Source organism: Chroicocephalus ridibundus, chromosome 11 (genome assembly GCF_963924245.1).
Source record: "Chroicocephalus ridibundus chromosome 11, bChrRid1.1, whole genome shotgun sequence".
NCBI lineage: Eukaryota > Metazoa > Chordata > Aves > Charadriiformes > Laridae > Chroicocephalus > Chroicocephalus ridibundus.
Window position 1 is genome coordinate 11,718,171 of NC_086294.1, and position 283,966 is coordinate 12,002,136.

Genomic DNA, 283,966 nt, shown 5'->3' on the forward strand with positions numbered 1-283,966 from the left:
ATACCTGAAGAAATAACGGGCAGGAAAAAATATCACAAATTAAAGATGGGAAAATTGTATTAAAAACCACCCCTTCCATTCTGCCCAAAGATTGCAGACCCTAACATCCCATTTTTCAGTGCATTTCAAGTGTCATTTCACAGCAGAGTGTCTATTTTTGTTCCAACACGGTCACTGTCCACACTAACACACGTCACCAGGAAGCTTCGTTCTGCCTTTTTCCCCTAACATTCTTAATTTCACGTCACTTGTCAGATCTCCAGTTTATACTAAAAAATTCTTCCTCCTCCTGTGGGTTTGCATTCTTTTCATGTTTATTCAGCGTTCCCACTTTGTCCACTCACAGATCTGTCTCGGACTTGAATCGTACCATTTCTGCCGTCTCACAGGGGAATCACACGAGGATGATGCAGTTTAACCAGTTCACTGAACAAGCTGTTTAGAATACATCCTACAAGGTCAGACCAAACAAACCCTTTCTGAGCTCTGCTCAAAACAGTTACAAAAATATGGCAAGTACCTACCAAGTTCTTTTATTTTTTTTTTTTGGCAGAGAAAGAATCTTCTCAAAAAATGTGCTGTTGTCACACTAAGACGTTCTGAGGTATAATTTTTCAAAAGGCAGAAATTATTCAAGGATTTTCCATTGGCGTTAGTGGCAGTCTTTGAAATGGCATCACCTGGTAACCCATGTCCCGGTCTTGAAGAATGAGAAACATCTTGACTGCTACAGGGACAGAATATTTATATAACGTATATACATATGCATATATAGCAAAGTTTATAGTTCTAAAGAAGTTACCTCCAAATTTCACTTGAAATAGTACAACTCACGTATCCAAACCCCAATTCTAGGATAGACAGTTTAAAAGGATTCATACTACTTTTTTTATTATTTTTTACCCAAAGGTCACTTCAAGAGGTCTAACATAGCGTACACATAAAGTGCAGACAGAAATACAACTCTTGTTTCTGGAAGTAAGGGCACTATTAGAAAGAAGAAATACAAAGGATATTAGTAAGAAAAGCTAGTGTCCATGGGATTAGAAGTTTGACAAGAATCCCCCTAAACAAATAAAAGTAATTCCACACTCAGGAGCTCAAAAAATGCATCAGAGTTGATACAAATTTCTGGGTAACCTTTTTCACTTCTGACAGGCAACCTCCTGTCTTTTGAAACTATCCACAGTTTGTGAGAATTTATTCTTCAGTCTTCATGTAAATCAAGTATAAATGATTTCCTTCACATCTTAGGGTCACATGGTTTCCAAGCTCTAACCTCAATGATGTCCTGGCAAAACGTACAACAAACAAAAGCATTAACTGTGCTAAACAGAGACAACAACCAACAGTAGAAAAGAAATTCTTAGAACATCAAATTTCTCAGTGTAAAATTATACAAGAACCTGTACTCATAGCTGATTTTTAAACAAGTTGAAAACCACAGTTTGATAGCATCATAATAGAGAAGTTGAATTCAGATAATGCAGAAGTCTGGCTTTTCTCCAACTGTCAACAGATGAAATTCCCTGTATTGGCAAGACACTTAATGTGGCAAAGGCCACTTACATTGGATTTCACTGAGCATCAGCTGTACATTTGGAGATTTTAACTTTAGAAAAAAAATAATCCTTTTAAAGTAACTATCTACACAACCACTTGTATAATGGACATAATCCCCTCCCGACACTGACCTTCACTGATTTTGTGACCACATTTCTGTGAGGGACTGGACCCAGTCTCAGCCAGGTACCTGTGCAATGCGATACTGAATTAGCTCCTGCTCTTCCAACAGCACCCAATGAGCACAGCTAAGTTAATCTGCGTCTCCCTAAAATATTATTAGTTTTCATGCCCAGAGGATTTAATTAGTCCCCTGCTCTAAAAGCCAGTCCTGGGTGTCACTTAAAAGACGCATCTATTACACAATGGAATGACAGGAAGAATTATGGGTTCTCATTATGAAGCAAGTCTTGAGCAATTGAATTATTGAACTCTAGCCATCACTAAGCACCCCTTCATCCTTTTCTTGCTGCTTCAAGCAAGAGCCCGAAGCGCCACCTTCTGCTGAATAGCTGGAACCACAGATAACACCTTCAGCAGCTGGGGAACTCCTGCAGCGATCGCTATACACACACGCAACCCCATCTGGTTGGGTACCAAAAAATAAACATGTTTTCCGACCAAACAGCTCAGTATGTCATACCTGAAGAGCAATCCTATGAACAGCTAGGGCATAGCTGCCCACGTGGCACATATCGGGAACCTGACATAAAGGATATTTTGCCCAGGTTTCAGCAAGCATCCAAGTAAGTGGCACTTGTGCATTTTTGCAGAAGGTTCCATTCTCACAGAGCACCTCCAGCATATTGTCACGGTTTCCAGCCAGGAAAACAGCATGCAATACTCAGTGGGCCCAAAACTGAAGATAATTTTGATAAAATTACTTCACAGATCTCACACACACACACAAAATAATAAAATAAAAAAAAATCACTCATTGGATTCTTGTAAAAACTTAACACCCTTAAATTAAAGCAAGGTAATTATCAAACAAATAACAAATACAAAATTTAGGAGTACAGAACAGCCCACTAACAGCTGCCCCCCAGATATGGAAAACACAAAAGAGGCTGTAAGGACAACAAAAGTTCATCTTCAGGAAAAAAAATTCCGAGTCTCTTTTCAACCATGTTTTGGGGCAGGGCAAGGAGAGAGGGAATGAGAAACAAGTTGGGCATTTTGTGTTCACTAGACTCATCTTTGTAGTAACACGAATAACAAATGAGTTTTTATTTGCATCTTGGATATACAGGCTGGCAGAGTAATAGAAGTATTTTCTGTCAAAGCTACAACCGAATTCTCACCATATTTGGCTAAAATTAAGAGATGTAAAAGACATGTAATATTAAAATCAGACTTCAAACAATGGACTAATTTGCTTTGTCTATTTGAAAGACCAAGACTATAAATAACCCATCGTTTCCCACTTAATCAATAAACTGGGCTATTCCTATTCCTGTCAACCTTTGTAGAACAACCTGTACATTGCTGTACAGACACTTTAGAGAAGCTTCCCAGTGCGTTGAGTTCTCGGAAGGAGTTTGGGGGATTTCCCCATAATGATGCATTTTAGGCACTTCCTTGCTGACATGCAAGTGCTGGAGGCGACCTCATTTAAGCCCCACTTTATTGTGATCCCTTCCTGTCCTATCATCCCACGCACCCTGCTCAGTGGTCCCACCACATCACCCCATGTGCTTTGATCGTCTTGATAACCTTGACTTCAGCAAAGGCTGCTCCAGAACAAATGGTTCCAGATCAACATAGTCACAACCTAGCAATTGCCAGAGCAACCACCAGCTAAGAGCCGGTGGTAGCCTTAGAATCTAAACTGCATTCAGAAATAGTGACATTCAGTGGCTCACAAAAAAAAAAAAAATATAATTACACCTTTCATTATGATAATAATGAATCAAGTATGGTGACATCACGCTAATCAATTACAGCCCTTTCATTATCAGGTGAACTTGCAGCCAATTCAAACACTAGGTCGTCCGATTCAAGTCACTTCTGTAATAAAAGAAGTGATTATGAAGGACACTTCCATGATAGGGAGAATATACTGCCCTTACCATCAGAGAAAAGCAGAAGTCTAACCTGCAAATGACATACAAAATAATTTTTCACAGTATTCTTTCTTGATTTCTCTTTTAAAAGAGAGAGAGGGTTAAAGCTGACATTCTGATACTGAAATAAGCACAAAAGCTCATTATTACCTTTCTGGAAAAGCTTAAGAAGTTATGAAGCAACTTTTGGTTTTTTTGTGCATCCCAAAACAAGTGCTTACATTTCTGTAGTGTTAAAACCAAACACCATAAAACAGATGCAGAGTTAAATTACATTCTAGTGTACTTCAAGTGAAGTTCCCAGAACATCACAGAAAAAATGCAACAGTAAAATAAGCAGAGGCTGGAATGAAGAAAAAAAAATACTGGGTTGAAAGAACAGGCTTGAAAGACCAGTATTGTAATGTTTTTAAATGATGATTTTTAGCACAGGAAGTAGCAGTATGTAAGTGAAAATTTTCTTGTGATAAAAAGTTAGGCAGTGTTATCAATACAAAGGCAAATTGAAATACCCCATTAAGAAACAATCAGATGGCCTTGAAGACTAGAACCTGAGGGCAAGGTAGCATGGACGCTATTTCTGCTGTCACCTCCGAACTACTCAGCTAGAAACAAGAAAGAATGACATCACTTGATCTCAGAACGATTATGATCCTTCAGTGTTACTGGGCCCATGTCCCCAGCTTTCATCCAAGAGCAGGCACTGCCAGTGTAAGCTCAAACCAGCTAAATTTTAATTACATAAAGGAGAGGGAAAATAAATGAAACACTAAGCTAGCAGTAAATATGATTTTCAGTTGCTGCTAACTGGGGGAAGGCCCTCCAAAAGGCGTCCTTGTGGTACTAAACCTTTCTCACATTTCTCTGAAAGGCCTTTCTTCGAGATTTCCCTAGTCTTTGTTTCTCCTCACTCTGTGGCCTCAAAAAACATTAGTAGACATCTGTTAAAGAGAATTATCCACCTTAGTGGAAAGGTGCAAAGCCCAAACAGTTACCAGCATTCAGACAGCATGCAAAAAGCAGGTGCAAACCACCATAGAATGAAAAAAGGCAAAGCTCAGAAAAGGGGGAGGGGAGGCCGGCACGAGACGCACAGTCCCGCACCTCAGGAAGCGAAGGCGCATTTAGAACCCTAAATTTAGCCTTTCCCACCCTGTTTTGTTGCAGTTCCCCCCACCCCCCCGCTCCCGAAGGGGACGCTCCCCGGCGCGGGGGGAGCAGCGGCACCGGCAGCGGCCGCTCGGCGGGCTGGGCCGCGGGCCCGCTCTCCGCTCTTGAGTCCGCAGCACACTCGTGCGGCGCGGCGCGGCCCGCGGGGCCCGGCAGGACAAGCAGGCCTCAGCCCCGGGGGAGGCCGCGGCCTGCGCTGCGGGCGGCACGAGGCGGCAGCGAGACCGGGCGGCCCGTGCGCGACCAGGCGGAGGCGCCCCCCGAGCCGAGCCCCGGAGTCGCGTCCGGGGCGGGCGCTGCGCGCGCATCGCCGGAGAACCGGCCAATCAGACGCCGCGCCTGCTGCGCGCCTCCTTTGATTGGGAGCTCGCGGCCGGAGCCCGCCCAAGGAGAAGGCCGCGTCTAGGGGCGGGGGGCGCGCAGTGTGCGGGGCCGCCATTGGCCGGGTGGTGGGGCCGGCGGCATGGCGGCGGCGGGGAGCGGTGACTTCTCGGACCTGCGGGAGATCAAGAAGCAGCTGCTGAGCGTGGCGGAGCGGAGCCGCGAGCGCGGGCTGCAGCACAGCGGGAAGTGGTGAGCGCTGCGGGGGGCCCTGCCCTGCCCGGCGGGCGCTCACCCCCCATCGCTGCTGACGGGCCTCTCTCCCCGCAGGGCCTCCGAACTGGCCTTCGCCCTAGACCCGCTGCCGCTGAGCGAGCTGCCGCCTCCCCCGGCGCTCACCGAGGTACGGCCGGGGGGCGGCCTGGGCGCGGCGTGGGGCGGGCTGGGCCGCGGCAGTTCCGCCGGTGCGGGGGGGGGCTCGGAGGGGCAGCGCGGCGGGTCTTGCTGCGGGGCGGCCTTTAGTCCTGGCTGCAACCACTGAGCAAAGAACATGATCGCGATCGTCTTAAAATCAGGCGTAGGAGGCTTCTCTGGGCGCCGATCGCCCCATAACGCTGCGAAGTTCCCTTCCGTTCCGTGCTGAAAGGGGCAGACGGAGCTTCCCCAGATCAAATCATTCCATTTCACAGGTCGCTGTGCCCTAAAGCAGACGCTTTATAAGCAAAATTTGAAATCGTGCTCATTCATCTTTACAAAGGCCAAAATTATCTTGTGCCGTTAAACTTGTGCTCCTTAGGACGCAAGAGAAACAAGTTATATTTCCATCCTCCCCTCCATAGGTGTACGGTAGGACTTGTCAGTATATGCCTGTTTCTGGAATCTCACTGTTTATTTTAAATGTTTCCGACTAGTCAGGACTCATTATTTGAGAACTAGGAATGCATTGCCCAAACTGCAACATCACACGAGGGAATGGAGAGCCTTTTCTGATTGTACTCAAACCATCTTTGAGGATGAATAGATTATGTTTTTAGCTTTTAGAACAATTTCATTGCTATGTTTCTAACTAGGTGATTTTCCTAAAGCATGTCAGACCTTCTGAGGTACTAAAACTCTTCTGTGTCCCGGCAGGAGGATGCTCGTGATCTGGATGCCTACACGTTAGCCAAGTCGTACTTCGATCTAAAGGAATATGACAGGGCTGCCTATTTCCTGCGGGGCTGCAAGAGTCAGAAGGCTTACTTCTTGTATATGTACTCCAGATACCTGGTAAGGTAGAAGGCGAAGTCACTTTTCACCACTGAACCCCTCTGCTTCTTGCCCCTCCCTGGCATATCTTATTTTTTGACTATTTTGTTCCAAATGACTACCTAGAAGTCCAAATTATATGTCTGTGGGGAAAGGAGGTAGGGGTGTTCTTTTTAGTAATGCGATGTGTGTGAAAACTCACTTTGCATGCTGCTGGTAGCATTGCAGCAAACATAAGGAATATGCTGCTGTAACGTAATCTTGGTTTTCCTGTTTTCCACAGTCGGGGGAAAAGAAGAAGGATGATGAGACAGTGGATAGTTTGGGTAAGTCTCTGGTGTCAATAAACACAAGACAGTGTAATGAAACTTCCAGTAATGCTTCTTCATGTAAATCATCTTGGGTTTATGGCTTCCCCCTCAGTTTTTGAGTAGTAGCATGCTGTAACATGATTTCTTTCATTCTCTCTCAATTCATTGGCCTAATACAGGTTACAGGTTTTCATCTATTAGTTCTTCTGTTAAAGCAGATAATCAGACTAAGTGATTTTCTTTCGAAAAGAGGAAAATAATCACAGGCTGGTAAGCCTTCAGGTCATGTCAGTGATGATTCTGAATGTTGCAATTGCTGTGGTAAGACTCTTGAGTGAAAGCTAGCTGTATGACTTTCTCTTCGTGCAGGACCTCTGGAAAAAGGACAGGTGAAAAATGAAGCTCTACGAGAACTGAGAGTTGAGCTCAGCAAGAAACACAAGGCACGGGAACTGGATGGATTTGGCCTTTATCTGTAAGTGTCTGCATATATTTCTAATATACTAATCTGTATTTGTGTGGATATGCAGAGCTTTATGTTTCTGATGACCTTGCTAACTTTTCTTTACAGATATGGTGTCGTGCTGCGGAAGCTGGACCTGGTGAAAGAAGCAATAGATGTGTTCGTTGAAGCTGCTCATGTCTTACCTTTGCACTGGGGAGCCTGGCTGGAACTTTGCAACTTGATTACGGATAAAGAGATGGTAAAACTTGGGAGATATCAAAATGTGGTAACAAATTCCAGATTCAGTAACCAGTGGTTCAGTTGCCACAAGACGGACGTCACCCACTGCTTTATTCTGTGAGATTCTATCAGGCAAGGCAATCCAAGATTGTAAATTATGTTATTAAAGCCTCTTTTTCTACAATTGCTTGCCATGCTGTAGCTTGAGAATCTTTATACAGGCAGGGCTAATTTTTTATTATTCACCCACAAAGTGCTTTAAGAAATGTCTAATTCACATATTCTGAAGTAGCTGTCAGCAGAGTTATTGCCTTGTCACGTGAAGGAGGTCCTCCTAAAATACTTCTCTTTTTTTTTTCTTTTTTTTTTTTTTTTTTTCCCCCTTAATCTGGTTCTAGTTCCACAGTTATTGAGCACTTTTGGTGGCCTGAAATGATATGGAGTCACTGCTTTTAAAACCAAAACACTAATGTAGGTGTTCCCTCTGTCAAATACAAAGCTGTACATATGAGGTCAACTGTATCAAGGAACTGAACGTAGACATAAACCAAAATGGATCGTTTTCCTTTACGCATGAGATTTTATGAGACCACTCCTGGAATTCTTCAGTCAACGCTGGCTGGTGGAATATTTAAAAAAGTAGAGGTGGCACAGAAGAGAGCCTTACTGATTTGTGGAAAAAGGGAAATGTATTTTTGATGAGATATTTGGAGTCTGTTCACTTAGCTCATCAAAAATAGCGATATGATATTGATGTTCAAACATAGGAAGAAAGTACAGTCTTTTGAAGGACTTCTGAATTTAATGGAGGAATAAGGCCAGTGGCTGAAGGAGAAGCCAGGTGCTGTCAGGTCTGAAGACGATAACGTCTTTGCCAATTGACCAAATTGGCTTCATTTCTTCTGCAATTCTGGCAGTTGTTTCAGTGGCCAGTCTGGCCCAAACCACAACAACTGGGAGTGACTAAATAGATCTATGTGGTCCGTATTGTACTGCTGTTCAGACAGGATGTCTTAGTGTGCCTTTCCCATTTCAATATTCTCAGCTTACAGGCATTATTTAGTCTCTCCTGTGGAAGAACTTCATATTAATTCTTGGTCCTAATACTGCTCTTTTGTAGCTGGTGTTATGGTTTAAGAAAGCGATTGCAGGAAAGCCTCCTACCTCAAGACCATCCACTAAATCATGGGAGGGAAGATAATGGATTCTTTGCCACAGGTGGCTCTTAGAATACTACTGATTGTCATCTCTTCCTCCTCTTCTTTGGTTCTTGCCAGTTGAAGTTCCTGTCCTTGCCAGACACATGGATGAAAGAGTTCTTTCTTGCACACATTTATACAGAGCTGCAGCTGATAGAGGAGGCTCTGCAGAAGTATCAGAGTCTCATTGATGCAGGATTTTCCAAAAGCACTTACATCATCTCTCAGATTGCAGTTGCCTACCATAATATCCGAGGTCAGTGACACTTACTAACTAGTAGGAATGAGCCTCTTAATGTAAACTTGGCATTTATGGTTCTTGTTCTCCCATCTGCTGTTCTTTCTTCAGATATTGACAAAGCTTTATCCATCTTCAATGAGCTAAGGAAACAAGATCCTTACAGGATAGAAAACATGGACACTTTCTCAAACTTGCTATATGTAAGGGTAAGCACTCTTTCTGTTGCTCGTCCATAATGATGGTATTTATCAGAGGTATTTTAAACCCTGGCAAAGCAGCTGGTGCTGTCTGGCCTCTCTGAAGATAGGCTTTCATCGTCCACTTTCTGCTTTGCAACTCCATGAAATAGATGCAATGTATGCATTGCTAACCGCCTCAGCTTTCTTTGAAACTGTAAGGTTCTCCTTTTCTCATCACTTTCGTTTCTTTGTTTCACTAGAGCATGAAGCCTGAGTTGAGCTACCTGGCTCACAATCTCTGTGAGATAGACAAGTATCGTGTTGAGACCTGCTGTGTAATTGGTGAGAGCCAGCTCTTTTACATGTTCTTACTGTGCTGTCTGCAGGCTGTGTGAGGAAATCTTGGAAACAGTTGTGAAAATGATCAGCCAGCAAGGCTACCAAAACCACTTGGTGAATGTAGATTCAGGCAGCCTGAAAAGCAGACCAAATGCCAGAGTACCCTTTTCCCTCATATCTCTCTGAAGGAGCTGCTGTAATACTATTGGTGCAGAAAGGAGTTGAAGAAACCATTATGAAGGCCCATGTAGCTGAGAATCCCTTTATAGTCTTGAAATTCCAATGGAAATAATTGCTTGTCAGAACCTGGAAATTAATTTGTTAGACATTACATAAGTTTTAAGGCTAAGGGGATGGGATCTTAATTGATTGGTACAACTGGAAAGGGATTGACCAGAACAGTGGAGAACAGACTGCTGTTAGGTCTCTAGAGGTTTGAATCAGATCTGCCTTTAATAGACTCTTTATGATTTAAGTTAGGAGCTAGTAGATGATGCCTCTTCCGTCTGTTTTCTACTTCTCTGCTGTTTTTATTTATTTATTTATTTAAATATTGTGACTTTTGCTTTAGGGAATTATTATAGCTTGCGTTCCCAGCATGAAAAAGCAGCACTCTATTTCCAGAGGGCCTTGAAATTGAATCCTCGTTATCTGGGAGCCTGGACACTCATGGGACATGAGTATATGGAAATGAAGAACACATCTGCAGCTATCCAGGCTTACAGGTATCACTCATGTACTGCAGAAAATGGTGTTTGAGTCTGCGTGCATAAGGATTAAAGTAGTATCTTCTATTTTTTGTTAGTCTTTTGCTGAACTCAGTCTTGATTTTGACCCTGACTGCTTTCTGACTAGTTCTTCTCCTTTTCTTTGACAGACATGCAATAGAGGTGAACAAAAGGGACTACAGAGCATGGTATGGCTTGGGGCAAACCTATGAAATCCTCAAAATGCCATTTTACTGTCTCTATTACTACCGACGGGCCCACCAGCTCAGGTAGAGTTGAGAATGGAGTCATGTTTCTTGGTGTTCACTCTGATGCAGCTGGTACTAGCTAAGGCATTCACATGCAGGAACTAAGGGAGAGGAACATCAATGCTATGTGTTTTGTGCAGTCTCACGATTCCAAATCCTTTTAGTTGTATTGGTTAACTGTTAAAAGGCTTTGTCAGTTAAATGCTGAGGAATGCCGGTCAGGAGTATCAGTGATGTTTTATGTAAGAGAGGATGACTGGCACTGCCAGATGTAGATTTTTTTATTCCACACCCCCCCTCCCCCCCGCCGCCTGAGATCAGCTGGTTGTCCATTAAACTACATTTAGGAATTGCTCTTTTACAGACCAAATGATTCTCGTATGCTGGTTGCTCTAGGAGAATGCTATGAGAAACTCAATCAGTTGGTGGAAGCTAAAAAGGTAAGTGAGAACTGATGTGTGGAGTAAGACATTAGATGTCTCCCAGGACACTTGGTGGAGTCACAGCAAAATTGTGTACCTGGTGCTACCAGAAATGCACCTGGTGTGTTGTTAGAAGCTTATTGAAACCATTTCTGTGGCGGTTACAATTAGGGACGTTCTGCAGTGTAACCAGAGCAGCTGATAAATAAGAGCCGTCTACAGACATTACGTGCCCCTTTGCTGGAAAGCCATGTTGTTTTCTGTTTCTAACTTGCTTGCATGAGTCATGAGCTGGAGTCATTTTTGTGGTGTGCTTGACTGACTTTCCTTCCTTGACAGTGCTATTGGAGAGCTTATGCTGTGGGAGATGTGGAGAAGATGGCACTGGTGAAACTAGCAAAGTGAGTATGTGTTACCACTGAACGGCCAATACTGTGCTAAATGTGGAATTGTTGTTAGGTAGCATTACTTCTGGAGCTGTGTAATAACTGATATCTTTAGGTCTGTAGTGACTGCAAATTCTGGTGTCGGGCTTTAGCTTTAAGTTTCCCTTAGGATAACTAGAGGGAATCGTAGCATAATGTGGGTTGCAAGGGACCTCTGAATCCTGAGGTGGTTTGAGCAGGCAGCGCTAGCAATTGTATTTGTTGTACTGAAACTTAAAGCAATCCATGATGGTAGATGATGTACAAAATTGTAGATTGACTGATTAATTTTTTTTTTTTTTTATTATTTTACTTTAACTTCCCCAGTATATGGTTGCGACATTGGGAAAGGGTCTAATGTGAAATAAACTCTGACATCAACACTAATTTTTGGTGGGGATAAAGTAATATAAAGTGGAAAAAGTGAAAGGGAAGGAAAAAGGCAAGTGAAAGGTGAAGCTGCTGTACAAAAACTGTTGGGACGTAGCAGGGAAAAAAGGAGGACTGGAGGAAACAGCCAGTAAATAAGACGGCAAAGGTCTATTAGAAGCTTTAAAATGTAACAGAATAAGCACAAGTCCCTGTTTTGGTTGTCACTGCTAGTAGCTAGTATCTGACTTGCTCCCTTCCTGGTAATGTACGTGTTCTCACGCCGAATCATTTCTTTCCATGAGAGGCAGTACACGGTGCATGTCTTACTAATTCTGAAGGAAGAGACCTGGCTTTAGTCCAGGTCAGGTTGAGTAGGTACTTTTTCACAGACCAAGAAGGTCTTCGACAGTGTGGTCTTGTTCCAGTGACCCGTTTTTCTCCTTTTCTAGGCTGCACGAACAGCTGAATGAATCTGAACAGGCAGCTCAGTGCTATATCAAATACATCCAGGATATCTATTCCTGCGGGGTAAGACAATATCTTGGAAATAAAAGGAGAAGTAAACATGGTGTAGAACTGCCTTGGAAGGCGCTCAAAGATGATGGTTTTTACCCCCTCACTGTAGGAGCTGGTGGAGCATGTGGAGGTCAGCACTGCCTTCCGCTACCTGGCCCAATACTACTTCAAGTGTAAGCTCTGGGATGAAGCCTCAGCATGTGCTCAGAAGTGCTGTGCGTTCAATGATGTGAGTAGTTATGCAATCTGCAGTGTTTCTTTCTTAGGGGATCTCTGACCTTGATCTTGGCTCCCCTCCGAATAGAAGGAATCCTTTGTAGAAGGAATGAGGGCTGTCTGCCATGCAGGTCACATCCTGAGTGGTGGTGGTGTATACCTGATCACTAATGCTGCTTGTGATTGACTGAAATCATGGAATATAAATGGTAAAATTTAACCATGTCACATTGGTGTTCTCTAAATTAAAGAATATGAGGCTCCATATGGCAGTTTTGAGACTGCTGCAAATCTTGGTGGAGAGGAGGTGGTTAAATGGTCACAGATTCCCACACACTGTGTAGTGATGGTATTCACATAACTTCTTTTTTTCCTCATCCTCTGCATGTAGACAGTGCAGAGGATATAATAGTACCTGGGTTTTGTATGTGAGTCCATATTCTGAGATGTTCTGTATCTGTAAGTGGGCAATTACAGATTTTTAACTTCGTCCTGGAGGCAGACACTAGCCACCAGTGCAGGGTGTTGGGCCTATCCTTAAATCGGTCTGGAACTCTGGAGAACCTGAACTCAGCTTATTTGAAGCTTCTCCAGTCTATTTTTTGCTGGAATATTTAGACAGCTTCAGTGGTTAATTAGTAACACTGTGTGAAATACCCAAGTAACATGCAAATCAGGTGAGTAAAAGGAGGAAAGACTTTTAAAAAAAAAAAAAAGTGACAGACCTTAACATTTTTAAGTAGCAAAAGAAACAAGGATGGTTTTATAGCTTGCAGCCTTACAGAATGATAAACTACTGTAACTTTTATACTGCTTACATACTGAATTTGACCCAGAAACCACCCATCCATTGTTTTGTTTTTTACAAATTGTTTTCAGACTAGAGAAGAAGGAAAGGCCCTGCTGCGGCAGATCTTACAGCTTCGCAACCAAGGAGAAACCTCATCCACGGATATTGCTGCTCCCTTTTTCCTCCCTGCATCATTGTCAGCCAACAACACTCCCACACGTCGCGTCTCCCCACTCAATCTGTCTTCTGTAACACCATGAACAATGCTGATACTTCTAACCTCCACATTGAATGGGACATTGCAGATGGGGCTTGCAACCACTTATTTCTTCCAGTGAAATTTTCACATGCATTGTTGCCTTCACATGAAGGGTCAGAGTTATTAGAGCCCACAGCTGAAGACAGATGTGCCCCAGCAGGCCAAGGCGCAGCCTATGTGAAAGTGCCTACACTGAGACGTGAGAACCTGCTGTACTTCTCACCAAGTCATTCCAGTCAGAGGGCAGATGTGTTCCAATATACAGGACTACTCCTAACTGAGGGATGGGGAAGAGCTTGTCTGCTTGATTTAAAATATAGTTGAAGTTTTATTCTGCCTTGTTACCTCTGGTCTTCACTGAACTTCTTTGGATGACCTCTTAGTGGTATCATTGCTGTCTACATTGGAAACTGTTACCTGCCTGGCTACTTAAAGACTTTTGCTTATCTTGAACTACACAGAAGATGTTCCACAAAAGCAGTAGATAGAGGCACTTATATCTAAGTGCCATGTCTATGTTGAAGGACTGAGAAGTGTCAGAAGAATTCCAAGTAGCCACAGGTGGCAGCTGTTTGCCATTCTGTCTGTGGATCTGACAGATACTTTGGCTTTCAGTAGAAAAGCAGGCAGTGGGATAGCACAATTAAAAAAAATAATGGTTAAGTTATTGTCCTTGGGCTTCTTTGTGGTGCAGCTTTCATGTGTGCTGTAGCAAATGAAATTGGATGAACTGTGATGGATCATTTTGTTAAGGACTGCCACATCTCGTGGACAGCGTGGTGCAGGGGATTCCTCCCCTGCAGTCCTGCTGCTTGTCTGTGTTCACACATCCAGCCAACAGTAAGGCTAAGTGTGAATTTCAAAGATGCACGCATATGCCCACGTACTGCAGACACAACCAGAAATTAACAGGTTAATGTAAAGAAGAGGACAGTGCCCTTAGATGCACTTGCTTAAAACAGAAACCATAGAAGTGTCCTGATCCTGTTACTATTGCTTAAAGTTTGCTAGAGGAACATATGTACATGCTTTCAGTGACTTAACTCAAGTACATATTCACATTCTCTGGTCTCTTCAGTTTCTGCCCATGACCTTGAGTCTCTTTGATATCCATGTCTGGACCTTGGGTCTCTTGTTCACTCTCAGCCCTGGACCTAGGCTATCTACAGATTTTGGGTTTTTACCGTTTGCTGGCTAGGCCCAGTTAGGGGTGCTATTGGAACATACGCGTATGTACACAAACACAGTAAGGAGCACAATGATAAAGAAAACAGCCAGCAGTAGCGTTTGTTTAATAAAACTAGAACACACCATGGTGATGAGTGGTAGGTCTCATCCAGACAAAGGTTCCTGACCAGCCGCCCTACTTGCATTCAGTTGATAGCTGCTCTGCCTGCCCCAACATGTCAACACTCATTCCTGCCCGTTTTCCCATGCTTGTTCCTCTGGGACCCATCTTCACCCCCCCTTCGGGGGTCTGCGGTCATTCCCCTAGACATCCTATGATACGTTTTATGTGGTCCCACAATCCCCTTCAGGCATCCTAAAATAAATTTGCCCTGGCCTGTGAGAACCTTCCTGATAACCAGCCACAGTGCTATTGGTTACAAAGCTCTTGGTTGAATCTCCAGAGTTTGGGTGGTTCCTGTAATGGCCTATCAACCTGTGTCTTAGAGCGCTAGTGTTGGTTATCTGCTGTTGGGCTTTATGTATCCACATTCATTGTCTTGTCTTTTACATTGAGTAGCTGTTACCCAGATATCAAACATGAGTTTGTTCACAACTTCACAGAGATAATGAAGAATAGAGGTTAACAACATTGCTGACTCGAATTTTCTTGTTCATTGACACGTACTGCCCTTCAGACAGAGACAGTGTTATGTTTGGGCTTCATCTCCCTGGGAGGAATGTGATTTTGTTTGTTTCGAGCAATGACTTGTGAAGAACAACCAACAGTTTGGGATATTGGTTTGACCTGTGACCTCAGACAACTTCAGTCTTGGTGCTATTCAGTTACAAATGGTAACCTTAGTACAACCTGGAGGTCTTTTAAAAAGTACTTGAGGTTTGAGTTATGAATTACGAATAACGAACTATGAATACATTCATATGTTATGAATAATCTGCAGTTACAAATAATCTACAGGGGTTCATGCCAAACAAGCTCCAGTTTCCTCAGGGCTATCCAATAGTGGGATCTCCCATTGAGTTTTGTAATTGTCTGAAGATTTCCTTAGGATGAAATAGTCCAAGTTTCAACTGACTGTTTTTAAATGAAGATTGTCCAAACTGTGGTGCTTATAAAGATCCTGCATTAAATCCAGTATCCAGATGGGTGAGAAGGGACTGCAGTGAGCCCAGGCTATGATGGCGACTGCAGTGTAGTGTGCCCTGGCTGTGTCATTCGCTTGTAATACAGTGACTCCTTACGGAAGCACTAGTTGCTTATCACTGGTGTCAATGTTGCAATTAAAATTGCAACAGTAGAGGCAAAAAAATAAATACGCCTTTGTTTCATAGAATCATAGAATTGTTATGGTTGGAAGGGACCTTAAAGATCATCTAGCTCCAACCCCCCTGCCACGGGCAGGGACACCTCCCACTAGATCAGGTTGCTCAGAGCCCCATCCAGCCTGGCCTTAAAAACTTCCAGGGATGGGGCTTCCACCACCGCTCTGGGCAACCTGTTGCAGTGTCTCACCACCCTCATGGTGAACTTCCTAACATCCAGTCTGAATTGACCCATCTCTAGTTTTAATCCATTCCCTCTAGTCCTACCATTACCCAACATCCTAAAAAGTCCCTCACCAGGTTTCTTGTAGGCCCCCTTAAGATACTGGTAGGCCACTATAAGGTCTCCTCGGAGCCTTCTTTTCTCCAGACTGAACAACCCCAACTCTCTCAGTCTGTCCTCATAGGAGAGGTGCTCCAGCCCTCTGATCATCCTCGTGGCCCTTCTCTGGACATGTTCCAGCACATCCATATTTTTCTTGTAGTAGGGGCTCCAGAATTGGACACAATACTCCAAGTGGGGTCTCACGAGAGTGGAGTGGAGGGGGAGAATCACCTTCCTTGACCTGCTGGCCACGCTTCTCCTGATGCAGCCCAGGATACGATTGGCTTTCTGGGCTGCTAGAATTAGTTTCAGAATTAGTGTCCTTATTCACCTGTATAAATTTATTGCAGCCTTATTCCTATGGCTGTGACGTGATTTTAATCAAGGAAAAAGCATTTCAAAAGCCTTTTCCCATTTATCCATAGCTTCCTGTAGTTCTTGAGACCGATCATACAGGTGGGCACAGCAGGAAACCTGCAGGCAAGGCCATCACAGCACTTGGCCCTCCGTGCAACGCATTGCATTGTGTGCATATAGCAGAGGGATCCCATTTTCCTAATTCTGGGCATCTCTAGAAATTACTGTGTCTTGTTTTATGCTCCTTAGCACCTATTGAACCAGCATTTCTACGGTAGATGCGTTTAAGCAGCAAAATTGCATCTTGATGTATTTCGCAAGCACTCCCATAATTATTCCATGCAAGCCTGAGGATATGAGTGAGACCACTTGTAAAATTGTTGTCATCCTTTGCTCCTGGCTTGCCTTCCCTCACACAGCAGCAAGCCCTTGCTGCTCCATTATGCCTTCTGGCCAACTAACTGGATAATTCAGTCGTTATAGAGACTATGTAGTTTTGCCCCTCTTACTAGAGGCCGCAGGCCTTGCAGGTAGAGAGGGCAAAAGGTCAGCTGGAAGGAGAAGCTCAAATATATTTAGTGAGGACAAAGTATCCAAAGACTTAACTACCAAATTCAACGTCTTTACTGGGACAAGGGAACCGTGATTTATCAAAGAATTCTAACTGATAGAAATACAGGAAAATGTTTATATGAATGATAGACAGAAAAGTCCTCACAAAGGTTGACTGCCAACCATTTTTTTTTAAGTCCCAATTAAAAATCCTGGTAATTAGAGGACAATGCATGGGCAGTGGAGGCAGTGGTGTACTTCCTGAGGAGATTATAGGGATATGACCTGATCCTGCAGGATCAGGAAAGCCAAGGCATGGCTGCAGCTGAGCTTGGCTAAGGACATAAAAAATAACAAGAATAGTTTCTTCAGGTACACAGGACAACAAAGGAAGATGACAGAAATTGTACAACCGTAGAAACCTGGCTACAGCCAACATGGACCAGGCTGAAGTACTCAACAGCTTTTTTGCCTCAGTCTTCTCCGGCAAGTGCAATAGCCACGCCACCCAATTCACAGACTCCAAAGGCAGGGACTGGGAGAATGAGGGACTACCCACCAGAAAAGAAAATCAGGTTTGAGACCATCTGAGGAACGTGAAGGTGCAAAAGTTTGTGGGACCTGCTGAGATGCATCCATGGGTCCTGAGGGAACTGGCGGATGAAGTTCCTAAGCCACCATCCGCCATATTTGATGTATTATATGCATCGAATGCTCAAGTGGATCCCTTGGTATTATGTTACAGATCCTGCTGAACAAAAAATAAAATTCACTGAATCTCTTGCACCATTCTGAGAAAAAACAAATGCCTCCACTTTGCAGCTGAGGAAGCTGCAGCTGGGACAAACTGGTCAGCCACGAGCCAGGCATACAGTGACAGACTCTTTACTCTGAGACCTCTGCTTCCAGTGCCAGGTTTCCTTCTTTTCTGGAAGATTTCATGGTCAAGGTTTGAAACACTGGCACTGAAAGTAAGGCATAACAACTAGATATTAAGGGGGACTCTAATGGAACTTGGTGTTCAGGGTGGAGGACTCAAAATTCAGCCTTTGTCACCAGTTTTGTTCTGATTTTGTCATCGACTGGGGAAGCTCTTTATAGAATGGAGATAATCTGCAAATCCGGTACCCAACTAAACTATCTGTAATAGTCTATAAATAGGCTAGCTATAAAGTTTATGTAAATGTTTTTTTCTTGCATGTTATTGTGGTTAGAAAAAAAAACACCCCAAACCCACAACATTTGTTTTCATTCTGTCCACAAAAAGAAGAGTCTATTTTTGCAGAAAAACTAACACCTTATCTGACCAGGTCTAATAGCGATACTTATCTCCTCTGTGAGGTGCCAAAGGGACTGTGACTGGAATTCTTCATGTGTCTGTTATCGTCAGCCCACCGGCCTCTTCCAGGGCCATTGCTGTCAGGCTTCAGAAGGATGGAGACGGGGAATCTTCGGAGGAACCAGAAGCACAGGGGCTTCCGTGGCCACTGTTTGCCGACTGCCCCGCTGACCTTTGGGCTATGCAGCAGCAGCGTGCCTGCTTTTGCACTTTATTCCGATATACAACCGGTTCTGATCAACCCAGTCTGGGCTGGAGCTTGTCCCCGGCCCGTTGCAGGAAGCCGTTCCAGGGAGGGATGGCCTCGTGGGACAGGCCTCACACCCCCCGGGTGATGGCTGCTCCTCTGGGGGGGCGTTTTGCCACCCCGAGGTGCGATTTCGGGCGCGGGGCCGTGGGGGCCGCTCCCGCACGCCGCGGGCGCTGCCATGGGCCCGGCTCTGGCCCGAGGGCAGGGGCCCGCTCCCCGGGCCCCACACCGCCCGTCCGGCGGCCTGACAGACCCCGCCGCCCCCCGCGGGCCCTACACCCCCCGGCCGGCGGCCTGACAGACCCCGCCGCCCCCCGCGGGCCCCACGCCGCCCGGCCGGCGGGCTGACAGACCCGGCCGGCGGCCGCGAGGCGGGTGGTGTGCGGAGGGGCTGCCCCGCCGCTCGCCGCGGCCGGGCCCGCCCTGCGGCTCCCTCTCCGCAGCGTTGCCATGGCGGCGGGCGCTGCGGCGGCGCGCGGGCGGGGCGGGGCCTGCCGCAGACCCCGGCCCGGCAGCGCGGGGCTGCGCCGCGGGGAGGCAGCGGGGCGCGCGCTCGCCCTCAGCGTCGGCGCGCGGGAGGGCGCGGGGCCGCGCTGGGCTGGGGCCGCCGCGGCGGCGGCGGGAGGATGGATGCGGCGCGTCGTCTCTCGCCGCTCGGCATCCTCTCCTGGGCGCGGCACGGTGAGCGGTGGCGGCGGGACAATGCCTTTGGTCGGGGCCGGGGCCGGGGCCGAGGCGGCGGCGTGTCGGGGAGCGGGAGAGGTGAGCTGGAGGTGATGGAGGGGGAGCCAAGCGGTCATGGAGCGGCGATGGAGAGGGCCAGAGGTGTGGCAGGGCGCAGCCCGCGCGGAGCCGCCTCAGCGCGCCGGTCCCGCACCATTGTGTTGCGGGCTGGTCATTGTCTCGCCTCCCCCGGGCGCGGTTGATGGCGGCCCGGGGTGGGGGGGCGGGGGGGCGCGTCCTGCGGGGCCGGGCCGGGCCGCGGGGCGGCGGCGGGGCCGGTAACGTCCTCCCGGGGCATCGCCCGCGGCGCCTCCGCCGGTCCGTGACACGGCACCGAGCGGGGCCCGGAGCGCGGGCGCCGGGGGAACCCCCGGCTGTGCGGGGCTGGGGCCGGCGACGTCGGGCTCTTTGTACCGGCAGCACGGGCCTCTCGCGGCCGCTCACCGGCGAGACGTGCGGCCGGCGGGTGGCTGTTCATCCCTCCGTGTCTGGGCTGCCGCTCCGCGGTGTCGTTATGGCTGCTCAGCACAGAGCTGGATGGTGTGTTTGGGCTGTCTGACGGCGCTCAGTACTCATCTGTAGTCAGGTTTATTTTTTGCTGTGAATGCAGATACATAGAAGATGCTGATTACATCGCATAGGCTGGGAACATGGAGACGTATATATTTTAAAAGATTAATTTGAACTCCTGTAAGGAAAAAATGAATGAGATGTGTTTTTGAGAGCATTTGCATTCTGGTACTGTCCTACGTGTCGCTGTAAGGTGACACGTTGGAGCCCCATTCTCAGTGTCGCCTGTTTGCTGGGTCAGATTCTGCACTGGTGCACATACCATGGCTGGTCCAGCCGTCTGGGTGGCCCATCAGGAGGATGTTTTTTCCCTTTTCAGGCAGTGATGCAAGGCTTATTACTTCTGCTCTGACTCAGGTTTTGTTTCTATTGATCTGGCCGGCTGCTCTACATACGAGTTTCAAATCCAGGCCTGCTGTGTTGCGAACACGAGCTTTTCTGGCAGCTGACCGGGTTCGTATTGGTGCCTGAGTGAGGTAAATATCTGGTGATTCTAAGAGGTTCTGTGGTTGGTTATGTTATTGGTGAAGCCTGAGAGTGGTTAGCTGGTAATTGTTCAAGAGGGTGCAAGATACAGGTGCTCTACAAGTAGTCCTTTAGCAATCAAAAGATACCATGGGTGCCTTAGTACAAGAAGGACATCAGCCTATCAGTGTGTCCAGAGCACCTTGGAGGTGAACTTGTGGCAGGTATTTCCACAATGTCCACCCCACCCTAACCTCAGGCTCTGTGATATTGCAAATCCTAATGCATTGCCTCAGCCTCCCTTCTGATAACCTTGGGCCTGTCACCTTTCAGTGGCTTCTGATAATCCTTCTGCTTCCAGAGGCCGTTCCCAGCTAAATAATTTTCTAAGTAAGAACTTCTGTACCCTACTTCTTAGGAACTGAACATATGGTACAGCTAAAATGTGGTTGTGTGTTAAGGAGGTGACTGGCTATTGTGATTTGTAAATGTAGCTAGGTCTAGCTGGGTTCTGCTAGACCTTTTATTATCAAGACCTTAATATAGCTGGAAAGATGCTACATAATTTCTCTGTCATTACAAAGGATAAGTGACCTCAGAGTATTCAACTCAAGAAAATGCTGTGAAACACAACTGGTAAAATGATGCCCAGAATAATTTTCAGTTTTGATTTCTAGTCATCTATTTGACAGACAGTTGATATTGTGGTTTAAAAAGTGTATAAAAATAGTCCTCTAACTGTAAAAAAGACATGGTGATGGATTCTGCTGTCATAAGGCTGGTATAACTCAGGTGTAACTTGAGCAGTTGAAATCCAAGTAGTTTGTTAATGATAACTTCTTTTTATTCCCCTCTTCCTTTTAATCAAACTATGGGAGACTGAAGATACTTACAACTTGGCTTTCACTACTGAGTCATGGTCATTTCTCATTGTGGTGAATATTTGTGCTTTGTGAAGTTGTGAGGCAGCAATATGGTCCTTACCAGACACCTGAATTTTGGATCACTTTCTAGTCAGTCATTCTTTGCATCTTCTGGGTTCCATCAGATTTCTCTTTAAGCTTTGTGCATGGCAGTGCAATGTTTGGGTTACAAGACGGCAAAACAGATGTTTTTGTTTTTAAAAAATAATTATTTTACTTGAATTTACAATGGCGTTTTTGCATTATATGTTTCTAAATCAATAGATTGCTCTAATTCTGTCCTGGTTTGACAGGAGGTAACCTCTTCAAAGTTCCTCTGTAAATCTCTATCACTTGAAGATCTGGTCTTTATCAGGTTATAACAAATATTATTTTCTCATCCTCAGAGATGGATTCTCTGCTGCCTTCTCTTTAGTAATCATCTACCTCTGTGCAATTCTCTGTGTCATCCAGAATCCGTGAGGGTAGAAAAATGTAATTTTGTAGTACTTCTAGTTTCTGTATCTTTAAGGTCTACTTGAATTTCTCCTTTAAAATATGAGGACTAGAAACCTTTGGCCCAGGAGGTGGGGCTCTAAATAGAAATTTCAACAGCATGTTGGAAGAGTCATGAAAAAACTCTATGGTCTAGCCACGCCGAACGCTGTCAAGTTAATTGAGCGTAAACACAGCCTCTGTAAATGACAGAAAAACAGTGTGGATCACAGTCTGCAGTTTGCATTCTAAAAGATCCAGTGAACTTTAAAGTTCCTGGAGGTGTTCAAGACCAGGCTGGATGAGGCTTTGAGCAACCTGGTCTGGTGGGAGGTGTCCCTGCCCATGGCACAGGGATGGACTAGATGGTCTTTAAGGTCCCTTCCAACGCAAACCATTTTGTGATTCTGTGATTTGCTTGCCATGCATTTGGATCACTGGTGGATAGCTGAGAACTGTCATGCATCCCGGAAACTTTAGGACCTGTGTTTTATCTGGAATATCACATTTGTCCATCACAGCCAGTTCCCTGTGTTAAATAGTCTGAATCAGCTACTGTCAGAAGAGAAGCAAAGTGAAGTGATTTACGTGACCATCCACATAGCGTAGTTAAACAAGAAAGAGGCAAATGAACACAGCAAATGTTTTAGTAAACAGCTGCATAATGAAATCCTTCTGGTTAACTGTTTAACAAACACCAAGAAATAAGGAATACAAATGAAGACTGCCTAGACCACAATTCCATTTCTAACTTTGGATGAAATTTAACTCTGTGATGAATAACAAAGCAAACTGATGTACCTGAGAAAATTGTTTAGATAGAATAGCTGCTATGGTACGCCAGGTCTTCGTCTATGTTAAAAATGATAATTCAAAGTATAACATTATCTCATATTATTTTATCAAAAATAACAAAATGAATTATTTGAATTAATTGAGAACAGCTGATGCTAAAATGCATGTTGTCTCCCATTTTCACTTTATCCATTCCTCCTATCTACACCTAGGAGGTAGTATCTCAGTTACCGTTTAACACCTGTACTCCCCTTGTCAAGCTATTTGTTGAATTTTGTTGGAATTGTTTATTACAAATTCTTAAGTGTTTAGGGGAAAGACTTGTTAAACCTTACACTGCATGGACTGTAAACAAAAGGTCTAAGTAACATGGAAATTAAAACTGAAAAGAAGAAGAAACAGCTGTTGAAAATGGCATTGAGGTCCCAGGTGGTTTACGGTAATCAATAATGAGTAAGCAAATAAAGTTGGGAGAAATGGTGGAGTCAGGGCTTTGGGATTTTTATTTATTTTTTTTTCTGTATGAGTGCTGGTTTGCTAAAATTCACTAAGTTCATTTTCTTTTAAAATGGATGCAGACATATTTTTCATTATTTATTTCTATGGCGTATGCAAATGTTACAGGTGATAGAAATTAATTAGAATCAATGCTGTATTGTTTTGCATGTATTTGGGGTAGGCTTGGTGTACAAATATTTTAGTGGGGATTTTTTAAAAGATTAATAATTTTATTAATACATAATATATACTTACATTTTCATGAATATGAATGTTATTTTTGTTCTTGAAGTTCTGTTATTTGTAGATAAGTGTTTTGGTTTTTTTACACTGTATTTATTTGTATTTAATATTTAAAGTTCTGCAAGCTGCTATATTCCATCTCTGTCCATTGCTGAGGAATAAAACAAGATGCAGTCATTTTTGGAGAATCTGCTAGGAGAATTTGCTTTAATTTAATACAAACCTTAGTAATATTCCCTTCTCATCTCCCCTCTCTAATTATAATTGTTCTTAGGCGAACAAAGAGTGTATGGGGACTGATGCACTTGAAGTACATTGAGTAATTTACAGCTGAAAGAACAATTGTGTTGGTTACTATTTGGTAGCTTATAACTAAGCAAAAGGTTGCATTAATTAATTTGTAAATGCTTTTAAGAATGAGCCTGTAAGCTTAGAGTGTGTCCGGTGTTTCAGAGGCCCAACTGATAAACATCCACATGTAGTCCACGGTGAGTGTTACTGACCTAGTGGTATCCAGGCCCTGTTTGCAAGGCTTCGTGTTAGCAGCTCCCTTTTGAATTGCGTCACGTATTTTTGTAGGTCACAGCATGACCTACATGTTGCAGTTTTCCTGGAATATGCAGTCCGTGTCGGTGAGCTGCATGGCAGCCTGTGTTAGGTGAACCCAATGAAGATGTAAGCATTGTCCTTAGAAATTGATTTGAAATGATATACAATAGCTTAATGCCTATTGGAATCTGAAATTACCATAAGATATTTTTCTGGTTTCAGATGCATCCTTAAATGAAATCTGTGTGTTCAAGTCAGTATTCTGAATGGTTTATAAGTGAAACTTTCAATTTTTTTGTACTTTGCCATGTACTGTATGAACTGGCATCCCGGCTGGTTTAATGGGTGGTGTTTCACCTTTGCCAGCTGAGAATACAACCCATCACCTGCTTATATGGGAGGAGAATGCTGCTCCCCTGACCAATATTAGCTGATGCTTTCACTTTTAAAGCAGCACAGTTCAGCTAAAAATCATCCTATATATTTCAGTGAATGTTGTTTGTAATGTTTTTATTTTTAAAGGTATTTTGAATCTAAAAGATGTATAGAAATGGCTAATGGGATATTCACATACATTTCTGCTGAAAAGCTGATGTGAAGAGACAAACTGTAACTCATGTTGGCTTAGTTTTTGCCAAGCTTCCCTGGTAATGGGAACATCCAGATTCTTTTCTCAGAAACTTGAATGAAAGGGCACAAGGGATATAGGACATGGGAAAACAGAGCAATGTGTCCATGATGTTCTGCAAGGCATTGATAGTGGTATGGTGGGAGGAGGAAGTGCATGTTTCGAAGTTATATTGATCTGCAAGCTGATAAACTGCAATAAGGTAGTGATCTGGTTGGAAGTAAGGTGTGCAGAAAAGAAAATGATTCATCATAGAGAAAGAGATGATAGATGGTATTTTAGCCACAGAATACTACAATATTGGTTTAACAAATCTCCTCAGCTTTGCTGTGAATAACAATAATGCTTCTGTCCCCTTTTGACTGTTTCCATGGAGCCGCAAGCAGCTTTAGTAGAGTTTTTTGGTTCATGTTTTAGAGCAAGGGCCAATGGTAATTTTAGCATGAGCAGCCTAGCAGCACCAGCTTCATCCGGTATTCCTTGTGCAGAGCCCCGAACGCAGGGGATATTGCAAGTTCAGTTATGAAGGTATTTTAATATTCCTGAAAATCATTGTGGTATTGATTAAAAATCTAACTACAAGAGTATGATTTTTGTACAGTCAAAAGCAGGGGGTGGTTAGGATTTGTTTTGAAGAGCCATTTGTCACCATTTGGTGGAATAAAACACATGTAAACTACTAGCATGTGAAATTTGCCACCTTCGGACTATAAAAAGAAATATAGAACAGAATTGTATAAACGCTGCAAATATTTGCAGCAAGTCTGAGCTGAGTTTTTGGGTTGATCTTGGGATGCTGAATTATTATTTCATACTAAAATAATATAAATCATACTTTTAATAACAATTTTCATTAATCATGTATTCTGTTATGTGACATAACACATGCAGCATGGAATGCAATAATTAGGGCTTGAATTTTATTCTGAAACAACATGAAGCATAGGTGAAACCTGGTAAATAAAAACCAAAGCAAAGACTTAATTTTGGATTTATTCAAATCCCACTAGCAAAATGAGACAAGTGGGAAACATGCATGGCCAGTGTTCCCCTTGTAGTGAACAGATTTGTTGCAGTGATAGGAATTGGCTTATGCAGAAATGTTATTTCCTAAAAATATTGCTTAAGACTAGATCAATGAACAAGCATGAATCCAATATAGCTACTGGGATGAAATTTCCAGCAGGTAAGTGCTGGAACTACTCCTCTAGTTCCAAGGGAATTTCACCAAATTTGTGGTGTAGAAAATGTCTCTCAAAATTGTTGCAGATTGTTGGCAGAGATGCTGAAGTAAGCAAAGGCCACAAGGATTTTCTGAGGATGAAAGACCTTCATAGTGGTATTTGCATTAGTTTTCTTAATTTGCATTAAGAACCTGCAAACACAGGGAAGAACTACTAAAGGCCACAGAGTTTTGTTTTACTAAAGTTTGCAGAAGAAGTTGTCTTTTTGTCTGATGTAGGGGTGGATATCAATTTGTATCCCTGAACCACCATCAAACTTTGCCAACTGATGTAAAGGCATAACAGCTTGATTTGGGTTTTTGACTTGCTACGTTCTAAAGTTCTAGTTCTAGAGCCAGGGTGCTTGGAACAGCAGTCTTGATTTGGAAAAAAACCCGATGTTAGGGTTACCTAACCAGAATCTCAGCAGCCTTGTCTGGTGGAGAGTTGGGTCAGTGGAGTTCCAAATTAGCATGTTAATCGTTATCTTGGCAAGAGTTGAAATGCAGGCTCTGGGCCCTGAAGAAAACAAGTTTAGACTTACTAGAGTTTCTAGCTAAATCCACTTCACAGTGGAAAGAATGTTGCCCTCTCCTTGAGCAGAGTAAAGTGTCTGATAGCAGGGCTTTGGGAAGAGCGTGTGTGACTTGTGGTCCCTATCTGCTCTTGCCCTCAGAAAGCAGAAAATTAAAGTATAACTGAAATTGAAATATGACCCTTAGAGTGAGCTCAGATGGAGTGAGACCTTTCCTATGGGCAAGAAAAATAAAAGCTCCTTTCTTATAATTGCAATTTCAGATATAAGCAACTAGTTCAGTGGTGATAAAACGACTTGCCCATGTGACAAGTTCCTCTTCAGTAGAACATGGATGATTACACAAATGAGGCTGTTTAAGAATTCCTGATAGTCCTATAGCACCTAATATTTTAGGTGCTACATTATCCCTAGAAACTTCCTTCTGGGACTTCATGGATTTCAGAGGACTCAGAGAATGGAAAGTGGATTCATCTGCTCTGTTACAGGTGATTAGTTGATCCCTTGAAACGGACAGAAGATATGAGCTAGTGCTTGTACCAATATTTTTTCTGAAGTGTTTTTTCCTTTTTGGTAGGGACTTCTGAGAAAGGTGAATATCGCTGAAATACTGGGAGTAACTAAGCATACTCAGTTGTGTGTGCCGTTGATATTAACAGTTCACTGAGCTACTAACTCTTAAATACTGTTGAGTAGTGATTGTCAGTTGTGCTGAAGTGCACAGTTTTTGCTCAGGTTTCTGTTGTCCACAGAGGAGCTGAAACTGACCCCCAGCTGTGGACACCCTGACTCCATGCATACTTTTTCATTCTTGGTAGGCCTCACAGAATCGGGTATAGCAGTGTGAATAGGGAGCAGATTTGCATTAAGTGCCTTACTCGGTTGCTGCAAGGGGAACATCAGCAGGTGCAGAAATGCCGATGAGGTTCTGAACCTCAGCCTGGGTTCAGTGGGACCACAGAACCCAAACTCGGGAGAGTTCTTTCCAGAGTTAGCATGCGATGATGATTTGGTTATCAAATGTACGTTTGGTGATACCGCATATTAGAATCCAGCCTGGCAAGGGTTTGCATCTTCTTCAGTCTGCTTTCCTTATCCCCGAAGGAAGTCTTTCTTGCAACTCTGTAGATCAGCTTGAGAGTGGAAGTTTGGGAAGAGTGTCTGCTATCTATTAAGATTTTTTTTTTCTTTATGCTGTTGTCCTGGTTTGAGAGAAAAGCTGTTTTGTCAAACAACTCATTGATGTCAGATTTGGTAAATGAATCCTCACAAAACTCACAGGTGTCATGAACTGAAGCAACCTTTTGCTACAGTTTTCAACAACATTTAAATAGTGCTTGGTTTGATGGAAATGCTTGGTTTTGACACATTTTTAAGTATGGCATAGTGTATAAATCAAAATAGTATTCTCAACAATGATGCATTGATTTCACAATAGCAGGGCAATTTAATAAGACAGTTTCAATATTTCCAAAAGAGAAATATCAAAGTTTCCATTTCTTTTCTGTTAGGCAGGGAAATTCTTAATTTTCATGATTTTCCACACTACAGAAATGATGACTTTTTCTTAAGCCAGTTCTAGATTTTGAGACTGTATTGAGATCTTCTTAGATTTGACCCCTTTTCTTCCCTCCCCCCATCCTGCAGGACTTTCTGATTTTTTTTTTTTTTTTTTTTTTTTAAATGCTGAGAAGGGGAAAGATTTAGAAATTACCCAGAGCGGATTTGTCTTACAGTATTAATCATGATCTGGTCTAGAATTTCATGCCTTCAGACTAAACAGGGTCAGTACAATTCTAGGGATAGATGCAGCCCTCTGATTAATAGGGTCATATTGTGAATTTATGGGGCTCTGTGAAGACTTTGTTGTGTTGTGCAGATAATTATATTTTCTTTATTGATGATGCTGGGGTCTTTGGGGTGACAAAGAAGTAAATAATGTTGACCAAGAAAATAGAGCATAGTGCTGTTAGATTTGGAAACAAAAATACAAGCCTAATGTTTCTGATTACTTTCAGTAATATGACAAAATATTATACTTTTTCTATTGCATGTCAGTAAATATTCTTTAGCAGACTTCCACGTGGCTTTCTAGTGCATAAATACATGCTTGTCTCTTGGTCAACATTTTAATAATTCTAGCCTAATCTATGCTTAGCATGACTTGTCTCTCTTAGTGTACCCATGCCATTGCCTATATCTAAACTATTGCTTCCAAAGGAGCTACCGTACGTTGAAGAACTGCTCTATTTTTTGATGTGCAAAGGTACACAGATGCCTAATGCTCTTTTGTCCTCATGGTAGCTGGGTGCACTTTCTCGTCAATCAGGAATACATTTCTACCTCCCTTGGACACAGGGGCCTCAGAAGTTTGAGGAGAAGGGCATTTCCCATCGAGTCATTTATGTTATGCTCATGTTTGAGATACATTAACTGTTGAGAAATAGCAAGGACACACACTTAGTGGCTGCTGAAGCTACTTATTTTAGATTTCTGTACAGGCAGATGTGTTTTTAAAAACACCATATGCACTTAGATTTCCTGGAAGACACAGCCTGTCGAAAGGACAATATATTTTCCTTGGGTCTTTAAAAGTGGATGTCTGAAGAGAATGTTTACTGGCAAATGGAGGCCATTTATCTATTTCACAACTGTATAAACAGTACATATGAGATGTCCAGTAAATATCCTAGATGGCTAATAATGAAAATTTCCTCCATGGAGTGTAGTTTTATATTTGTTAGTGAAGATTTTGATCACTATAAAGAACTTCAAATCCTAACCCAGACCTTTGCTATGCCAGAATAATTTGTTAGGGTTATGCACAGGCTTAAGGTGGAGATGCCATTCTGAGAGGGGAAAAAAAAATATTTTGTGACCTCCTTTGCAGGTAGGAGACACACAAAGTAAAATAATAGTTTTTAATGTGTTCATTATTACAATAATTGTTTTCAGGGAAAACAAGGAAAAAGGAGCTATGAATGTCAGGGAATAGTCAAGGCATTAGCAAGTAACTGGAACATTTGATCCAGTTCTAGTAAAACATTCTAAAGACAACAGCATCAAATCAAATGTATATATGAGAAGTGCCAAACTATTGTCCAAATGAGAAGTCTGCAAACTCAGTGATTCTACTAGTGAAAAATGCAGTGCTATCGAAGTGTGTTCTAGGAAACATGAAAACTTCAGGGAATCTTTTAACATCTAGCCAGAAAAAAAGCCACTATCTTCAGGTCATAGAATGGCTTGGGTTCAAGGGGACCTTTAAAGGTCATCTAGTTTCACCCCCGTGCCCTGGGCAGGGACATCTTCAACTAGACCAGATTGCTCAAAGCAAAGCCCCATCCATCCTGGCCTTGAACACCTCCAGGGATGGGGCAGCCACAGCTTCTCTGGGCAACCTGGGCCAGGGGCTCACCACCCTCAGACTAAAAAAAACCAAAACCCCAAACCAAAACCAAAAACAAACCAATCCAACAAAAAAATCCCAAAGCCCAAACCAAAAAGAAAACCCACAAAAATCTTCCTTATGCCCAATCTAAACAATTTCCATTTAAAACCATACATCTTTCCCATCTTATTACTGCCATTGCATCTTAGCATCATAGGATATGATAAAATTACATGGGGCACATCCCTGTGTGGGCTCAAAGTCCATGAATAACACTTCCTCACAATTATGTATACGCTTTATCCTATTAGTAACTGGGACCAAATATGATAGCTGGCAATACGGATAACACTTCACAAAAATCCCCAACACTTCATTTTATTACAGAAGTGGTAAAATAATTGGCATGATTTACCTCCTGCATTGAAAAGGCAGAAACTGTGTTATTTGAAATTCCACTATGTGGAATGAGATCATAAAACTATGCGTGAGCAGAATTTATTTTATTCTGCAATGTTTTGACCTGCAGCTGCTTGATAAAGCAAAGTATTGCACGTACCATGTTTAACTCCAGAAATCGGTACAATATGCTTAAAACAGCTTGATAGGCCTCATAAAACTGAAACCTGAGGTGATACAATTATCCAAAATACTTCACTACGTATTTTATGTGTAGATATATGCTTTGATTTAAAACCAATACTTCTGTTAAATGTAAATTATAATCATGATTGGCTGTCATTTTTTTTTTCCCTCTTGATGAACTTATATCACACAAACAGAAATGTAGGATTTCTCAAAAGCACAGTTCAGCCACAGTGTACCAGCTATAGCCTACACTAGCTGTTCAGCCAAAGCTACGCTTAACTTCATAAGGGCAGCATTTGTTTCACTTCTTTTGCTTCGAATCCAAAGATACTTCATAGATCTCTCAGCTCAGATATCTTTTTCCTATTTGGAAAAAGGAATTTCTATTTTGAGAGGAGACTGCTGAGTCTATTCTTGATTTTCACAATAACCCAAGGTGTTTTAGGACTTCTGTGGCTGGGTCTGATAAATCACCCCTTTGAATTGTGGTACAAATATATTCATCTCCCTTAAAGAATGTGACACCTGTCAGTGAATATTTTCTATTCTTCTCTCCAGCTTGCCTCACATAGAGTTATGTCTGCTTTGTTCCAAGTTATTTTCATTTGAATCCCAATCTAGTATGCCAAACATATCTATGATTACAGTATGTGTCTTCTGGCATTTGAGCCTGTGGTAAAGAAAGTTGGAGTGATACTGAAAAGAGCCCAAGTATTCATTGGAGAGGTTACTTGGCAGGGATGAGAGTTGGGTACTTGGGTCCGTCTTCAATATACATCTAGAGCAGACAAAACTTATACGACAAAGGGGACTGTTCAGTTATGTATTACTTTAAGCCTAATTTCATATTTAAAGTTTAATTGGGTTAAATGATGTTTCTCTGAAATCTCTCTTGGGAGAGGAAATTAAGATGTGTTATTATGAATAATCTGAATGTTGGTTAAAGCTGCTGAAGTGTTCTTAGTCAAACCAGAGCTACGAATTCTCAGCCTCTCACTGCCCACCCGTTACCACGGCATTCTAGTATGTGTGTGGCGTTGTTCAAAGAGCAAGAAAAAACATCAGTACATTAATTTATTCATTCGTCAAGATAAAAGGCAGTATGGCTGATTAAGATTCCAAGAGCAAATAGAATCCTGTTTCATTATGTTTTTCCTAAGTCCCCAGGCTCAGCTGTAAGTACATCTCCATGAATTCACATACCCTGGGAGACATACCTGTCTCCTACTTTCTGCTCCTGTTGCAGTCAGTGGCAAAGTTCACTTTTACTTTAGCACTGTATAGAGGTGCTGGTAAAGCAGTTTTCAACTGAAGGCACTTTTTCATATTTCAAGTAAGATCTTTTTTGACTGCAACTTGGTAGACAAGTGGTAACTATTCAATTGGAACTTCTTGTTATAGGGAAGGAAAACGGAGAGCTCAGTCCAACAGGTTTTCAGCGGTTCTCTGTAAAGTTATTTCACATAAGTGTTTCCCTGAGTTTTGCTATTTCAAATACCTCCTGTATTTGGTGGCCTTCATATTAAGCAGCTGTTGCATAATTACTAGAGCTATATGCATATTCTTCTGTAATGAGAACTGCTGGGAGATGCATTAATGACAGACTAAGTGACTGTTGCACAGATGCGTGCTGTACAGTCAAAGTGGACAGCAGCATCTGGGGCTGGAAAAGAGGTAGCTTTTTTCTGTCTTTTGGAAAGTACTTGCACAGTAATTGCAATGGGATTTTTGAACAAGTTGTAAGATCATTGGGGCAGACAACATCTTAATTTTTCCTGTCTTGTCCCTACGCTATGTAATAAGTAACTGAGGAAGCCTTAATTCTGAGGGTTCCTTTGTGTGAGAGATTTGCTGCTCTCGATTTGAACTGAAATATTATTGCTGAAATAGGACCTTTTGTTCTGAAATGCAGGTTTGAATTCTGTAGGCCATATCCATCTCCATACATTAAAAGGAGATTTGTTAGTGTATTTTGCCTGCTTTGCTTTGGCATATTGATGGTAAATCCCTTTTGATTTTCTGGCTAAACAAGGTCTGTGGTTGCTCTCAGTTATCCAAACAGTGCTCCACAGCTGGAGCATGCCAGGGAATGTGGCCTACAGTTTGCAAATGACCTATCTCTATCAGCTTTAGTATTAAGCTGCTGCCATAATGTCCTGATGCTGTCATTGTAGCACTTTGGAGAAGAACAGCGACGATTAAAGGGCCACGAGAAACGCTGTGCGTTCAAACGAGGGTTTGGTCAGGTTCACTGAAACAGCCTCAAAATTCCCTCTTGGGTTAAAACATAGAGAAATGCAGTTCCTTTCTTTCCCTTCCTCCTACTGATGCATGCAAGTTTTTGTTGAGTTAAACAGACTTTTATATTTGCAGGTCTTTACTCTTTTTTGCTCTATACTTCTATTTGAGCACAGGAGATTATGATTCTGTTTGTTTTGTTCTTGAAGTAGAAAATGAAAATTAATGTGCAACCTGACAATAATGCAGGAAAGCTTTCCTGGAATTTAGCATCAGAGCACTGATCATTGTTCCTGCAAAGCTTCACCACTGTCGCTGCAGTATGCACTGCCCCCTTCTTTGCAGTCTTCATTTTTCAGCACTTTGCCCACCTCCGAAGAGATAAACCAGATATTTTCCAACATTGCAAAACAGACCTCCAGATATTATCTCTGCTAGCAGCCACAAATGGGAATAATAATGCTACCAAATGAAAGTGAATAAGGGATAATGATGGTGGTAATTGTCTAATATCCAGAATTATATTTTTTATGGTTAACAACCAGATGTTAAAACCCCAGTGGTTGTATTAGTTAGGTATTGACATTCCTTGCGTCATTTGTGAGCTGGGATCTTATCCTCTTGAAGGCATAGGCACTCATTTATTGCCCTGTGCCAGACTGTAAGATACTACATGCTAAAAATAAATCCTTGTGATTAACATCTTGCATTGCCTGTGTCTTAGATTTAGTGGCCAGTACCTTGCCTTATTCTGTAGCTAGAAAGTACAATTTATTTGGAAGCTCAATAGCCTTAGAGACTTTCTGGAATTATAAACAGAACAGAACAGTTCAGTTGGAAGGGACCTACAACAACCATCTAGTCCAACTGTTTGACCACTGCAGGGCTGACCAAAAGTTAAAGCATATTATTAAGGGTATTGTCCAAATGCCGCGTAAACACTGACAGGCATGGGGCATAGACCACCTCTCCAGGAAGCCTGTTCCATTTGACCACCCTCTTGGTAAAGAAATGCGTCCTCAAGTCCAGTCTGAACCTCCCCTGATGCAGCTTTGAACCATTCCCAGGCATCCTGTCCCTGGATCCTGGGGAGAAGAGCTCAGTGCCTCCCTCTCCACATCTCTCCTCAGGAAGCTGTAGAGCAATGAGGTGGCCCCTCAGCCTCCTTCTCTCCAAAGGAGACCAACCCAGAGTCCTCAGCCGCTCCTCAAAGGGCATGCCTTCCAGCCCTTCACCAGGTTGGTTGCCTTCCTCTGGACCCATTAGAGGACCTTCACATCCTTCTCAAATGGTGGGGCCCAGAACTGCACACAGAGCTCCAGGTGAGGCCGCACCAGCGCTGAGACAGTGGGACAGTCCCCTCTGTGGACCAGCCGGTCGTGCTGTGTTTGATGCCCCCTGGGATGGGGTTTGCCCTCTTGGTGCCAGGGCCCACTGCTGGCTCCTGCTGAGCTGCTGCCCACCAGCACCCCCAGGTCCCTTTCTGCAGGGCTGATCTCCAGCTGCTCCTCTCCCAGCTTATACTTGCGTTGGGCATTACTCCTTCCCAGGGGTGGAATCCGACAGGATAGATGAGACTAGATCATCAAAAGCAATGCATTTTTTTTACTTGAGCACCCAGCCCATTACTGAGACATCAGCTGCTAAAACTCCTCACAGGTGTGGACTAGAAAAAAAGAAGCTGCCAAAGAAGAGGATGTGGCAGCAATCTGTGCCTGCTGTCTTAGTTATTGCTAGTACCTGAACTGGAGGTTTCTCATTCAGAAACTTGAGATGTTAAAGTGTAAACCCAGGGATGCAGGACCTGACTATTTTAAAGCCACTTGGACCATTAAAAGTGAAGACAGGACTGGTGCTATTTTTGAAAAACATGAGGTAAGTGTCCCCACTCCACATGGGATTTGGAGCCCAGGCACTGCTGAGAGCTCCTTGTGAATGTTTTGGCACACTATTACCTTTATAACTGGTTGTGCATTCCCACAGATGGTAGCTTTGGGAGACTCTTGTTCTCTGTAGATCAGGTGCAGAGGAGAAAACAAAATATATCCCAAACAGTGGGTTATGCTCTATTGTGGCCTGTCAGAGCAAACAGCACTCTGATGGATAGGAATTTAAATGCTTTCTGTTTTTCCCATCACTAATGAAAAAAAAAGGTTTTTTTCAACTGATAATGATTTTATTTGTTTTAAGGAAAATATTACAGCTGGAATTTTCATGAAGCCTGGGAGAGTTTTGGGGCCAAATTCCACTGAATATTTGGGTGCAAAATGTGCAGGAGGAGGCATTCTTAGTCTGTTTTTTGGGTCCATTTCTGTTGTGTGTTTGAAGGCCAGATGATGAAAGAGTCATTGAGATGAGCTGATTTCTGGGCCCTTGCGAAGGCTTCTATGAGCATGTGTTTGGTTTTAGTTTTGCCTTTGCAAGATGCCTGCGCTGTGATCCCTACCACTTTGAATTAATGTAGGTTTCCTTGTTCCTCCGGAGGTGCAGCGTGTGTTTTTGTTCATTCATAGTCAAGGTTATTCCTATGTTGCGAATTCGGGATTTTGTGTGTGGATGGCAAACACTTCCTAAGGAGTGAGTCAAATTTAGCTCATGAGACACTTTGCTTTGCTGTAAGGAGCAGTTATGCTTTAGGATATGTTTTAAAGGGATTTTGATTGATTTTTGAGATTCTGTGGAAACTCACATCCTACTGCTTTTCTAAAATGTTACTGTTCAGGTTTGCATTTGTACCTGCTTGCTAAATACAGGCATAAAAACCATTGTGCTTTGACCTTTAAGTAAGCATTCCAACTGTGTTTCGGGGAGCTCACCCACACCGCTCTCGATCTAAACCATACCTCCAGGGTAACGAAGGAGGAGGAGATGGCTGACAGCGGCCTGGGGCTCGCACTGCAGGGCCTCCCCGGGCACTCCGGCATCCACAGTCCTCAGCTGTTCTTGTTCCCGTATCACCAGATCAATTCCAATTTGCTGCATTTTCCTAAGTATGCTGAGGCCTTATTTCTCATCTGGCTGTGCTGTGTGGAGATGACCTAGAAAGTGCAGACAGCTGCAAAACCCCAGCTCTCCTCAGCTCTGCTGTGGTGTGTAACCTGTCGTGCCACAGCCAGGCCCGTCAACCTGCGCGTTCCAGCATGCTTACCTTAAGAGGTGACAAAAGTTTTAGACAAAAATCACCTGTTGTTTTGAGAAGCGTCTATTTCTGACACAGGAAAGGTGCCTGGAAATAGGTACTGTTTGAAGCCTGCTGCTGTGGTGAAGGTGTCGTGGCAGTGGGCTGACTGCCCATGGCGGCCTTGTGCAGTCGATAGCCCATGGCATGGCCATGGCGGGCGGCCCATCCTGCTTGGCTGTGAGCTGGGCTCCCTTGGCAGAGGTGCGGCTCTGTCAGCACGAGAAGCTGCAGAGGTCGTCGGGCATCATGTGGCTCTCCAGGCGGGTGTTCTGGAAAGCTGGTTCAAGAAGGTGGTGAGGTGGGTGGCCAGGAGGAAGCAGCTGAGGGAGAGACAGAAAACAAAGGGGCCTGGACGCACGGAGGTGTGCCAGTATGGGTGGCTTGTCTCCTTCAGCCACGTGGAAAGGCAGCAGTGCTCCTGAGCGTGAGCCTTCTTGTTTTGGAAATGCTGAATGCATTCTCATGGCTGGATGCCTGGGTGTACATGATTAGCAGTTAACAATCTGCGTGTCTTCCCCCCACCCTCCCCTGTCCCCCATCCTAAACCTCCCTCGGGCACGCAGGAGGAGGAGCAGCAGCATGTGAGAGTGTAAAGTGGTTGGGGCAGAGGGATTGCTGGGCCTGATCTCTCTTCACTTTTTATTTGAAACTAATTCCTCATAAGAAAAAAGGTTCTTTTTGGAATACTAAGAAATTTTGAAAATATAGCTGCATGTCTTCTTCAGATGAGGTGAGAAGGAAACTCTAAGTCCCAGAGGTATCTATTTGCTATAATTGCATTTCTTTTTTTCCATACAAGTGGAAAGTTAGTTTTGTGCTGATAGATCAAAAATGGGATTGGCTGTATTCTTCCCTTCTGCATTTTGGCTTCTCTGAGATCATGTTTTGCAGATTGTTTCTCTTGTTTTTCAAAACAGCTGTAGGCAAGAGTGATGGGAGCACAATATATTTTTTTTTTTTTGTGGCTTGTTAGGCAGGTCCAATCTTCTGAGTCACAAATTGGTAGTGAAACCCTCCTATGTAGCCTGTGGATGTGACAGTTGAAACCTGAGGTCAACAGGGAGAGTAAAGTACATCCTAGTCCCACAGAGGATAGCATGCCCAGGATTATTTCCCTGGAGCTAGAAAGAGCTTGGGACTACTGCTTTAAAGTGATCTGATGTAGGTTTGCACTGTTGGCAAAGTTTTGGAATTCATAGACAAAGAAAAACTACCAAGTAACTACTAGGTGGAAAAGGCATAGTCTGAAGTTACGTCATTAGATGTACGCACTTGAATGTAGGTCTGTATGTCTAGCCAGACATAAATGGTGTATAACGTATTCACCGGGGCAGGGGCAAAATTTACATTATGCATGTTATTTTCTAAGTGTGTGACCTTGACCTTCTTTGCACCCACAGCCAAGTTACATCCACCATGTATAGTATGTTTGTCCCCTACATGAAGTTCATTTTGCATATACAATTCAGGCATCCCATTTCAAGTGGATCTTATACGTAATTCATGGAAAATGCAAACCCATGATTCAGAAGACAAAAATGGTTTGGCTGGATTCCTCTAATGCACTTTATTACAGTAAAACGAGATCAAATGATTAAGACTCTTACTACAAATGCAGAGAGTCAAGCAGGGAACTGTTGCAATGCTGTAAGAGAACGATGGCCTTGGCTGTTTTCCTGATAAGGCCCTGGGCAGTTTCTGTAATATAAATATGGGCTCGCCTGTCACATGTGCAAACTGGAGCATATATGCCTATGGCTATTTGATTGGTACGTGCTCATGTCTCTTCATACTCGACTGAGCTTCCCCCACAGAGTGTGACGTTTCTCTTGTGCTTTGCTGTTACTCCAGTGAGACTGGGAAGGCATTTTCTGCAACTTGTCTAGTTCATTGGAAACCAAAACAGAGAAAGGAGCCAATTTTGACCTTTCAACTCTCATGACAAAGGCCTTCCCTAAAGAGAGACTGTTTTGAAATAGCCTGACCCCAACTTGTCGAATTAACATTCAGTATGATGATAGTGATTTTTACATATTTACAGGGGAAGACAGCAAGAGGGCTTTCTACTGATGCTTTTTTAGAAAGTATCTTCCATGTAACTATAGAAACCACAGTACAACTTGGTGCATTTCCCCCAGATTCACCTCTGGACTGCCTTGGACATCAGACTCTTGTTCAGTGCCCCTGTTTGGGGCTAAGCCCACCTGGTGGTTACACTCAGAAGGGCATCCAGTGAAATGTCTCTGAGCGCAGTTTGCATGAGCTTCTAGCCTTGAAAAATACAGTGGGAAGGCTTTCGTACAGGCTGTGAAACTCCACCCTGCCCCATACTTTCATATATCTTTAGCTGGATTGTTTTGTCCTGGATCCTTTTAGATGAGGGGTATCACTTTCCTTATCCTGATGTGAACAAGCAAGTGTGTCTCTGAACTGACTGCAAAGGCAGCTTCAGGGGACAAGTCCAGGTGGGAAACTTCTGTTACCAGGTGAGACCTGGTCCTACTGATCTGTCCTGGTTTGTCTCACCACTTGAGAGGCTGAAGACTGTTTAGCCTAAGATCATGCTAGGCTTCCAGTGTGATCTTGGGGAAAGCAGCCTGCGGAGCGTTCAGGTCCTGCTCAGACTTGCAGCAGCAGAGTAAGGTCTGGGGTCTGACTGTAGCCATGAGCATGGATGCCTGACTGAGGTGGATTTGGGTTCTCTTGGCCAAACCTGGCAAGGTTCAGCTGTCAGCGGCCATCCCAGAGCCACGTCTTCACCTGCCGAGAATTCTGAGTGACTGCCCATGTGCTGACAGAGCACATCTGTGTTTTGTGTTAAGGAATTGCTCACCCCGAGGGCGGTTAACTGGGCTTTCCAGGGAAAGGGATGCCTAGCTTAAAAATAAATTTGAAATGAAGCAGTTGTTCCCAAGGCCTTAGCAGCAGGATACACACTGCAAGAGGGAGAACAAAGTGTTCAAAGCCAGCTGCATTCCCCTGCTTTTTTCACCTTCAGCCTGAAATTAGGTTTTAGGCTGTAATCAGTAGGTAAATGAGTGATAGGAGAGGGATTGGACTGTCCTTTGTATTCTTTGCCTCTGAGATACAGGTGTACCCTGTGGAAGCTTTCTGTCTCTGTACGGAGAGCTGTATACTTCATAGACAAGGTACTAGGCATCCTTGACTGCTTTCCTGCTCTGGACGATATAGTGCAGGGGCAATTTAGCAGAGAATAAAAGTGTGAAAGCTACTGATGAAAATGATTAATTGATCCCAAACATCCCTGAAGCAGAGGCACAGGGCTTTGTAATACTTTGGTATCTCCATCTACCTGAGGGCCCAGAATGCTGGGATTCAATAGGGTAGAGGTGAAGTCCTCATTTCTTCTTTCCGAGGTGTTTCTATTCCTAGGTGTCTCTTGTAAAGACAGAGAAAGGTGTTTCTCCTCTTTGATAATACGCAAGGGCTGGTTTTGTAAATAAACTGTTAATTGGCTTGGAGAAAACAAAGCAACCAATGACTAGAGGAGAAAGGGAGAAAAATGGACTAGCCATAGATTATAATTGGGAGCAATGTTCAGAGCAGATTCTATTATGATGTCAGATAAAGGATAATGGTGTTTTCTGGGAGTGTGTGTAGGTGTAGTTTTCCTCTATACTTTTACTAACATATTACCAAACCTAGGTATTAACAAGAAGGTAACCTAGAATGCCATGGAAAAGAAAGAACTAGAGCAAACAGCAAATAAAGGAAATAAAAAAATAAATAAAAAAACAAAACAAAACAAAAAAAAAACCCCAAAAAAAAACCAAAAAAAAAAAAGAATTTAAAAACGAAAGCATAGAAGCCAAAAGAAAAGTAATAGGAAGGGGTGAAATTTATAGGAAGGAAGGAAAACAGAAGATTAGAGACTAGGTAGGAAGAAGCTTCTAGTGGGATTGTTCATCCAGTTGTGATTGTCTTTTTATGTTCAGTTTTAAAGATTATGGAGTGCTTTCCTTGAGGCATTTATGTTCTTTATGGCTTGTTCTGCCACAGGAAGCAGCACACCATTATCCGCATGCTCAATGCTTGTCATACTATGAGACTAATATTTGCTTGAGACCTCTGGGAGTGTGAATATAAATAAACTTCTTCTACTTGCTTATATCGTGCAGTTGAGCTGGAACTGATTTAAAAAAAAAAAACAACCCAAAAAACCCCAAAAAACAAAACCAACAAACCACAAACCCACAGAATTAAAAAGCCCCAAACCCACAAAAGCCCAACCAACAAAAAAACCCTGCAGATTCAAATATGTCTTTTCATACAATAGCAGTTCTAAATTCAAGTGTAGCTATGATCTCTTGCTGATAAATACTCCACAGCCTATAGCAGTGTGTTACTACTTCTCATAAAAAGTGGCAAATTCTTCAGTGAATTCATTTAGGTTTTCATTCAAGATGCGTTTCAAAAGAAATGTGTGCAGCTGTTACTTCAGAATTTACTGGATGGATTTTCTGTGAAGAGGGGCAAAATGGAATCTTTCCTTGTGAGCTTCAAAATGCATTTATTATGCTTTAGGAATGGGTTTAATCCTGCCGTGTTGGATGGAAATCTGCACATAGGATTTAAAAAAAAAAATAAAATTTTTTTAAGCCCTCTTTTGTTTAACCAGAGGTTTTCATAGCTCCAAGGGCTCCAACAATAATTCCTACAGATTATACTGACACGTGCTGGTAGAGGGCAAAGCTGATAGGAGACACTCCAGCTGCTATTGTACTTGGCAGTCATTCATCGTAAATAATTCTGCTGGTCTTTCTGCTTACAGACATCTGACAGATGCTTCTTGCAATCTCTAAATAGTTGCATTGTCACATAGATTACCAGCTTTTGAAACAGTTATTAGGATCATGTTATTCCCACAATATGGGAACACTATGGTGTTTTTAATTTCCTTGAATTGATGTGTCTTACGGCATCAACACTGTGCCCTATGTGCTTCATAGAGAGGTTTATATACACTGAAGGCTGCGTCCCACTGAAATCAAAGGAATTTATTTAGGGTACTAAATTGTTTCTTATTAGACTTAAAATTTAGGATTTGATCATGTGTACTGCTGAGACCAGTACCTCTTGCTGGCTTCATTCAGTCCTTTGGAATTGAGAGTGCTCAGTGTGGTAAGGACATGGTAGCCGGTGAATTAGACTCCGAATTTGCCTAGATTTCCACAGCAGACTGCAGGGATAGTGCTCTTCTGTAATACAATTAGCATCCTGTAGGGAGTATGTGGTATTGCAAGTTACCAGGGATTTTTATGAAAGGTTATTCCCTCACTGCCGTCCACAAGAGTCTGCGAGTAAAAAGCAGATACTTAGAAAAACTTTGACATAAAAGTCAAGCTTTATGCATTAAAAGTAGTATGATGGAGAACTGACAAACTCACTGGGCCCTTCCCTCTGAAAGAATTGTAGGCCACCTTGACAGGTGAAAAAATACAACTTTGGGCATCCAAGTATCACAACGCTCTTTCAATGAAAAAGAATTCCACAGAAAGAAGATAATTCTTGCCTAAAATATTAATTTACTCAGATTAAATGGAAATTCCAGTGAAAAAGCAGTTTCAGCAGTACATCTTTTTGACGGACCTCACTCTTTAGAGCTACTCTACATAAAATATAGTAATAACATCTTTACAATTACATATCTCTCCATGTCTCAATGGGATACTCATTCAAATCAATAGACTAAATTTGCAAGGCTGATCTGGTCTGTTACCCTTTGTGTTAGAATAGAACAGAGTAGTTCAGTTGGAAGGGACCTACAGTGACCATCTAGTCCAACTGCTTGACCACTTCAGGGCTGACCAAAAGTTAAAGCATATTATTAAGGGTGTTGTCCAAATGCCTCATAAACACTGACAGGCATGGGGCATAGACCACCTCTCCAGGAAGCCTGTTCCATTTGACCACCCTCTTGGTAAAGAAATGCTTCCTCAAGTCCAGTCTGAACCTCCCCTGATGCAGCTTTGTTTGTTCTCTTGCTGTGGGTATGGGGACCACTGTGTTGATGTAAGATGGGTCAATTCCTGGGAGCCGTGTTTCACGTATTTCGGTTTTCAAGAGAAGGAGGAAAAGCTTATGCTTCTGTGACTCGTCTCTTCTCCTTTTTGTGTTAAAATAAGTGTCAATTCTTGGTTTAATCATAAGTGCTCTAGCCAAACCCTATGTTGTTCTGATTTAGGAAAGAGAGAAGGTTTTGTCTACTTACCACAGGTGAAAACTTAGCAATGTAAGAATTTTTTTTTGGTGTGTACTGTGCACCTGTCCCAAGATTTTGTGTCAGTAAAACTTACTTCACACATCCCTTATTCTGGGTGGTGTAAGAAAAGGGCTGAAAAGCGCCATTGTACTTCTTGGTTTGGTTGTGGAGCATTACATAAAAAGCTGAGTAAATCTCTTGTTGGATCTAAGGGTAAAATTTCCATGCAGGAGGTAAATTTTTTTTTTCTCTAATTTCTGTGGTGTAACTGGCATCTGCTCGTGACTTCAGGGCAATTAGTCTGTAGCTACACCGCTGTAAATCATCTTGGCATTATCAGAGGCATTTTGAGACAGCTGCCAAGTGCTTTTATTAAAGCAAAAATAATTGGAAAAAAGCTTAAAGCTCTGGTATTGAGCACTGAAACCCACATTCAGACTGCAGAGCAAATGTGCCCCATAGCTTGCTGTGGAGTCTGGTTCTCCAGCCTACGTCCAGATCAAGAGACACCATAGGAATATGCTTGCAAACTATGCATGTTTCCTTTCAAAGGAACCTAAGGCGGGGAGGTGATGATGTGGCCTGTGGCTGTAGCGCTTCCTGTGCAGTCATTCCTGTTACTAGATAATTCCTGAACAGAACTGCAGCCAATTCCACGGACTGGTACTTCTTGAAATTAATTGCCATTGATACCTGAAATGCTTTGTTCAGCTCTAGTAACCCAGCTCAAATTCTCCTCTGTTAGGTAGACTTACGTGGGGTGGTGGATGTGCCATATCTGAAGGACTTAGCCATCTGGTATCTTCCAAGGTGTGCAGAAGCTTTGGAGGTGTTTAGAGCTTCCCTGCTGCTGCATCAAGTCTCAGGGAGTTATCTGCATCGAGTTTCAATTTAAGAAGCTATCGTCAGATTGAGGAGGACAGTACTGCACATGAGCTTATTTCTGTTTCTGAGATCCGTTTAATTTGGGCAAATTGAAATATTTTCTTTGTCTGTTTTTCAGAGAGGGTTCAGAAAAGGCACATGGCTGTCTGCAGTGATTTCAGCAGCAATAAGATTGTGGCCCTTTAGGATGCACTGTTTACACTGAGTGCTGAAGAGGAGTTGCACATTTCATCGATCATTCTGCCATCCTTGACATCTGCTTCATCCTTATGCCGTACAGATTTTCTTCTCATTCATCAGGAAAGTTGCATACAACACCGAACTCCTGGTGACATTATTCCCAACTCTTATCACGTTTATTCTTTGCAGGCCAGGTAGACACAGTACATACCTATGCTTGTCATTCACCTTTATATGGTTGTGGTGCTTCCTGGTTCTCAGTATTTTGCATGCCAAAAGATTATTATGTAAGCTTTAGTTATTTAATGATGCCTTTTGCTTTCCAGAGCAAATCTTCATGTTTTTACCAAACATCCGTTGTAGCAAAGGGCAAACTGCATGCAAAATAAGAGAACTCCTGAAGTTGCTATTTATTTACTGTTAGCAGTATGTCTCTGAGAGCTGGAGTTTGCTGGAAGAGCCTGCAGGATAATATTAAACCTGACATTGCTAGTGGAAGCAATGAACCATGTAGGCTTGCAGTAAGGAAGGAAGGGGACTCATAAGCAAAAAAAATCACCTTCAGTTTCTAAACCATTGAGTTGCTGTTGTTTTGTCAGAGGAGAATGAGAATTACTTCATGCTTTATAATCCACTTTTCCTTTCACGGGAGTAGAAAATGCTCTGCTTTGTCTGTTTGCCCTTTCTTACTTTCCTTGAAGCCTTGTCTGCTCAGCTCATGATCAGCAGCTCAGCAGTGCTCTGGTTGTTGTCAGTCCTGGGGTCCCACACTCAGTGGCCTCAGGGATTGCCTGGAAGAATCCAAAAGGTTTGGAAAGGAAGGTAATGGGATGGGCACTGAGATCCAGAGAGAGCTAAGGAGGGGAAGAGCAGAGAGCAATGAGAACAAAGGCAAAGACTATCTAAACCCTCATATTTGGGCATGAGGTACTTGAATTACAAATAAGAAGGATACTTGTTATAGTTTGTGCAGCAATAAGTCTATGTTTAATTTGGAACACAGTACACTGTAAAGGCAGGTTTATGGAATGCTCCGAGCTTCACGCTTGTGGGTTTATCCCCCAGCTTCTGATTTTAAAAACTTTGGGATATTCTTCCAGAAGGGAGAAGCCACAGGGCATTTTGTTGTTCAACTGTCCCTACGTTTTTAAAATAGCAAATATACACAATTTCTTTCCTAAGTACCCTTGTCTTTTCTGGATGCGACCCATGCTTCCTGTAATGAATCTTCATTCTCTGTCCTTGAGGCTTCCAGCTGTGTGTGTGGCTTTATCAGCTGGTCCCCTTCAGTGTGTGCACAGCAAAAGGCAAGAATGGCTGTTTGATAATCCAGGAGACTCCAGTGAGAGTAAGGCAATCCTAGAGGTACAGCGTGCTCCTCTGTTTGCCCACAATGTGCGTAATACTGATGTGCAGGTGTTGTTAAGTGACGGCATATCCAAGGGCTGAAATGAGAGCAGGGCTGCACCCTCACTGCAGGCACCTTGGGCCCACGTGGGGAGGAGCCCTGCAGGAGACTGATCTTAGAAAGGTCTTGGGGGAGGTGAAAGCTGTCAAAGTGAGGGAATTTAATGGAGAAGTGCAAAGTGCTTTTTAGAAAGGAAATATGGATAAGGAAACAAAATGAAGATGAAGTGACTGACAGCATTCTGTGGTTTACAGATATGTTTTCGTCAATGTTGGAGGCTACAGCTCCTGCATTCCTTGCTGACAGAGTAAAGCTCTGTAAATATTTTTTTTTCCAATTAACTGTAGGGTAACATCTTCTGGGTGTTATTCTGGAAGAAGAGATAAAAATAAAGCAACTTGGTCTTTTTGCTCAATGGTGTATATGCATATGTATGTGTGTGTGTAGCTTCAGATACATGTTGTATCTGCTGTAGCGTCAGCTCTATTAAGGTATTCCAGGCCTAAATATTATTCCCCTGGCATCCTGGGAGGTACTTACTTTATTTCAATAATCAAAGAAGAGTATCACTAAAAGATGGAAGTGACCAGTGAGTGCCCTCTCACTTCTTTTTCCTCTGTGGTACTGTGCCTTTCCTAGGCTCAGAAACACTTCGCTGTTTCTGTTAAAGCATTTTCCACTGTCAGGAATGTTTCCTGGGGCCCATCTTGCAGGTAACAGAAATCTTGCCTCAGTTTCTTTTTCTTTTCTCGATGGATGTTTTCCCCCAATCCATCCCTACCTGATTACCTTTCTAAATTTCTCTCAGGGAAAACTGGAAAAGCCTAGCAACACTGGCGCTGTGGCTGACTGCTGACTCCGTGTCTGGGAAGGGGCAGCAGAAGTAATAACAAGAACTCTCCAGGTAAATAGCATCCAAGCTGCATTTGGGCTATATGGCCCTGGTGCATTAGTAGAAGTTTCTATTATCTGAGCTCTACAGCATATCACTGCTGCCCCTAGCATGGCTTTGCATACACATGCTAAACCTGTGTTTTACATCTGGAGAGTGAAAAATATGAATGCCTGTTTGATTATCTGTTAGGGTGTAAATTACACTTTTGTAGAAGACTGAGAATGTGTTTTTTGCACATCATGCTGGATTTTCACTTTACTGTGTTCCTTTCGTAACTCAAATGTGCATGGTGTTTGACGCGGGCTTTTTTGCTGTTGTTCCAGCCTGCACTGTCTGTATGCAGCGGCTGTTTGGGTAGCACCACAGCGTTTCATCTGCAGGCTGGTGATATCTGTAACTAACTGGTTTTATTCTTTCAAGACTAAACATCTAAGGTATCTCATTCCTGAGTGAGAACATTCATCTCTTATGAAGTGCCTCTGGGAGGTTGACCCGACTGTGGCTTGCTGTGTGTCGTGGCATGTGCCTGTGACAGTCGAACTGCCCTTGGTGCTGCGTGTCAGCCGCAGTGGCTATCGAAACCGGCCAGTGGTGAGGGCAGCCCCCGCCGGTGAGAGCTGCTGCATGTGCTCAGAGGCTCTCTGCTCTCTGCTGAAGAGGCCTCCGCGCCAGAGGAGTCTCTGAAAGTGCTTCCTGCTCTCAGGTGGTTGAGGATCTTAAATGACACAGCAAAGAAGCATTTGTCCTGTGCAGGAGATAATATCCTGTGATTTTTTTTTTTTTAATCTATTGTCCTTCCTGCTTTGCTTATGTACTGTTGTCTTTCTCAAAAGCCATCCTTTACATGGTTAACCTGGTGAAAGTGTCATCCTTTGCTCCAACCCAACAAATCTTCATGTATTAGTACTCATTTGGCATTGACAGCTAAAGATTTCTTCTTTCTTGACCATTTCTGTCCCATCTGGCCTGGGTTTTTTCCAAGCCAGCACTAAATCAGATTTGTATGTGCTGTGTCACATGGTATACAAGAACAAGCCATTTTTATTAACTGCTTTCCAAAGCCCATTTTCCTGCTCAATCATCTGCATCCACAGCAGGCTCAGTGCTGGTGAAAAAGTCTTGGTGTAACTAGCATGATTAGATCCTCTGTTACCAGTATTGAATATGAGGCACTGTGGGAAATATGTATCAGATCCTGCTCTCATTTGTAGCTGCATGTATACAGTACAATGTCAAGATTTCAGAGGCATTGTAATTTGGAGCAGCGTAGGAAGCCCTGGCTGATACGGGACAGTGTTTTCAGGATAGTAGGATCAGTATGGCAAGAAGTAGTGAATCTGCTTTGTTCAGTTTACAATGACATTCTTCGCTGAGGATTCTGCTATCTTCTCAAAGGATGTGTGTCATTTCTGCAGGGTTTGCAGATGATGTAGGAATGTCAGAGTGACTGCGTGAATGTGAACATGGCACCATCTCAAACCCTGTTCAGTGCTGAGACACATGGACACAGAAATTTCTAGGGAGCTTATTAAATCCACATTTATTTTGTGGGTAGACAGAATACTTCCTTATCAGAGGCTGTCAGTCGGTGCCAATAGCCAAGACAAATGCTAAAAAAAACCCCCCAAAATCACCCCACCCACCCCCCCAAAAAAACCGCACCAAACCCCCTCTAATAGGTATATGGGACAGAGGGACACTCATGTTCTTGGTGATATGGAAAAAACGCTTGGCTTCCTGATCTCCGTATCTTGCTGATGTGTATCGCTTTGTCTTAGGACAGAATTTTCCCCCAAAAATTCAGTTGATGGAAACCATTGGTGGAATTTTTTTGCATTCCCTTGGAAATGGCAAAGGGGACAATTTCTAGTCTAATACAGGCTTTTGCGTATCGTTAGTTCTCTGCCTCTACTGAGACCCAGAACGCTGGTGAGGACTTTGGCACTTCCCCTCTCTTCCTTGGCAATTGTAGATGTGTTGTGGAAAGTCTCTGTGTTTGGCACAGGCTTGTGGGGGTGATCAAGGGTTGGGAAGGATAAGAGGAAGATATTGTTGGTAGATCCTTGAGACTAAAGTGCCTGCTTTGTGGTTACCTCAGACTGCAAGGCTTGGATTAAATGACCTGTCTTTTTTAGTCCTGTTCTCTCAACAGCACTAATACTTATGGTAAACAAACTGCTACCTTCATTGCACGGTGCCCCTTTCTGAGAATAGGAAAAGGGCATATATGGAATCTCCACTAGTATGCCAGACTTAAATACAGAAGTCTGATTGTGCTGGCATCTCCCTTGCAGGTTTTCAGACAAAGATTGCAGTGTTTGGAGAAGTGAGCTCTCTTGTGTTCTGTAACCATGTGAGCTGTCATGCTGCAGTGTCCACTGACAAATAATAGTATGTCTTATTTCTCACAGGGCTTCCAAAGCAGATGAGTCCAGGACCTTAAGGAATTTCGCGCAGTAGGTGCTGAACTAACTGGCACTGAATGGAACAGAAAAAGATGGCAGTCCATATTTGAAACAATTAAACAAGTGGACTCTCGCTGATAAGAAACCATGTCAAAAAAAGGACGTAGCAAGGGCGAAAAGCCTGAGGCACTGATTGTTGCCCTACAGGCTGCCAATGAGGAACTCAGGACCAAGCTAACGGACATTCAAATTGAGCTGCATCAGGAGAAATCTAAGGTGAGTGAGGGTTTGGTTTTAAATAACAGTGTCTGTGCTGAAGCAGAGAAACACATGGGAAAAATAGTATCACAGAAATCAACAGATGCAATGTAACTCTTTCCTAGAACAGTGGTCTGATTCTTTCCCCACATACAGCACTTTCTTACTGTGGATGTCCTGTTGCTTCCATGGAAAAGACTCCTTTTTACTGAGGTAAAAGTTTAAGAAGCCTCTGGTCCGCAAATGGAGCAATATGTCTTTTGCAACATCTTTGGCCATACTCCAGTTAGTGGGTTTCATCCTATCCGCTCAGTTTTTAGAAATTATGTAGTGTTGCTGTTTTCTGAATGGCTGATATTTCAGCAAGATGCCCTTATTTCAAAGTTGAGTGAAGTATTCCCTAAATGTGTTGCATGACAATCCATGTCAACCTTTGTAATCCATCTGCAGTGCAGCCAAAGTGTATTGTATGCACTAAGGTATGTATGCATTGTTTAAAGTTTGTTCAGGTACCAATAGTCTGCCAGAGTTACAGTCTCAAATATGTAAAGTTAGTCTAAAGCCAGCTGAGTATCATGCACACATGGTATAGCCACAGCCCTACAGTATAGACTGTACCTGTGGAGGTTTGAGGTGCCTCCCATATAATTTAGAAGCCTTTGGTACAAACTTAGGGCTGCAGCTTCAGCTTTTGCCTAGATCTTCTGCTGAACTTTTCACACTCATTTCCTGCATCATCTGTGCTAGGGCAGCCCTTGCGAAACACATAATATCTCTTTACACTACTACAGCTTTTGTATTCTGTAAAAAGGTAGTGGGCTGCGTGTTATCCAAGTATAAAATACTGACCTGTTATTCTGCACCTACTCTGCCCGTGTCCTTCCTGCGTTCTATTAAAATCCTTGCAAGCAGCATCAATTTTCCTGCAGGTGATGCTGAAGTGGCTTTGCAAAGAAGTGTTCTTTATGCTCTCCACAGTGTTGCTCCCTCTTCATTTAGAGATGCTTCTAGCTGTAAGCACAACATGTCTGTGTTTTATAGTCAGAGTACAGCTTTTGTGCAATAAAACCTTACATAGTAGGTGCTGAAGTTCCCTGAACATGGGTGAGATGAAAGCAGTCATCAGGTTTAGCAGTATGTTATTCATGAGCAGTATAGATAACAAATGTCTGTTTAATAAATTCTTCTTATTGAGTGTACTGGAGGCAGTACTAACTGCAGCCAAGCATCCTCCACCAGCAGTCTGGTGACAAGCACGTTTTCAAAGAATGATGCCTAGTGATATATTGTTTTTTGAAATGGAATATAATTGAAGTCCATCAACCTGGCTTTTTGATTCCTTCACAGATAAGCATATATCCTGGGCAAATTAACCCAGAATGACTTGCCTCTAGCTTCCAAAACTGAATAACCACAAATCCTTCAGGCTCTAAGAGGTCTTTTTCATTATTTATTTCTTTTAGGGACAGATGTTCATGCCAGTATAGCAAGGTTAATCATACTGGTAATCTCAGACAACTGTTAGTCAGTATAGTGGAAGTTGGTTTGTATAATTTAGGAGAAGCTAAATGAAAACAAGAGTAGCCAGTTCTGTGCTATCTGATGTTCTGAGAATCTCTGGGGGCATTCTCCCTTCACCTACCAGTGAGATGTATAGCCATTAATTTGTTACCTTTTAAAATAGACAAGATTTGCAAACTGCAACAAAGCAGACATCATCACTTTTTCAGACTCATTTTGCATCCTTTTCTTTCATAGATGGTTGATGACAGTCTTGGAAAGCAAAAATGTTTTTTGATTCTTTTGTTTTCCCTGCAAGCTTTGGCGTTCACATGTTGCACACAGGCAGGCTTAGTTATTCTCTTAAGGAGCTACAGGCTGGCTGCCAGAAAACTGATGGCCCGGGGAGCTTCTGTAATGCTTTCCACTATATTCTGAGTCTTGCTGCTTTTGTTATCACTGCAGCTATGGAATTCCAATGCAGAAGTTGCCAGTGCAGATTTTTGTTACAGACATCATTTCAAGGATGGCCCAAAATAATGAGAGTTACAAGAGTAGGAAAGTCTTGAAAACAAAACCAAAAAAATCTTATCTGAAATATATTTAAATGTGCTTGAGTCACACTGGAAAGGATGGGAGTGGAACATGAACAAAACAATGAAATTGCTTGTGTGCTTCAGTACCTCTCGGGATGCCCATCCATAGGTGCTCTCGTCCATTCTTGTGACTAAATCAGACTGAGTGCTCAGGGTATTAAAGGCATTGTCATCATGGAGTAGTGGGGGGGTAAAAAATACAGTCTCAGGAAGTAGATCACACTTCTGAATTGTTCTGCAGTTTGGATTGAGAGGAGCAGACATCATTGAAAATTTTATTTTAATCTGGAATTAAGGTTTTAGCACTCTCCTCCTTTTTCCGTAGACATAAGCAAGTTCAGATTTGACATCTTGGTACAAGCCCATTTGTAAAATGAGGTTAGAAATAGGATGCCAAACTGGGCGGTCACCCACAATGTCCAAAGGAGCTTTAAGAAAGCGTTCATCTCACAAAGGGGACAAATAAATAGGATCTTTGGACCTTTCCCGTCTCTGATAGCACTGAGTTTACTCTACCAGTGAATCCAAAGAGCATAGAAACCTCTGGGCCATTGTGGTCTTTTATTGAAGAGGTCTCTTTTCTGTTACTTCAAGTGTAATAATAATGTCTTTCCCGCAAGGCTCTCGTTCACTTTCCCTTTCTTCCCATCAGAATGGTACAAGTCAGCCTAACATCTGATGACGTTTTAGTTTAATAAACTAGGCGGCCTGGAAACTAATAGCCATAAAACCAGGCATCCCAGAGCTCAGCTGGGGTTTTACTCATGCCCTGACTGGGTCTGCATTGTGCCATTGTGGATACCCAAACTACTTTGTTGAAAGTTTAGATTATCTTTCTATGTCATGCCAGAATGGATTACTTGCAATAATTGCACCTTGTTTTGCAGTGTGTTCAGCTCCCTTTTTAATGAACAGGAAGAGAGGTGTTACAGGAAAGAAAGAGAGCATCAGGCTCATTTTTAGTCATGAGTATTCAAAATCAAGGATGAACCTAGAATGAAAAAGGAGTGAAGGCAAACCAAAAAATCTGTCCTAAGGACTTGGGAGTTGAGGAGCAAAGGTTATGTATGCCTTTCTTCTCAGAAGTGATGTATGTAGTAAAGGCATTATGCTTTCAAACTCTTCTAATGGCTTATTTTGGGAAAGGTATGTCTGAAATAAGATGGGGATAGCAGGGAAGGAAAAAAACAAGTCAGTCAGCTCTGCATGTAGCCAATAGCACTTTCTGCCTTCACTAAATCGTCTCCAAGTAATCAATTAGGCCTGTAGGCTAGACCACCAGTGTCTCTTGGAGGGCTTTCAGATGACCTACTACTATGCTTATTCATATCGATATTTTTTTCCCCCTGTTTTTTCGTTCTGAAAAGTCTGCTCACTCTTTGTGGCCTTTATTAAAAAAGGAATTAACAAGAAGGTTCTTACAATCTTTGAAACCAAATTCTTTTTCACTGTAAATAACAAACCTGCAGAGTTTGCTTTGAACTGAAACTATTCCTTATCCGTTGCTTTCCTTTGGTGTAGGTCACAAGGGTTTCTGTTGTGGAATTGCTCAGGGGTATGAAGTTGCACCTAGAGGTGTATTAGTGTGAGTGTACCGAGGACTGGTGGGTTGCTCTGTAACTGATTCCAAAGCTATGGACAAAGAACTCCTAAAACTGTTAATGAAGAGTAGCAAAGGACATGTTTTAAGTAAAGCCAGCTGTTCTGTAAACATAATAACCAGTAGAGCATGCTTTTCTATAGGTATGTGTCTAAGAAGTGACTACAAATGTCTGTTAAAGCTCTCTGTATAGGTAAGAACATCTGTAAAAGATGAAATGTTTACTGGACTTTCAGACTTGTACCTTACTTCAGCTGTGATTATATAGAGGAAAACACTTTTCCCTCATCTGATTGACTGCCCGTGGTCATGAAAGTTGTAGGAACCTTGCTATTTCTGAGCCCTCTAATTTTCTATTGAAAGCACGTGTAGTGTCACTGCGTGAGGCAAAATACCTGGAGAAGACAGGGTTCTTTTGTCTTGAGTAAAGACTGCAAAATCTATGTGAATGCCCCAGAAGGTGGTTCATATTTTGTTGTAGGAGGGTGGAGGATCATCTAGGGTCTGCAGCAGGGTCTTCCTCAATTTAAGATGGCTATGTGTCTAGGTGGGCTTGTTTTGATAACATTATGTTGGTAGCAGGTGACTTTCATTTTATCTCAATGTAGGTTGCTAAACTCGAAAGGGAGAAGACTCAAGAAACTAAGCGTATCCGTGAGGTGGAGCAGCGCAAGCAGACTGTGCAGATCACAGAGCTAAAAGCCAAACTCCATGAAGAGAAAATGAAGGAGCTGCAGGCTGTGCGAGAGAACCTCATCAAACAACATGAGCAGGAGATGACGCGGATGGTGAAAGTCCGAGACAGTGAAATCCAGCGCCTCAAGTCAGCGCTGTGTGCTCTGCGGGATGGGAGCAGCGATAAAGTAAGGACAGCGCTGACTATTGAGGCTCGTGAAGAGGCCAGAAAACAGTTCGATTCCGAGCGCCTTAAGCTTCTGCAGGAAATTACTGAACTGAAGTCTGCCAAAAAGCAGGTAGATGAGGCCCTTAACAATATGATCCAAGCAGATAAGATCAAGGCGGGGGATCTTCGGAGTGAGCATCAGTCCCACCAGGAAGCCATTTCCAAGATCAAATGGGAGAGTGAAAGGGATATTCGCCGCCTGGTCAGTAACCGAAACTGTTCACGTGTTCTCTTATGGTGTAGTGAATTTCCCTCTTGTGCCTCTTAGCTTTTGTGAATAACAGAACTCTGCAATGTGCCTTGGTTGGCAAAAGTGTTAAAAACTTCTCATTGTCATTTCTCAGCAGTCAATAGGTCATGGTGAGTCAGCTAGAGCAACCACTGTGGTAGGAGCTAACACCTTAAAGTAAGAGAGTGATTGGCCTAGTCCGTAAGGATTTGGCTTGCTGAGGTGGTAATATGTGTACGATGCAAAGTGTTCGAAAAAAGAGTGTTTGCATCTGCACTTGCAGTTTGTTAGTTTGTCTGGCCCTTGCAATGGTATCCTGTGGGCATTAAACCATGGCAGGAGGGGAGGTCTCTTTTGGTTTGGTCTTGGCATAGCCTTCAGTAATTACTGGGGAAAGTGAATAAAATGAGGCCCACATCTGCAGTGGTGCAAGTTGCCATGTTTCCCGATCATCTGGGGAGCTGGACCTGCTTGCAATGGTGGAAAGTTTGGCTTGAAAGCTGGAATTCAGGATTTGACAGGTAAGTAAAAGAAATGATAATTTAAACTGTCAAGAATTATTTAGAATTATTTTTTATTTATTTTTTTAATTATTATTACTTCCCCCCTCCCCACCCCGAGTCTTTGTACTGGAGGTATATTCTTGTGTTGCCAAAATGCTCGATAATGTAGTACAATCTAGTAGGGGTGGATTCTTCATATCTGCCATCTGAATTTTGACCCTTCTTGTTACTGATCCCCATTTGCAGTTCTGTTTAGCCATTAGGATAAATTACTTTTTTTTTTTTCCCATCTGAAATTGGGGATCTGTTTTCACGGTTTTAATATAAAAAGGAACTGGAGTGAAATTCAGGATAGAACTGAGTAACATTAAGATCAACTCAGGTTCCACCTGTGTATCGTATGATTTTATCTTTAGCAACTGATGAAGGGCTTTTTGAAAGCTATTTACTTCCAAAGAACATCGAACAAGTCCAGAATTATTTTTATCTGACACACAAGTAGTTTCCAAATCCATTGTATTGCTATCAGAGTGGAGGAAGTTACATCAAAGTGACATCTAGTTAATGGAGATCAGAATCTAGCCTGACTCATTTGAAAAATACTTTGGGGAGGATTTCAGCAAGCCTAGAAAGCTGCAAGACCAGAAAGTATCTTTGGCAGCTTCAGACAAAATTTAGCATAGATAGCATTTTTGTTTTCAGACAATGATTCATATCGTTCCCAGATAATAGTACTTTTATTTTGCCAGAGTGATTTGCAAATTCTGGTTCACCAAATTTTCTAGAGCTTGATGGCGTTAGCAGCTTTTGTACCCATTTTCATGGTTGCAGGGCTTGTATGGGCTGATCTTATTCTAAGTTTTAATCTAAAATTTTCCTCTCAGCCATCATTCTTAAAGTTGCTGTGCGGTGAAGTAAGAGGCACTTCGTTTTGTCTTGGATAGTCCTGGGATATTAGGCAGAAATGAAGTAACAATAAAATGAATGGCCTTGAGACTGCACTCAGCAGAAGATTAATAACGCAGCAATCAGCTTTAAGAAATACTGCTCTGCACAGATCTGTTTGTGAGGATCGGACCGTAACCTCTACTGTCTCAGCTATGTAGCTCCACTTACATGAGCAGGAGCTAGTCTAAACTTCTTTGGGTTTGTCAGAGTTTATACTTATTTTTCATCAGTATACATAACTGACCAAAATGCAATGTGAAAACCTGAACTCTTCATCCAGTTATCCATTAACACCTCGCACCATGCTCAGTTCCTGGGCTTTGCTCTGTGAGGCTGGTGAATCTGCTACTGTGCCAATGTACAGTTATGGTCAAAGCCTCAAAGTGTATTGTTTTCCAAGCCTAGTGCAGTATGATACGGCAGATTTAAGGGGTGAACACTGCTATTAAGTAAATAATATACTACTAGATTGGAGAAGGCTGAAACGCTGTTGCCTTTACACAGTAATATTGTTGTTCTGGTGTTTCTCTCATTCAGATGGACGAGATCAAAGCTAAAGACAGGATCATATTTTCCTTGGAGAAAGAACTGGAGACACAAACAGGCTACGTGCAGAAGCTGCAGCTGCAGAAGGAAGCTCTGGATGAACAGCTCTTCTTGGTGAAGGAGGCAGAGTGTAACATGAGCAGTCCCAAGAGAGAGATCCCAGGAAGGGCTGGAGATGGTTCGGAGCACTGCAGCAGCCCAGTACGCAGGTTTTACTGGCCCCCTGCAAAAAGAAACATGGCTTTGTTTCTTTTGCTTAAATATTTTCTCAGGCCCTGAGAAAACATTCTTATTTACTACAGAGAAGTTATGTCCATAGATTCTTCAGAGAGAATGCTAGTGGGACAAAGCTTTGTAAGGCTGTTTCCTCAGTTGCTCTATTTACAAACATAAAACTTCTTAAATAATTAGTGCCTCTTTTAAAGAATCATTCCATGAACATAACTACCTGGATAGGGTGCATCCTCAAAAACAGATTGAGTTGGGAGGATGAGCAGGGAGAAGGCTGCTGGGGGTGGGTCCGGGACTTTTAGGAGATCCTCCTCTTTCTCTGTCTTATTCTTTATATACATGACCCTTACTGTCATTCACAAAGCATGCAGTCACTGGTTGTGTGACTAAATATGATGTTTACATAACAAGTGTGTGTGTATATACACATATTTACATATATACAAATGAGGAATAATAAAGCAAATGCAATTGAATACTGAAAGGGATGTCCTTCCTTTTTCACGTGACATAGTGGCTCAGCATATAGAAGCAATGTATAGGAAAAGGCAATAAAAATTAGAATATTTTAGCTTTTTGCTTTTTCTTCCCCATCATAAAAAAAATTGTTTTCTCGTTATTTTTTTAAACAGATGAAAATTTTTAATCAAGGTATCCCCCAAACCAGATACTTTCTTCCAAATATATATATATATTTGGCAGCATGTTCAATACCGTAAAAATCCATAAGTATAACTTGTTGATGGTGACAGCTTAAGTTGACTGGTGTGGGTTTTTGAGGATTCTTTTCCCAATCATGTATTTTGAAAAGAATCAGTAACTGTATTATGTTGTTGTCAATGAACAGGACTTGCGCAGAAACCAGAAGAGGATAGCAGAGCTGAATGCCACAATACGGAAGCTAGAAGACAGGAACACGTTGCTTGTTGACGAACGAAATGAACTGGTGCGTGAGCTTTGCACTAACGGACAGAGGAGGTCGGAAGCCGTAGGGAAAGGCATAAAGAGGAGGATCCAAGGATGATAGCCAGAGATGAATATGCCTTTTCCATCCATCAGGCTAGTCACTCAGGAGGCTGAGGATGATTTTTTTTATCCTAGAATTAAACAGTAATTTAACTGAAGTAACATGAGTACAAAATCACAACAGAAGTTGAGACAGAGGGGCTTGTAGGTTTCTGTATGAATGCTTATGTTCCCTCCTTGACCTTTTGAGTGTACAGCAGTGTATGGTGAGACTTATCTTGTAAATGAAGTGATGCCTGTAGTCCAGTATTTGACCAAGTTGAGAATAGTTAAGTATTGTATCTAGGGAGAATGGACAACAGTGAATTGATCCCTTTACCTGACTTACTCCTAGGTAGTGATATACCTGTGTGTTGAGGACTGCACTCTGGCTTTTTAACCTCTCCATGTTTCTACTTCTGTGATTAAGGATGAGGATGGTGAAATTCAACTCTTGATTTTTTTTTTTATTATATTTTTTTTTTTATTCCTAGCAGCTAGGAGTCCTAATACACTCCTTGCATATCAGTTTAGCTGGCTTGCATCTCATCAATGTTCTTAATGCATTATTTGCAAAATAGTATCGTATCAAGATTGCAAATTACAAATATGTTCATGTGTCTCTCTCCAGTTATGAAAAGCTCTCAACCCCCAAATTTCTGGGCTGCTGAATAGCTTGGAGTCTGATGAGTCAGCTTGATTAACTGTTGCATGTCATTAAATATTCAGCCTATTTTTTTCACAAGGAAAAAAAATAAATTTAAAAGGTGTCTAAGCTGTATCTTGCACAATGGGACTACAGTGAACACATTTTGTTAAATGTGACCAGGAGTACTGCTGGAAATACCATACACTTTAAGATACATTCACACTAGCAACAACTGACTTCATTCTTGGGGGAGGACAAATGGTTTTTTTTGCCCACAACAGTGCTGATCAAAGGTGTAACCGCTTCCTAGCTGCCCCCAGCTTTTCTGTTAGCAGAAGGGATATTCAGGTACTTGTTAACCTGCCTCAGACACAATCACTGGGTTAGTTTAGCCTAGTAAGATGATGTGATGATGTAAGCAAATGTGGTTAACTGTCCTTAATAGCTACAGAAAACTCTTGCAGTCCTTTCCTCAGCAGAACTGCAAGGGGCAGGAACCATGTGACGAACAGTAATAAAAAACTGGGACAGTGCCTTTGTTAGACAGATCATCTGAGCACAAAGATGATGTCTTTCCACAGCTGCATGCCATCTTCCTTGTCCGCCCGTAGAAAAAGAAATTATATCTATAAAACACTCAGTATTACTGGATGGAACTAATTTTTCATAGGGAGAGATTTTGGTTAAAACTCTAGTTGTACCAATAGTGGAACTTCCAAGCATGCCCTAAGATACGTTCCTATCTTACAGGATTTGTTTTTTAAATGTTACATGATATGTTGACTAAAACAAAGTTCATTGTGCACTTGCACAAGTATTTCACCGTGTGGCATTAAAAACCAGACTTAGAACTATGTTCTTATTGTTGTGATCCAGATTGAGTAGGTACCTGTGCAAATCTGTCTTTCAGTAAGAAAATCAGTGGGTTCCTTCCAGATAAAGCACAGGTCATTTTGCACTTCTGTAGCACTTTGCAGTTGCCTGACTCTGGGTTGCTTCATCTCTCTGTCTGAGTTTTCTCCATAGATAAAGCCAGCTTTTGGAAATGGATATCCAGAACTATGCTTTGAGATGTATAGATAAAGTAAGTTATGGAAGCTGTAAGCATCAGTTCCATTAGATCACTTTGTCTGGCATTTTACTGGGACAGTAGCCCAATATGGAAGTAACAAAATAGTTCTAACAAAGGATGGAGAAAAATATCTTTTATTTAGATTATTTACAATTATTAATTGCTATTATCAATCTAGTTGAAGCGTGTCCGAGAAGCTGAGAAACAATGTAAACCTCTTCTGGAAAAGAACAAGTGCCTCACGAAGAGAAATGATGAACTTATGCAGTCTTTGCAGCGCATGGAAGATAAATTCAAAGCAGTCACTAAAGAAAATATAGAAATGGTTGGTACTGAAGAGCAAAATGAGGATTACTGTATCATCTATGTCTGTTATGGTGGCCACATCTGCATAGTGTATGCATGTATATACATAGAGAAAATGTGTTGTATACTGTGTGTAATACTATTGATAAGATATAGGCATGCTTAGATCTGTATATAATAGACTTACATACTATAACATTGTGTATTATGCATACACATGCAATATATTTAAGTGAATGCATAATCAGTTTTTAATACTATCCCCAAAATTAGAATATTGAGTTTTAATTGTTTAAAAAAAAAAGAAAGAAAACAAAAATAGTATAATTGAGTCATATCCCACTGTGTTATTTTGCATCTGGCATTCAAAAAGGAAGCTGCTAAGAGCGATGTTTTCAGCCAGCATGATGTTCATCTTTGAATGTGCATGTTCTTGTTAGAGCTGATGATGGCAAAGAAAAGTTCTCGTCTGCCACTGAGCACATACAATCTTTCCATAAAAGATATGCATGGTAGATGGATATGGGAAAGGGAGAATGGTGGTGTAATAAATTTGGCTAGGGTTATAAATTTCAAGTATCAGGGCTATATGAAGCGGGGTCGAAGCAGTTAATGTCTGTATATCCTTCAAATGGAATTGCCCTGAGTATCAGCCAGAATCCAGTCCCTGCACATGGACTGATGTTGCTTTGGCATTAATGAAAAAAGGAGGTGTAAACAGATGTAAACTGGCAGGCTGAGACGACTTCCCCCGCTAAGCGTGTTTGTGTGTCTTGTCTCTGCCTTCATCTTGAGCAGGCTGATGCAGCTTTCCTGCTGATTAGGATGAGATGATCAGATTCACTTTCTTGTCTTATAGAAAAAAGACTTTAGTGTTACAAGGTTAATCCGCTTTAAGACTCTGCAGTTCACCCATGCCCAGAAGACAGATAAACTTATCGCAGGTGTCACAGGTCAGAATCCTTCTTCCACAGCTGTGCTAGGACAGATCACAGCCCCTTGGGCTCTCCCACAGCAAAGAGAAGGGATGTGGGAATCTGCATGGATTAGCCATCAGTGGAAGTGTATTTAAAAGGCTGTACAGTTTAAATGAAAGATAATGTCTAATTTTTAACTGAAAGGTGGTCTTTTTGCCTTTTAATTGCAGGATCTTATTTTATGTGTTTCTTCTTCTTACCACAGAGAGAAAAAATGACATCACATCCTCCTCTAAAGAAATTAAGATCTCTCAACGACCTGGATCAGGCTAATGAGGAACAAGAAACTGAATTCTTGAAGCTTCAGGTCATAGAACAACAGAACATAATTGATGAGTTAACAAGGGTATGTCCAGAGCACCAGGAAATTAGGAATGATTCCTGTGTACAGTTCACCACTGATAATATTTTTTCTTCTAACTAACGGTCTGAGGGTTAATAGCTTATCTTACTTTTAACACCTGCAGATTTTTAGATGGAGGTATGCATGTGTATGGTTTAACTGAATTACTAGGGGGGCAGCAGGCCCTACAACTCAGAAGTACAACTCTTGTATGTGAGTTGAGCTCTACAAGTGAATGCAGATTAAGAACCATGGAGCTTGGGAAGATACTATGTGTTCGGAAGGCAGGGTGGTGCCAAGCTGTTTTATCATTATAACTAAGCTACCATTAAAAAATTTCCTTAACAAGAGGCAGGCACACAGTGCGATTATCGTGTGCTGGAAAAGCGTGTGCTGCTAGACCATGGTTCACTAGATCTTCTGTCATTTAGTTCTGACAATGCCTTTTTCAGCTGACTTTGCGTTACGATCTTGAGGGGAAGGAGAAAGAGACTGCAAAGCAGGCTGTTGCCTCTTCTAAGACATCATTGCTAGAAGTGGTGAGATCAACACTACCGTCATCTAATTTGAGACAGAGGCAGCCTCTCCTCTGCAGGAAGGCAGACAGCCCCTCGTTCAAAGCCCAAACCAGTCCCCTGCAACAGGCCTCCCAGTGATTTTAACAGGAAATCCATCAGCGCCTGTTGTTTGACAGCCTGTCAAGGCAACTGCACAACAAGGGTTGTTTTTTTTCAGATATCCCATCTTCCCTTCTTCAAGTGGTTTTCAACTGACACGTACAGGTTTGGATATGAATCCTCCCACCTGGAATCAGATTCCTGTTTGAACATATGAACAGAGAGTCAGCAGAAGCCCAATGATTGATTTCCTTTATAGATTTGGCCTTCTACAGCTGTAAGCAAGAGAAGAGAGTATAACTTTTTAATCTTATTTTCCAGGACAGGGAGAAACTTATTCGTCGCAGGAAGCATAAAAGAAGCTCAAAGCCAATTAAGGTAAGAGGAAAAATTGTTCTGAGCTTATAAAAATACTATTAGGCTCTGCAAGAAAACACACTCTAGCAATCTGATTAAAGAGAGCTTTGTGGATTATAACAATCTGCTTTAGTGATCCGGTTTATAAACACCTTAGTTACTTTGGGAGAGCTTTTTAAGTCCACTTTGAAATTCAGTTAAGGGTGTGTACCTATTTTATTTTCAGCAAAATGGGGATGTTTTTCCCTCTGCTCCAAAATAGTAATCTTCCTTCCATCTGGTTTCTATAAATATTGGTCTCAAGGTATATTATGCTGAGATGTATTTACATTTCCAGACACTTTCCCATCTATCTCTGCTATCTATTTTTCACAGCACACACGGGCTAAACCAAAATCCTTGTGCATCGTTATTCTTCAAGAGGAAGTTTCTGCCTGAGAAATTGAGTGTCATTCTCTCCTGCTCAGTTCCACAGGCATTTGGCTACCCCGTGTATTACCCTGAACTGGGTCAAGTCCAAAGCTGGTATAATGTACAACAATTTTAGAGCTGAGTAGTCAGTAGTGGTTCAACTAGCTCCTTTATCAGCTAGATGTGAAGAATGACTTTGCAACAGCCACATGCCAACTCCAGAAAGCGGAAATACTGTGTAGGAAACAGAGTTTGGTGTCTCTTTTTCCTCCAAAGACACCCCTTAGCACATCATCCATATTCTGTGCAAGTAATGCAATGCTCTCCTACACACAGAGAATTTCAGACCAGTAAATCCTCGATGTGTCATTGCATTGTTTCTATATGGGTTTTGAAGCAATACAGAGCAGGCACAATTGGGAGACAAGGTCTAAAAAGTATTTTCATCAGTCAAATTTATTTCTAAGCCAGAGATCGTAACATGGGAGAATATGGCTATTGTCTTCACTTGGAAAAATATGAACAAAAAAAGATAATATATGCAAAAGGTTATTGGCATCTTTGGTACATGCTTTTTGTGTGATTCGAATTCCAGGTTTAGAAGATCGTAACCTGTCAGCAACAGTGAAAAATGTTGCAAAGCAGAAGCGTATCTTAAATGCTCGTCAATCAGTTTGTCTGCAGAATTATTCATAAACCAAATATTTAAATGCTGAAATCTGTACTGTGAAACCAAGCCTGCAAGGTCAAACATCCATACCTTCATAGATGACATGACTCACAGCTTTCATTTGATTTAATTCAGTTACTGAGATTGGAGATAGTGAGCTGTCAGACATACAACCAAACTGTGTAGTGTGAGCAGTCTCTTGCAACATGTGGCAGTTACTGTAGTACTGGAGAGATGCATGAGATAAAAATTCCTTCACGCTAGTTTTGTATTAGCATAACTTTCGCTCGCTTACTCCAACAGCAATATCAGTGAGAGAAGCACTGAGGTATTAAAAATATCAGCAGCACCTGAGAGAGAAGGAGAGTTCCTTATTCTGCACACAGTGCCATCTCTGAATGGTGTTATCTTTGCACACCAGTCTGTATGTTGATAGATGTCTTCTGAACAGCTTTGGGGTTAAGGAACAATTCTTCTGCCTTCCTGCAAGGGCAGAGACTTCTCTTCTAGCATGTAGCTGCTCCCATTATGTTTTCCAAGTTTTAGACTGAGCCAGATCCTCAGCTTAGAAAAAATTATCGGCAAACTCATTCTCCACCAGCACAAGACCTAATCGTCAATATGTTTCCCTTTGGGTTTGTTTGGAGGTGGTAATTGTAGGCGTAGCCCATTGTTCTTTTTCTGTGTCTTGCTTTAAGTAACAAGCAATGTGATTTTGAAATAACCTCCCCCCACATCAGAAACTAATGCTACCTGGAGATTCAGAAATCATGTTTTCCCTTCTTTAGAGACACGTGGTGGATACAGTTTTTGGGTACGATGATGATTCCATGGATTCTGAAACATCCTCTGTGGCCTCATATAGAACAGACAGAACACCAGCAACCCCAGATGATGATCTGGATGAGGTAAGATCAGACTCTTTCCATAGGGAAGGACAAGTTTTCAAGAGATTTTTACCTCCAAAACACAAGTGGCCAGGCTCTCAAAACCACTTAGGTTTTTATAGTGCGTATTGAGTGATAAGTTCTTCTTTAAGTTTGGCCTCAATTTTGATTACCGATATACTGAAATGCCAAGAGGTTCTTTAAAAATATAGTCCATGACTTCATTGTAATCTGAGATTACTTTTTTCCTCTCTCCCTTCAAGGAAATAAACCTATCACATTTTTTTTCAGCTTAAAGACATACAAATGCTGTATAAATTCCACATTCTTATTACTTCATGTCACACAAAAAACCAAGACCTGTAAACTAACTATTGTGCTTAAGAAATCACACTTGCATTCTTTGCTTTGGCAGTGCTCTACTCTGGTGCTTAGACATGTCCTTTCTTATCCTTCAGGGTTTAGCAGCGGAAGAATCAGAGCTGCGGTTTCGGCAGCTGACAAAGGAGTACCAGGCCCTGCAGAGAGCGTATGCACTGCTGCAAGAGCAGACAGGAGGCATCATAGATGCTGAAAGAGAAGCCAAGGTCAGTATTTGAGAGTAAAAGCATTTCATTGCTACCAGGACAAACCCCTCAAAGTGACATACAAGGGAGTGGAGTTACATACAACATTCATACAACTGAGAGATGTCTGTTTCACTCATTTGCTAAGTACATTTAAAGAGAGGGGCAATTAAATTGACACAATCACTCAGTTTAGAAGGAGTTGTCCTCCACCTGAACCTGAAAACTCTGCAGTTAGGCAGGCATAGCAAAGCAGGCAGTTCTGCAGTTTGGCACAGAATCACCAGGGTTTCTCATCTTTTGCCCAGGTGTGAAGGGGTTGGGTTTTAAAGGTAAATGGAGGCCTGTGGCTTTTCACAAAGCACACATTGCACCAACTTTAGGAATATTCACCTGAATGTTTCTAATGGAGAAATACAAATTACATTCAGATTTGAATGTGATGCAGGCTACAGTAAACCTTCCAAGGCTAAAAATGTCCCTCTAATAAAATCATGGAACGTTCATGTTGGAAGGGACCTTAAGTGGTCTCTAGCCCAAACTCCTGCTGAAAGCAGTGTCAGCTGTGAGGTCACACCAGCTTGTTCAGCACTTTGTTGAGTCTGCTCTTTAAGATGCCCCAGGCAGTTATCCTTGCTTCTTTCCTACTACCTTTTGCTACTCTCATCTACTAAGCGCTTTTCTTCAATTCAGGGACTGTCCCTTACTAGGGTCTTTGAGCATAGCCTGTCATCCCAAATACCCGAGCTTGTGTTTCGCTACTCTAATGCAGTACATGGTAATAGTAGGCTTGGGTGGGGAGAGGGGACTCATCTACCACTCTGTTCCCTTGTGTCATCTGTATGCCAGTCTGAGGGGTGGCAAAAAACATCGCTGAGCCAGAATCTTTGTAACGGTTACTCACTCAGTGGAAGCAACAGCATAAACCCAGACTCTGCGGTGTTTGGTTTCCTTTTAGTACCAGTCACATTGCTGGTTTTGTTACTGTTTAATGCTGTGCATGACTTCAACAGGCTCAGGAGCAGCTCCAAGCTGAAGTCCAGAGGTATAAAGCCAAAATAGAAGATCTGGAGAAAACTTTGGCACAGAAAGGGCAGGTGAGCACTTCTTGTGTATTTTCTTTTCCTGTTTTGGATCTTGCCTGCTCTGCTTACAAAATACCTGGTACAATTTCAGTATAGTCTTCCATGAGGTGTAATGTTGCTGTTCAGTAAACGGGCAGGTCTACCGAGTTCAGAAGCCTTGCTACAGCTTGGTAGCCTAATATGTTGTTATTCTGTAAATGACAGTTTGTTCCTGTAGGATTTTAAAGCCTGAATATTGTGGCTCCAATTTTCAATAAACATGCCCAACATCATGGAGGTGATTACATGATTATTCTGTAATAGTACTGCTTCATCCAACAGGACTCGCACTGGGTGGAAGACAAACAGCTTTTCATTAAGAGGAACCAAGAGCTTTTAGACAAGGTATGCTCCCAAGTTTTGTGTGCTCACTCTGAAGGGTAATCTGGATCCTACAATACATTTTCTAGAGTCCTCCAACAGTGATGTCTCCACATCCCTCCACAGACAACCTATTCCAGTGCTTTACCATGAGAGCAGTGTGTTTAATAGTTAATTCAGACTAATGTAGTAGCTAACCTGACACCTCTGTATAATTAACTTCCCCACTGATCTTCACTAGGATGGGATTCTTTTAGGAAAACCTGCAGACTAAGCATTTTATGATGTTTAGGAATTTGATGAGCAGTTCACCTGTAAACTAAAGACTCACTGAGGTAAAACAGCAAGTAGTGAATCATCTCTAGAGTTTGGATTTTGCACTCCCTATGCTACCTCAACTACTGCTCACCAAATATTCAATGTTTCTTGTAACAGTCACACAGATCCTGAATTTACATATTTCTATTAGATAGAGAAACTGGAAGCAGAAAACCACCGTCTGCAACAGGAGCTGCAGGATGCTCGAGACCAGAATGAGCTGCTGGAGTTCCGCAACCTTGAGCTGGAGGTGATGGATGAGCTCGTTACAGTAGAGCTGGTAGCAAATTAAACTAGTGTGCTTGCACCTGGACACCAACTCTAATCAAGTGTCTACAACAGCATTGTCATGATATAACAGAGTAACAAATCAGGCCAGCATTTTTAATTGTGAGCTGAGGTATGTCAGCTCTAATATCCTGGAAATAGTAAGCTCCATACTTGACTGGTTCACCTCTGTCTGAGCTAGGTGTCCAGTGTGCATAGGTAAGCTTAGCTGATGAATGTCAGCACAGCTTTTTGCTACCACACCTGCGGATATGGGTTTTCTAGTACTTTGGAGGAGTCTGTTGTCAGTGTGCTTTGTTCTTACTGCTGGCCTGGAGTCTAGTAAAATCAACAGAAGTTAATTATATTGAAATTAAATAACCAAGGCTTAAACTCCATTCACATGTACTTTGCTCAGGGCTGCATCCTGATTCACAGCTAAGATCTCTTCTGAGAGTAGGCATCCAGGGGTTTTTTTTGGGTTGGTTGGTTTGGTTTTTTCATGAACCTGAGCAGGTCTTGGAGGAGAAAGAAACATTGAGTATACTTTTATCTCTAATAGCTGCAGAGTAGAGTGTTCCTATAAGAAGTCAGAGGTGCAGGTACAGTTCCCTCTTCAGGGCCTTCAAAGCCCTGTTTTTCCCTGTGAAAATCTTATTGCTAATCTATCAACTATACTGGCTTTGTTCTTTTCCCCTCTTTCAGCAAGGGTGATGAGACAAGAGTTCAAGTTTCATTGAGAGTGCTGCTGTGAGAAGTGCACCTCTCTAGCCCTGTGCTTGAAGGACTGGAACTGTTTGAAGCTTAAGTCAGCAATGATCGATGAAATTGCATAAGCAGTTGTAAGAGAAAGTATCAGACCCAGGGCTGTTGTCTTCCAGTACCATACCTATGGGGTACACACCTACCCCTCTGACCCAGAAAATCTTGAATTCTTTCCCCTGTGGGGCCTTGGCTGTGAGAGGAGAGGGAGCCGTCCTGCCCAAACTGATCTCTACTGGCTGGTCAGAGTACTCCTCGTTGCAGAGGAGAAAGGTGCACATAGAATCACAGGGTTGGAAGGGGCCTCTGGAGATCATCTCGTCCAACTCCCCTGCCAGAGCAGGGTCACCCAGAGCAGGTTGCACAGGAACGCGTCCAGGCGGGTTTTGAATGTCTCCAGAGACGGAGACTCCACCACCTATTTGGCCAGTCTGTTGGCCAAATATTTTGGCCCAGCCACCCTCAAAGTAAAGAAGTTCCTCCTCATGTTTAGGTGGAACTTCCTGTGCTCAAGTTTGTGCCTGTTACCTCTTGTCCTGTTGCTGGGCACCACTGAAAAGAGCCTGGCCCCATCCTCCTGACACCCACCCTTTAAGTATTTATAAGTATTGATAAGATCCCCCCTCAGTCGTCTTTTTTTCCAGACTGAAGAGACCCAAATCCCTCAGCCTTTCTTCATAAGAGAGGTGTTCCAGTCCCCTCAGCATCTTGGTAGCCCTTTGCTGCACCCTCTCCAGCAGTTCCCTGTCCTTCTGGAACCGGGGAGCCTAGAACTGGACACAGTACTCCAGGTGCGGCCTCACCAAGGCAGAGCAGAGGGGGAGGATGACCTCCCTTGACCTGTTGGCCACACTCTTCTTGATGCACCCCAGGATGCCATTGGCCTTCTTGGCCACGAGGGCACATTGCTGGCTCATGGTCATCCTGTTGTCCACCAGGACTCCCAGGTCTCTTTCCACCGAGCCGCTCTCCAGCAGGTCAGCCCCAACCTGTCCTGGTGCATGGGGTTATTCCTGCCCAGGTGCAGCAGCCTACACTTGCCCTTGTTGAATTTCATAAGGTTCCTCTCTGCCCAAATCTCCAAGCTGTCCAGGTCTCTCTGTGTGGTGGCACAGCCTTACAGTGTGTCAGCCACCCCCCCCAGCTTTGTGTCATCGGCAAACTTGCTGAGGGTGCACTCTATCCCCCCATCCAGGTCATTGATGAATATATTGAAGAGGACTGGACCCAGTACCGACCCCCGGGGAACACCACTCGTCACTGACCTCCAACTAGACTCTGTGCCCTTAATCACGACCCTCTGAGCTCTGTCTTTCAACCAGTTGTCTATCCACCTTACTGTCCATTCATCTAACCCACTCTTCCTAAGCTTCCCTGTGAGGATGCTGTGGGAGACCGTGTCAAACGCCTTGCTTAAGTCAAGGTAGACCACATCTACCGCCCTCCCCTCCTCTGTCCATCCAGTCATGCCATCATAGAAGGCTATCAGATTAGTCAGACATGACTTCCCCCTGGTGAATCCGTGTTGCGTACTTCTGATAGCTTTCTTTTCCTCTATGTGCCTTGATGGGCTTCTGCGGCAGAGGGAGCCGAAGCCAGGCCTGCGACAGCCCGTTGGGTGCTCCAGCTCCGTGGGGGACATCAGTGTGTCCCCAGGGCTGCTGGCTGGGCTGGGCTGGGCTGTGCGCGGGGCCAGTGGTGCTGGTGCTGCTGCCATGCTGTGAGCTCCTGAGGATGGCTGGGGTACAGAGCCAAGGTGCCCAAGGGATGCTGGCTCCCTGGACGAGGGTTTGCAACAGCTTCCGTTCTGTTGATTCCTGAGGCACGTTTAGATTTAGACTCTCTGTGCTTTGGTTTCCTGCCACTGTGGTGGGGATAAGAGACATTTTACACAGGTGAATGGGGTCTTGCTCCTACAGCCTTTATCAACGTTCTTGGTGATGCTGGTACGTGTGAAAAGCTGACAGTGCCCGCCTGTGTGCATATAGTGTTTGGCCTGGAGTTGTCCTAATTTGTGTCTGGAGGCTGTAGGCCCTAGCACAATGAATAGTGACAGCTTATCTGCCTGCTTACAAGTACTGTCACTTCTGCAGGCACTGGACACATTCCCTGTTGAGCAGCTCTCCCCATGACCTGTGTTAGGTAAGAAAGATCCCTCAGGTCACACTGGAGATTGATGGAGGAGATCCAGAAGCCTCTGCAGGCAGCCAGAGGACCAGGTCAGACCTCGATCTCCCTCTTCCCAGACTGTCCCTAGTTTCAGATTCTTATGAGCACCAACCCACAAAAACGTCCACTTGGTCTTTTCTGGTTTGTTTCTCGGTTGCTGTCCAAGGCCTTACATACTTGCCATTCCAAGCTTGTAGGTAACACAGAGCCTCTCCTGGCTCTCATGAATCAGTGCTATGACAGATTTGTCCCTTATTTATAGAACTTTTCACACAGTTTTACCTGACAGCTGTGTTTCCATATGACATGGACCTGGACTGATCAAGTGAATTACATGTTCATAAACCAAAAATGTATTTGACAGTGAAATTTGATCTTCACTCCTATGCTTGCCTGAATCTCTGAAAGGGATGAGAAACAACATCTTCAAATTTTTATTTTTGTCTTTGGTCTTTTAAAACTGGAAAAATATTTGTAGATTTTATGCAATGAAAATGTATAAATAGCTAAGTTGATCAACTTTTTTTGAACTTATTACTTTCCGCCAATATTAGAACATACAACATACCAAATGTATAATCTGAGTATCCTGGTAGTCTTAAGTCAAATACCTGTTTCTAAAAGGAGTTTTTACAACAATATATAATTGTCCAACACTTCATTAAGCAAATCACTTGAGTTTAAACCAGGTGATAGCCTTTCTGCAGACAATTTACAAATTTACATAACTCATCAAATAAATAATCTCCTATAAAATAAATAGCTCAGGTTTAGGATCCTGTCCCACTTGGCACACTGTTTTTCAGACTAGGTCTAAATATTTCTTTCTTTGACTTGTAAAATGAAGAGCTTGGCATTGCGAAGCATGATATAAACAGTAGCTATGGCATTTAATGAGTTCCGTGTGAATCTCCTTCAGTCTAATATGTTCTCTGGTGTCTTTTCAATTTATATCCAGGAGAGAGAGAGACGGTCCCCACCATTTAATCTCCAGATTCACCCATTCTCAGATGGTGTGAGTGCTCTACAGATCTACTGCATGAAGGAAGGGGTTAAGGTAGGTCAGTTTTATAAGGCAGCACTTCTAACTACACGAGTGGTGGATGTTGGCCATATAAAACATTACATTCATCTCTGCTATAAGAACTCCACTACACTTTAAGCATTTAAAGTCAGTCTAATGTAAGAGTGTGTGATGACTGACACAATTGAATTGGACTCATAATTTTCATCCTAATGATAAAACCTAGTTCAAAGGCAACTGAAATCCGTGTGTGATGCATCTCCATTGGATAAAACAAAATGGTTGATTTCAACATGCGTTATAGGAGGGACAAATATTGCAGCTGTGATAAAATATGCATGTCGTGCCTTTTTCTTATTCTCTCTTTGCAGGATGTCAGCATCCCAGACCTCATAAAGCAGTTAGACATCCTAGGTGATAATGGGGTAAGTTAAAGTGGGAGATATATTTCCCTTTACAAGCTGCATTTTGTTACAGTAGAGTAAGTGAAATGTATAATTATCATGACTGTTTTCTAAGATACTTGTTAAATTATGTAATATCAGAACAATTCATTTAAGGAGTGTTTATTTCCATAAGTTAAGGATTTGTGAGATTTCAATAGTCAGAGATCTAGTAATGAAGTAGCAGCTTTAACACCTGGTTTAGCAGACTGGGAAGAATGTCCAAAGGCCACTGATATTCAGAACTGGGCCTGACTGCACTCCAGTCATTCAGGAAAGGACGTGAATTAGTTTGGCAGTCTGAGCCAAACACATCTTCATCAGGACTAGGATTCCTCTGCAAACAGTTGCATAAATGGGCAAGAATTACCAAATCCTCTGTGGCTTTCAAAGTGGGCATTGCTGCCCACTGTAGTCATCCCTGCAAAAGAGATCATCTTGTATCTCTGGCCAGCATTACATATGTTTTAAGAAAGCGTATAAGAAATAAAGATAAAGGATCATGATTGTCTATTCATTTGCTGGTGTAAATCGCTATTTTTACAAAAGCTTTAATGGCAATTCAGCTTTGTAAAATTAGCATGAAGACAGATAAATAGGTCTAATTTTAGTTTACATTTCTCATAAGATGCAATGGAATGAAAACACATAGCTAGTCTATATCATGCAGAAAGGCAAAAGCAGTGTTCTTTTTAATATGTTAACAGACTCTGAATGTTTTCATGGGAATAGGATACCCGGTACTACAGGGATCCCCTGAAAACTGCAGACCTAGTCTGTAGCCTGGATTATCTTTATTCATGCAGGGAACTGCTGCCAATTTTCTTCTTCCCTCTCTTTCTCTTAACAGAATTTAAGAAATGAAGAACAAGTGGCCATAATTCAGGCTTCCACTGTATTGTCCTTGGCAGAAAAGGTAAATTGTATGCTTGCTTTTCTCCTGTGTTATCTAAGGCCTCATTTAACACTGGAAATTTTCTGCTCTGTTGTTGTTTTCAATATTGTTAAACTTTCTAGTGTAGGAAGTGATTCCCCAGATAAAGTAAACTGTGCGGGCACAGTCCCAAAACACCTTGCTAAACCAGCAAAAGTATCACACTCAGCTGGCCCAAGCAGTGAAGTCAAAACAACTACAAATGCAACAAGAATACGAAATGAAACTTACAATTGTAAACAGAATGAGAAACCATAAGACACTTAAGCCATAATTAGTTATAGCATGGGATTTCTAGTCCTGAAATTTCCAAAGCTTCTGAAGGGATCAGTATGCAAAATTTCCACTGAAAGTATGTGTCTGAAGTTCCTTACAGCAGGTTACAGCTCTTATTGTCTTCCCTCCAGTGGATCCAGCAGATCGAGGGAGCTGAAGCTGCTCTGCATCAAAAAATGATGGAATTGGAAAGTGATATGGTAAGCAAGCTTTCCTTAATACACATTTTAGAGGCAAGACACCGAGTGTGTCACATTTACTTGGTGTGCCAAACGGTAACTAAAAAGGTCTTTTGGCAAATGAAGTATGCAGGCTTTCTTTGATTATTGGTGAATCCATAAAATTGTTACTAGACTGGTTCACATGCAACAGCAGAGTAACATAGATACAGAAATAGTGAAGCTTTGAAAACTTTCTTTCCATGAGGATGACTGTTTATTCATAAGAACAGAGGGGTCAAAGGTTGCTTAGTGATTTTCAGAGATGTAAATGACCCCACTCTTTGTCTCATAAGATTCACAGTCTAAACATCAGCTGTTGCATCACATTTTATTCAATACCAATATGTGGGAAACTAATGAATTACCATGCTGTTTTCTTTCATTACATTTCAAGACCATAACATCCTAAAGGCAAAACATTCACAGCTGAACTGAAGTTGCTATAGCACCAGTAAAGTTAGTACCTTACCCTAGTCTTTTTCTAGTTAATGGAAATAACTACAAAGATGAACAAGCATAACTACAAGAGCTGGATAGCTGTAGTGGTTTACGTTGTGTTCCTATGGTATGTCTGTAATTGAGTCAATTCAGTATAAGGTAGGCTGAGAAGTTAATGCACAGCAGCTTCCCCCAAATAGTGTGAACATGAATATGCCTGTTTAGTTCCTGTTTAGTTTATTGCAGTTTCACACTTCCTCCAAAATAAGAGAGAGCACAAAAGGAGTTGTTCATGATGACAGAGGAGGTATCTTTAGAAAAATCACACAGAAACCCCTAAATTACGGTACTGAAATGCCAAGCAATATCACTGAAGTCAACAAAGAGACGATGGATTTAGTTCCATGTAGATCAGATGTACTATCATACAAAAGCAATCCACAGCTATTTTCCCTTCCTTCTTTTCTAGCTGAGTCAGATATTAATAACTGCGCAGTGTCAGTTGAAGACCAGTCTTCTTGTCCTGCCTGAGTCAGATATCTGTAGTTGATTTAATAAAACTTCCTGAAGCATTTTGAGTGACTGATTAATTTTTCTGTCCAAACAATCCTTCATTGTAGGAGCAATTTTGCAAAATAAAAGGCTATTTGGAGGAAGAATTAGACTACAGGAAGCAAGCTCTTGACCAAGCATACATGGTATGTACAAAGGAAACTCTACAGCACGTATTGGCCAGCACTGTGACAGGACACAGACTCCTGTTGGATCAGAAACAGAGGGTTTTGCTTTTTTCTTAGTAAATTTTTGGTTTGTTGTTTTTTCCCATTCTTCTAATGCACTACAATGCAATCTGCACAGCTTCAACACAACACCTAGCTTTTTTGTGTCACAAAAAGGCAGATCTCCTGAAGTCTGAAACTCTTTGTCAGTTAAAGGCAGATATTGCTCATTAAAGTCAGCTTGTCCAACTGGAGTCAGTGCAACCAACTGGAACTTGGATGTGGAATCTTGGCCACTCTTTCCTCTTTTGCTTTTTAGCACAAGGAGTCAAAATCTAAGAATTGCTGAAATACTCATCTTTACACTTAGAAAATAGGTGTGAAAATTCTATCCAACTCCTAATTATCTCTGTAACTGCTTTTTAAAAAGTCAAAGTGAGGGATTTTAGTGAAAATTAATATTAAAATATCTTTAAAATAAAAGTTCATATTGTTTTGTCAAAACACGGAACCATTTTATGAGTTATGCTTTTCACGTTTTTGCACACCTGAGCACAGGAACCATCTCTCATGCAGGTGCAGAATCTGCCACCAACCCCCCAGTTCCCACTGTGTTTTAAACAATGTTTCATCTCTAATTGGCTTTTGGTATTGCATCAACCAGAGGATCCAGGAGCTTGAAGCCACCTTGTACAATGCTTTGCAGCAAGAAACGGTGATAAAGTTTGGGGAACTACTCACTGAAAAACAGCAGGAAGAGCTGAGGACAGCAGTAGAAAAGCTAAGACGTCAGATGCTGAGGAAGAGCAGAGAATATGATTGCCAGATTCTTCAGGAGAGGATGGAGCTGCTCCAGCAGGCTCATCAGGTGAGGAAAAGGAACCACGCACATACCCATCTACTCAGCTTTGCTGTATAAGAACATAAGCTGAGGTCAAATTTAGGCAAGCTCCAGGTCATGACGGAGCATGGCATCTAGTTTTTTGAGCTGTTTCATACTTTGTGTCTTTACTGTGTAAACAAACAGATGTCATATTAGCTTCTGGAGGATTCTTTTGCCATATTTTAAGTCTTAAAATTCCAAACCAAAGTTTTCATCCAGAATTCTGTCAACATGAATCTAGCTTTGTAATAAAAATGGTCATCCCTAGTTATTAGACTGGGCACAAGAGGAACTGCATGAATGCTTCTGGCTTGTGTTACACAGCAGAGCTATTGGTTTTTCCAGGTACTTCTGCTCTGTCTCCCCCAAAGTGGACAGTTGTTACATTTCACTGCTCAGATGTAGTCCTACGTTCCATGTTCAAAGACCAATATTTGCTGCTCTGCAAGCTGTGAGGCCCCAGACCAAAATGGCAAACAGTCACAGCACACTGATTAATGTGACATCTGCACAATGAAACAAAACTTACACAAATGTTTATGGGAATGAGAGAAAGCATGTGTCCAGTGGTTAGGGTTTCTGGTTCACAGAAAGACTTAGTTTTCACAGTCCTGCCTGATTCTGAGTTGGAGACTTAAGAATGGTCTGCCCTTCCTTCTTTTTATCAGGCCACTGCAGTGCGAGGAGATTCTTGATTTCAGCTGTGGCTGCCACCCTGATTAAGGCTGCTGCCCTGATTAACACTGCCACAGCAGGTCTGCCTTCTGTGGACAGCCCTTAGCCAGCCTCAGCTGAGATGGGGCTGGGAAAGGCTGAGAGGCAAGGGCAGGAAGAGGTAGTGTTTGAAAGCTGGCATAAGCTAGTCATCTCCTCTCCAGACAATTAGGAAGATGGTCACAGGGATGCCATCTGCTCTCCAGGTGCCACCGCCTCCAGGTGGCTCCTGGTTTGCCCCTTTGGATCTCCGCTGGTTGCTGGGCAGCTGTCTTATGCCCTGACTAAACAGAGAAAAGATACTGAGATTCAAGGCCTCATTTTTCATACTTAGTAGGTCTGTTACCTATTCTGTGGGATCTCTCTTCCCAAGGGGCCAAAAGTTTAACTCACTTTACATAAAAATATGTCTTGTCTATAAGTTACATGTATTCCACTCACCACAGAATCAATGTTTTCATGGTATTGTATACATTTATCATTTCAGACCTAATAATAACACTTTAATCCTCTTTCAGCACATCAAACTGTGAGAAATCTTAATGAATCATGATGTAATTCTAAAGAGTATAACCATGATCTTACACTTTACATCTCTTTAACACAGGATTAATATAAAATAGATAATATGAAACAGATCCACTATTGATATCAATTTCCAGCATTTGAGGATACAGTCGCATATATGCAGTAGCATATTTTGAGCAGTTGAACACATAGTAAAGCAGTGGTTAGGCAGGGTTAGTGAATGGAGTCATGGTACTACACAAGATTATCCCTGCCAAAGAAATTAACTTGTTAATTTCTAGGCTTTTGGCACTTGGAACATTAAGTTACTTGTTCAGAGGAGTAAATTTTCTGAGAATTTAGGCTAGATGCTTTCTTTTCTGATTTCCAGAGGATCCGAGATTTAGAAGATAAAACTGACATCCAAAAGAGACAAATTAAGGATCTGGAGGAAAAGGTTGGTTCTGTTATACTTTTGAAGCATGCTGATCAACTTTTTTGAAAGTAATGACCTAGTTCTCTTGAACTACATGAACTTTTTGTTTAGATGAATCAGCTGGACCTGTTGGTGTTCTACTGTGCTTTCTTTTCAGTTTGTGTTTCAGTATATACAGACTTTATTCTTAGTCTCCTCTGTAACATTTCATTTTAGGAAATAAATGCCAAACACTTTCAATTATGGTGAATGATACCGAACCAACTGATGAAGCCTTTACTTGGCTGTTAACTGCTGTGTTGGTAGACAGGCAATACTTCCAGTAAAGGCAAGGTGAGGCTAGCAAGCGGGAAGGACTGAAGGAAACTGAGTCCGTGTCTGAAGACTGTCCTTATCTGGCAAGACTAGGGAACCCAGGTTCTGATGCTGTCCTCTTTATTGACACTTGTAATTGACTATGCAATATAAATATAGTACCAGAATCTTGCCCTTAAACTGAACTGTCAAAAAATTATATATGCACATTCTTTATATATACTATATATGTATATACACACACACACAGTCACTCTCTCTAAAAATATGCACTGCATTTTTTTGGTGAATAAGGCCAACTCTGTTACATTGAGTTTTGCTATCTGTAGATGAGTTAGATAGGATTGTTGAAAAAAGATCATAGCATGGGCACAGCATGCTGCTGCCAGTATGGTTTCTAGAAACGCCAGCCTGGTGTAAGATGCACCTCCAGTGGTAGTGTTGCCAATGTACTTATATTAGTAAATATCAATGTACATGTGTAAGCTATAACGTGAAATAATGGCTATATTAGTACAATTACAGTAGTGCTAATGAGCTCTTTCAGTTTATATGTATGTTCCTAAAGTGAAACGAGTGTGTATAGCGCAAAACTTGATACAGATAAGTCTTTCCACTTTTCTGCCAATATTTTTGTGATACAAGGACTTAGTGTCTTTCTTTCTAATATATGAAACTTGGAAAAATAACAGATTATAATCTGTGCTGAAAATAAAAAAAAAATAAAGCAAAGCTTATGCCATGGTCAAAAGGAGACCTTGAGTAGAAGACCCTTAGTGTCAATTTTCAAAAGAGCTTTCAGCTCACAAAAATTCACATCTCAGAAGACGATGTATTCATGATTAAAACAAGACATCCAAAATTTGATTATTAAGCATTTAATGGTTAGGGTTTGATGTTATGTGTGTGTATGTGTATATATGCATATATAGATAGATAGATACAGTTTTGCAGGCTATTTCCAGCATGGATTGCAGGCACTGGTTTGTAACGCACTTAAAAATACTACCCATGCTATTTTTGATATCCAGCTTTGTGACTTCAGTGGTGGTTCAGGTGGTTCATAGTGACAGTTATACCTCAGGCTTTCAATATGGTGCCAATTGTAATTCATCACCAAAATTAATGGGATCTTTCTAAGCCTGGAAGGTGCTATGGTACTTACAGAAGTAATTGGGGAAATACAGTGTTTTCTGAACGCATAGTTACTCTAATTGTCCTACAGAGTGCAAAAATAACCCTGATGCTTACAATACCATGACCTTTAGTTTTTATGCAATCTTCTTTTTCTTCTGCAGTTTCTGTTTCTATTCTTGTTCTTCTCTCTTGCCTTTATTCTTTGGCCTTGATGTCAATGTGCCTCTTGGAAAGGTAAGACTTTTATTTATTTCCTCAAGGCTAGCACCTCTTGCACAAAGCTGGCGATCCCATCCTTTTGTGTTACTGTGTATGTCTGGAGTCAGAGAATTCAGCAGGTCGTTGTCAATTTGTAGTAGTTCACAGTTGGAGGGTTGTCACACCACCAAGTTGACAAGGGAGCTGCAGTCAGACCAACACCATCCAACATACTTATAAGTGAATTGCCAAAGCTTGCTGGTGATACTATGCTATTCAGAATTGTAAAACTAAAAGCTAACAAGAATTTCACAGTAACAAATAGCCAAGAGAATTGCAGGTGAAATTCAATGTTGATGTTTTCAAAGTGATGCAGACTGAAAAGAGTTTATAAATCTCAACCATATGCACACTCTGAGCTCTGAACTGACACTCAGGAACAGATCAGGAGGTTATAACAGGTAGAGCTCAGTGCCCAGAAGTAGGAGAGGTACAAAGAAGGGCAAGGAAGAATGATCAGCTGCTGAGAGATGGGAGGAGGCAGATGGAGAGATGGAAGGATTTTTCTGGGTCAGAAAGCGAGATGCTGTTAAAAGGAGGTATGGGAGAGGTCTAGAAAATTTTCCATAGAATGGATGAATAGATGGCTATTGATCACCATCTCCTCCAGTATAGGCAATTATCATGTAATAAGTTTAAAGTAAACAAAAGTTTATAGTTAATGATGTAGGATGTAAAGAAGTCTTTAAGTCTTTTCCACAGCAATTTATGATGTGGGATGTAAAGAAGTCTTTACCACAGCATGCTTAGCAGTTGAAAGTTCAGAGTCTAAAGAGCATGTGAAGATGGGGAAATAAATCAGGGAACTACAATGTGCACGGCCTTCAGGTTTTTCCCTTTGTGCCTAGCCACTTTCAGAACCGGGGTGCTGGTCTAGGAGGGTCTTTCTTCTGATCCAGGATAACAGAAGTAGAACATAGCCTAGATAACGTTATGTTAAAGACTCAAGGACACATAATGATGGATCAAAAGTTTCTGATCTGGGGTCAGACCCATACCATTAAATTTCTCACTGTATCTCTTGGATCTGGCTTGAGCTATGCCAGTGAATAAATTCTTCTGCCCTGCACTTGAGGCAAGCTGAGAATACAGTTGTGTGTGAAAGGTGTTTTGCCATGCCCTGACGCTGTTTGTGCTAGCTCAGCCTTTGTTCCCAGGTGCAATTCAAGGTATTGGTTATAACTCAGTGGCATGGGTCCAGTTTGGTGGGTTTTCCTTTTCCCTCTAAGGAAAAGCCCGCTACTTTGTAGGGGGCTACTTGATCAGCTAGATCAAGGATTTCTCTTGCAGTTTTGTGCTGACGTAGAGACAACTCTCAGAATTAGCCCCATCAACTGGAATCTACTGCTTCCTTGGCTGGCCAGACCTCAAAATGAATGTTTTCATGGGCTGAGGCAGCAATATACATGGAGGTTGGGCTGAGTGGGGAATGAATTGTAGGGAAGCATCAGAGGAATGTGGACAGATCAGTGATCATGGCTCTGGTATACAATGGCCAACATCATTATAGAGTTGCTGCTATTTAAAACATACTGCCTTGATCCAGTGAACATTAAACAGATTAAGTTATGACTGCATATTCACTAATGTTCCTGCCGCAGGACTTCTGGGAACCATGACACAGCACAGCAGCTGTGAGATGTTTTGAGCGGCTGTGACTGGTGAAAATTTGATTTTACAGTTTCTTGCTTATTCATAGTGTGTGTGGGGGAAATCAGAAAGTCTTCTGAAACAGACAAATTATGTATAGGCTAATTTTAAGAAACCAAAATTTTGTTGGATGTAAGGGAATCTTGGATTTAAGGTGCACCTTGAAAACTCACAGGAACTGACAGTGACATTTGCAAGAGCCTGTCTGCTTGAGTTTTTCCCATTTGCCTATACTTTTGTCCTTTTTTCAGTTTCTATCACAGGTACGATAAAGTCTTTGTAAAATATGTGAGAAAAAAATGGGGCAATAAGAGGTTCAGAATTTTCTGTATATACAGTTTGCCCCTATATTTTCCACCTGTATGGGTATGGAATTGGTTTTCTATTGAGTATTTGCCTTTTCTGGTACAGCTACAGAATTGGTAAGAAGCTCATACATCCTACCTACCAATGCTGGCATCAGCTATAGTGGAAGAAAGATAAGAAACTGAGGTGTTTCTTATTTCTTTGAAAATGTGCCTCATAAGATATCCCTTGCTCAGTTTAGGTCAGCTTGATTAAAAATGCATTCATGACATTAAACTACTGAACGTTTTTTTTCTAATTCCGTCTCTTTTAAGATGGAGCATCCAGTAAAGTCTTTGCAGTAGAGCGTGCATTCTGAGAAATACAAATTAAAATTTTCATTAAAATTAGAACTCATCAGGAAATGTTGTCTTCCTGATTTTGTTAATTGTTTTTAGTTTTGAAAAGAGTTGTTTTCAGGAAAAACCTCTGTGGTAGATGCAAATGCCAAAAAGATCCACGAAGATGCATAAAAATAATTTTTGTTTATAGATATAACATTTTTCATTAGAAAAGAAAAAGATGATTCACATGAAAAATTTAATCCACCTGTAGCTGAATTTAGAATAGGAAATCCCTAGTCTCAGGACAAAAATGTCAGTGTATGCTTCCTGAGGGCAGTATGCATGGTTTTGGTATGTCAGCATGGAAGAGAAATGAAGGCAAACTGAGAATTACAGACATAACAGGGATGACTCACTTGGCTTTTCAGGAATTGCGGGTATATACCAGTATCTTTTGAAATAAGCATTTCCCAAAATAGAAAAAAAACCCTGTTATTCTGACATTGGAATTCCGGCAGTGCTGATTAACTCTTTGTCTTGGAGCCTGCGAAAATATCTCAAGTGCCCTGTCAGTGCCTGCATGCTAAGAAAAAGCCCCGTGGATGCTGTGGTGATTTCAGGTTGCTGTTCTAACAGCCTCACAACTAGCTCTGCGATGTATTCAAAGGCAGACTGAATGCTTTGTTGCAGAGCAGCCATTCCTTCCCTCTTCTCAAAGCAGGACGGAGAGAACCGCACATATAAAAGAAGAATCAGGACCATCAAAAAATACACCAAAACCTCTACATTTCCTGGTAACACCTGTGCCCTTTTCGTCTAATTTGAGGGCAGGTATTGGCTGGTCAGAAAAGCTAATGGAGTGTTTAAGGTCACAACTCTACATTCCTCCTAAAATTCTAGCAGATTTATTATTATTCACTTGCAGTCATTCTTCTACCTGCATGTGGCTGCTGGATCACATGTAGCACAAGCTCTCCGCTAATTTGATGCATTCCTCACTGGCGCATTCATTGAGGAGGACTAATAGCCAGAAGAAATGTAAGCCTTTTTCTGTCCCTGTTAGGACTGGAAGGGCTATCACAGCTGCAACGGAACCCGGGCAGCGTTGAGGCTGATTTCATTGCTGGGCTTTTACACAGTTCCCTCAGGGACCGTGTAAAGGCTTGACTTTCCCACCCCCTCGCCCAGCTTCCTGCACTAGGTTTTCTGCTTGTTTTAAGCAACATCTGAGGTTTAGCAGGTGTAAATCCCTTTGGTGTCACTTCACTGAGCCCAGGAAGGCTGGTCCAACAACAGCGCCAATGTGAGAAGAGCTTTGTTCACTGTATTCACTGTCGCTCCATAGCGGCTGGCCCCGGGAGCGCACGAGGGTCTAGTTCCAATGACTTGTGTCTCTGATCCCCATAGAGAGGATGAGAAGCATCAGAGAGACCTGAAATTTGGGTTACAGCCCCGGAGAGCCTGCTGGTGTGTTGTGCCACTCCGAGATGAATGATTCTTTTGCCATTTTCACATCCTGCTTTTGCTTATTAGGCTATGAATGTCAGGTAGGGAACAAGAAGATGGGTTACTGTGAGCTGAACGGCAGAGGAAGTAGCCATGACAGTGACGGAGATATAATGATGTAGAGAATGGGACACTGATTACGAAAATGGAAAAAACGTAAGGGTGAGGTGTGTGTGTGGATATATAAACTCGGTGCTTTTCCAGAAGAGATCTGCATTGCTGTGAACTCCCTTGAACTGTGAGGAGTCTTGAACTGTAAAGCCATAGCAGGCCCAGCATCACAGCAAGCATGATACCTGCAGTGTTTTACCAAGGCAAGTCCCTCTACCAGTGCAAAGCATCAAGTCTTGTAGCAGTTTCTCACAACCAAGGCAACGGTAAGCAGCTGTTAGCTGCTTGTCCCCTGTCTGATCCCAGTCTTCACCCCCGCCATTTCCCTCCACGGGATCCTCACCCCTCAATACCTGAGGGGAAGTCTCCAGACAGAAGCAATTTGGGAATGGTGTTGTCAAGATTGAGAGGGGTTTTTAGCAAGGTCATATTTTCTGAGGCTGGAATACATGGATTCAGAGAGAATAACTGTCATTGACTTGTGTTTCCCATTTACTTTAAAAGCCACCTGCCCACCCAGGTGACTTTGACATTTGAAGTAACTCAGCAAGGGTGAGCGTGGTATGGGGAGTGCGCCATCAGCATTTTCTGGTTCAAAGAACTACTGAGATATATCACATCAGGGGGATCTTGGCAAGATTACTTTAGTTCCATTGGATGCAAGTTAACTTTGTTAACTTTATCATAAGAGCCTTCAAACAGATCCTTGATAAAACAATAGCCCAAAGCACAATGCATCCTTGAAATGTACCTAGGGAACCATATGATGATGAAAGGTATTTGGTTTTGTCCGTGCCTTGCTGCAGTTTATCCTTTACCGACCTTTTAACTAGCTGAGAGCGAACCGCAGTGCAATCGCAGGTGATAGTTTCTGGTTTCTTTCTCTCTCAGCGTGAGTGCAGCACTCACTGCAGTACTTTTCAGATAAGGAAGGACAAGCATGAGTGAAACCATGTGCAGCAATACGCAGCATCCAGACCACACCTCCCTAATTCCTGTTTATGTGGGATTTTCCTACCTGCATTTTTTATGTGCTTGTGACTATACACATTCACTTATTTGCGGTCACGTAGGGAATTCTGGTCTGCATGGATTTTGCACTCAGTGAATTTTACCATGTAGGCTTGAATGCTGAGAGAACAAAGACAAAATATATCCTTTTTTCCCTAGTTTCAAACACGAGACCCGCAATTCTTTTCCACTGGTAGGGAAGGTTCCTCGGAACAGGAGCCGTCTGTGTTTGCCTTGTTGCTGTGATAGCCAAGGTTCTGGGGTTGCCCTGACACCACAAGCGTATCACCAGCTGTTGTGTCTCCTGTCACTGGTGAATTTTAGGCAGCTTTGGTTCAAGAATTGTTGAAACTGGTGCATAACTATTCATCTGAAGATGGCCATGGGGACTTTTATGGACCAGAGGGCTGTACTTTGTAGGGTTAAATGGATAGGCTTGGTAAAATACCCAGAATTTTCACAAATGTCTTTCATACAGACAAACAGAGAGTTTAATGCTGATAGCTGTAAGAACAGACCTTTTCAATTTTCTGATTGATAGACTGCATCTTGTCAGCTGGGATAGGTAGGTAGAGGAACACCTCACTTATCTGATACAGATGTTCTTTTTTTTTTTTTATTTTTAGAGTGCCCGACCACACAGATAAGTCCTTATAAAGGCAAATGCTTCCACCCCCCAACGAAGAGAACATTGTTTACACCTATTTTAAAAAGTATAAAAATGAACAACTTGTAGCCAAGACTGCAACCACCTTGTATTTTAAAGCCATCACTCAAGATTTGTTACTTGACAGTTCCTGTCTAAAGCTATGATATATGCTGCATCTAATGAAATTCTGTATGTTGAATTTACAAAAGGGGAAGAAAAATAAACTCTGAACCTACATCACTTAGTAAGAACTTAATGGGAAGGAACCACTTTCAGCTGATCAAGTCAGTGTGTCTTGGGCATGGAACCAAAGTTACAACAGAAAAATCTATCCCTGCTGTGCAGGGCAATCGTTTAAATGTGACACTGTCATCCCACGAACGGATCAAAAGTTAACAGGACAGAGGAGGAGAAACACGAGCTGTGGAGAGATGCTGACAACAAGGCATTCAGTCGGAACTGTCTGGCTTTTCACTGCAGGGACTCCTTCTCTCCCTCTTTGGTTTTAACCTCAGGAACAAATGACAGCTGCAATGTGGGGGGAAAGGAAAAAATGCATTCTGGCTTATTGCAGGATGGGCAGGACAGGGCACCACGTTTTGCGCTTGTGACCACAACAAAGCACCACCCAACTCAACAAAAGGAGGGGAGAAGAGGGTGCCTGCGGAAGGAGGATTTATGACAGAGTTGTCGCCTTATCTCTCCTCACACTCCCTCCATGAAGAACAGCCTGTCTATTGTCAGATACTTTTCATATTCTTTAAAGGCTGCCATTGAGATAACAATAACCATACTTGATTTTACTATTTGAATAATACACTGAGGATCACTGGATTGGACCTACAGAGTAGCTTCTGAGAAAGAAATGTGTTGGAGGACAGAGGGGGGAAAAAAGCCAACCCCCTTGTCCATGTGGTATGATCCACAAAGCATCAGCTTCCAACTGTTTTGTCCCAGCCTGGAACAAATGTTTTGGTTTGGCTTGTCAAACTGATTTTGTTAGCTGGCTTCCTGATCAATGACACACAAACCAAAAATGGGGAAAAGCTGTGTGAGCACATCCTTATTAGAAGTAAGAAGTATCACTAGTATGTCTAGATTTTTCCACAGCTAAGAATAACTAGTAGTAGTTTGCATTTCAAAGCATTTCTTACCTCTCTCGTCACAAAGCCTGGAACCTAGTCCTGGTGCCTCCCCGAGGCATCCCCAGTCCGTGCCCCCTGAGTCAGGCAGAAACAGCCCCGAGGAGCGGCATGGCTGCAGCGAACCTTGCGGAGGTCCTGTGTCTGTGCCCGTCTTCCCTTTCCTCACCCGTGTGCTGGATGCGCTATGCGTGACAACGTGCTTCTCTGTGCCTCTGCTTTCATTTCCCTGGAAGTGGAGTTGTGCCTGTTTAGACTTCAGGCTCCTGTGGCAAGGCTCCTTCTTTGAGCTGTGTCTTCCACGATGGAGCCTTAATTTTAACTGGGAGAAATGGATGTCTGTATTACACAATAGAAAACCCAGGGCCAGAATACAGCCTGTGCATTACTCAAACCTTCAAAACAGGGCTCACGTGTACCAACATCTTACGCACACAGACTCTGCCCATCAGAAGCTTTAAAAGTGCTTTACAAAGAGTCTCTCCTTTGTTTGCCTTTTTACTTTTACAGATGAAGCAACTGAGGCACAAAGCAGTGAAGTAACCTGCCACAGCAACTCAGCAGGTCAAAAGCAGTTCCTCAGCCATAGCAGGGATGAAGTTCCTTTAGCATCATGGATGCCTGCCCCTCGCAGATATTTTTTGGCCAGGATAGCTTTGAATCATTAATGTCCATTCACCCAACTGGATTGCAGTGCTGGCTCCATTTCCCCACAAAGACTCCTAACATCCTCATTTCTTGCATGCCCTGAGATTGTGTTAAGCCTTCCATCAAAGGTTAAAAGCTATTAGCAAGTGATTTTTTTCCTGCTCCTTAAAATTAATTTAAATTGCAGAATGACCACATCTTCTTGAAGCAGTCTGTTTCAGTCAAGGGGTTTACTGAATTCTGCACCAGCTGTATGTTTGTTGATTCATTTTTTTAAAAACAGGCCTGTAGGCAAATATGTTAAATGAATACAGGTACGTTGTGTGTTCTCTGTTCAAATTCTTTTTCACCTGCAGAAGAATCCATGGATAAGGTTGGCCCAAATCTACATGTGCTTTCCAAGAGTGCTGCCAGCAGTTCAGGCCTTCAGGCCCTTTGGGAGTTTCATCCCACACCTGTGACAGCTTTAGATCACTAAGCGACTTTACTCGTTAGCTACAAAAAGGGGGTTTTCCTCTCTGGTTATTCCCTCTTCTCCTTCACTCTTTTGCAGCACTGTTTCATTTCATACCACTTGACTGCAGTGTCCTGCAAGTAAATACAGGTTGGCAGCCGTTTTCCCTAGCATTAGGGTCAGCAATTAAAACATTGAGCTTTTCCTGCAGAAGAATGAGCGGTACCTGTTTTCCATGGTGGTGCAATAACCTCCACCTCAGCTTTGGCTAAAAAACCGAGGAGGCCTAGAAGCATTTGTTTGAGGCAACTATAAGGAAGGTTCCTGGCACAGATAGAAATAATCTCGTTTCAGAACGTACCTGACTGATCTCGTGGCGGGCTTCATCATTTAGGCCCTCTGAGCAGTGTTGTGCATGTCTCATTTAATTTCTCTTTTTTGCCCCATTTCCTCTCCTTTACTCCTACATATACATATGCATGCAGGGGCTCCATTTCCAAGGGCTCGGGGTGGGGGGTGGACAATGCACAGCTTCCCTTGGTCTGCAAACTTGTAAGAGATTGCTGTACTCCCTCCAGAGAGCTCAGCAGCTGCCGCGTTACTCTCCTTGCAGCATATACATAAGCCATGCCTGAAACACACTTGCTGATACGAGTAATACAAACTTCCTGCTGTCAGCTAGATCAAAATGAATTTGATGTTTGTGTATATATATATACATGTATCTATATATAGTATATATGTATATGTACATATATATACATATATATGCATATATCTATGTATTCCCTATTGTATATAGTAAATTGTTGCTATAGCATATGAAAATATACTTCCAATCTAGGTATGGGGAACTGAATCTAGACTTGTTTAGCTGCCACAACTGCTACGCTCCTCATGGTTTAGTTTTACATCTCATGGGCAACTGGTTTTTGGATCTGTTTTTCTGGAGTCTTCCCCCTTCTCCGTCCTGAAGCTGTTTATCCAGGGCTTTCTGCTGTTCCTGACCTTCACTGAGGCAAAGTATTGAGAATCCTCCCTCAAATCAGTCACTGCAGCCAACCTCCCCTCCCCAAAACCAAGCACCAAAATAAAAATCAATTTATTGCAGCCTTGGAGGACAGCAAGTACAGCCCTGGATTCCTCCCCTCCCTGGCCCTGGGCTGCAGCAGAATTCCAGCGCTCCCGGCCATCCATACATGTAACGTAGTGCAGGTCAGCTTGACCAAAACCGGACTGGCTGCTTTTTCTCCACTGACCAACCAGGAGATTTTGAAGACTATTCTTTCGATTTAAGCACTTCAGACGGAGGCCTGGCTAGGTGAGATTAATTTAGGCAATGGGGGTTGCAGAAGGAGATGGGGCTTCCTGCAGGGTTATCAGCCTGGCTCACAGCTCAATCCTCTCTCGTTGATCTGCGCGGAGGACGATGGAGACTTTGCCTGTCGATGTGCTTCATTTTCCAGCTCCCTGCCCTCGTCTCGGTGGGAAACATCCTCTGAACCCCAAAGCTTTCCCTTCCGTGGCATCCCATGAGGACTCAATTGGCCAGGCGCTCCTTCTCCCTAGGGCAAGGTTCAACAAACAGCCACACAGCTGCTGGTGATTCAAAGGGATTTTTCTTTTCCCCTGCCCTCCCTCACATCAGCACCTGTGTGTTTTTATATGTACTTTTTGTTCCCAGTTTTTTTGGTGTCTATTCCAGAGCAGAATTGTAAATGACTCGGCAGAATAACCCTTTGATAAACACTGGACATGTATCTGTACTATATGTATTAACGTGTAGAAGAGAATCCTTATTGTATGTAAAGTTTTATGAATGGTTATTTTTTAATTTATGTATTTAATATAGGATTCAATGACCTCTGGTGTTTTAGTTTGTAAAAAATAAAACAACATTTTTAAAAAAAACAATTCTCACTTTACATTCACGGAGATACTCGGCGACTGTCTGGAATCCGTTGAGTGGAATCACGTTAAAGCAGAGACAAGTCCGCCGTGCCCGCAGCCCCGGGCGAGGGGCGCTGGAGCGGCTGGGCTGTACGGGCACGCCCTGGCACACGGACCTATGGAAAAGCTTTGGCGGACGCCCCGAAACGTGTCTATTCAAAAGCTTTAGCGGCCACCGCTTCCCCCGGCCACCCGCGGCCTGGCGCTCTGCCCCGGGCGGGCCCTCAGGCGCCGCGGGGGAACGGGCCGCTCTGCGGGGGCGGGGACAGGCCGGGCTGCGGCCGCCGGCGGCCAAACCGCCTCCTGAGGCGCCGCGGCCCGTTCCGGGTCCCCCGGCAGCGACACGGCGGCAAGCTCGGCGCTGCGCCGGACGGACCGGGCCGCCCCGGCCGCGCCCGCAGAGACGCTCCGAGACCGCCAGGGGGCAGCGCCGCGCTCTGCGCCGCCGAGGTGACGGGCGGCCCGGGCGGGGCGGGCCCGAGGGGGCGGGAGCGGCGGCGGGGCGGGGGCGGCGGTGGGGGGCGCGGTCGCTGCGCGGGGCCCGCGGCCGGTAGCGGGACGGGAGTGTGCGGGACGGGAGTGTGCGGGGCGGGAATGTGCGGGACGGGGGTGTGCGGGGCGGGGGTGTGCGGGACGGGGGTGTGCGGGGCGGGGGTGTGCGGGGCGGGAGTGTGCGGGACGGGGGTGTGCGGGACGGGGGTGTGCGGGGCGGGCGGCGCAGGCTGGCACGGGCAGCGCTGAAGGGGCGGGTTCGGTGAAATACGAGCGCTCGGCTTGGGAAGAACACTCCCCAGAAGCTCATCAAAGTCAAAAAGGAACCCGAAACACTTCACGGCAGTGATGGAACACGGAAACGTGTCCAGTTTTTTTTGCCGGACCTTGCCACCCTCAGGTGCTGATGGTATTTTCCACTATCGTTCCCCAGCACTAAATACATATATTTTACATTTTAGGTCATGCTTTTTGAAAGTCTTTAGACTCTGGAGGCTTTTGTTCTGAAGAATCTTCATGATGAGAATCGGGGCAGCAGCAAACAGCGTTTCTTTTATTGCATTTGTTGTCACAGAGACAAAATATTATGCGTCGCTGCTCGGGAAGCCCATAATCCCAGAGGTGAAAGGCAGCTCTTGGAGGCTGTGAGCACTACAGAAAAGACCTTTTGGAAGGGAATTGCCAGGGAAAGTCTTGGGAAATGGAAAGCACATTTTGAAAGCGCAAAGTCGTAGCCTGGTGTTTACACTTATCCCATCTTTTTACACTCAAATCCACAACAAATCTAAGCTAAAAAATATTTAATTGCCACAGAATAGTCCAATACGTGAATGTATTCTTTGTTTCTAAAAACCCCAAAACATTAGTTATCTTTCCCAAGATCCACTGCAACTCGTATCTTTGACTGAAACACATTAAATGAGTCCAAGAAACAGATATTTGGATCTAGATTTAGATCTCTGCTATTACAGAGTTCAAAAGCGTTTATCTCCAACCCCCTTGCACAGCAATCCTCAAATAACGAGTGAAGCAAAGAACTTGAGCCAAGCAGTCTCATTTGCTTTGGCTAGAAAAAAATGGAAAGGCCACTTAATATTAAGATGCAGTAATTCAGAATTAAATCAAAGGGCATAGATATGCATATAAAATAGATGTGCAGTGCAGGACCTGTGGAATAGGCTTTGCTTGTTTTGTCCAGTGAAACCAACATGGTGAGGGCATGTGTCTGCGCTGTAGCTGTATTGGGGTAGAGGAACACCGACACGGAGAGGGACTTTTAGCTAAAGGACAAGGGTGACAGAAGAAAGAACGTGTACAAACTAGCTGAGGTTTGTTAGAAATTAGGAGGAGTTTCCTGGCTGTACCGTTGTGGTGCACGCTACTCCAGTGAAGTGAGATCCTGGAGACCCCTCCAAGGGGGTACCATGAGTCTGAAGGTCAGAGAAATGCCGTTTGTGATGCGAGTGTTGCTCCAGCAATTGCTCCTCTGGAGACTCTCCTGTGCCCAGAACGTCGTTACTGAAACAGACTGTGATTCATTTGGGGAAGAACGGGCCGGTGTTGATGTTGTACCGCTCACGCCCGAGGGGAACACCAGTTCACCCGCTCCAGTGTGGATCAGCAGTCGCGCCAATGTCAGTGAGAACAGGTTCCAACTAATACCTGGATGTGGTCTGCTCGGTCTCGGTTGTTCCTGATGCACATATGCGTACAACAGGGATCCTCGTCACTACCACAACTTTATCTACAGTTCTGACAACTGTGTATAGGTTAATGATTGAACCTATATTGAAAATGAATTCATTTGTAAGCCTTTCAGTTGGCCCCTTGAGCTCACAGGTGATACTCATTAGTGGAACAAGTGTGGTGTCGGAGGGCTAGAAAAGTATCTCTGTACCCCGGAATTTCATAGATTCCACATGAGTGTCGCACCCCGCCTGCCTGAGCAGGGCTCCTTTGCCTCACTGGACTTTTTCTTTTAAAATACCAGCAGTGTGCTAGCTGGCCCTGGATGCTGCAGAAATTCTGCACACCGTATTTCCCCCTAGATGGCTGCAGCAACCTCCTGCTGTCGTGTGACAGCAGCAGCGCGGCCGGCTCAGAAAAACTTTGCAGACCCTTCCCAGAGAAGGTGGTGGAGTGCAGCTCGTGTGCTGGTACAAAATACCCCCTCTACCAAACGAAGCGCAATACGGCTATGGCTGTGCAGCTCCCAACTATCAGACTGGGAGATTCATTTACACTTTTAAAAATTTGTAGTAAAATTAGAAATATATTTCAGGCAGGGGGTTGTTTATTGGGCCCAGATCAGTAAGGGTGCAGGAAAGCCACCGTGTAAGCTCTGAGACGGAGCTTCTGCTGATGTAGATCAGGAGTGCTTTGCCGAAGGAATGAAGATACGGTGCAATGAAACCAGCACCCGAGCTCGGAATGGTGAGCCTAGGGGTCAACAGCTGTTATATCTGATTTTGCCATTTCCTGGGCGCGCATGGAAGCGTGTGAGAGCTCTGATGTTTCGGCTGTTGCTGAGCAGGGCTTACACTAAGCCAAGGGCTTTTCAGCTTCCCACAGAGCCCCAGGCACAAGGAGCTGGGAGGGGACACAGCTGAGACAGCGGACTTCAAATGACAAAAGGGATATTCCGTACCGTGTGGTGTCATGCTCAGCTTAGAAACTAGGGGGAAGCTGGCTGGGGACAGGGTGGCCGTCGGTCGGTTGGTGGCGAGCAATTGCTTTTCATTTGCATCACTTGTCTTTCTTGGGTTTTATTTCTCTCTCTTTTTGCTGTTTTCCTTTTCATTGCAATTTATTATTATTATCATCATTATTAATTTTTCTTCATTTCAGTTATTAAACTGTTCTTATCTCAACCCATGAGTTGAGATAGCTTGCTTTTACTCTTCCAATTCTCTCCCCCATTCCACCGGGGGGAGAGTGAGCGAGCGGCCGCGCGGTGCTCGGTCACTGCCTGGGGTTAAACCACGGCAGTTGGGTACAGTAGAGGCTGCCCAAATCCAAGTATTTACCCGTTGATCTTGTGGAAATGTCTCCAGAGCACGTGCTTGTAGTGCAAGAGTACAAAGCACAACGCGCCAGCCTGTGACAGGGGAGGGACACAGGAGCGTCGTCTCCTTCCAGTGACACTCATGCCTTGCTCCAGCTCCTTCAGCAAAGATTGCTCCGGGTTTGGTAACTGATGCGGGCTAATTGCCTGTATAAATTGAAGAGCTATGGCTTGCGCTTTTTCAAACTGAACTTCAATTCAGCGTTGGGTTGGTGACACCAATAACACCATTCCAATGCCATCCAATCTCCACCTCGAGATTTGGCACAGCATCCGTGGAAGATACCAGAAATACCTGAAATACCAGAACTCAAGAATCTGGTATCAACAAAGGATGTAAAATGAGAGGAGAAGTTGGGGTGCAGAACCATATGACATTCTCAGAGGACGAATCTTCACGTCTCGACTAACAGGCTGTGGCCCCACCCGGCCCCTCACGGCCCCTCATGGCGGAGGCCTCGTGGCGCCAGCAGCCGTTGCTGCGCCAGGAGCGGGAACGCGATGGCAGCCCGGCGTGGGCAGCATGGCGGGGGCCGGGAGGAGCCAGCGGCGGGAGGCTCACCAGAGACCTGGGGCCACCCGTGGCCGCAGGGACACAGGGACACCCACTTCCAGAGCCCCACAGGGGAGAAGATCTGCGGCAAGACGGAGCTGAGCCGGTGTCTGAGCCCCAGGCGTAGCCTCTGCGTCTCGGGGCTGCAGCACGGGCTGGAGCCCCCCAATGGCGCCCGCGCTGTGAAAGGAGGCATGGCTGTGCCTGGAGAGGCTTCTGCGTTGTCTCTGCAGGCCGTCTGGATGGCTGTAGTTTTCCATTGTTTGGGAGATTGTCTAAACATAGTAAAAGCCCTAAACTGGCAACGCGCCATCTGCTCCGTGTCGAGGGGGGACGTGTCGCCCAACACCGCAGGAGAATAGATGCCAAAGGCCTGTCCCCGGGCAGAGGAGCATCCCACAGCTTGTGACACACTGACAAGAGGCCATGGTGCAAAGTCTGCTCTAGTGCCTGGCCACCAAGTGACAGCCATGAACAAGCTACTTTGCACAACAAAGAAAATCCTGTGAAAACCATTTTAGAAGCCTGGAGCAGGACTGAGACTAGAGATATAATGATTTCAGTGTGTACAACAGATGGAGACTTCAGAGCATGGAGCCACTAATCTGTGGATTACAGACTCCCTAATTATAGACCAACACTTACCATTTCTGAGAGGCACTTCCAGCCCAGGGAGTGCTCAACACCCAAACGCCATGTCAGGGATGACGAGGGAAGGAACAGAGATTGGAAAGTGTACCTGTACCAGCGTCTTGCTTGTTTGTGTCTTTGAATGCCGCATGGAGTTCTAGTCACCTGCAGAGCTTGAAAAGTGGAGAGCAGAGCTGGAAAAGGTGTGGGAGAATCTGGCACGTGTGCTCAAAGCCATGTCCCACAGCAGCACCCAGGCAGGGCCCTCGGCGACAGGCACTCCCTCCCTCGAGGAACCGTCAGTCGGGCAGCCACGCACTTCTCCAAATGAACGGGGGAGCCTGTAAGAACCAATAAAAAAGTCAGTTCTCCAGCACCTCCAAACGCTAACCTCCACATTAACCATAATACTAATCCCAGTATGGTCCTATTTTACTGATCTGGAGCAGATGAAAATGGATTATTCCTGCTACTTTGTGCCTAATTCTGTCCTGATCAGATGTACAACAAATCATACACTGAGATCTACAGATCCCACAAAACTGAACCCTGATACTACTGAACCCTGATACTAACTCTTACACCGCACTTAGCTGATACCATTAAACCCCGGGACGCAAGAACTCAAGCAATCAGCAACAAAGCAGGTGACACTATTGTCATTGGCATGGGCCAAACAAGGGTCATCTGTAAACTAATGTCATCAAATCTTTTATTCCAGATCCCTAACCCTAAGAACAATCCTAATCCAAGCTGTCAGCCTGTCCCTGTGACATTTGTTATTTCCAGGTTTAGCTCCATGATAATGGCTGGGAGAGAAAACAGCGTCAGCATAGATGGAACTGGAGGGCCCGTCCAGAGCCGCAGTGCTTTAAGGCCAGAGTCCTAAACAAGACGCAGTCACCTACCCTGCTTCCCACCGCACCCAAATTAACGAAAACTCATTTGTTTACTTCTGGCCTTATCCTATACCAGTCTATCTAGTAAAATGCAGAAATCAGCTGAGCTCCACAGCCATTGCTAAACTGAACACGAACCATAGCCTGGACCCTAATGCTGTACATTGCCCGAATTCCTCAACTGCCTCAGACACAGGAAAAACACCCATATTTGAGCCCTAAGAGCCTAGCAGGAGCAGGAAATTCAAGCTCTTCAACTCTATACGCCAGTATACCATCTATACTCATGCCTTGGGGACATCTCGTACCCACAGAAGTAAATGTAAGGCAATTGCAGAGATTAGTAATAAAAACCTGGGATCTGGCAAGACGCAGTCATGAAATGGGTTTTCAGTGCCTCCAGTCAAAAATGCTGACTTTAACAATAAGCCTGACTTAATTGTCCATATGAGCTCTAGACTCAAGGAAGCTAGTGGCTCCTGTGCACGCCAGGGCTTCTGCCACCGCGCCAGTGTCGGTAGCCACCGCCTGCTCCCTGCCGAGCCCAGCCCCGTCCCTCCGCGCGCTCCGAGGGCGCTCAGCCCCCAGCTCACACATACCGTGCCAGGCAGGATCCGCCGCCTGAGACCTGAACGTCAGCCATGGTGAGATCAGGGTGTCTAAGAGTTTGGGTTCCAGGTGTGCCTGCGCCACTCAATAAATGGGTGAAGACTGTTGCGTGCCACAGATAGTGGGAAGAATCTCGGCAAGCTGGGTTAAAAGCTGAGACTTGGTAAGTGACTCTCACTTGGCTCATAAGACAGTGTTTGTTCTGCGAATAAAGAGTGTCCAGAGCTCTCATGCCAAGCCTAAACTAAAAATCACGCAAATATGCACATTCATTAGATTCTAATCCTAGGAGGACTCGGGGAGAATGAATACTTATAAAACAAGGTGACTTACAAAAAGAATCTGGATATTGTAAAAAAATTGCGTAGCTTCATCTGGTTTCCTTTAGACTCCTAAAGCAGAGTTGCTGAGTTATTGCATTCTTGTTTGATGTCCTACATGAAATCGTATTATTAAGTCCAGAGACACAGCTGACTCTTGCTGCTCCCTGGTTAGCATTTCACCATTGCTACAGCAACGCAAACAGCCTTGCAACCCCCTGAGAACGGGCTTGTTCCTGCCGCACACCCTTCCCTCCCCAGGCCTCCTGCAAAGCACCGGTGCTTCCGTGGGATTTTGCAGATTTACACCAATAATGGAACAGGAAAAATACACTCACCTCCTATACCCATTTTAAAATATGACCACAAGACCCAAAGAAGTCTTGAGCTACTTTGATAAAAATCAGACCAAAACCTCTTTGATTAAAATTATAGCAGAAATACGAAGCCTGGCTGCCAAAACTGTGAAAGGCAAAACTTGCCCATGCTTGGCTTTAGCAATTGTAAAATGACTGAAATGCTAGAAATCTGACGTTAGTTTGGAAACAGAAAGAAAGTTACTAAAAATTGTTCTGGAATTGGTTTCCTAACAATAGTCTAAATATAGAGCTCAATTCCTAGCATCAGGAAACGCGACACACTGAGTAGTAAAAGCAGTTAAAGAAAAGCCTTCTCCATTCAGAAGAAATGAAAACATCAGTTAAAGTTATCAGTCTCACCGCCGAGTGGGACAGCCTGTGCCTCACGCCGGGGACACCCGGAGCTCTGCCTGCTCCCCGCTGCCTGCGCCGCACGCGCCTTGGCTGTGTCTGCCCCACGGTGACGCCTGGCCCAGCCACCAACACCGGGAGCGAGCTCACGGCCACGGTAGACACCAGTTTCCTTCCTGCAGGCAGCCACACAGTGATGATCTAACTGCTCTAGAATGCCTTTAAACTGCAAACGCGCAGCCTGGTACCCACCCACAACAGACATCTGTTGCAGGGAAAGTCGCCACGCTCGGAGAACGTGCAATCCTTCGCACAAACGCGTTGTGCTGAAATCCTGCAACTCAGAGTCCAGCAACTACACCCAAAACTGGCTAAGGCCGCCTCTCGGTACTTCTTGGAGGGGAAGATGCTTCTCTCCGTTGTTAGAGACAGAAACTCTTGGTGTGGTTTCTTGCTGTGGTCTTGATTCAGGCTCTACTGAAACCACTCCCGGGTCAGCGTCTCCTTGGCTGAGCTACACATCTGCTCATTAGCGGCTGCTGACTCCCAGATGCTTTGAAGCCTCAGGTCTTGAGCCGACTATTTCCTTTATGAACAAACTGTGATATAAATGCAGTAAGGATCATATAATAGCAGCTCATTAATTTTTATTTCCTTATAATAGCCCTAATTAGGTTATGTGCATTCAGAGATTTGAATGGAAAAGCTTCTGGAAGTAGAAGTCTTTTGTTTGTACATTCTTTGTATGTTTTCAACCGTCCCAGAAGTTCAGTAACGTTAACCTGACACAAAACATGCTTTGCAAAACAAGATTATCATTCTGCTTCGCATGGTCCAGGGGAAACATAATGAGCTTCACTTCCTGGAGACAGATAAAGGAGGTCTGAAAGCGCTGCCTTTCCCTCTCAGTGGGGAATTCACTGCCCTTCCAGAAACTTCGCTGGCAAAAGACAACATTTTTCAACGGCAGTTTCCAAGTTAGGGATCTGAGCTCCTGTCCAGGCATGAAGAGAACACAACTGGATGTTTTTTAGGATTAATGGAGAGCGTACACTGAAAAAGGAGGAGGGCAAGTGGCAGATTTGGAAGTACTCAGCACACAGGAAAATCAGTCTGTTTTCATTAGGTACCTAAAAAGATTTTTATGAATGAAACTCGAGCAAATTCTACATGATCATTCTGACAAGTAGCACTGGCTGCAGTTCTCTCTCAGGTCCTGAGTTTGCAAGCTGTGATACTATCCTTAACTTAAAAACACGGAAACATTCTAAACTACGTAAATAGCATTAATTATCAATGTCGAATGTGTGAAACATTTTTTCAGGACAAGAACCGTAGTATCTTGTAATTCTCTCAGTCAGCACGTTTTAGGGCTTTCCTTGCCGTGTTCCCGGCAAGGTTTCCTCCGTTGCAGCAACCCTTGCTGACGCCTGCACAGTCCCCAGCGCTCCGCGTCTCCTGGTTCCGCCACAGCTGCCCTTGTCAAAGCTCTGCAGAGACAAGTCTGGACCTCGCTGGTCTTTTCCTCCTCGTCGTGGAAAGTGCTTCGCGATCCTCAAAGGAAAAATGCTAATGAGTTAGAAACTATTCCTGCGCAGGTCTAAGTAAATAAATGGCAGTTTCAAACAAAGTAAAGTACAGGAAAAGTACACGCTCCTTAACAGGGTTAAGGCACACACGTGTTTATAAGGCAAGCCAGAGAAAAAATGTGGGCAGCATTTGAGGTGGAGTTCAAGTACCCCTGAGCTATTGAGGGTTGCGGAGCTGATGCTCAGAGAGCGCTCTGTGTAAATCCCTTCAGCCGGCCCCAGCACACGCTCCACACGCTCACAAACAAGACTGTTAGTTCTCAGGCATAGCTAGACAGCATTGGTGTTATGCTTTCCCTGTAACTTCAGAGAATGAAGAGAATGAAGGAGATAAGAATGGCAATATCCACCAAGTATTGTAGTAAAATGACAACAAGCTACAACATTTTGAACGCCTTTGTACGTGAAACAGGGAACTTTTAAAGTGACTGGTTCCCCAAAGTGCCTTCTTTAAGCCCCAGGTAAACCAGCCAGTACAATTACAGTTGCTTAACTGATAGAGGCTGTGAAAAGAATTCAAGCATTCCAGCTTGGCAGGAAAGACAAGCCTCTGTTTTTACGTTCTCAGCACAGAAACTTCCAGAGGTCACCGTGGTATCCGTTACTTGGATTTTTATCAGGAGCCCAGGCACTGAATGAAGGATTTGAACACCAATGATGGATGGTCACTTAGTCTAAACCTGTAAGAACATAACGTGGATATTGTACCTAAAACTGTTTGACCACCTGCACGTCTGTGCGTGACACACGCAGGTCCTCACTTCCATATCACAATGTACACATCAGAAATAGCGGAGAGGGAAGAGGCAAACACAGTGAGGCCGAAGGGCCACACTGCAAAAGTAACCTGCCCGGTTCTTATCCATTTTCTACCAAGAGAAATCTGTAGTAACAGAGAAAATATACGGAAAAGCAAAAGTAGTTTAGCTTCACAGACTGAGAGTGGTTCACTTGGCAGTTATGGGTCTGAAATTCTTAAAATACTGTATGTTTTATGAGATGTGCGAAAGCTGTATTGCAGTTAAGGCATTAGCACAGCTGGGATGCAGATTGATTTCAAACTCAGGCATTCCAAGTTTATCATGAACAGATAGAGTATTCGTATGCTTTCCTAGGGAAATTACTAATATGCTGCCTTTCACAATTTTCCAGTCCAAAACATCTCACTATGTTTTGAAATTTCACAGCCACTGACATTCTGAACTCGCCCATGCTCTATAAAGGGCCCGCATCAAAATGCTGCAATTCGGACGCTGGGTTCCATCCCCTCCAGCAAGAAAACAGCTGGCTCTTTATATGTTCATCAGGGTCTCCCTCTCTGGTCTTTATTTTTACATACTTAGTAAAATTCACAGAGTGGTGACAGTCAGCACAATGGTATTTTGTGGTGCACAATTCCCTGTTAACCGGAACGAGCCTGTGGTGCGATGAGTCAGTTTAATTCCTTTCACTGCAGTCTGCCCGTGGTACGGCACTCACAGGCCACGGGTTTAGGAGTAAAAGCAGCTGAGGTGGAAGAGCCAAGCCAGAAGTTAGGAAAAGCCCCTTTAGTCTGAGGAAAGGTGGATATGAATATGTGTTATAAAGACAAAACATTGATGTTAATTTAGTGCCCGTGCAACGCAGCAGTCCCATAAAGTCAGCTAATCTTTACTGCCGCTAAGCTATTCTTCCACAATTTTTTATAGATCAGGTGGTGAGATTTTTATTGTCTCACCCTTTCATCTGGCACTGATACATGGGCCAGGGGTGGAATGGAGCATTCTCCTCCTCTACTAACACTCTACGCTCCCTTTTGCAGAGGAAAACAATGCCGAACCAGAGCCCGAGACGTAACAGCATCCTGAAATGAGCAGGAAATACCTGTGGCTTCCACTTCCCGCCTCTGATGCGGGGTCACAAATTTAACCTTGGATGTGCAGCCACTCCGGGGAAGTGCCTATTGCTATCACAGAGAAAGAACAATACATCAAGTAGAAAACAGCAAAAATTAAAGCATTTTGGGGAACAGTATATTGCCTCCTTTTTTGGCCCGTAAAGCAAAAGTTCCTAAGCACTTTAAACTTCCAGTTAATCCAGACTTACACCAGGAATATTAAAATGAGAATGTGATAAAACCAACGATCCTAGCCAAGAGGAACACAGCAAGGTGAAACCATCATTATTTTGGATACTTTTGACAGCAAGCAGTAGTAAGTAGAAATGGAAGTAAAATGTGGATGGGTGAATTTTAGTGCAAATGACCTTTGCAAGTCAGTCCCTATGAGAAATGTCAGTATCCCCTTTCATCTTGGCTCCGCCACAAAGAAAACAGACAACTGGCTGATGTGGGTCTTGTCAGCAGCCCATTTTGCCGTGGTGGCGGGTGAGGAATGGTGCCGCAGTCTGATGGTGTTAGACCCAGCTCCTCGCCTTGGCCGCAGGCGCAGCTCTGCTGCGAGGCCGGCAGCGCAACCGTCGGACGCCCAGATCAGTGGCCGAGTGCCGGCGGAGGAGGACAGCGATCTTGGCACGTCCCGTCGCGGCGCTGACACCGCTGCACCACCAAGGCTGCAGTGGGGGCCGCAGCCACCCCCACTCGGCAGCGAGAAGCCCTGGGACCACCCTCCCATCGCACCTTTGCCTCGCTGCTGTCTGCGCAGCACAAGCGTGTAAGGTACACCGGGGTGGAAAACCAAACCAGAGCCAACCACAAAACGGCAAGTGATTCTCTGATCCAGGAGCTGACTATGGCAGGGACAGGTCCCACTGCGGTGTCCTCGGGAGCCCAGTGCCGAGGCGGGAGAAGAGCAGATGGGCAGGAGCTGGGCACAGAGGGGACAACGCCAAGGTTGTTCTGCATTGCTGCCACTGAGTCCTGTCTGTACCTGTGGCACTTGGTCTCCTGAAACTTTGCAACTGTCAGATGAAATACGCTAATTAAATGAATGCAAATTATTTTCATAATGTGTTTTGGGCATTACTTGACCTGGTTAGAATTACATAAGTATATTAAAACTGAAAGCAAATGCAGCTTATTATTAATCCTCAGAGCTGTCTGCTTACCTGAAAAAACAAGCTTTGGAAAACTTCTAAAGGATCTTCAGCTGATCGGAGGGTGACATGTCTGATGTCTGAGGATCTAACAAGGACCTTTGCGTTGGGGCCTTTTTTCTGTTCTCTTTGATGCATAAAACTTCAAAAGACACCAATTTAGTTTAAATAAAATCTACAAAACGTATCTTTTCATTGAGATTCCCCTCTCCTGCAGTGTCTTCCTCCAACAAATAGAGATTCCAGCCAGAGATTTCAGACTTAGGTTCATCCTCTGGCCAACACGGATAAATCTCTCTCTTGTGATTCCTCCCCCCTCCCCGCTTTCAAGCAGATGGAGGACAAAACCTCAGTGGTTAGCACGTGGCTCCCTGGCGTGGCTGGGAAAGAAACAGAAAGGCTTGCAGACTTTCTCCTGGACTAGCAGCGTTCTGACGTTTGCAGCTCTGTCCTCGCCCCGCACCCATCACCTCAGTACATTAAGTTCTCTTCAGCTGATCTGCTGTGACAGGACGGAGCTCTCAGCTCTTGACCTGCCTGGACACGTCCTGTGCATGGCAAGTGACGCTGCCCGTTCCGCTGCCTGGGGCAGCCCCTGCGTGGCCACGCTGCCCGAGAGATCCCCGTCCTCGCCCCTGCAGGGACTTCCCTGGTGGCACGAGTTCCTTCCGCAGCATGGGAGGGAGAAGTCGCGTCAGCATCCAGGAGCCCGTCGCTCCGCTCGTCCGTGGTTGGTTCTCAGCTGCTGGTCACGCCGGAGTGAGCTGTCTGGTACGGCTGCCTCCTGCACGGGCTCCCTGCATCACTGGCCGGGCATTTATGGCTCAAAATACAGCTTATGCTGGTAAATTCATGACTTTCCGGGGAAAAGCAGAGTCCTAAAGCAGTGCTAGAGCCAAGTCTTTTTTTCTCTTAGATAGTAAGGCTTTGCTCAGCTATTGCTAGTCCCGGAGCCAGGACTGCTGCTAGACAGCAAGCAGTGGCCTCATCTCTCTCGGCACAATAAGGACCATGATACCAAGTTAGCACAGCCTAGCTTTACACATCGTTAGATAACAAGCTTTTGCCAGCCCAGTTATTTTGCATCTGAATTAGTGAAAATTAAGAAGTCGTCCTGGCCATGGCAAGCAGAGGTTCTGGTTCCTGCAAGACATTAGTCACTGGGGTTTAGAGAATATGGTTTTCCTCCAAAGTGATAGCAAACGGACTGACAGGCGAGCAGACTGGGATCTTTCAGTCACAGCCTGGCTCCTGCGGTATTTACACAGCTAAGATGCTTATGTCATGGGTTATACCAGAGGTTAGAGGGCCACAACAGAAAACGTGCACAAATGGCAGCCCACAAATGCCTCCTTCACTAGCCTGGCCAAAACACATTTCACTACTTGCTTCCTCACAGTTACAAGAAACCATAAAAACAAACAAACAAGCAAACATAGTACCTTTAAATCCACTATAATTCTACTCTGTTGACATCTAATTACCGATTATAGGCATGTAATCACTGGCATGTAATCACTAATTATCTCTAGATACACCACCTGTTTTTGCTATAGGGCATCGGTGTACTCCCCTGAAGCTATTGGCAGGGAGGTTGAAGGCAAGAACACTTGAGGTCTGCAATGGTTGATTAGGTCAAGTGCAACACCATGGAAACAAGGAAATCTCAGCTTAGTCCTCAAAGTCCTGTCCGGGAATAAAAGCAGGCCCAGAGAGGAGTAGCTGGTGATCCCTGGGACAGGCTGCAATGAGGGGGAGTCCCAACAGCAGACTGACATTTGAAAGCAAAGGCCAGAGGTGGAGTTCTTGAGTGAGAACGGCCAAACCACGCTTCAGGGCTTGGGAGAAGATGCTGGATGATGTCATCCGGGAAGCAGGGAACCAACAGAACAGGTGGAAAGAGACTGATTTTGAGAGGCAGAACATGAACTCAGAGGAACTGAACTGACTGCTCTTGAAGTGAATCTGTCACAAGTCTAGCAGGATATTTTGGGCTTCAAATTGATCCAGAATGGGTGTTTTCTTACAGAAATCCATCTCATCCAGCCCCTAACGGCCCACTCCACACCAAGCCAGACAGCTCTTCCAGTGGCTACAGTCTCACCCTTCCCCAAACTGTGATCCTGAAAATGCCTGCTGACCTGCAACCTACAGAAGATGTCTACAGGTTTACTTGGTAGTTCCTGGAAGTCTGGAGCTGCATCTCTGGGCTGGTCTTGAACTATCTGCATCTTCAGGCAAGGTGGCTGGAGCTCACCTGATGTGCAGAACCTCCTGGGTCACCAGGTGCTCCTCCTCGTTAGCTCGAGTGGGTCCAGCTAGCTATGTAAACTCTCCTTGGGTTGGAATATTTGGGGGTTTGTACTGATGCCAAACCTGTACTTCTGAACCTCTTAAAAACATTACTTCTGCTGCCTTGTGAGACCTTTCTCTCAGACACTTTTGTCTCCAACAACTTCATGGCTGGGTGATGCAGTTTGCAATGGATTGTGATACCTGCAGTGCCACGAGAGTCCATGGGCATTGAGGAAGAGGTAGTGGTCCTTCCTGAGAGGACAAGGAGAGGCCAGATTCCCCACAGGGAGATTTGCAGAACTCCTGTTCCACAATTATTATTTGTTAACATTTTGACTATCAGCTTATTTCAGGAGGAAAAAACCCCATATGTTAAAATGTTGGACTTCCCCATAGGTTTTGCTCAGCATTAAACAAATCTGGAAACAAAAAGCATTACTCCATTTCAGAAATATTCTTGGAATAACCCACCACAGAAGATTATAACTTCCAACTGCTCACCAGAGTTGTGCTCTCTGTTTGCATGACAGACAGCACACTGAAGTCAATCTCTGTGTGTTACACCTCCAACAACACAACAGCATTTTGCGATAGAAATTAACGCACTATGGCTTGTGGCTTTGACAGGGAACACTAGACAGGCTTTTGACAGAGTCAAATGTTTTTTCTTTCAAACTCTGCAGTTTGCCTTTGGTAGAGGATTTGACGGAAGACACCACCCCGCTGTACAGCAATCCATCTGTGCCCATGGTGAAACCCTTCCCCACAACCCGCTACGGAGGGTTGTTTCCCTCCAACATAGTTTCTGTGTTAGACAACCATCCTGTTCCCATCTTTCCTAGATTATGACAACACAAGGTGTGTCCTTCCAGTCTCATCCGTTAACTTCTCTCATTCCGTACAGCACATCCAGCTGGGCAGGGCAGTGGAAAGCTGGGCCCAGTCACACTAAACGGCACGTTCATAGGGTCACTCATAAGCTCAAACGTCTAGGAACAAAGACATACCTACCAGCACAGGAAACTCTGTTCTGGAAAACTATGATTCTAAATCAGCTGAACGTCAGCTCCCAGGATCACTCTGTGGCAAAGACAACTAGGCCTCGGATGTGCAAGCAGAAATATCAAATGGGAGTACGTATGGGTGTATTTAATATTGCTATACTACTGCCAGGCTGCCTTCAGTTCTGGCTGCCAACATCTCCAGTGGATGACAAAGCTGCCGCCCCCTCCAGCCACAATCACAGCATAAGGACTGGAAAGCATGCCTTGTAGTTTATTCTCAAGGACAACAATCCAGGCGTCATGTCAAAGAGAAGGTTAAGCAGAACTTGATAACAGTCTATAAGTGCCAGTATGGGGGTGCGGATACTTGATACAGGAGACCCCTGAAGCTCATGGGTGGATGTGTGTGAGAGGTCTGTTGCTGGAACCTAAAGTTGAGCACATTTAGAGGAGGCTCTTACTGTGCCTGGCACATACTCCCCAGCACTAGAAGTGTAAATCAAGATCAGATGGGTTTCTGAAAGATATACCGAGTTGAGATGGAGAACCCCTTGACATGCAGAGGAGCCTGGAGGATCACAAAGGTCTATTCTGACCTTCTAACTTACTGTGTCCAAAAATTTAGAAACTGGAGCATGGTGGTGGAAGCATCCATCACTGGCCTTCCCTCGTCGATGGAGATAGCAGGCTCTTTGGTCGCCTGCCCTTCATGAACATGCCATTTCTTGGGGAATGAAAGAACCCACCCATCTTGGCTCTCTGCCTCTAAACGTAAGTAGGACAAGCAGATTTTCTAGTCAAGTTTGACTCTCTCACTATTTCTCCTGTGTTCGTCCTTAGCCTGACTTTCCCTGAGGCACATGAAATGCAGAGCTGGAGGCTGTCCTGAGATTGCTGCAAGAATGAATCAGCAAAACAATCCTGTTTATCTGGCAGTCTCCTAAAACAGGACACCCTAGTAAATCAGGACTGCAGACTAGGAGAAGGCAGCTCTAACTTTGCATGAAACAAGATAAATCTCACTAATTTCATCATTGCTACTTATCATGCACGTAATAAAGGGCTGCAGTTTTATCAAACCCTGTGAGAAGGAGATGGGGCTGAATAAATTGGCGTTAACCTGCCACTACCGCTGCCCTGCTGCTTCCCAGTGCTTCTCCGGCTGAACCTACAGACCTTAGGAGCCAATGAGCTATGAAACCAGACGTGCATCTATCAAGCTAACAAAGTTATGCTGTCATTATGTCCCTTTCATGCACAATTAAAGATCTGCTGCCTCCAGGCCCACAGGAAAACCAGTGTAAAACCATTTTGTATTGATTTGACATCAAGGAAGGAAATGTCCTCACTCGGGACACGGCTCTCCTTTGCTCGAGCTTGTGAGCATTGGTGAAGGAAGGGGTCAAATCTCACCTAATGTCAACAGCCTATTTCCTTCAAATAACATGACATTCTCTGAGTCTAATGAGCATTGTTGTCACAGCTATGGACCCCGAGACGCTTCCCTGCCACCCCCTCAACTTTCTTTAAAAAGGCTAAGTCCAGAAAAAGAAGCAAGAATAAAAAGCTAACCACTAAATACTGTGAATCTCCGGCGGGTCTTTCTTCCTGACAAAACCTTTGTGTTTCTCCGGGGTGAAAGGGGAAGCTCGGCTGACAGGCAATGCTGGCAAGCACTGGAAATCATCCCGTTCCCGCAAAGTCACCTTGGCTCCTGTGGGCACGTCTGGAGCTGGGCTGATGCTCAGCCGCCCGAGGCACAGGCCGGCAGTGAGGGGGGTGCAGGGGGTGCGGGGGGATGCAGAGCTGTGCCCAGGGCCGCGGACGTCACACTGACAGGCGCACCTCTGCCGTGCAAGTCACTGTCGGACCGTTCACGGAGGGAGGTGCGTCCTCTTGGCAGGTTACTAGCTTGTGCTTGGAAACACTGTATTCGGCTTCTGTTTACCAACAGACACCCACGAAAATCACCTGGGAACTCCAGATAGTTGCCATCGATCATGAAATTATCCATTGCTTGACAAAATCCAGCTGTAGTATTTAGCGCTGTGCTTCTGCGTCACTAGCAGCCCCAAACAGAAGCGAGGGCCAGTGGATTTCACCTTGTTAGTGAGACAGGGGAAACACCACAAGATCTTAATCTCACGGTGTAGTGAGCAACTTCCAGTGGCACAGCAACATTATGTGAACAATAAATCACAATTTGGGACATGCTTCACTTCTTTTTAATCCTTTTCTATTTTCATTACAGACAGAATAACGTTGTGTAGAGCATCTGGGAACCACCACAGAAGTTTGCCAACAGAGGATGCAGTTTATCCGCTTAAGAAATGGCCTGCCAGCCTGACAAACAGAGAGCAGAGAAGCAAAATCATCAGAAAATACCCAGCAGAGAACAACGGTGCCTTGGCAGCGGCAGGCAAGCTGATCTAATATGACTTCTTTGTCAATACCTTTGCTGTTTGAATGATTCAGTTGGCAATTTAAATTCCCCTTCAAACATTTAAAGGATAACAGTGAGTAAGTGGGCAGCCTCACGCAGAAAATGCTTGTGGAAGTTGTACTGCAGGTTGTGCCTCTCACCGGTCACTCAGCGGATGGGGTGGGCGTCACTTGGGCCCGCGATTCCCCTGCATAGGGACTATGGGGACACCCCACCGGTGCTCTGGAGCAGATGATGAAGACAACAAAGGAAACCAACAGGAGGGGTGAGTGCACAGAGTAAGAAAACACCTACCCCAGACAGGGCGATTATGTCCCATCTTATTAACTAATCCCTTTGCAGAAAGGGATTTGCCTAACGACCATTTCCAAGGAGGCTGCACCACTCCCCCCATTCATAACTCGTGCAGTTCACCCTGTAACGTGACCGATTTCCATTTCTGAGTGCTGCTTAATAAAAACAGTTCTTACTCTACTAGAAAGACAGTCTAGTCAGGCGTAAATCAGAAGGTTGCCACTACAAAATGCAGTTGCCTATAAAATAAATGCTGTTCCCTAAGCCTGAATACTAGCCTATTTCTTTTCTTTCAAGATATGACCGCAGTGCCCATCTGGCAAGCTCAGCTCAGACTCCTGAACCGCGAGGGACAGGCACGCTTGCTCTGGGGCAAGACGCAGTCCTGGAGCGGAGGGGACGCTCGGCAGGGCCGACGTCTTGGTTCTGGTAGGTCCCGCGGCAGCACCCCTGTACAGGAGGGCGAACGCCTGCCACCTGCATCCTCCTGGGGCTCGGGCTGGGGAGACAACCTTTCCCCGGGACCCCCTCCCTGATCCCTGTCTCCCATCTACTTCGCACAGACAAGCGAGGGGAGATCTGCTTTGCCAGCAGGATTTGAAGACGCACCACTCATGACTGTTTGCCTCAAAAGCATTTTTGCCAACTAGCATATAAACATGTGATTTAAAGAAAAGAGAATGTGCTTAATTACAGGGGACAGACATTTTGTCATTGTGTAATTAAAAGCTTCAAATCTGATCTGAGACATACATATACAGAATTATAAATAATGCATTCTTCTGGGCTCAAAAGCAAGGCTACTGCAGTGAACGCACACTGAACCCGAACTTTAATTTTCACGGTACTCTTGAACTAGAGGCGTTACAATACCTAACAAAAAGAACCTTAAAATGAATGCCAATTTGAGAAATAAAATCAGGAATTGTCTTTTACACAGTGAATAATTTCCAGTAAAGGTCAGATTTGTAAAGCCTTCACGTCTTAGAAGAGCCCCTGTTCTCCTTTACTGGTGCAGAAAACTTCAGTGCAACCATTTATGCAGCAAGGCACAAGGAAAGATAAACATTAGAATCAGGATTTGAATAAATATTGCTATTAAAGTATAATGCTGAAACTTTTGCACATTTGCAGAACCAGACAAAGGCCAGGCCCCGTTCCAAGGAATTTTAATTCCCCATAAAGCTTCACAACCATATGGAGAGGTCCCAACCAAAACAAGGGGTTTACTCGAACTTCACCGGGGTCAGTGCACGAAGCCACGGGGCAGTCTGCGGCTCAGCAGCATGCTTTTTGTCCCAAGAAAGGCTCCCTTCCTCAAGTGCTATTCCTTGGCAACTAGCAGGCGGGGACTCAGCTCACTGTCTGAAGTATCGCGGCCGCTGGCTCTAGAATCAGCAGATATGTGAATTTTCCCCCTTGCCAGGGGCAGAAGCTGGCTGAGATGGTTTTCAGCTTCTGCTCAGTGGATCCAGCTTGCAGTGAGAGGAGGTGGACGCTAAGGTGGACCCTTAGGAAGGTAAAGTCCTGGTGGGCTGCCACTGTGCGCAGCTGTGCTGGCAGTGCTGGCGGCGGCGCTGCTAAACTTCTGGTTACAGAGGGAGAGCGTTTGCCAGGAGAGAGCAGAGAAACTACAAAACAAATTCACTCTGGCTATTTGAAGGGATATGTCCTTCCTTAGCTGCCAGGCGCTGCCGCGGCCCCTGCACCCGGAGTGACAGGAGCATCCCACGGGCAGCAGCACAGGGCTCTCTCCGTGCACGTGTCCCTGGTGGGGCGAGCAGGGGGGCTCTGGTGCCGGCACAAGGCCCATGGTCCGTGAAGCCACAAAGCCAGGGCAGCTGCATATTAAAGTTCATGTAAGATTGTGAGAACAACCCAGTTTAACCCTCTCTGCTGTTGCTTTAGAGAAAGCAGGGGTAGACACTGAGCAGTGTCTGCTGTGTAACACAATGCTCTTAAAGTACCTCATCCAAGTTTGCTGACACACTGTTTATATTTAGTGCATTGTCTCTTCTCGTAACACTTCAGACCTGAATAATTAGTCAAAAATTCAAGGTCCTGTAGATTGTTCCACTTAGCTAGTGACACTGGTCCAAGTCCAGCTTCAACAGCAGACTGCTTCCCAGAGCGCAAGAGGAAGGAAACCATCCCAGACCGTTTCCTCCCTCACAACCCCAGGCCCCTCGGCCCGTGCCCACAGACTCCTCCCCGGGCACCACCGCAGGGACATTGTTCTCTGTTATGGGTCCGGCTCTACGCGGATTTTTCCGTAAGTGAGAACCACCAGTGCTTGGAGGGCTGGCAGAGACAATGGCAGCGCTTTGTTTTCACAAAAAGGGTTTGAAGAAGTGTAACTGACAACAACTGCTAACAAAAATGCCTGGTCTGAGAAAATACTTGGCCGCATGTTGGGCCCAGGTACTATGTACACTTGTTCTCTGTAAAGAAATAAGCATTTGGGAAAAGAATTTAAAGTCAGGACTCCAGTTTTGGTGCTAAGTTTGATTTTGCAGGCTGCTGCTCAGCTCCCCCGCCATCAGCACACAGATCTGTGGCCACGCTCAGCCCGGGCCCGGCTCCGGCCCTTCGGGCCTCCTGCGCCTTCGACGTGAAGCTGCCGTGGGGTTCCCAGGGCCGCCCCCCACGCCGGCCGGTACCCGGAGCTGGTGCCGCCGTGCCCGGCTGTTGGCGTGTGCGGGTCACCCGTGGGGCGGCTGTCACCGCTCCTGCGCGGCTGTTAACGGGTGACGGAACGGGCGCTCGTCCTGTCGCGGCCTCGGCGCACCGGACCGCACCGCCGCCCGCCCACCGGCACCGCCTCGGGCCCCCGCTCCCCGCGGGTCCCCGTGGCCTCCCCGCTCTCTATCCCCGAGAGGCCGGTGGCACCGAGCGGCGGCGGCCCCGGGGCAGAGCACCAGCACCCACCCTGCCCCGGGGGACGCGGGAGCACCGGGGTCGGGGCTGGGCGGGGATGCGGCCGCTCCCGTCCCCACCCGCGCTCGGGGCTGCCCCGGGGCCCAAACCCTCCCGCCACCGCCCGGGCCCGGGGAGGCCGGTGAGCGGCCCGGCCCCGCCCCGCCGGCCGCCCCGCCCCGCCCCGCCCGGCGCGGAGCCGCCCGCGCCCGCGGCCCCGTCCCGCCGGCCCTGAGCGGCGCGGTCGGTCGGTCGGTCGTCGCGGCGGGCGGGATGGCGGCGGGCGGGCGGCGCGGCGGCGGCGAGGAGCTGCCGGTGTATCTGGCGCGGCCGGGCACGGCGGCGGCGCCCCGGCAGAAGCGCGGGGGGCTCTTCTGCAGCGTCGAGGGCGCCTTCGAGAGCAAGACCCTGGACTTCGGCGCGCTGCGCGTCGGGCAGCGCCGCGCCACGACGCCCGCCCGCCCCGGCCCCGAGCCTGGCCCCGGCCCCGGCCCCGAGCCCGGCTCAGCCCCCGGCCCCGGAGCGGGCGCCGGCGAGCTCGGCGCCGCCCCCGACGAGGAGCGGCTCCAGGACCTGGTTCCCGCCGACGACAGGGTAGGAGCCGGGCCGGGGCGGCGGGGCCGGGGCCGTGCGGGGCCCGCGCCGGGGTGGCTCGGGGGGCTCGGGCGCCGCTCGCCCCGCGGCCGGGGCTGGGGGAGCCGTCAGCGGTGGCAGCTCCGCGGCGGGTGTCGGCGGTGTCCCCCCCCCGCTCTGCTGTCTGTCACCCCCTGGTGCGCGCAGGGGGCTGTCGGCGGGGTCTCCGGCAGAATCGGAGGGTCCCCGCCGCCTCACGCCGGGCGGTGAAGCCGAGCGGCAGCGCGGCCGTGTCGGTCTGCTACAGCTGCTCTTTTTATACTTGTGTGAAAGAATAACCCTCCACCCCCTCCGAAAAACAAAGTGGGGATTTTGGAGTTGTTACTCCAGACCAGGCTGATCCTTGTCTCACGTTGGCACAAATCAGAAGTACCGCGGCAGAAGTGAGGGACGGCGCAGTGGTGTGGAAGGGGCATCCCTGACGGTATTGTCAGGCACAAAGTTTCTCAACTTACGCCAAACTCAGGTTACAGACGGACTCATCCAGCTCCGCAGCACAGATCCTTCTGCCAGAGGCCGCGATTGCTTCTTTTGGTTCTGGTCCCATTTACACTACCGTGAGTTTGGCAGAAAGGTGATGAAGTCAATAGTGTTCAGTAAATTCCTCAGTTGCGATTTCAGCGAGGCTGTTGCTCATTTACATGTGAGGCAAGTAAGGCCACTAGCTGGCCTGGTCAGTGAGTTCATTTGGGGCTGAAGTTTTCAGCAAATGGTTGTCTTAAGGGCACTGGTTTTCAAGGGTGAACAGGGCAAGTTAATCAAACTCATTTTTAGAAATGGAAGCAGAAATCACTGAAGCCTGAAGCAGTGGTGTGGTTGTCTCGGCGTTCTGCAGAAACCTCAGCTTGTGTCCAGAGTGCGAACCTCCATCAGCTGCCAGGGTTTGTGACCTGGAGGACTAACCCCACCAGCCAGAGCCTGGGGGCAGCAGCAGCAGGGGGATGCCATGACTCGACCTGGCTCAGTTTTGGGGAAAAGCATCAGGCTGTCCTTAATGTCTGCTCTCGTCTGTAGGAGCCTCTAGCTAGGTAGTGGGTTGCTTTGAGTTGCTTCATTGCACTTTAATTTCTTCAGCCTCTGCTTTCTGGTTTCTTGTTAGCACACTAAGTTCCTCCTCTTGAGCTTTCCTCCTGTACAGCCCGTTTTACAGAGTCAGGAACAAAATTAACATTATTCCTATCAGCCCCAACCTTGTCCATGTGGTTTGAATAGCAGCTGCAGAACTGACCACTGCATTAACAATTTTTATGCTGCTGCGTCTTGGAAAGAAAACAGGAACTCATGACGGCCTGTCTGCAGGCTTTGCTATGAGCTTTTCTTTATTAGCCCTACCAAAAATTCGAAACAGTCTCATTCCCTTTTAAGGTCTTATGTAAACGTTATCTCTGGAGTTTCGTAGCTGAGGTTGTCCTTCAACAGCTGCTCTCTTCCTGATGATTTCTGCTCCCAGATTTCTTCCTCTGAGGCCTTCCACCTGATAAGCATCAGCAGCCAAACCCTTTTTAGCTTCATGTCTAGTCTAAGATGGTTGGAAGCTTTATAGATAAGTGTTCTTGTGCCTACACGGCTAGGAGGAATCATATGACTTGGTTCTACGACTTTCAAGTTTAGGAGCATCCCAGAGTACAACATTCCCAATGGGAAATGCCCGTGGTGTGTGCTGAGCCTGCACAGCCACAGAGTTTGCTTGTGTTGAACTCCGTGGATTCAGAGCACACAAAGGCTCTTTTGTCAAGGCAAATCGAACTTCTTTGAATAATTTCACAGATTAAGAAACAGAGAGAGGGGTTAAGTCATCTACCCTTGACCGGAGAACTTAGTAGGAAAGCTGAGAGTGAGAGACTTGCCTGTGCACAGACAGGGCAGCAGACAGCGTGGCATCTCCTAATTTTTGCGGCAAGCAGTTTCTTGGAAGTACAACAGACCAACATACCTTTTATTTTTTGTTTGGTGGTTTGGTTTTTTTTTTTGGTTGTTTGTAATGGCATTGATTACAATTAGAGCGCCAGCATTTCTGCAGGAAGACAACTGCCATGTGTAACTGCCCAGTGACAACATGGGACGTAAAACCTGTCAGCGTGATACAGGCCCAGGTCGATGTTTAACCTCACTTTGCTTTATCACAAAGCCTACTGGAAGGACAAAAGCCGAGCTGCAGGTTTGGGCACAGTGAAGCTGATGTGACAGTTGTCGTGGTTTGGACGTTAGGGCAGAGAGGGATGTGTCTGGGAGCAGTTGGGTGCCTGTGCTTCATTGTGGGAATTTGAGCGCTGCCGGTGGATTCAGGGTTGGGGAGCGGGGCCGGGGGTGGCCGCTCGGGGAGCCGCGGCTGCCGTGTGGGCAGATGCGCTGCCTGGGCTTGGCCGCATCCCGGTGCCCCGTCCTGTGCAGGACTCGCCCCAACAAGAGACGTGCCTTTTGGGTGCACTTTGCTGAAAGCAGGAGTCCCCCTTCCTCGGTATGAGGGTCTGCTGCAGGGAGGGTTGTTGTTGGAGAACACTTAAGATTCGGAGTAACAGTGTTGGGGGGCAGATTCTGCTCTGATCTGGGCTGTCCCCGGAGACCTTATTTAACAGGAGCGATTTAACCCTACCCTTGTGAAGTTTCCTGCAGCTTTCCTCCGGAGCTGCCGTGCCTTTTGTCTAACCAGGGTGGACTGCAATGCTTATTTTACCTTAATGAAGTCAAAGAGAGTTTCTCTGTAGGTCGCAGACAAACCTCTGAATTCCTGTGGTACGGATGTTCACCGAGGGCTAGTAACGGATGCATAGGTACTGGGGAATAGCACCACTTGCGTTGGGGAGCGGGGAGGGAGCTTTACACGGCAAAGGGATGTCTCTGTGCTCCGTGCCTGGGAAGAAGGTAAACCAAAAGTCTGTGGTGGCCTCCTCCGTCTGCCTTCTTGCTGCTCAGCCCAGCAGAGACCCCGCTTTTCCATCTTCCTCTTCAGTAACACAGGCGGGAGCACTCGGCTTGTTAGGCTCGCCCCAGACATGTCCTCCCGTCCTGCTGCGTGGTTCTGCAGTGAAGTCGTCATTTCCAAGGCAACTGGCTGTGGTCCCACAAACACGGGATTGCAGCTTCACCGCAGGCCGGGGCAGCTCCATCGGCCAGGGAGGAGGAGGAGGAAGAGAAGGAGGAGGAGACGGCTCCCACTCTGCGGGAGCCAGGAGCGTGAGGGAAGCTGCAGGGCAGCGAAGGCAGGTGAGAAGCCCCGCTGGAGCCAGTCCTTGGCGTTCTCTTGGAGGCAGCCGGTGTCACACGTGCCTTGTCCTGTCCATTTGGGTGACACCACTTGGATTCGGTTTGTGATAAACCCTGGAAAGATGTGCAGGGCTGCCTCAAATGGAGAAGGAAGCTTGAACTAACTCAATTCTTGCTTATTTTTTCCTTCTTTTGACACTTATAAAATGTGCTATGACTTCATCATTCAGCTTTTTTGTTTCCTTTGCCAGTAATTTATAGCAGAAACACCACGCCAACAGCAGTCTTTTCCTTACCTTAGTGATCTAAAAATTGTAGCTGTGCACTGCCTTTTAGCACGGTTTAAAATCTTGCATTTATGGAAAGGATCGTAAAGCACTTTGATAGCATTAATTCATAACCTCCCTATCACCCCATTCGGCAGAGAGCTCAGGTTTTTGTTTTGGTTTTACTTTTTTTTTTTTTGAGAGAAGGATTTGGAGTTACATTACTTCTGGTATTTCTACAGACAATAGGAACAAACCCAGGCCACTGACCTAGTTCCCACAATGCAAATACAACGGTGAAACCTGTATTATAATTCATGGAGTTCGATGCTAAATACTCAGATCTTTATTGAAAAAAATCCTGCACATTTTTGTTTGTGTGTTTTAAGAAATCTGATGCCTGAAGCACAACAATAAGAGGTCAGTTCTTTGGCTGTTCATGTCAGGATACAGATTATTGCCAGCAGTTAAGCAAAACTGCAAAGTTTGGTAAACCACCTCCCCTGTAAGAAGACAGAGATATTATATTTCATGGGAGTTACGCAGTAGGGCTAGTTTCCCAAAGAAAATAGGGATTCAGTTGAAGAGTTCCTGCTTGCTGCAAAGAGCTTTTGTTTTACCAAAAAAATCACCCTAACATGGAAATAGTTTGATTTATCACACTACTTTGTGGCACCAGTGCTTGGCTTCCTTCTGTCCTCATTCCCTGCTCTGGGTGGTGCGGGGGCTGCCACCGGGGGTGTTGTGTCTGGGGGCACTTGGGCACCGCATCCATGAGGCACTGTGACAGCACACCGAGCTCACACTGCCGGGGCTTTGGAAGGACCCGGCAGTGTTTATTCTGGGTGATGTGTTCTTGAAAACCTCATGGTGTTCCTGGGAAAATGTAGGTCTTTATGGAACTTTTATGCAGAAAAGAAACTGGGTTTTGCAGCCAGGTGTAAAAAAGATGGGTTGACGGATCACACGTTGATCCAGCCTGTTCTCAGCTGCCTTGAAGCAGATCTCTCCCCTCTGAAAGGGGGCTCTGGGTGGCTGGCACCGCCTGACAGATGAGTTTTCCTGCTGGTGCCTTCCTTTTGTGTGGTGATTCCAGGGTGGGATTCTGGCCTCGTCATTTAGAAGGGACTCGTGCAGGGCAAGGAGTTCTTTTCTATGTCCATAGGTAGGGTTTATAATTCTCTTTACCTTTGCAAAATGATACCCCAAAAAACTCTTCATTTAAGATAAAAAGGCAGTGATATTTTTCTCCACATTTAACAACTAATAACAGATCCTAGCTGTGGCACGTTTTATGGGAGCAATGGAGCATCACCAAGCATGCCATAGAGTACACTGTATACAAGGTGCTGTAGCAATAGCCCATTGCAGCAGGTAGGAGAGGTGATGCTTCTTTTAATACTCTGTTTTCTCTGTGGTTATCAGAAAACACAGCAAGACCTGCACCTGATGCTGCATCAGGAAAAGTCTGTTCTCACGAGTAGCTTCCAGAGCAGCTGAGATTGCTCCCCCCCTGACCGCAGGCCGGCGGTGGGCTCACTCCGAGCTCGGTGGGGGATGCACGAGAAAATCGTCTGCAGCAGGAGGTGGCATCAGTGACGCAACAGCTTCTCCCCTCTGGAATAGTTCTGGCCGACGCAGCCCAGCGGGGCACGGGGGGCTCTGTTCCTGCCCAGCCCCTGGCTTGGGGCGAGGAGCAGAGACCAAGGGCTGATGCCCAGGCGTCTGTGGTCCTGGCAGAGGTGTCGCCGGGAGCATCCTGGCAGGTAGCGTTCAATCGACAAACATTCTTTGGGAGCCAGACAAACTACATGAGCCACGTGGACATTTCTTCTTGTTCTCACAAATTTGTGTGACTTTTGAGATGCCCATTTTAGGAAAGAAAGGAAAACAATGACAGATTCTGAGAAGCAGCTAAACATTTTGAGACTTGCAAGGCAAGACTCACTGCTTTCTCACTTGGAAGAGGCTTTGTTGTGTTGGAAATTTCTCTAAGCATTTTTTTATGAAGACAGTTGAAAGTGTCAAACACAAACTTCAGTAGGTTTAAATTGAAATGAAACATTGTGGTTTGGCCGCAGCAGAATAGTTGGCTCGGTCCAAAATAATATTTTCCTTTTCTTTTTATTTAAGATGTCGGTACCTCCAAGAGGCCAGAACCACCCCAGCTCTGCCTGTCCCCCAGCTGGGAGGAGTGTTTCTCTGATACATGCCAGGCGTGCACCGGCAAGGTGGACTAGGCTTTTGGGGGCTTTTGTTTCCTAATGGATGGTGTCTTGCCCGCAGACAGGCAGCTTCCAGGAGGATTCAGCGGAGTCCCAGGTTGTAGCTCAGCAGCTTTTCCGTGTCCCTCAGCCATGGTGCTGCCCTGCTCTTCCTGCGCCTGCGGCCTCCCCCCAGGAAGGGCTAGTGGGGCCGGGGGCTCTTGCGCTGCTTCCCCTTTGCAGAAGGGTTTGCTGGCCATCTGGCTGGGCAGGAGAAGTTACTGGACACGCGGGTGGAGGCAGCTTGGAGGTAGATGAGCTCTCTGGCTCTTGGCGAGGGCCGGAGGCTAAGCGTACCCTGCCAGTGGGGCTGCAGCACCGGAGTGGGAGGTTGCAAATGGACTAGGCGGATACAGCCCCACAGGAAAGTTGTATGCAGTGTAAAGGTGTGGGGGGGTATGAATTGTTTAGTGGGAAGCTGTATGTGTTAAAGTGACTCTTCTCCAGTATCACTGGTGACCTGGAAGGAGAGGTGCAGCACGTGTGATGATGATGTTGTGAATGCCAGCTGGGGAAGAACCATCCCAACGCCGTCTTGAGGACTCAGATGTGAGCTGGGAATGACAAAAAAAGATTCAGCTCTGAAAGGTGCAAGCAAACAGACCTAGAGAAAGACTGTAAGATGTAGATGCCATTGCAAGTGGCATCGAACAAGGAGGTTTTGTGAAGAGACCCAAAAAAGTCATTTCATATGTGTGGCCTGCTCTCCAGAGATGATCTGGGTGAGTGATGGTCGGCCTAATCCCAAGGGAAACCACAGCGGAGACCAGCTGGATCTGCTTTTGCTCTGTTGCTTTACTTTGGGCGAAAGCTTTCCCTACACAGACCCCTTCCATTGTCACCTCTTCAAAGAGGTGGAAGGCGGAGAAGGTTGATTTTTCTGCTGGGGAGCAGTTGCTATGGATGGCTGGAGGAAGTGGGAGGAAGAAACAAAAACCAAACATGCCGGCAGCCTTCCTGGAGACAGGGCTGAGAAGCTGGAAAATATAGCTGGACCTTGGCTTGTTCAGCTGGGCTGGCTCTTGGCTGTGGGTTGAATCCATCAGCATCTTCCCCATCGCTCTGCTGGGAACAGCCGAGCTCCCTTTTACAGCACCGGGATTTGGATCTGGTAACGGGTGTTTCCATTCAGCTGAGGGGGGGAAAAGACGAGATGCTGAGCAGAGAGCTCGGACCTTTCTAGTCCTTGCTCTGCACGTTAAAGGGAGCAAGATGGGTGCCTGTATTTCATAGACTCAGGCTGGCCCGTCCGTGCTCTGAGAGAATTGAGTCATTTCAGTGGAAATCCAGATGCTCTTGTGTAGACATAGCTCGCCCCATGGAGGGAGCTAGGTGTGAAGTGGAAGCTGTCTTCTTCCATTGGCATTAGCATTTTGCTAACGACATTTCGGGGTGAGGGGTCTCCTCTGGCCCGGGCGCAGCAGGAAGGAGGGAGGGACGAGGCTGCCTGCGGCAGGAGCAGCCATCCCCGCCGGTTGGTGCTGTGCACTGTTGTCCCCATCGCTACAGGCAGCGTGACATCCCAGCACCTCGCTGCCCCATCCCGGGTGCTGGTGTGGCTGCAGGTGATGTTGTGGAGGCGACAGGACGTGTCCTAAAGAACAGGATTGTCAGCTTGTGCCGTGAAAGCCTGCGTCCTCAGCCATGCATTGGATTAAAGATGGTGAGATGACAAAGCGGCTGGGCGTGCTGCACTCTCTTTATTTGCAGCAGCCGTGATCGCTGACAGCGTCTGCTTTGCTGATGCCTGTGACTGTTACAGCACTGTGGGGTAGTGCTCCAGGGAGAGCTTTAAGGCATCCCTGGGGATGTCAGCTGTGTCACAGCAGTGACCCGAGATCTTCGCTCTGTGCTTAGGCACCCGCCAAGGCCCTGTCCCAGCTGTGGTCCAGCAGCGTGGGTGGCTGGTGTCCCTGGAAATGCTTGGGTAGCTGCTGCTCCGGCAGTCATCGCTGGAGGGCTGTCTGCAGGCTGCCCCGAGTCACACAGAGAGTGGTCACAATGGCTATGTTTTTGCTAGGATGAGGTAAAGTGAGTTCAAATTGCACAAAAAAGGCTTCACAGTAGTTCTGTGTCAGCGGAGAAAGAAAGCCACAGGTTGCACCTTTCACATCAGGGTGAAATAGGTGAACCTAATTAAAATCCTGTTTCCTGACATACACATTAAAGAAGTGAGGAGAGACCTGAAGTTGGCTCAGACCTTCCCATCATATCAGGGACTGATGTATGAGGGAGTGGGGAGAGAGGCAGATGTGCCTGAGCTACCATCATTGCGTCTTTATCAGGGAGTGGAGCGATAGGACAGGGGTGACAGTTTTAAACGGAAAGAGGGGAGATTCAGACTAGATACAAGAAAGAATTTTTTTTTATGCTGAGGGTGGTGAGCCCCTGGCCCAGGTTGCCCAGAGAAGCTGTGGCTGCCCCATCCCTGGAGGGGTTCAAGGCCAGGTTGGACGGGGCTTGGAGCAACCTGGTCTGGTGGGAAGTGTCCCTGCCCAGGGCAGGGGGTGGCACTGGATGGGCTTTAAAGGTCCCTTCCAACCCAGACTATTCCATGATTCTATGCTTTTTGAATGTTTCTTTGGTGCCCTGGATCACAACCCGCTTGGCCAAGAGCCTCCTTGTCGTAGAGTTGCTGGGAGGACCCTGTCCAGGTTGGGTGTTGGTGGGTCTGGGGCTGTGGGAGAAGGGCTGCTGGGGGAGACACAGGGTGGTGTCAGCAGCACCTGCAGCGGTGGCACCAGCCAGTCCCTGTAGGGTCTGTCCCTGCGCTCAGGTGACATCCTGTGGCACTGCTGGCACCAGGCATCTCTGCCAGGATGAGGAAGAATAGTTCTGCTGACTGGGAATGAAATGTCTGTGGGGACCCCTCGTCTTTTCCCGCAAGCCTGGCTGTGTACTCCGCTGCTTCTGCTTTCTTTCCATGCTGCTGCTTTAATTGGCACCCGACTTCTGCACCAGCTTTTAAGCCCTGCAGCCCCCCGAGGCCATTTACAGATTCAGTTTTTGCCGGCACATACCCCTGAGTTCTGGCAGGCTTTTCCAGCCGGGATGTGGTGGTGGTGTGCGTGGAGCGAGCCCTGCCGCAGGCAGAGGTCCCTGGGGGTGGCCGGACTGGGATGGGGGGCATGAACCCCCCGCCTGCAGCAGGCTCGGAGCTGGCAGGGGCACGATGTGCTTTCTGGAGCTGTCTCCATTGCGTTTCTGAAAACTGCTTATCCAGAGGTGGTCTTGCTCTGGAGAAGTGAGGGATCTGGTCGATCCCAAAGCCCGTTGAGGAGGGCCTCTCAGCCGCAACTGGTAGCAAAAGCCCATGTAGAATTCCATAACAACATCGCCAGCTGCCCCTTCCCACCTTCCTCTTCCTCTCTGGCCACTGTCACACTTCACTGGAGGTGGAGGTTAGGAGTCTTCTACAATAGACTAAAGCACTGTGGTGTTAGGCCTGTTCTTAATTGTGGACATGTGGACAGCGTAGGGTAGTCCACAAACCTCAAGGTGTCCCCAAGCCACAGGGTGGAAATTGATGTTTTGCCAGGGACATTGTCTCAGTGTTTGCTGTGGGCACACTGGAGTCGCTGTGGGCTCTTGACGGCCAAGGGCAATCCCTTTGGGGGACTTCTGCTTTTCCAGAGCCTTTGTCACGTTCCATGAAGCATCATCTCAAGACAGGCTCTAGGGCTGGCTCACAAGGATTTTGTGGAAGGCATCACCTTCAGTCCAAAGGAGAAAGAAAGGAACGGTCCTGAAATTGCTCTGACTTCTAATCATTAATAAAGCTGCAGATAAATTCTGGCTTTATCAATTACCCCTCCCCTCCCCAACGTCAGTTTGGGCGGGTGATTGAAATCATGTGGTGATCCAGCTGGAGTGGAGCTGCAGTAACACCTACTTGAAAACATTAAGTGCTGACCTACAAGTTTAGTTTGTTTCAGGCCATACATCTGCTGATTTTCCTCCTTGTTTCCACTGCCAAAGCCCCAACGTATGTTCTAGCCAGGAGAAAACGAAGCAGAATTGCTCCACTGTGGAAAAGCTTGTGTCACTGCCCTCCACCTGCCTCGTATACCACGTGTTGTGGCAGACCTCACGTGCCTCCAGCACAAGCAGCTGAATTTCAGATTCCTTCCCATTCATGTCCGCTCCAGAGTGGGAGTCTGAAAGGCTGCAGAGCTCCACGTTGCCTCTGGGAGATGGTGTGGATGGTGGGAGTGGTGTGAAAGCCAGTGTGGCTGTGTGTGTTCCTCAGTAACAGGGCCGGTGGGCTGCCTTCCCAGTCCTCTCCAGCTCTGGCTCTCAAGTTGAACATCAGAGGCTGGGGGAGCTGGAGCCAACAGCACTGCACAGCATGGTGGCCAAATGCTTGTGAGCACTCGTCACTTGGAGCTGGACTGCCCCACAGAAGTATGGGTGACCCCATGGATCTCAATGGAAGGGGACACAGTGTGGAGGGAGAGCCACAGCTCTGGGTCAGCAACCCCCTTCCTCCCGGCACAGTACGCACAAGCACAAGAAAAGCTTCTCTGAAGTTTGTGTGTGGTAGAAGTTCCTGGTGCGCTGGGGTAAGGGTGCCTGACCAACCTCCTCAGACACCGCAGCCTGCCAGAGGTTCCACCGGGAGAGGGTGCACCAGATGCTGCGTTCCTCTGGATTCACCGTGCCCTGAGATAGCTCAGACCCTGATAACTCATCCGCTAGGAGAAGAAGGGATAGTTTTATGCAAAGAATGCATATGGGGAGGAGGAGACTGCAGGCATGGGGGCGGGCTGTCCTGAAACGTCTGCTGAACATGATGAGATTTGAGCCCTGGCTGGTTATATTCACTGTACCTTGGTTGTGCCTGTCAGTAGGAGCCGTTGATCACAGATGTGTCGGCCTGGTGGCATCTGCTTTCGTCCTTTGCACTAGCACTGGGTCAGCAGCGCCCTGGTCTTTACAGCCTGGCTGCTGAGTTCATTTTGGTGACAAAGTCCTTGCAGCAGCACGTGCCTTCTGCTCTATGTTCACACCACTAGTGTTCCTCACCATGCTCCTGCCACCCATTGTGGCCATCCAGAAGCATCTAGTGCCATGTTATCCCTGTAGGTGTTTCTGAGGAGGTTATGAGCTGCAAGAGTATTGCCATTTTGAAATCACTTTCAAATTGACCATGCTTCTTGTTGAGGATGTTTTGAAGCATGCGAGTAACACCTCGCTGACTGCACCTGGAAGAGGCCCTATGGAAAAAAAATATCTTTTTTCCATTTTGAGTGCTTTGGGCCCAGGGCAGCATGTTTTACTGTGTATTTGTGCGAGTGTCACATAGCAACCAGGAGGAGAGCACATCTCTTCAAAAGAAGGGTCTGAAGTCACCGCGGCTGGCCAGCATCCAGGGGCTGATGCAAGCTCAGCTCTTGAAACTGTCCAAGTGCTCGAGTCAGCAGCATCTGCCTACGTAGTCATTTATCTGTTATTAACTAATTAACTGCTACTCTTTCTGTTACTGACCCCGGACAAAGTAACCCAGCACGGGGATACTCTTAAACTTTCTGGAAAATAGGCGAGTGAAGTCTGGGGAGGTTTGGCGATAGGGGTTGAGGGTCTCTCTCACATCCCAGCCCCAGCCAGTCTAATTTCAGCAGAGACCAGACCTGTTCTTGAAGCATTGCAGTGTCGTGGCCAGAACAGGTCTGGTACCGTCCCTGCTCCCCGCACGCTCCTTGGCTGCAGAGGCTCTGGCACGGTGCTGCTCCCTATTCCTGTCCTGGCGCTTGTGGACACCTCCCTGCCTGTGGATCCACCGGGAGGGGAAGGCTTTACCCAGCTCCTGCCGGTTGCTGGGCTGCTTGCAGGCTGCGGACAGGGGGGCGGCAGGCAGTGGTTCAGCCGGGCCAAGCAGCCCATGCGATTTTGCAGATATCCTCATAGTCCTGGCAGTAAGTAGTAGGTTATTGAGAAGTGGCTGGCTTTTGCTTTAAGCTGGTGAAAGCTTTCTGGGTATAGAATAAATATGTATCCAGTAAAACTTTCTAAGAGCTTCAGCGGAGGGACACACAGAGTAACAAACTCAGTGAGTAATAAAAGCCTTGGGCTGGGTTACCGAGCCAGTGGAGACATCAAAGCTTGTGGGAAGGGAGGGCTGCCACACCAGTCTGTGTGCGTGAACCCTTCAGCAAGGAGAACATACAATTATCACTATTGAGTGTGACCCTCCGTTGAACCTCGGCAGCAGAGCATGAGCTCCAGACAGTCCACGCGGCGGTCGCCCACTTCTCCAGAGCTGGGAGCATCCCCCAGCGTCAGGGGATGTTCCGTGAAGGTTGCTTTGCTCCTGCACTAGTGAGCAGAGCCCCCGCAGACATTGCAAACCATAGTTGGGTTCTGGTTTGGAAAGCAAACTGGAGGGAGTGTTGGGTCTTGATCACCCAGGTCAGATGGGTTTTTTTCTAGCAGGAGCTAGATAGTGTATTTACAGCAACGCCTGTTCCAAGTATGGCTGTAAGATTTGGGTGGTGGAGGACACACCATTAGGGGCTGCCTGGCAGCAGGATCTGTAGGAAGATCTGGCTGGTGGTGTTCAGAGCTCTGCACGTGGGAGGAGTTGGCCTGGGACAGAAAGCGAGATTCAGGCCCGGCCAGGGCTCTGCAGGGCAGCGGACCTGCTGGCAGCATTGAGGATCATGTCAGACGGGAGAGGGCAGACAAGCCCTTCCCATCACAGCACAACTCCAGCTGGCCTAGTCCTGGCCCGCTGTCAGTGGGGGTCCTGGGCCCAGCGTCGCCTGTCTCAGCACATGCTGAATGCTTGTAACCAATTCCACACTTTAAACCTTCCTACCAACATCACAGCTGAGGAAATAACAGAAATCCTTAATGCTGCCAACACTTGTAGTGTTTACATAGGACAGAAGAGTGCCAGAGTCGGATGCATGGGGCATTTTATTTTTTTTAAATGTTTCCAATTCTTGTGCTTGTGAAAGAAAGTTTAAGGTGATTCAGATGCACTCCAGCACTACCAAAATATCCATCCTTTTAGAAGTCTCATTTTTACTCACTATTATTACATAGAAATGATTCAGCTTGTGAAAAGCCCTGTTTGTGCCCTGCTCCGCGGTTGCCCGCTCTGCGGGCTGGACCCTGGTGCAGGCTTGGCCCCGCACGGGGGCTGGTGGCATGTTGTCCCCGCAGCCCCCCAGGCCCGGGCTGGTGGCTGGGCTTTGCCCGGTGCCTGCTGGGCGAGTACGAGGCTCCTGGTGCCGGTGCCCAGCATCGGGCATGCGGAGGGTGGCGAGCCCTGCTCGGTGTGGGGGGAGCGGTGCCCGGTGCGCGGGGAGCTGTGCCCGGAGCCCGATGCGTGATGAGCGCTTCCCGGAGCCCGATACCCTGTGCGCGGGGAGCTGTGCCCGGTACCCGGTACCGGTGCACGGGGAGAGGTTCCCGGAGCTCGGTTCCCGGTACTGGTGCGCGGTGCTCGGTGTCGGGGCGCCCCCTGGCGGCCGAGGGCGGCGCTGTGGGCGGGGCGGGGCGGGGCGGCGGTCCGTCCCCGGTGGCGGCTGGCACGGCGGGCGCGGGTCGGGCTCGCCTTTGTGCGGAGCCGGCGCGGAGGGCAGCGCAGGCGGCGGAGGGTCGGGCCGGGCGGGCGGCGCCATGTCGTACCAGGGCAAGAAGAACATCCCGCGCATCACGGTGGGTACCGCGGGCGGGGCGGCGGGCGCCGTCGGTGCCCGGGGCCGTGCCCAGGGCGGTGCCGGTGCCGCTGCCCGGTGCTGCGGGCCGGGACGAGCCGGCGGCGGCGGCGCGCAGACAAAGAGCCGCGGCCGGTCCCGCCGCCCGCGCAGGTGCCTCGGCCCCGCCGGTGAACGCGGGCTGGGCAGAGCCGCGCCCCACCGGGGTCGGCCCCGGCCGGAGCCTCTCCCGTTGCCGGCGGTACCCGCTCCCCGGGCGCTGCCCGCGTCCTCCGCGGGGCAGCCTGCCACGGAGCCGCCTGGCCGGGCGGGCGCGGTGACCGGGAAGCCCATCGCCCGGGCGGGCTTCCCTCCGAGCCGGGCGGGCCGCGGGGAGCGGCTCCCGCCGCCGCCCCGCCTGCCCCTGCCGCGGGCGGCCGTTCCGGTGCGCGGCGGCGCCGGGAGCGCGGGTCGGGGTGCGGGCGGGCGAGCGAACCCCTCGGCTGCCCCAGGGCCTTCTCGGCGCCTGGTGCCGCCGCCGCATCCCCAGCCCCGCTCCCCTCCTGCCGCATCAGGTGCGGCGGCCGCGCAGGGACCGCGCCTACCGCCGGGCCGGCACCGCCCGCCCCGCCCCGCATCCCCGCCGGTCAGAGCCCGGCCGTGCCCGCACCACCCCGCACCCCGCGGCGGTCAGAGCCCGGCAGTGCCCGCATCGCCCCGCACACCCCGCCGGTCGGAGCCCGGCACCGCCCGCACTGCACCGCCCCCCCCCCGCCGCTCAGAGCCCGGCTGCGCGTTCGCTCTGTCGGGCAGGGAGCCCGGGGTACCAGCGGTGCTCTCCGCGCTCACCTCCCGCCGGGGCTTTCGTGCCCCGGTCCGGCCTGTGCCTTCCTCCGCCCGGCGCAGCCGCTGCCCCCGGCCCTCCCCAGCCCAGGCTGCGTGGGCTTTTCTTCTGTGAAGGCAGTCGGGTCTTTCATCTTGCTGCTGGCTTCGTGTAGCTCTTGGTTTTCCTCCTGAGGACAGCTTTGGCCCCTTGAAGTAAAAGGGAAAACAAAGCACTTGAGCTTCATTATTCTTTTTAATGTACAGATGTGAACAGAATGCTCCCAAAGGAGCACAAAGATCGTTAACCACTATAAAGAGAAATTCCTTTGTCAACCCAGGTTCAATTGCTTTAATAAGCAATTTTACTGCTTTACACATCTTGCCTTTTCTGTATTCTTAGACCAACATGGTGACAAGAACATTACTGCTGCAGGTGGGATTGCTCCCATTCTCTGGGGCTTTTTCTACAAGGACCTCTATGATATGCTCTACTGATGCAGGGCTTGTTCCTGCTCCTCTGGGATCCAGCAGGAACTTTCTCACCTCAGTGGTAACAAAATCTCACGAGTTGCTTTATTTCTCCCTGTTAAATCCTTTTCTCAGCCTGCTGAAGCTGAGAATGCTGCCAGTGAGCAGTGTCGCTGTAGCTGACGTGACAGGTAGCTCCCTCCTCTGACTCCCACAGCTTGGTGAGGACCCTCTGGGGCCGTGTTGCCCTGTTCTGCAGCGCTATCGTGCCCTGGGTGGGGTGGAGGAGATTGCTCTGGAATTCTGGTCAAGTGACCCACGTGTCCTCAGCCCATGCTTTGAGGCCCAAGAGAAGCAATGAAGCATAGCCAGGTGTCGGGTGGTCCTCTGTGTTTCAATGGAATGGCAGAAAGAAAATCTCAGCTATGGCGTCTCCCCTAGAACAAAACCGCTTCTGTCCCTTCCTGCAGATTGTGCCCCTCGGGCATCGTTTTGATTGTTTTTTCCTCCTTCCTAGATTTCTGCCCCAGAATCTGTTCTTGCATGTCGGGACACATAGTGACTTCTGGGGATGGCAGATTGTCAGCTGAGCTGTGCTTGTTAGTAGGGAGTTTTTTTGGGACTGTGTTGAGCTGTTAGGGTATAAGATACCTCAGAGACCTTTAAAGCATCTAAAGCATCACAGCTGGGAGGGGTGTGGAGTATGAGAGTATAGAGAGAGTTACGGGAGCCACCTTGCGCTGGCAGGTAGCTTCCCTATGGATTTCAAAGCTGATCGTGCTGAAGCAATGGCTGAGCCCGCAGACGAAGGAAGCAGTGCCCGCATTGCTTCTGTCGCCCAAGCAATAGGCAGGCTTGGCTTTTGTGAAGGATATATTGGAAATTAGAGTATTTTTACTTCCCGACAGCTCTTGTTTGAACTGTCTAGTAATTCCGGAGATACACAAACACTCCCTCCTCGTTCCTCTCATACTCAACAGTGCTGCACTCAGAATTCGTAGTTAGTTTCTGACAATAACAGCTGGAAAACCACAGTTTGCCTGTTGTATCTGTTTGCAGCAATTTCTCGTCTTTACTAGGACAGCCGTTTTAGCAGAGAAGCTGGGAGCATAAGTGTGGGGTGCATGTGTTTGTGCAAGATAAATTGCAGTGGGAATTATTCCCAACTGAACTGGAAAAGCCTGGTCAAAAGCTACGTGTGACAGGCAAGACCATAGCTATTGAAGGAAGATTGGGAAGAATGGGCGTATCTGTTGGTTGCAATGTGGAGAAAACGTGGGGAGGGGAGGTTAACTGAGTCTTTTGGCTTTCTCGGTGATCGCTTCATCAGCTTGGTGTGGAAGTGTTGCTCTTCACCGTGCCTTAGGTTGTGCACAGTGCATCAGAGACCAGTAGATGTAGAATTGCTTTCCAGATGTGTGCTGATGCTGGGGTGCCCATCTCAGGAGAATAGTGATCTCAAACCTTGTGTGTCTGTTGAGAGGCTTTTTATTAGTTCCTTTTCTTTTGCTGTTTGGAGATACAATCAAAATGCTTCCTCTCCTGCTGTCTACAGTATGTTTTCCTATCTCTGCAGAAAGAGAGGTGGAAGACTGAAGTGGTCAAATGCAGTGCCCTGGTTTCATAGAATAACTGTTAATGGAGCTGTTGGTTGAATCAAAATCTCCCAGTCTTTGTACTTTGATCACAAAACCCTTTCCTATCCCAGGCAGACTGGAGTTCCCATATTTTTTCTTAGTGTGAGCCGTGCCCATCCCATTCAACCACCCTGTCACAGCCACGAGCACCATCTCTGTGGTGTCTCTGGCACTTCTAAAAACAATGAGGTCTGCATGGGGATGGCTAGTATGTTGTATCAGTGGCAAGTGGGTTACTGACTCTAGAGAGATTTTGGTAAACTGGCAGCTGTCAGTATTTCATTTCTTAGGGTGGCGCAGACTGTGGGGAATCACTGAGTGTAGCTCGCAGCTGGACATCCATCCCTGCCATTCCAGCCAGGGGGTTTTCCATGCTGTCGTGTGGTGCATTAGTAAGGAGGAGACATCCAGCCACTGATGAAACACCATTGCAATTAGTGTCTCTTCTTTTACAAGGGAAAGAGCAGTAAAGCCATACACCTGCTTCCATACTACCCTAATTACGCCCTTGTGCTTTGTAAACAAGGTGAGCACTATTCTTGGCTGGATTTGGCAGCCTTCTGGAAGCTGCTGCCTCCTTTCCTTCTGCGGTGTCACACTGAGAAATGTGAAGAGACCCCCTGATATTTTGGGATCTCAAATGATCAGATGGTGCTTAAGAGCATCAGGAGCAGAGTGTTGGTGCGAGGGAGTGGATAATGGTTTTGAAAGCTTGATCCTAAACGCCAGCAGGCGGAGAGACAGGGAGCGTTCAGCAAAAAGGCTTGCCGGCAGTGCCAGCCGTCAGGGCGAGCTGCGTGCGGCCACAGTCTGCATGGTGCCTTGTGCTCACGCTGCCGCTTTCTTGTGCCGGGCCCTTTGCACGGAGGCTGGACCCACTGGCTGCCCGAGGCAGGGGCTCTGGGCCCTGGGCACGCTGGCCCGGTCCTGCGGTGATTCTGCCAGGCCGGGGAAAAGGTGCTCCCTGCGGTGCTGCCGCGGCCCCCGGTGCAGGAGGGTTTCCATCTACTAACAATGGCTGGTGACACAGCCTGACACTGGCTGGCGGGGAGACGTGGTGGGTGTGGAGACGCACAAATGAGCCCTGGCAGGGGAAACAGTGCATTTATTGTAATCTGAGGCTGCTCTGGCAGCGTGTGCTGCAGAAGCCTGTCTATTAAGTCAGACTTGTTTCCTCGTAACTGCTTCATTCTCTTCCTTTCGTGTTCCTCTGCCTCTTAACGTCTGGGTGCACTCCTGGATGATGACAGAGCCTGTGGATGTGGTGTCATTTGGATTTCACTTATTTTACTTCATTACATTTTCCCTCGTAGCTGGTGGGTAGGCACGGATGCCCCCTTCTCCCTCTGCAGGCACGGGGGGTGTCCGGCAGCCAGGCTTGGGGCAGCACCCGATCCCCTCAATGAACCCCTTGTTCATGCTCCAGCCATTATGGACCTGACGATTTTGTGTACTGACAGAGCAGGCTCTGAGCAGCCCTTCACATCTGCCTCAGAACAACCATTTGTCCTTGCGGGCAGGCATATTTTCTGAGTTCCTATTAACAATTTATTCAGTAATTGTCAAGTGCTGCAGTCTCCTACCCCCCAGGCTGCCTGTGCCCGTCTCCCTTTGCTTCCTCTTACCCCATGCGCAGGGAGAGGTGGGCAGCATCAGTATTTGCTGGTAGGCTTGAACTCCAGCGAGAATGAACTCCAGCGCCTTCGGGGAAGCAATTTGGGGAGGCTTAAAGGGGATGGGCAAGACAAAAAAACTGGAGGCCCAATCGTGTTACTGGATCTGGGCAGGTAGACTTTTTTCTCATTGTGCAGGGTAGGTAAAGCCAAGGAGGATCTGCCAGGGCACAAGGGACTGGTTACGTGGGAGAAACTCTATGTACAGTTCACTGAAATATAAAACGAGAATCCGCTCTGTGTTTCTAACCATGGCGCTGATTCTTCCATAGCTGACGCCTGATACTGTTGCTTGGTAGTTTCTATCCATATTTCTTGTAGTGCTACTTAAGTACTCATCATTTGCATCCAGGGGAGCCACGGCTCAGCTGCTTGCCCCCTGTGACTGACAGGCTGTAAGCAACCGGCTGTGGTCACACGTCGCTCTTTTAGGGGTTTCTGAATTTAAAATTACAGTATTGTTGGTGAGATGACAATTGAATAGACACAAAAGGAAGGGCAAGCACCCTGTGCTCTGGGAGGAGGAGGGCCAGGACTCCCGGGACAGCGCGCACCTGGCTGTACCCGAGGAACAGAGCTGCAAGTGGGAGGGGGTAACGGTCCCCCAGGACGCTAGTCAGGGCTGGTATCTTCATGTGCTGGTGGTGATCTGTTAAAGTGAGCTGTTTAAAGGACCTGCGTGGGGAGGTCTGTGACCAGCAACGTGCCCTTGCTTCCAGACCCAGCCTTGGACCCCTGCCGATGTGTTAGCTTAGGTCAGGGAAGAAGGGAGCTAACCCCAGCTCTGCTTGTCGGGAGGACGGTGGATGCGACGGGAAAGGGGGAACAGCTCATCCGTGAGCTTTTCCTGGTGGGGGGCGAGGCTCCTCGTCAGCCTGGAGCTGCGCTGAGAGGGGAGGGTCAGTCCCCATTGCTGGGACTGGTGTTGCTGGTCCTCGCTGCAGCTGTGGGAAGGTCCTTGACCCGGGAGCGAGGGGAGACCGTGTCTCTCCCCCCACACCAGCACCGAGCCGCAGCCGGAGCTGAGCGCGCCGCGCGTTCTGATCCTTTCCCCACCCAGTTTCTTTGTCTCGACTGTGTGTGGATGAGATTGCAGTAAAACCGCACACCGGTCTCTGGGCTTTGGCTGCCGCAGGCTGCAGGGACACGGGGGGATTCTCTCGCATCCTTCTGTTGCCAGGGAGGAAGCTGCAAATTACCACCACCATGGTGATACTTCCAGAAATCACCCCAGGGGCAGCGGATGAAGAACAAACCCAGTTCCCTGCAGAGGAATTAATTGTTCAGGAGCTTCACAGGATGAGGCTGGTGTGTGAGCCCGGATGAGGGCTCTGGTTGGCCGTGGTCCAGGCTGGGTCTGTGGAAGGGGGCTGTTCTCACATGCCAAAACCTGGACTGTGGCACTGGGGGGAGCAGAGAGGAAAGGAAGGGGAGCCTGAGAGCTGGGAGGCTGTTAGCAGCATTTTAAGCAATCAGGAAGACTGCATATTCTCTGGATCAGCACTGTCAGCTTATGTCACCTGAATACATGGTAGCCACGTGTGAGATCCCTGTACTTGTGTTTGCCCCTGTGCTGCCTGCAGCTGGTGTTTGGACTCATGCAGGGCGAGGTAGGAGAACAGGATCTCATCCTTCCCAGTTCCTCAGGACAGGGTCTGTTCCCCACAGGACAGTGCCCGTGCTCTCCCATCAGTGTATGCTGGGTTGCCCAGGTCCAAAAGCATGAACACTGAAAGAGCAAAAGAGCAGTTCTGGTTTGGGTGCTCCTCCAGTGTCGGGCTGCGCTCCTTCGGAGAAAGCTGCTGGACACTTAGGTCAGTAGAAATGAGAACAGAGGGGGTGGTAAAGGATGAGACGGGAACGCAGCTTGGTGCCTCCTGGGTCTTGTGTAGACCTGTGATGTTGTGAAATGCCTCAGAAGCACTACCCCGAGCGTTGTAGGGGAGGGACGGGTTCCAATAGCAGATGCATCAAATTCAGGGCTGCCTGTCCTGTTGGTGGTCTTTGCAAAGTGGTAACAGATGAGAGAGAGAGAGAAATTTTCTCCTCTAATGCAACTTGTTTTGCATGGTATTTGGGTATGATTTAAGGACATGACCTGAGTAACAAACTGGTACGTGGCTTGTGCTGCCCGCAGCTTTGTGTGCATAATGACCTGGTGTAGGAAGCTTTTGACTTCTGTCTGTATATTTTATGGAAGCATATTTGTTGTGTTCCCAGTGCCTCTCCTTTGTGCTCATTCTGCCTCGGTGGTGTTTCTGGCAGCACCTGTTCTATTCAGAAACAGCCCTACGAGCAGTAGGTCTTTTTCAGTCCTTGCTCTTGTCCTGTTGTTTCAAGTGTCGGTTCAGTGTCGGCTGTTGGGGCGAGATGTCCGGTGCAGCAGGAGTGCCCCCAAGAAGGGCATTGTACTGCCACTGAGCAGCGTGTGTGTTGCCTGCTACTGACAATTGCTGTGCTCTTCCCTTTGCAGAGTGATCGTCTCCTTATTAAAGGAGGGAGAATAGTCAACGATGACCAGTCGTTCTATGCCGACATTTACATGGAGGATGGCCTCATAAAGTAAGTATGGGACTTCTACAGTGTATTATCTCCATATCCCCTTAAATGAGCTTCAGGTTGGATGGTTCTTGGCTTTTTGTGGATGTAGTCTGTACCCAACTTGCCAGCCAGTAAAACTTGATGTCCCGCTGCGGTGAGAGGCTGTGTGTGAGCACACATGGGATTGCCTGGCGTGTTTACGTAGCAACCCCAGGGACTGAATTGCAGTTGGGCTGCTGGCTTCGTGACACAGCATCCGTTGTACAACAAAGCTGTGTCTAATTGCACCAGGAACAAGATTTATCTTTGACTCCCGTTTTGCCCCGTGTTAACAGTATTAGCATGAACGACCCCACACGAGATCCCATTTGTTAGCACTAACAAGGACAGTGCTATGCTGCAGGTCATCTGCATCCTTGAGATTTTCAGGAATTGCAGGCAAACCTCTGTGTTCCCCCAGCTTTTTCGTGTGTGTTTCAGAGGTGCAGTAAAAACTCCATTGTTTAAAGGCTGCAGTTCAAACGTGGCAAATGTATCACACTGGGACCAGCTCGAAGCTGGGTGAATTGAAAAAACTGTGATAGTTTATAGCACAGGGACTTGAAAAGGCATCGCTTGCTCTATGGTAGAGGAAAATATCCATCCTTCCCAGGATGGTATATTTCAAAAATCCACCAGCAGAGAAATACTTCAAGAAGTGGGACTATATTTTTATGAGGCTGCTTTTAGTTCATGGGCAAGAGCATTCATGATTGTCTAGTACTTGTACGCTGGCAGGGGTCAGAGCCAGCTTCAGGTCTTGCTGTGGGGCAGACTTTCTGGGTATCCTTGGGCAAATCTCTTAGTCTCACCTGCAGCCTGGAGGTCACAGAATTTCATTGCCTTGGAAGTGAAGTGCCCTCACAAATGAATTCTGGTAATATTACAGTGAGCAGTTCAGTTCCTTTGGTGATGGATTCATCTCAGTAAAAACAGTGGAAAGAGCTGCTGGTTTATTGCTGTGAGGGCACTGGAGCGAACAGTTCTGTCCACAGAACTTTTGTTATTCTAAGGAAAAAAAACTGCAAAGTCACTAAGGTTGAATGAAGTGCAAGAATGGATTTTGCTCCTCGTTTACTTCCCCAGTGTGCCAAGGAAATCAGAAGTTTTCCACTAAAACCAACTTGTCTTTTATCTTGATTTATCAGGGAAGACTGAGGCAGGCTTGATGAAAATAGGATTTCTGAAAGAAGAGATTTGAAGGCTGAGTGCCACATATGGACAGATAAAGGGATTGAGGGGGCAGGGGGCTGAGTGAAGGGAGTCTGAAGGTTCGGGTGACATGGCCTGCAGCAGGGCTGGGTATGTCTAGGGAGGAAAATGTCGTGTGCTAGATCAGTACAAGCTCCACAGGACTACTAATGGTATTTTAGGTTATGAGTAGATGTATACTGGAACTTTTTAGGTTTCCTGTTTTCAGAAGATATTTTTAGATACTTGGGATTTTAGCTGCCTTCACTACAGCGTGGCCCTGCTGATAGCAAAGATGTCTTTCAGGGGCACGAAGGAGACAATGTGAGAGGGGAGGTCCTGGGGAGCGGAGAGCCCGGTGCCTTCTTGGGAAGAGAGCGAGCCCGGTGCCTCCGGGCTGTGCCACCAGTGCAGCCGGGCTGCAGCCAGCCGTGCTGTGCACTCCGTGAGCTCCTCCCCAGCTCCCCGGAGGGAGGCTTCCCTTTACCCTCGGGACTTTGTGCTGTGAGCAGCATTACAAGTCCCTGACGAGCCCTGAGCTGGCCTAGCAGCTGTGGCATTACGCTGGGAAATCATCTTTCTCTGTAAGTAAGCCTCAGACTTGAGCCTTACTTAAGGTGGGCAGAAGGACAGGGGAGAGGAGAGATTAGGGGTGCATCTTACTGGAAGCAGGGATGGTGTCGGGTTTTGTGAGCAAGCACCCCGGGTGAACAGGTAGGACTGCTGTGCTGGAAACCCTTGCAGGAGCCTGACTCGTGAGTCTGTGGGGTATGACGTGTCCTAGGCAGCTTCTCGCCATACACTGCAGAAGTCTGCGTGCCAATCAGACCATGCTCCACAGCTACCCCAGCCCAGTGCCTGCCCCAGACAGCGGGTGCCATCATAGACACCACTAGAACAGTCGGACAGATGGTCAGCCACCCCTGGACTATGCAAATTGTAGGTTTAAGCGAGCCAGACAACCCTGCATTTTGCTGCAGAGTGAGGTGGTTTCACTCTGCTGGCTCCTGCAAGCCCAGGTGTGGGAGTGGGCACTTCTGGCAGGAGGAGTTGACCTGGCCGCTCCCTAGCTGAACTGTTCATTGATGATGTTGTGGCTGGTTTTTCTTTGTATGTGGCTCACCGTCTTGGTATGATCCCATCAGGCAGATTGGAGACAACCTGATTGTCCCTGGTGGGGTCAAAACCATAGAAGCCAATGGGAAGATGGTGATCCCTGGAGGAATTGATGTCCACACTCGCCTGCAGATGCCATACAAGGGGATGACAGCTGTGGATGATTTCTTTCAAGGGACAAAAGCAGCCCTGGCAGGTGGAACCACCATGATCAGTGAGTGCAGCAGGCAGGTCCTGTATGTGACAGCACCCAGCAGTCTTGGAATGTTGCCCAGTTACTTCTTGTTCTCTTCGCTTTTCTCTGTCATCCTTGTTTTAAGGTCCATGACACTGCACGCATCTTTCCTGTGGTCTCTGTCAGTGCAGTCTAGAGAGGGAGGGGTGGGATGTATCTTTGGGATCCTTAGTAATACTGAAGTGGTGGGACAGGAGATTTGCAGAAGACCTCTTGCCCTTGCAGATACTGTGTTCCGCAGTGCTTCATTGTCTGCAGCAGCCACTGGTGCCCCTGGGCCCCTCAAAAAGGAACAATGGCATCACTTCTTTTCCCTGTTAAATAAAAATAGGGCAGCATGACGCTCAGAGTCATCTGAGGAATAGAGCAATGTCCTGGCATCCCACACTGCTCGGAAATAAACAGTGCTAACGAAAAAGGAAAGGGAATTCTGAGGTCCTTCCTTGGAGAAGGCCACAGTTGTGCACTGGTTTGAGGTCCAGCTTTCACTGCTGTGCGGTGGTCACAGCTATGTTTACTGCAGGGTTTCTTGGGATGCAGGAGTAACTGTTGATCCTTCCAGTAAAGGACTGGGTTTCTTGCCCTCCCCCCCCCGCCCTGGTTCTCCTTGTCCCATGGGCCAAAAAAATAAGTTGTCTGAAATGGTCTGTGGCAGGGCCTGGGGATTACATGGTGGGCAATAAAAGGTGCATTAGTATTGCCGCGTGGGAGGAGGCTGTGTGTTAATGGGGTGGAAGTGGGGGTGAGGAAGGACAAGGCCCTTCAGCTTTCAGCTGATTTCTCAGCAGAAGCCTGTAAAAGCCCCTGGTCCCGTGCCAAAGGCCATTAAGCAAAGGCTCTGCATGCTCCTGTGCTGGTAAATGTGCTTGGTGGAGCCCAGGCGTGTTGCGGCGGTGATGGGAACTGCCCTCCGGAGCTGCCCTGAGGCTGCTCAGAGATGACCTGGGATCGTGGAGGTGCCCGGCAGCGTGTGGGGCGGTGGTGGGGTGGCTGGGCGGGGGGCCCTTGCCCACCCCTCGCCCCGCCGTGTCTCTGCAGTGGACCATGTGGTGCCGGACCCTGAGTCCAGCCTGGTGGAGGCCTTGGAGCGGTGGCGGGAGTGGGCAGACGGGAAGGCCTGCTGCGACTACGCGCTGCACGTGGACATCCCGCGCTGGAGTGACCGTGTCCGGCAGGAGCTGCACACCATGGTCCAAGAGAAAGGTTTGCTTCCCACTGCTCCCTGTGCTCTGTCCCCTCGCCGCGGGGTGGTGCCAGCGGAAGCAGGGCAAGGGGTGACCCTGTTGTCATCCGTCCTCTCGCTGTCGAGTGCCTGCTGGCATCCCGCGTGGCGCGAGGGGAGTTGTGCCCTGTGGGTGGGCTGGGGGGGAAGGCAGCTCAGAGCCGGGGGAGCCCCCAGCTCACCCCTCTCTCCTCTGCCCCCAGGAGTCAACTCCTTCATGGTGTACATGGCCTACAAGGATTTGTACCAGATGTCGAACACCGAGGTGAGACCCCCTTCGCCACCTGGTTGTGTCGGTGCGAGGGGCAGCCAGGGGGATGGCGGCCATGCTGGGTGCAGGGAGGCCAGTGTGGCGGGTGGCCCCACTGCTCCTGGCTGTTCCTTGCGGCTCCTTTCTTCTCCCCTTGCTGCCTTCAGAGGGCTGTGGGCATGGCATGCCTGCCGTGGGCCAGCCAGGCTCCCATGCTGCAGGAGGAGGCAGAGATCTGGGCTGGAGATCACCAAGAGCAGCCGCCGGTGACCGCAGCCCTCGGAGAGCAGCGCCTGGCACTGCCGGAGCTGGTCACGGCGCGCCCACGCCAGGCCCTGCCGCTGCCAGGGTGACAAGGGCGATCTGACTGCTCAGTAATCATTTTTTCTTGTCTCTGTTTTAGCTGTACGAGATATTCAGCTGCCTGGCAGAGCTGGGTGCCATAGCTCAAGTTCATGCTGAAAATGGAGATATAATTGCACAGGTAACGAACTGCTCTTCTGGTGTGCAAGGACTGAAAATCTATCCCAGGCAGATTCAGTGTGGGGCATTGACAAAATGAGTCTAAAGCTCAGTGGATGTCTTTTGCATGGTGATCTCTGCTGCTCAGCAGCAACATCAAATTTACCAAGGTTTTCTGCTGTGAATATGTGGTGCATAAGTGAATTTGAAATAGTGAATTAGCAATTATCTAAATGGAAGAGAGCGGACCATCAAGTACTGTATGTTCACACCAACCACAGCTCTTTGGTGTGGAGAGGCAGAGACCTTTGCCTTGCACAAAATCATCTCAGAGAGTTAAAGGCTATTGAAAAGGGCTGCGGCAAGAGAGGAATTTTCTCCCTGCTGTAAGCAAGCAGCTGGCTGATGGAGCTGGATTTGCAAGGGAATTGTTATGAGGGATGTGGTTTGGTGTTCAAGTGGGTAGGCTGTATTGACCCGCTGTGTTGTAATTGGTGCTGGATGAGAGAAAGTCCAAATGTTTTGATTTTCATTAAGACAGAGAAGATGTTGCTCAGTTATGCTCTGCAACTACTTGTTGTTTCTTGTCTCTCTTATTCTTGAGAGTTGAAGGAGTGTGAACTAAGAGGTCATTCTGTCATTCTTTGAACATCCTCTCAGACTACAAGAGTAATTTTTTCTTTGGGCTTTTTAGAGCTGCAGTGCACAAACGGATGGCATGAAGTTCCCCTGCGTGTTTCCTTTGACCTGTGTCAAATGTCATTTGAAACGGGGGAATGCAAGAGAAATCTCTGGGGTACAGACAGGAGATAGGCGGGCCAGCGCATGCAGCGTGCATGCACGCGCAGTCATCCACGGTCCTTAACAGCAAAATAGTTGGGATAATGTTAATACAGGAACCAACACCCCACACCATCAGCTTCTATAGAAGTTGATACAGGACAGGATTTAGCACTTGCTGATATCCAAATGGTTAAATAACAGCACTGGGGACCCAGGCGTAACCTTAGGAGGAGAATTTTGTTACTGGCTTTAATGATTGTTTTCTCAATACTTTCTACTCAGACTTGCTTTTCAGAAGGGGAGCCAGCAAGGGCCTTGGAAAGGGACTGTAAACATATCAAGTGCTGTTCGTGGAGCTGGGGTGTTTGTACCCTTTTTTCCTCCACACTGTGCTTGTTTCATCAAAGGGGTTTCAGTCAGTGTCTGCATTCCCTCCAAGTGCTCGCATTTCCCCATCCTGCTTCTTTCTCTCTCAAACCCTTTGAGGTTGCAGCAGCCTCTCCCCACGCACAGTGGTCCCACAGGACGCAGGGTGGTGGCAGTCCTAAGGGAAGGGCTCGACACAGGAGGGATCTGCTTTTCTGTGGGATTGGTAGTTTTACAGTCTTACAATGTCCCTCTGTCCTTTCAATGTCCTAGGAACAAACCAGGATGTTGGAGATGGGAATAACTGGCCCCGAGGGCCACGTGCTGAGCAGACCTGAGGAGGTAAGATGCAAAGGACGGTACCGGCCTTGCTGCACTGAAGAGCTTTCCCCACAAGTCACAGTAGGCTTAGTGCGTGTAGTGGGGCCAAGCAAGCATCATGTGTCTGTGTGCGTATGCGTCTGTGGGTATCCGTTTGTACAGGCAGCACTGTCGTGTTCATCATCAGCCCAGGCAAGAGCGAGGTGCGCATTTGCGACAAACATTTCCTCAGTCTGGCTCAAGTCTCCTGGCAGAGACAGGGGTTTCTGAGTCTCCCAGAGATTAATCAATCAAGAAAAAGATCTGTATGGGTGTAGCAGCATTTGGGGCTGGTTTGGGGGCATTTGTCTTTTATAGGTGACTCCACAGATACGAGAGGCCTCAGAAGAATCGAATGGCAAGTTTTAGTTCCTCTGAAAATTCACTGTTCATGTCTGTCTGAGCGCAGACAGATTCCAGCTTCTTCCTGCTTAATCTCTGCTTAGGGTCTAAAGTGTGTTTCAAAATCAGACAGACAAAGCCATTGGTGGAAGGAGTGGGAGGGAAGGAGAGGGGGAATTTCCTGGTTACAAATCATTGTCAAGACACTAATTAGATTACTTCTAATTTTAGCTCACAGGGTATTTTTCTGTTTGGTCCATTAATCTGAGTTGAGTCTAATTTTAGGTAGGTTTTCTTGAGATAGCTGCCTGCTGAGAGGTGCTTTTAACTTTCCACAGCACATGAAAGAAGAAAACTATAGGAATTTGGTACAATAGCAAAGCCGAGCAGGGGAGTACAGGGACAGATTTATACTTCAGGGTCTGCTGGAAGTAAAATCAGTTGGCTTAAAATGAACGTGTAAGAAGTTGGCTGTATTATGGCTGGTAACAACATATATAGCCTAGTGTAATACAGTGCTCAGTCTCTTTGAAGTATGAGACTGTAAAGCATTTTTCTGTACAGGGAAGAGATTCATTGTCAAGTACAGTAGATCAGAGTCCCTCAGTGTGTAAACTGCCATTTATTTTTATGGCTCTAGACCCGTCGCCACTAGTTGGCAAACTAACCTGCAATTACGGGATGCTGTGGTTGTGCCAGCATTTGAGAACTGTCCTATTATCGTAAGACAGCGCTGCGGTTCCTCTTGTCCAAAGCCGGTAAAACGTTGTTGAGTGTTTAATCTTGAAATGCCATTAAAGTGTAAGGCAACTGCGAACAGTGCAAGAATGCTCTAGATACTGTCTGTTCAGCCAAATCCAGATCTCGTTGCCTTTGAAAATAAACAGTGTCCCTCTTCCAGAGCATCCTCTACCTGGGAAAATGTTAGGTAGAGCACAGATGACACTGCCAGCCCCCAAGAAGCCTGCAGATTGACGGCAAAGCATTGGGAGGGTGGTCCATAGCTCTGTGGGTCTCTTCTGTCCTGGAGGGACCTCAGTGGGGATTAAAGACGTGCTTCTATCAGGTGATGGTGGTGATTTGGTAGGGCAGGATGGTGCTGCTCGAGATTGTAAACTGCTGCGAAGGGTATTCCGTGATGGCTCTGTTTGCTTCTGTCCCCGTGTTAAAACCTGTCAACTACTCAAGTCCATAAGCACACTGATAAAAATATTTTCTTGTTTAAATTTCTGTTTAAAGAGTCTTTAAGCAGAAGAGATAAACCTCTTTTCACTGTGCAGCAAATAGGCCTGCAGAAGTACGAGAGGTGTATGGGTGCATGGGTGTCTGGGTGCAGTGTCTGCTTCTCCTGCTACTGGGAGAGTTAATCGTGCACGGGCAGCTGCCTGGCCCACAGGCAGTTACTGCATTCCCTGCAGCTGGCAGTCTGGGCCTCCCCCGGGAGCTAGCTGATTGGTACATTGTCTTTTTAAGGCTTCTGTTTTGAACTTTCTCATGCCAAAGCTTGAAGCCAAACTGTAGAGCAAACACTTGGAGAAACTCTGGGGTTGAGCTCAGGCTGAGCACGGGCTGATGTAATAGTCCAAAGATATCCCTTGTGATGGAAATCCGCCCTCCGCTAACAGCAGGATGGTGAAATATGGGGCTGGTGTCAGCGGGCTGGGATGAGCAGCAGCTGCATCGCAGGACAGCCAGACCCTGACGCCACCAGCCTGCTGGCGCATGGCTCCTTGCACCCCAGCCACAGGCAGGGTGACGTTCCGTTAAACCAAACGCAGCGGCAGGAAAGCCTGGAGCAGTGAGTGGTCTGCAGGGGCAGACCCTTCCTCTGGCGTCAGCCTGTGAGCCATGCTGTCAGGCATGGGCAGCAGTCCCTGGGCTTCTCTGGCTGTTGGGAGAGCTGGAACCAGGCAGTGGAAAAAGCAGATGCCACTCTGTGCTGGCCCCCGAGAACGGTCCAGGCAGCGCTCCCCTGCTGAGCATGGTGGGGCTGGTCCTGCGTGTTGGGCCAGGCCCGAGGGAGACTGAAGTTTGCTTGTCAGGTCTCCCTGATGAACCTGCCCTCAGGGAGTCAAGGATAAGAGCAAGGGCACAGGGTGTCAGCAGCAATCCACGGAGTGCCGAGAGGAGCAGGGGCTCTTCCCTGCCCGCCCAGTGCTCCTCCGCAGCCATGTGCCGTTCTCTCTTCCAGCTGGAAGCAGAAGCTGTCTTCCGGGCCATCACTATTGCCAGCCAGACCAACTGTCCTCTCTACGTGACTAAAGTGATGAGCAAAAGCGCTGCTGACCTCATCTCACAAGCCAGAAAAAAAGGTGAGTGGCAGCTGCGGCTGCACAAAGGCTTGCTGGGATCCTGGACAACTGGATTCAGTGGTCCCCGCATCCTCATGGTTGTTTTGCCAAGACCACCACTGTGCGCTGAGCGCAATCCAGTGCTTCCCCTTCTGCAGTTAGTTCAGGGATTTACCTGACTTCTGAAGGGCACGGGGACACTGCACCAACCCACACAAAGCAGGACGAGCCTGCCAGCTTTTTGGTGGCACACAGTAAATATTTACAGGGATAAGGGAGGAAGAATGCACAGGAGATGATGGATGTGGGTCTAGGTGTCCTCTGGGCATGGCAGGCTATTGGTACTGCTGTGGAATGGAGAATGCCTCCAGGCTTCACCAAAAGAGAATCCTTTCTGTCACCCTTTCCAGGCAACGTGGTGTTTGGTGAGCCCATCACGGCCAGTCTCGGGACCGATGGGACGCACTACTGGAGCAAGAACTGGGCCAAGGCTGCAGCATTTGTGGTCTCTCCGCCTCTGAGCCCAGACCCAACAACCCCTGACTACATCAACTCCCTCCTGGCCAGGTGAGTGACAGCTCTGCTGGGCAGTGCTGCCGGCGGGAAGAAGTGGACTCTGGCCTTGGATAGGGAAGGAAGAGGTTTGGGAGTATCTGAGCAGCATAGGCTTTAGTCCACTGTAGGTATTTAATGAACTGACTGATGAAATGGCTCTGACTCAGAGCCATGGTGGCTTATCCCTGAGAGTGGAGGGGCAGGGGCGGCACCAGAAGCTTATCATCAATAGTGGGGAAAATACCAGGGCTAGTAGTCACAAACCATTTTAAATGTCCTGAAGAAGGCAAAGAAATGAGGACCAGCTAACACAGACTTGCCAACAAAAGCGTTCACCAAGCTGGAAAAGGCCTTCTGCATGTGAGGGGTGGGGAATGGCTGCCTGGGCTGCGATGGTGCAGGAGAAGGTGGAGGGGTTACAGGTGTCACAAGCTGGTGGGGGCCCACTGGTCGAATACAAAGCGGATGTTTTCTCACGCCTGTTCAGGTTAGCAGCAGTACAGCATGCAGAGCAGAGCGCACCAGGCCTTTAAGGGCAGCTTGCGCACATCTGACAGGGATGGAAGGTCATTTTTTCACCCTGAAGGCAAGGGGGTGGGGAAGGGATTTGTTGAAAATAGAGAGCGAACAATAAAAGCACGTCAGCAATTTGCTTTGACCTTTCGCAGTTAGCCTCCATCCTCTCCCTGGCAAGGCACGCACAGCAGCTCGGGACGCAGAGCTCATTGCTGGCCCTGTTTGCATGCCACGTGTGAATCGCACGCCCCTCTCACCCTGTGTTTGCACGCTGAACTGTGCGTGGCGGCTCGTCTGTGTTAGCCAGGGACAACTGATACTGAGGGGGTTGTAAATGGAAATGACCTTTCAGGTAATGCTGGAAACATCTCTGACTAGATGAGCAAGGGATGACTGGTCAGTAAGTGTCTCTGCAGAGCGGCACACTAGGATAAACCTGGGTTGTGCCAGGGTGGAGACGCCATGGCTGGCATAAGGTGCTGGTGCGTTTGGTGTTGGAACATGCAGCTCACCCTGGATTTGGCTGTGGTCAAGGAGTAAGATGTGCCTCTGCTCAGTCTGGATGTATGAAATAGGTGCAGGTATTAGGGACTGGCAGGGAAAAGTGAGCCCAGCTCCTGAACTGGCTTTCTAATCCTTCCCTTCCACTTCAAATTTACTCCACACCTCAAATGAGAGGCGAGAGCACTTCTGAGACCCTGCAGCCCACAGGTGTCTGTCCTGACGCCTTTTCCGCACCATTTTCTGTGATGCTTCAGCAGTAGGAGAGGCTGCGAGGCTCCAGCTGGGCTGGACGGCTTGTTTTCTTCCACTGGGACAAATCTGGTGGAGATTAGGGAGCATGTTGTGTCGTCAGCCTGGGTCTCTGGCTGTGCAGGCAGTCAGACATATGGCAGAAATTATCAGAGGAAGATGAAGATTACCAGTGGATTAGGGCTGATTCACAGCCCCGAGCAGAGCCGTTGTGTCCATGCCGTGCTGGATTCAGGCGCAGACAGTCTGGGAGCCACATGCTCGAAGCCGCTTGCCTCATGCGGGCAGCGCCTGGAGCTGGCCTGTGTTGGTGCACTTCCTTTCACCTGGCAGTGATGGCTTTCCAGCTGCTGTCTGTCCCCTGCTCCCCAAGGACCCAGCAGCAGCTGAGTGACGTCCAGAGAGCCACGGGCATCTCCTCGCCCTGCCCTGCCTGCCGGCAGCTCGCTGGCTCTGCCTGTTCCTGCCCTCTGCCGTTGTTGTCAGGAACAGGATGGGTCGGGGCATCTCATCCAACTGGTGACCCTTTCTGGGCAGAGGGGTCCGGATAATGCGTTGGGCAGCAACCGCTGTAGAGCACTGCAGCGAAGCTTTTCTGGGCCTCCTGGAAAGAGCTGCTTCTGGGGAGTCCTGACTCTCAGATTTACTCTCAGAGTGAGGGGCGTTTGCTGTTGTAGCAGTGATGTGGTGGAGATGCTGCAGCTTGGGCCAGCCTGCGCTTGCACACACACCTTCTCAGGATGCACTGCTGGCTGCTGCAGCTCGTGCTGTGAGCGTCCGTGCAGGGCTGAGAGCAGCCTTCGGTGAGCTCCTGCCAGATGAAACGTCTCGGGCCAGAGCCCTGGAGCCGGGCCGAGGTGCTCTCCTCGCTGGGGAAGGTTGGCAGTGGGAGCGGTGGGCAGCCCACAGGCTCAGCCCCCCATAAGCCTACGCCTGCAGCTGCGTCCCCTCTTGAGAGGTGGGGTGATGCCGGCCCGCAGCAGGCTTCCCGTGGGGCAGGGGAGGGCTGCGCTTGCCCGTTGGCGGGCAGGAGCTGGCAGTACCCAACAAAAGGGCTGGCTGTGGGGGACAGTCCTTGCATGGAGAGGCCTCTTCCTCCTCATATGGCAGAAAGCCTGCTCTCCCAGGCAGACCTGAGTTGTCTTTTCTCTTTGTTGGAGTCTCGTATCGAAGGACATCTTTTGGCTTGACACAAAGGCCACCCTGTTCCTGGGGAGCTGAGCTGTTGACTCCTCTTGGGTGCAGGATGCTGTCTGTGCCCCAGGCGGGCAGCGTCGTGTGGCAGAGCTCTCTTGCCACTGTGCTCTCAGGTGACACGGCCACCACAGGGGCCAGGCCGGGTGGAAGTCTTCAGACTGAGGGGCTGTAGAAACAGGGGTGCAGAGTAAAACAGAGCTGAGCCAGGGCTGCCCGTGCCAGGAGGAGATCCATGACCCTCGTGGCCCTGCTGTTGTCTGACCATGAAACGGCTGATGACGCTTTTGTTACCACCACCCCTCAGTGGTGACCTGCAGGTTTCGGGAAGTGCCCACTGTACATTCAGCACCGCACAGAAAGCAATTGGAAAAGACAACTTCACGGCAATCCCAGAAGGGACCAACGGCATAGAGGAACGAATGTCTGTCATCTGGGACAAGGCAGTGGTAAGAGTCACGCCAGGGAGAGAGCGGAGCGGAGTGGAGCGGACGGGGTGGACGGGCACTTCAGACACTCGTGTTCTCGCCCCCGCAGAGCTGGGCTTCCAGCTGCCTAGCTCCTCTCTGGCGTTGAGAGCCAAAACAAGCCAGAGCAGGAGAGGCAGCTGTCGTGGGTTCAGGGTGAACAGCCAGGAGCTGTGACTATGCCCCCGGTTTTCAGTCTGTCTGGTGCCAATAGTAAGACCAGCTGCAGTGGCCTGCCCCCAGCCAGCCAGTGGTTTGTGTGGGAGTGAGTCTGGTGCTTCCTGGGGCTCTTACTCTCTCTTTCCCCAAAAGAGCGCTTAGTTCTCTTTGTGTCTGAGCAGGCCACAGGAAAGATGGATGAAAACCAGTTTGTGGCTGTGACGAGCACTAATGCTGCAAAAATCTTCAACCTGTACCCACGGAAAGGGAGAATAGCAGTGGGCTCAGACAGCGACCTTGTTATATGGGATCCTGATGCAGTGAAGATCGTCACAGCAAAAACCCATCAATCTGTAAGTCCTCTGCTCGTCTGTGGAAATGCTAGAGGGTGGAATGCGAGTAGCACTGTATAAGGGCTACCTGGCTGCTGGGAGGCTGGTGCTGCCCTGCCGTGCTGGGCTCTGAGGAAGAGGGACTGAGTCCAGGCTCCGGGCCATGCTAGCTGTGACTGTGGGGAAGGGCGTCTTTGAGCCCTGGGCTCTGCAAATGGGGCTTTTCTCACCTGCTGTGCTGCTCTTCTCCCAAGCCTGGCCCACACAGGTGTAAGGACATGAATTTCTCCTTACTTGGGTTCCTCTTCCAAGTACAAATCTTTCCTGGCTTTGCCAGCATGTTTGTTCATGCCTTACCTCAAGCCTAGGTCCTGCCCTCCTCTGTTGTTGGAGCCCTTGCTCACACCGAGCTCCGAAACAGCAGGTCCTGGTTCATGTTGGGAGCTCTGGTGGCTTCTTAGTTTGATGGACTAGTGAACTAAAGCAAGCCTCTGGGGCAGGCAAGGCTGTTACAGGTGTCCTCTCCCCATACTGGTGACTTCATCAGCGAAGTGTGGGGACTAAACAGCCCTGCGTGGGCAGGCAGTGCTCATGTCCCTCCTGACCATCATCTCCTGGTTGCTGCAGGCAGCTGAATACAACATCTTTGAAGGGATGGAGCTACGTGGGGCCCCGCTGGTTGTTATATGCCAGGGGAAGATCATGCTGGAGGATGGCAACCTGCATGTGACCCAGGGGACTGGACGCTTCCTGCCCAGCAGCCCTTTCCCGGACTATGTCTACAAGCGCATCAAAGCCAGGAGGAGGGTGAGGAGACAGGGATGCCAGGAGACAGAGTTGGGAAACTGTTAGCCAAATTGCCTTTTTCCCTAATAACTGATAGGTTTTCCATGACTGTTCTCACTGGACCCTGGAAACAGTGCTGCAAACTGGTGTGTTTTGAACCTACAGTTGGGATAGTTAAGGCTTGGGTAGAGAGCTTTGACCTTAGAGGCAGATGCTGGTCTGGGTTAACAGTGGGTGATGCCTGCCCTTGTTGCTCTCCTGCCGCAGCAGGAGTCCGGAGGGAAATGCTGAGTTAAAAACAAAGAGACTGGGCAAAATGGCCTTCTCCTTCCCCATCCGTGCAGCACAAACCCGTGCCCGTTGCAGTGGGCTCTGCAGGGGGGAGTGAAGGGAGGCCGTCACACAGGAGGTGGGCGGTGGGGCTGTGCCAGGCCTCAACACCGCAGGGAGGTCTTGGGCATGCAGGATGGAGGAGCAGAGTGGGAATTGCCTCTGCAGTGGGTCTGGGGAGCCAAGGATCGCTGGAACATGACACTGCCGTGGCAGGATGCTCCCTGGGAGCAGAGAAGTGTCACTGTCCTCTTCTCTCTGGTGACAGATGTCGGACATGCATGCCGTGCCCAGGGGCATGTATGACGGACCCGTGTTTGACCTGACCACCACCCCCAAGGGGGGCACCCCTGCGGGGTCAACTAGGGGGTCCCCCACGCGGCAGACACCCCCCGTCAGGAACCTCCATCAGTCTGGATTCAGCCTGTCAGGTGAACACATGGGCGGCTGGGCTGGGAGGGCGCAGGGCCGCTGGCCACACTGTCCCAGCCCCTGGCCTGGGGCAGGGGGCAGCTGGGAGATGGCCTGGGGCAAGCTGAGCACAAGAATGGAGCATGGCAGGGTGAGACCCCATGTGTCCCTTAAAGGATATGGCTGGAGCTGGCCCTCTGCCCCACTGCACCTTGCAGTAGAAACAAGGCAGACTGTGGCCATGGAGGTGCCAGCACAGCATCAGACCTGCTCTTGCTGTGCGGGTCTGTTCACGGAGGAGTGTCTACAGAGATGTTCAAGCCACTGCTGCTCTCGGGATCATTACCGGAGTTGGAGAGGGAGCAGGTTGCTGTAGAAAGTTTCGGGAGGCCCTTCAGCAAGACCCCAGGCTGCCTGACTGCCCAGTCCTGTGAAGAAAATGCCCTTAACTTTGCTTTCCCCCTTCCCTTTGTGCTTTCTTGTCCTCCCAGGTACCCAGATTGATGAAGGTGTTCGCTCAGCGAGCAAGCGCATTGTTGCGCCCCCGGGAGGCCGCTCCAACATAACCTCCCTCAGTTAAATGTCCCTGCCGAGGAGGAAACAAAATCCCTGTTCAAGCAAAGGAAGAAAAATGGTACATTGGTGTTTAAGAAGGAAAGGCAAATAAACCTGTTCTGAAGAATCAATAAGCCTCAAGCCTTATGTTTCACAAATGCTACTTGCTACCTAGCTTTAAAAATATTGCTTCATTTTGTTTTATGCATAGCCTTAAAATTCTGTTGTTGTTGTTGTGGGTTCGGTCGGGTTGTGTTTTTACTCTTCCTTTCTGTATGCATGCCGCTCAGACAGGTCGCTCGGTTCAGTGTGTTATTGGTGTTGAACGTGTGCGGGATGCTGCGGTGCGGGACGGTGAAATGGCCGGGCAGGCGAAGTGGTGGGGGCCGGCCGGGACCGCAGTGTGGGACGGGGAGGGCAGGTTCACGGGAGCTGTAGGGGCAGGTGGGTCTGTGTTGTGTTCATGTCCTTCATCTCCACCCAATGCTCATCGGCATTTCACCACGAGGCCCATGGGGGAGCCTGAATCATCTCTGTAACAGCTGTCACAGCACCTCGTGTAAGGAGTTTTACTACTTTGTACACTTTATTAAAAAAAAAAAAAGTTGTTCCTTCAAACAGCTCATGTTGCTGGTTGGCTTTTTTCTTCCCAGGCTGCCGCTGCTGGGCAGGGCTGCTGCGGAGCGTGCCCCGTGGGTGGGCTGGGCAGCGGGGCTCCAGGAGGGGCTTTGGGATGCATTAGAGCTGGGGGAGCTGCAGTTCAGGGACAGGCTGCGGAGGGAAACCGTGCGGTGCTCGCTGCTGCCGGTGTTGGGGTATTGGTGTAGCTGCTCAGGCAAAAGCAAAGGCATTGGCAAAATAGCATGTTGCAGGTAAAAATCTGTTCAGTTTGTGGTTCCGCTCCCTGGCTGCAGCCGAACCTGGCCATCGCGGGCTGTGAACGCCTGGTGCAAGCTGTGCCTGCCACCTGTGTGGTGACAGAGACTGGCTCCCCGTGGCACTGCCGGGGCATGGAGTTTGGGTCTGCCCAGCTGGGGCTGGCTTGAAGGCTGTTTTCTGTGGGCACCTGTGAGTTAAATGCTCCCCTTCTATCAAGCAGGGTTTATCAAACTGAGGGCCGCAGCCTTCTAAAGCTTGCAAAGCATGCAAGAAAAAAAACTTGATTGGTTTTAAATATTACAAAAATTAAGTGTCAATTTAGGCTGTGCTAAATAAATACACTTTTTTTTTTCTTCCTTAAGTATTTGACCTTGAAATATTTATTTTTACATGCCTGCAACTCAGACAGTACAAGTTGTCCATGGAGCAGTCCTGAAGGGGCCATGCCAGAATAGTTGTGCCAGGGGTGGGGAAGGCTGTTCATACTTCCAAGTTTTGTGAAGTTCTGCTATCAAGTAATTAAAGATGTTTCCCTGTTGCCTGGTAGTGATTAAGCTGAGCCTGTGCCTCTGTTTACGGAGGAAGAGGGAAAAGGAGAGATGGTTGTAGAAGTCTCTGGGGAATTTTTAAAGATGCAATGTTCTTACCATTTAAGTACTCGAGGTTAGGGTTTTTTTTGGTCAGTCAGTACAACAGTATTTATGCAGTAATAGATTTTTCCCCAGTGAGGAGCAGGGCTAGTTTCCTTGTGTGTGCCTCCAGATAAACACATTTATGGTGTACGAACCTCTCCACTACCCACGGGGAACAGGTACGGCTGTTGGGACAGTCCCTGTGGACCGTGCCAGAGCTCTGGCTGGCCTCCCTGGGAATGACAAGTCTGAGGGCAGGGAGACATGGAGAGCCCTATCCTGCTCAGCCTTACTGCTAGAAAGCAGGGATGGCTGGGGAAGGGGAGAGCAAGAACACAGTGATACTAACGTGAGTGTGCAGGGCTTGGCAGGAGAAGGTGGCTTTCCCACTGCAGTGACCCCCTTTGAGGACTCCGATAACCACTTACTGGTGAAGTAATTCCACTCCAGCTTTGCAGCTCCCTGGACAGAAAAGGGTCAAACTGTCCCACTGGGTTGTTTCCACACTACCAGGGTACAGCGATACTTCTGCCCCCCAGCCCTGCACACACACGGTGGGGTGCGGCAACTGTGCCAGGAGCCTGACCTGAGCAAATAAAAGCAGGCTACCGGGCACAGGGTGTGGAAGGAGGTGGCGGTACTGCAGTGCATCAATCCCTGCGCCTGCAGGGCGCTTGCCAGCTGCACAGAGCAAACCAGGGCACGCTGCACAGCCAGTGCTGCACCCTCAGTCCCTGCAGCCTTTGCCCAGAACCGGCTTCCCCTCCCCACGGCGCCTTCATGTGATGCCAGGAAACAAACTGCTATAGTTAGCTGAAACTGGGGGGCTGCTTTATCTTTATTGTCCAGAGGTAAAGGTACTGCCATGGTACCGTGTCAGGAAGAGGATGCGCTCCCCCAGCATCACCCACCACAGACCAGACTGCCCAGAGAATCTGTACCCCGGCAGTGGTGGGAGAGGGCCCGGATGGGACCCTGAACAGACCTGTTGTGACCACGCTGGACTGCCCTGCTCGGCCTGTCCGCAGCAGAGATGTGCCATGATGTGCTCCGCTGCATCCCCCAGGAGACATGGCCCAGGGGGGGAGGAGACTCAGCACCTATCGCAATCTGCGGGAAGGCTCACAAAGCCACTCAGACAGCCAGGGCATATGCTGGCTGGGGAGCGGCTGGGGGTGGGACACCCCACCGCCTCCCTTGTACGAGGGACCAGAAAGTGGAAGACACCTAACTAAAGCTTATTTTTAGGCGCAACCTACGACTGAGCTGCTCAGTGCTGGGATGCCTGGTACGTGCCCCTGCAGAGGCAGACGGGCAGGACACGCCATCCCCTGCCTTGGATTCAGGCAGGCTCGGGGGGACGGGGACACGCCGCTCCCAGCAGCCACAGGGATGGCCACTCGCCTGTGCACATGCATAAACCACACATTTCCCAAAGCAAACCAGACAGCCATCATCACACCAGTGACAGAGGGATTATTCACGTGTCTATCAGAAGCAGCTATGACAACCACTAGGAAGTCTACTGCAAACAGTCTTGATTTTTTTTTTTCTGTGTCAGTAATGGACTGAATCCACAGCTCTGTAGGCAGAGGGTGTCAGAAAGTCTTCAGCCAGGGGACAAGCAGATTTAAACTGAGCCCAGTAAAGTCCGAGTTGGCTCTAGGCAGGAGGAACACCCATTCTGCCTTGCTATGCAAGTGACCTCAGAAGTAACATGGAGTTTTGATCATCTGGGAAGGAGCCTTTCATTTGCTGTTGGTTTTATTCGATTTTTTTTTCTGAGTTGATCGGATTTAGCCAGAGAGAAAGACAGGAAGGCACAGGGGATATAAAGAATACCTTCGGGCAAAAGGGAAGCAAACAGGTCATCATGCATTCATTATATTGCTGAGAATAGGTAAAAATGTTAAATAAGGAGGTGAAACATCAGGTCTGCCAAAGCATTTAAATAATAGCATCATTCCCAGCATTACCATAATAGAGAAGCTTTGGCCAATGTCAGTCTTGGCAAAGACTGCACCAGGAGTACAGCTATTGCTGCGAACAGTAGCTGCTTAAATCAAGTGTGATTTCAATGGCAGAGTGATTAAAAATACACATTTGAATTTACCTCTGATGTTGGAAGCCAAACCCCATCAGATTCAGTGAGTTGCAGCAGTTTAGTGTGATGGTAAATAGGTTTTTCAGGCTGACCTGGAAAAGCATCTGGATGCCGGTTATTTGCCAGTGGCCGGTTGTTACCTCTTCATTTCCACATCCGCAGGCTCTGGCCACCCACCTGCCAGCGCCGCTCTGCGAGAATTGGGAACAGGAACCAGCATGGAGAGGGGGAACTGGATGGGAAGCCTTTGCTGCCAAGGAAGGAGATCACTGCCGCTTCCAGCCCTCCGTGCCCAGACTCACGGGATTCTCGCAGGAGGCCACCTTTGTCGCTATGTGCTGGGGGAGACCCTGAGCTGAGAGCGGCCTCTTCCAGCTGAAGCCTCAGCTGTGAGCCCCTGCGGGAGGCCAGAGCCCCACAGAGCCCGGACCCACAGCGCTGTGGTGGACCCACCACCACGAGTGACACTAGTGAGGGCACCTCTCTGAATGATGCAGCACGCTCAGCCCTTCGGCTGCGCTGATGGAGCCCCCACCACAGGCTGTGATGCTGGCTTGCCAAGCCGAAAGGGTGAACATGGAGTGTCTCCTCCATTTTCACACAGTCACATTCCCACCGCCACGGCAGGTGCAATAATGGCTGTGGCAAATTGGGGGGGGCAGGACCCACAGCCTCTGTCCCCAGGCCCAGGATCCATGACGGGGTGGGCACAGAGGCAGCAGGTGCCCTGGCCCCACACTGTCGGCAGCGTCCCGGTGGCAGCGGCCGAGTCCAGGGCCCAGCGCCATGCCGGTGGGAGAGCGGGTGGACGCTGGCCCCACAAGGAACCACCGCACTGTGCTGCTCTCAGAGGTTGTTGTTCTGGTTGTCCTCCTCGCACACGCCTCTGCTTTTGGCCAGTGTTATGGTGTCCTGGGTGTCGTTGTGGTGGTGTCTCACCCTTTGGGAGAGAAAGGGACGGTCGAGCTGTGAGGGAAAGCCGAGGCAGTACCGAGGCCCAAGCAGTGACATGTCCACCTGGGAGCGTCCTGATCCCTGGCATGAGCGGCCACTCGCCCCACAGGGGCTGCGCTGAGCCCCCGCGCTCCGAGGCCCCGCACCCTGAGCCCCCCAGCACCTGTCTGCTGGCACAAACGGGGCAGTGACTGCAGCTGGTGGCTGTGGGCCCAGCCCCCCAGCTCAGGGACAGAAACACCCCGTCAGCCCCCCGTCAGACGACAGGTCGGCTGGCATTCACCCGTACCCGCTCTCCTCAACCGCCGCCTCAGTGGGCTCCTAAACCCCCATCTGCAGCGTTTGCCAAGATGGCCCACACCCCACCTCTGTCAAAGGCCAGAGTCTCTGATGCTGCCTGTGTGTCAGTACTTACTTTTCTCTGTTGAAAACAATGAAGTCCCTCTGGAGCATCTCTAGGTGCTTTTGAAGGTGGCAGGCCTTTTGCATTCGAATAGAAAAATAAAGAGATCATAGAATCATAGAATAGTTTGGGTTGGAAGGGACCTTTAAAGGTCATCTAGTCCAGTCTTCACAGCTGCCACAGAAAGACATTACAGGGACAATTTCAAGGAGATACTGAGATATCTTTAGGTATAGAGCATCTTTAGCACTGCAGTGTGGAGAAGGGCATTAAGACTCTCCTCTCATACAAAACCAGTGTGTATATAAGCTGCCTGCCACCAAGGGAAGACGTGGCAGAGTCTTGGGAATAAAGTTGGTCACAAGGGAAAGATCTGCTTGCTCTCACCTGGGAGGAATTGCTCTTGCTGGTGTCTTTCTCCTTCTTCGCCAAGCGCTTTTTTTTCTTGTGAAGCGGTTTGGATTCTAGGATCATTTCTTCCAGTTCAAAGGTTGGGTCACAGTTCAGTCTGCCTTTCTGGAGGGGAGAGAGAGGCGGCCTTAAGTGATCAGAGCCTGGCTTGAAGAGTCTCTCATAAATTGGACTGCATCTGGGAGCTGAATTTTGTAAAAAATTATTGCAACTGCACACATAGCCAAAGCACCTGCTGTACATCTGACATATTTTATCAGTTCCCGCAGCCAGGGGACCTTGTCAAGGTGTGACAATTGCTCTTTTTGTGCTCACTGCTTCTCCTCTGCCCTCTGGCTGCTTCGAGGTGAGGACGATGGTCGCTCTGCCTGGGCTGTGCCTTTGCTGGGAGGGGCCAGCAGCCTGCAAAACTGGTTTTAAAGCATCACACGAGCACCCACCACAGAGAAAACCAGCAACAGAGCGGGGAAATACGTACAGTTAACAAATATTCATAGTTTAGCCCAACTTTTCTTTGGCTGAAAAACAGTCGGAGTAACATTGCACACGACAGTCCTTGGATTATTTTCTGGAAGGGTTATGTTACTTCTGTGCTGCTTTAATCCAATTAAAAAAGGATCAGAAACACTAAGGTACTGCATTTGTTATTTTACTGTGAACAATGGGCTTGTTAGGGAGAGTCCTTACAGGAAGAAATAATTATCATAAAATGGCGGGTGATCTCCAGGCTGCTAATGAGCCTGTGTCTGTTCCTTGGGTTTTGCATTTGAGCAGCTCGTTCTCAGCAAGGCTGCTAAGAATGGTGGGTCAGCGCAGGAGGGCTCGCAGGCACCGTCAGCCTGTCTTTCATCTGGCGTGCCACACTCCGGAGCGTCCCGCACCCAGAAATTCTGGGAATATTATAAACAGAGCAGATCAATTTTGGGGCACCCACACTTTGTAGCCATTCCCCATTACTCGTTATTCGACCCACAGGAAACACATCTGATGTTCTTGTCAAAATTTGTAAGAACTTGTCTTACATGATCTGGGGCCAGGCGGAGGGTGGGGGGGGCAGGCTGCAGCGTGGGACACTTGGGCACATCGAGAACCTTTTAAAATCAAATTGCCTTACCGTGGGAATGAATCCTGGCATTATCCTTTTCTGCAGAACAGCATCCCAGTTCACATCTGACAGATAGGGAAAGTCCTGGATATCTTTCAGCTGAGAAAAACGCTTCTCGGGGTTTGGCTCAAGCAACTGCAGTGAGAGTTAAATGAAGAGGTGAGAAAGGGAGACCCTGGGATGCGAAATCAGAGATGAGGAACATACAGGGTGTCTATGGCAGAGTTACAGCAGGTGACGGCTGGGGCAGGGACACGACTGTCACACTTTGAGTGGGCATCTGTCAGCAGCTGCCTTTTGCGAAGGCGCCGGTTTCGCCCGCGGCGGGTGGGACGGTCGGAGGGTGCCGTGAGTCGCCAGGGGCTGCGGCGATGGATTCCAGTTTGGGCTGGACCCCAGGGTGGGCCATGCCTCACCCTGCGACACGGGTTGGTGACACCGCACCAACAGCGGCACCTCCAGCGGGCGCCTCTCTCTGCTGCTCTAGCTCAGACTCACTTCACCAGCGTGTGCGTGGGGCTCACCATTTTGAAGCTATTTATTCCCCTTTTTATGTCAGGAGCAGCTGATGAGGCAGCACAGTGACCTTAGACAATTTGTCCAAGGTTAAAAATAAGCATTTGTTTCAGAACGGGGAGTTAAAGTCGTGCCTTTGTGTTCCCAATTTAATACGGTATCAGTAAAGCATCCCCTGTTTTCTCACTCTAGTGATGGAATATTCATACATACAATTCCAGTGTGAAATAATGGATTCACACTGATTATTTTCAGCATTTTTTTTAACATTGCTGTAGGAATTATTTGTGTGGGAGGAAATGATCGAGGTTTGTCTCTGGAATTCAAGGATTCGACATTGCATAAACTCCAGGAAAAAGGGTGGATCCAAGCCCTCCAGGGAGGGGTGGACGCGGCGAGACCCACACCCCTGGCCCCGCACTGGGGTGCAGGGCTGTGGGCAGCGGGGGCTCTGCAGGGCGAGCGGCACCGAGACACCCTCCCTCTGCCGAGTTCCGCTCCTGTCCAAATGACAGCAACGCGGCTCTGCCACGAATGAGAATTTGCCTTGAACGTTAATAAGTACAAAAAGTCACAGGAGATGTTTGAGCCAGGATGGAGCCACAGTTGGCCTCATATATAATACACACGGGTCTTAAATCAGACGCAAAGGGGCACCTGGAAATTTAAATAATGTGACATTGCATTATTTATTCCCAAGGGAGCCTATATGGCTTGAGGCATGGTGTGCTCCAGGGAAAAACTTCCAACGTAACAACACAGAGGACATCTGCAGGAAATATCCCTATATTACTGTTAGGTTTAATGAAATATTAGCTACATTTAATTTTAAGCAAATGGAGATATTCCTCAATTTTCCTCTTGGAAAATACGCCATGATTCTGTCTCAGCAAAGAACTGACGTCTCATTTTCATTAAAAAGTTTGAGACTATTTCATTAGAGAGGACAAAATACTTCCACATGTTATTTGGAACAAAAATATAGATTAAATCTACATTAAGTACTACTTTATTGCCTACACTTATTTGAAAATTAGAAAATTATTTATATAATTTCCAAAATTTGCAGATAGTGCTGTTAGGTAAGGCTTAGTATTTCAGCTTTGCTGACACCGTATGCAAGCAGTGTCTGACACTGTCAAGCATTGGTTTTGTTTATTGAAGACATGGCTTCACTTCAAACATGATTTCAACTTCAAAATGATTCCAGCAATGATTTTGAAGCAATTTTGATAAAAGCTTTGTTAAAAAAAAATTACAGTGGTGTGCATAAACCTCATGGCATCAAAGGACTTACAACAGTATCAGCACTTCTTGCAAATCTTTTCATTATTGGGAAAAATGTTTTTTTAAAAAAAAAAATATTACACGGACTTTTTGCCAAATCTATTGACACATATATTAATGTCTGCTTCCAAGTTGTGCTATTGTAGAGAGACAAAGTTATGGGAGAAGCTCTGGAAGCAAAGACTACACGTGTCCTTGGAAGAGCCGCGCTGGCAGCAGCCGCAGCCAACACAACCTGCATCCCATCGCTCCGGGCTGCAGCGCTGCGAGGTGCTTATCACATTAGTGCGGCTGCAACGTTACGAGCTGCCTATTTATCGTATGGTGCCATCTGAAGGTCACTAACACCAGATCTGGACACAATTTGCAACGAATCCCCACAATTTACTGCAAAGGCCACAAAGCCCGGTGGAAGGACTCGGCTGCTTTCAGCAGATACGACACATCCCACCCCACGCCACCCACCTCCACCCTGCCCTCACCTTTTTGATCAGCGACACCATCTCCGCGGACCAAGCAGCGGGGTACATCACTGTGGCTGTCCTGAACACGTGAGCGATTTCATTTGTGGAAGTGTTGGCACGAATATGATACGGCCTCTGTGAAAAATGCCACAAGGAAAGCATTTTAATTTATCTATTTTTTCAGACTCCTTGGGAAATCTTTTCAGAGCAAAGAAGCACAAAAGAAAGTCTCCCTGTACGTTCCCCAAGCCTCCCGTTGAAAGCCTCTCCCTGTGTGATCATAGCTCAGCTGAAATAAACAAAATAATAATGTCAGCAAGAACAACAGTAATAACTAGATATTTAAACAGCATGACAGACAGGAGGCAACCCCCAAAAGCTAGAGTCATTACCCAGCTTGTGTTTGCTTGGCCTTTTCAATATTTGTGTCTTTAAAGGGCTATCAAAAAGGATTTTATATATATAGTGCTGTGGTTAGAGCATCCCCAATATTCACTGCAAAATGTGCTGCTGTTTTCAGTTCTTCACTCGTGTTGGAGATGACACAAGTAGAAAGGAGCAGGATTTCTCCCACCTATCAAATCACCTGAAAAACAATGTCCCAGGAAGGGTTACAAGTCCCGGGTGTGACATTGCACTCCAGATGTCCCTTCTGCCCCATGCCCAGTGTCCCGGCCAAGCCATCTCCGAGTGTTCCTGGCGGCACGGCACCAGCCAAGCACCGGGAAACGCGGTCTGAGATGACAGGCCATGCACAGCTGGCATCACTGACCAGGTGAAGTCACCCCCATGTTTAACTCCCAACTACAACAACGTGCCTCACCTTGAAAGAGAATTTACAACGGTGGAGTGCTTCCATTTTGAGAGATTTTTGATTCCCAGATTTTTACGGCATTTCAAGGTGGTGAGGTGCATTTAAAAAATAGTATCTAGAAACTGTGAGATCCAATCAGGTGCATTGTGCTTAACATGTACCGACACTAGATGGACCTCCAGGTCTCCCTTCACTCCCCCCATGCGGTAACCACCACTGGTGCCACCATCTCACCATGGCTGTGCCTCGGCTTTGAACACCTGACAGCATTTCTAAGCCTAACTTTGAAACAGTGACATCAAGTCAAAAGTCAATGTGATGACCAGTCCTGCAATTCATTTAACGTTACAAATGGAAAACTAAAATATTATATTAATAAGCTTACAGGCAGCACATGGCTTCTGCTTCCCAACAGGTCAGACAACCAAGTCTCTCTAATGGGTACTAACTCGATCACTCACAATTTGAAACACTCAAATTCATATGAAAATCTGTTCTTTATAATATATCGAAGAAAACATTTTTTTAGGCATTCTGCAAAGATTGATGATAGAGTTTCTTAAAAACGTGTTTTACATACTCGTACTGAAAGAAGTTTCCTAGCCTGACAAGATTTTAAACAACCTTTTGCTTCGAAGAATGCAATTTAAATAATTTTCTCCCACTTTTTTTGCACAACATGTCCAAAACGCTCATCTAACCATCTGTCTACAAGGCTCCCAACCTTACCTGAGTTAGCAGCAGAACACTGATGTGACAGGCAGGGATTGTGCTTTATTAATAATTTACACATCGTGATTTGCTTTTGCTCAAACTGATCAAGTCTTATTACAACAGCGATGAGATTTTTTTTCAAGTTTTCTTTTTTCCTTGCAGGATGGGAGCTCAAAGTAAACTACCCTGCCGCCCAGACTTCAGGAGCTGTCACTCGTGACCAGCTCGGTTTGTCTCGCCCAGCTCAGGCCAACCCAGCGGCCGCTGGGCACCGCGGGGAACTGTTGCAACTTGCCACTCCATGATGCGACAGATTTCTCTTTGAGCTCTTTGCTGCGATCACAAGAACCCTGGTGAAGATGAGGATTCTGCTTCCTATGCTGGAATAACCCTTAAGGCCTTGAATTTGGCTCAGCCCTTCCAGCCCTGTTACAGGGCATTAACCTTTCCAACAGAGTGTTTAAGGCAAGAGATGGTCGGACCGGGACAGGAGACGCGCGCGCAGTACCCGGGTCCTGAGCAGCTCGTAGGCGGTGATTCCCAGCGACCACCAGTCCACAGCAAAGGAATAGGCGGTGGGTTTTGTGGAGTTAAACATTTCAGGTGCTGCAAAATACAGAAAAAAGAAAGTTTGCCTTGCTGCAATCTCAAGCGTAAATGAGCAACGCAGAATGCTTGATCCGTGCCACAGAGAGCACCCCTGCTGTTCTGCCTGGGACACAAATTAGCATATTACCCATTACCACGCCTTTGAAAATTTCTGCTTTTTTCTTCAAAACAATGGCAAGCAGCTGGTAGGCTGGTCCTTTACCAAAACACCGCTGAGGCGCACAGGAATCAGAATGCACAGGTTTCCCTGCAGCAATTCATCTTTTGAGCTCTGTCAGGTTCCTCGCCTTGTGATGCAGAAACACCCCGTGCCAGGGAGGCTCTGCGTGCAGGATGCTGTGCAGACCCTGCACCGAGGAGACTCAGCATGCGGGCCACTGTGCAGACCCTGCACCGAGGAGGCTCTGCGTGGAGGATGCTGTGCAGACCCTGCACCGAGGAGACTCAGCGTGGGGGACACTGTGCAGACCCTGCACCGAGGAGGCTCCGCGTGGAGGATGCTGCGCAGACCACCCCGCTCTCCCGCCCTGCAGCGCAGCGGCACCATCCGTCCTTGCATCCTGCTCGGTGCCGAGCGCCATGGCCATGCCAGCCAGACCTGACCCAGTTCCCAGCACGCCAGCTTAGCCCAGATATTTGCCTGCCCTCGGAACAGACACACCTTGAAGCCTTGACCCTGCTGAGTAACTACATGTGCAATTAGCACAGTATGAAACATTTTCTCCCCAAACAAGAGTTTCAGCTCCTCTGTGCCTTATTCTCCCCGCCAGTGAAATGGGACTGTCAATAACTGACCTGAGTGGAACGTTACAAAACTTAATTGATGAATGTGTGTAAATGGTGGGATGGCGTTGAGAAAGAGGTGTGCTATCACCTTTGTAACTGGAATGTTTAACATTCAATAAACACAATCCACTTCATTTGGATTGCAGAATGCCCTATATAATGACCGAGAGCTTCACCAGATCCTATTAATTTCTTCCCCTGTACAAAGCACCACAGCCCAGCGTCCCGGCGAGCCCTTCCTGCGCTGCTGTGCTCCCGCGGCACCTGGCACCCGGCACCCCCACACTCCCCTCCGTGCTGCTCTACCCACAAAACCCGGAAAGAATAAACTCCTCTTGCTGACACAGGACTGGCCTGTTATCCCACAGCAAATGTGCTTCAGAATAAGGACTAACCCTAACTCACTCATTCTAGGCAAAAAATTGGACTGAATATCCCCTCACCTCCCCCGAAAGCCGCTCTGCCCTCAACTCAGCAGACCCTCAGGTTAGAAAGCTATTCTTGTCCTACTCAAATCTCTCTGTTTATATTTAAAGCATTTCAATCTGGCAGAGCCTAAATCCAGCCTCACACAGTGAATGAAAGCAGCTCTTCCGAAACATTAATATGCAGTGTAAACGCAGACATAGTGTCAACTGTGCCCTTGGCAGGGAAAAGTAAATTTTACTCAACGAAGCCCGAGAGCCACAGCTTTTTAGGAGGAGGTTACCAAGCTCATAGGAAGTGGGTGAAGGCACAGACTGAAATGCTCCTTCTTAGCCAATAAACTTCCCTTTTGAGATTAAGGAAAAAAAATACTGTAGGATTTTACGTGTGAGCTGGGAGGAAAGAATTGCACTAAAAAACCAAAACAGGGAGCACTGCCTTCTTTTTGTGTGTGTTTTCCTTTTTAAAAGGATTGCACTGGTGGTGCAAAGGTGAAAGGTCAATTTGGTCATCTTGATAAAAAAGGAGACTCCAAGGGCATCGCCCTAAGGGATTTGGCCACACAACTGCTGCAGGGAGGCTGCATTATGTAGAAGAAGAAGGAAGGGGGGAAGTTCGGAGTGATGGCATTTGTCTGATGGAGCTGATAGAGCCCAGCTTTCCTGGGGATGGCTGAACACCCGCCTGCGATGGGGAGCAGGGAATGAATTCCTTGTTCTGCTCTGCTTGTGTGCGCCTTTTGCTTTGCCTATTAAACTGTCTTTACCTCAACCCACGAGTTTTCTCACTTTTACTCTTCTGATTCTCTCCCCCATCCCACCATGGGGGAGTGAGTGAGCGGCTGCGTGGTCCGGGCTGGGGTTAAACCACAGCTCCTTATAAAGGGGAAAAGAAAAAAAAGCAAATTTGTTTTGAGTAGTAGGGAAAGGAGGTCTGCATAGGGAGCAATCATGGTGTGTCTTCCTTCCATGCACGTGTGTTGATTTGCTCATGAAAACTGTTTCTCCAGCTGACCCAAGGCTGCTGTGGAGTGATCCACCCGCTCCAGAGCCACTTTGCCCCAGGAGAACATCCTGCCCTGGCACTGCTACAGCTGCCTGACCGGTCTTCTTGCCTGGGATTAGTCCCATGCCATTGCCTGGAGATAAAAAGATTTCCCCAAAACCTGCATTTTTTGTGAACTGAAGAAAGAAGGGGAAGGGGATGGTATGTAACCATAGCAACCAGCGCAGCTACTCAGCTCCGTGGGCACCTGGAGGCTGGTACCCCACTTCCATGGCACCAACCCTGTGCTCTGCGCACCATGGGCAGGTCGGTATGAGAACGGGCTGAGCACCGGGGAACCAGAGCCCACCTGTGGCTCTCCCCTCTGTACAGCTCCATCTCCAGGGCTGCACGTGGCTGGTTTTCACTCGTTGGCAGAAACAGCCATATCTGCTGCTACTGGCAACATCGGTACCATAGGAGGGGTTTTCAGAAAGACTGAAGGAATAGTATCAGCATTTATCTTCGCATTGTGGCAGCCACTCCTGCACCAGCTGTGCCTCCCTCTCCCCGGGGCAATGCGGAGCTGCCGCTGCTGTGCTCTGCAGACCCCAGTGACAACTGCCCTCCATCCTGCTGTCTGGGGACAGCATCCTGTCCTCAGCAGTGGCCTTCGGAGCCAACACCTTGCTCACTGCTTCCTGACGCAGACCTGGCATCAGCACGGCTATGCTCTCGGCTGCGTCAGCCTGACGCTGGAGCACGGGCTCTTCCCTACCGCGCTGAGCAGAGGCTGCAGCCCAGAAACACAGCAACTATTAAGTCCACCCACTTGGCCTAAGCACAGAGTAAAGCTAGTTTTTAAAGCAGCCAGTTTATACCAAAATTCAAATTATTGCCAGTGATGCAGCAGTGTAAGACTTGTGCTAATGCACTGAGGGACCAAATACAACACTTTGTGCTTCATTTTCCTTCTCAAGGGTAGCAAGAACATTTCGTCACTGCTACAGGGCTTGACTGCTGCTTGTGAAATGCTCTGGGATCTCAGGAGTGCAACTATCTTAGTTTATAATCAAAAACATGCTGTGCAGCATGGCATAACAGCACTAAAATCTGTGTTTACAGCACGCTTGCTTTGGTCTGTTGTGTGAAATCAGTAGATGGACACATATTTTCCAGCTGTGTCAGGGTGTTGCTGGGGGGGGCTCCCCCCACGCTCCCCTGCAGCACCTTGAGCTTGGTCCGCATGTCAGACAAACGCATGCATTTTGTCGCATATCGGGCAGAAAAGAGACCAAATTCTCATCTAAAAGGCCTTCATCTGTATCCCACCACAGCTGTCAAATCAAACCCATAAAATGGCAATTCAAGAATACATAATTGTCATCGGTTCTTACCCATATATGGCTTTGTGCCAGCAATGGTGGTGACCTGTATTTCTTTAGTCAGCATCGTGGCAATATTGAAATCGGTGATGTGCACATGTCCTGAAAGACAGAGGTTAATGTGTAACTTGATTTGCTTTAACTTCACATGAGAGACAGCTTTGAATGAGAAACTTAAACTAAAATACTCTATGGGAAGGAGTTTCCGGGAAAAAAGTATTCTGGTGGGAGAAGTGATAGAAAATATTTCAGCTCGCAGGCTGCTTACAGATGCATCTGTTACATCAAATCCCCTTATTTACCCTTTGGGGGGCAAAATATGGAGTTCTCCAAGAAGGCATTTAATGATGATTGTTTTGAGTCTTAGTAAATTTTGGGGGAAAGAGAACCGAACTTTTCTCACAGAAAAAATTCCACTATGTTTTGGAAAAAAACAAAATCCGTGGTATTTTTTGCTTTCTAGCTACTTGCCCTTTGGTGTCCCCAGGTACTAAACACTCTTTCCATTTTCCTCTTTAGAGGACGTCTCTGGAATGGAACAAAATACCTTTGGCAGCAAGCAAAAGAGCCTTGCACAAGAAATTGTAACACCATGAAAACCCTTGTGGGGTAAGAATGTTTTCTGCTCTCACTGCTACAATATGCACAACTGCTGCCTGCAAACTGAAAAGAAAATAAGAGGTGGCTGTGATTTGCAGGGATGAGAAAGGAAATGCTTCCACCTACCTCTTGCCTGCTCTTTTACTTGCAGGTTGGTTTGTTTTTGCAAGCAGTTATCTTATTATTGCTTACTCTCTAAACTCCCATCAGTGAGGAGACCAACCACGTACAGCCATACAGGTGACCAATACAAGTGAATTTCTTTGAAACTTGTGGGTTGGTTCAGCCTCATTCTTCTGATTCAGTGCTGGCTTCAGAAGTCATCTTCTTCCTGACCTCAGGCATCTCCTCGTAAGGCACCGGACTTGCTCAGCCCTGACAGAGCTGGGCTCGTTATCAAAGGCATCAGATGTTTTGTATGCTGCGTTTTGCAGACTCATCACCCTCCTCTGCAGTAACAGAGGGTGGCTGAATTGCTGTTGTTTCCTCTAACCACAGTGATCGAATCAAAGTGGCTGTCTATGGATGGAGATGCTATGGCAATACTTCCCTCAGTCATCAGCTTCAACAGCTAGAAATTCACTGCTGCTTGAGTTCAGAAGTAAAAGTAGAATAAGATCACCTTCATATGTCTAAAAGTTGATGTTTTGGTAACAAACTCCTGTTGTCTTGTCTGGATGCCATGAAACATTTACGTAAATCTTCACAATTGCACCTACATACCTGTTATATGACAACAGTGATACAAATTTGCCTGCTGCAGATATCTGATCTAACTGGGAAAATTTGGAGAATAAAAGTAGAATTTGTGATTTCACCCAAAACCACTGTATCACAACTATGCTCCTGCCTGTGTCTCCTCAACGCTAGCGCAGTGTGTAAAGCAGGGAGCCTCTTGCCCACACTCCATATTGGCCGTGGCTAGAGTGCAAAACGCACCCTGGACAGATTCCATATCAAATCTGCAGTGCTTGCCAGGCTTGAGCTGGAAGGAAGACAGGAAAATTTGAGGTCCCTCCGTTGAGCCATGGGCACTGCTGGGGAGAGCCAGCGAGAGGTCAGAGCTTGCCCCCTGCCCGCGGCACCCGACACATCCGTCAAGGGTACGTGTCTCTCCTGGCTGCTCACCCTGCGTTACACACTGACCCTCTCATCCTCACTCTGCACACTAACGATCGGGCAAAATAGCTGGGGAGTACTTGAGAGAAAAGAATGAGATACCACGGTCCTGTCTGGATACGTCCTCTATGTCCTTGCACTGCTTTTTATTTAATCTCTAGCTTGCATTCCACTTTCTGGGGAGCTCTTTTCATAAATATGAATCATAAAGACTTATTAAGAATTTGATATTCCAAGCACAAACGTGCCTTTCTCTGGATGCATCTTTTAAATGATTCGCTTCAAATAAATCACAAGCTTTTTAAAGTAGCCAGTTTTCCAACGGGGAATTACCAGCTCAGGCCCACGAGGCCAAGGGAGGCAGCTCCGGGCGGTGCGACGAGGCTGAGCAGCGGCAGCGGCGTTATGGACAGGGGTGGATGGGGTGACCCGGGACGGCAGCTACCGGCAACCAAGAGCGAAGTGCTGGGTGTTGCTGCTCAGCTTGAGGCCCAAACTTTAAGGCTCGTGTTTTCCTGACTGCTCAGCGCCTCCAACTGCGGCCAGTTTGGAGAAAGCCGCGCTCCACACCGTGTCCTGCCCGAAGCTCATCTCCCTGCCTGAAACTGCCACTTTCAGATCAAGCCTTTGGTTCTGCATTAAGGCAAAGAATTTTTTTATTATATTCAGTACCTCTGTTGCTAATTTCTTCACCTTTCTAGAGCATCTTTTGTGCAAAAAGTATAAGGCCTCTGCAGATTCAACTAGCCTAACATTTTAAAGAATACGAAACTGGAGGCATTGGGAGCTGTGGCACATGAAGGCTCTTGGACAGACTGTGCCGTAACTTTCTTACCTGAGATTAGAGAGAAAATGGGCTATGTGTGCCCTGCACTGGCAAGAACTCACCCATTGCAGCACTGCCCTCGAGAGCCTTTGGCAGTGGTGCAAGAAAGGTACAAGCCATTACGGGGCTCTTGCAAAAAACCTGAGTTTTACTAGAGATAAAACCGAGCTTTTCTTCAATTTTGTTAGACAAATGACCCAGACGAAAACTCCTGATGAATTAGTCACAATTCCTGGAAACTGCCATCTGTTATATTCTTTTATTACCAGGTGAGCTGTGCTGTCACTGAGCCAAATCGATAGCCTTATCATTAAAGGAGGAAATCACTTTGTGCTTGGAGAATGACTGTTGCAGGTGGTCATCTGCTGAGGATTTTTTTGTTGTGGGACCTGATACCAATCTCTGATGTCGAACAGCTGCTTTATTTATTGCATAGAAATACATTTGCCTGATATCCCACTTTATTTATGGCTCACTTCAATTTCTTAGCTGAAATCGATATGCTAATACAGAATGTCACTGAGCAGTGTGACAGAGGGAAACGCATGAGGTGCGTGTTAAGTTCATGACTGGCAGCAGTGGGACAACACATTTCAACATGTGGCACCATGAGAGGCATTTGTGCCACCAAAAACCTGAACCAGTCTCCTACACAAAGATCAGATGATGTGCACAAGGGCTCCTGCAGCCTCATCAGTGATTAACTGCAGCAAAAAGGGCGCTGCGGTTTGTAACAGCCATGGGCGCCTTTCGGTGCGTACATCTGAAAGGGCACAGAGTCACAGCTGGAAAGGTGCTTCACAGCTGGAAAGGAAGATGGGCCAAAGGGCAGAGTGAGGTGGCAAGAAAAGTCTAAAAACTGCAGGACGGCAGTCTGATTGCTGATAGTCTTTAGGTGCCTCATACTCTCAGGGGACTGGTTTCAATCAAGAACATTATAAAAAATTGATGCTAGCAAACAGTAGATATTTTGTGATCACAGTTGTGAAACCCTGGTGAAGGTAGCGGAGCGGCAATGGGGAGCTGCAGCCCGTTCCACGGGGGAAGAGATACTGAAAAACAAGCACAATCTACTAGGCTAAATACAGATAAACATGCTACAATAACAGTTGCTCTGGGGACAAGAAAAAAATTGAACTGTGTTTGCACAAAGCTTTCTGTATGCATGAGAGGATACACCTTTGCTGCCATGGATGAAGAAAAGAAATATAAGTAGTCATAGTCAGAAGGACACCGAAGGGTACATCCACAGAAAATAACCCTGAAACCTCTGCAACTGTTAAAACATCACAGCAAGCAGAGAACAGGCTCAAAAATCAACCCAAATTGCAGCGTCATTATAGAAGCTTGCAGGTTACATCCCACTGAGCTGAAGCCAACTGCAGAGACAAGCAGAGCTGTTCCCCCTGTTTTTCCCGTCTTCGGGGAATGCTGACCTACATTTCCACGGCTCTCCTGCTCCTGGCTCCCTCTCGGGTGGCTGTGTCACCCCAGCCCTACGGGGCACGGGGGTCCCTGGAACACAGGGACAGGTGACCTGGGAGCTTCCCAGGGTGAGGGCTGATCAGACAGCCCTGGCTGCCAGCGCTGGCCGGGAGAGTGGCCCTGGGCCGCGGCAGTGCCGAAGCCCGGCCACAGCTGGACCAGCAGGTCCTTGGTGGGAGGGAGGACGGGTCTCTGCACCCATCTGCACATGGGGCAGCAGCAGGAGAAGAACCAAGAGAGGCAAAAGAGAGGCTACGGCGCTTGGAGGCAGAAGCAGGTTTGCTGACAGCTCCTAAATAAATAATTAGCCAGCACTTTGAAATTAGAGGTCATATGCAAAATGGTGCTTCCAGGCAACCCCAGCCACACAGGAGAGCCTTGGAGATTCCGCGGGAGCTTCAGCATCCCCATTACAGCCTCTGAAGTGATAATGAATTCAGATATGCCTTGTCCCTGCACTGACTTTTTCTCTTGGCGTGCCTTGCTATGGTTGCTAGTAAAGATTTCTCACAACAAGCAAGTTACATGGATTTTCAAAAAATACGAAATGACAAAGTGTTTTTCTAATGAGTTAAAAGCTAATAAATATCAGACAACTCTTCACTGTGAGAGCTTTGTCAGGAGAAAAAGTGTGTCGAGAGAGTAATGCAAGTTAGAGTTTTGCCTGAGAAAAAGACTAAAGAAAAAAATGATAGCAACATCTATAACATACCCAGACCCAACTCCTCTTTGGAGCTCCCTCCCAAGGGCAAATGCCCAAGGAAAAAAGAAAACATCTGAATGAAGATTATCTCTTCAACCATAATTCACTGTGTTTGTGAGCATACGTTACATACAGCCTGCATTACACACATGAGCATTTCCATTCAAATAATTACATTTTGAGTAAGTTTTAAGCAAGAGCCAAGAAGCTCTTAAAATAAGGTCTGCTAGGCAAAATGTGTTGTCCCTGCCAATGCCTCCAAGAGACGCCAGGAGGTCAGTCAGTCAGATTAGACACCCCCAGAAATACCGCAGCATCCCGGGGTGCCCAGCGCCCCAGAGGTACACGACGCTGCCCCTCAAAAAGCAAAAGACAGCAATGAAAGCACGGAAGGATGGTCCCGTTCTGAACTGAACTGAGGGAGAGAAAGCAACAGAAATGAGGAAAACAGCAAGCACCTAAACTTGAACTTGGATGTCCTGCCTCTGACTCTGCTTTTATGCATATGCATGGCCACAGAGCAGCTGGCACTTACCATGCTCATCCAGTAAAATGTTGTCAGGCTTGATGTCTCTAAGAGAAAAAGGCAGAGAAGGGGAGAGAGCCATTAGCCTAGAAAAGTGACATGAAACATGGCTGCAGACACTTTAGGACAGCCCAGGCTCTGGGGGGGGACACACTTCAGAGACATCAGGCCCTAGAAGGTATCTTTGCTGGGGGTCTTCAGCTCTGATGTTCCTGCAGGGTTTGATGTAGGCATCAGAGTGACTAACGGAACAAGAGCAGGAACGGCGGTGCAGTGCTGCGGCTGTGAAGGCTGCCAAGGTCTGGTCTAGCAGCACCCAGCCAGTCCACCCACAACGTCACGGCTGCTTTTTATCTTTTTCCCCCCTTTTACTTCTTAATCTGTTTCAATACTATATTGAGAGCTGTTCCCCATTTACTCAGTAAAAATAAAAATATTTTAACATCCTTGTTCTAGAAACAAATGGGTTCTGCACAGGTTTTGTTCCTGAATAAAAAATCCCAAACAACAGAATAATAATACCTGTAGCAATGCTGTAGGGAAATGCTTTCTATTGAAGGGAGAAAATGTACACCTGATACGCTGAGTGTGTATGCCTGGGTGGCTTTACAAGACATTACCTGGTTTTAATGAGCTAATTACACCAGTGCCCATTCACCTGCTATCAGCCACCTGGCAATGCAATGCCCACAAGGAGATCACAAGGCAGGCACACGTGCAGCGACCCTGACCGTCCTCACGCTTCCCACCAGGCATTAAAAATGCAGTCACTAAGATAAAGTTTGAATTCACCTAGCCACCTGGAATCAAGAAAAGACTACGTATCTAATTACCATGTAATAGCTTGCAGTTCCCTGGTATCTTCTGACCCAAGCTACTTCCAGTGGGACATAAATACCAGTTACCTTCCCCGTGCCATCCCCCTTCCCACAGGTAAGCACAGGGACAGGTGTCTCTAGCAAGAGAGAACGGGGTGGCTCCAGGTAAGTGGCTGGTTTGCCCCAGAAGCGCAGCAAAACTGCCACAAGTTGGAGCCAACCAGTCCCGATGGTCAGAAATACTGTATTTGATAGCGAAAAATGGTGATGCCACACTTGGCATTTTTAAGAAAATACTAACTTAAGGAAAAACTTTAACGAACGTTTCAGCAAAAAGAGTTCAAAAAAATGGATTCTTTGAATCCCTTGATACAAAAATATTTTCAAAGTTTTGAAATGAACCATAAAGACAGGTGTTTGTTTCTCATCCAATTTTCAACTTTTCAATTATTAATTTTTTTAGTTCCTCTGGGGTGTTTTCTGATCTCACTCAGTCTGGTACGTAGCCTATGGAATTACACCAGCACGGTGAGATCATTCCCAGGGTGCAAACAATGAACAGGGATCATTTTGTTAATTGATTATTTGTGTACTTATTTTTTATAAACTGGTTATACCATTTCCTAGCCTGAAAAAATTAACAAATATTTCCCACTCTTCTACTTGTAGGTGGGAAATAATTCCAGCCATCGGTCTGTGTTTGCTGCCCCAGCACAGCTTTGTTCAGGCAAAATAAAAACCCGCTTGCCTGTCTCCTGATGTTCCCGGTTACAGATGTTGCAGTGTAACTGCCGCAGCTGAGTCACTTTATCAATCTAATATTGTCCCCCTGGGACAACCTGCATGACAGTGTTTATTGAATAAGTTGCAAATTTTACAGACTGTCATACATGTTTTGTTGTACTCGATTCACCTTAAACACGTATAGCTGCTTGAAAAATACACTGCAGCCAGAACTTTAGCTTCTCCCCCCTATATTCACAAAAAAAACCTCTGGGATATCCCAGGAATTGTGCCCCACGGTGTCCTCTTTGTACCTGCCCTCACCCTGCAGCTGTAGTGGGACACCGGCCCACCCTTGGCGATGCCGATGGCCACGGGATACTCATGGCCAAGCGATGCCAATGGCCACAAGATGCTGATGGCCACAGGACTGCAGGGACATGGCTCATAATGGGACCGCAGCCCCTGGGCACCTTCTGCTCCCATAGCTGTCATGTCCTTCATCGTTACGAGGAACAGCCGCCTCCTTCTGCAGACTTGCTCTCCAGCACTGAATCCTGAAGAACTCCCAGCCCCTCGCCTACAAACACCACTACTGACATTAACACACCACTAACAGAGACGATTTCTTCCCTGTGCTTCCTTCCCATTTGTGCCCCACTCAGTTTGCTCAGGCCAAGCCAACAGCAGGAGGATTCCCCCCTCGCTGCCCAGGACAGCAGCAGCCAAGTTGCATTTCAGGATGTTTAATTCATGCTCATCCATTGTTCGGTGCCGGTGAGCAGGTGCCGGGCAGAGCGGACCAACATCCCTGTCACTGCACACCAGCTTCATGTCCCACCACAGGGAGCCCGTCGAAGCCTGAATGGGGAGCTGGGGCAACCGCCCGCTGAGATCAGGGGCATCAGAGTAGAAATCTATGCAGGTATAAAACAAAACAAGCAGCATGAAAGCTGAGACTCCTGAGAAAGTGGGAGCTCTCCCCGGGGTGGTCTGGCTCCAACCGATGCAGAGCAAACCCCCTCCGGGGCTCTCGGCAGTCATGGAGGATGTGCTGTGGGCACACCGAGCGTCAGCCGTTCTGCTTCACAGCTCAGAAACAGCAGCTGAACGCCACAGACATGAACAAGCGTTAATCTTCATCTTAAAGGTCCCTTCCAACCTAGATGACTCTATGATACCATGATTTCAATTTTAAGTTTTGTACCATGCTTTATTTTTACACCTCACAAGAATGCTCTTCTGGAGCGATATTTATAAATGAGATAATCTTCTCTCCTGCCAGGCCCTCCCTGTTCGTACTCCCTGTTACCAGCTCCTCCGTCAAACCCTTGGACCCCCGAGGTGTGCGCTACCCAGAACACCAGTAGGAAACAGCTGCACATCTGTCCGTCCAGAGCCAAACCCTCTCCAACCAGAGAAAGCTCTACCTCCTCTGCTATTTTGCAGGTCTTTGAATGCGTGGCAAGAGTTCAAATATTTTTTCGCTGGCCATGAAAAATTTTGGTGGCCAAACAGAAACACTGACCACTTCTAGAACGTGATTCAACCTCGTACAGAAAAAAAGCTGTGTTTGGTCCCATTCCTCGTCTTTCAGTGCAGCACTGAGAGGGGAGCAAAAGGGAGACACTTTCGAGTGTGACAGCTGGAGAATTCTGAATGCTGATGCCTACCCTCTCTGGACCGTATTAATGAGCTTTAGCTAATTAAACCTATTAGAGACAGGTTTTTGCGGGATCAGCAAACAAATCAAATATGCTATAACATAGCTATCCCAGAGGGAGAAATAGTACTCTCCCTGTTGTACATGAAATGTTTGTCTCTGGGAAGGCCAGTGTTTTACAGAAAAGCAAACGTATGTGGCAGAATATTTTGTTTATCTCTTAAGCTTCTATTTGTCCTTTCACGTCAAAGAGGAACAAGCCCACCCCTACCGCAGCCTGCGAGCATTGTCTCCCTGCGAGGTCCCCAGCTGACCTGTGGATGATGTGCCTGCTCTGGAGATAGTCAAGGGCCAGCACCAGCTCACAGATGAAGAGCTTCACGGTGCCTTCTTGGAACCGCACGTTCTGCTGGAGATGGTAACGCAGGTCCCCTCCAAGCAGCAGGTCTACAACCATAAACATATCTTCTTCATCCTGGAACGAGTACCTAAAATGTCATAAGCATGGTTCAAGGACGATAATATTAAAAAAAAGACAGGTTAAAAAAGGCACATATGCTACCTCTGGGAATACTCATAGTTTCTTGGTAAATAATAACTTCACGACCTTTCCACGCTCTGTTTCCCACTGTGACTGAACTCCTACCACCTATATTCTCAAAATAACTGAGATGACAATAATTTAGCTTCAGATCCATCAGTGCAGCTTGTATGAACACCTACCAGCAGGCCCACTAGAAGAACAGAGCATTTTTGTCGAACTTGTTACTCTCAGCCACTTCAAAACCAAAGAACACCCAAACCCATCACTGCAATACAGGGTGCTGCTGGTTTCTTCCCCCGGACAGTTGCGCAGGGAGATGGAGGAGCCTGGCAGGCGGGTATGGCTCCCAGCAGAGTTCATCACGGGTATGCGTGGCAGCGACCGACAGCACAGACCACCAAGGGCCCAGGATCCCTGGACCACACACTTTTACTGTGGGGAGGGCCTCACTGCTTGCTTCCTGAACTGCGGTGCAGCAGCTCCGTTTGCTCAGCAGTTAACGGCTGCTGCCAGCGGCCACGAGCTAGTGAAACGCTTCCACTCGTGAGGAGGATGATGGGAGGGCTGGCACCCAGCGCACACTGCCAGGAGAGGCCACAAGCAGCCACTAAAACAGCTGCTGCTTTGACTACGGAGGGGTGCAGGTCCAGAAATCACTCGTGTCACATTGGTGCTGGTGCTCTGAAAACCATCCGAAAAGCCTGCGCTGCCCTGGCCACCACTCGCATACACAAGATCCCTCCAAGGGACCCTGGAAGATCCCGTCACTTGCTGCGAAACCTAGCTGGCTGAGCAATCAGCAACTCAATACAGCAGTGGAAATCCAGCTTGGAGCTCTGGATAAATGCCATCTGTTCCCCTTGGGGTCCACACCCAGCTCTTCTCCATGGACATTTCATCTTCTCCAAGCATAGGAGCAACACAGAGAGAAGCCCAAAAGCAGCATGCGCAGCCCAGACCCGCAGCCAGCAGATCGTGCACCGAAGGCTCCCCGAACTGGGCGCTGGTTCATCTGGCAGCAGTCTGTTATAAAACCATTTGCTCAACACAACAGCAGATGCAGCTGCTCTCTGCTGTCCCTCTTTAAGTGACCTGATTCGGTGCTATTAATTACCAAGTGTCCCTTGGAGACAGCTTTCTTCTTGTGGATTGTTTTCTTACAAATACACCAGCTTCTTGATGTGATGAGCAGCACCACAAACCAGAATTACTCCACACGAAGCTCGTAGTCTGTGTATCATTCAGAGTGCAGGAAAGCTAAAGGTTGTACCTGAGGCCAGGGACGACACGATAAGAACAGAAGCAGGGAAACTCAGACGATTTGCTCTGTACAGGTCTATAGATATGCATATGGTGTTTAACTCTCAGCAGCTGAACGAGTTTTGCCTGGAACTGCTTGTTCAAGTAGAGAAGCAAAGTTTGGAGATGTGTCCAAAGCTCTGGGAGGTCTAGATGTATGGTTCTCATCCAAACCCTAGTTAGAACAACACTGAATGGCAATACCACCAAAATCATGACAGCTCACCTAACAGCACTCAAGCTTCAGATTTCAAAAAGAAACACAAAGTTATTCAAAGATTTGTGATCTTCAGTGTGGTTTAACCTCATTTTTTGTGTTTAGCATTGGTAAGTTCTACCTCATTCTAAAAATAAATCCAATATCCAATAAATGTAATTACCCACCACGCCAGAGGAATCCTATAACTACAGGATATTGGCCACTGCATCCATCATGTGGTGTATGAGACCACACCTCTTGAAATGTTACTGGTGTCCTAATAAAATTAACCTGTCAGACTCTAAGAGTAACAGAATCTTGTTTAAAATTCCTTTCTACTGCCCTACTGCAAGAAAACATGCTGAATCAAATGAAGGGGGAAGAATTAGTGTGTCTTTTATCACTCAGCTGGTCAATCCCATTGCTAATCGTTGAAAAAGGACTATAACCAGAGCATGTGGGTTGCATTTATCAGGTACTTTTAAAGGAAAGAGATTCTTTTATGTACACATTTCCCCTATAGATATATAGGTTTCTGCAATAAAATTCGAACAGTATTCTTTTTCTGACAGTAAATTCAACGATAAATTGCTTTTGTCTTTGCTGATTAACATCAATTCAGTCAAATATCAATAAGGCATTAAGGCAGGCTATTTAAAGTACAAAATAAACCACAAAAACAGAATCAGGAGGAGACGAGAAGAAAGTGCTGCCAAGGGAAACCCTGCGAACAGAGCCCTGCCCTGCTTGGCCATCGATCCCACGCTGTCACCGCCTGGTCCTGGGAGCTGCTGTTTGTTGCAAAAGAGCACAATTAAATAGAACTGGGTTACGGTAACGAACAATGCCTGCCTAGCAAGAAGCCATGAGGGAACACCAAAAAACTGTCTTGTGCTTGTCTGAGGGGACAAGGGGACTAAGTTCTTGTTTAATTAAACAAGATTCCCTTGAAACCAGAGTCCTGGTGAGTGGAACAGAGGAGGAGCCCCCCCCGCACAGGACGGGATGGGTGTCTGGTGCACACACACGTGTTCTGCGGCGCAACGCAGGCACCCACTGCCGCCGGCAGCCCCCGGTCCCAAAGGCGTCTCTAACTGACCATGCTGAACTGGCCAGTAAGCAAAGGAGCAATATCTTACCATAAATTAACTAAGAAAGGGTGCTCCAGGCCCTGCATAATCTGCAGCTCCTTGAAAACATTTCTCACTTCGTTACGCTCCACGCACTTTTGTTTATTCATGTATTTCATGGCATACATCTTCTTGGTGTCATTCTTCTGCACAACACAGACCTAAGTGAGCAAATCAAGGGATAAATCAGAGATGACGTGTCAGCAAATGTAGGCACGTAAAACCCAGCCCACGAGCGTTCTCCAGTGGCTTTATCAAAGTCCCCGCTGCCGAGTCACAGCTCCAGGCCCTGACGCTGCAACGCTGGGCATCGCCACCAACCCCCTCACCCAAAGCCAAACCCCTCACCCAGCTCTCAGCCGAAGAAGAAACTTTGCTGGGGGAAGGTGAAGGGAAGAAATTTATCACCACAAAGACAGGAGATAGGGAATTGCGCATGAATCAACATTTTATTTAATAGCACTAACTAATCTTGGTTGTACCAACCCTCCCACACCAGTTGCTGTTTGGAAGAGTCCTTTCCACCACAGAACGACAGGTTAGAAACTGGGGAGCAGCACCTGACCTCCCCCTTCTTGGTGAGTTTCGTTCAGCTCACAAAGAACCTTGGGCTTTGTTGGCGGGGTGTTTGGGTTTGAATATTAACCCTTCTTACAGTTATATTTCAAATCGAGAAAGAAATGTTGCTTCAGTGAAAGACTCAAGAGTTGATAAAACTGCAAACCAAACCAGATTGGTTTTTCATAAACAACAGTTTATGAGTTTGGGCTGAATTTGCAAAGTTTCAGTCAACCTTTTTTTTTTCACCACTAAATAAATCTCTGTCTAAAGATTTTTGTCGCATCCTGCACCTAAGGCAGACCATTTCTGGCACGAGAGTGCCTGTATGTGCAGGGGCAGATGATCTTCTGGAATTCTGTCAGTGGATACAAGCAGAGAATTCAATAACAGCATAAAAATAAAACATATGACCGTAACCTGATGCTTCATACCAAACACTGTGTTTCACAGACAAATATCCTCTTAAAAAAATTGCCAGGCCTTTCACGTGGCTTGTAATACTTTGTTAAAGATGCATCATGATGTTCAGTGTTACTTCGCTGGGGAATCTTAGAAAGTGCTTATCCAGAAACATAATGAAATTCAGCTCATTTGATTTATCAGTATCTCATTTTAATCTCCTGTAATATAATTTGTGGCTATGGAATGAATGAGGAATCGTGCTGTGACTCCTTCTTGATTACCAGGAGTTGAAGCTCAGGTCAAAGCTCATTGACAATGCAGGGGTTTATTTCTTTACTCCCATGTGAGCCTCTAATTTGCCCCTTTCTCAGTTGCATTTCCAGCTGTCCAAATGGTGATTAGTTCACAAAATACTTACTTTTCCGAAGCTGCCCTTCCCAATAGCTCGCAAAATTTCAAAATGGTCGAAGGTGACTGCAAGAAAGTGCAAACATTCAAATATTAAATGGCTGAGCAACCATTTGATGCTATTCCATTATTTGTACATTTTTTTCCTTAAGAGCTGAGAAAAACGAGGGATACCCTAGCAACTTTCTGTTGTTTTTGGAGATTTGGGTGCTGTTTAAAACGTGCTGTTTAATAGGCTTTTTTCCTTTCCAGCAGAGCTGCAAAGGCAAGTTCCTTGGGTCAGCCTTTGTCAGTGCCAGATCAGAGAAGGAACCATCAAGTGAACGCTTTCACTGTGCCCTGCCTGTTGAAGATGAAAGTCTCATCTTCTTCCTGATGAAACCAAATGCAAACAAGTTTAGTCCATCAAATGTTTATACCATGTGAAGACGTAAATGGGCAGCTAGAGCTTTGTATCCTTGTGGTATTATTCTAGACAACCGTTTGATACCTGAGCAGGACAAACACAGCAGCCCTGGACACAAGCGTCGCTGCCACTCAGCATCCAGAGTGGCTGTTCCTGCTCAGAAGGGAAACAGAAGAGCAGCAGTTTGCAGACCGAGCACTGACACGGGGAGGGAGGAACGTGAACATGGACTTCACCCGCCCTCCTGGCCTCTGCTGGAGCCGGGGCTGGGGGCAGACACCTGCACAGCCAGGGAGGATGTTTTGTAAGTGCTAATGGAAGGCCCCTGCACAACCAGTGCTTCTGACCAGCCAGGATGAAGCTGCCTGTACTTCATCTCAGGCAATAAACACATCCAGGGAAACAGCAAATCAAATTACCATACAGCAAACACAGATTAACTGTGCTGGGCTCAAACGCTGCTGCCAGTGGCTGGATGAGGTACCATAGCAATGATCCCCGAGCTGAATGCTCTGAACCCAGCTGACGCTTCTCCAAGAGGCTGGTGCCAAGGGAAGCTCACGCTCTGGGACCTGCTCCTGAACCACCACTGCTGGCTGAACCAGACCGCATCGAGAGGCTCTTTCGAGGCATCAGAAAAAGGCCTCTGATAGATTTATACTAGCCCATCAGCTTTCATTAGTGTGACCCCTGGAACTGAGAGATACCACTGATGTGATGGGCTTGAAATCGCAGAGCTCATTTGCCTCCTGCCCCTCCAGTTTCCCCACTGCCAGAAGGGGCTGGACTCTGCGGCCGGAGCTGGCAAGGGAGGGCTGTCCCCTGCTTGGACCAGGGGAACCGGACACCGTGTCCCCCTCTACCCTGTGGCCTCGACCCTCCCTGCTGGGGCTCTTCACCACCACCTGCTTTAACAACCATCTTGGGAGGGAGCCGGCTGCGCGCTCACAGTGCCGGTGGCCAGGTGCCGCGGCAGGTGGGGCTCTCGGAACACCCGTCCTTGGTAGCCCCCAGCCTCCCAGGAGGTCTGCCATGGGGTGTTACCATCATTACCCTGCATTAGCACAAACAGCCGGGTGTTCTGTCCCAGACAGGACTCCACGCCGCCACCAGCACTTTGCTAAACACGAGGAAAACCCCAAGGCCTCTTTCCCTTTCAGCTTCAAGCGAAATAAGAATGGCAGCCCTTGTGGTACAAGAAAGTACGGCCATGCCCGCACTTGCGCTGCCAGTGGCCTGGAACAGTGGCAGTGCTCCCCCGGCCACAGCCGCAGGCCCAGCCCCAGGCTGTCCCCCACCATGGGCTCTGCCACCAGCACGGACCTGCCGATGGTGGGGTCTGCCCAGGCTCTAATGGGAGGTCCTCCATGGAAGCCCTGCCTGGTAGCTCCAGGGAGTGCCACGGGTGTTCCCCTCTCAGGCCGACCTGAAACACTTCAATTACGTTGCCACCACCCCTGAGCACACAGGCCTGTGCGTGCCAAGCCCCCGGCCCCCTCGCTCTGCCATGGTCCCCGCTGCGGCAGGGCTGGAGGAGGGGGCTGCAGCCTGCTCCCACCGTCCCGGGCAGCCCTGACTGCTGCAGAGCTCGACGCCCTCAGGCTGCGGCTGTGCCAGGCGCTCGAGCCAGCACTGGAGCCATCACCGGACCCACACACCGGTGCCTGGTCGCCTGGGGAGCGAACAGCGCGGGCAGTTTCCGAGTCTTGTTTTCACCAAACACTGGCACAGGATCAGCTCGTGCTTGGGGCTGCTGAGCTTCCTCTTGCTGCTTCCTGAGGCCACAGCTCTCAACAAAATTGTCATCTGCTGCTCCCTTCATTAACCGAACTGAGTGGCACAGGAACCAAGAGCTGTTTGTCCCCAGAGCTTTTCCTCAGGTGAGACTGCCAGTGGGGAAGCTGCTGTTAATCACTCTGCCACAGCAACAGACGAATCCTCCTCGTTACAGACTTGTGCAAAATACCGGTCAGAAATAAACCCATTTTCTCAGGATACGTCCTGCCTCTAAGCTAAGACAAGGGTAACAGGACAGACACTAGATCCTTGCCACCACACAGCTACAGGGAAGCGTACTCGTACTTTGTGAGTGGATTCTTTTTTAAAGGAAATGCAAGTATTTTCCAAAGAAATTAACCAGGCAGACTGGGTTTCATTCAGCGTAAACGTGATGCATTAGGGTCACCAAGCTACCATATGGTCCACTGAGCCTGCTCACACTTCCTCCAAAAAAAAGGCTGGAAACAGCCACTGCATACCTGGCCAGGAGTGTAATACCCACTGGCTAACCCATAGAATATTTTTCTTAAAACAGGCACACTAAATTAAAAAAATTGTCCTTTCCATCGACATTATCTTTTCAGGTAGGTTGCCACAACCTAACCAAAGCAAAGTTTATGGTTTCCACATATAGCACTTGGAAAAAAAGACTGCCTTTCAGGCACAGAAGCCCCTTTTCCAGCCTGGAACAACAGCTGCCAATATCAGAGCTAAATACGGGTTGACAGTAACTGAGTTGAACCAGAGCTGTTTACAGTTAGACCATCTGAGAGAAGGGTAGGGGATACCCGCAGGGTAAAAAGAGCACGTGAAGATGCTTATCGCCTGCAGGGAAGTCGAGAGGGGACAGAAGTCCCTGTGCCGCCAGGGAGAGGTGACTGTGGGAGCTGCATGTCACACAGCGCAGCCCCGGCCGCGGAGAGGGGGGACCCCGGCCCCGAGAGCGCGGGGCTCCGGCAGAGCGGGGCAGGGCAGGAACGCAGAGACCCAGCCGGGCTGTGACATCTGGGTCAGCTGCAGACCCGGAGGAGTCCAGCCGGCAGCCAGGTGCTGCATGTTAACACCCCCTACCTCTACTGTCTTTTAATAGGAATGCTTTCATGAACATGTTAACACCCTCCACCTCCTTGTCTGCTAACATTAATATTTTCATTAACATTTTAAACACGGCTCTATAACTGAGCTGGTTATAAGAAAGCTAAATTGCATACTTTTTATTTAAGACTCTCAAACAAGGTACAATCACATTTTAACCCCTCTCTGTTTTAGGTTTCCTACCATCCCCGATATTCACAGTGAGCCAGTCCAGAGTCTCACTTCCAAAGAGTACGGAAATTTGTGGTGTCCAAATCAGGAACCAAACACATGCTCTTCATCCTGAATCCACATCCGCAGATTTGACAAGCCTCATTTCACTGCCCGATGGCATCTAAAACAATGAAAAAGCCAAAGCGTTTGCCCTTCAGAAAGAAAGTTTATGTGCTATGCCAACTCAGACAAATTATGTTTAAGAGATGCCAAGGAAGATAATACAATTGCTGTAAAGAACCAACTGAAGCACACGCATGAAACACCATTTTGAAAGCCAGAGCTGTATTTCTAAACCCAGGTTCAAGGAACACTATTTAGATAAAAAATACGGAACCTAACTAGCCATAAAAAATGTCCTCATCAGAGACAAGCTGACCCTGCCAAAGCCCCAGTGGAAGTCAGTGCTTCAGGGGACTCAGGTCCCCCCATCCCTGTCGCCCACCGCAGCACAGCTACCACAGCACCACACGGTGCGTTAGGACTCGTTTTCCTTTTGTCACTAGTAATTTCCCCCATTTTCATTATATTCCTTTCCTCCCTCCTTCCCTCCCTTCTCTGCAGCCTCAGGAAAACAAGTGCTACCGCAGGAGCAGGGATGCAAACGTAATCCCCCCGTACCGGGGAGCCCAACTCCCGCAGATCCGGGCAGAGGAGCAAAGACCCAGTGAACGCTCTCTGAGTCCCGGGGCAGTTTAGAGAGAGAACGGGTGACGGTGGCCTAGAGAGGACACAGGCAAAGGACCACAGAACGATATATGTCCATCTCACCCAGCCACTGTCCTCACCTACTATTTATTGCTGCTTTATCTTCCCATTAATTTGGCCAGCTGGGGAGAATATCTGGCTGCCGTCCCCTGGGATGCTTTCCACACCCTTTTGCCCAGAAGCAGCACAAACAAAATCCGGCTTTTACCATGGTCTCATCCCAACTGCATCAGGAGGGGAGATCACCTTGCAGCACTGAACCTTCTGTCTGGTTATTACATTTTCTTTTCATCTCACCAGCTTATTATCCACAACTGTGCCTGCTCAGAGGAAATGCTGAGAGAAAAATAATGCTGTCATCCCACTTCAGCCAAAGGCAAACAAAGCCCCTTTGAGAAGTCCATCTTAAAAAAAAAAATTAATCATGGTACCACAGAAAATGTCAAATTATAGCAACGGCAGTTTGGAATGCTATGCAAGCGGCGTTATGACTGCGTGTAAGTCAAAGGACCAGGGGAGCCCGAGCAAGGCGCCTGCCCCCTGCTCTGCTCCGAGCCCATCCACGAGGAGAAGGTGCCGCTCCATGCGCCATGGATGGGCCAAGCTGCGGGAGGGGAAGGAGCCCCCTGCCCGGGGAAGGGGGAGGAATTTGCCCAGGGCTATTCAGCAAACTAACGGCATTGTATAAATCCAGATGTTTTCACCCTCGAGACAGCTCCTCAATGACCCTGTTTTGCAAAAGGTTTCACCATGTTGCAACTGACAGAGTATTCTCCAAGTCGGGGGGGGTTTATTATTTTTAAGCAAAAAGAGAAATGAAACGACTGAATGGTTCTCAGAGCAGCAGACCCAACTCTCAGAGCAATGGCACGACACTCGCTGGGGCAGGACGTTTCCTCTCCCCGGCAGTGGGTCCCACGAGCAGTATCGGGCACAGCGGCCCGGCCGGGGGATGCGGCTGCCATGGGGGACAGCTCGGGTGGGATTCGGGCTGCAAAGAGCCAGGTGCCCCCCGGCACCGGAGCACTTACACCACTCGCTGTTTGTGTCGACACGGGCCCCAAACCACAAGTGAAGAGGAGGGACCGCTCTCCACCGGCCAGCGCAGACCTGCCAGTGCCACCGAGCAGAAGAGCCACTGAGCTGCTTCCTGCTGCACCCAGCAGCTCTTAATTCATTTTAATTTTAATTGACATTAGAATAAAGACAAGATTGTGACATCTAAGGTGACACGGTCTCTGGTCACAAATTTGCCAAGATAATGGAAAAGTTAATAGAGGACATCTCCATTTCAGCTGCGTTCCTCTCCTCCCAGTATATTAAAATATGACTAATTAGAGAAAAAAATGTGCTACCACTTTTTAAATTCGGGCAGGGCCATGAAAGCACAATTGCACCAGTGTGGCCACTGTATCTGGGAGCAAGGGTGACCCCTGAGCCCACTGAACCTCAACAGATCAACACTGAACTCCTTGAGATGGTCAGGACCAGGCTTTCCCCTTGACTTGCCATCACGACACAAAAGCACCAAGCGTGGGGTGCGGCAGTTCACCCTTGGAAAGCCCAGTGCTCTCTGCCACAGAGCCAACAGGGGCTTCACGTGCTGCCAGGTTTTGTTTGCTGAAACCAACCCTTTCCCAGCACAGAACCGGCTCTCCTAAGAAATGACCCGTCCAAGGAGATTTACTGCCCCAGGGACAGTCACCCTGCACAGGTTGCTGCATCGCTCGGGGCGTTATTTATCTCTCAGACACAGGAGCTAATACCGCACAGGGCACGTGGAACCCAGAGGAAGACTCAGCAGAGAGACCAGCCACCCCCACGAAAACTCCATTTGTTACGGTCAATCTCACAGCCAGGACATACCACCCCAAGGAAGGTGATCAGGAATGCGAAAAGTGTTAGTCATCCTGAGCTAGCACGAGTAGGTATTTAAGAGAGATGCCAATAATGAGCACTTAGATGCACCAGGAATAAAATCTCCAGAAAAACCGCACAACACTGATTTCTTTGCACCAAAGTAACTGGAAAAAAATACAAAAAAAAAACCCAAAGAAAAATTGCAAGCAGTCGCATTATTCATTTGGGAGCCAACCAAATTATTCATTTGGACACATCGCTGGCAGCGCGGGCGCAGCAGCACAGAGCACGAGGACGGAACGATTCACCGGCTGCAGCCGGAGGCAACAGCAGTGAACGCAGACCGCAAGGTGCGAAACCTGCTCTGCGGGACACAAACGGAGGTGCACAGGGGAGGGATGGATCCCAGCAGGGTGGTTCGGGACAGCACGGAAACATGCTGCTGCACTGAGTGATTCTTCCCCTCCCCAAGCAGCCGCCAGCCCCGGCACTGCCATGAGCACTCACAGCGCTACTCTGGATACAATCACCGCCGTTTCACAATGGAAGCGTGTTCCTCTTTCCTCAAGGAGATGGGTGAGAAAGACCAGATTTTGGCCAATGTCCCCTCCTTTTCCCCTTAAGTCCCCAGCCATCAGGACTACATCCTCTCTGATTGGAGTTCTTACCTTTGGAACAGCGGTTTATGAGTCATCTAGGTTCTCGTATTTTACTTTTGTTTGTACCTATCTGTATTTATCTGCATATGCATTTTATGATTGTACCTGGGTGAAAGCCCATATGGCAGCTAGCAAGCTGACTCATGCAATAGGAAATATATTTATGGAACCATCTTTTAATGCCTGTCTCTGTAGTCTTGGCAGCACAGTGACACTGGCCTCCCGCACTGCTCTCAGCAATGCATTCTCCGTCTCCAGCCGACCAACCCTGTGTGCCAAGGGGCAGCGCTGCCCGGCTGGGCATCCACCAGGAGCCCCCAGGCCTCTCTGGGTGCTGCTCCCACCAAGCCCAAAGCAGGGATGGGAACAGGCAGCACTCAAGCTGTCTCCCACCACGCTTCATACCCGTCCTTCCCCTGCTGTCATCTCCAGAACAGCAGCATTCCTTCCCTGCCCTAGAAGCACCCAGCAGTGTCCCACAGACAGCTCAAAACCAAACCTCTGCGAGCAGTTACTGTCTCAGTGCCCGGACCCAGAGAGGGGAGGCAGAAGGACCACCCGACGGCAGAGCACCACCCTGCAGGAGACGTGGGACACGCTGCTGCTGCAGACCTTCACACCTGCGCTTAACCAAGATTTCCGGGCGCTGGCAACTCCAGGACGGGAGCTGGTGGCCACTCTCAGTGTCACAGTCTCTGCCCTGGTGGACTCTGCAGCCCCGGGTAACAGCTCAGAAAAGCTCTTACCGTCCTCGTCGCCATCGAAGGGTAGCGACTTGCTGGAGGTGTTTGCACCCATGGTGTGTCCAGCCCCGGCTCAGCTCTGTCGTCCTCCGGGACGTGTCCCCTGTGGGTCACTGCCAGCGGAGCCAGGCAACCTTCTGCTGGTGCATCCTGGAGGAGGCAGGAGGCAAAAACTCATCATCCTTCAGGATTAAGACACATTTTGCAGCTTGCAAATTTCTGCCTGGAGGTTCACTGGTCTAGGGACAAAACTGAGTATTAGGGAAAAAGCACATTACAATGGTGTTCACTAGAGAAACGCCGTTAACTTCAGAACCCAGACCAGGACTGCTGCCCACTAAGGGACGTGCAGAACCAGACTAACAGACCAAAAGACCTGACGATCTGGCTCATGTTTGCTGTATCATCCAACACATTATATTTTGCAGCTTCAATGACATTATGATTGATTTAGAGATGACAAAGCATCACTAATTGGAGTGAGGTCAATATCCAAAATAAATGGACATAGTGGCTTGGCTAGATAAAATGAGAAAGGCACTTCTGACTGCTAAGGTGATGTGGAAGTGTAAAAGCTATATAAGAAGAAATTCAAAGTGTCAACCTTTTGATTTAAGCTGTTACAGAAGTCTTTCATTTGGAACAAAATCATACCTTCTTTTTTTTTAATGAAAAGATTTCATGGAAAATCAAGGTGCAGTTACCATTCAGTTTCTTTAAAATTTTTTTTGGATATGAGCTATGAAAAAAGATTTTAAAATGTTCTGATTTATGATTCAGTGCTGGCTGCTGTGGCTGGTCTTCCTCTTGCACTGCGGAAGAACAGGTCTGTTCATGAGCAGAAGACACAGGTTTTAAGTTTCCAATTCTCCCCCAAACATGTATGTGTATACTGGAGCATGTGATTCTGCATGATTTAGTGACACTCAAGATAGCTTGAGTGATCGCATATGGGCGCAGTAGCAGTTTTCTTTTTAAAGCTTTTACATGCAAAGCACCTTTATATGTTGACACTGACATCCCTGTGAAATACATGTTTATTTCTTCTTAGAAGTACAAAACCCTAAAAGAATAAAATGAGGGAGTAACAGTGCAGCACCATCTGGATTTTGTCCAGCCTGGAGCATTCTCCAGGGTGTCCCTATTTTCATTGGATGTTTAAGGATGTAATGCAGCCTCACTCATTTTGCTCAGATCCACACCCTGGAAATACAGCTACTGAGTTGCTTCACTTTTTTACTTTAAAGTGACAAGATCATGTTACTGAAGTGCACAAGGGAGGAATCACAAAAAAAAAAAAGTTGGAAAAAAGAGAATTACTGGGACAGTGCTGGGAACTGGGACTGCCATGGGATGCTGTGGGTTCCCCACACCAGTCCACTCAGCTCCTCCTCCCCAGGTAACTGTACCTCCAGCCCTCAGCCAGGAACGCAGCTCTAACCTCACGCCCTGGGTCAGGACAATCACCTCAAGTGCCGAAGTTTGCCTGAAGTTTAGAAGCAGCCCCTATATTTGGATATCTTCCTGAATGGGGCTGCAGTGATGTAGAGTTCATCCCCAGTGTGACAACCCTGGGGACCCAACTGTGGATCAAACCGCAGAAGCTGCCAAAGCGACGTACGGCTGAGTGCGACATATCCATCCATCCACCCACCCACCCACCCACCCATCCATCCATCCCATGTCAGCTGGCGCTGAGGCCTCACCATACTCCCCAGTCTCTCCCAGCACTCCCCAGTCTCTCCCAGAACAGACCAGGGGACCAGCCATTCTCCCCAAGGCATTTTACAATCCCAGCTGCAACCAACCCTCGCTGCTGCTGCGGTTCACGTCAATCTCATTATTCCCAGCAAAGAGCAGGGGAGTCTGCATTTCTTGAAAGGCCAAAAAACCCCAGTGCTAACTATTAAAAACACTAAATTCTTGACTTCTCATCTCAGAGAACTGAAACAAGATCCAACAATAAAACAAATGAAGCAGCAAATCTTTGCGATCCCTATCGGTGCCTCTGAAGGGAACAGATCAAGCCTTCAGTCTGAAACAAAGCACCACACCAGCACCTCTTTTCAAGCCCCCAAACTTACTCTTCAGAGGAAAAACACACCTTTGGATGTAAAAGCCACAAATCAGGTTCGCATACTGCATCACTGTGATCTTACTGGTGTCAAGCAAGGTCAGCTGCTTGAGGAAATTCTCTTGTATAGGAGTCTGTAGCTTAATTTATTTTTGAAAATACGTCAATACATAAAATCCACGAGGAAGGAGCGCAGGTATTCCTTGAAGTTAAGCTAGTCTGAGCAATAATTACTAGGATTTGTAACTTTATAAAGTGTACCCAGGGTATGGTAATGATACATCTTTTCCTCTTTCACACTGCAAAGTCACAAAATGATTAAAATCATTACTGTCTCTTGGGCCAAGATGACTAACGGTTCCACGTTAACTTGATGCTCGGTTGGATGGCTCGTTCCACGAGCAGCAGCTCCACTCGTCAGCGGTCCCGGAGTCTCGTCAGCCACAGCAGAAATTATACAGCTGCGAGAAAGCATCTGGTTGGGAATGCCCCGGCAGCACACCTTCCCATCGCCGAGCACATTTTATCCTCAACAGATAAATGGGAAACCAAAGCAAAGCAGAGGAAAAGTAACCGCTTGAGTGCCATGGCCAGGGTGCGACATGGGCACTGCACGCAGCCCGCACTCCCCCAGCGGGAAGGAGCCCAGCGGGGCTAAGGAAGGGCAGCTAGTGGCATTGTTAGAATTATCGCTGATGGGTGAGGTGATACCGAGCTTCCTCAGAAGAGGATCACTAACTCAGAGGGGTTCACAAGTAATTTCTCTCAACACCTCTCCATTGCTTAAGCTGCTGCCGTTCTGCTGAGCAACTGAAACTGGGCAACACGCAGCAACACACGTTATCCTGTCTCTCGTCCCAGAGAAACTAAAGATTATTCTGAACTCTTCCGCAGCCACCGCGGAGCTCAGGAAGGACGAGACCGGTGCTGCCGGTGTCACCTTCGGTCCCCGCCCCGCTGCGTCCTTCCCCTGCGGCGCCGCCGCGGACCTCCCGGCCCGAGAACGCGACCCCGGCCCCGAGCCCACCGTCCGAGAAGGCACCTACCTCGGGGAGGGGACAGGAGGGGGCTGCGGCGGGACCCAGCAGCGCCCGGCGCCGGCGGCAGCAACCTGCGGCGGCGGCCGGGAAGAGGAGCCCGGGAGGAGCCGGAGGAGCGGAGCGGCCGGAGGGTCCGCAGGTCCCGGTCGCTCCCGCTCGGCGGCGGCGGGAGGAGCCCGCGCTGGGGCCGCGCCCCGCACACGCCACCGCCCCCAGGGGGGAGGGAGGGTCCCCCGGCCCCCCTGCCGCACCGCCGGCCCCCCCGCGCCGTGACACCCCGCGGGCCGGGGGGGACGGGCCGTTGTGATGGTCCCGCCGCGGGGGGGCCCTTCGAGACGCGCCCCTGGACTGCGCCCGCTGCTGCGGGTCCGTCTGGGGCGTTTTCCCTCTTTTTAACCCATCCGACGCCAGAGGGCCCGGGTGGGCGCACCGTCTCCTCTCTCCGGAGGCGTTCCTCTTTGAAAGGATCCGTAAAAAGGCAGACACCACATTTCCCACCCCACTGTCCCTATTTTCTGGCCACTGGTTGTTCCTCTCTCATTCCCGAGCGCTCGGAGCAGGCTCCGGCTCCCGGGGCTCCTCCGGAGGGCAGTCCTTCCTCCAGGACAGCCAGAAGTCAGAGTATTTTGTCCAATTTTCGCCATATTCATGCATTATTTGGAGAAGAACCAACAAGCTGAAACACAGCTTGGGTTCCCCTAAAACTATCTGAATTTTAGTCAAATGCAACAAATCAAATTGTCTGAAAGATAAACACGAGGGCTGCAGAATAAGAAAGAGGCTGGGGCCACTGCAGAGCTCGACCTGGGACCAGCACAGGGCTGAGAACGCTCCCCAGAGCTCGGGGATGGGTCTGCTGGGGGCCGGGGGTCCCCAGCTCCCGTCCCCAGGAGACGACTGCGCACCCCGACGCGGGTGGGGTCCAGCAGTTACCGCACAGAAAAAAAACAATAGAGTACCTGAAACAGAAGCAGCTCCGGTGGGTAGGATAAGTTCATGCTGCAGGGAATGATTAATGATTTATCTACAGCTCCAGCAACAGGAGACGTCTGAGATTCCCTCCTCTGTCCAAGGTCAGACTTCACCTCTCAGAGCATCCACCTGCGGTCTTCTGCATGTTCAAAGCAGCTTTTCCTGAGCGGACTAAAATTTGCTGGATTGAGGATCCTTTCTATTTGATCTTGATCATTAGCAATTTAAATTAAAATTGAAATTTTTTACCTTAAGTCATTAGAATTCCTTCCTAAACATTATTCTTAGGATTTTATTTTCAACAAAAGCTGTAACCCAGGACAAACCCAGTACAGTTAGCGGCATCAGAAGTTAAAATGTTACAAAAGTACTAACTCAGAGTTGTTCTCTGCAGAGTGGGTCATCTGGAGAGTTTCAGTATCTCTGTACATTGACAGAAATAAAATACCGAAGCTGAATTGCAGAGCAAGCCAAAGGAATAGCAAATGAGAGCGCAGAGGGCAGCTCTCCTGCAACAGCTTCAGAGGAAGAGCCACCCTGTGTCCCTGGACCGTCCCGGCAGCAACGCACGCTCCAGCCCAGCTGGGAAATGGGAAAACACTGCTGGGCCCTGTGTCGGCTGAAACCTGCCGAGGGGTTCATTTTCCACGGCAAACAGAGAGCCTCATCTCCTTCAGCTAGGGCTTTGCTTGGTCTGCAATAAAAAGAGGGCACTCTTAAAAAAATAAGTGAAACTTTTCCCCCAGTTTTCTTAAGAAATGGAGCTTTTCTATTCTGTCAACTCAGATACAGGAGGCATGTCCCAAGTAGAGGATTTTTTTTCAGTGGGAATAGAGAAAGGGACGTTGTTCCAAAAGCAGCACCCATTTACTGAACTAATTCACTTACCTGTGTAACGTGCTACCAACCTACTGCACAAAATAGAGGTGTTGTAGAGAGATGGGCTATGGAATAATGAACTGTAGCTCTCTTTTCTGCTACCCACAGTCATACTCACAGCCTTCCTTCATTTCTAGACACCCATTTGTCCAACATCAAAACTTAGGGAAAGTGCTGGAAATTTCCTCTTTTCTGCAATATATGACATCCAGAACTGTCACAGCTGAATCCAGAGAACTACCTGCCTGAAAGGAAAATGAAGCCAGCACCCGGCATATGTGCACCTATCAGCTATGTGTCCAAAATACACTTTGAAGCTTACATCAGAGCCATTTGTATAGATTTTCCTTGGGTTTCTTACAACAAATACAACACTTCCTAGCAGGTAGACCCAAGAGCAGCAAGACCAGGAGGAGATGAGGATTCAGGCGCGCAGCAGGAGCAGATACCCTGTCCCACCACAGACTCGCCCTGCGCAGGGACATCTCTGGGCACAGATGAGGATGTGCTCCTGGTGACACATCGGAGCTGGGAAGCAGAGGTGGAATCCCGAGATGCAGCAGTGGGGTGTTCCTGCACCAAAACATGCCAAGCAGGAACTTGGGGAAGAGGAGTGGGGTCACCAAGGCACCCGTCATGTGGAACAGCCACCTCCGGCCATCCCTGGTTGGTGACACAGGAGCATCACGGTAGATCTCTGGTGCCTTCTAATGGAGAAGAGGCAAGGCTGATGTCTTTCCTCCGGGAGGCTCCTGTGACAAATCAACTGCTCTCTGTGCCTCCGCAGGCACACTGAAACCCTTCCCTGCACCCCAGCCTGTGCCCGGGACGACCCCCAGGCCCTGCAAGGGTCCGGGGGAGCAAAGCAGCAAATTGCTGCTGCTGGATTTAAAAAAAAAAAAAAAAAAATTAATTTTACTCTCTTACAACTTTAACTATTCAGCCAACTATATTTTTATTTCAAGTCCCAAACTAATTTTTAGCAATGGCTTACAAAAATAGAGAAGTTCTACATTTATAGTATAGAACCTGAAGTCCTAAAAGAAGTGAAATTATACTTAGCAGCCGTATCTCAGCTGTAACTCTCTGGTGGACTTTAACATTATGGTATGTTTTCCACGCGTCAGATTTTAATATCCATTGCTGGCATCTCTCGTGGTTAGAGAGGGCTCATTTTCACGTGGGTGCCCAAAGCTTCTGTGGAATTAGAGGTATTTGTATGCTTTGCAGTTCTACCAGGTGGATGCTTATTCAAAAGTATAGTTACCAATATACATATTTCATTGAGCTTAAAACTGGTAACATTGAATATTTTAATCTACTTCATTTAGTTTCCCCAGTGCTCACCAAAGTGAGTGGAACGTTTAGTTCCCCAGTTCCACCAAAACCCCTGCCCCACACCCCCTCAGCGCTGGGGGGCGAGGTCTCCATCCGCAGCCAGCGGTTCCACCATCAGCCGCAGAGGGACACTATGGACTGATGCTCGCCTTTCCAGGGCTGACACCGAGACCATGTGGGTTCCGGTACCCACACAGTGCCCTCAGGGGAGGTAAAGCCTGTGGTGGGGCATCATGCATGGGGGGCCATGGCTGACCCTCCCGCAGCCCCACCAGCAGCAGCTCCTGGGGCCCAGTCCCTTTGCTGCGCTTGGCGCGACGCGGGGCACAGACCATCCGGGGCTCCTGCCAGCTGCTCCCTCTCCCATGAGCAGCGAGCTAGGGTCTCCTGGAGGGGCAAATCCGCCCCTCCTGCCAGTGAAGCAAGGACTCTTATTCCAGCTGAGGATCAAACTACTGTCTATTAATAAACAGACTGCAAACCCTCCCGGGGGGCAGGCAGGAACGATATTATTCCTCTGAAGGGCCCTTAAAAGTCATGAGAGATGAGATTTGCTTAAGAAAAATCACGAGAGGAGACTCCTTCTCCAAAGACACAACTTTAAGTGTGACAGTGCACAAAAAGATCGTTGTCTTCAGCAGATCATTTGAAATAGTGCCAATGTCATACACTGGCTTGAACGAAAGGCTTTGGAAAGCTCTAGGCAGAGATGGATAAGCTAAACAATGAAAAGCCCTGTTAGCATTTGGAGGGATTTTTTAGCTTATATTTGACAGATATAATTGCTACCTTTATCCTCAAGAATCAAAATGGTCCACCCTGGGGGGTATAAAGCCCAAATTGCTCCCACAGCCAAGAGGACTTTGGCATGAGTATTTCCTGTCTATTCTAGGTCTTAGCTTTAACCAGAAGAGAAGAAAACATTAAACAATTTGGGAGATGGGGGAGTTAATGTAGCAGAAGTTTTGCTGCTGGCATCATGGCATCTAGGATGTCGGCTGCATCCCCTGGGACTTCTCGTGTCTCTGTCCCTGGGTCAGGAATATATTATCCGACCTCTATTCCTGTACCAGGACTGCGTGGAAAGTGGTGCTTTACCTCACTGGTGTGCCAGAGGAATCCAGAGCCCATGAAGGAAGGAACTTCCACACCACCAGTTGCTAACGCCAAAAGTGGAAACCGTTTGGCTTCTGTTCACCACATGCACAGCTCGCTCACACTTCTTCTAAACCCTCTGCAAAGGTCTCTTTCCAGCCTTCGGGGAGACGGTGCGAAATAAGAAAGGAGACATTCAAGCGTTCCGCCTGCCATGGAAGGAACTGAACCAGCCCCTGCTGATGGCAGCACAGAGCTGGGGATACTGGTTAGACAGAATTCTGCATACTTCAGATTTTCAGATCTTTCCTTTAAGGTGAGAAAGCTGCACTTTCAAAGGGAGCAATCTGCAGCAGGGTCTTCCCTGGAAGAGGGGGCGGCAATACACACACCAGGCAGCTGTTCTCATTTGCCTTCACAAAAGACAACAATCTGTTCTTGCTAATTTTTTTTTTGCATAATCACCTTGCACTACAGCTTGATCTTTTTCCTTCTTTCCTTAACCCATTGTTCAACTTCCCGAGTTCATACAAATGCGACGTAATTATTCCCCAGAATTTTTAGCTGGAAAGTCTCCTCACTGGCTTTTAGGAACTGCATTTTGAAGCAGCAATGACGTGTCTCCATTACGAGCTCCTTATGCACTGTACACGACAGGGATTCCTCAAAAATGCTGCTAGAATGTCACCAAAGGACCACACGGCATTTCATCAGTGCTTGCTGAAGAACCACGAAGATATGCTTGGGCCTTTCAGCACGCAACACTTTGTGCTGCACATGTTCATGTCAGAGTTCAGCTGAGTGAAATATCAAATAGCTGTCACGTACCAGAACAAAGCATACCTCTGGGGAAGCTCCTTGAACAGGCACATGGCTTTATCCTCGGTCATACCCTGCATCCTGGATCTGGTGTCTGTAACAATGGCCTGAGTAAACCAAGGTGGCTTTGGGGGCATCATGCTGGGTCAGCCTCCAGCTGGTTTGCTCTGGGTGGCTCCGGGCACCCTCCGTGCTGTCGGTGGATCCTTCACCACGCATTATGCTTAGAGCACGCTCAGGCTGAAAGACGTCCAACTGACAGCAGAATTCGGTTGACAAGTACCCGGTTCTGTCCCTGGGCTGGCGTGGTTAACTGCAGGCCTGAAAGGCAACGCAGGGCATGGTTGGGGTTAAACTAATCTCCTCCTGCATGGTTTTAGCTTTTGACATCATGTTAACAAATACAGTTAGAGCCTGTTAACAGTACCTTTAAAAACTTAGGATATCTGCTAAATCATCATCAGAGTGTAGCCATGTTTTCCCTTTTCAGGTGAAACTGCCTTAAAAAAACCCAAACAAACCAAAACAACAACAACAAAAAAACCAAATCCCCGAAAAAATCAAGAAAAGCTCTGGCAAACTCTTTTGCGCAAAAGACAATTATGTCAGTTAAAAAGCTGTCAAAGGTGAAACTCGCAATTCTGCAGACAGCCGGCCCAAATCACTCGGGCAGTTCAGTCTCATTTACACTCGTTTAAGAGGCAAAGTATAACTGCCAGTGGGACTGTTGGCTGGTCCTCTACAAAGGGATGGGCTTCTCCTGAAGCAGGTCAGCAGCTCAGGCATGCTTTATCAAAACATTGATACAATAAAAAAAATCCACTCCTGAAAACTTCTTTCACTGCACACGCAAAGGCACGGGAAAAGCAACCGAAGCAGGCTGGGTGCTAGTGAGAATGTCAGCATCTCGGGTGTCCACAATGTCACCATCTCGGGTGTCCACAATGTCACCACTGGATCAGTCCAAAAGGATGGAAGCCATGGCTCGGGATTCAGCTGCTTCATCTGCTTTTCCCAACTGACATACATCCCATTACATTTGCATATTGTCATTTAAGTGCTTTCCTCCTGAGAAGGGCTAGAGATTCAGGCGACAGCGGGTTTAACTCATGCACATCTCTGGCCTTTCTCTTCTGCAGACAGCAGAGCGAAGGGTGGCACCTACTTACCCATAAGAGAATCGGTACGATGCAGCTCTGCACTTCCATGAAGGGATGTAACTATGCATCCAACAAATTACATGCCTTGCCTGTAGTTTGTTAAATTGCAACAATTATACCCGTACTAATGAAGTAACTGGCAGAACAGGGGGAAAAAGAGAATACTCAGCTCTGTCACACCGACACATCCCTACACAAAGTCCATCACAGCAGCAGAATGCATTCCTGGGCTGAGCTAAGGGTGCAGCCAACAAACACCACAGAACACCTAAAGCAATGCAGAACTGCGGATACCCTGGCAGTATCACGGGTTCATTTTGTTTTAAAAAGTGATCTGATTTTAAAATTGCTACTATCAAACAGATCCAGCTTACAAAAAGGAAGTGTGTGTGTGTGGGGGGGACGTACCTGCTTCACAGACACCCAAGACCTTTGGCGCAGCGCAGGCAGCGGCACCTGCGCCCACTTGCGATGTGTGCCATCTGCTGCATTGCTCGGAAACATCTCGGACAACCTTTTCATAACGCAAACCACAGTATCCAGCAGCCCGGATTAAAAGAGAATTCTTAAACACACCTGTCCCTGCAAGATTCTGCCAGGTCTGAGCTCCAGTATGGAAAACAGGCTGAATAACGGCTTTTCATGGCTACAGCATGTGAAATGCTTGGACTCTTCAGCTAGAGGTCACTAGAATTCAAGGCAGAAGAGGGTTTCAGACTAAAGTTTCTCCAGAGGGAGGACATGCTCTACAGAGAAGACGACTGGATAAAAGCTTTTATATATTAACGGCAATATTAACTGAAGCTCCATATTCCTTCTATAATACTACTCCTGGCAAAGAGATTGCAAAATCATAGCGCTTTGCACGAACCCGCTGGCAATGCAGTGTCCTCGTCCCTGTCTCTCTGTAACACATGCTCTACGTTACCCATTCCTCTTTTGTGAATGTGCCATTAGGGCATAGAGCAGGCTGCATTTTGCTTGGAAAGGATCAATACTGAATGCCAAATACATATGAAAATACCCAGACCTGAAAGGACAAAAAAGGTCTCATGGAGGCCTTATCAATATGTTAACAGTTCACTAAACCGGTTTCATTACAGGTTAAATTTATAAGGATAAAATGTGCATCTCCCTCCGCAGCCCTGTCGCACTGCCCTGGCTTGTGCTCCCCAGGGGTGCCCTCCCTTGTACCCAGGGGTGTCCCCCAACTTCAGCTCAGCTTCCACACTTGGGTGTGCTCCACACATTCCCTTCCTCCAGCTCTACTTACACCTGGAATCAGGGGAGTCTGTTTTCTGACACGGACAGATATGAAAGGAAGTCCATCTCATTTCACGTACGTGTTTCTCCTCTTTTGCCACAACGAAGACCACCTGATCTTCATTTTCTTGATTTTTTAAAAAACCTTACCATAATATTTGTATTGTGAAAAACAACTAGGGGGAAATCATAGTATGGCACAAAAGTTTTAAGTAAGTTTCTGCAGAAATTAATGCTTTATGAATAGCTTTGTGCACAATAATAGATAGCGAGTGTGTAATAGCTCTCCTCCAGGGAGCTGGAATGTTAACAATAACTCTAACACTAATGAGCTGAGTTTTACCGCAGTGAGAACAGATGCACATACGAGTTAACTTTGTTTTACGGTCACATGATGTCAACAGGTAGGCTGGGAAGTAAAAAGTATTCCTACTCACACTCCTTTTAACTAGTACATATCATAACCTCACACACCAGGAAGTGTTCTCCGCGTAGATCACCCAATGCCATCACTATTAATAGACTGTCGTATGCAAATAGATGCTCTCCCACTACTATACACCATTCAGGACTCATTTCATTCCAGGACTGAATGCAATGCAGTTGGCAGCAGACATCATAAAACTAATCAATATCCGTGTGCAGCCTTTCCCTAGGCATATTTGATTTTTAAAAGAGTTCTTCAAATTCTTAGAATAAAAAGGCATTTAATTTGCATGCGGGGAAGAGAGAGACCAAGCTTGCAGGCAGGCTTTCTTTATACATCAATATCACAAGTTGTGTACTTCATTAGTGAAATCCTATCCTTATAGCAAGAGCTGGTGTTTTGAAAGAAACAAGTCCAAGAATTACAGGTGATGTCTATATGGTCCCCAGAGAATTTGCAGAAATGAAGTCAGCAATAAAACTTAAAAAACACAATGGCATTCTTTAAATCAATCCTCTCCAACATATCAAATGTGGCCTCAGTTAGGCTTTTTTTTCCAACCTGGTTTCTGTAATAGTGCAATATTCATGCTCTAGGAGTCAGGAAGGACCACAGGCCAAGAAACCCCGTCTGCTGCTCTCAGCACTTCCAGCGCAACGCAGGAATAAATGGTCCCTGGTGCAAATATGAAAACTACAGTAGCGAGGACAGGAACAAGTCCTGTCAAAGGTGGTTGCGCAAAAAATGTACTGAACGACAACATTTATGACAGTGAAGATGCAAGGCAGAACCCTGCAAACTCCCCAGATGCTGAAGAGACTCACTGACGCTCTTACCAAAGCTGTTAGAGAAGACAGCAGGCCATGCCACAGCAATCAGAGATTAAAAATGGAAATCAGGAGTTCCAGGTAAATTTTCTCAATGTCTTGGACACCTGTGAGACAGATATATTTCAGCTCTAAAAACAGTGTGTGTAATCACGTGCTCATGACTCTCTATATATGTATATATATGTGTATATATATACACACACCTTATATACAACTGGTTTTTCTTTTGCAGGTGCTTAGTATTTTGAAGAGTTCACATACCCAACTTTACATTCCCACTGCCAAAAACTCTTCATGAATGTCTTCAGCAGCAACTGTTTCTGAGAAATGCTTTGAAAACATGTAGAAAATGTCATCAAACACACGGTTGTTTGTAGTTTCTTCAAAACAATCACATAAAATGAGACAGATGTGTTTATACACATAGAAATCTTTACAAAACGCTAGTAACCGAACATTAGACATCTATCACACACAGACGCTAAACTGACGTTAATAAAGCTGCAGTGTAAGGCACTTACAGGTCAGCAGATGTAAAAAATCAGAATCAAAGGCTCAAATAATGCTGGTGGTTACTCAAGAGAAGTCAAGGTGAGGCAGCAGACTTTACCGAGAGCACACGTGCACGTCCTCATAGCCACACGTATACAAACCCTACACCTTGACCACAGCAACTGGGAACACAGCACGTCTTCACTCAACAAAACCACACTCAGTCTGTTAGACAAATGTTACCAAATAATAACTATTGAAGTAAAATGAGGGTCTAACTCTTACAGTTAGACCCTGTAAAATACCCATTACAGTTTGTCCCTTTAATGACAAAACAATAAATAATAAAAATGTTTTAAACAATAAGGAAATAACAACCGCATAAACCTTATCACAACAATTAGAAAAAGAGGTATTTGTTCATATGTTTCCTTAGGTTACAGAATCAGAGATATTATTATTGCCAAGACTGTATAAAGAAAAGCTTACATATAAAAATATTCTTGTCCCAGATGGGCTTGATTGCCATATTTGCTTTCCAGTTTTTGTAATTCGCACTTTAAATCTCCGAGGAAAAAAATTGCTCTAACAGCTGTTGATTTGTATGAACTAACTTGCATAAATGTTCTCCCTCCTATCCTTCAGGGAAAAGTCTGAGTAAACATGAGCCAGGGAAATCTATTCCCTTAGAAAAAGTCATCTTCTGGCAATCTGAAAAACTTGGTCCTTTGCGAAAGTCAGTCATTTCAGCATTACAGTTTTTTCCCTGATGTGTAAATGGGGTCATGGTGAAACCAGATACACCATTGGAAAGGACTCTGGGGCCGTACTCTCTCTCTCCCTCCAGGCCACATCCAACATCTGGCTGCCAAAGCACTGCCACGGCCAAGGAATGGCCACTGTTCGCCCGTCCCTGGTGCCAAGCACCATGGTGCTCTGACCTCCCTTTCCCATGGATCCAGCCAGGATCAGCAGCTCCCTTCTCCCACGCTAGCACTCAGCCCTGCACAACACCTTCCAGTTAAGACCACAGCTAGCCGAGAGACCTATGTTTTGGCAAGAAAACCTCTGCAGTTCTTAAACTCATTTTTATTTCATGTTTCAATAAATGTGGAAACATCTGGCAGACCTTCCATCTTCTGATTTAAAAAGCACTGTTTCTCCTGGGAAATGAGTTCACCCTCAAACTCCAGAATTTCTCTGTTGAGAATTTAAAAATGAATTACATTTAAAATTTAAAAAATCCCAAACTTTACATTGGATGTTACCCAGCAAGGGAGTTACTCCAGTGCATTACCAATACACAAGTCTTGAATCTTTCCCGTTTCTATTATGGCACTTTTTCCTACTGGCAACATATTCTTCTTTACTTAACTCTAACCTAGGCAGTGAGAATCCCGCGCACCTGAAAGTGTCAGGAATTGACCCTGAAGTACTCCCAATGTAATTCTTACTGTATAAATAGTGACTAAAGACCAGAATTTTAATGGGTGCCTAGTGAAGCAGACAAGGACTCAAATGCTTTTGTTGATCTGTTCTTCCATGCTGAAAAGCTCCAAGAGACCGAGCCATCTGTGCTCAGGACGATGGTATTACGCAGTACTTGCTATTCAGGGTCGCATATCCATGTATTATACTTCAGGAATTTTTCTGACCGCTGGGAACAGAATTCTACTGATCTGTGATGGAACCTAGAAAGCCTAAAGGAAAGCACAAAGCACCGAGTTACCTCTACCAGCCCTCTGCCCAGCACCTGCTAGCTGGTCTCATGTGAGAGTTACAGAAAGGCTTAATTACAGAGAGCGAATAATTAGTGATGTCTCTCAAAGGCAGAGGCAGACCATCAACCACACTGAGGAGCCCAGCGGCAGAGCCTGAAGCAGCTGGACTCCATCCTCCACCTTGCACAGTAAAATTTTAAGGAATGGGCTGACATTATTTACAAATGCTTGAGTAGTTATTTTTGAGACTACAGACAGACAGAGCCGTTAATGGGGAGGTCAAAGGGAACAGCTCTCATCCAGAACATACACTCATACAAAAGGTTAAGCACTGCAGAGCACACCCTGATCTAACCAGGGACAAACCCCCAGCACGGCCCGCGGGACAGGGGCTGGCAGCAGGGACACTGGCACCAGGATCCCCTAATCTGGTACCACCGGCAGAAGCAGAGCTCAGTGAGGCACCTATGGAGGCACTGCTGTGTGTGCACTATAGAGCCCGGATACAAGGAGCTCACAGGCCTGCAGCAGCCGTCCTCTCTCTCGCTACAGTTCCTCCAGTCAGAGGGCACGACACAGCGTCCTCTCGGTGCACACGGTGGGTACTCAGTGCCCTCACCTGCTCATCTGGCACTTAAGGAAAGAAACCGTGACTCTCCTTCAGGGTGATGTGGGCCAGCCAGGTGCCCACTGCCAGCCGTCCTGTGGCTCCATTCTCTTAACGCAGGAAAGATGAGACCAGCCCCTGTGAGCGCTCTGAAACACAGCAGTGAGACAAACCATCCAGGGACTGCAAGAAGTGGATCTGTGTGAACATCATGAGGTTACAACCAGGCCAAGTGCAGGGTCCTGCCCCTGGGTCAAGGCAACCCCTGGTACCAGCACAGGCTGGGGATGGAGGGATGGAGAGCAGCCCTGCCGAAAAGGGCTTGGGGGTGTTGGTGGATGAGAAGCTCAACACGACCCAGCAACGTGCGCTGGCAGCCCAGAAACCCCCACAGCCTGGGCTGCATCCCCAGCAGCGTGGGCAGCAGGGCGAGGGGGGGATTCTGCCCCTCTGCTCCGCTCTGGGGAGACCCCCCTGCAGTGCTGCCTCCAGCTCTGGGGCACCAACAGCAGAAGGACACGGAGCTGTTGGAGCGGGGCCAGAGGAGGCCCCGGAGATGCTGGGAGGGCTGGAGCCCCTCTGCTGTGAGGACAGGCTGAGAGAGCTGGGGGGGTTCAGCCTGGAGAAGAGAAGGCTCCGGGGAGACCTTGGAGTCCCTTCCAGTCCCTCAAGGGGCTCCAGGAAAGCTGGGGAGGGACTCCGGATCAGGGAGGGGAGCCATAGGACGAGGGGGAATGGTTTTAAACTGAAAGAGAATTCCAGATGAGATATTGGGAAGAAATTCTTTGGTGTGAGGGTGGTGAGCCCCTGGCCCAGGTTGCCCAGAGAAGCTGTGGCTGCCCCATCCCTGGAGGGGTTCAAGGCCAGGTTGGAGGGGGCTTGGAGCAACCTGGTGTGGTGGGAGGTGTCCCTGCCCAGGGCAGGGGCTGGCACTAGATGGGCTTTAAGGTCCCTTCCAACCCAAACCACTGCACGATTCTATGCTCTGAGCCCACCTTGGCGGTACATAACCGGGGCAGGACACACCGGGGTGTGCTGACCTTCAGGCACCCACCACGCGGGATGTCCCGGGCCGCGCACGCCCCCGCACCGCGCATGCCCCCGCACCCCGCAGCCAGGCTCAGCACAGCCTGCTCGGAGCAGCCACACAGCCCGGCGCAGCTGCCCCGGGCCGCGGTCGGGGGAGGCGGCGCCGCTGCGGGTGGTGCCGGTCCGGGACCGGAGGCGCCGTGGCCCCCCATCTCCGGCCGCGCTCGCAGCCCGCCCGAGGGCCGGCCCGGCCGCCGCCTCTCCCCCGGGCCCGGGGCTCAGCCCGGCCGCTGCCGCCGCCTGTTCCGCCCGCCCCCAGCGCATGCGCGGCGCTGGGCCCTGAGGCGGCGGCGGCCGGTGTCGGCGTGCGGACCCGCGGTCAGAACTCGGCGGCGGGACAGGAGCGGCCCCGCGGGGAGCGTCCCGTGAGGGGCGAGCCGCCCGGAGCCGGGCTCAGCGGGAAGCCATTCCCGGCGAATGGAAACGTTGACGTTTCTCTGAAATAGTAACACCCGGTCCCTCCTCCGGGTAAAGAGGCCGCCGCGGCGGCCCGGTGGTGCAGAGGCGGCTCCCCCGCACCGGGCCTGGGCCGCGCTCTAGGACCGGCCTCGCACCCTCCTGCTCGCAGCATCGTCAGCTGCTGTGAATAGTCAGGATCGTTTCTATCAGTAGAAATTTATTAAAATCTGGCTTACTAAACCCAAGCAGGACCGCACCAGGTGCTGCCTTCGCTCGTCATTTGGATTAAGCAGTGCGCGGAGCGTCTGTGGCAGCAGCAGCTCCGTAGTGCGGCCAGTGGATGATGGCTGAGCAGCCCTGCAAACAGCGCCAGAGGAGCCGCTTACAGGGCTCTTGAGAAAGTTGACTTAGAAATAATTCCTCTAAAACCTCGGTTTTGCCTTTCGTGAGGAAAAACCCTGCTCTGACGCTCAGAAGCTTTTCTTAAACAAGAACCGCACACAACATGGAATGGAGCCGGGCGAGTGGCCACGGTGGACGCGGTGCTGTCTCTCTGTCTGTCTGCCCATCCATGTCTGCTCCCACGAGCAGCCCAGGTACCGGACAATACAATAATCCATGTTTTTAGAAACTTGTCAGCTGTCATTGGACTCCCAGACTAGGAGGAAGAATTTGAAGTCACGAATCCCTTTTCCTTTAAGGATTTATCTGAGTGGAATTGAATAATAACACAGAAGGGCTTTCTAGAAAGGTTATCATGATGTTGCTCCTATCAGCCACCATGTTGTCTACTTGCTTTTGAAATAGCCTAGCAGAATTTATGAGACATTCAGGTTTATGCAATAATGTTACGACCTGTTTTCATAGGTGTCTTTTTTTTTCGCATCTTCCTGTCATATTTTGTAGCTGTTCCCATTGTTTGCACCTCCCAAGTTATGAATCTCACTAAACTTAATATTCTTTCATAATCTTATCAAACTGTCTCACACCCTTGGATTCCAGATCTTTTCATACTCTTAAAACTCCAATTTTCCCCTGTATTTGGCTTGAATGATCCAATAAAGCTTTTTATATAACTTTTTTTGTGTATAACTTTTAATATATATGATATATATTGACCTGTATTCATATACAGAAACTTACCATGATATAAAAACCAGACAGAAATCTCACAAAGACATTTGGGTAGGCCAAGAGACAGTCCAGTTAGCTCAGTTTTATCTCCAGCCATACGTTATCTCCCAGTCCCATGTTTTCCTTTTCTTTTGCAGGGAAGTCACAAGTTTGAGTCTGCCGCAGCGCGACCCCCTGACTGGGTCCAGTATCCCACCTGCCGACTGCAAAACCCTCACATTTCCTGTGCTACGTTTCACCTGTGTGTAAAACGGGTAAGATGGTATTTCCTGTCCTCACGGCTCCATTGTGCTGCTTTCTTCGCGTTTGGAAATTGCTTTGAGATAAAATGTGTGTTAGGATAAAAGGAAGCAAGTTGTCCTTTGAGGCAGTGGATTTTCTGTGCTACAATGAAAACTGCATTACAGAAAGGGAAATTCCTCCGACCTGTCAAGAAAATGAGGAGCAGCAGTAGATAAAATCCTAATTTCTCTGAGAGTGGTTTAACACCGAGTATTGCTACAGCAGCAAGCGCAGTTGAGAGAGCTACAGCTTAATAATATGCCTTATAATAGAAATGCCCGTAGCATTCTTTTAAAGCAACTACAGTGCACTTCTGATTCCACGCAAATGTTGATTATAATATGATGTGCTGTAAAGCGGCTTCATTCTGCTTGGGTTCATTGCCAAGCAGTTCACAACTACACTGACCACAAATTGGGAAAAAAATTGTTGTGGTGGTAAGAGCAGTTCTCTTTTTCCGTTTCGCTCTCTCTCTAACAGTGCTGGAAATGATTGGGGGCATTAGTATTCTGATGAAGAGAGGCTGTGACAAAGACCGTGACTACAGGGCCTCCTGACTCTTCTGTGATGCTGCCAGTGATGTAGAGGGGACTGACTCCAATTGCACCGTTTTCGAAATAGCCCTACCATGGTACGGAGAAAACAAACAGACGGGCAATTCATAACACGGGCATGATGTTTCCAGTTTTGCAGTGTTAGCTTTGCACTTTGTAAGGAAGAATGATAACAGGTGAGCAAATATTTATCTTCATGCAGGGATTGCAGACACTTGTGTGCCAATTTGTATGTGCATGTGTGTGTGTTTGTTTACAAAAGGACAAGCTATATACAAATGTGATCGTATCTTATCTTCTTTCTGCACGTGTTTCCCTGGCAGGATTTGGAAACCTCATGCAGGATGTGCTCTGGTGCTTTAGTCAAGTAAAAGGAACTATAGATATTGGGGTGACAGAAGGTAAGTTGATTTTTCCTTTTGTTGCTGTGATCAAACAGAACTTGTTTGTCATGTACATCTTTGTCATGTACATCTTGCCTAATCGGCGTGCAGGGGGGTTGTTCTCATGTTGTTGGAAACTGCTGGAAGAGGGCTAAGTTACACTCTTTTTGTTTCTGCCTTCATTAAGGACTTATGCATTTGAAAGAGATGGGTCTCTAAAATTACGTATTGATCCAGAAAATTCATTTGAAGGCATTATGGCTTTGACTATAGTCTTTGAAATAGATTTCCTTTTGGTTTTCAGCTGTTATTTACAGAATTTTTCAGGGAATTATGAGACCGCCTCTCCCACTATAACATCCTTTGCTGGAATCAGTTGGATTCTGTTTCTGGGTAATATAACTTTGTGCTCATTTTTAAATCTGGAGTTAAAATAAATTGCAGTGCGTACACTTCTACAGATATGTATCTATGTGGAAGGGATTCATGGAGGCAGGTGGGGGATTTAGGAGCGCAAGACATCCCCTTTCACACTCGGTAGTTTTCAGGGTGATTTGTGCTCCTCAATCACTTAGGCACGTCTCTCTCTGCAAGCACATCTGTTCGGCATTTAGCCAATATGTGGACTGCAAAACCATGAACAATTGAAAAGAAATAAATTTTATTCATTCAGTTCTGTTCCTGCTATGATTGTTGTGGTTTAAACTTCTTACTGGGCATTTTCCTACATTTTCTTAGTCTCATTTCACACTTCATCTTCCTTTCTCATATTGCATTGCCCATTAATCCATTAATTTCTTTCCCTTTCCATTTCACATTTTATTCCTTATGTGTCCTTTATCCCTCCAGGATAACTGAAACCCTTATCACATCCCTCTTCTCTTAACCCTCCCAGCATAGGCAGTGGTTTTGTGCCGTAGAGAGGCCCAACAAACAGTGATGAAATCCCATCTTCCCATGCGCAGAGCAGGTTGGTTTGTGTTACTGCAGTGGCCTTTATATTTTAAGAGGTGGAATTTCCTCTAGCCCTCTTGAGCCTTGAGATCCGGAGTCTAGACCTACCGTGGCATGGGAAGCTGCTTGGCGGTTGCTGCAGGGCACGTCACCAGGGAGGGTCATGCAGTGACTGCAGAGGTTCGGAGGGGACGGGTGGCCCTGCGAGGTTTGGGGCTGCCGTGCATGTGGGCTGCGGGCTTCAGCCTGGGGATCCAGGTATTCACGTCTGTGGTGCAGCAGCGTGACTCTGGAGATCGGGCCCCTCTTCTCATGATATGCACTGCCCGTGCAGAGCCTGAGCTGCCTGCTGAGAAAGGGAAAGTCATAAAGAAAGAGTAATACACTTTTTCTTCCCTTGTAGAAGGTGAATGGTTTCTCCAGAGCTGTTCTCAGCTGGCCTCCCAGCTCGAGAATACTAGTTCAACTAGCTGCTTGGAAATTCACATTCTTTTCCAGGTTTTGCTGTACGCTGTTATGAAAGTGGTAACTGAGCCGCTGTGATCATTAGAGAGATGTAATTGCAGTGTTCATGTCTGTGATGTGGTTTAATTATGCATACCGCGCCTAACTTCCCTCTGTAATTTCAACTGGAGATGACATTCATCACTTTCTCAAGTAAACGTGAATGTAGTTTCTGGGTGCAGTTAAACAGCGGTGTTTGCTTCAGACAGTCATTTGCATTTCCAGGCTAGTATATTAAATAATATCATTGTGTGAGTCATACATGAACGCATAAAGTGACCTCACATGAAGACTGCATTATAAAATACTGTCTCTTTATTTCCTATCTTGTTTTCTGGGATGGACCCGAGATACACAATAGTACTTAATCTTCAGCCTTCTCTTGTGTGATGCAATCAGAGCGAGACTCCTCTCTAAGCAGGGAGGCTTTGCAGTGCCTGCAGCCCACACCTGCATTTTCTTTTCCACATCCAGAGAGGGTATTTTGAATAAAGATATGAAAGTGAAATGAAAAGCTCCTCTCTTCACTGGCACAGATGCTTTGCATCTCTCCGGTACAAATGCAGTCGTGCTGTCATCTGCCAATGACGGCAAAATTAGCAAGGCTGCAGCCAGATGATGAAACCAAACAGCAAAACGACCCAGCGCTCCACACGAGGCAACAACAGCAGGCAGGAATGGTGAGTGGTTTGTCCTAAACCAAAAACTTCTCTGTAGAGTAATTAATCAGCAGGAAAACGGGGAGTGTCAGCATCAGCAGCTTATCACGTTGTTTTCCTTCCGACCTGCCGTCTCGATGCCGAGATATTTCCCATTCTGTGGTATTTCCCATTCTGCGCACCTGAGCAGGCTGTGGCAGGGCCAGCCTGGAGTGCACTTGGCTGTGGGATTCCTGCCTGAAAGAGGGTTGCGGTTGAAAAAGCGTTAGAAATATTGATCTAGATCCGTTCCATTTAAACGCTGCAGGTTCAGCTGGGTTTTGGGGAGCCTGAGTTAAGGCGCTGCCTCAGAAGCCTCCATCGTCCAGCATCGTGTTTCCGCGCGGTGGTTCGGGTCGCCCTGGCGGTGAGTGCCTTTGGGCCGCTCCCCGCGGGCAGGGGCCGGGCGCGGGGCCGGTGCTGCGGGGCCAGCGCGGCTCCGCGGGACGCGGTCCCGGTGGGGAGACGCCGACCCTGGGCCGGTGCGTCCCGCAGGGAGAGCGCGGGCTGTCCCGACACGGACCAGCTCCAGCCCGGCGGGGTCAGCGCTGGGCCCCCCCCCCTCCCCCGGCTCCCGGGGGCTGCGCGGGGCTGGGCGGGCTGAGTCAGCAACCGCGGCCGAGGCGGCGGGGCCGGGCCGAGCGCTCCCCGCCGCGCCGGGGCCGGTGCCGGTGCCGGCAGCATGGGGGCCGCTCCCCGCGCCGGGCAGCCCCCGCAGCCAGCCCCCGCCGCCTAGGCTGCCCGGGCACCGCGGGAGCCCTATGGGCTGAGGCGGCGGGGGGCGCGGGATTTTTTTCTTTATTTTTTTTTTAGTGGTTGATTTGTTAGCTCTGTATGGTTTTACACCACCACCACCACCCCCTTTTTTTTTTTTAATTACCGTTTTGGAAAATGAAATGCTTCTCGCGCTACCTGCCGTACATCTTCCGGCCGCCCGGCGCCGTCCTCTCCTCCAGCTGCCATGCGGAAGGTACGCGGGCGGGGGGGCGGGCAGAGCCCCGCCGCTCTCCTCCAGCTGCCGCGCGGAAGGTGCGCGGGCGCGGGGCGGGGGGGGTGTGGACCCGGCGCGGCTGGTGGCGGCCGATGTTTGCTCCGGAGGAGGCTCAGGAGGACGAACGGCGGCTCCGTCTGGAGCCTGAGCGGAAAAAGACTGTGTTTATTGCTGTCGATGCTTCTTGGGTTACTGGTAACCGCACTAATTGCGCAAATGAGCAAGCGGTAGGACCCGCTTAAGGAAGACTTTCTGGTTGTGGTGCTGCGCGTTTTGCAGGTTTATGTAGTTTGTAAATGTGGCCTTTAATTCAGATGTATGTTCCCAAGAAAATGAAAAAATCGTATCTATCACTGCCTGGGTTTGGTTACCTGTGCCCTTACCCCCATACAGTAAAGCCCGTTCTCAGGTTTCGGCAAAACAGCTCTGCAGCTCTTTGGGATAAACGAAATGTTTGAACTCGGCAGTGTTTGAACTTTTCTGGGCAGGAATGCGAAGTATCAGGTCCATGTTCCCTGAAACTCCAGTGGGACTTCTCCCATAGGGAGCGGTCGTTCATGCAGATCTATAATCCCGTGTGATACGGCTGTGTGTGCGTACGCTGGGTGTGAACTGTCAGTTTGGTGAGTCATCTGCAGTCGTCCAAACAGCTCAGCTGGATCAAAATTTCCCACCACTGCTACTCCCCTATGGGGAACCGCAGCGATTTCCCCTGTGCGCCCTAACCACAGTTGATTAATGAGGAAAAACACCCATCCTGTCACCTGGCTTTCACAGGCTCGTTCATCTAATTTGAGTCTGTGTGCATACACTGAATTACCGACCTCATCCGTGAGCGACGGGAAAATCCAGACAAACAGTGCAGGGATGTATGGTTACGGCTGGTATTGAGGAGATTGTCTTTAGTCTCTGCCCACTGCGTGGGTCTAGCTAAAAAGCAGCATTGTGGGGATTCTTTGCCTCGGCTCCCGATGCCTTCACCAAGAATGTTGTAAGGCTGAAGATACAGAATGGAAGGGTCAAGCAGGAGGGACTGGGCAGTAGATGATGACGCTCCAGGCTAAATTATTCTATCTACTTAGGTTGCTATATTTTAGTCCAAGCAGACAGTATGGACTTTTTTATTATTATTATTTTCTGTGAAATTCTAAGCAGATAAAATAATCCACATAGATAACTCAGACTAGCTCTGGAGTTCTTTCTTTGAAGATTTCCCTGATGATCTCTTTTGTTTTCATTTTGACTTTGTCCAAAGGCATGTCTCCTTCAGATAATCTGAATAAGTAACTTTTGGGTTTTTCTGCTGGAATAAGTAATTAAATGGAGAAGCAGACCTTGCTGTTTTAGGGGAGGTCATATGAGTCTACTGAGAGGAAAAAAAAATTAATTCAAGGAAGAACGCACACTGGTGTGCTATATATTCTTCTCCCTTGCAAACAATGTATAAAAAATGAAACTTGAACAGAACTGTTTCTCAGACCTATTATCAGATGTGTATCATTAGCTCGGGGTGAAACTGAGATCTGGAGAGTTTAAATGACTCTGTTACAGCCTAAATCACTAGCAAACCAAGAAGAGAACCCAGGTAAGAGCCTGACTCCTGCCTCAGTCCTCTTGGAGGGGCTGAAAAGGCCACTGTAGCATACAGGAGCCCTCAGCATACTCTCTGGAGCAGGACCCAGTGCTCGTACCTCCGTGTTTTGAGTGAGGAAGTTGCAATTTGGTATCTCTGGTTCACTCTCGGGGGAGTGCAGACTCACAAATGAACACAACTATTCCTGGGGGGAGGATGTGATGCCTCAGGGCCGGGTTTGGTCAGAGGCTGCTCTGGTCGGTCTTTCAGCCAGACTTTACTCTGCAGACAGACAGAAGGCATCAGGCAGCGGAGCCTGTCAGAGAGAAAAGGCCCCTCTCCTCCCCTGGCCTGGCAGAGGTGTCCCTCGTACCCAGAGGAGGAACTCTGTCCTGCCCCTGCACCAACCCCTTCCAGACAAAGGTGTCCCTCCAGAGACCCCTCTGATCCCGGCTCCATCCAGACCCAGACCTGAAGTCCCGATGTATTTGATGGTACCTCACTGTCAGAATTCTCTTCCCTTCATCCCAGATTCTCAGAGCTGTAAATGAGAGATCTAGGTCAGCAAAGAACCTGGAACCGAGAACAAAGACTGTGCGCCAAGCTGTAATAAGCCTGAAATTCAAGTGCACTTGTTTATCTGCAGTACTGTGCAGAGGGGACAAAGGAGTGGTACCGTGCAGAAGGGACGGGAGCGGTACCATGCAGAGGGGACAAAGGAGCGGTACCGTGCAGCAGGGACAGGAGCGGTACGTGCAGATGTGACTCGCGTTGGAGATCAACAAGTGGTGGGGCCATGGAAAGGTCTTCAGTTGCAGCTGCAGAAACAGAAAACAAAGGGCTGGCTGTACGGTTACTGCAGGCTGTGGTCTGGGTCCGAGTCTCGTTAGTTAACATCTCGACTGCCTTTATTACGTGATCGGCGAGGCTGCACTCGCTGCCCTCCTGGCTGCGCGTCTGGCACTTTTGCTGGAAACACTGTTTTTTCTGGGAGACGGTACTGTTGGTATTTCAGCGATTCCGATCTGTGCTTAGTGGGACTGCTGGCACAGCAGCCTGGGATTTCACACATTCCTGGTCAAAGCTGGAAGAAAACATGGGTAGATTTCTCAGTGGCATTTTGTACGGAATCAAAAAAACAGCATTGAAAAGCCCCGTGCGAGTCATCTGGTGGGACTGGCGATACTTATTGGTAGTATTGACATAGTACAGGGATTCTACAAGATCTTCATCCATGCCAGATTTGGTCTGGAATCTTACTCCTATCCAGCCTGTCTGTAGGCTCTTCTGATTTAGCAATAAATGAATTAATAAACTGACTTGAGATTTTTGAATGGGAGGACATATACAGGAGAAAACCATCATGCCGTATTGCTTCTCCCAAGATTTAAGTGACAATAAGTGATTTTAAGTGATAATTAGCATGGAAGTTAGCATGGAAACATAGCGTCAGAGAGGTGATGGGTGACTGGAGGCCTGGTTAAGAGCTAGGGAGGGCTCTTAGTTCACCTTTCTGATTGCAGGCTCTAATAAAGCGGATACTTAACAGGTTCTTCTCTCAGTCCTCAAAGGATGCCAAATTGTTGTCTTTGCTGGTAATCAGTTCTAGTGCTGAGCTGTCTTCATGGTTTGTGTTCATTTATCTCTAACAAAACTATCTGCAATTAAAATGATTATCGCTCTCCACTATGTAGCCTGCAGAACTGCTCAGCATTGTCTTTACGGTGATGTCGTATTTAGTCTCATTCAGTTAAGTTCCCTGTCTGAGCCTGTCCTGACAAATGAAGCTTTCTGAGGCTGTTACTACTCTTGTTGGGCTCTTATTTTCTCTTAATGTGGGATAGCCAGGAAGGGAACTGGTACTGTAACTAAGAAAATCATCCATCCTTAGTACAGAACGCGTTTTGTATATTTACTGTGTGGCAGCCTGCTGATCTGCTGGAGTCTGTATGACCTTTGGGCCAATGTGCTGTTACACTGAACAGCACAAACTGAATTTAAGTTATCTGTCCCATCCCCCCACCGTCCCCCACTGTGATGGGTTTTCTGTGCACAGCAGGGGAATTCTGGCTGAAGTTGTGAGTTTCTGTATTGCTGAAGACAGTTGGTCACAGCTGTGTTGGGTAACACCCTAGACCATGAAAAGTGAAGGTTTGGTCTTCCTCACCTGTACCCTCCTGAAAACTTTATTTTAAAGCCACACTGTAGTCATTTTCTGTACTTTTTTTTTCCCTCTGGGGAGAATCTTCAATCCTTAGCACGCCTTTTAGTATTAACGTGTAGGTATAAGTACAAGGAATTCTCTCTGTTGTGGCCGGGTCGGCTCCGTGGGTACGTCCATCTGCTCCAGTTGCAGGCAGTTGGGGGAGCCATCCAGGTTTCCCGTTGAGAGTGGCGCTGAGCCCAGTGGTGGCCGTGCAGGCTGGGCTGTGGGGGACATGCTGCGGGATGTCCAGGGGAGCCGGGCAGCCTCCGCACCCTCTCGGTGGCTGGGACACTCCTGCGTGCTTGGCAGGGCCACGGCAGGGCAGCAGGCTGTCCCCTTCCATGGGTTCTGCGGGCGCTGCACGCGTTCTGCCCTGGTGACACTGCCCTGGTGACACTGACCGCACCGTCCCTGCTGCAGCTGGCCGGGTGTCCCTGGGGAGCGGCACTGAGTGCAGACCAGCCGTATCGCTGAGCAGAGGGGAAGAAATGAAAAGGCAGTTTAATAAATAGATTTAAAAATGTCAGTGGGGTAAATATTATGTATTTGAAAATGAATGTTTCTTTCAAGGCCCATGAAGAATGGCTGGCACCCGTGCCCGGGGGCTCTGCCTGAGCCGCAGCTGCAGCAGCGCACAGGGCAGCGACTGTCCTCAGCGGGCACCAGCCCATGGAGCAGCCCCACTCCGCCCTGCCGCCGGGTACAGAAAGCCCTTGTCCTCGGTCTCTGCCATCCCCTGAGAGAGGGCAGAGCCTGTTGGAGTTATCCCGAGGGAATGCCAGCACTGACCCACGGCCGTCAGCCCGGTCCCCACGTGGTGCCCGCTGCCGCTGTGCCAGACGTGAGTCTGCAGGGAGCTCCATTGGCAGCCCCAAGCTCTCCCCCGCCAGCAGGTTAGGTCTATCCTGCGGGGGGTTGAAACAGAAAGTGTATGTACATTTGATCTTCAGAAATTACGCATACTTCCGAATTACAGGCTGCGCGTGCAGAGAGCAAGGGAGGGCACGGACTAATTCTGGTCTCTGCCGCTTGATAAGTCACAGCAGCTCCTCTGTCTTCTGTGAAGTTGCTCCTGTGTCACCCTGACCCTGGGGATGGCAGATTTGGCTCCGTGGCCTCTGTGGGCGGTGGGAGTCATGCCGAGGGCACAGCTGCACGTTAGGAGGCTGCTGCTGGATGCATTCGCAGTGTGGTGCCGTGGGAGGCTGGGGACGGGGCAAGTCCTCACGTCTCCTTGTAAACCTCCCTGTGCTGGAGCATCCCTGGGTTCTGCTCCTCCTTCAGATCTGGACAAACACACACAAATAGCTTTTACAGATGGGTATCCCATGCTCTCTATGTGGTATCGGTATTTTGACAAAGCTGAGCTAGAAAAGGTCAAACAGCGTCTGCTTTGGTAAATGAGGCCTGGAGCTAATTGGTTCATTTAATGTGATTACTTTAAGGAAGTTAATCTGTTGCTTTAGGAATACCTTTACCTTTAGTTTATTAATCCGAAGTGTTCAGATGTCCAGTGCCTGGTTTATAAATTTTTCAATGGCAAGGTAAGCAACAAGCACCACTCGGGTGCTGTTAGTGAAACTGACTTTTAGCTCAAAATTAAATACTGTTTTAGTGGGAAAATATACTAAATAATGAAACCTGTATTTAAATAGAGCGGTTATTTCCCAAATATCTTGATACTCACAAGATTCAGGGTCCTTGAAAGACCAAAATGTGACTTTCCTTTAAAATCAAGGATTTTGAAGGTATAATAATTCCCAGAGTATTTGTATGAATAGTTCTCTGGCTCCAAAAGGCTACCGAAGAGTGGAGCAATTCCTGTATTTAAGTATTCCCAAGGTAACAATCATTTTGTTCTCTCTGAAGCCTTTAGCAGTTCTCTGGTTTTCCACATTTCTCAGATTGTGCCCGGGCTTTGCGGTAGCATTTTTGGAGGTTCCAGCTGAGGTGACACGAAGGCTGGGATCTTTAGTCACTTACCTTTGAGCCGATTTTAAAGCTTAGCTCAAAGGTGCCCTTAAGCTAGAGCGTTAGCTTTTTAGGGGTCTTTAACATGAAAGCTCAGCCAGAGGCACCTTAAAACTAAGCTCTTTACCTTAGGGGCACCTCTAGGCTAAGCTTTTGGCCTTTGGAATATTTTTGATTGAGGCATGTAGAAAATAAAAATAATTATTTCCTCATATGCTCCAGACAGCAGATTCCTCTATGGGTGAGCACAGACAGTAGGTTCAGGTTTTACCTTTGTTGTACTTAGATCAGTGGAAGAGCCCAATTAACAAAGTGACGGAAAGTCTGCTTGGGAGCTGTTTAAAATGTCTCCTAAAGCTCCTGACGCAGAGTTGGGCGGTCGGTGGGACGGAGCAGTGCAGGGCCCGGCTGACCCCCTCTCTGTGCGCTGCTTCGCAGAGCAAATGCTGCTCTGGGTGGGTGCTGGAGCGCTCTCAGGACGGCAGGACACACAGCCAGCGTGAGTGAACCTAAAATAGACAATTTTCTGTCCGTTCTTTTTTGAAGACTAATAACTTTGTTATTCTGATGACCCTTACACTTACCATCAGCCTATCAGTTTTGTCCCTGCTGTGTCGCCCACAAGTGGGTTTATTTTTCTGGTGAGTCATTCCTCTGGCTTCGACCCGATTTAATCAGGCACCAGCAGTTGGGAGCTTCACTAAAGTCCCGAATTACCCTGGAGTAAAACCCACATAAATTAAATTTGAAGCAGCATTAATACTGCAGAATGGTATGTGCGTTAGAGGTACAGTAACATTGTGTAAGTATGCAAATATGGTTTGGTGTAACTAATAGTCTATAATTACATGAAGAGAGGGCATTAGTTTAAGGCTGATGGAGAAGAACACTGAGTTAAGATTGAGCTTTCTACAGTAATTGCATTTCCTGATTTAGCTGTTCTTTAATTTCTGTCCGAATGCCATACCAACCCTTGCTTTTTAGTGAAGAACATCAGACTTGCTGTAATCTCGGTTCTTACGTCTATCAGAACTTGTGCAGGAATCCAACCACTTGGTCTGTTCTTTCCATAACAGTAAATGAGGCTAATTTTTTGCAGCCATGAAGAAATGGATCGTTGATAGGGGGAAAAAGAGGCAAATTAAATTCCCTGTCCAAAATACTAGGCATAACGTCCCAATGAAGCAGGGCATGTGAAAACTGTTTCTCCTCCCAATGAGCTTAAGCCCTTGTTTCTGCTCCATCCCTTCTATCTGTTCGTTGCTCTTTACTCGGAGGAGGGTCCCAGCTCAGCCCCGCTCCTCCTGCGGTGCCAGCGCTCAGGGGGGATGGTGGCGGCCAGGGAGCTGGGAGAGCCTGGGCACAGCTCTGGGCTTCCTTGGTACGGGAAACAGGGAACTCTGTCCCGAGCAGGTACGACAGGGGCTCCAAAAGCAGGCGTGCCGCTCATGACACAGCTCGATGCCCGGCTCCACAGCTGTCAGATTCAGGCCCTGGCATTTGCACTCGGGTGGTGCAGACGGGGTGGTTTTCTGTATTAGGGGTGATGGGTGCACCTGCATTTTTGTTGTAGTAACTCAGGAGCTGGAAGTAGCTTGCCTTGGCTGCACTAATTGCATTTCCTTTGCGTTTTTTCTTACTCTGTCCATTTCAAGGCCTTTTAGGAAAAAATAATGTTTTCATTATTAATATGTACACTTACAGGGGTTTATTTTGCTCTCTACTAGCTTCAGGAGTTTGTAAAAGAAGGCAGTGGCTGTTTCAGCTGTCACAGAGCTTTCTTCTTGCTATTACACTCTTTCAGTATAGTTGTTTGCCACAGAATACAGTAGCAGTAAAATCCATGGTTTTTGTCCGGATGGCGATGCTCTTGGGGCACTTTAAGGTGGGAAAAAGTGCACAAGCCACTTTGAAAGATGTTACTGTTTCGTTAAGAACTCAGTTTGAAGTCTCTCTCTTTAATGATATGCTAAATTTTGTCTTTTAAGGCTCAGAAAGTCAAAGATGAGAGAGAAAACTCGCTCTGGATGATTCCCCTGTGCGTTGTTACTTGATCACAGGCTCCAGCTGCTGGTGTCCCCAGGATGGGTGACCCAACGCTGGGCTCCAGGAAGCCGCAGCCCTTTCCCTATGGCTGAGGTTCCTCCCCGCGCCTTCTCCCTGTCACCTGAAGTGGCGAGCGCTGCCCAGGCAGGAGGGGACCCGGCCCAGGCTGCAGGTGCAGGGGTGATGCAGGGGATGGGTGCCCAACAAGCGGCTGCGGTGGTGGGAGGTGGTGGGGAGAGGGCCAGGGGAAGGAGCCCTGGGGCGGGGGGTCATGCTCCGGCTGCTGCCGTTGTCCCTCAGCCTCTCCCCGCGCTCCAGTCCCACCAACGCACAGTGGTACGGGCCCAGCCTCCGCTGCCGGAGCTCAGTGCTCCCTGTCCTGCCTGCACTGGGGTCCCAGCCGGGAGCTTGCTTCCCTGCGGTAGCCAGTAAAAACGAGGACAGAGGCCTAAGCTGCACGTGATGCTTTCATCAGTTGGGGGTGGAATTTTTTTTATTCTAGTCAGTGACATTTCTAAACCTCTTAATGCAACATAAAAGTGCTTTGTAAATGAACATTTATATATTGAGGCCATCAGCCCTCACGTGATCTTACACTACTGTAAGTGTACAGCCATAAATGACATGACTATGCTGATGTAGTGTTTTGGGGTTTTTTTTTGTTTTTTTAAAAAAAAAGCATAGTAGCTCCTAGGCTCAGACAAGGCCTCAGTTGGAGATCAGCTTTTATTATTACGGAAGTGTATGTATTTGCACTTATTTCCCGGGCTAAAACATGACCCCATTTGTATTCTCTCAAAGCTATTGGGTAGAGAGTGGGATTGAATTTGGTTTTAAATTCTCATGGGCATGACACTGAGCTGCTATTTGATAAGAATTAATCGTATCCTCCTGGGACCTTTCTGAGCTGACTGCATAAAGACAGTTGGAGGTTGTTCAGGGTTTGCCTTTGGTTCCCCCTGGCTGTCGGCAGTCCCACGGGACTCGAGTCGAGGCCCCGGGATTGTCTTTGACCAGACTTTGGTGGTTATTGATGTGGAATAAGGGTGCTGTGTGCTGGCTCATGGGGCTGTGCAACTCCGGTGAAGTGAGCTGGAACCAGTCCTTTTACGTTTTGCTTTTTAGCAGCACCCTCTCCATGCGGGAAGGCCAAGGATGGGAAAATCCCTGACCACGGAGTTCATTATAGTAAGTGGGAGTGGACACTGAGCAGGAGACGATTCTGCTGAGTTTGGAGTTTTTAAAGTTTTAATTAAAATGCATTTGAAACAGTGGATCTAGATTGGCCCTGACAGGCAAGGCTGTACTAGAGTTGCATGCCGTTTACTTAAACAGCTCGTTAGGGGCGTTGCATACGATTTCTTCTGAAGCTTTGTTTCTAGGCTTTGAAGATGCGTATTTTCTCTAAAAAAAAAAAAAAGAAGAAGAAAAAAAGATTAAAAAAAGGGCTATTACTTGTTTGCTGAAGACAAACTATTCATGGTTTTCCCCACGAGCCGATATCACTTATCTGACGGAGACCTCCTGTCCCCGAGCCGCAATGCCGGGCACCGCCGGGCGGGGGCTGCTGCCCCGTCCCCCGCGGGGCCGGCACCGGGCGGCCGCGCTGCCGACGGCGGCCGGGAGGGGGCGGTGCAGGCGCGGGGGCCGGCGGCGGCCTCGGCCGGAGGGGACCCCCGTGCAGGGACCACCCCCCGCAGTGCAGGGACCCCCCCGCGCGCAGAGACCCCCCCCCCCCGCGCAGGGTCCCCGCCGCCCTCCGCGTCCCGCGGGAGGCGGCAGCGGCGCGTCGCGGGGTGCCCTGGGCGGTGTCGGGGGCACCGGCCGCTCCGGCTCCTTCCGCGGGGACCCTCCGCCCCGCCGCCCACCTGCGGGAGGTGCTCGGTGGGGTCCAGCCTTTGCTGGCGGCTTCCAAGCGGCCGGGCCGCCGCCGCCCCCCGCTGCCCCAGCGGCGGGCTGAGGCAGGGGCTCCCGGCAGAGCGAGGCGGGGGCTCTCGCTCTTGGGGGGGCACCCGTAAACCTGGCTGCGGTCCGGGTCTCGGCTGCCTGGGAACGGGTTGGACCGGCGGGCTGGGGCAGGAGGCGCCGTCCCGGGAGGGGACGGGTGTGTGGCACTGCTCAATGCCCATCCCGGGAGGGGACGACGGGTGTGCGGCACTCCTGGGTGCCCGTCCCGGGAGGGGACGGGTGTGTGGCATCCTCCGTCCCGGCTCGGCGCTGGCCTGGCTGCGCCCTGGGGCTGGGATGGGGCTGGGGACCACACTCCGGCCTTGCGCTGGGAGCTCACATCCCTCTGCGTCACTTCACCCCTGAATGACCACAGGCAGCTGAAACAGCTTTCTTCTTTAACAACAAAAAATGGTGCTGAGGGTTTTTTTTATCAGAAATACTTTTAATTGTGGATGTTCCATGCTATCATCAGAGGACTTTGAGAATGTTTTTTCTCCTCCCGTCCCCATTGGCGTTGGGAGGTTGCTCCCCATTCCGCTCTTGTGCCGATCAGCAATCCCAGCGTGACCGTCGGTCTCCAGGCTGCCTAGTGCTTGGGCTTCCTGCAATTTTGCATGTCACAGCAGCTCCAACAAAAGAAAGAGACGAATTAAGAGCATATTTCCAAGGCTCTAGAGATATTTCCGTTATGTGACTGCATTTCACTCTCTACAGATGGGTTCAGCTGTAGCTTCCCAGTGTTCCCGTGTCGTCTATATTTAGTTAGTGCTTAAATCAGCACAAAGGTGCCTTCTGTCATGCCTCCCACTCTGAAGAGACCTGATTGAGGTTGCAGGGTTGCACAGCTAGAAACGCTTTGGAGTGGGAGAGAGGGAGAGCAGCTGGCTGGGAAGCAGAGCTGCAGAGCAGATCTCACGTTCTGTGGCTGGCTCGAAATGGAGCTATTTTAAGCACTTTTGGGGAAAGGCAAGCTGGTGAGTATGGTCAGAGTGACCTGCCTGTGAGAAAAACCAGGGCGGTTGCCTGTCTCTGTGCTCCCCAGCACGGGCAGCTTTGCCCGCTTGTCGGTGGCATTGTTGCATCCCTTCTCCCGCCCGTGGCCAGGCCACACGTCTCCCCCAGCACCCCGGGCTGTGCTCGGCACAAACCACAGGCGCAGCGCCGTGGCTGTCAGCAGGCCTAGAGGCACAAATTGCTGCTGCCCGGGGCTGCAGAGCAGATGGGACGTACCCCGCCTGCAGCTTCCTGATTTTTGCGTGCTCTCTGCACTGAACCCACCCAGGAATGTCACAAACTACCGCGCTGGTAGAGGGCACGAAGGGCCACAAGTCCACCCGTGTTGACTCAATGAAAACATTCACAAAAGTGATAGTCTGAGGTTTAACCTTTCTCTTCTCTGCAGGCAGCTTTGCTAAAACAAGGTCACCAAAAAAGCCTGAGAAATCCCTTAAATGTTTTGATATTGTGGTGAAGCGGGCAGGTGTAATTGCTATACACAAGATGCTATTCTTACCGCAAAAGCCTTGTATTACACCAGCGACTATTTGACAGCAACCCAACAAATTGGTTTTGATTCTATACTCTAAATAATTTTCTAATGTGGATTATAAAAGAAAAGCAGGCTGTCATAGGCTGATCTTGATATATTTGGGAAATAAATGCACTATCAGCTTTGTAAAGCCATATGGTGGATTTATTCACAATCAGCAGTTCCTTTCAAATGCAAGTTCATGGCATTTAGTAATACATTTTCCAGTATACAGCTCAGCACTCTTTTTTTTCTTTTTCCTTTTCCAGCGTATGATTTGAGAGCGGTCAGCTGGCTGCGGTTCTAGGCCACCCCTTGTCTGGGCAACGCGTGTTCAGCAATATAATTAATCACTTACATTAGTGAGTTCTTACAAACTCCCGTATACTTCATCATCAGTTTTTCTCCCTGCACAGATTCATTTCCAGTGCTGCTGGCTGCTTTTTTTCCCTTTCTGTGCAGTGTGGAAGAGGTTTGTAGGGATATTGGTCACCTCGTAGAGCGGACACATAAAATAAACCCAGAATAAATCATTCAGTTCTTGCCTGTAAAAACACCTTTAACAGTCTCTCTTTTCTGCACTTGAGGTCACCTCGTGCTCGGGGACCAACGGGCTGCTGGCTCTGGGGCTGTGAAATCAGGAGGACCTTGGTGCTCCGGGGGCTTTAGGAGCCTGGTTTAAACACCTGCACTATCTACTGAAGAAGGATTTATTGCAGTGGGTATTCCTAGGGATTTCGTCCCTCAGTCTGGGCTGGATCAGATTGCAGACAGCTCTAAATCTGGGGATGTTTGTGTCACCTTCCCACCCTGGTGGCTGTCAGTGTGTGGATCCCTGGGACGGGAGCGGTGGCCGTGCCAGGATGGGCACAGTCCTCGCGTGGGCTGGGCAGGGTCTCACCGCGAGGAGGAAGAGTGTCCTCCAGACGTGGGAAGGAGCCGGCTGAGGAGCGTGTTGTTCAAAGAGAGATGTCCGTGTTCGTCCAGGCAGAGCTCGCCGTACAAATGGCCTCAAGTTGCACCAGGGGAGGTTTAGATTTGATATTAGGAAAAATTTCTACGCCAAAAGGGTTATCAAGCATTGGAACAGGCTGCCCAGGGAAGTGGTAGAATCACCATCCCTGGAGGTGTTTAAAAGCCAGGCAGACGTGGTGCTGAGGGACATTGGGGTAGTGATGGTTTTTGTCAGTGTTAGGGTGATGGTTGGACTCGATGGTCTTAAATGTCCCTTCCAACTTAGGCAATTCGATGATTCTGTACATTTTTCTTTCACCGGACGCTCCTTCTCAGAGCTGTGGGGTATCCGTGCACACACACATCCATGCAAATGGGCAGACTCACCTGTGCGGGCCCTGTCGATACAAGAGTGCATGCTGGTGTTATTTCTCTTTAATCCGGTTTCTTAGTAACCTGCCTGAAGTGGAAATTTCAGAGCAAAACCACTGCATTCAAAAGCAGGAGCTGATGAAAAGTCTTCCTTTTTATTTTTGCCTTGATTCTGCCTTTTAATTCAACCTTTCTCAACCGAAATGAAAGAGTAAGCAACTAGCTAGCAGATGGCAACAAACCCACCACACTAACCCATGAAGAAGAACCGTCAAGGTGCATTTTCTGACCTACCACCACATGGTTAGATGTTATTCTGTTGAAAGAGGCTAATTGACTTGGCTGTTTAACCTGATAGCGGTTTAGGCTTCTCTCCATCCGCACTGTTAATCTGAGGTTTTAGGCGACAGAATAATTGCAGAAGAAAACAAGTAATCCAATTGATTAAAAACAGGAGCAGCCTAAGAGCAAGAGGCAAAAGTGTTTGTCGCTTGGGGAGACAAGAGGCCGTTGTGTTCCCTGTGCCGTTCTTGTCCGTAGTGTCCCCGTGGGCACAGGCACCACTGCGGGCCATTGCTCCCCATGCCCGGGGCAGCCCCTGTCCCCAGGATGGGGCCCTGGGGATGCTCCCAGGGGGAGGGGGGTACCGGCCCAGGGTGTCTGTGGGTGCCGCAGGTTGCAGGGGAAGAGGGACAAGAGTCACCGAGAAATGCTCATTTTCAAGAGAGATGCAGGACGGTGGTGACGATTCCAGGTGTGCGAGCAGGTCCGGACCCGCGGGTGCCTGGTGCGGAACAAGGAGCGAGGCTTGGCCCTGCGTGGGACGGGGCAGGGGCTGCCCGCACCCACTGCCTGCCCCGAGGGTCCCCTACCCTCCCCGTCCTCCTCTCGCCGGGGAGGCACACGGCTCCCCATCCTCTTCTGGGGGTGCTGTATGCGAAACGTGAGCGCAAACCACTGCACGGCAAACACATCGCCTGCAGAGGAGTCCATTTACGATCCCCCGCTGCTCGGGCTGCCCTCAAATCTTCATCTTCTGTTTGTGCTGACTTTGTAATTTTTCAAGGGTGGTTGTCCTTGAGAGGAAAGGCATTGCAGGTTTGCTGTGCTTGACATCACTCTCCATGTTGTCTAAACGTAAAAGCCATAAAATTCACTCTGATGCAATTTCACATGTGCAAGACTGGGAAGACCATGGAGAATGTTTTTGATAGAATGTCATGGCCATATTTTTCTGACACAGATTATTTGAGGGCGGGAGTGAGGGGAACATTGCTGTTACACCCTTGACATTTTGTTCCCATAAATTTGGGTCTTGGGGAAAATGGAGCACTGCAACCTCTTTGCCGTAATCTGTTGGCAGAAGCTACGTACGACGGTGTGTGGATAAAACAGACTCTGCAGTCAGCAGGGTTGTAACTGACTCTCTCTGGTCGGACGTGGCACGTTGGAGTGGAAGGGCTGGGGGAGATGAAGCTAAGGGAGATGAAGCTGAGGAGATGATGTGGGAATTGCTTGGGAGGAGCCGGTGGAGACCGAGGGCTGCGGGTGCTGATGTCTGCAGCTCCTCTGGGGAGCACGTCGCTGACCCCGGGATGTCCTTCGGCAGCAGCAGGGGGGGTGTGTGGCTTTGGACTAGGTGGAGTGGGTTCTAATACATACGAACTCAGTATGATCATGTGAAATATACCTTTTTTTAATTAGCACAATTACTTGTTTTAAGTGAGTAATCGCAATGAGACTGCATACAAGTTGGCATCCGATTTTGCATATATATTGCATGAAGAATGGGGTGTTGAGCGTTTCATGCCTCAGTACCACGCCGAGTGTCCAGAGAACTGACGGATTGATGATGCTCATGCTAATGAATGAATTGCTCTCCATGCGCGAATGTTTCTTCCTTTAAATGTGCAGAAATCCTTCAAAAACATGACAAGAATGAAATCAGTTTTGTTTATTAAATTGGATTAAAGCAACTGGATTCCCATATGGACAGGCGCAATTGGATTTAATGCTAATTTGCATATTGTTACAGTCTCATCTTGATGGGGATAGTTGTCTGTTTTAGGAAGTAATTTTTTTTTTAAAGGACAATAAAATCTTAATGATCACATCGTGTTTCAATGTACACTTTTATACATAGTGTAATACTGACCTCATTGCTTATATTGTTATTCTCTGTAATTGAGGAAAAGGCCTTGGCAAGGGCAGGAAGGTGTGTGAGCACGTGTTTGTGTTCCCTGCGGCCCGTGTGCTGGGCTGGGCTGCTGCTCCACTCGCGATTTGGTCGGGGCTATTAGATTTCCTTCCCTCAGGCATTTTATAATCTGTTTAACATAACACAGTCATTTGTCTTGTTTGCTGACTACTTAACAGATGGATTTGTGGTTTTCGTAATTACTATATGAACGTTAATAAGACGTGATATCTTTTATTAATTAACAGTTTTCCAGGTTTGTTTTTCCAAATGACATGAGGTAGATTATGTGTAAATATTAGTGACATACAAATATTAGTTTTACAATGTTAGCATTTTGAGAAGTTGTGCAAACTTTAAGGCTCCCCATGGTGTCTTTTTTTTCCCCTCCCCTAAGCTATACTTCATAATTATTCTCCGGTAGCACAACTGGTTTTGTTTTGTTAAAGGTTGATCTCTCCTTAGTGTAAGGAGAGCATAGACCTGAGCCGTTCTCTACATTTATCCTGCCTGTGTGGTGTTCTTCCATCCCATTTATATCCTTGTGTGACACTCACATCCCATCCTTCCTCCTGGAGATTTCCAAAAGTGGAAATCAGTGTAAATGAGGGCAAAAACTGCGTCCACAGGAGAGAAAACTTCTCCCCCCACTGGGATGCAGCCGCTCGGGGAGCTATTATTGTGCCAGGGCTGAAGAGAAGAATGGAACAACGCGCTCTTGTCCTGGGAAACAGCAGGCGGCTGGCAGTGCAGGACAGGGCACCGCAGGGTTCACGGTCACCGGTGACACCTCGGTCACCCGTGATGGGAATCCAAAAATGGGGTGGTTATTTTTGTTTTTGATGGAGAAGCTGCTTCTTTTTCCCAGGCGGGGAAGAGCCGGGTGCCGGGGCTGGCACAGGGATGGGGACCCCGCCAGTGCCGGCACTGCCTTCCCCGGCTGCCGTTTGTGTCGGGGCACCTGGGGCTCCTGTGGAAGAGGAGGAGGCTTCACCCCAGGAGCAGTTGGGCGGATCTGAATGCTGAATTTCAGGCGTTGATGGAGAATGGATGAAGTGGGAGTGCCGTGGAGAGAAGGGCTGTACCAAGGGGAGTGCCGCCACGGGGCTGGAGCTGCAGACGCTCCCTGTTTTGTGGCTCTGAGTCATGGAGAAGAAGCATCACCGATGGAATGTAGAACCATGGGCACATAAGAAATGTTGAACAGAAAAAGAATAACAGTCTCTGGCCCTCCATTAACCCTTAGGTGCTTTGAAGTCGAACATGATTTAAGCTGAAAGGTTGCTTTTTAAAGGGCTTCATTTTATAGGATGATATAGTATAACATACCATCTCACCGTGTCATATAATGACAGTACGCAAACACCGTCCCTGCGGCTGCTCCGCCGTGCCCGTGGGAAGGGTGGCTGTGCCAGACCAATGAGGCAGGGGAATCGGAGCGTTTTGTGGTGACTTCTTGTGATTTTTCCCACACCAAAATAGTTTAGTGCTTAAAATACGTTCTACGTTAACCAAAGCGTGCATGAAGCTGCGCTGGCTTTCCAGCACTCAGCTGAATTTCAGACTTAGTTTATCGAATGCGTTGCCAACAGACTGCATCCTTCTGCCAAGGCAGCTGGGGGAGAATCACAGTTATCAGCGGTCAGGCTCTTCGCCTGCGTTGGTGTCGCCTTGTGAAGTATCACTAAAAATTTACAGACTCCTATGGATGTTGAAGCAGTTGGCAAATAGATCACTACTTACAGGCTCTCTTGGTTGTCCAGCTTTCAGTATTGCAGCCAACAGCTGCTTTATTTTGCCTTACTCAGTTTTGTGTTATCCACCAGCCTGGTTTTGAGACCCCATCCATCCTTCTGACGGTTGCGAAACTCCAACTAATCCTGATACAGGTCAAGATTGCTCCTCTGACAGACATGCTGTTTCCTTTTCTTTGGGGAATTAATCCTGTCTGACTGATTAGCCTTTGTGCTTTCCATTTTACAAGGATGGCCAAGCTGCATCTGGGTGTTCTCCTCTCTTCTGCTGCTGGATGACATTTCAGGAAAGCAGAATGATTTTTATAAAGTAATAATCCCAGCACCAAGTTCACAATGCTGTAAAACTTACTGTGCTTGTGTTACAAGATGTGTGCAGCCCTAGTTAAATTTATACCATGATTTCATTACTTTTTGATGTAGTCCATGTTCAAATTAAATGAAGGCAGTGGAGTAATTGCCGTTTAGGATATACAATTCAAAATGACCTAGATGTGGCGGTTTCTCATGTTGGCCTACATCCTTTCAAATAAAATCCACCATTAAGGCCATACAAGATTTTGCATATTTAATGCTAATTTAACAGAAAGAAATGCTAAATAGTAATTCTCACAAAAGATATCTTGTCCCAGGATAGGTGGGGAAGCGTCTGAGTGCTCAGTATAAATACATGACATGACAAACTTAGTTTTTTTCTGCACTCAAGCTGATCCCGGTTTCTCCTTTTGTTTCTTCTTCTGATCATGCAGCTGATGGATAATCAGTTTACAGACTATTGGTCATTTGATAGCTTTCCAGGTTTTTTGGTTCTGTTTTTTTTTATTATTATTATTATTATTAATATTGTGGTTTGTGATTGTCATCTCTGCTCTGTGGAATTGTTATTTGTCTCTGGCTTGACGACTGAAATTTTTTAAGCAGGAGAGTGATGAATGAGAAGCGGTTTTTGGAAGCCGGTTGGCACACGCATCCGCGCCAGCGCAGCCAGTCCCTCTGCACAGGACATTCCGTGAGCAGCGGACGAGAAGGGGTCACACGGCTGAGGCGTGCGGTCGGTTGAAGATGAGCAGATGACCTTCAGTATAATTTTGCAATATCTGTTCCACTCTAATGCACACACGAGCTCACATCTTCCCTTCCTATATGGTCATCTAACCTAATATAAAACATTTTGGGAGCCGTATCTCTGTACAAAACAGTGGAATTAACATGGTGATTTTCTTCACCAACTGAAAATAAATCAACAGGGAAATACAAGAAACAAAATATTGCCTTTATTTTTCCATTCTGTGCTCGCTAGGTTTAGTTATTCAGCCTTAGACTTCCTATAATGGTTATCTCCTGAACAATATGCAGCATCATCTTGCATCCTCTTTATCCCTTGTATCACATTTCGCCACAGCAGACTGTAAGCACTTTGGGGCAAGGAGACAGTATTTATGTATTCCACGGTGCCGCGTACATGGGCTAGGTGCTCTATCTATAGTGCCCCAAGTCCCCAGGGGACCTTCGGCGCTGGTGTCCCATGATGGTGCTTCACACCTGGATTCCCAACCAGTGCCAGTCAGGTTTTGGCTTTCCCGTTGTGTGCGGTGGGGTTTGTTCCTCCAGTTAAAAACCAAACCCAAGGCACCAAACAAAACCCCAACACCGACAGACGACCTCATTTGCAGCACTGCTCAGAGTGGCTGTTTTCAAGCAAAAACTTACTCCTTAGCATAGACTGTGCTGAACTGGCTCAGATGCACTGATGCTGTAACATGTGGCCTTAATCTGCAGAAACGGCAAATCCTATTTACTCTGTAAGTATTTAAGCTAATTATATCTCTGATGTGAAGAACATGTGACAAACCGTTCAGACTGTATCCTTTAAAGGACATTGAAGTCTCGGACCCTCATGAAATATTCTGTGCCTCGTTACATGTTTGGGGTGTCGTATGTGTTCTGCGGTGTATTTAGCAATAATATAATTCAGTAATGATATAGAGAAAGTGAGTATGTTACGGCTAGACTGTCCACAGAGTAAAGGAAGGAAAGCCCCCACCAGCCCCCCTGGGAAGGACGATGGTGCCTGTGTGCCGCCCAGCAGCTGGGGCAGCAGCGGGTCAGTAGCCGCGGCGCGGGGGCCGCCGGCCACACTGGGCTTGGGGCACGTTGCTGCCTCTGTGGTGCCCATGAGTCCCACGGGAGCCCCGAGAAGCCACAGCGCTGGTGGTGGGGTTACTGCTGTGCTCAGCAGCATCGCTGCTCTCGGGAGAACGCAGGGCGATGGACTGCAGAAAAATAAGTCATCTTGCTGAGGAGCAGCCAGTAGATAGTCCAGGTCTACTGCTTAAGAGACACAGAAATCAGACTCTTCTAATTGCAGTGCAGTCCATGGTTATTTCTCCCTGATTTGTCACGTCGCCTTTGCAATCCCCAAGATCATATATGTAAGAAAATAATACAAGTTCTGCTTGTATTATAATGCTTGTATTATTTTCTTATATGTAAGAGACTAATACAAGTTCTGCTATATATAAAAGTACCAGTAAACAGTTTATCCAAAGTACATGATGAGATAATACAAAAGAAATACCTGAAAACATGGTTGAGAAAAGTTATTTCTCATCTGATATCTATATATCACAATCTGAACTTGTGGGAAGAGTTCCTAGTGATTATTAGCCGTGATAATTGCAATGGTTGTCAGTTATCACTGCTCTCAGAAGAGCAGAGAACAAATTGTGAAACCTAGATGATTTAGCACAATGTTTCTCCTTCCAAGTGTTAGAAGAAGATGCTGAGGTTTGATGACATGGAGGTGCTGGGCCTCGTTGGGCGCGTCAAGAGCTCTGGGCTGCCACCACCTTTCCGTACTCCAGGAGCAGCACGTGCACAGGCACACTTACACGGGCAAAATCTGACACTACCTGAGCAAAACCTGTGTCGTTTTGCACTGAAAAAAGGTGTCCCACTCGCTCAGTTGCAGCTATTTGGGTATGTACTCAGGGAGAGCAAGGTTTTGTCTCAAGAAAACGGGCGAGAAGCACTGGCAATGGGCACTGGATGGGGCTGCTCAAAAAAAGGGCAAAAGCAGTAAATAGGCAAAGGGAGATGGTTTTCAGACCCTGGCATAAAATGCTTAGTTGGGAAAGAGTCAAAATGAAGCGAGGCCTGCCAAAATGCCCCAGAAGCTGGTCAGTCTAATTGCAGATACGAGAGAAAGCGCTTGGGGAGCAGCGATTCCCTGAGCTGGGCGGGTGCGTGGCAGTGCTTGTTACTGGTGTGCTGTTAATTATGTACAGCTTGTACCAGTACCAGTACCAGTACCAGCGCGTAGCGGGGGTGAAGGCCAAGTAGATCAATTTATCATACGACCTTTGGGAGGCAGAAATCTTCGCCTACTTTGCATTCGATGAACTGATTCTTCCCTTTTCTGCCCTGAGGTCCTGACCCTTGTTCTCTGTTGCTCGTGAAGGAGGGGGCTGCAGCTCATCCTCGGCGTCTGACCTGACTGCACAGTTTTCTTGATCTGGGTTTAATCCAGTAAATAATCAGTCTTCCTGAAGTCATGCTAATTAAGGTTTGTGTGATTGGGACTTTATCCTGCATATGGGTTACAGCTTCCCCAGCTTTCTTATGTGACTTATACTTGAAAACATGAGAAACAAACTGACTTAGTTTACTGAAATCACAGTCGACATTCTGGTGGGCTCTGTGGGAGACACAAGGGCACGGTTCCAGAGCACGAGCTGGGGGGTGCGCGGAGGCTCAGTGAGCCCGCTGACGTGTGGTGGCATTCGCAGACGTTCTCCAGTGACCGAGCAGGAGCCCAGCCCTCTGCTGGTGAGGAGGGTGGCCCCATAGGAGGATGTTCCCCCGGGACATCCCCCGGAACATCCCTGGGAGGATGTTCATCTGGAGCACTTTCCCCCGCACTGCGTGTCCCTCGATGGCTGGATGGGAATGGTCTTTGTTGGCCAGTGCAAGCCGGTGCCCTTCCTAGGGCGGTAAGCAAGCAGCCTCGGTCTCTCTGGGCACTCAGCTACTCCTGAGGGCTCAGTGATGCCCAGGGGCTCAGGGCCATGTCTGAAGGTAGGAGCACATGCACTCCCTTCTTCCCAGCACACCGCTGGGCGATGAGCGCCGCCAGTCCTGTGCTGGACACCGGGCAGACCCAGGTTTGCTCCTTGGGAGCCTGGCTTGCGGCTCAGCTCTGGGCAGAGGAGCGAGCCACCGCTCCCAGAGCCCTGGTGTCAGCGGGAGCCTGAGTCTGCGATGTCTGCTGTGCTCGCTCGGAGGTGCTGCTCCCTGTGGCAGCGGCCGGGGGGTCCCACCAGCCGTGGCTGTCCCAGGGACACCCCACCTGCGGCGTGGGGTGTGTTCAGCACAGGGGATCACAGGACGCTCTGGGCTCCTGCCATGCGGCTCTTCCAGCATGTGCAGCACAGGATCTCTGCCCTGCGACAGCCCCTTCGGGGTCTCCCTTACATACGCACCAGCCAGCCACCCACCCCATCAGCTGGGCACCAATTACAGGTGGGATGATAGGAGTGTAATTGCCTCATTTTTGCTGCTTAATTAGCTTCTCAGATTTGAAGTGCTCTGTCTACTGGAGTCTGTGAGCCGAAGGACTCGGAGCACATTTATTAATGCATTGGGAACTGGACATGATGCGAGAAATTGTACAAGAGCTTTAAGTGCTCTCCTTCTCAGAATATTAATTTTATGACATGACCTTCGCCCAGGTCAAAAATTAGGTGCCGAGTGTGGTGTGAGCAGCAGAGCGGTGTCAGGCCGGCGTGGGTAACGTCCTGCGCAGAGCTGTGCGCCCGGTGAAGGCACCTTCTCGTGCACTGAGTTGTGCAGACCACGTTAGTGCAGATAGCGGTGGCCACCCATTGTGTGGTGTCCTCGGTTTGGTAAGTCTGCCAGCACTCCTCGGGAGAAAATTCCCTTCGCGCTTAAGGAAAGGGCAATGTGGAGTCGGCTGTGTTTTCAGAGTGACAGTGGCCTTTCAAAGGCCGATTCTGGTCGAAGCGATTGCATCACTTCATGAAGTAATGATTGGCGCAATGAATGTCATGAATTCTAATTAATTTACATATGCATTTAAGTGCACTGTCAAGAAAGATGTTATTTCACTTTCAAGCATACACAATTAGATATTTATTCCCACTGCAATCTCTGGGCACAGTTAGTGCCTTTCCCAGCACCTCTGCTCCCAGCACCTGCCGGCTTCTTCGGGGACCTGCGACGCTCCAAAGCAAACCCGGTGCTCCCCAGGAGCGGTGCGGGGAAATGGCCCATCCCACTGTATCCTCGGACAGGCCCGTTTCCATGAACCACAGGCCACGGCATGTGGGGAACCTGCTCAGCAGCCCTGTCTCCAAATAGCCATCTCCCTCCCCGTGCCAGAGCGGGCAAAGATGCTGCAGGGTGGGAGCTTGTCCTGCTCTCGGGGAGTGTTCCTTGTCCCACCCTGGAGCAGAAGCATGTTCCATGGCCGGGGCAAAACGGAGGGACTGTGGGACGCTGCTGCCAGCCCTGCACACGCTGTCACCAGAGCTTCTCCGCACAGGACCTCCTGGCACTGTCCCCCAAGTCACTGTCTCAGTGGTGGCTCTGTCCTGGTGATCTGGTAATCAATAGAAATAATTCTTAGAAATTTAAAAGAATTCTGTTACCTAATAATATATTTAACAGTTAAAAAAATGAGGCTAGCATTCTAACCCAGACCAGTAATTAGGAAAACAGATTTAGTGCTCATGGATGTGAAGGTAAAATAAATGAGGTGAAGGAAGTTTTGTGCTGAGCGTGGAATCGAAGGTTTGATTCAGTTACTCTTAACACACTGCTTAGGTCCCACGGAAACCTGTGCCCGGGAGTTCTTAAACCTATTCTAATTGAAGCAGAAATCAGCGGAGTGGAAAGTGTCCTGGCTCTTCAAGAGATGTCAGAGTATATAACGTGGTGGACACCTGGGGGTTTGGAAACCAGTGACAGCTACAAGCTGACCTTTGGCGAATTTAATCTGCAAATGGATGCCTGCTTAGGACAGCTAATGCTTTTAGTTATTCTAAAGGCTCGTTGCTGGATTTTAGAAAGCTGAGAATAAATGGATTTCATGATGCAGCTCCTATGCACATTGCATAACAAACAGGTGACTTGTGGATGTATTTAAATGATACGGTGTATTGAAAAACTTTGCAGGACTTATGAATATATAATTATAATTCGTGCACAATGGAGAGAATAATTTTTCTAGTTAATAAAGGAGAAAGGACTTGGCACTTGTTAAAATGGAAATACACTGAAGACAGAGCCTGCGGAAAAGAAACGGAAGGAGGTTGATGGTCTGTGTTTATGTTTCTTAAATAATACTCACAAGCATTGCAAGGGCTTGTTATTCAGCTGGGCATAGCCTTTGGACTGAGGCTTGCCATCTGAGACCTGAACGGAGGATGCGATATGGTAATGTTTGCTTATTAAAAATCTTTATTTTTCTTTCTGGAGCTGGGATTGTCACCTGTCGTACAGGGCGTACAACAGTGCACGCCTGCAGGCAAGTGCACATGGCAGCAGAGGTAATCTGATTCCCGGGTGCAGTGTTTGGGGTTGGTTTTCACCTTTCTTTCCCTTCTCTCTTCTCCTGCGGGAGGTTCATACCTTCCCTTTGGAGACAGGAGACACAAGCGTCACAGTGTCAGTTGGGTTGCCCGGAGCCAGCAGCAGTTCTGAGTCCTGCTGTGCCATGTTCGGGTCCCGTCCCCCGCGCCGCAGCGTGGGCAAGGGGCTACCAGCAGCACAAAAGTTATTTTTAAAGCATGGTGTTGCTGCTGTGACTCTTTCTGGCCTGCAAGAGAGCTCTGGTAAATACATCTCTGCACTTTGCCATGAAACTATGGGACTGTCTTATGCCTTGTCACAGTGAGTGAATTCAGACGAACCTGTGGATCTTGCCTGCTGCAACCGAGAGCAGCGTCAGCCACAAGTACCGTGTGTTTGCTTAACTTAAACCTGTGCCTGGTGATTATAGGAAGGAACTCACATTCCAGAATAATTCAGTGAAGGCTCTGGGCATGGAGACTTCAGGCTTATGCCTGGTTGATGAATGCTTCTGGCTTGTCATGTCAGTAATCCCCGTATTAATGAATGGCCTGTGATGTGATGTGGTTGACTGACAAATCCTTGAAGTTATCTATGCCTGTGAGTCAGTGCCAGAGTTCTCCAAGGTGCAGCTTTACAATGCCTTATATCAACCTCCATGTGACAGCGTGTCAGAGCGTCCTGGGGAGGCAGGGGGCTCAGAGCCTGGCGATTCGCCTTGCCTCACAAGGTCACGACACGGGGCAGAGCGAGCTTTCCCTCCCTCTCGCCTCTCGCCTGAGAGGATCCACAGGCTCCTCCAGAAGGCGTGCGGTGGTGCAGCGGCACTGCGGTGACATGGAGCACCCTGCCCAGGAGACGTGCATACTGGATGTACTGGAGCCCTTGAGCCTTCTCGCTCAGGGATGCTGTCTCCTGCGCTTCCCCTGAAAATGGATCCCAGTGCGATATCGGCAGAATAACATAGGCTGTAAAATCTTGCATCTTCCCAATGAGATTTTAATTCTGTTACTACAGGTAGGAGAGGAAATTGAGCTGCAGCACACTGTATTTACAACATTTTCCAGCACCTTTGTCCATTCCTCTGCATCCCTTATTTCCCCTCTGGTCCCAGTAACAGTAACGCTCCCGGTTGACGTGGCACTTGGCTGTCAAGACGGCTCCTGTGCCTGTGTGCCCTGTGGCCGCCCAGGGCGCACATCGCTGCCTGGATGGGGACATCTGGTGTCCTGACACTGTGGTTGGGCTTTACCCCCAACTTCAGGAGCAAGAGCTCATGAGTTCCTTCCCTGTGTCTGCCAGTGGCTCAGTCAGTGCCAAGGCTTATTTTTTCCTGGACTACATCAAGACACAAAACCCTTCCAAAGAGCAACTGTTTCCCTTTGGCCTGCACAAGATGACACATCCAGAATACAGCCTGTCCTTTCAGAGATGAAGAGGGGAGCCCTCCCTTCCCTGTGCTCGTGCTCTTCCCTGGACGTCAGTGACTTTCACAGCTATAACCACGGAGCATCCCCACCCCCTTCCACAGCCGAGACGGGGCGAGCCTGGGTGAGGCACCCATGGGCACACATCTCCTCATCACTGCGGCCATGGCCACCCTCATGGCCCTTGCGGCATCCCCTGTCCCACGATGGTGTTGACGTGCTGTGTCTTTTTTCTGCCAAAAAAGGGCTTGCTGTCAGACCCTGGCTACGTTCTTGTGTTTGGGAAGGGCAGGTCAGGGAGCAGCACTGCCTCAGGCAGGAGCTTCCCCGGGGGCAGGTGCGACCCCGGGCAGGAGCATCCCCCGGGCAGGGGCAGCGCCGCGCTCCGCCCGCCCGGGACGCGCCGTGCCCGACGGGGCGGGCGGAGCTCGGTGGCGGCGCCGGGCCGATCCGCGCCGCGCAGATCCGATCCGAGCCGTGCCGTGCCTTGCCGTTCCGTTCCGTGCCGTATGGGAGGAGCCAGCGGGCTCCGCCGCCCCTGCGCCCCCCCACCGCCGCCGCATTTCGCGGCCGGCCGCCGCGGAGCAGGGCGCGGGGGGGGATGATGGATCCGCGGCTGCGGCTGCTGACGCCCCGCGCCTGCCAGCCCGCCGTCAATGGAGGAGGACGTTGAGACCCGCAAGATCAGCAGCAGTTTCCTGCGAGACCACAGCTATGCCACGGAAGGTGAGCGCCCGCCGCGGGGGCGGCGGCGGCCCCTGCCCGCCCGCAGCAGGTGGGGGCCGCCCCGCAGCCACCCCCGGCCCCCGCCCGCACCTTCCCCCGCGGCCCGGCCGCGCTGGCGGGGCCGCCGCCGGAGCCGGGGCTGGGCTCCGCTCCCCGCCGGCCGGGCCGGGCCGGGCAGCCCCGCGGCGGCGGGGCCGGGGGCGGCGCCGGGGGGTCCCGAAGGGTCGGCGCGGGCTGCGCCGTGCGGCTGAGCCGCTCCGGTGACTCAGCAGCGCCGGACCCGCCGGGTCCCCGCCGTCCTCCCGCCGCCCCGGGCTCCCCCCGGCCGGGCTTGCGGGGTCCGGCCCCCCACACGCCGCAGCCGCCGCGCTGGGCCGGGCCGGTCCCTCGGCGGGCGCGGGGGGCGCCTCGGTGCCCGGCTTCTCGCTGCCGCGGCCGCTGCCGAGCCGGAGAGCCGGGACCCGCCCGCAGCCCGGCCCCCGCGGAGCCCCGCTCCTCCCGCCCGGGGAGCCGGGGCGGGTCGGGGCCGAGCCCTCAGCCCCGCCGGGACCCTCCGGGACCCTCGGGCTGCTCCGCCGCGGGGGCGGCCGGCGGGAGCCGGGGGAGCCCAGCCCCGTCCCCCGCCGGAGCGGGCGATGGCTGCGGGGATCCGCGGGAACCGGGGGGATGCGGCGGCCGCGGTGGGAAAATGTGCTTCGTTAGTGTGTGGCTGCATCAGTGGCTTCTGCAGGTAGCCAGGGAGTGTGGCTGCGTTGCCGAGGTTAGGAAATACGGTAAATGCTAGTGCAGTGCTTGTTACAGAAATTAAATAGTTGTCTCAGGGCTATTTTTCATACAAGCCTCTGCAGGAAGAAATACGTATTGTGGCTTGTGTGTTGCAGAGGCGAGGAGATGCCAGAGCTGTTAGACATGCAGAATGTCATAGCCCCGGCTGAGCTTGTGGGCGCGTTTGACCGCGGCTCCCCGTAGTGTCTTGGGGAGCAGAGGAGCCGGCGTGGCCATGTTCGGCTCGGGAAGGTGAGCTGCGACTGCACATGACGCTGCAGCTGCCACAAAGAGGCAGGCGCTGCCAGCCTAGGTGGGATGGAGGGACGGGGACAGCGCGGCTGCCTCCCCTCTCCTTCCGCAGATGAAGAGCTCTTGACTTCGCACCAGCTCCATCACAACCTCCCATTGCTCCCTTACCTCTGGAGGATACTGCAGCTGCTGTAAAACAAAACCAAATCCCCCCCATTCCTCCAAGTGGCACTGACCCCTCGCGTAAGACTTCAAAAACCAGACTGCACACCAGAGAGTCTGAAGATGCTCATTAATAGCTTAATTAGTAGCTGAAGAGGCTTCCCCTTACTGTTTCGTTCTCCTAAGGCTCTAGAGGAAGCAGCATAGGACCAGACCTTGGGAATTCTATGACTCCAGCACATGGCTAAAGGAGGGTTTGTCTGGCAAGCGCAATACAGTAATGGAAAGCTTTGGATACCTGGTGGGCAAAGAAAATGATCATACGCGTCAAGTTCACGTTGCTCATGTGTAGCTGAAACGTAAGTGGTCAGCATCGACAGACCCTAGAGGCAGGGGAGGTGACACCCCGGCACATCCCTGGCTCCACTGCTCTCTCCAGCATCTCTCACACTGTGGGGCTGGGTGGCAGGGGGACACGGGAGGCCACGCTGGCCTCCTTGCAGACAGTTTGCCAGCACAAGGGTGGAGGGATGTTTCTGGTGTGAGGTGCTTCCCAGAGGCTGGTGCGGCCAGGGTGGGGCTGAGCTCCCAAATTCCCAGCCGCCTGGCTCGTATCGCCTCGTGCTGTGGTCCATGGAAGGATCAGTTTCCCGTTGCTGCATTATAAAGGCCGCAGCAGCCGCCAGCAAATAAAAAATGTGAAGGTAGCTACCCTAACGTGACCTGTTGAGAACCTGGTTTTCCTGGTCGGGAAGGATGGAGGGTTGAGATGAGCCTGCAGTGATTTCAGCAGGGGGTCTGGGGTTTTTCCAGCCCGAGATTTCAGTGATAAGATCCAGTCCATCTGTGGTGAATTTCCCCAAGCTGCAAGGTGGCTTTTTCAGAAGAGCCTTGTGGTTTGTACTAGAAAACTGTAGCCAACCCCTGCATAGAAATGAGATATCCAGGGGTGTCTGTGCAGTAGGTAACCGGCTGAGCCGGGGTGGCCCCTGCTGCTGTGGTGGTGCTGGAGGAGGTCCATGAGCTGTGTATCGGATGAGTTTCTTGTCACCTGATGCTGTTGAGTTGGATTCTCTGTGCAGTCGTTCTGCTAGAGGAAGGCTGGATGTACTTTGAAATGGTAGATCTTGCTAGCGTGGAAAAGAATTAAGGAAGATAATTCACTTTTATTCTTTCTATATCTGAAAGCAGCATATGCCTAAAACGATGTGGCTGGTAACACGTCTTCTGCTTAAAACAAAAATCCTTCCAAAGCCTCTTCAGAAGATGAAGACTTGCTTTGGAAATGAAGGTGTCTGGTGTGTCAGCTGCAGGAGCAAACGGGGTTACACGTGTGTTGTTTAGTGAAGCGGTGGTGTCGCTTAAATGGGTCTGGTATTTTTATGCAGATGCGGGGTGAGGGTGGTATTTCAAAAGCACACACTTGAATGCCTTGTTCTTGTGCGGTGCTCAGAAGTACTGCTAATGAAGGAAGCGCAGCCATTGTGCTAATTCGACTTCAGTTGCCAGGGAATATGAAGTTGCTGAGATGGGGTGTGCAGGGTTCGGCCCCCAGGTGAGCTGGGTCCGGGGCGATGCCAGCGAGGTCGCGAGCTGGCGCAGACCCCACCGCGCTGCCCCAGAGCAGCAAGGCTCGCGTGAAGAACGTTCAGAAAGTGTGCTTGGTTTGTTCTGCTGCATAAATCCATTCGCAAGTCTGCTGAGCGCCCAGTCAAAAGTGGGACAAATTGAGACTATTTGAATACAAACAAACCATTTGAGTAGGTTTCCCTTTCAGATGTGCTTGCTAGAGATGTTGAAGGGCCCTTCACCCCCCCATTTCCAGTAACTTGCCCCAAAACGCCCATCTGCTGATGTCTTCAAGCTGTGGGTGTGACGTTTTTGTGTAGCATTGCTGTCCACCTGGCAAGTCTCCGAGTCCTCCTGGTGGCTTATAGTTGGGCAAATACCTCCAAAAAAAGCAGGAATGGCATGAATGCCCCACTCTGCACTCCCTGCCCTGATGAGGGACAGTCATGACTGAGCCCGGGTGCTCAGTGGGTTGGGGTGGGACAGCAGTGGTGGCCTTCACAGCTCACCCAGCGGGACAATGCCTAATGAACGAAGGTGTTTCATGTCCATAGATGCCCACTTCATTGCGGGGCAGGGTCTTTGAGAGAGGAGGGTGCTGAGCACTGTGTTAGCCCAGGGGAGGTGGGTCCCTCCTGGGGCAGGTGGATCTGGCATAGGGCTGGCTCGGGGACAGGGACAGGCTGGAGCTCCCTGTCCACCACCTGCGAGCTTGGCCGGGAGCACGGCCGCTGTGCGTGTCCCCCCTTGGCGGGGATGGGAGTCTCCCTCCATCTCTGTCCCTCCCCTCTTCTGATGCTGTGGGGTGTCCTGGGCTCCACATGGAGAGCCTGCAGAGCTTGGCCCCGCACTAACAGCGGTTGGGTGACCCTTTTGCATGGAGACACATCCCTTCCTGCCAGTTTGGTACAAGGGACAGGAAGGTGTGAGGGGTGCCCTGCACCCTGGGTGCTGTGGAGCTGCTCTGGGGAGGGCGGCAGCAGGAGAAGTCTCTGGGTGGGGTGTGCATTTTGGGGTGTGTACTTCGGCTGTCAGCACTGTAGCACAGATGCCCCCAGGCCTGGTGACAGCTGTAGGCGATACACGTGTGCATACTTCCCTGGCACCTGCAGTTCCCAGCAACGAACCTGGAGGAGGAGAGGTGGCCTTGCCTGGGGCCGCTTGGGAAGGTGGCCCGTGGCCAGGTGGTTGTGCTCTTGGAGGAGGACCCTTGGGAGGACTCACAGCCACGGTGTGGCCCCACTGTGGCCACCCTTGCCCCCCCAGTGGGGCATCGCTGGCTCCACCAAGGGAGTGTCTCCCCCACAGGGCATGGGACTGACCCCACTGGGGACATGTGGCCTCGGGGACATGCCGGCTGTGGCTGGGCGGGAAGGCCATGACTCCCTGCAGCTACTCCCTGGCCACCGCTTGGCTGCTCCCCACGTGCTCCTTCTCCCAGGGCACTGGCTGATGCCCCAGCGAGTCTTTAATCTCCTTGAGGAGCGTTTCCCAAACTGAATAGATTTTGCTGTTGAGAAATCTATCATTAAGCCTTCATTTCCTTTTCCTAGTTTAATCTTGTTACTTCCAGCTGTAACCCCCTTTCCTCTCTCAGTCGTTCCCATCCACTTTTATCCCTGCCCTGCTGTCATGCTGCGGGAAGGAGCTGTGATGCCGGTCCCCCTCTGGCCCGACAGGGCCCTTGGGTACCCGGGAGCTGTCGGATGCGTAAGCAGCCTCCGCGTGCAGCAGAGAACAAGTTCAGGCTCTTTTGTCCTGTTTTGGGGAGAGAAAAGCAGTCCATGTGATTAAAACCTGGCCAGTTGGTCACCAGTTTCCCTGGGCGTCTGGCTGTGTGGCTGTGTCCTGGGGGCTTTCCCATCCCTTCCTTCCTCTAGGGCTGGGCCCCGTGGGGAGCATGTTCCTGCCTTGTCCTTACATGGGCTGAGTTTCAGAAAAAGCCAGGGGCTGAACCCGACCCACAGCCCAGGTTGTGCTGTGCTGTGTCCCTAAAAGTTTTTTCACTTTCTGGGTCAGTTTGCTGTGGCAGCAACAGTGACTTTTTAAAAAATCTGTGTGTAGTCCCCAGAAAAGCACAAAAAGTGAGGTGTTTTCCCCCAGTGCTGGGTTCAGGACGAGAGTTGCCGGGTATTTTTATTGTTGCAAATGTGAGTTGCTGTTTGCGGATCATCTGGATTGGGATTTAATTAATCCAGGAACCTCCTTGAAGTTGTTGTTTTATCACATAAGTACTTTGATTATGAAACACCGTTCCATCCTTTATGCTTTTTATTTATATACATGTCCTATGTTTAGACCTCCCCTCCTCTCCCTGAGCCTGTGCTCCAGCCAGGTCGGAAGGACCCATGGACACGTCTCCTTCTGTCTAATCCGGGGATCACTGCGAGGAGAGCAGTGTAACTCAGCCGTTTGTAGTGCACTGCGTCAAAGCCGACTTGGGGATACTTTAATCCACAGATTAATGAGAGAATAGATGTGCCTGGGGACTCTGTAATCTAGGGATTACTGAGAGGACTGGGAGCGGGTAATGATGTGACTCTGACCCATCGCAGATGGGCCGTGAGAGCAACCAGTCCCTGGTGATGGCCTCTGTGGGGCTCGCACCCATCTGCAGGGGATGGGGCTCGGCATCTCCCCCTCCCCGTCTCCGTGCGAGGACCAGGTTGGGACCTGCTCCTGCTCTGACGCTGGGGAAACCTGGGTCACTCCCAGCAGGCGCCGGCAGCAATGTGGAGTGGTCTGGCCTTAGCACCCAGCGGTGCCCCAGTCCTGTTGCTGTAGTGCTCTGTCTGCTCTGGGGACCAGTTGCGTCAGGTCAGAGCCCAGCACTGGTCCTTCCCTCCACCCCAGGCCCTGGGGCACGCCATGGGGCTCGCACGGCAAGCCTCAGCTGCTGGCACAGGACAGCAGGTTTCCAAATGGCATTGTGGGACTTGGTGAGGTGGTGGTGGAGGCCTGGGGGTAACACAGCGACTTTCCCCATGCCCGTCCCGTCCCCTCTGTACCTCTGTTTTGTGCCTCCCTTGGATGTGCTTGCTCCTCAGCCAGCTCCCGCAGTGATGCCTACTCTTTATAGAATCGTAAATTGCCTAGGTTGGAAGGGACCTTTCAGATCATCGAGTCCAACCATCAACCTAACTCTGACAAAAACCATCACTAAACCATGCCTGGTGTCTCCTCAGAGGCCTCCTTGGGCACTTGGGGTGGTGTTTCTGAGTGACCTTGTTGTGCTTGTGCTGCCAGGAGGCTGGCAGGTGATGCAAAGCATTTCGTGCTCCCACTCTGTTCCTGCAGCCATCAGAGCGTGTGGGGCTGTGTGTCGTGGCTGGGGTCTCCCTTGGGCCACGCTGGCCAGAGGCACAGGCAGCTCTGGTGGGGAAACTTCTGAAGATCCGGCAGAGCAGTAGCCAGACTTGGGAAACTCCCACAGGATAGTCAACCCTTGGGATCTTTTAGCATTGGTGAAAAGAGACTGGACAAGGTCATGAAAGCTGCCAAGGTTTGCTGAACACAGAGGGACCACCTGTGGCTTGGGAGGCCCCTGAGCTGAATGTTGTTAGAGGGTTGGAGAATATTAGTGGGAACACCTTACGTGCATGCCCTGTTTGTGTGCATCTCCTGTTGTCCGCTGGAGACGGGATACTGGGCTGGATGTGCTTTTGGTTTGACCTGCTATGGCCTTGTTCCTGGGCAAGGTTCTCGTGATCGCTTGTGTGAACAAGATCCTGCAGGGCTCTGTCAAAGCCCTAACGCTTCCTTCCCAAAGAACTGGCAAGATCCTGTGCCTGGAAAGGCAGCAGGTGGTAGGGCTTCATGGCAAACACCGTGGCAGGCCAGGTAATCATCAGGTACCCTAAACTCTGGGAGCTAGAGCAGAGGCGTACCCCTGCCAGCGGGCTTGCTGGGGGTCGGCTGTGGGAATAAACGCTGGTGGAAGAGATCCTTTGAGAGTGCAAGTCCCAGCTGCTGGGGTTGCTGGAAATGCCACCAGTGTGGGTTGGTGAGAGGAGCGTGCTGGCTGGCGCAGAGGTGAGGCGCGCAGAGCCGCACACGTAGCGGCGCTGAGGCGTGTTGACGTGGCAGGGTGCTGATCAGGCAGGTTAAAAATAGCCGCTGCTTCCTCCCCGCTCCTCCCGATCTCGGCCGTGCGGCTGCCGCTGCGAGCTGGGAGCTCTTACGCCGATGTGCTGAGCCGGCACAAAGCCCCCGCTGCAGCCGGGGCCGGCGCAGAGCTCAGGTACGGCAGGGAGCGTGCCGGGCAGTGCCCGCCACTGGAGCAGGGAGCCAGGGTGCCCAGCGATGGCGGGGCTGCTGCTTGGTGGGTCTGTCTTCAGCTGGTGGGTGAACACCAAAGCACCCATGGACTGCTCGTCTCAGCACCTCTGCATAGTGCTGCCGTGGCTCCCAGATACCCGGCAGCCCTGCACAGCAGCACCTGAGCTCCTTGGGCCCTCCCGAAGTCCCCATGAGTGTGGGGACCGGTGTGCCCTGCCCTGGAGCTGGGGAGCCGGGGCACAGCAAACCCAGGACCGGCCCAGTCACGCTGCGCCCGGCCCCAGAGATCCTGGAAAGGGCGAGGTGCAACCATGGCCATCCTGCCCCAGCACTGGGCACTGGAGCCCAGAAGTGGCAACACTGGGCACGTTGTTCATACGTTGCGAGAAACGCGGTGCACAGCTTGCGTCCTTGCCGCCCTCCCCAGGAAAGGCCAGATTGAGCTGTTGGAGTCAATGTCTCCATTCAGAGCAGTTGTTCCAGCACCAGTGGTTATTTTTCTCCTGATGCATTGTGAGTCTGATTTCTTGAGGGGAAACATTTGATTGAGCGGTTTTGTTCTCCCAAGACAGCTGCCGTCATGGAGGGAGCGGGGAATGGTACTGCTCCCCTTGGGCCGTGCCGCTGGGCTTTGAATCGCTCGGGAAGCACAGGCGGGACCTCGCTCAGCACAGCAGTGACCGAAGGAGTCCTGGGTGCTGTTCTTGTCCTTGACATCCCTGCGTCGGTCCCCATCAGGTGTGCAGTGGCATCCAGCAGTTAACTGAGTTGGGGTGGTTTTTCGCTCTGCCATCACAATCGAAGACGGCCATGGCTCCCAACCTGAGGGAGCTGCAGCCCCTCTGTCTGCCAGGCGCAGCGAGGGCGAGCCGAGGAAGGTGGCAGCGGGTGAAACAATCGGAGGTAGCACCCTTCATGATAGCTTTGCCTTTTTGTTGAGGCTTTTCTCTAACCTGGGTGTTTTCTATGAGCAACGCAGACTTTACGCCTTCCCTGTGGCAAGTTCAAGCTTGTCCCAAGCTCTTTGGTCCTCTGAATCTGTCCGGTGGCACGGTGTTGCCTGGGCAGGGCTGGCCTGTCTCAGACCCGGGTTTCTGTCATGAGTGCTCATGCTGGCTGGCGGAGGCACCCTGCCTGTCCCTGCTCACAGTGGACGATGCCCCGGGAGCTGCCTCTGCCTCACCTCGGGGATGGCGGCTCTGCCGAGTTGGTGAGAGGAGCTGCTTGGTCCCTGCCTGGAGCCCGTGTGAAGGAGACCCCAGGGCGGCCGCCCCTGCTCAGTGTTGCGCCCGTCCCGGCTCGGGGTGAGACCTCCCGAGAGCGCTCGGCTGGGGAGTTTGGAGGTGGAGCGGCCCCGGAGCAAACACGGCTGCCTGCTGCGGGGCGGCCGTGGCACTCGTGTTGCCTTTTGGTGTGCAGCGAAGGCGAGTGACAGCTGCCAGGAGGGATGGATGGGGCTGCGACCCCCAGGCTGGTCCTCGTGGGAGCGGGAAGCCTGGCCCTCCCTGGCACGGCCGGTCCCGGGAGCAGGCAGGCGGCTCTGCGATTTGGCGGGTTTTCTGTTTTGATTTGTTTTTCAGTATTTAACTACTTAAGCCTCCTGTAATCAAGCTCGACCGCAGCTTCAGCTCACTTTGTTTCAGGGCCAGCTTATAAAGGGTGTTGTGGTACTTTGTGGTGTGATATGTACCTTGGGAAGGAAGGAAAATGCCAGAGGGGTTTGGAGCTTTGTATCGCAGCCTGGCAGGGGCTGCAGGAGTCCCAGCAGCCGGGCCGGGGCAGAGAGCGGAGAGTCACTTCCAGGCGGCTGGTGTATGCAGGAAGATCCTGCCTCCATTGCAACGCTGTTTGTCTGCATTGCACACAACTGTTCTGCAGCCTTTTTGTTTCCTTTAAAACTGTTTCCTCGCTTGATCGCATGCAGCGAGTCGGCTGCTCAGCAGCGCGCGATGGACCGGCTCTCCTAATGCTGTGCTAAAGCAGATCCTGTGAATGGAAAGGTAACCGAAATAGAAACCAGAAACCAAAATAGACAACTAATCTCACATTTCGATCTTCTCTGTCCTGCGTTTCAGTTGATTCCCTAGTGCAGTCATAAAACACGACCATTATCTCAGCTTCCCGAGTATGCAAACAAATTGCTGTGATTTTCCTACCCTTGGATCAGTCCGTATCCATATTCTCTGAATAACAATAAAACGTTAATGGAGATAAAGACTGTTATCTCCCTCATGTCTATTTTGTCATTGGAATAACAACTTTAAATGTTAAGAGTGCTGAGATTTATAGATGCCGAGCCTGCTCAGCAAAAATAAATCATGTTCCATAGCGCACATTACCATTTATTGCTGCTATGTTATCTGAAGCCAGAGTGGGTGTTAACCCTGTGATAACATCCTCAAAGGGGATTTTAAATTATTTTGTAGTTTAATTTAAAAATTCTTTTGGCTGCCTGGTTTGATCTGCAACTCGTTTGAGTGCAGGGGTGTCAAAGTGGAAAGTATCCAAAGTGCCGATAACAAGCTCCCCAAGAAGTCCGGCAACGGGAGAAGCCCCAGAAGCCGCTGAAACAGCGGCTGCTTCAGTGAGCCCAGCCCCACACACGTGGCTTCCCCAGTACGCGCTTTTCCAAGGTTTTGTAGACTTTGGGAGACTGCTGGTTGTTTTAAGCTTCGTTTTGGTGTTTTTGTTCTTGATATAAAAGTCCTCAGTGACATACACATTGATAGCAAGATAAAGGTATTTCAGTTGTTACTTAGCACGTGCCCTGGGTGAAGCCCTGGCACTGCGACCTCCCTCAGCTCCGGGACAGAGCGATGCCCCGCAGCAGCAGCACGCGGTGACACCCACCTTTGACAGGCACTTGGTGCCCAGTGTGGTGCTCCGGGTGTCTCATGGTCAGTGCCCAGCTGCGTCCTGGCGCAGTGCTGCCGGCCTCGGTGGCCTCCGTGGAGCTGCAGGACCTGCCTGGCTACTGCTGTGTCACCAGGCAGTCCCGAAATCAGCAGTGCAGCCTTGGGGTGAGTCACTCGGCATCTCCCTGTCTTCCCTTTGTTGGCTCTGTGAGTAAAGGAAAAGCAATCTGGCTGATGGAAAGCAACCTGTCTGAGAACGCAGGCGTTTGACCAAACATTGAGTACCAGCTATTGACAACTCCCTTCTGCGCTATCCCCCAGCAGTTAGCAGCGGGGGAGCAGCATTAGCGGGGATGACAGATTGCTTCACTTGCGGGTTGAGTAAATCTTACCAAGTGAGCAGGGGCGGGAGGTCAGGGGAGTGCGGAGGAGCCAGTCCTTCCACCTCGCGCTGTTTACGGTGCAGCTGATGAACCTGTCTTGCCGCGGAGCTCAGACTGATGGGCGCCAGATGCCGACCGGCGATGGGGGGAGGCTGGAGCTTGTTCAACACCTGGCTCCTACCCATTAAACTTGCTCAGATGCACACTGCAGCACACTAAGTGCTTGTATTCTGGTGTTTGTGGTGCAGCTCCCGCACAAACCTACTGCCAGGAAGGGTGCCCATCTCTAAGCATGGCGTTCCTGGGGCATGGCAGCCCCACGGAAAATGCTGCGAGAGCTGCCGTGTGCAGGTGTGGGGCTGTGCAGCCAGCGTGGAACTGCCTGCAAGAAAATGAGCTTTGCTTCCCTGGGGCCACTGCTCTGCTGCTGCCCAATGTGGTGTCCTGGAAGTTGGGTGTGTGGCACAACCCTTGAGGCAGGAGGGGACACTGGTGACAGCTCTCCCACCGTGTGCTGGCCTCCAGTCGGGGCACATGTCTACTGCGCCTGGGAAACCTCTGCAATGGCTGGGAGCTACTGGGAGAGCCCAGCTCCCTCTTTACCTGGTTTTGTCACCATCCTGCTGTCAGGGAGTCTATTGAGAGGTCATGCTGCTGGAGTCCAGCTTTAGCTATTACTCTGGTTTGAAAATTGTAATAAAACTGTGATAGAGCAGTGAACAACCCAGCTGCCCCTTCAGCCCTTCATGCATGTCCCCAGCTCCCTTGTGAGGGGCTCAGAGAATTTAATTCTCTTCTTTAGCCACTTCATTTTCAGGGAAGCACCTCATGTACAATACCGTTGTGTGTCCCAGCTGCAGATAGCTGGGCCGTGCAGCTCCGACGAGCTCTCCGAATGTCAGGATGAGAGCTCTGCACTGAGAAAACGAAGCACACCCGGTGTCTCCTGGGCCAGCGAAAGGGCTCTTGTGACCATTGTTGGTCTTTGTTCCACTGAGACAAGGGCTGCCCAGGGAGGGGGAAGGCTGTCGCCCAGCCACCGGCAGCAGGAGGTCATCTTACACCGAGTGTTTTAGTGGGGTGCACAATTCACGTGAGATGTAACAAAAGGGGGTTAAACATTTCACACGTTTAATTTGAATTTTCTGAACATTTATAGGTGGATACATATAAAATTAATTCCTTTCCGAACCTATGTGTATCAACCGATTTCCACCTGTCTGGCAGGTAGAGGAAGGGTCCATTATAAGCAGATTATTTCATGACTTCTGACTCAGGACCCTTGCACTTGCTATTTCGGAGCAGGAGACGCAGTCTGCTGCTGGAGGTTAGAGGGCAGAGGTGGAGACTGCTCCGACCTCGGCTGACGAGCTGTCCATGGAAACGTGCGTCTGTGGGATCGGGGGACCGGGAGAGGGAGAATGAGAGAGGTGGTTTCTGAGAGCCCTCCCTCACAATCCCTACATAAACTTGGCCTTGGTTGCAGTAGGCTGACAGACCCTTAATTATAATAACAGCATGAGCAGTGTTGCTTTGTAACTGGTTCCCCACTGGAAATTTCTGGCTCGCAGGAGTGGTATGCCAGATGTCTGCTTGTGATTGCCTCCGGTTGTGAAGATCAGTTCGGGGGTAACGCTCTCAGCTGGAGGATACAAATAACGCAGGTATCCAGGGGTGGCTTGGTTTGTTTGCCCAGTTTCTTGGCAGAAGCCAGAGTCCCATTGCATAGGCCCATCAAAATCTTTGCAAGCATCCCTGCAGCAATTACCTCCTGCAAAAACTCATTATGTTAGAAGGCAGTGGAGTGAATGGGGATCTGCACAGCTCCAAACAGTGACGTACTGCTGAATTTTGGCTAAGTTTGGAGAAGGTGTCCCTCCACTCTAGCCTTAGTTGTGCTCTCTGGGCTGCGGGTTTGTGCAGCCACCAGACCGGTGTGATTTCCGTCTACAGAGACATGGCCATGTGCAGCGATGGGGCCCTGACCGCCCTGACAATGCCTGTGAGCCCAGAAGTTTTGCTGGGCTAGAAACTGCACGGAGCGATGCTCCGAGCCTGTGATTTTTGCATCTGCTCTGCTCTTCGTGTCAGAGTCGAAAGCAGCCTGGGGGAGGGCGGTGGGGGAGACCTGGAGGCACAGTGGCTGTGAGGAGTCTCTGGGCTGCCGCTAGCAAGTGTGTTGGGCTGTGTGCGGGGGAGAAAGCTGGGGGAAGCCATCTCTCGGCCAGCTTGGCCCAGCGCCGGGTGGGCTGTTGTGCTGCTGGCACCCCGGAGGTATCTACAGCATGGTCACATCCAGCAAAGTGCTGCTGGAAGCCCCTCTCCCCCAGTACCAGCTAGGTCTGAGTTTCCCTGCAGCCAGAGCATTTTGGTTATGGGTCCAGTTTCATACTGTTGTTTGACACCTCGATGTAATATTTTCATTAGGAGTCCTGCAAAATACAGCAACCTGGTGTTACCGATGAAGCGCCGCCAGCTAATAACAGGTTATTGAGCTTTCTTCAGCAATGAAGAAGCATCCTTTGTTAGTCATCAGGCATAAAAATAAAGTCAAAGGTCGATACTTGTGGCACTAACTGATTTAGTTTGCCCAAAATTGTGTTTGTGATGCCACACAGAGATGACCTGGTAGCCGGGGCTGTCCCTTGTGTCAGTGGAGCCAGATCCATTTCTCCCGGCAGATCGGAGATGGTTGGTGCGGTGCCCCTCAGGGCAATGCGCCCTGCGGGGAGGCTGGTGCCCGGGCACAGCCCGAGTCAGGCACTTGGGAACCCAAGTCTGGCCATCGCGTCCGTGGGAGAACAGGATTCCTGTTCTCATCCTGCACTGCTTCACTAGCAGGTCTCAAAGCACTTCGTAAATGAGATGAGGCTTCTTGCTCGTGTGTTAGGGATGGATTTACTGATTCTTACCCATTAGTGCACTTCCAGGCTGGGCCCGGATCTTGGCGATGCTGCTCTGAAGCTAGAGCTGTAGTCTGCAGTGTTACCTCGTCTGCACGGGGCCCTTGGGAGGAGACAGTGAAGTCTTGTTGTGTTTAGACATTTGATCTAGCGTAAGAACTTTCTAATTAGGATGTTTATGAGTTAATCACATGTGACACTTTGTTTGCTCCCTGCTGCAAGCCTGAGATGTGTGTGAGGATGTGGGGAAGTGGATCATCCTTTTTTTGGCTTTGTGTCACCCTAATGCATTATCTCCATCTGGTTGTCTCCTCCCCCCTCGTGTCCCTCAGCTGGAAGTAAGTGTGTACCAGTGGCTATTAATAGCTGAATCCTGCAACAGTCTGCTCTTGCAGATGGGATTCTCAGCTTCTGAAGCCTAAAACTCATTACAAATAAAGCAATACGCTGTGTGGTCCTTAATACAATTAGGCTTGCTGTAAGTCAGTTCTTGGGGCCAAATGCCGCCCTCAGTTTCTGCATGGACCCTCTGCTGTGAGGACAGGCTGAGAGAGTTGTCGGGGTTCAGCCTGGAGAAGAGAAGGCTCCAGGGAGACCTTAGAGCCCCTTCCAGTCCCTAAAGGGGCTTCAGGAAAGCTGGGGAGGGACTCTGGATTACGGAGGGGAGCCATAGGGGGAGGGGGAACAGTTTTAAACTGAAAGAGGGGAGATTTTGATTAGAGATTAGGAAGAAATTCTTTGCTGTGAGGGTAGTGAGCCCCTGGCCCAGGTTGCCCAGAGAGGTGGTGGCTGCCCCATCCCTGGAAACATTCCAGGCCAGGTTGGACGGGGCTTTGAGTGACCTGGTCTAGTTGAACATGTCCCTGCTCAGGGCAGAGATGGGCTTAGACAGTCCCTTCCAACCCAAACCATTCTATGAAGGTTGCCCATTACTGTTCTGGCATGCGGATTCCAACCAGCACATCCCCTCATCATTCATGTAGCCGATGGTATGGTTGCAGCCTCGGTGCGTTGTCACCAGCACTGTCTGTTAACTACAGATGTGAGATCCTGGTCCTCATGCCTCTGGCTGTACAGTCCTGATGTCCCGTGCAGTGTACAGCACCAGGACAGGAGAATTGTTGCTCTACAGCTGGTCTGTGTTGCTTGAGGTGGTTGGCTCTTGAGGGCTTTCACTTGTGCCTTTCCTACCATCTCCTTGAACAGCTAAAACCAGTCAAAGTGCAAGTTGCCCTCTTTGCATGAGGGTTTTCTATGTGGCAGGTAGAAGCATCTCTCCTTTTCTGACCGGGGATATTTTACCTGTGGGAGGAGGCAGAAGGACAGATGAATATTCACAAGCACTTCTGGGACCCTCTTTCTCAAGGGATAAGCAGCTGTGAATCCAACAAGCTCTGTTTGCTGAGGCCCAGGTCACGTATGGGACCTTCTCTGAGGGGCCAACTCCTGCCACTGGCAGAAAGGTGAGAGCAGTTTCTGTTGCTGGGGACTTCTGCACCAAACCTTGCTCTTGCCCTTTCCCTTCACGCAAACCTGCCCTTTCCTGGTGCTCCAGCTCCTCCCCGGGCCGGGGGGAACCAGTGATGGACATGCCAAGGGCTGGGCAGCAGCAGAGCACTGTGGGGTGAGATGGAGACCTCCTTCAGAGGCAGGAGGAGGGACTCTGCGCAGAGCTGTATTTAGAGAGAAACTGCCAGAAATTGCTCCAAATTGTGCTCACGTCTGGTGTGGTTCCCCTTGCCAGGGACCCACGCAGCCATGGGAACCGGTGAGGCTTTGGAGCTTTATTCTTAAAGGCTTTGTTTCTTTAATTGAGAGAGAGCTCTGCTTTCTCTTAAGAGAGAAACCTGCTGTTAAAACTGCAAGGTTGTTTGTAGATTCATTTTACCTCTCCTTGCGCTTTTTGGAGGGAGGCATCTCCTTAGGGATGCCCATGTCCCCGTGCACGGGAGGCATCCATCCCCATGGGGCCGGGGGTCCTGCCCCGTCTCTGCCCTTGCTGGGGGGTGAAGCACCCTGCCCAAAGCCTTTGCTGTGTCTACAAAGCCTGGCTTGGCCCCAGGGAGCGACTGGAACACCATGGCTGCCCGCTCTGCTTCGTGGCTGGTCCCTTTGCGGGGCAGTAGTGCGGCGGCTGAAGAACGGTTCACTTGCCTGGCTAGAAATGGCCGTCGTGACTCCAGAGAGGAGACGTGCCCTGGTTTGAAGTACCATTGTACAGCTGAATTCCTGACTTCTGTGGCACTTTGTTCTCTATCTTTCAAGAGCTGCTGCCTCACCAAACCTCTTTCTTTCCTTGCAATCTGTTTCTGACAATGTGCGAAGTTATTGACAAGGTGATGAAATCTGGTGGACTAGGATTTGCCAGAAAAAGCAGGATTTTTTCCTTTGCATATGCAGTCTCAGGCCTTCAAGTGAAACCATCCCCCCGTAAAACCCGAGTGCTGATGCACAGTGTGTCGGGCACAGAGTGGTGGCTGCAGGCAGTGGCCAGCGGGCTGGTGGCCTCATGGCCCCTGGGCCCAGCAGTACCTTCTCAGTGCACGTGCAGAGATGGGAGTGGTGTTTAGCATGAGAAAAAAACACTGTGATACTGTCCTTGCGAGTTCTCCTCCATCGGCTTTTGGATACCACTCACCAAACCCTGTCCCTTCTGCCTGGTTAGGATAAACCTGCAGCAATGCTATCAGCTGGAAAGCGGAGTCATTTTCAGTGTGGTTTTACAAAGTCAGTCTCAAGACCTTTTATCTGTTTGATATCAGCCTGGTGTCCAGGAGCTTTGTGTCGTGGTGGGTGGTACGGGCACTGCTGTGTTGGGGTGGTAACGCAGACACAGCTGAGGGAGTCAGTACTGAGCTGGACTCCACAAGTGCTTTGCCATCCGCTGGTGGACTTGACTTCTTTGGTGAGGTTAGCGTGGGAGAATGCGGGTATGGTCAGATGCATTAAACAGGAAGGTGCTCCCAGTGGATGATGATATTAACTCATCCAGATGAAGCTTTTGGGAAGAGTTTGTTGGGAAAAATCCTGTCTTGGCAGAGTGCTTGGAAAGACTTTACTTCCGCAAAGTTAATGTTTGGGTTTTGGTGGCATTTATTCTTGGCTGCTCTGTGGCCTTCAGTTGTCCTTGTGGAGGTGCCTTCCTGCCAGCCAGGGCCGAAATGCCCGGTGGCTCCCCGGGCACCGGGGGCTGGAGGGGCTTCTCCAGGGGATGCCTTTCCCCATGCCATTTAAATAGTTTCTCTGCATGACAGTACATGAAAACAGAAGCTTGTTTTAGCCATTGCACTCAGTTACCTCCAGTGTGAGAATGCTAATAGACAGCTTGGCTGGATTGTCAGATTTAGCTTTTGTTACACTCTTGGCAGTGCTATTTGGAGGCTGGAAGGCTATTTTAGGTATATTTAATTACAGTTTTTTCTTGCTTAGCGAATAGCTGCTGGTACAATTATTAACCTGTAGTGAAAAATGTTAAAGCAGATGGGAAATATTCAAGGCATTCTTTTGTCCCATCCCCCTCCAAAAGATGGGGAGAAGGATATTTATATTTATCGGCAAGCATTGTTTTCGGGCTAGCAGGGCTTGCAAGCAGTTTACTGTGTGTGTTTCTTTTACTTTCCAAAAGCCATTGATTTTTGCAGCGTTGCAATTAGAAAACAAGAAGCCTATAAAATGATGTTATTCCTGTATTTTAAAATGGAGTTTCAGTCTCCTGCTGTCTTTTTATTGGTTTCCCCCCTTTCCAGCCCTGCTGAATGTTGCTTGAGTCAGCATGTTGTAATTGGCCTGTGGAGATCCAGGTCTTGCTGGTATCACTTAAAACCCAAACAGCTTCGCTTCAGTTTTGCCGTTCTTGGGCTTCCCATGTAATAGAAATTGCGCACGCTCCTGAGCGGCTGGTACTGCGGCTGTATGGACTGGGAGCACTTGGCTAATCACTTCCTGTAATTAAATTCTTCACTAGGAATAAAGTTAATCTTCTCAGAGCATGTAAAACCTGACCCGCAGCCTGAGCAGGCAGAAACGCTGTTGTTTATAGGCACCTTTATCCAAGTGTAAAGGGTCCGTTCCCAAACCAGAAGCAATTAGTATGATTAGATATTCCTCTTCCTGAGCCAAGGATATAAATAATAAACTGTAACCGATAACGGCAGCTTTCTGCTGAAGATTTCATAGATTTTTCAAGGTCGGAAGGGACTGTTTTGCCTGTTCACTTTGACCTCTGGTAAGACACGGCTCTGCTCAAGCCCCGTCATCAGTTCTGCCTGTGGGGGTGCTTGGGACTGATGCGGGGGTTTTGGTTTTGTTGTTGGCTTGGTTTTTTTTTCTTAATTTTTTTAGATTAACATTTTCTCAGCCCTGTGGTGCTCAGTAAGTTTGTCAGAGAGAAATGAAGGAGACTTTCCCCAACTCTTTTTCTCTGTGTTTGCATAAACACATTAATAAGCTAATTGACCAAATCCGTGCTGGCTGGCGGAAGCATTAAGCTTGCTATGGGTAGCTGACTTGAACCATATGGTTTGGTCCCAAGGCTTCTTTGGGTTTTTAGAAGAGGTTCAAAAAGTGCCTATTTGCATCATCTTGAAACATTGACATTCCAAGCACAAATAGTTTTGCATAATTTATTACTCTCACTGTGGCTTTGCTCATACTCATAAGTTCAACTTCAAAGTACTGCATCCTCACTCGTAATTATTTATGTGCAGCAAAAGAAAACAAACCAACATTAAGTGCCATCCAAGCATTGCTGTGTTTCATTTGGTGGAGAAACTCAAAGTTCTTTCATAGTCGTAAAATTTCTTGCTCATTTATTAAGAGCCAAAGTCAGAATAAAAATAACCTTTCCAGCAGCCTTTAACATTTGCCTTTCCTGGAACTTAGAGCAATCAAAATCAAGTGCTTATGGAAAGCAAATACGTGTTACCTGGATGATGCCAGGTAGTCGCCATCAGCTGCTTAATTTGGACAATTAAGGTACATTTGTCAGTTCCACTTTCACTTAGAGTGAGATCCAGTTGCCAGTTCTCACACGCCGCCTCAGTGCAGTGGTATTTCAGCTGCAGAGTCAGGGAGTGTTGGGATATGACAAGAGTATTATTTGCTTCCCCCAGTTCACTTGCACTACAGCCCTGGGAAGGTGCTTTCCCCTTCAGAGACTCATAGCTAAAAGGGTCAGCTCTTGCCTCGCTTTACGTTTGGGAGACTGCCCTGGGATCCTCGTTGCTGCTGCGGCTCGTTAGCAGAGACAGAGCTGGGCTGGGCAGCAGCGACCGGCTCCCACTGTGCGGGACAAGCCCTCCCGAACTGGGGGTGGTCCCATGGGGCGAGCGGTGCAGGAGTAGAGAGATTGCCCTGTCGGCTTCGCAGCAAATGCCATTATATCTAACATCAGAAATGTAGGTGAAACGTGCAAAATTGCCCCAATAAGCAGAGCGCTAGGGATGCCTGAAAGCGGGACTTCACCAAACCTGCCCGACCGGTGAAATCTGGTTTGCCAGTTATTAGGTTTCCCTTGTCACGGTCTTGGGTTTCCTGCTGATCGATTCTGCCCTAGCTAATGGACTATCATGGAGAGCAATGGGGACTTGCTCTCATGATCTGCATCCCTCCCATCGTTGTGTGGATGCTAATGAAGGGTACCAGGGAGACGTCAACCATTACGATAGACAGGGTCTGAATAAATCAGTGTGCATGGATCATTGAGCATCTTTGTTGTAAAACAAATGGCCTGTGGTCAGTTAATCATATAAAGAAACATCTCCCAGACCTCCTGGCATTATTCATAAGTCCTAAATCCTCTTGCAGTTTCATAAACAGAACATCTGTTAAAATATGGAGAAATTACAGTCTGGAACGGCTGTTAGAAATGTGGCTGCTGCAGATTGCGGGGGAAAAGGAGCGATAGATGTATTTTTTTTGCAAAAGGTTCGTCTCTCCACCATTTGAACCGTCCTTTTGCTTGCAGGTCCCCTCATGCTGAGCCTCCCGGGTGTTCTCTCTCCCGGGCGCTGCAGGAGCCCCCCGTGGGGTCTGCGCTTCCTGGGGCACCCTGCGATGGGCAGCGCGGCCTGCGATGCCTCCGGGGGTGCCGCTGGACACGGCCAATGGCTGCCAGGCCTTGGGTGCGATGTCGCTCCCCAGCGTCGCAGCTGATGGAGCGGGCAGCCTGCCACCGCGGCGCAAAGCAAGGCTGGCAGCAGCCCAGGGCCCCGCGTGGGATGGTACGTCTGGGCGTTGCTGCTTCCGTGTAAACGCGGTGGACTTGGTACAGATGAACCGTCTTTGTGTCCTGCCCTTGTTTCTCCCCGCTGGAAGGGGAATGAGTGTGCTGGAAGGTCGCCTGCTCTGATGGTAGCTCCCAAAAGTCTGTCTGCCCTCTGCGTCGGTGCCGTCCCCGCTGCTGCCGAGGCAGGCGCTGGGCGAGCGGGACTGATCTCCCCCGGCATGGGCGGCTGCAGAGACCCCGACCGGCCGTAAGCCTCCTGTAGACCCCCCGCCTCCCCCTGCCCTGTCTGGAGTAGGGGTGGGAGCCCCGGTTTGTGCCAGGGAGGCTCTCGCCCATGGCAAGCCCTGGGGCACCAGTGCGGCGTGGGGCGGGTGGGCTGGGGTGAGCGGGGAGAGGTGGGGGTCCAGCAGGGGGGTGGGCAGCCCCGATGGAATGGTGGGGCAGATCAGGCTGAGGAGGAGAAAATTTGCACATGGAAGCAGCCTAAAAGGAATGGGAGAGGGTGAAAGCCAATTAGCAGATCAAAAGGCAGAGAAACCAAGCCCCAAAGAAAGGGTTTGGTAAAGCAGAGCGCTCTGGAGAGGATTAAAAATAGGTGTTAATAAACCGGGGCTGGGCTGTTCAGCCACAAAGTGGGAAAGGAAAAGAAAATCCTTGAGGATGCCTGGAGAGCTTCCTCGCCCCAAGCCCCCCCCGTCTCTGCAGTGGTGGTGTTTTTGCCTAGATTTATCTAATTCTAGATTAAACTGTTCGGGAGTAGCCCCCAGCCATGTCAAACTGGGCGCTCTGGGCCCCGTCGCAGCCTGGCTCCGGAGGAGGGGCTGCCCTGCCATAGCAGCGCTGTGCTCCTCAGGCCCTGCAAGCCGGCGCCTTCTGTTGAAGGCCTAGAATTGATGTCTGTTGCTTTTCCATCATGATTTAAAAAAAAAAAAATCTAACTGTGGCCATCCCAATTTACAGTTCGTGTTTCAAGAAAGTGGCTCTTATGTCTTGCCAGCCCTCAGCACGTTCACTTGTTAAATTATGCATATGCTAATGAAGTGTGAAAATCAGCCAAATAACAACTCTCTGTAATCGCTTAATGTCCCCAGAGCATTGTGGTCCTTTTTTTTATTATTATTTTATGATTTGTGACCCATTCTGAGTCACGTTTCTGCAGGGCGTTTTTCCAACAACTGAGGTTAATTAGTATTTTCACTTTTTCCCCTTCTGAAAGAAGCCCAAACATGTGCTCACAACCCACAGTGCCGTTTGCATTTTCTATTTTGAACTAAGTAACTCCCAGATTTTCATTAGAGTGGGGAGCAGCTTCCCAGCACAATTGCTAAAATCCACATCGTTACCCTCGGCTTGCACCTGGGTGTGTTGGAAGGAACCACGCCAGCCCTTGGGTGTCCCGCAGTCGCTTTTGCGACGATGGCCATTTTGGGGGAGTGACGCTGCTCCTTGTCCCCTCCCCAGACAGTGTCCCCCGCCCCCGGGACGAAGCACTCTCACCTTGTGTGCTGGCAGCCGCAGCGGCAGCCTGACCGTCTGCCCAGAGCATTGCTCCAGAATATTAAAACATTTGTTGATTCCCCGGCTCTCCCGTCACCGCCACACAAACAATTCCCCCGATGCAGGCTGTACCAGGCAGGCGACAACCGGCATAAGGAGGATGCTGCTCTGACAGCGCGTCATCTGCCGCCAGAAACGGCTGTTCCTCCCCCCGGGCAGGGACCGATGTCGAGTGCTGTGTTTGGACGCTGCATCATCCACCCGAGGCGGGCGGGTGGGAGCTCCCATGGTACTGATCCCTCTTCGTAGCAGAGATTTTCCCAAATTCATTAGCGTCACAGGGCGCCGCCAGGCTTGAGAAAGCTTGACTGGGCTGGCAGCGATGCTGGGAGTCACCGGAGGTGGGTGACGCTGCGGTGCTGGGTGGGGAGCTCTGGACTGAAGCTGGCTGTGACTCAGACTCAAAGCAGCATTTAAATCTGCTCTACCTACTATATCGCCTTACTCAAAAAGTGTAATTCACTTGTTGGCGAACCTCAGCAGGCAGCAGGGTGAGGAGAGGGAAGCCCGATGTCTTCCATTCAGCATCGGGCAGGCCATGGATGGCAAATAAAAGCAGCATTGCTCGACATCTGGTAAGATCAGGTAACATCTGGTAACCTGCTTTCTCACTGACAACACGGGGAGGAACAGAGCCGGGTGCCCAAGTCTTACCTCACAGAGGCGTGGTGATGACTAGTATTTGCAAAGCCTTGAAGTCATTTCTAGAAGACGGTCTGTAAGAGAACATATTGTTTATCACTGCGGGTTTTCAGTGGAAATTGTTGGATGTTGTATGATTACGTCTGTTCGGTGCTGACCATGTGTGCTTGAGAGACACTCAATGACCCTTCTCCTGCTGGATCAGAGCCATTTTTCACACTCACCCTGCTCCTCCCGTGTCAGTGAGTGCCTTGTATTGAAGATCTTTGTGCTCGTGGTGCCACGCCATTCACCTCTGATATGGGTGGAGTCGTGATCTTCACCATTAACCACAGCTTTGTGCAAACAAAGTGTGGACAATAGACGAAATAATTCTACACCTTCTTTTGTGACGAGGCCCTTACTCTTGGGAAATTGCATTTTATGTTGTCTGTGCAGTGCATAGTTGTAAAAGAAAAAAAAAAAGAAAAGGCATAGGTAAAGCCCAATGTTTTCAGCGGTGGTGCTGTGAAAGACTGTTAAAATCCAGGTGACTTTGCCTTGCAGCCTGCGCCATGAATCAGAGACCGGTGTGAGCCTGTGACCAGCCACAGTCTGAAACATCCCTGAGCCGTAGGTCACCCTGGGGAACAGCAAGGGACATGCTCGTAATAGGCTCTGGCCTCCCTGGAAATTACTAATTACAGCTTCTCCTCTGCACGCCTGGACGCTGGCGGTGCGAGTGCTGGCGGGGCAGCATGAGCGGTGCTGGCCCCGGGAGAGCGCTGCTGTCTGCCCCGATGCTGGCAGGGAGCGAGGGGCTTCGCTGGGGCAGGACAGGCCCTTCCCTGCTCCATTCTGCCATCCTGAGCCGGGGCTGTCAGCTCCCGTGCTCTCCTGTGTCGGCTGTGCTGTCAGCCTGGCACCTCCCGGGAGCTGAGAGCCCCCGTCCCCCACGGACCCATGGGGCAAGATGGGGCGGGCAGTCCGTTTAAGCAGAGTTACTCATAGTTCGATAGAAAATCAGGAGACCTGTGAATGGGATGTTATATTAAAAGTGCCTCGGTGCTGCTGTTTGGTTGCACGAGGATCTTAGAATCACAGAATCATAGAATTGTTAGGGTTGGAAGGGACCTTAAAGATCATCTAGTTCCAACCCCCCTGCCATAGGCAGGGACACCTCCCACTGGATCAGGTTGCTCAGAGCCCCATCCAGCCTGGCCTTAAAAACTTCCAGGGATGAGGCTTCCACCACCTCTCTGGGCAACCTGTTCCAGTGTCTCACCACCCTCATGGTGAAGAACTTCTTCCTAACATCCTGAATCGACCCATCTCTAGTTTTAATCCATTCTCTCTAGTCCTACCATTACCCAACATCCTAAAAAGTCCCTCACCAGCTTTCTTGTAGGCCCCCTTAAGATACTGGTAGGCCACTATAAGGTCTCCTCGGAGCCTTCTTTTCTCCAGACTGAACAACCCCAACTCTCAGTCTGTCCTCATAGGAGAGGTGCTCCAGCCCTCTGATCATCCTCGTGGCCCTTCTCTGGACATGTTCCAGCACATCCATATTTTTCTTGTAGTAGGGGCTCCAGAATTGGATGCAGTACTCCAAGTGGGGTCTCACGAGAGTGGAGTAGAGGGGGAGAATCACCTCCCTTGACCTGCTGGCCACGCTTCTCCTGGTGCAGCCGAGGATATGATTGGCTTTCTAGGCTGCTAGTGCGCACTGACGGCTCATGCTGAGCCTCTCGTCCACCAGCATCTCCAAGTCCTTGTCTTCAGGGCTGCTCTCAAGCCAGTCACTGCCCAGCCTGTATCAGTGCTTGGGATTGCCCCGACCCAGATGGAGGACCCTGTACTTGGTCTTGTTGAACTTCATGAGGTTGGCATGGGCCCACCTCTCCAGCCTGTCAAAGTTCCTGTGGATGGCGTCCCTTCCCTCCAGCGTGTCAGCCGCCCCACACAGCTTGGTGTTGTCGGCAAACTTGCTGAGGGTGCACTCCATGCCGTTGTCCATGTCACTGACGAAGATGTTAAACAAGACCGGTCCCAGTACTGATCTTTGAGGGACTCCACTTGTCACTGGCCTCCACTTGGACGTGGACCATCTTCTGAAAGAGTTGCCACGTCTAGATGGGCGATAGCTGCCTGCCACTGCCCGGCCCTGGCAGCATGCAGGATCATTTTCTGTATTTGTCTCTGCATTTGTTGCTAGTTTTAGCATAAACAAATCAGTTTTCCATGCACTCTAATTAATTTTGCCATGTTACTTTGTTAACGATAAGACCTCACTAGGAGCAACCAGGTTCAGCTGCGGCTCTGGTTCCTGCAGATGAGCAGTGTCAAGATTATCTCAGTCTAACAATTTTGTCCGAAATATTTTGTACTAATACTGCCTCGGGAAGTACTATGTTTAGCTTCAATGATACAGCCGCGACACCAGAAACAGAGCTCCCAGCAAAGACCTTTAATTCCCTGTCAGAGTCAACTTAATTAAATCCCATCTGACTAGGCGAGGGTTTTCATTTGATCTAATGAATGTCCGTGCCTCCAGTTGGAAGCTTATCACATCCCGGAGTTTATTCCCTGAAAACAAGCAAGGTTTGTCTACTACTTCCCACTGAAGATAGATGAAAATAAATCCAAATATATTTTCCATCCAAGGGGACAAAATCCATGGTAGAATGATGAATTCGAATGGGAAGCAAGGGGTCAGTGGTTGATTTTTCGGCGTGTGAGACGTGGTGCGCGGCTGGGTGCTGGTGTGACAGATGCCTTGCAGCCCCTTTGCTCGGGGCGGAGGAGCTGAACTGAGCTGGGCGCCCGGAGAAGGGACAGGGCCGTGTTCGTGTTGGGACGTCCTCAATGCCCGCCGAGCCAGCGGGTCGGCTGGGTGTGCTGGGGACTGTCTCCTGGAGCGCAGCCCCCAGGGTGCGTGTGGGGGTGGTACCGCTCACGCAGCACCTACCCCGACCTCAGCCCCCCGCTGGTTTCTCGTGATGCGCTGTTGGCAGAAGAGCAGGGGAACTTTCTGAGCTCTCCAAACTGCTCCAGAGGGTATTTGCTTTCTGAAATCCTGGTCATTTGCACGCTTGCTCACAGTAAAAATTAGCAGAGTGTTTGCGCTAAGGAAAAGGCTTTGCCGGAGAGCGATCAGCGGGTACCACTTGTATTATCGAAGGGTCCTTCAGCGTTTTGCTGTGTCTGTTTCTTGCAGATGATGGTGGTGATTAGCAGCTGAGCTAGGATCCAACTGTGGACATCGTTAAGCTTAAAGATATTAGTTCTCCCATGATAAAGATGAATTCTTGTTATCACAACCTAGCAGATTCTAAAAATAGCACGGCCATGACCTCTCCGTTTCAGGTGCAGATTGAGTAGTGATTTATCACTCGGGGAAGTAAGCAAGGTTATTTCTGTTTTGGCAGAGGTATTCCAGTGGTGTGTTAGATCCTTACCTGAGTCGGGACATGAGCAGTACCACCAGGAGCAATTACTGATTAGTTTCAGATAGAAATATTTGTTATTTACACTTGCAATTTGTAAACCAAGTATTTTTTTACTCGCTGCTACTTACTAGCAAGAGACACAATGCTTTCTTACTGAGATTGTTACCTGAAATTATAGCCCTCGAAACCAAAAGTAGTTTAGAGAGGAGATATTGCTTTATTCGATGTCGGGTGCTAGGGGAAACCCACAAATCTAGCACACCTTACCAGGGATATTCACCCATTATTTATACACAAAATATTCTCATTGTTCCACCTACCTAATACATAACTCCGCCTAGGCTTACATATTCATTAGGATAACCAAATAGTCTTTTTGCCCATGCGTATCAAATTTTGCTGTGTCGGCGAAACACTTCTGCGCAAGCGTGAGTGTCTCGGTGGTCGTATGGGTAAGGAGACCCTTCCTCACATCATCCTTTTAAAGTATTGAGTCATCTCAGGACAGTAAAAGTTTGCTGTAAGTTTGCCAACTTCTTGAAGATAATAAGGATGTTCTTTGAAGCAGCCATAACTCTATCCTGATTGGTATAGGAGTACATACTTGAGGTATAGAAGAACCTTGAAGTGATTAACTACTGGTTGTCTCCTCATTATCACTATCTGTAACATCAGCTCAGTGACTAACTATTTTTACACAGTAAAAAAGTCAGTAATTAGCTATTTTCTCACACAGTAAGAAGGTTAGTAAGAAGCAACTATTTTAGAAACAAAGCAGAGGCCTGCCTTTGGTAACAAGATGACAAGCCACCTCCCGGGTGAAGGCAGCGCTTGCGTGCCCTCTGCACCCCAGCAGCTCTGGGCTGCGCCGTGCGGTGCTGCGGTGCTGAGCACCACGAACGCAGGTTGCCCGTTCGGCCGGCTGCTGCGGCTCCGTGGTGGAACTGGGCAGGACTCCGCAGACGCTGCTGCCCGTTACATTTTCTGAGCCATTACATCGAATGGTGCTGAATGCTGCAGGTACAGAAATGCAGAGGCACACACAGCAGACTGATACCGGCACAGGATGCAAAGTTCAAAAGATGGACTCATTTATAGCTATAATCTCCTCCTTCAGCTGCTGCACAAATTACTTTTAGGCAATTCATTTCAGTGGCTCAGAACATCATGTAGTGAGCCTAACACTAAATTGAAAGAAAGAAAGTTTAATTAAAATACTACATGGAAAATGTCTTGAAATGAGCTCTTCTAGGGGCAGATTGAAAGCGATGGCACAGACATTCAGCTTCCGTTGGAAGAAATGTTAAAGTAGGCAGAAGATCTAGTTCATGATGAGTTTTAAACCGAGCAGGCAGAATGCGTGTTGTGGACTGGCCCCGTCACTCAGACTTTTCCTGGGTTAACATTGGTTTTGGCACTGCTTCGTGAGGGGTTTGTGACCCTGGGCGAGGAGTGCTGGAGCCGTGGTGGGCATCGTCACCAAGCCCCGCATGGTGGCAGAGCCCGAGCAGCCCAACAGCAGCCGAGGACCCCGAGCAGCACCGGTCCCTGAAGGCACCGGGCAGGACGGTGATGGGTCACAACAGGCCATGCTGCCTCCTGGGGAGGGGACCATGGGCTGGAGGATGAGGAAAGGACCTACAGGTGATGGCACTTGACTGGGGCAGACACAGAAATGTTCTTGGTGGAGCACTGCGGTGGCCGATGTCAAATGGAAATGCCCCATTTGCTTGGACACGAGGTGGCTGCGATGGAGTAGGTACAGCCCTGTACTTTGGGCAGCATCACCCGGCACCGCTGGGCTGCAGCTGCTTGAGCCCAACATGAAAGAAATCCTTTTGTGGTGCGTTCCTGCTTGATACAGCCCCAGATGTTGGATTAAGCCATCTTTAGCTGATTAAATTCAAATCTATGCAACAAATGCCAGGGACTGTCTGTACATAGCTTTAGTGTGTTTGCTTTCCCCTAAATACAGAATTGAGATATGAAGCACATTCTTTCGAATATCAGCCCTCTCTGCGGGCTGTGGCTTCCACGTGTGCTTTCTTTAAAGGCAGATTATGGCAGGGATGGCTCAGCTGCTCCGTGCGGAAGGTGTTCATCTCCCATTGGCTGCGTTCCCTGTTTGCCTCCTCCCGTTCCCGGGTGAGCACTGGGCCCACCTGCGTCCCGCCCCTGATCCACCAGTGTTTCTGCCTCTGTGCTGCCTCCCCGCCGCCCCAAGAGATGTGTCATCTTTGGGTGTCTATGAAAACTCTGCAATGGGGCCACCCTCTTTAAGTGCTGTTTACCCCCTTGCCATCGTTGAACCTTTTCCCGTTCTGGCGTTTGCTCTATTAGCCTTCTAAAGTGTATTCTAACCTGCACCGCCCTCGTTGGGGCTTTTCAGCTTTAGAGAGGGAGTGTCCTGGGGCCACACTCAAAGTGGGCCAGGAGGGCTGCGGTCTCCTGAAGCTCTGCTGGAAAGCAAGCGTGTGTCTGGCCACTGGTGGTGTTCTGGTGAGGAGACCTCTGAGCCCCGGAGCTTCAGAGGAGATGAAGGTGAAGGGTCTCACCTCAGAGCTGGAGAGCAAGCCATGTCCATGCTGTAAGATGAAAGAGGGTCTTGAGACCTGATGTGTGCCCATGCGAGCACTCGCGGGCTGCGCCGTGTCCAGCACCACACTGATGCCTGAGACGGGTATAACAGAACCTCCGTGGACTCCGAAGCACCAGAAGAGCTGACTGACCAGAAGGTCTTTGGATGTTCAGGGAAGGGCAGCTGCGTTATGGCAGGTCGGAGGCAGCTGCCACTGGTAAGGGGGACCCCATGAGAACCCTCACACCAGCTACCCTGCTCCTGGCTGCGGGCTCTCGGTTCTATGAGCGCGTCAGAAAACTGGGAAGGGGGAGAAAACAGAACACTTCTCTGATGAGGGAAATTCTGAGCCCAGTAGCCCAGACAGTGGGCATGGCTTAGAGGGTTCAGGCAGCCTGTTCAGGCGTCCCACGCCTGGGTTTGCCCCGGTAAAATTGTTACCGTGAGTCTCCATGTTTGCAAAGTGGTTTGTGATCCTTCATGGAATGAGTCTCTGTCAGCGGAGCTCGTTGCCGAGCGCTCAGTGTCAGCGTCCTGTTGAAACCCCGCTTGCAGGAGGAAACCTCTGTAGTGGTTGCTGCGCGTTGTACCGGCTGCGTTGGCTGGGGGGGCTTGTGCCAGGGCACCAAACTGGAATAATGAGGCGGAGAATGACATCAGTGCAAGATGATAGCAAATTTTGGTCATAAGCTGAAAACAGCTGCTATACATGAGAGGAAAGCTTGCTGCTTCCAGATTTTACTCGCTTAGCTGACATTTGGGTACTTCTAATTCAGATTTTTAAAAAATCAATAGGGTTTGCTGATAAGCTAACAGATGGCTTCAGCAAGATGACCAGAAAGACAGAATGCATGGCACACTGAGCGCTTTGGCAAAACATCCATCCTGGTGTCTGTACGCCGACCCCTTTGCTGCAATAATAATTTAACAGTGATATTCATGTATTAGGGTTTCCTGGGTTTGCAGGGCAACGTCTTGAGAATACGCTGCAGCGGTCAGCACGGTCTTACCTTGCTAGAAAAGAGCCTTTGTGTTCCTGCTGAGGATAAGGATCTGGTAAACACAAAGAGCTAGGTATTGTCAGTATCTGTGAATTCGTGTTCCTGTCAGCTGTTCAGGTTTCAGCAACCAGTGATGTCACTTGGAAACTACAGGTTTTTGGAAGGTATTTGGAAACCAGACGGCTTTCTGCGTTGCTTATTCTTTATGCCCATGAATGAGAAATGCCCAGACGGTCTCGTGGCAGACCTGGGAGAGAGCCCAAGGTTTGTAGAAATCCTTAGGGATTTTAAAGGTGTTAGTGTGGAAAGGCTGGAGGACTTGATTGATGCTCAGATGCTTTTTACGAAGTCTGATTTATTTTAAGAGTATATTTTTGCAGGAGGACTTGGATTTTCTATTCTGATTTCTAAGCCCACATCAGCCATATTAAGAAGGTTTTCTGTCTTTTGCCTCTCAGCCTCTTGGCAAGAGGATGGCAATGTAAACTCTGCAGCGAGCCAAGGCACAGGGTACAGTCGGATGAGTTGTCTGGGGATGCTCCTGGCAGCGCGAGCTGCTCAGCGGCGCAGCCACGGCAGCCGGCGTGGTGTCCTGGCAGCGCGGGGGTGCGGGCACTGGGGGGGCGGTGGGTGCGGACAGGCTGCTGTCAGACCATGTCCCTTCCCAGGCGCTGCTCCTCTGATCCCCCGTAACGGCAGAAACGTCAGCATGTAACGGAGGGCTGTACCTACGTGTGCATGTGTGCATGCCAGAGGAATAGTGTAGAAAAGAACAGTAAAAAGAGAAGGAAGCTGATACAGGAAGTGATGGATTTTAGTAATTCCACAATTCGTGATAGGTTTTGTTTGCTTTGAAATTAACGCACTCTGTAGAGCATGTTTTGTCATTATTTTAAGCATCCCTACAGTGTATCTGTCCCTCCACAGGATTATTAAGGCGGCATCTTTAAATCCTTTCAGTCCCGCGTAGAGCTGTGTGCACCTTTGCTTTCCACGCGTGGCAATGCAGCCCGCCCCCGCTGACGTGTGTTCGCGTTGGTGTCTCGGATGGCGGTACCTGGTGCCAGGGGGCAGCCAGAGAAGCAGCTCCCGCTACGTCCAGGTGCCAGGAGGGGTGGTGGGCACTGGCGCGTGGCACGGCCTGTCCTGCTGCTCAGCCGGGGACGGGGCCTTCGCGGGGGCGAGAGCTGGTCCCCGCGGCCGAGGCCGTGCCACCCTGGCCAGGCAGCACCTGTGCGACTGGTCCAGGTCTCCTGCAGGGCCAGGTGCTCTGGGACTTCGTAACGCAGCTGTTAATTTTCCTCTCAAAGTGAGGATTATTTGCGCTGGTAGAGAGATTCTCTGGGTCTCGCGCTAATTTTCTTGATTAACATGCTGTTCCGCCATTACAGGTGTAATGTATAACAGCTCTATAAGGTTTTCATAGCCTGACCAATTAAAAAATGTCATTAATCCAACAGCTAACGAGTTGTGCATCTTAATACCAGAAGAGGAGTTTTGCGTTGCACGTGCACATCCCCGGCCAGCGAGAGTGTGTCGTGTGGGCCCAGGGACGCGTGCGGTGCCGCATGGGGACGTGTGCCACCCCGCGGGGTGCTGGCGGGGAGCGGGGAAGGGCAGCGCTGGGTGCAAGCACCGCCCGGGAGAAGGGGAGCAGGAGCCCAGCGCAGGGGGTCTCGCTGTGTGCACCAGCTCTCGCCTGCTGCTTTCAGCCCTTGGCCTCTGCCTTTTCTATTTCTTGCCCAGAGCTCCTGTCTAAAACCACCAGTGTTTTCTGAAGGAGGCTTTTCTGTCCTGCGAGCGGTGACTCCTGCACACCCCAGGGGACACGGCCCGTGGCTGCGGCAGTGCGGGTCCGCTCTCTGCTCCGGCGCAGCACCAGAGCGGCTCCTCGGTCCTTCCCCGTAGGATGGCATTTCCCTGGTCCCGTCAGGGTCTGGGGGTTCCTGCCCAGAGCACGGGAGGTCTTTTCTAACCCTGTGGCACATGACTATCCCGGTAGGAGGTTTGGTCCAGCCTGTCACATAGAGCGATCCCCCTGCACCTCTCCATTTCACCTCTTCTCTTCCCTCTCCGCTGCGCTCCTCGCTTGTCCCTGCATGGATGGGAGGGCAAGGGACAGCTGAGCCCCAGGATGTAGCTGCATCTCCCAGTCACAGCTCTTCCCTCCTCTCCCCATGCTTCTTGGGAGCATCGTCTACTGCTGCAGGCAGAAGGTGCAATGTGTCCCTCCTGGGGGCAGGGTAATGGCCACGCTGCGTGGCCGGAGCCCTTCATCTCCTGGGTCTCATGTTCGTAGGCAGGATGAGAGTGAGCACGTTCCTGCTCCGCGCTGGGAGAGGTCCCGGAGCTCCCTTGAGATGGCATCTCCTGCCCTTTGCTTCGCTGCACGTGCCTGTAACAATCAGCTGCGACGGGACCCTCTGAAGTCAAGACGTGTTGAGGTTAAAAAGGAGTATCTCTGTCGAGTGCCATGTAAAGTTACGGTTCTGTCTGAAAGCTGTTGTTGGCTTTCTTTTCTATTTTATTGTTCTGCGTCTGTTAATGAACCGACCCATTGCATTTCGAAGCAGCATGGTTTCTGCTGGTTGCATTCAGCTCAGGGGGAGCGTTTGATCACGGGTGCCACGTGACGGGGACAGAGCACTGCCCTGCGCACCCGGGCACTGGGGCGGTGAGAGCCGCTGCTCTCCCTGTGCCTTCATGCTGATCGCCTCCATGACATTATTCCCTCCTGAGCTCTCATTTCCAGCAGTTACAGTGAATTAAACCTTGAGAGAATGGTGGGAGAGAAGTAAATCCATTTGGGCACTCTGGAAGAGCCGCTGCAGTGGGGGATGTGCTGGGGGAGCCACCAGATGGAAGTTTCTTTCGTCTAGGTCGGTAGCACTAAATTATTCTTTGCTGTAACAAGGGCAGAGAAATTTTGAATGTGCCAGTATTTTTAGCACTTAAATCTAGGAGAGTTATTCCATTTTGGGGAAGAGCAGCAGCTGCTGCTAGCTCTGCAGCATCGCCTCGTCGCAAGGAGAAGCCGTACCCAGGCGGCAGAGCTCAGCCCGCCCCGAAGCCACCGGGAGGTCCAACTCCGAGCTGTGACTCCAGCCCAACTCCTGCAGAAAACAGGACTTGCCATGGGGCAGAGGAGTGGCCTGGCCTTTCCCAGGGCTCCGGCGTGGTGTTTTTCCACAAAGCCTGGCCTCCCTTCTCCACCACGGCCCTGGCCCGGCTGTGGTGCTGTGCCGTGCTTCGCGCTGTCGGCGAGCAATGGTGTTTCAGGGCATTTTGCTGATGATACCAAATCCTTACTGGGCTTAATGCAGTGGAATTGATTTCTGTTTGCCAGGCTATCATTCACCTCAGCAGGGAAAAATCAATGCCGATCAATCACATGTGATTTTGCATGCCATTAGATCCCAGTTTAACCTCTGCTGTCCTCTTCGCTTCCCACCCGCTCCCCCCCTGCCGTGGACCACACAGTCTGGGGGAGGATTGATGGCTGGGTTCAGCCCTGCGTGACCCTGTGAACCGCGCTTTGCCCATTCTGGTGGGACCCTGGTGATGCTTCCCTGTCCCCTCCAGCCCTGTAGCATTGCCCGGTCTTCCCTCTGCCTTTTGTGTCACTGAGGGGCCCCGAAATCCTCGGTTTGCTTCCTTGCGAACTCTTGTTCACAGGCAGGGAAGAAAGCTGCAGCCAGGACTTTGGGTGAGGTTTTTGCTCTGCCTGCTGGAGTGGAGACTGGGAGCTCTGGCCCTGCCACAGGCGGCGCTGGGGGACACGGGCTGCTCCTGCTCCCACAGCCGGTGCTGCTCTTGGAGCTGGTGGGATGTTTCATGGGAGGTGTTTCCAAGGTGCCCTGGCCATCCCCCAGAAGAGCTGAACCTGTAAAGCTTTGAAGTCCCTGAAGTGGCTGGAGGACTCCTCAGCTGCCTTCCTGCTGCAGAGGCGCCTGTTGTGTGCGCATCAGGAGGGGTTGGCCCCAGAAGAATTAATTCTCCATTTATTGCCCAGTCTGCACCCACAACAGACAGGGCCGTTGGACTGTTCACATTTGCGACTGGTGGATGGGTGGGTGGGTGGTTTGTGTTTGCTTTGGTTTTTTTCTTCTGTAAATCTGAACTTAGAAAAGTGAGAGCACGTCATGGTTCCTTTAAAATGCCTTGCAGTGTTCAAGAGTTGGTATTTTCACAACTCTCCATCAAAACTCTGCATTTAAAGCTCCGACATGCAGTGTGAATTCCTCATTGCTGACAGCATGTGAGTTTCAGAGTTATTAAAAACCCCTGCTCTCTCCCTTTTTTTTTTTTGTTTTGAGAGAGGCAGACAGAAAGGGAAACCGAAGGGATCTCTTTTGAACAGTGAAATGCATAGAGTCTCACCATTTCCTGGGCAAGGTAAGACCCACAGGCTGTCACTGAGCCAGGAGCCTCCTCGGGAGGCTGAGGATTGTGCTGCATTATTCAGTGGCAACTCGAAGGTCTGCGTCCTCCTTGAAACCCCTTTCTGAGCTCGGGGTCCACCTCCTGCCATGGGGTGGTGGGATGCGGAGACGGTGCTTCGCCCGCACCGAGACCCCGCAGAGGGGCCATGGGTGGGCTTGTGGTCGGGCTCTCCCCTGACCACACGTGGCTGTGTCTTTCATTTCCCTCTCTAAGCCCTTTAATTTTTTATGACCTCCCCGTGCTTTCTTCATCCACCTGAATGGTTTCAGATGTAGACGTTGTTCTGCAGTTAACAGGACCCGTCAGCATCCCGTTTGCTTCCCCCATGGCTGAGCAGCAGGCTTGGGGGGGACGCCGTGCAGCAGCATCCCCGTCCACCCGGCGAACCCCCTCTGCCCTCACTCTGTTCGGGGGGCTGACGGGGGGAGGAGAGACGTGTTTGTGCTGAGTTATTATCCCACACTTATCAGCATTAAACTGGATTTGACAACTCATAGCCTGGGATTTGAATGATCTAAATCCTTCTTCATTTGGCAGCCTTGTTTGCTGTTATTTATGGTGCTTCCCAATTTATTATCATCTGCAGAGTCGGAGGCTTTGTGTGCGGTGCCGTCAGCTGGGTGATTTATACAAATATTAAGAAGCTGGGGGCATCCGAATCCAAGCCGCGGTCAGGAGAGCCCTGGCAGCCGCCGGCAGGGCCGAGCGGCAGGAGCACGCCGGCCAGCAGCGAAGAGGTCAGGGCTGCGGGGAAAGGCAGAGCTCCACCCTGGAGGAATCAGGGAAGAAACTGGCCCCATGGTGTCATCTGCACAACTCCTGGGCCTGTGGGGGGATGCTGGGCCATGGGCTGCCCACTTCCCCCCCGGGAGAGGCCTGTCCCGCTGGGAGAGCAGCCAGGGGGGAGGGAGATGCAGGAATAAGTGACCAGGATCAGGCCCTGGTTGCTCTTCCTTCCTGGACTGCCAGCGCTGGCGGGTTGTCCTCAGTCACAGAAAACGTGCAGGTCTTGGGGACTGTCAGGTTTGAGGTCCAGAGCGGAGCTGCGGGGGCTGAAGTGTCCCCGCGGCTCAGCGCTGGGGAAACCTCTCGTGACGCTGCGACAGGGCTTGCCCTGAGGAAAGCTGGCGTTTGATCCTGCGGAAGGTCCAGTATCACGTTTTCAGTAGGTACGTGAAAAAGCAAAGAGAGCAATGAGAGCAAAGCTCTGCATGGTGGGAAGGAGACGGATTGTCAGGGCTGGTTTAGAGGCAAATCCTGTCTGGGTCGCCCCGCAGTGTCCCTACGGGATGGACCACAGCTGTGACCCCTGCCACAGAGCAGGGAAGCAGCGGTCAGTTCCTTGGAAAAGAAGCTGGTCAAAATTTGACAGTTTTGTTGTATTTTTGTCAACATTTTGGCAGGAACAAGAACAATCCTAAAAATGACTGAAAATTTTGCAGCTTTATTTTCTGCCTTTTTCTTTCCCAATTATTGCCACATGATGCTCTTCTCCTAGATCTTGCATGAGTGTAAATAGACGCATCCTCTTGACTTCAGCAGGGGTCCCCCATTGGTGTCTGTCCTACAAAGTGCAAAGCCACCTACTTGTCCCTTGTTTTGGGGGAGTGAAACTCTAGGGTCGTTTTATGCATGAGGGGCTGAGTACCAGCGCCTGAGCACCAGGACCTGGAGAACGTGCCAGCTCTCCAATCCCGGTGCCTGGGGCGAGTGAGCAGGCTGTAAGAGACATTTATAGGAACAGACGAGCTTTAGGGTGAAACCACGCATAGCAGCGTGGAGATGTCAGCTCTGGGTCTTGTTGGGTTGGAAACTGCGAATTTTGCAGCTGTATGACTGACTCACTTACGGATCTCAGACACAGAGTTTGCTGTTTATGACCTTCCCACTGTAGGCAATTTATAATGATGCTTACAGTAATGCTCTTCCTGCCTCTAAAGGGTTTTCTCTGCGGCTTGCAGAGAGCAAAGCTGTGCAGAAATGTTTGTGCGTCTGTCGTGGTCCTGCCCTGCGGAGGGAGGAGACGGTGCGCGGGAGGGCTGCGTGACTCTCAGGGGTGCGGAAGGCATGGGAGCAGAGGCAACCAGGGAAGACACTGTCATGCAGTGACTCACGCGTCCCCTGCTTTAGGCTGGCAGTGCTCCGGCATACCTTCTGGCAATTAGCATGAGGCTAGTGCCCGTGGCACGCTGCAAGCCCTTGAGACGAGCCTCCGCTGACATCCCTCCTGGCATCAGCATGCAGCTGGTCGGGGCAGCAGCTCAGTCCCACGGGCAGCGCACAGCAGTGGTGCCACCGCGCAGCCGGCACCCACCAGCCTGCCTGGCAACGTCACCTGGGACGCTCAGTAGTCATTGTACACACAGTGCAAGTACATTTCTGAAAAGCTAATTAAAAATCGTGGGTCATCCAGTCAAGCTCTGGATATTAAAGGTTGCTGTAACACATGTACCTCAGCTGGGAAGGGTACTGGAAGGGTACTCTTACCCACAGATGGATTTTTCCCTGGCTTTCCCTACTTTGAACCTCTTCCTGGCTTGCTGTGCGGTGAAAGCAGAGCAGAGCACTCCTTCGCAGCCCTTGTAGCCCATGGGGTCAGTCCTGCCATGCGATCTGGCAGTGTGCGGTGGGCTGCACCGTCCTGCCCCTGGTGAAATTGTTCTGTGCCAGTGGGAACGGGTCGACTTCGGAAGAAAGGGCAAAAACTCAGCACTTGTGTGCAAGGCAGGCCCTGGAAAACACCACCAGTCAGGGGGAGGCATGGGCTGTCAGGTGCTGCCCTGCGCCAGCCGTGCTGGCTGACCTGAGACGGGGGCACACAGCAGCGGGTAGAGCCCCCCGGGGGGCTGGGGGTCACCCCTCTGCCTGCGGGTTTGAGCCCGGGGATGCCCCTGCCAGGCTGATGGCTGTCCTGCTGTGCCCTGCACCTCACAGGCTGGGCCATGGGTGTCATCATGTGTGAGGTGGGGGCATGTGCTTCTGGCATGTGTGGTGGGACACGTGTGGTGACCCCATGGCATCCCCGCCAGGACAGGCAGTATCAGGGCCCTTCAGCAGGGAGCTGCTGATGATGCTGCAGCAGGCGGGATGTGCCAGGAGCAGGGATGAGGTGGCTGGGATGCTCTAGGAATGGGGATGAGGTGCCTGGGATGCTCCAGGAGCAGTTTCAAGGTGCCTGGGATGCTCCAGGAGCGGGTATGGGGCACCTGGGATGCTCCAGGAGCAGGGATGAGCTGCCTGGGATGCTCTGGGAGCGGGCACAGGGCACCTGGGCTCCTGCATGGGTGAGGAAGAGGAGAGGGGCCTCAGCGCGAGCACCTCCTGCTCTGGGTCGGGCTGTTCCGGGAATGCAGGTCTCAGCACCGACTGCAGCTCCCCTGGTTTTGTCTTCTTTCTTTTTAATAATGGGTTTGTTTTCCCATTCCTCACGGAGAGCACGCCTTCCCTCCACACCCAGAGAGGGGGAGGGGGTGTGTGTGTATTATAAATTTCCTATTTTTCTCATAAAACTGTATCGCTACGGCGGAAATCAAATCCCGTCTTCGATATTTTTAGCATGAAAGCGTGAAGGAGCGCTGATGCTGAGGGAAGGGAGGACGGGTGGGTGCCGGTGGAGGGGAGGGTCTCCATGGAAACTGTTTTCTTTAAATTCCCGCATTGGGGCACTGAGCGTGTAGGAGGTGATGAAGGAAATGAAAAAGCAAAAAAAGAGAGAAGCTTTTTTCCTTTCTGTTGTCACAAAACTGCTGTAGGAACCTTAGGAGAACCGGGCATAAATTATTGATCATTTCAATGCGAATACATGGGAATTTTAATTAATAATCACCCTGTCGTGTCTCTCAAGTGCAGTGGGTGGGGATGAGCAGGCAGCAGCCCGTGACCGACCAGCCTGTGCTGGAGGGACCCAAGTTTGTCAGGAGACATCTTTGAAAAGCATCCGATGCTGCCCTGTGCTCCTCAACCATAACCTCCTCCATTTCACCCCGCGGGGGTGTTTTCCTGCGCGATGCCAGACTCTTGTTACTACCCAGAGATGTCAAGGAGAAGAGCCAGAGCCCAGCCCATGGGTGCCGGGGCGTGACGCTCCTGCTGGCGGTGGTGGGGCTTGGGTTGGGTTGAATATTTCTGCTCATGAGATGGTTTTTTAATTGTTAGTTTTTCTTAAGGTAAGCTCTGTCATAATCCTTGTCTGAAATCCTGGTGGTGGCATGAGCAAACGGTGGGTGCGGGAGGTTCTGTGGCCCTGCATCCCCCTTCCCGCAGGTGCGGAACCAACAGGTGATGGGGCCGGGGTGGCTGGAGCATCCTTGTGGTGCCCGGCTCCGGTGTTGCAGACAGCTCTGCTGACAAGGTGATGCATTAGGGAGCAAGTGCCCTCTGAAAAATGTCTCACTGCAGTACAGAACGTTATTTTTAATTCATTGAAAAGTGAATGACCTAAAACTAGCAGCTGGTGATGGAGATTAAATAGTGCAAAACAGTTAAATTTTCAACTGAGGAGTTTTAGAAGGAAAGGTGCACATTAACGCTGCCTGGCCGTGGCCTCTGCAGTTCCTAGGCTGCTGCTGCAGCTTCTGTTCCGAGTCCGTCCCTGGTGTGTTCTCCACGTATCACCTCTACTGACACTGGCTCGGCCGACGACATCGCCGTGACACTCACCAGAGTGGAGGTCACCCACTATGGGAATGAGAACCTCTGCTTGAACAGGGGCTTGGCGCAACCTGCTGAGCCAGGTTTGGTTCCAAACACAAAGCTTCTTAGTGCTTGAGCATGTTTGATTTTGGCTGTGGCATCTGTCTGCAGCTGTGGATGCTGTTACCTGTGAGAACGGGACACGGCTTTTGGCTTAACTTTTCATGGATATGTTTTTTCTTATATTTGTTAGAGCCAACGTCCTTTCCTTGAAATTGCAAATTGGTTTCTGATTCTGCAGGACCCTGAAATGCTGTAGCAAGTCTGGCAGGGCGGTGGCAGCAGCATGGCTGGGATTTGCCCTGTCCAGGTGTTCTTTGCCAACCTTTAACAGATGTTTAAAAATACCTGTCCTGCCCTTTGGGAGGCATTGGCTGAATGTGGTGAGTGTAGGAAGGGAACTGTATCAGGTGGGTGTTTTGCTCACCGACGTTTTGCTAATTTAATTTCTGAGGTTCTAGCTTCAGTGCAGGCTCTTTGCAAAGGTTTCCCTCGTGCAAAGGGCTCTGCGGGTCCTTGCTATTCCAGCCCATCAGTCAAGCGAATCCAAGGTTAAAGAACTGGGTGGGTACGGGAGAGATTTGTTTTCCATGGTGATGCTTGTTTAACAGCAGTGTCAAAAACGTGTCTGTACTGTGGGAGCCGGTTGTTGATCTCCTTTTCTGTTCTGCCCAAACGAAGTAACCTAGCGGTGTATTGAGGCTTAGTTCGGGAGCCGTGCAGGGGGGGAAGCACCTTGCAGACAGCACGGGGAAGTCGCGGGTGCCGCGGGGGGTGCCTGGTTGCCTCCAGTCCGCATTGGATGCGAAATGGGGACCCAGAGACCAGAGGCGTCATGGTGTCTGATGCATTCCCGGAATAAACCTATCGGCAGAGGGGCGATCTCTTAAAAGGGCTTTTAAAGAGTGTGCAAGAACAGCAGAAGCAACGAAGAAGTGTGTGTAGATTATATTGCCTAAGGAAAACGGGCAAAAAAACCCCTGAATGACTTCCATGACCTGTTTTCCCGGTTGCTAAATGGGAATGGTATCTAACCAATAGCTCACGCCCAGCCAAGAGAGGAGGAACAGGTGATCTGAAGAAGTTCAAAATCCATTCAGTGACTTTAATCCAGAAGACTGAAATCCCTCCCAGACACTGTCCATGCCCAGCGCTGCAGTCGGCTCTGCCACAGGTAGCCTGGCCCTTCTCTGGTGTAAGCAGGAGCAGAGCTTGGTCCTCCTGCATCGCTTTTCAGCCTTTTTTTTAACCTTAGTAGGAAATGGTTGAAACCTTTCTGGCAGCCTTTGCTGCCCACAGAGGCTGTCTGAGGCAAAAGGGCTCCATGCGAGGGAATAAAGTGCTTCGCCGCAGAGCTTTCCAGCCCAGTGCCACCCAGTCCAGCCGCCGGCTCCCCCTTTCCGCTGGCTTGGCAGGACGGGGTGTCACCGGCACCTCTTGGGTGTTGCTGCTGCAGCTCCATCTCCGTCTGCAGTGAAATTGTCTCCCTAAATCTGTTCACAGCAGCCAAGTGTTGTAAATGAATTAAGATGAACTTCAGGATGCATTTGCGTGTCGCTACAAATGTGCTTCATGCTGGAGAGGTGGGACAATATGGGGAAGATCCGCGAGTATTAATGGGAGCAGCCCGGAGCTCATCACTCACCTGCTTGCAGCCATCTGGATTGTCACAGTGCCGCAGACGTGGCTCCTTGCAGGCGGTCGGGGACAGAGAGGATCCAGTGCGTGAGCGGGGAGCCCCCTGAAAGGCAGCGCGGTGGGCAGTGTGGATAAATCGGGGCTGCTCCCCTGTCCTGCGTTTCTCCGTGCTGGAGGGCTGCTTCCCCACAACCCCCCTCATGGGCAGCAGACGGGTGAAGCCTGAGTGAACTGAGGCCCGGCAGCGCCGTCTGCCCGGTTGGTGCTGAGCTCGGGGCAACGCTACGGGGTACGGTGCAGTGGTGTGCGGTGCAGTGGTGTGCAGTGCAGCGGTGTGTGCCGGTGAGCAGTGGTGTGTGCTGGTGTGTAACGGTGTGTGCTGGTGAGCAGAGCTGTGCCGGTGAGCCACGGTGTGTGCCGATGTATAACGGTGTGTGCTGGTGAGCAGAGCTGTGCCGGTGAGCCACGGTGTGTGCCGATGTATAACGGTGTGTGCTGGTGAGCCGTGCTGTGCCAGTGAGCAGTGGTGTGTGCCAGTGTGTAATGGTGTGTGCCAGTGAGCAGCAGTGTGCCAGTGAGCAGCAGTGTGCCGGTGAGCCCACGGTGTGTGCCGGTGAGCCACGGTGTGCGCCAGGGAGTATCGGTGTGTGCCAGTGAGCAGGGGTGAGTGCTGGTGAGCAGCGATGTGCCAGTGAGCCATGGTGTGTGCTGGTGAGAGCCCCTCACCGCCGGGACAGGGGGGCTGCCTGGGCGCTGCGTGCCGTGGTGGCGGTTCTGACTCCCAAACCCTCTAGAGCCACTCACCTGGCTCAGACTCCATTCCAGGGTGGAGGGGGGTGTTTCGGGGGAGCCCTTGGCTGTGGAAGGGCCCCTGAGATGCCTCCTGTGGGAGACACTGCGGCGCAGGGCGTGTGTTTGGTGGATGCCATCTCGGCTGGTGTCCTGGAAGATGGAGACCATCAGAAGCGTTCCCAGCAGCTGCGAAAGTCTGTGCCGGTCTCTGAATCTGGGTCGATGGCCTTTTCTTCCTTGTCTTTTCTAATCTGCTGTGATAGATTTCTAATATGTGTCTGAGAGCGATAGAAATCATGGGTGGGAGAAGGGACAATTCAGGTTATGTGTCCTAGATGCTTTCTCTGCTGGCACATGACAGAGCTGATAATCAAGAGAAATCATGGCGGTGCTCGGGGGGCTCCGAGGGTGCCGGTGCCCTGAGGCGCAGCCGGTTTTTGCAGAGGGGTCTGGCCCCTCCCAGGGCTGCGGAGGTTGCAGCCAGGGCCCGCGCAGCCCTGTGGAGTGCAGAAATGAGAAGGAAAAGAAATGCAAATCCTGTCAGTCATCATGGCAGGAGCGAGCTGGCTGTTATCATAGCTAAGTGCTGTTCATCGCAAAATCAGTCTTGCACCAACACTGGGGCTCCAAGGCCACCTTCCTTCCTCCCTGGCCCCGTGCTGGCGGAGAGCTGCACTCCAGGCAGTGGGCGAACACCAGTTGGGCAGTAATTGCCGTGGAATTAACCTCTGACATTCTTCTAAAAATAGGCCTAATAAATCCAATCATTAGCGGCTCTCCTGCTTGCTTTGCCTCAAGGGTAAACACTGTAGATTAAAGCATTTACAAGTCACAGGTCCATGAGTGTTTCCTCGCTTCTCCGTGTCACTGCAGCCGAGCACCAGTCCCTGCCCGGCGGGGTTTGCCCCCGGTGGTGGCACTTGGGTTTGTGGGAAGGGGAGCGGTGCGGCATGGGGGCTGTTGGGGTGACGGAGGGCTGGAAGGCGTCGCTTTAATTTACCTTGATAGACGATGGGAGATTCAGCAACGGGCCGAGGAAACTGGCAGAATTGGTGCGGTCTCGGGTGGGTTCGGGTGGAGAATACGAAGGTGTTTTCACCCGTCCACTCCCTCTCCACCAGGGGGGACGGCAAATCGATCATGTCACCCAAAGTGGTGGGGGCAGCTCCTCCGGGTGCAAGGGGAGCATGCAGTGCCTTTCCATACCATGCTGTGCCATACCGTACTATACCATACCATACCATACCGTGCCGTGCCGCCCAGCCCTGCGCCCCCACTGCCGGGCGTTCAGCACAATTCAGGTTATGTGTGCTGCGTTCAGCACAGGCACAGCGCGGAGATGGAAATAGCCCTGAATTCGGCCGTCGGGGCGCAGGCCAGGGGCAAGGGGGCAGGACTGTCGTGGTTCATGACAGCAAAGTTCCAAAATGCTGTGGCCATTGTTATTATAGACAATAGAAAAACGGAGATTTATGGAGATCCCACAGGGGTTGAAGCGCTGACAAGGCATGTAGCTGTACAGGGAATGGTGCTTTCTAGATGCCTGTGAAAGCCAATCTGCCATTACTTAAATTGTCTTTGTCTTCTTCTTTCCAGCTGACATCATCTCTACAGTAGAATTCAACCACACTGGAGAATTACTAGCAACAGGGGACAAGGGGGGCCGTGTTGTAATATTTCAGCGTGAGCAGGAGGTAAGTGTCAGTGAATGCAAAATGCCCATTTTATCCTTTTAAGAAAAGCTTCCTGCTGTTCCCTAATCCGTATGTGTCACTCCTAACCTCAGGTCTCTCCTGGCAGACTCCAGTCTGAAAAGCGACTATTAACATAAGCAGGACCAGATTTCATCTTGTAAAACGCCTTCCAAAACCACGTTGCATTTCCTGCTCCTTTTGCTCTGGTTGCAGCTCTCTACAGCCAGGTGTAACTTGGATCAGGCCGGTGCATTTGAGCGTGCTGTGGGTGTCCATCTCATAGACCCCCCCAAAAAAAACACCCCAATACCCTTTTTGACACTGCCAAAATGTCTGGAAAGCGTAGATGGATGAAACAATTACGTTTCCCTTCCAGACACATTTCCGAAGCCGTCCCGGTTAGCTGGTCTGGCACGGTCGGTCTGGCACGGCACATGCGGCATTGCACGGTCTGAGCCGTTGGGAGCCATCCTCCCCCGTGGGTGTGTTTGCTGACGGTGGAAGGGATGAGTCAGGCCTGGCCATGAAAAATGTCATGGTCCAATGACGGTTTTAAATTTTTCTCAAAGTTACTGCCTCAAAATTATTTCTATATAAGCTGGAGAGAAGCGATCGGTTAAAGGTTACACTCATAGACACTTCATCAACCTTTCCAGCAGGATTTCATTTCTCATTTCTCTCTCATTTTATTATTCTAGTGCTTTTCTTGAACTTTAAGCTTCCTAACGTCTCACCGGGTGTATTCCGTTCAGCTCCTGCTTTGGAGCAGGACTGCGCTCCATGGGACAAGGTGGCTTCATTGCCCCAAATGCATTGTTTGCGTGCGGGAAGTTCATCTCCACGACAGTTCTCATTTAATTACCTCAGCCCCATTCGGAGCCTGGTGCTGGGTTCACTGTGTGGGATTTGCAGACCCACGATACCTTACGCATCTGAGCCATGGCGCAGCGTCCATGCCTGCAGAGATCGCGTCCTTTCCACGGATGCTTTACTCTTTCTTTACATTTGAGCACCTGCGGGGCAAACGCTGCTTCCCTGTGCCGGCGACACAGTGCCAGTGGCTCCCCCGGGGCTGGTTCTGGTGCCCAGCAGGGGCTGGTGCTTGGTCCCAGCCGTTCTCCAGGGACAGCAGCACAGCAGGCTCCGTTCCTGCTCTGTTCCTGCTCCGTTACGGCTCTGTTCCCACTGAGCACTCCGGCGTGTGGGAGCTGCCGTGCCAGGAGAGGCCGTGCCTTGGCCTCCAGACCTGTGCTGCGTCACCGCGACCAGGCGCTCACCATCACTTGACAAACCGTAGAGAACCACAGGGTCAGCAAGAAAGTGTTCTGTGGCTCTCTGAGCCTCACACTCCTCTGTTCTCCTTCCTGCAGAGCAAAAACCAGCCCCATCGCAGGGGAGAGTACAATGTCTACAGCACCTTCCAGAGCCACGAGCCGGAGTTCGATTACCTGAAGAGTTTGGAGATAGAGGAGAAGATCAATAAGATACGATGGCTCCCGCAGCAAAACGCAGCCTATTTCCTGCTCTCCACCAACGGTACGTGGCCGTGGGCAGCCGGGCAAGCACCGTCCCACCGCCTCCATCCCCGGGCCCCAAGAGCCGGGCAGGGCCTGCTCTGTAGTGTTGCTTTGGGAAAAATGTACGTTAAAAAATGTCAAGTCTCTTCAGGGTGACAGGGGTGTCATGGGCGAGCAGGAACCTGGCCAGAACTGTCTGGCAGAGCTCGGTTCCAGTGCAACAGGTTTTGTCCTTATTCACGGCATCCATTCCCTGCAAGGGAGGGAATCTTTTCCCCCTGCTGACAACTTATATTTTTATTTTTTGGATCTTGGGAACTCTTTTTTTTTTTTAAACTCTTTTTTTTTTAGGAAAAAAAAAAGAAAAACTGCACCTGATTTGTTTCAATTTGCAGCTGCGTTCAGCTCAGCAGTTCCATGTTATGTTCAGATAAATATCAGGAGGATCCAGGAATATTACTTGGGATGAATGGGACCTTAAGATGGATGTGACTTAATTACTTCAGGGGAAAAGGAGGGGTCTAATTATCTTCCATAACCAACTTATTTTGTATTATAGAATTGACTCTATTGATCATTGTAATAAAATTCAAAGACTTATTAAACTCATTTGGGGGGAGAATCATTGAAATGCAATGAAGATTAATTATAGAGCATAATGTTCTGTTAATTGAGTTTTTAAATAGTTTTTTGATTAACAGGGATATTATCTTTCCATTTGGGATGGTGCTTCATATGCTAGCAGGTTATCAAAATTATTCTTTTAGAAATATTCCCGTGTTATGCTGTTTCTTTTTGTTGTTACTGTTAAACTAACATTATATATAGAAGCCCCCTGAAGTAAAGCGGGTTAATAAAAACAAAATTAATGGCACTCTGTTGGAATTGCCGTGTAAAGGAGAAAATGAAGACGGATGATATGGTTGTATATGAAACCTGGTGGAAGTGATGATAAACTACTGACAGAGTCTCTGCCAGGAGCGAGGAAAGAAAACACCATTATTCAGAGTACACCCATGTGTTCTGGGGCTCCTTCCCTGGGGGCTCAGGGCACGGGGCAGGTGGGAGCCCAGAGGGGCTGGGAGCTGCGGGGACAGGTCGGAGCTGCTTTCAGACCTGGTAAATGCTGAGCTCTGCACAGCGTCTGGATGGGGAAGGTCAGGATGACTTGGATGAGTTACAGGCACCGTTCCACCTGCTTCGGGGAGCTGCCGGGGAGGTTCCCTCTGCCCCGGCTTTTCTCCCTCGCAGCTTCCATTGCTGGAACCCCCACTCGCCCACTGCCCTGCTCCACGTGTTCCACGCGGGGTTTCTGCATGAGCCCCACTGGGGTCAAAATGATTTACCTTGTGGCATCTTGTGAGCTTTAAAGCCGTGCAGAGCTCCCAGCGCCTGCTGCCGGCGCAGGAGCTGCTGACGCTGCCACCCCAGCACCTGCAGGGTGACACCCAGCTGGAGCCACCCCCGGGCGTCCCTGTCCCTCCTGTCGTGGTCCCTGAGGGGCTGCAGGGCTGGCAGTGCCTTGGGGCTGGGGGTCAGCAGGGATGGCCGGGGGTGTTCAAAGAGGAGGAGAAATAGAGCAAACAGCGGGGGCCGAGTTAGGAGAGCTGCTGCATCCTCGGTATTTAGCACCTTCCCAATTACTAGAAGCTAAACTAATTTGGAAATTAGGCTTGAAAAGTGACCGGTGGCCCCTGGATAACTGCCCTATGAGCTAGAACATGTAGGAGGGAAAAATCTTATATGGGAGTCATCTCTCAGCTGGTTTCCAGTGGGTGGGCAGGTGTGGGGAAGGGGTGTGTGTCCCTGTCTGTGCATGAGTGTGTGACACACACACGTTGGTGGCAGGGAGGAGCGGAGCGGCCATGTGTGGCGCTGGCTCATTGCCGGGATGTCGTGTTCAGCCTCCCTGTGCCACCCGAGCTGCCCTGTCCCTCTGCCAGCACCTGGGTAATTTGTCCCATCACTCGATATATCAAATACCAACGTTCAAGGCATGACCTGAGGCTCTGAGCCCTGGGAAATCCCTTCTCCTATTATTTCTCCATTAATCCAATAGTGCTGTTGTTCAACCGTCTCCTTACCGCTGGTATAAACACGCCGGCAGTTGTCCGGCAGGAACAGAAAACCCAGAGCTCTGGGGATAAAGAGCTGTGGTGACAGCTACATCTTCTGTACCCACTTCCAGCAAGCTGCAGGAGGGGACGCAGCAGACTTTTCCCTGTTAAACCGTCCAGCGTGGCCTCGATGTGTCGGTCAGCGGGCAGAGGGGGAGCAGCCGGGTGTAACGCTCTCCTCTCCTGCCCCCAGATAAGACTGTGAAGCTATGGAAGGTCAGCGAGCGGGACAAGAGGCCAGAGGGATACAATCTCAAGGATGAGGATGGCCGTCTCCGAGACCCCTCCATGATCACCATGCTGCGGGTGAGTGTGGGCAGTCCCAGACTGTCAAGGAGCCTTTCTGTTCAGGGTCTGGGATTAAAATTGCTGCTGGTGTCACCTGCGTGCTGCAGTACTGGTAGTGCTGGCTTGATGTGCCAGGTCGATGTCGGAGGGCAGGAGCATGCGCCTTGTTTTGGAGGCCCGTACTTTGGCTGATGTGTGAGCACGGGAGCGGAGGAGGGAGCTGGTGCCGGAACGGTGCCTGGGCTATGCCGGCTCTGGGCAGCTGTGCTGTGAAGCACTGCGTTTCGTCTCATGTCGGTACCCCGGTGCTGCTGCTGCGCCGCCCAGCACACCCATCCTGGCGAGGAGGCAGTTAATGAGCCCTCCCTTCCTAGTGCATTCGCAAGCGCAACTTCTGCTTTGGGAGCATAAAGACTTCTCTAAATGAGTTTTCCTCCCAGCCTAAGGAGATTAAAACCGGCCTCCCAAATAAAATGCAAACACCTAAGGCTATGTTTTCCATGGACTGCGAGGGGGATGGATGCACAGACCCCATTAAAGCAGCGGCCCCTGGGAGTGTGTGGCAAGGGGAGGCACGAGGCACGGCAGCACCCGGCTGCTGGGCATCACTCTGCCACCCGGGCAGCTGCCGCACCTGGCCGCGCTGCCCTGGGGTTAGTGTTCATGATATTTCATCTGCATGTAAAGAGCCAGCTCTGGCCCGAGGCTGTGCGCGCCCTGTTAATTCGATCAGAGCTCACCCTGTGCCCCAGGGAGCTCCGGCAGCGGGTACAGGCAGCTGTACAGGTGGTACAGGCAGCGGGTACAGGCAGTGCTGGAGACCCGTCGCGTGTGGGCTCCAGCAGCGAGCGGGGTGCCCCTCTGCAAACGGGGAGAAGCCGTGCTCCCCTCTGCTTGATGCTAGAGCAGAAACAGAGAGTAACTCCTTTAACCCATAGTCCGAGAAATGCTAAGTATGCAGGAATTTTGTCATGACATTAATCAGACTTGACCAGCTTGTAATTTATTAACACCCTGTCAGAATTTGCATTTTGAGTACTTGGGGTTTTTATATTTATATATATAAAATTGTTCCTATGATTACCCTTGGCTCACTTTTATGGCTTACAGTTCCATTGCAGATGAAGCCATTGAGAACCCGACAGGTAGTTAATTCTCGTCTCCGAACTGAGTTGCTCCTGGTGGCTGGCAGGCATTTTTCTTTACAGAGCAAGAAAACATTTTATTTCATGTATATATGTATCTGCTGTCATGTTTCAGGCAGCATTTTCAGCCTAATACGCTGTTACCTAGACAGCCGTTGGAGGAGTTTGCTGGGAATGGGGATGTCGGAGCTGGGGTTATCAGCCCTCTGCCCGGCTGGGAGGCAGCGTGAAGGGGCGGAACTCCAGTTAGTCCTTCCTTCTCTGGCCAAAAGCACTGGGAAAGCCCTGGGCTTGCTGAGGAACTGCGGTCGCCGTTTTGCCTAGATCTGCTGTCTCAGTGCCTGTGCCGAGCTCTGCTGCAGGCAGCTGTAGGCATCGGTCCCGTGCCCAGGGGCCTCCTGGGCACCCCAAAACACTGCTGGGAGCCCCACAAAACAGCAAACGCAAGGTCAGCATTCAAAGGGGAGCGATTTTTGAATATTGATTTATTTTTATTTCTAGTGTATTCTTTAAGAACATTGAATTTCTGGGGGCAGTGAAGTGAGTCAAGAGTCCAGGATAAAAGTAATGCATTTTTCTTTTCTTTTCCAACACAAACTGTATTAAAAGTGCCATCAGTGTAACTTCTTCAGCAAAATAATTCATCATGGGAACAGAGTTTCGGTGTTTCAAAGTGAAACTTTTTAACCTTTTGAAAATGCATTTCTATCTGTTGGGTTGACCTGGCTATCAGCTCTGTGGGTGCCACCGTGTCCGTCTCACCTGCAGTGGCCACCGGCCGGTCCATCCCACGCTGCCAGGTATGGGGAGCACGGGGGGATGTGTGCTGCAGCTCTGTCTGCCCGGACCTGCTGGTGGATTCCCCCTTGCCTGGGCAAGGGGAGGTCACGAGGAGCATGGCAGGTGGCCCTGGGCAAGGAGAGGCCACAAGGAATGCGGCGGGTGGCCCTGGGCAAAGGGAGGCCAGGAGAAGCGCAGCGGGTGGCCCTGGCCCCCTGGCACTGTGTCCTGTCCTGCACGCGGTGCCAGCTCTGCCGCCCTCGCATCGGCTTTCAGTGCTGTGTGTGCCCAGGGAGTAACGCCATGGTTCAGCTGCTCCTTCCCTTACCTGTGCCAGAGACACTGGGGTGGGGGTACAGTCAGCCCTGGTGTTTGCCTGGGGGTGGGTGCAGGGGGTGCCACAGCGCCGAGCCGGCGGGTCGGGCTCCCACCCCCCTGTGCTCCCCTGGCTGGTCCCGCTGCGCTGGGGGGCAGTGGCCGCCAGTCGATCGGGGCCTGCGGTGCAGGTAATGATGCCTCGGCAGGGCGCATGGGCGATGTGGTAATGAAAATAAATAAATAATCGTTGCGCTTATCTTCGCTATTGATTGCTGGCGTGAGCTGATTGTGTTTGACCGCGTCCTGGCGCTTCAGTTGCCAGCCGCAGGGCTAAGTGGAGCCGAAAATCAGCCCGTGTGTTTTTGCAAGCGCTCGACCTGAAGTTGCACCATGCAGCCCATCCGTCACTGCCGGTGCCCAGCGGGGTGTCCCCGAGGAGGGGCAGGGACGCAGAGATGCCGACAGCGTGGCTGATGCGATTCCAGCCCTGGGCTGTGCGGTGCCGGGGAGTTCCTGAGGATGTGGGCCAGCCCTGAGCGTGCGGGGGCCGTGTGCGGGGTTGGGGCAGCGAGCCACCCACTGGGCATCCGCCTGCCCCTGCCCTGCTGGCCCCCACGGCAGCAGTCACTGGAGTTTGTCAGGGAAGGAGGGGATTCTGACTTTTTTCCCCTGTAGAAAGTCGTACTGAAATGTCTGAGAACTGGATGCTATTTATTGCAGTCCACCGTCTGCTTCGAAAGTTTCAGCCTTCGTTTTACTTTCGGTCCATTTATTCCCGGGAGCAGCTTGATGCTGCGTGGCTGGAGGAGTTGCTACCCGGGTGTCTCCCGCTGCGCTGTGAGATACAGCTCCTGCTTCACAGCAGCGGCAAGAGGTAAAACACGGTGTAAGTGCTCAGCATTACGGTTATTAGTATCTGCCTGCGCAACGCCTGCTGTCTTCCGCCAGCCCCAGTTTGATCTAACGTTTTGATGATTTTGCTTAGACAGATATTTACACAGTAGTAACCATTTTGCTGCAGCCTTATGTATCTTTGACGTTTAATTGTCCTGTGATGCTCGCGCTTTGGAGTAAAGCCACATCCATCCACAGTTTAACTTTTGGCCACAGACAAGTGAAAAAGGGTTTTAAAACCGCCTTGCTGCAATCATCTCTTAGCCATTTGTCATAACGGTTTAAATGTACTTAATGCGCTTTGTTCTCTGAGGAATTTCTAACCCACATAGTGCAAAAGGAATATTTAACTCTGCTCAGACAGTAAAGGAGGCCTTTTGCTGTCATTAGAAGAGCTGTGCTTATTTGGATAGCCCCCAGTCTAATTGCTACAGCCCTTCAGCCTCATTTCACAGCCTCCGCGAGCTCTCGAGTGCTGCTCGGTGTACAGCCGTACCTACGCCGAGGGATGTGTGCAAGAAATAATTAACATAAATAATATCCAGGGCTTAAATCTTTTTAAACAGAGGATGTGTTTGCTTTGATGGTGCACAGCGGCAGTCAGACTGCGGTGAAACACCGGCGTGCATCCTCCCGCCGGTGCCGTCCCTGCCGGAGGCGGTGGACCCAGGTGCTGTGCACGGCCGGAGGCCGATGCTGCTTCTGATGAGCAAAACTGGGAGAACGCGTCAGGGAGAGGCGGCTCCTGGGCTTCCCTTCTCCATAGAGAGGGTCTGATCTGCATGTTGTTTGTCTGAAGAGAAGCAGCAGCAGCCAGCTGTGCTGCCGGTGCTGCCTTGGCCCGTGGCGCCAGGGCTCCAAGCGCCACAGGACCGCGCTCCTGCCTCCCCGACATGCCGGGTGGGGGCCGCTGCTGAAGGATGTTCTCATGTCAGGCCGCCGTCCATTCTCGAGCCAGGCTGGGATTTCTGACTCCACCGGGTCCCTGCTCCATCTGCAGGGGAGGTAGCCAGTGCTCCCTGGGGCTGGCGGGGGCTCGCAGGAGGGGCTGCTGCCACCTCCCCTCCTCTCCCAAGGAAACCAGCTCAGACACCAGTGGGGAACAACTTCCCTGCCCCGGCCAGCTGATCTCTGCCCCAAGCACTTTAAAGTGCTGGTACGTAAGGAAGCACCCTGCAAAGTGGCTGCTGTGCACTAACGAGCCCAGGGACCGGTTCCCGGGGCAGCAGGGTCCTGTCTCACCCAGGCTGTGGACGACTCGGGAGATTGCCGTGGTACGGAGGGTGGTTTTCTGTGGTCTCCCCTGGACACTCCCTGGGTGAGGAACGACCCTCCCAGGCCAAGTGCAATGTGAGTGCCATGAGCAAGTGCATCGACGTGCCCGGTCCTTGGTGTTTGTAGCTGTCACAAAGCTCGCTCTGATTAAGAGCTACCACTTGACTCTCTCAGTTCCAGCAAAATCCCTCATAAATTCTGGTTTATATCTCCCATTTTGTGGAAGCACTCGGATTTCTTGGCTCCTGGGGAGGCTGTGCTGGGTTCCTGATGCAGCCGGTGCAGCCGTGGGCAGCCCCCGAGCGGGGCTGTGTGACGGGAGAGGGAAGGGGATGGGGGATGCTGCGGAAGGGAACTGCCGCGCTGCTGCATTGCTGCCCCAGCAAGGAGATTTGTCTGTCCTTTCCTTGTATGCATTCTCCAAAACATTATCATTTAAATGACAAAGTAATGTGAAACATTAGGCTTTTTTTTGGCTATAAAATGCACATGGCAGAACTAATCAATTTCAAACGATCGCCATCAAACCATTGCCACAGAAATTAAAAAAAAAAAAAAAAGGACTTTTCTCATTTTCATTAGTGGCTTACGTTGCTCTACAGCAGCTCACTGTGTAGCGTTTGCATGCTCGGCTGCCCGCTGGCAGCCTGGCCCCTCTACCCGAGCAGTGCCGCCTCCGGGGATGCCGCGCTGTGCCGGGGGCCGGTGGGGTTTGCCGGCTGGAGGCACTTGGTTGTTCTCGCTCCTAAAGCAACACCCTGGAGGAGGACGGAAGGACTTGGCTGGGCCTGGTGGGGGCACGGCCAGGCCGCGGGGCTGGGGGACGGTGGTTCCTCCGTGCCAGGCAGCGCAGCCCCTCGCGCCACGGCCGCAGGGTGCAGGAGGGCTTGGCGGGGTGCGGGGACACGGCGCTGGCCGCAGCCAGTCTGCAGCATGGGGGCTGCCCTGCCACCCCGCCGGCCTGCGCTGCCCGAACCGCTGCCGGCATCACTCCGTGGGAACTTGAAAAGAAATGAGGGAACGTGTTTTGCTGCTGCTTTTGTCATTTTTTTGGTTTTGCCCAGGTCATGAGCTGAATTCTTTCTTTTCTGGCGAAAACTCACTATTCATCCTTTTAATATTTGTAAACTCGCCTTGAAATGCTGATGACCAGAATTGACCTTTCAGCTATTTTTTTGATCTTTTTTTCCACAGCAATTACTCTGCTGGTATCTGTGTCTAGACGTACTGTAAAAACAATGTGCGGGCAGAATTATCAAATGGGTTTGGATTGCTTTGAATTTGTGTTTGGTAACGTGGCTGTGCTTCTACACACTTCTCCCTGGAAAAGTAGGAAAGTTGTAAACTGCTAGGTGGGGCTTTACTGACGCTGGCTCTTTTTCAGTGGAAGAAAGTTTAAAAATACGTTTTCAAACATCGTTAAGGGGAATGTAATGAGAGTGGCATGAATGGTTCAGGATTTTGAACTTCAAATAAGAAAAATGTCCTGTTTGTTCTTTTGAGATAGCTGCAGAATTATTTCAGAGTTTTGGTACAGATGGATGGCAAAAGTAATCTTGGAGTGTAATAGCTGAACTAGAACAAATTCTCAGTTACAAACAAAAAAAAAATCCTATCATGCTATAAAAATATGCAAAGAATGTGAAATCTGGGATGATTTGGGCTGCATGTGGAATGACACTTGCAGTCAATGCTCAGCCCTGCACCAAAACCCCTTGAACTGGCCCCGTTTTTGGGGAGGGGTGTTTGTGTTGGTGGCCCGAACCGTCGGCCCACGGGGACTAACTTCAGGCCTTGAACTCGCACCTCGGTGCCGATGGAGTGGAGCCCCGCAGACGCTCCTGCGACCCATCCCTGTTGCGGCTGGGACCCGCCGCCACAAATGGCTCCCGTTGGCCTCTGCCAGGGCATCCAAGTGTGGACAGATGGACGAGACAGCCCTGCTTCTGCCCGGATGCGGGGCTGGGGGCTGCGGGAGTGGGCACAGGGCAGGCAGGGCAGGGACCGTCCCCACGGCCATGGTGCGCTGGGGTGTCGGCACGCAGACGGGTACGGTGTGACGCCTTTCTGTGGGTCACCCCAGTGCTGGAGCCCTGCGGAGTGCCAGCGGTCATTTAGCAGCTGGACACGGCTCCGGCTGGCGGCTCTGCTGGGCAGGACACGCTCCCACCAGACTCCCTGCAGACCTGGGGTCCGTGATTCTTCCCCTTCTCCTGGCCCCTCAGCTGGGACCCAGACCCTTTTGGGGCAGCCTGCACCTTTTGGACCTGCAGACGTAGAGACGAATCTTTGGTTGGCATCAAGTCTGTGCCTGTATTTCATTGTATGAAAAAAGGCTCGGTAGCAGGCGACAGAAGCAGCGGTGTTAGCGTGATGCTAAGCAGGGAGGAGGGAAACGACTGGGGAAAAGAGATGAAACCAGAAGCTCTATCAGCTACATGGGCCGGTAATGAGATAGCAGGTTTATCCTCCCAGGGGAAGGTACCTTCCACACTTCATGGGGAAGGTCCAATAAGACGGAATCCTGAAGAGCATGAAATTGCCAGTCTGCCATGAAAGTAGTGTTTGACACACATTTTGTCTGCAAAATGTTAATCCACAGGCAGCGTTGGCCAGTTACAGAATACGCCTTTTGTAGGTGAGCAGTAAACATCGGGGAGCACATTCGGAGGAGCTCAGCTGCTGGAGCAGGCAAAGAACGTTGCCGGATTTATCCCTGTGCAGCTCACTCTGCTCTCCGATTTGCCGGGAGCTGGATTACATTTTCCTTCCTGCAAACCCAAGGCTGGGGTTAATCTGGGCTCTGGCTGTGACTAGTTCCACTTGGCCAAATCCTGCCAGCTCGCCGGGGCTGCGGGGCCAGCAGTGCAGCAGGGGCGGATGGGCCAGTGGGACGGGGCTGTGCCTGGCACCGCCACCGCTTGGCTCGTGTCGAGAGGGCAGTTTGTCCTGCTGTCGGTGCAGGAGAAAGGATGGCAGCGCTGGGTACAGCAGCGCCGGTTAGGGACCAGCCAACCGAGCACGCCGGGCGGTGGGAGCTGCTCGGCCGTGGGCATTGCCGTGCTGACCTGCTGCCCATCCCACTGCACATAGCAGGCGATTGCGGAGCTTCAGCTGCCCTTGCTGCTGAGGCTTGGGAACCCCTGACGAGGCGGGGACCAGATAGACGCCTAAATGGATTATTTATTGGTTTTCTTTTTTAACGGCTCCTACTCTGGGTCAGATTTGGATCTCAGCACAAGTCCAGTGTGGCTCCATTGTGCTGAGGGGATTTCTGTGGAGGTGACTGGGAGCAAAACCTCCTTCTCCGTTTCCCAGAAGCGAGTGTGTGGTCCCAGTGCTGCGAGTCTGCGGTCGCCCTCCGCCCCGGCTGCCCCGGCCAGCAGTCGGTGCAGGGGTGGGCGCGAGACCCACAGCAGGGCGACGCTGGGCGGCTGCGGCAGCTCTGCGGGGCAGAGGCAGCATCGCGGCTTTGCTTGTTGGCACTGGGCTGTCCCTGCATGAGGCCACCCTGTCATCATCACAACCGGTAGGAATTTTTGGCCCCCAGCATGTCCCATGAGGATTCCCAGCAGCGCTTTCCCTTGCGTGTAGGCAGTTGATTGCCATTTCGCTGTGCTGGGGGCTTTGTGTCACCAGTCAGACCCCCAGTAACGGGCAGCTCAAACACGGCACTCGCTGGACTTGTGCTTGTGGCAGGTTACGTGGCCATGGCACCCCGGGAGCTGAGGCCTTACTCTTTTTCCCCTGCATATTGGCTTGTGTTTTGAAATCTCCACGTGCCGTACAGCACCTCTGGGCAGAGGATGAGGTTTTCCTAAGAAATCTCTCCATGTCTTCAGGCCTCAGCCATCGGGGCCGTCAGCGCTGTAAATGACGAGGAGAAGCTCTGCTACACGAAGCTTTTCCCTCAGGAGTAGGGAGCGCTTGGTGACAGTCGACATGACAGACAATGAAAGGGGGAAACCTGATGGGAGCAGGGGGCAAAGTAGCGATGACTGACACGGCATCACCCATGCCGTGGTCCTTCGCTCGGGGGCTGGAGGTGGCGGAGGGACATGCAGCACCGGTGGTGGGACAGGCCCAGGGCGTTCCAGCTCCTTCCACCCTCCAACCATCGAGAAAATGAATTTTACAGCTCAAGGGAGGATTAGTGCCTCATTAACTCTGGAAAGGGGAAGCCTTCGCCAGACAAGGAGAGAGGAATAGAGTGTCATGTGCGCTTTGAATGAGTGGGACCGGCTCTTTTGCAGGGGGTGCCTGCTAAAGGCAGGGAGAAAAATTAAGACATATTTTGTTTCAGATGAAAAATGACTGGCATTCCCCCCCTTCCTTAAAACAGAAGCTAATTTAATTTATTAGTGGTTTATTTTATTTGACAGCCTTTCTATGTACTTGATGCGGTTTGTTACACTGAATTACCCTTTAATAATGGGTATATATAATACCAGCGCCTGCCCTGCAGGTTGGCTCCGTAATTGAAGGAGGGATGCAGTGAGGAGGTCTCTGCGCCGTTGAGGATTGCCATGGCAATGCTGGGGGCAGCCGGGTGGTTTGGGTGGACACTGCCTTGGACTCCGTGTGCTTCAAAAAAAAAAAAAAAAAGACCGAGTTTCAGTTGCTGTCATGTTGCCCTGTTCATTAGGAGTTTCTCTTCGCTGTCACTGACCGCTGCCGCCCTGCCTGCCCAGCTGGGCTGGGGACAGTGTGGCTGCGGGCTCTTCCCTCAGACACATTCCTTTCCGTTGCTGCACGATAAGCAGGAATGTAATGCGAGCGTCCACCGGCCGCTGGAAGGGGCTCCAGGGCAGGGGGTCACAGTGCTGGGGACCAGGCAGCACACAAGGCAAGAGGGAGCGGTGGGGATGAGCGAGGATGAGTGGGACGAGGGATGCAGACGGTTCTTCTCTGGCCAGCATTCCCGTGTCGGTGAGTGCGCGTCAGTGCCGGCACGGGGCTCGGGCTGTTAGCATGGACTCATATTGGCCTCCCTCATGGTGGTGGCGTTCCCAGCTGGATTCGGGGTGGGCTTTGGTGGAGAAGAGATTAAACCCAGGCTGGGGACACCCTGCGCTGGGCAGCCACTCCCCTTGGCTGTCCTGAGATGGGAAATTGCCTCCCCTGCAGGGTTCTGCTGCCGAGGGATGAGATCCCTGAGCCCGTGTGTGCTCCCAGTGCGTTCCCGGCTGCTCCTGCCTCAAAATGTCAGTGCCTTCAGGTTTAAACACTGACTGTTGATACCCTTAAGCAACAGCTGGCAGCACATGGTGAAAAGGGGCATGGACACTTGCTTTTCTATATTCCAGTGCAAATTCTTGCCACCATACCAGATAAAAAATCCTGCCTTAACAAAATACTCAGGGATGACCAGGTTTGTTCCTCTCGTGGGGTTTTACCTGGTGCTGGACCAAGTTCCAGACACAAAAAACTCCCCAGGATTTGGCTCTGAGGTACATGTGGAGAATTTTCTTGGCTGAAGAGTTTCTCTTAGCTCTGTGACTGTGAGTAGCTGCCCATAAGAAGCGGGCAGGGCGTTGTGCCGGGCACTGGCAGTGGCAGATGGCTCAGCCCCAGGCTCTGCGCATGGCAGGGCTCTGGCTGGGATGGGACTGGCCTGTGGCGTGACCCCACGCTGCAGTCAGGCCACACAACATCACCTCGCCGAGTGAAATCCTCTGCTGAAGCCTTTGCTGAACTTATTTTTTGCCCGCTGAGGCCTGGTGTAACCACTGAGCCCTTTCCCTGTGCACAATCGTCATGCTTCCGAGTGTCTGAGTGACAGCCCGGCTCCTGTAATCCCTGAGCAAAACGCAAGCCTCCGTCCCCAGATGGCTGAGCAGAGTCCTTCAGCGGCAAACGATGCATCATTGGCTGTGTCAGGCTGAATTAGCAGGCAGGCTCGTCACATTAAGCTCAGGCTCTGAGCTGGCAGTCCCTGTGCTCCAGTGTCACTCGAGCTGGCTGTCACACTCCCGTCCCCACCTCTGCAGCCATGGGAAATCTCTTTGGGCAGCGCACAGATAATATACACAGTAATGAAGTAGCTGGAGGGAATAGCTCACTGGCAAACAGGAGTGCAGGACTGACACCTTTCTAGTGTATTAAGTTGCCTTAAGAGCGTTACGTCTGAAGTTATTACTTACACCGCTCCTTGCATATGCCATTCTTACCGTATTCCTCCTTCCCCCGATGTTTACATGAGTTATGCTTATTAATCCAAAGGCGAACGTGTATATCTCTGTTTCTAGTCCCTCCATCTGTCCCTGCCCCGTGTGTTCCCTTTCCCTGTCTCTTCTCATCTCTTACCACCGTCACTTCACTTTGAAGCAATGCAAAAAAAAGTTAAAAGAAAAATCTGTGCTGACTGGCTCTCTCAAGAAACGTATTTCTGTTAGAAATGCTCCAGGAATTTCAGATTCCGGTTAACAGTGACAAAACAAGGCAGAAGTGTTTTTTATTTTTTTTTTTCGAAGAAGGAGGGGCTGCTGCAGCAGAGACCAAGCCCGGTTTACTGGGCTCTGGCTGCCTCACAGCAATCTAACTGTGCCTCTTTCAAAAGTAAAAGGCTTTCGTGTCTGCTTGTCCCTCTGTTCATACACTTAGGAAGGTTTCCATGGTGAGAGCGTTAAGATGTGGGTGGGATGGAGCGCTGGCAGCCGGTGCTCTGCGGGCGCCTGCTGTGGCCCTGGGGGTGTCCCCCGGCGCCGGGTGCTGGTGTGGGTTGGGTGGGACGGCCGGACCCTGTCCCTGGGTGCTGACGCTCTGCTTCTGTCCCGCAGGTACCTGTGCTCCGGCCCATGGACCTGATGGTGGAGGCCACCCCCCGGCGGGTGTTTGCCAATGCTCATACCTACCACATCAACTCCATCTCCGTCAACAGCGACTACGAGACCTACATGTCGGCGGACGACCTGAGGATAAACCTGTGGAACTTTGAAATCACAAATCAAAGTTTTAGTATCCTTTGGTGCGCGCCACCCTGCGGCCCCTGGGGTGGTCCCAGAGCAGGAATAAGGGAGGTGCCTGGGCTGGAAAGTGGAGTGTGACAGCCCTGGGAGCCCCGACATGGGCACATGTGGGTGGGAGAACGAGAAGGCTGGATGGGAGGCAGGTCCCTGGTGAAGGTGAGCGGCGGAGGGGGGACCTGTGAGGTCCAGCTCTGCGGGAAGCAGTAGAGCCTGCCCCTGTCTGCTGTGTTGTCTGCCCAGCATCTCGCCTGGCCCCATCACGGTTCCTCGGAGCAGGAGCTTCACCCTCTGGCAGGGGCTCACAGGGGCTCAGGAGAATGAAATGGTGCAGCCGACTACAGAACACCTGAAATCCCGTCCCCAGGTGCCATTACCAAGGCACGTCCCTCTCATCTCTGCCCATGCAGAGTCGGGACACCAGCAGGACGCTGGGCTGTCTCCGGTGGGCACATTCGGCCATCGGACCAAGCCGCTCCCTCTACGGTGCAGGGCTCAGCTGGCATCGTCACCACTGCTGCCTCCCCGTGTGGGTGACACGTTTTTGAATTTGCCTGCAGGGTCTGTGTGGGGCTGGCAGGAGGGAGGGGGGTCTGCGGGTGATGGAGAAGACAGATGCCTTGGGGAAGAGGAAGAGAGGAAATATTAATCGTGCAGTTTCCATTATACCCTGCAGCGGGGTGACAGGCTGCCAGTCACAGTCGTATAAATGAGGTCGTGCCAGTCACCCTTGTAACAGCCGCATCAGAAATAATAGCAACGGGGCACTAATCATTGGTGGTATTTATATAGTGGTTTCTACGGAGAAATCCCCAGGGCATGTGGCAGATTTAGGCAGCTGGAGAGTATTTCAGCAGTTACAGGCGTGTGGCCGGTGGGGGCTTGAAGCGGGCACTATTGAGCAGAGCTGCAATGTGTGTTGGTTTTGGGGGAAGAAGGTGAAGAGTGCTGAACTGGGGTAAAACCTCAGGGAGTTCAGGTGGCCCACGGGAGTTTGGCCAAGGTGCAAGTGCAGCACCCAAAACACTTGCTGAGAATTGATGGAGAAGTGTCACCACCAGGGAAATGTCCACTCGGATGTCCCATCCCACTGACTTGCTGGTGTGTTGGTGCTGTGGAGCCCCTTCCTGGGGTGTCCCTGGTGTGGCTGCATTTGGCTGAGCCATGGGACCACCCCTGCCGGTGTCTCTGCAGTGGAAGACATTTACTCTGGCCTGGGGAATGGGCAGAGTCAGGTCTTGTGCCGCGCAGGGCAGCTCCAGGCTGCGGTACCGGAGCTGTGGTCTGCAGCTGAATGGAAAACGTGACAGATGTTGGCTTTCCCCAGCACTGGCGCTGCCTGGTCCCGGCTTGGCGCTGCGGTGCTGCCCCGGGACGGTGCTGCTCTCCTGGGAACACCCACTTGCACGGGGCGAGGGGAAGCCCGGGAGCCGGGGACGTCAGCAGGAGGGGCAGCGGGAGGAGCGGGGTCTGCATCGGGTTGTGGGGGGCTCCTTGACTCGCCCTGCCAGACATCGTGGACATCAAACCGGCCAACATGGAGGAGCTGACGGAGGTGATCACGGCCGCCGAGTTCCACCCGCACCACTGCAACACCTTCGTCTACAGCAGCAGCAAAGGCACCATCCGGCTGTGCGACATGCGCACCTCCGCCCTCTGCGACCGCCATGCCAAGTGTGAGTACGGCCCACGGCTGGGACAGAGTCCCCTTTGGGTTAGAAGAGCCCAAAAAAGGGAGCGCGAAGACTGACCTGGGCACAGATCTCCCTTGCCACCTGCCCCCATCCTCCCTCCAGTGTGCCGGGCCGTGGTCCTGCCAGCCCCTCGGCGTTCCCATGGCCGCCTGCCCTCGGTCCTGCCCGGCCCCTAAAGGGTCCCAGCTCTGCACCCTCTGGGGAGCGTGTTAAAACCCCAGGGTGGTCTCTGCGTGTGAGGGGTGGCTGGATGTCGGTGCGCAGCAGCTACAGAGCTGTCGATGCCGGGAGACAGGGAGTGCTGCATTTCTTCAAGCCGTTTGTCCAAATAGCCTCCTGTCCTGTTGTCGACTGTGGTCAGGATGTGCAGAAAAGCCCCCTCAAAACCTGGAGTAAGCTGGGCAGGTGGGGAGCTTGTCCCTGGTCCTCCCCGGCCGATGGGATGAGCGAGCTGCTGCTGAGGCAGCCAGCAAAGCGTGGCTCCTGCTCGGCCTGCACCTGTCAGGGGGTCCTTACTGGAAATATTCTGCTTATCAGCAGTGGCTCAGTAAAGTACTGGCACGAACACCTACGGCATTTATGGGAGGGCTGGTAAATACCTGTTGCTGTT

General features: G+C 49.0%; 5 protein-coding genes across 13 annotated transcripts in view; 4 read left to right on the forward strand and 1 right to left on the reverse strand.

The window, feature by feature from the left end:
- The first annotated feature begins 5,193 nt into the window (after window positions 1-5,193).
- Window positions 5,194-15,092, forward strand: CDC23 (cell division cycle 23). The gene is made up of 16 exons (XM_063349279.1): window positions 5,194-5,372; window positions 5,451-5,523; window positions 6,252-6,389; window positions 6,652-6,694; window positions 7,049-7,154; window positions 7,251-7,383; window positions 8,642-8,819; window positions 8,913-9,010; window positions 9,244-9,325; window positions 9,894-10,047; window positions 10,200-10,319; window positions 10,663-10,738; window positions 11,060-11,121; window positions 11,967-12,045; window positions 12,143-12,262; window positions 13,129-15,092. Exons 1-16 carry the CDS (start codon window positions 5,263-5,265, stop codon window positions 13,297-13,299), a joined length of 1,743 nt encoding a protein of 580 aa, XP_063205349.1. The 5' UTR covers window positions 5,194-5,262; the 3' UTR covers window positions 13,300-15,092.
- A 4,086-nt stretch (window positions 15,093-19,178) lies between these two features.
- On the forward strand, window positions 19,179-85,784 carry JAKMIP2 (janus kinase and microtubule interacting protein 2). 3 transcript variants are annotated; one of them, XM_063348902.1, is made up of 22 exons: window positions 19,179-19,313; window positions 47,659-47,928; window positions 52,215-52,712; window positions 54,728-54,937; window positions 55,815-55,913; window positions 57,872-58,018; window positions 59,182-59,322; window positions 60,258-60,314; window positions 62,163-62,282; window positions 62,720-62,848; window positions 63,841-63,924; window positions 64,234-64,296; window positions 64,742-64,840; window positions 68,747-68,845; window positions 69,184-69,237; window positions 70,106-70,171; window positions 70,597-70,665; window positions 71,745-71,822; window positions 72,508-72,711; window positions 74,339-74,404; window positions 75,997-76,069; window positions 81,627-85,784. In XM_063348902.1, the coding sequence occupies exons 2-21, from the start codon at window positions 47,800-47,802 to the stop codon at window positions 76,045-76,047; spliced, it is 2,463 nt and encodes an 820-aa protein (XP_063204972.1). In that variant the 5' UTR covers window positions 19,179-19,313; window positions 47,659-47,799; the 3' UTR covers window positions 76,048-76,069; window positions 81,627-85,784. The 3 variants fall into 3 exon arrangements, with proteins under 3 accessions (XP_063204972.1, XP_063204974.1, XP_063204973.1); XM_063348904.1 differs by lacking the exon at window positions 19,179-19,313 and adding an exon at window positions 19,374-19,394; XM_063348903.1 differs by lacking the exon at window positions 19,179-19,313 and adding an exon at window positions 45,161-45,256.
- Window positions 85,785-106,941: 21,157 nt separating this feature from the next.
- On the forward strand, window positions 106,942-143,137 carry DPYSL3 (dihydropyrimidinase like 3). 2 transcript variants are annotated; one of them, XM_063349235.1, is made up of 14 exons: window positions 106,942-107,288; window positions 127,781-127,869; window positions 130,224-130,408; window positions 131,468-131,632; window positions 131,855-131,916; window positions 132,305-132,385; window positions 133,786-133,854; window positions 136,406-136,526; window positions 136,916-137,072; window positions 139,831-139,972; window positions 140,332-140,502; window positions 141,109-141,288; window positions 141,866-142,028; window positions 142,500-143,137. In XM_063349235.1, exons 1-14 carry the CDS (start codon window positions 106,968-106,970, stop codon window positions 142,586-142,588), a joined length of 1,995 nt encoding a protein of 664 aa, XP_063205305.1. In that variant the 5' UTR covers window positions 106,942-106,967; the 3' UTR covers window positions 142,589-143,137. The 2 variants fall into 2 exon arrangements, with proteins under 2 accessions (XP_063205305.1, XP_063205306.1); XM_063349236.1 differs by lacking the exon at window positions 106,942-107,288 and adding an exon at window positions 120,577-120,726 and having other exon boundaries at window positions 142,500-143,134.
- Window positions 143,138-143,917: 780 nt separating this feature from the next.
- Window positions 143,918-180,932, reverse strand: STK32A (serine/threonine kinase 32A). Of its 4 annotated transcripts, none has more exons than XM_063349480.1 (14): window positions 180,626-180,920; window positions 179,610-180,040; window positions 177,509-177,655; window positions 170,053-170,108; window positions 168,681-168,832; window positions 165,814-165,987; window positions 162,305-162,342; window positions 157,049-157,138; window positions 153,355-153,452; window positions 151,337-151,453; window positions 149,061-149,186; window positions 147,923-148,051; window positions 147,548-147,612; window positions 143,918-147,118 (listed from the first exon to the last, which is right to left on the reverse strand). In XM_063349480.1, the coding sequence occupies exons 3-14, from the start codon at window positions 177,558-177,560 to the stop codon at window positions 147,025-147,027; spliced, it is 1,191 nt and encodes a 396-aa protein (XP_063205550.1). In that variant the 5' UTR covers window positions 177,561-177,655; window positions 179,610-180,040; window positions 180,626-180,920; the 3' UTR covers window positions 143,918-147,024. The 4 variants fall into 4 exon arrangements, with proteins under 4 accessions (XP_063205550.1, XP_063205549.1, XP_063205548.1 ...); XM_063349479.1 differs by having other exon boundaries at window positions 179,610-180,107; XM_063349478.1 differs by lacking the exon at window positions 179,610-180,040.
- Window positions 180,933-194,035: 13,103 nt separating this feature from the next.
- PPP2R2B (protein phosphatase 2 regulatory subunit Bbeta) overlaps window positions 194,036-283,966 on the forward strand; it is a 99,802-nt gene continuing 9,871 nt past the window's right edge. Inside the window, exons 1-9 of one of the 3 annotated variants that reach the window (XM_063348814.1) lie at window positions 194,036-194,306; window positions 194,982-195,098; window positions 195,607-195,856; window positions 196,004-196,081; window positions 266,266-266,363; window positions 267,734-267,899; window positions 270,191-270,303; window positions 281,477-281,654; window positions 283,174-283,338. In XM_063348814.1, the coding sequence (XP_063204884.1) occupies window positions 195,847-195,856; window positions 196,004-196,081; window positions 266,266-266,363; window positions 267,734-267,899; window positions 270,191-270,303; window positions 281,477-281,654; window positions 283,174-283,338 (808 nt within the window). In that variant the 5' untranslated portion in view covers window positions 194,036-194,306; window positions 194,982-195,098; window positions 195,607-195,846. Of the gene's footprint in view, window positions 194,307-194,981; window positions 195,099-195,606; window positions 195,857-196,003; window positions 196,082-199,051; window positions 199,190-224,214; window positions 224,506-266,265; window positions 266,364-267,733; window positions 267,900-270,190; window positions 270,304-281,476; window positions 281,655-283,173; window positions 283,339-283,966 lie in introns of those variants that run through there. The other 2 variants (XM_063348815.1, XM_063348816.1) reach the window with 2 other exon arrangements.

Excerpts from the sequence above, each read along its gene's own strand:
- DPYSL3 (XM_063349235.1), top strand. The coding sequence starts at position 106,968 with ATGGCGGCGGGCGGGCGGCGCGGCGGCGGCGAGGAGCTGCCGGTGTAT. Across the intron at positions 131,917-132,304 it reads ACCAGATGTCGAACACCGAG|CTGTACGAGATATTCAGCTG; the intron begins GTGAGACCCCCT and ends TCTCTGTTTTAG. Across the intron at positions 142,029-142,499 it reads GTCTGGATTCAGCCTGTCAG|GTACCCAGATTGATGAAGGT; the intron begins GTGAACACATGG and ends TTGTCCTCCCAG.
- CDC23 (XM_063349279.1), top strand. The coding sequence starts at position 5,263 with ATGGCGGCGGCGGGGAGCGGTGACTTCTCGGACCTGCGGGAGATCAAG. Across the intron at positions 7,384-8,641 it reads TGATTACGGATAAAGAGATG|TTGAAGTTCCTGTCCTTGCC; the intron begins GTAAAACTTGGG and ends GGTTCTTGCCAG. Across the intron at positions 10,048-10,199 it reads GCAGCTATCCAGGCTTACAG|ACATGCAATAGAGGTGAACA; the intron begins GTATCACTCATG and ends TTTCTTTGACAG.
- STK32A (XM_063349478.1), bottom strand. The coding sequence starts at position 177,560 with ATGGGTGCAAACACCTCCAGCAAGTCGCTACCCTTCGATGGCGACGAG. Across the intron at positions 153,453-157,048 it reads TGGCACAAAGCCATATATGG|CACCTGAAATGTTTAACTCC; the intron begins GTAAGAACCGAT and ends TGTATTTTGCAG. Across the intron at positions 151,454-153,354 it reads ACGAGCTGCTCAGGACCCGG|AGGCCGTATCATATTCGTGC; the intron begins GTACTGCGCGCG and ends CATTTTTCACAG.
- JAKMIP2 (XM_063348902.1), top strand. The coding sequence starts at position 47,800 with ATGTCAAAAAAAGGACGTAGCAAGGGCGAAAAGCCTGAGGCACTGATT. Across the intron at positions 59,323-60,257 it reads TAATTGATGAGTTAACAAGG|GACAGGGAGAAACTTATTCG; the intron begins GTATGTCCAGAG and ends CTTATTTTCCAG. Across the intron at positions 71,823-72,507 it reads CTCTTGACCAAGCATACATG|AGGATCCAGGAGCTTGAAGC; the intron begins GTATGTACAAAG and ends TGCATCAACCAG.